The sequence below is a fragment of the Lepus europaeus genome, chromosome 7, assembly GCF_033115175.1.
Source record: "Lepus europaeus isolate LE1 chromosome 7, mLepTim1.pri, whole genome shotgun sequence".
NCBI lineage: Eukaryota > Metazoa > Chordata > Mammalia > Lagomorpha > Leporidae > Lepus > Lepus europaeus.
The window spans coordinates 107,218,756-107,461,050 of NC_084833.1; the positions used below are offsets into that span (position 1 = coordinate 107,218,756).

The 242,295-nt window shown below is 53.2% G+C and overlaps 12 protein-coding genes across 23 annotated transcripts; 8 read left to right on the forward strand and 4 right to left on the reverse strand.

The window, feature by feature from the left end:
* The first annotated feature begins 12,715 nt into the window (after positions 1–12,715).
* VPS11 (VPS11 core subunit of CORVET and HOPS complexes) lies at positions 12,716–27,814 on the forward strand. Of its 2 annotated transcripts, none has more exons than XM_062197175.1 (16): positions 12,716–13,018; positions 14,393–14,564; positions 14,687–14,822; positions 15,113–15,276; positions 16,651–16,898; positions 17,635–17,836; positions 18,221–18,372; positions 21,408–21,594; positions 21,964–22,110; positions 22,216–22,404; positions 22,511–22,672; positions 22,909–23,048; positions 23,137–23,339; positions 23,469–23,640; positions 26,985–27,207; positions 27,338–27,814. In XM_062197175.1, the coding sequence occupies exons 1-16, from the start codon at positions 12,759–12,761 to the stop codon at positions 27,500–27,502; spliced, it is 2,922 nt and encodes a 973-aa protein (XP_062053159.1). In that variant the 5' UTR covers positions 12,716–12,758; the 3' UTR covers positions 27,503–27,814. The 2 variants fall into 2 exon arrangements, with proteins under 2 accessions (XP_062053159.1, XP_062053160.1); XM_062197176.1 differs by having other exon boundaries at positions 12,717–12,945; positions 14,416–14,564.
* Positions 27,815–29,987: 2,173 nt separating this feature from the next.
* On the forward strand, positions 29,988–37,491 carry HMBS (hydroxymethylbilane synthase). The gene is made up of 14 exons (XM_062197177.1): positions 29,988–30,166; positions 32,473–32,526; positions 32,842–32,914; positions 33,301–33,350; positions 33,439–33,494; positions 33,841–33,918; positions 34,122–34,199; positions 34,321–34,396; positions 35,564–35,677; positions 35,872–35,910; positions 36,142–36,261; positions 36,468–36,521; positions 36,641–36,727; positions 36,809–37,491. Exons 1-14 carry the CDS (start codon positions 30,122–30,124, stop codon positions 36,980–36,982), a joined length of 1,098 nt encoding a protein of 365 aa, XP_062053161.1. The 5' UTR covers positions 29,988–30,121; the 3' UTR covers positions 36,983–37,491.
* A 132-nt stretch (positions 37,492–37,623) lies between these two features.
* LOC133763481 (histone H2AX) lies at positions 37,624–38,358 on the reverse strand. Its single transcript, XM_062197178.1, has one exon. The coding sequence runs from the start codon at positions 38,299–38,301 to the stop codon at positions 37,870–37,872; it is 432 nt and encodes a 143-aa protein (XP_062053162.1). The 5' UTR covers positions 38,302–38,358; the 3' UTR covers positions 37,624–37,869.
* A 631-nt stretch (positions 38,359–38,989) lies between these two features.
* Positions 38,990–43,537, reverse strand: DPAGT1 (dolichyl-phosphate N-acetylglucosaminephosphotransferase 1). Of its 2 annotated transcripts, XM_062197180.1 has the most exons (9): positions 43,172–43,537; positions 42,715–42,835; positions 42,361–42,574; positions 41,970–42,116; positions 40,813–40,897; positions 40,275–40,463; positions 39,871–39,958; positions 39,553–39,708; positions 38,990–39,472 (listed from the first exon to the last, which is right to left on the reverse strand). In XM_062197180.1, the coding sequence occupies exons 1-9, from the start codon at positions 43,330–43,332 to the stop codon at positions 39,407–39,409; spliced, it is 1,227 nt and encodes a 408-aa protein (XP_062053164.1). In that variant the 5' UTR covers positions 43,333–43,537; the 3' UTR covers positions 38,990–39,406. The 2 variants fall into 2 exon arrangements, with proteins under 2 accessions (XP_062053164.1, XP_062053165.1); XM_062197181.1 differs by lacking the exon at positions 38,990–39,472 and having other exon boundaries at positions 39,649–39,708; positions 39,852–39,958.
* A 5,241-nt stretch (positions 43,538–48,778) lies between these two features.
* Positions 48,779–57,019, forward strand: C2CD2L (C2CD2 like). Of its 2 annotated transcripts, none has more exons than XM_062197182.1 (14): positions 48,779–49,147; positions 51,030–51,125; positions 51,428–51,547; positions 51,715–51,825; positions 51,918–52,034; positions 52,116–52,227; positions 52,355–52,463; positions 53,096–53,160; positions 53,240–53,367; positions 53,469–53,643; positions 54,142–54,243; positions 54,378–54,514; positions 54,602–54,887; positions 55,802–57,019. In XM_062197182.1, the coding sequence occupies exons 1-14, from the start codon at positions 48,794–48,796 to the stop codon at positions 56,011–56,013; spliced, it is 2,124 nt and encodes a 707-aa protein (XP_062053166.1). In that variant the 5' UTR covers positions 48,779–48,793; the 3' UTR covers positions 56,014–57,019. The 2 variants fall into 2 exon arrangements, with proteins under 2 accessions (XP_062053166.1, XP_062053167.1); XM_062197183.1 differs by having other exon boundaries at positions 54,381–54,514.
* A 4,343-nt stretch (positions 57,020–61,362) lies between these two features.
* HINFP (histone H4 transcription factor) lies at positions 61,363–73,134 on the forward strand. 2 transcript variants are annotated; one of them, XM_062197185.1, is made up of 10 exons: positions 61,363–61,443; positions 65,280–65,458; positions 68,834–69,063; positions 69,317–69,428; positions 69,610–69,762; positions 70,247–70,324; positions 70,412–70,532; positions 70,615–70,753; positions 70,844–70,968; positions 71,550–73,134. In XM_062197185.1, the coding sequence occupies exons 2-10, from the start codon at positions 65,287–65,289 to the stop codon at positions 71,971–71,973; spliced, it is 1,554 nt and encodes a 517-aa protein (XP_062053169.1). In that variant the 5' UTR covers positions 61,363–61,443; positions 65,280–65,286; the 3' UTR covers positions 71,974–73,134. The 2 variants fall into 2 exon arrangements, with proteins under 2 accessions (XP_062053169.1, XP_062053168.1); XM_062197184.1 differs by lacking the exon at positions 61,363–61,443 and adding an exon at positions 61,539–63,809.
* Positions 73,135–84,876: 11,742 nt separating this feature from the next.
* On the forward strand, positions 84,877–98,652 carry ABCG4 (ATP binding cassette subfamily G member 4). Of its 2 annotated transcripts, XM_062198391.1 has the most exons (14): positions 84,877–85,117; positions 88,464–88,581; positions 88,680–88,812; positions 88,904–88,954; positions 89,125–89,270; positions 90,573–90,696; positions 90,821–90,935; positions 91,076–91,218; positions 93,529–93,627; positions 93,803–93,971; positions 94,054–94,154; positions 96,360–96,518; positions 96,628–96,746; positions 96,952–98,652. In XM_062198391.1, the coding sequence occupies exons 1-14, from the start codon at positions 84,880–84,882 to the stop codon at positions 97,175–97,177; spliced, it is 1,941 nt and encodes a 646-aa protein (XP_062054375.1). In that variant the 5' UTR covers positions 84,877–84,879; the 3' UTR covers positions 97,178–98,652. The 2 variants fall into 2 exon arrangements, with proteins under 2 accessions (XP_062054375.1, XP_062054376.1); XM_062198392.1 differs by lacking the exon at positions 96,360–96,518.
* A 3,858-nt stretch (positions 98,653–102,510) lies between these two features.
* NLRX1 (NLR family member X1) lies at positions 102,511–114,509 on the forward strand. 5 transcript variants are annotated; one of them, XM_062197190.1, is made up of 11 exons: positions 102,623–102,758; positions 104,252–104,370; positions 104,891–104,960; positions 105,354–105,442; positions 105,932–106,551; positions 106,906–107,727; positions 110,238–110,833; positions 111,410–111,496; positions 112,562–112,813; positions 113,214–113,493; positions 114,415–114,509. In XM_062197190.1, exons 2-11 carry the CDS (start codon positions 104,301–104,303, stop codon positions 114,421–114,423), a joined length of 2,895 nt encoding a protein of 964 aa, XP_062053174.1. In that variant the 5' UTR covers positions 102,623–102,758; positions 104,252–104,300; the 3' UTR covers positions 114,424–114,509. The 5 variants fall into 5 exon arrangements, with proteins under 5 accessions (XP_062053173.1, XP_062053174.1, XP_062053172.1 ...); XM_062197188.1 differs by lacking the exon at positions 114,415–114,509 and adding an exon at positions 103,437–103,519 and having other exon boundaries at positions 113,214–114,041; XM_062197189.1 differs by lacking the exons at positions 102,623–102,758; positions 114,415–114,509 and adding an exon at positions 102,511–102,580 and having other exon boundaries at positions 113,214–114,041.
* A 180-nt stretch (positions 114,510–114,689) lies between these two features.
* NHERF4 (NHERF family PDZ scaffold protein 4) lies at positions 114,690–118,920 on the forward strand. The gene is made up of 10 exons (XM_062197191.1): positions 114,690–115,247; positions 115,379–115,452; positions 115,746–115,957; positions 116,110–116,299; positions 116,390–116,526; positions 116,716–116,920; positions 117,067–117,263; positions 117,348–117,575; positions 118,051–118,251; positions 118,454–118,920. The coding sequence occupies exons 1-10, from the start codon at positions 115,192–115,194 to the stop codon at positions 118,481–118,483; spliced, it is 1,530 nt and encodes a 509-aa protein (XP_062053175.1). The 5' UTR covers positions 114,690–115,191; the 3' UTR covers positions 118,484–118,920.
* A 312-nt stretch (positions 118,921–119,232) lies between these two features.
* On the reverse strand, positions 119,233–124,156 carry DRC12 (dynein regulatory complex subunit 12 homolog). Its single transcript, XM_062198393.1, has 6 exons — positions 124,087–124,156; positions 123,695–123,760; positions 122,511–122,630; positions 121,944–122,036; positions 119,587–119,717; positions 119,233–119,361 (listed from the first exon to the last, which is right to left on the reverse strand). The coding sequence occupies exons 1-6, from the start codon at positions 124,154–124,156 to the stop codon at positions 119,233–119,235; spliced, it is 609 nt and encodes a 202-aa protein (XP_062054377.1).
* Positions 124,157–131,465: 7,309 nt separating this feature from the next.
* Positions 131,466–219,005, forward strand: CBL (Cbl proto-oncogene). Its single transcript, XM_062197192.1, has 16 exons — positions 131,466–131,719; positions 150,665–150,912; positions 188,050–188,196; positions 190,446–190,602; positions 191,382–191,503; positions 191,832–191,969; positions 194,840–194,927; positions 195,158–195,289; positions 195,495–195,698; positions 200,943–201,074; positions 201,162–201,539; positions 203,271–203,365; positions 208,407–208,547; positions 208,926–209,023; positions 209,717–209,899; positions 210,780–219,005. Exons 1-16 carry the CDS (start codon positions 131,525–131,527, stop codon positions 211,052–211,054), a joined length of 2,733 nt encoding a protein of 910 aa, XP_062053176.1. The 5' UTR covers positions 131,466–131,524; the 3' UTR covers positions 211,055–219,005.
* Positions 219,006–219,212: 207 nt separating this feature from the next.
* Positions 219,213–226,747, reverse strand: MCAM (melanoma cell adhesion molecule). 3 transcript variants are annotated; one of them, XM_062197196.1, is made up of 16 exons: positions 226,648–226,747; positions 224,791–224,915; positions 224,498–224,705; positions 224,344–224,414; positions 224,168–224,255; positions 222,690–222,869; positions 222,473–222,594; positions 222,221–222,383; positions 221,989–222,107; positions 221,758–221,899; positions 221,484–221,605; positions 221,263–221,407; positions 221,091–221,186; positions 220,797–220,944; positions 220,447–220,564; positions 219,213–220,076 (listed from the first exon to the last, which is right to left on the reverse strand). In XM_062197196.1, the coding sequence occupies exons 1-16, from the start codon at positions 226,712–226,714 to the stop codon at positions 220,047–220,049; spliced, it is 1,944 nt and encodes a 647-aa protein (XP_062053180.1). In that variant the 5' UTR covers positions 226,715–226,747; the 3' UTR covers positions 219,213–220,046. The 3 variants fall into 3 exon arrangements, with proteins under 3 accessions (XP_062053180.1, XP_062053178.1, XP_062053179.1); XM_062197194.1 differs by lacking the exon at positions 221,091–221,186 and having other exon boundaries at positions 226,648–226,728; XM_062197195.1 differs by lacking the exon at positions 220,447–220,564 and having other exon boundaries at positions 226,648–226,728.
* Between the last annotated feature and the right edge of the window lie 15,548 nt (positions 226,748–242,295).

Genomic DNA, 242,295 nt, shown 5'->3' on the forward strand with positions numbered 1-242,295 from the left:
AGGTTCACTCCGCCGATGGCCACAGTGGCTGGTGCTGGGCCAGCCCGAAGCCAGCAGCCCCCGAGCTTGTTCCAGGTCTCCAACGTGGGTGTGAGGGCCCAGGGACTTGGGCCAGCCTCCGCGGCTTTCCCAGGTGCATTAGCAGGGAGCTGGATAGGAAGTGGAGCAGCAGGGACTGGAACCAGTGCCCATAAGGGATGCCGGCACTGCCTCGGTCTGCCAGGACTTTCTTTAAAGACCTGGCTGCCGTGGCCAGCACTTTGTCAAATCCGAGCTTGTTAAAGGAATCCTCATCAGTTCCTTGCTCTACATTTTTCATGGTGCTTAGGTGGACATAGCCAGGTAACTATGCTTGAAAGATCAACCTACTGGCAGAACCAGGGAGAGAGCTATTTTTGGAATAGTTCAGTGTTCAGATACTAGAAAAATTGGGAGAAATTTCATTTAAAATGTTAACAGTTTAATTACACAAATAATACACAAATGTAATAACCTTGGAAGAAACATCCATTCTTGACAGCTAAATCCTTCACACCAACTGCAACCTCCCATACTCGGGATGTGACTGCAGTTAGCACTGTGGTATGTGGTATGTGGCCTTCTAGGCCTTTTTTTGTTTTGTTTTTGTTTTTGACAGGCAGAGTGAATAGTGAGAGAGAGAGAGACAGAGAGAAAGGTCTTCCTTTTGCCGTTGGTTCACCCTCCAATGGCCGCGCATCTCGCTGATCCGAAGCCAGGAGCCAGGTGCTTCTCCTGGTCTCCCATGCGGGTGCAGGGCCCAAGGACTTGGGCCATCCTCCACTGCCTTCCCGGGCCATAGCAGAGAGCTGGCCTGGAAGAAGGGCAACCGGGATAGAATCCGGTGCCCCAACCGGGACTAGAATCCGGTGCCCCAACCGGGACTAGAACCCGGTGTGCTGGCGCCACAAGGCGGAGGATTAGCCTGTTAAGCCACGGCGCCGGCCCTTCTAGGCCTTTTCCTCTGCATTAATACTAAGTCTCTTTTGAAACATGTACTGGGGCCGGCGCTGTGGCACAGAGAGTTAAAGCCCCAGCCTACAGTGCCGGCATCCCTTATGGGTGTCAGTTCGAGTCCCGGCTGCCCCTCTTCTGATCCAGCTCTCTGCTATGGCCTGGGAAAGCACTAAAGATAGCCCAAGTCCTTGGACCCCTGCACCCGCATGGGAGACGTGGAAGAAGCTCCTGGCTTTGGATCAGTTCAGCTCTGGCTGTTGCAGTCATTTGGGGAGTGAACCAGTGGATGGAAGACCTCTCTCTCTGGCCCTACCTCTCTCTGTAACTCTTTTTTTTTTTTTTTTTTTTTGACAGGCAGAGTGGACAGTGAGAGAGAGAGAGACAGAGAGAATGGTCTTCCTTTTGCCGTTGGTTCACCCTCCAATGGCCGTCGCGGTTGGCGCGCTGCAGCCGGCGCACCGTGCTGATCTGATGGCAGGAGCCAGGTGCTTCTCCTGGTTTCCCATGGGGTACAGGGCCCAAGCACTTGGGCCATCCTCCACTGTACTCCCTGGCCACAGCAGAGAGCTGGCCTGGAAGAGGGGCAACCGGGACAGAATCTGGTGCCCCGACCGGGACTAGAACCCAGTGTGCCGGCGCCGCAAGGCGGAGGATTAGCCTAGTGAGCCACGGCGCCGGCCCTCTCTGTAACTCTTTCAAATAAATAAAATAATTTTTTTAAAAGAAACATGTACTGGTTATTAAAAAATTAACTTATTTATTTGAAAGGCAGAGTTACAGAGAGGCAGAGGCAGAGAGAGAGCTCTTCTACCTGCTGGTTCACTCTCCAAATGGCTGTGATGGCCAGAGCTGGGTCGATCTGAAGCCAGGAGCCTGGAGCTTCTTCTGGGTCTCCCATGCGGGTGCAGGGGCCCAAGGACTTAGGGGCCATCTTCCACTGCTTTCCCAGGCCACAGCAGAGAGCTGGATCGGAAGTGGAGCAGCCAGGACTCAAACTGGCACCCATGCTAGCACTACAGGCGGTGGCTTTACTTAATACACCACAAGGTGCCCCCCCCCATTTATTTTTTAGACCATAAAATGTTATGCAGTTACATTTGTTTGCAGTTCTTTAGCTAATAATAAATCCTGGAGCATTTTCCATGTCACTGTGATTCACTGCTGTTTACTGTTGTAGAACATTCCATGCTATGGAGTTTGTTTGGCCAACATGAACATCTGAGTTGTCAGTTCAATTCCACAGAGGAAGATTCTGTTCAAAAATTGACTCCACTTTTGGCCAGCTATCCAGTAGATTCTTTCAATCCATTTCAAACAAAGACTATGCATTGTGACACTGACGGGGCTTCTGTGTAATCAAGCACTGTGCTAGATGGGTGGCAACCCAGAGATGGTTTGAGTTTGTCCTTGCTCTCAGAGAAGTCAGCGATCTATTCGGAAGCAAATATGTTCATGGTTATTAAAAATCTGTTTTTATTTATTAAAGACCTGTTAGATGATTGCAGATTGGAAAATTAACACTCAGTCTTCCCTGTTTCTAATAGAGCGCCCACCCCCAGAACCCCAAGATAGGTTGGTGGGAGCACTTTAGTGCAGCTACAGTTCTCAAATGAGGTAGCCATCCCCATGGGAGGTGCGGCAGGTGCAGGTGCTCTGGGGAGTCACCTGTTTTGATCTCTGAACAGAGAGAATTGTGCTTCACAAGAATGAGATGTAAAACAATGAGAAATTTTTGATGTAAGACGTGTGATTTAGGCTGGCCTTGGCAGATGGATTCCACAGTCCTTGTCCAGAATAACTTGTTACTGATATTTCAGGGCGACATCCCGTCCCCATTGCTGTGCAGGAAGCCATGGGGCTGGGGTGGGAGTTGCTGTCTTGCAGGACATCTGCTGAACTAACAAGTTGAAAATGAACACATTAACAAGGGTGTATGCATACATAATAAACCATGAAAATTATGTGATGGGTTTAAGGCAGTGTTGATCAAAGTGGACATCTTGGGCCAGGAGAATTTTTAAAAATCGGCTGTCACCCAGCAATCCTATTCTTAGGTTTATATCTAACAAATGCAATCATAGTCACCAAGAGACTGTTGGTAGCCACTTTTATGTATAATAGTCCAAACTGAAAACTACCCAAATGCCCATCAATAACTGGATGAAGAAATAAATTGTGAATTCACATAATGGAATTGTGTATTCTATGTTCAGTGGGAATAAATGGTCTGTTTTACTTGTTGAAACTTAAATGAAGGCCAGTGCCATGGCTCAATAGGCTAATCCTCCACCTTGCGGCGCCGGCACACCGGGTTCTAGTCCCGGTTGGGGTGCCAGATTCTGTCCCGGTTGCCCCTCTTCCAGGCCAGCTCTCTGCTGTGGCCCGGGAGTGCAGTGGAGGATGGCCCAAGTGCTTGGGCCCTGCACCCCATGGGAGACCAGGAGAAGCACCTGGCTCCTGGCTTCGGATCAGCGCAGTGCGCCGGCCACAGCGCGCTGGCCGCGGCGGCCATTGGAGGGTGAACCAACGGCAAAAGGAAGACCTTTCTCTCTGTCTCTCTCTCTCTCACTGTCCACTCTGCCTGTAAAAAAAAAAAAAAAAAAAAAAAACAAAACAAAAAAAAAAAACTTAAATCAAGTCCACACACATGACATTGAATGAAAGGAACCAGAGTATGTATTGTCTGATTTCACTTATATAAGTGCAAAAGCAGCTACAGCTGAGCTACAGTGGTGACAGCACAATGGTTCTTCTGCTCGAGGTGTTCACAGGAGGGCAGCAGGCAGGCTTCTGGGGCACTGGCAGTGTTCTCATTTCTGTTGCAAGAGGTGGATCGAGTTTATGGAATTTCAGTGGGCTGTAGTGTGTAACTTCACTGTACATGTGTTATACCCAAGTAAAAATTTTTAAATTATTTTGTCAGAGAAAAAAATTATTTATGGGTAAAGAAACCCCATTTTGCTACAGCCCTAGACAGGGGAGAATCCATTTCCAGCAAGATAAGATGAACTGGGGCTATGTGATGGCACAGCGGGTAAAGCTGCCACTTGGGATACTGCCATTCCATATTGGAGTGCCTATGAGTCCTGGTTGCTCTGCTTCTAATCCAGCTCCCTGCTCATGTGCCTGGGAAAGCACATAAAACAAAAAAGCCTGCTTAGTTCTACACACACTTGGAACTTTACTTAAGATTTCATGACTATGTTTCATTTATTGATGATATAATACCAAACTATACTTTTCCTCTCTAGAATGTTCAGTGATTACATTTATTAGATTGTAGCACAGGCAAGTGCAATAATTTATGTACCAAAATTACATTTTTATAAAGACTTATTTATTGGAAAGAGTGACCAAGAGAGAAGGAGCAATACATACATACAGAGATCTCCCATCCGCTGGTTCACTCCTTAAATGGCTGCAACAGCCAAGACTGTGCCAGGCCCAAGCCAGAAACCAGGAACTCCATCCGGATTTCCCACGTGGGCAGAGGGCCTCTAGTGCGTGAGCCATGATCTGCTGCCTCCCAGGCACATCAGCAGACCGCTGGATTGGAAGTGGAGGTGCCAGGACGCTACCTGGCACGCCCATGTGGGATGCGGGCCGCTCAAGCAGAGGCCTGATCTGCTATTCTACAGTGCCCACCCCTTTTATTTTCACTATCATAAAACTGCGCTAGGCACCTTTACTGAGAAATCTTTTTTTAAAAAAGATTTTATTTATTTGAAAGAGTTACAGAGAGAGGTAGAGAGAGAGAGAGAGAGAGAGGTCTTCCCTCCACTGGTTCACTCCCCAGATGGTCACAATGGCTGGAGCTGTGCCGATCCAAAGCCAGGAGCCAGGATCTTCCTCTGGGTCTCCTACGTGGGTGCAGGGGCCCAAAGACTTGGACCATCTTCTACTGCTTTCCCAGGCCATAGCAGAGAGCTGGATTGGAAGAGAAGCAGCTGGGACTTGAACTGGTGCCCATATGGGATGCTGGCACTGCAGGCCAGGACTTTAACCTGCTATGCCACAGCACCGGCCCCTACTGGTAAATCTTTACACAAGTCTATCCTTTAGAACTTACTTAGAATAAATTCCTAGAAATGGAAATGCTGGCTTAAATTCCTGTTTTTATTCATTTGATAATTATTGCTAAATTATCTTCCAGAAGGGTTTACTGAGTGAATGACAGTCCTTGTATCCTTAATATCACTACTAAATAAATGCATGCTTAAAGTCTTCGGATTATGAATTTGAATAGGATACGCGGGGAGAAGAGACAGTGGATTGGGAACGTTTCCCAGTTTGTGTTGAGATGGGGATTGTTGTGTCAAGGAGAGGAGCAAGACCGCGAGAGTTCTTGAATTCCGTGACTTCATGATCATGCAGAACAATCACTCAGACTTATGAACAAGTTGATGGATCAGCGTTTTTCTAGAAGAGTAATTACATGGAGTACCCTGGGTACAGGGCTCTGGGGTTTGACAGACCTGGGTTTGCCTGTGAACGACACCACTTCCTATCTGTGATTCTCGGAACGTTGGTAGCTTTCTTGGGGCCTGTGTTTCCTCCTCTTGCTGGTCCACACCCCAGGGCTGGTGTAAAAATGGAAGACATAAAATCATCAGCACACATGCATGTTAGCTAACTTCGTATTGCTTTTGGTATTAGCCTAGAAAAACAACACTGAAAAATGAGGGCTACTGTAACATTAAAAGCTTGATTAAGTGCTTCAGGAAATATGGTTTTCCTTTTGCACACCGGATTTTCATAGTCAGCAGTCAGTCACAGTAAATATAGTTTTGTCAGACTTTGTATTACATCTTTGTCAAACCAGTGTTTAAGAATGATATACTGGGGCCGGCACTGGGGCGCAGCGGTTTAAAGTCCCAGCCTGCAGCACCAACATTCCTTATGGGTAGGAGTTCGAGTTCCAGCTGCTCCACTTTCTTTTTTTTAAATTTTTTTTTTTTTTAAATTTTTTGACAGGCAGAGTGGATAGTGAGAGAGAGAGAGAGAGAGAGAGAGAGACAGAGAGAAAGGTCTTTCTTTTCTGTTGGTTCACCCCCCAAATGGCCGCTATGGTGGGCGCACTGCACTGATCCGAAGCCAGGAGCCAGGTGCTTCTCCCGGTCTCCCATGCAGGTGCAGGGCCCAAGGACTTGGGCCATCCTCCACTACCTTCCCGGGCCATAGCAGAGAGCTGGCCTGGAAGAGGGGCAACTTGGATAGAATCCGGCGCCCCAACCGGGACTAGAACCCGGTGTGCTGGCGCCGCAAGGTGGAGGATTAGCCTGTTAAGCCACAGCGCCGGCCAGCTGCTCCACTTTCAATCCAGCTCCCTGCTAATGCACCTGGGAAAGCAGCAGACGATGGCCTAGGTCTTGGGCTCCTAGACCTGTGTGAGACCCGGAAGAAGCTTCCGGATCCTGATCAGCTCAGCTCTGGACATTGCAGCCATTTGGGGAGTGAACCAGCAGATGGAAGACTTCTCTGTCTCTACCTCTCTCAAAATAAATAAAATTTTTAAAAATTTGTTAAAATATATTACAAAAGGCCGTGGCTGCCATTGGAGGGTGAACCAGCGGCAAAAAGGAATACCTTTCTCTCTGTCTCTCTCTCTCACTATCCATTCTGCCTGTCAAAAAAAAATATATATATATATATATTACAAAAGAATAATATACTACTATAGTTTTAATGATCTGTGATTAAAATTTACTGTATGTAAGTTCAGTGGTCATATTTTCATTTGATTATTTATAGCCCTTGCCTATATTCCCTCTGAATTAGGTCTTTTTTTTTAAGATTTATTTTATTTATTTGAAAGAGTTAGAGAAGAAGAGGCAGAGAGAGAGAGGTCTTCCATCCACTGGTTCACTCCCCAATTGGCCGCAACGGCCAGAGCTGAGCCCATCCGGAGCCAGGAGCTTCTTTTGGGTCTCCCCAGCTGAAGCAGGTGCCCAAGGACTTGGGCCATCTTCTATTGCTTCCCCAAGTCATAGTAGAGAGCTGGATGGCAAGTGGAGCACCCGGGACTCGAACCGGCACCCATATGGGATGCCGGCACTGCCGGCAGCAGCTTTACCCGCTATGCCACAGCACTGGCCCCTGAACTAGATCTTTTTACTCTACCTGTTGAACTCTATTTAGTGTAGCATTAAGCCTTTGTTTATTATGTAAATTTTTAAAAAATGTTATCTAAAAAGATAAAAAAAGGAAGGGAGGGTTAAGGGGAAAAGGAAGTATTATTATAGTCTTAGAATTGTATCCATGAACCACATTGAATCTGTTCTCTTTGTATCAATATCACATTAACATGAGAAATGAGAACTGTGTTGTAGTAATCATCATGCATTTGCTGTGACCCTGAGAATCTATTAATATTATTAATAAATTCCTTAAGTCAAAATAATAAGACTCAGCCACAAGCTTCGTTCTCCTGTTCGTGGTGGCTGTGGGCCCTGGGCTCTGTCGAAATACAGGACCTCCATGTTTAAATTGATCTTCTTGCTCCGAAAGTGGAAACTGGTGCTCACCTTCTTGAAGGTGAAGAGAAAAACAAAATAAAATAAAATCAGACTTTTCAGTACTCCTGAAAACTGTTTCTGCACAGAGAGGTGAGAAAAACAAATGTGAGAGGCCGGCGCCGTGGCTCAACAGGCTAATCCTCCGCCTTGCGGCGCCGGCACACCGGGTTCTAGTCCCAGTCGGGGCACCGATCCTGTCCCGGTTGCCCCTCTTCCAGGCCAGCTCTCTGCTGTGGCCAGGGAGTGCAGTGGAGGATGGCCCAAGTGTTTGGGCTCTGCACCCCATGGGAGACCAGGAGAAGCACCTGGCTCCTGCCATCGGAACAGCGCGGTGCGCCGGCCGCAGCGCGCTACCGCGGCGGCCATTGGAGGGTGAACCAACGGCAAAGGAAGACCTTTCTCTCTGTCTCTCTCTCACTGTCCACTCTGCCTGTCAAAAAAAAAAAAAAAAATGTGAGAGAAAAGGGAAGGTTTGCATGCGGAAGAAGTGCTCTTGTGTTCCATTCGATCCAAGTGTTCTACACCATGGGCGGCTGTGTGCTCAGGGCGAGAGGCCGGGGCATCCCCAGACAGTGCTTGCATTCTTGCTTCTTGTTGTGATGGTTTTCATTTTAAATGAAAGATTTCACCTCTTGGCCGGCACCGTGGCTTAACAGGCTAATCCTCCGCCTTGTGGCGCCAGCACACCGGGTTCTAGTCCCGGTTGGGGCGCCGGATTCTATCTCAGTTGCTCCTCTTCCAGGCCAGCTCTCTGCTATGGCCCGGGAGGGCAGTGGAGGATGCCCCAAGTCCTTGGGTCCTGCACCCCATGGGAGACCAGGAGAAGCACCTGGTTCCTGGCTTCAGATCAGCGCGATGCGCCGGCCGCAGTGGCCATTGGAGGGTGAACCAACGGCAAAAAGGAAGACCTTTCTCTCTGTCTCTCTCTCTCTCTCTCACTATCCACTCTGCCTGTAAAAAAAAAAAAAAAGATTTCACATCTTTATCTTCGTCTCTTTGGAACACAAGTTCTCAGGATACAGAACTGGAGGTGAATCTGTACATGCAGTGGCCTTCTGTGTCGTGCACCTGCTGATCTTGCTCCCTGTGCTGACAAGTGTGACCCAACGACAAACCCTGGTGTATGTCTGACAAGCATAACCTGGCCTCACTCCAGCCAACGACCTGGAGACTGCAGGACCTGAGAACTCTTGTTTGATTTCCAAAGAACTTTGATGTTTTTACCCAGAGTCCCTTTCGCCTCCTGGAGTCCGCTTCTCACCAAGGATACTGACACCTGTCCTGCACACAGTTGTCAGGTAGATCCCAGGAAAGGTGCAAGCGCCGTGTTACGATTGGCACCATGAAGTTCGGGGCTGATTGCTGACGGCCCTGTTTACGCCTGTCCCCTAGTGTGGTGCTTGAGGGCTCTGCTTTGTTCTGTACTCTGTACATCTACTACAATTCCAGGGGGACAGGAACTTCTCAGTACATGTCTGTCAGAAGGAGGAAAGGAAGGAGGGTTGTCAGTCCCAGGAGGTCCTCGGTTGCTCTCACGGGCCAACCCCTGCCATGGTATCTCTCATTAATAAGCCAATCCAAGGTGCGTAGGTGGAGCAAGATTCAAACACAGAAGACTTGCAGCCCCGTCCACTGAACAGCAGGGGGAGCACCCACATCAGCAATAAAGAGCCCTGGTCTCTGCTTTCACCTTCCGCAGTGTAAACAATGGTCATGTCAGGGGCTGGCACTGTGGCACAGCGGGGACTCCAGTTCCAACCCGGCTGCTCCACTTCCAGTCCAGCTCTCTGTTATGGCCTAGGAAAGCAAAAGATGGCCCAAGCGCTTGGGCCCCTGCACCCGCGTGGGAGACCCGGAAGAAGCTCCTGGCTCCCAGCTTCGGATCAGCCCAACTCCATCCATTGCGGCCATCTGGGGAGTGAACCAGCGGATGGAAGACCTTTTTCTCTCTCTCTGCCTCTGCCTCTCTGTAACTCTGCCTTTCAAATAAATAAGTAAATTTTTCTTTAAAAAAATGGACATTTAACAAGTTACAACTCTTACAGCCTGGAAACTCAGGCTTGTAGGACTAAAGAACAAAATATTCTGAAGCTAAAAAAGTTGTGTGTGGAGGGGTGGAAAACTAAACTTCACAAATGTTAGCCACATAGACACTTCCATATGTCCGTACTATCTCAGATAATGCTAGGTCACTCCTCTCTATCTAGCTCCTCATGGCAAACAAACAGTAAACTCAATTCCTTTTTTTTTTTTTTAATGGTGCATAACTTGTCATTCTTGATGCTCTGTTGTCAATACTAAAACCAGTGTCTGGAGGGTGGGCACCAGCAGGCATTTGGTGCTGTGATTAAGATGCTGCTTGGGGGCCGGCGCCGTGGCTCAATAGGCTAATCCTCCACGTGCGGCGCTGGCACACCAGGTTCTAGTCCCGGTCGGGGCACTAGATTCTGTCCCGGTTGCCCCTCTTCCAGTCCAGCTCTCTGCTGTGGCCTGGGAATGCAGTGGAGGATGTCCCAAGTGCTTGGGCCCTGCACCTGCAAGGGAGACCAGGAGAAACACCTGGCTCCCGGCTACGGATCAGCGCGGTGCACCGGCCGCAGCAGCCATTGGGGGGTGAACCAACAGAAAAAGGAAGACCTTTCTCTCTCTCACTGTCCACTCTGCCTGTCAAAAAAAAAAAAAAAAAAAAAAAAAAAAAAAAAAAAAAAAAAAAGATGCTGCTTGGGATGCCATGTTCCGTATCAGAGAGCTGGGGTCCAGTTCTGGTTCTGCTCCCAGTTCCAGGATTCTTCCTAATGTGCACCTTGGGAGGCAGTAGCTGATGGCTCCACTAGTTGAGTCCCTGCCACTCACGAGGGCCATTTGGATTGAGTTCCAGGCTCCCAGTGTTAGCCCCGCCCAGCCGCTATTGTTTCCAGCATTTGAGGAGTAAACCAGCTGAAGATCTCTGTCTGCCTCTGTCTCTCTACCTCTCAAGTGAAAAAACAAAAACCAAAGTGAAACCAAACTGGTCTTCCAGGCTATTATGGGCAAGAGAGCAGAGCTCCATGCCAGAGCTAACTTGTTAATCACCACTGGTTTTCTGAAGTGTGTTGTGGCGATCTGGCTGGACACGCCCACCATAGATTGTATACACCACTGTAAAACAAACCAGATAGAAAAGCTGCCGGCCGGCACCGTGGCTCAATAGGCTAATCCTCCACCTTGCGGCGCCGGCACACCGGGTTCTAGTTCTGATTGGGGCACTGGATTCTATCCCGGTTGCCCCTCTTCCAGGCCAGCTCTCTGCTATGGCCCGGGAAGGCAGTGGAGGATGGCCCAAGTGCTTGGGGCCTGCACCCCATGGGAGACCAGGAGAAGCACCTGGCTCCTGCCATCGGATCGGCGCGGTGTGCCGGCCGCAGTGCACCTACCGCGGCGGCCATTGGAGGGTGAACCAACGGCAAAAAGGAAGACCTTTCTCTCTATCTCTCTCACTGTCCACTCTGCCTGTCAGAAAAAAAAAAAAAAAAAGCTGCCAAGTTATGTGGTGAGAGGTTGGTGGTTCTGAAATCAAGGTTTATTATACTCAGTACTTTAACAACCACTAGAGAAAAACGATGGAGTAGAGAGGGGATTCTTTTTTTTTTTTTTAAGATTTATTTACATATTTGGAAGGCAGAGTTACAGAGAGGGAGGGAGGCACAGGCATAGGGAAAGAAGTCTTTCATCTGCTGGTTCCCTCCCCAAATGGCCCCAACAGCCAGGGCTGGGCCCGTCCAAAGCCAGGAGCTTCTTCCAGGTCTCCCACATGGGTGCAGGGGCCCAAGCACTTGGGTCATCCTCCACTGCCTTCCCAGGCACACCAGCAGGGAGCTGGATCGGTAGTGGAGCAACTGAGACTTGAATTGGTACCCACATAGGATGCTGGCACCGCAGGCAGTGGCCTAACACACCATGCCACAGTGCTGATCCAAAGATATTTTTTTAATTTATTTGAGAGGTAGAGTTACAGACAGTGTGAGAGAGAGACAGAGAGAAAGGCCTTCCTTCTGTTGGTTCACTCCCCAAATGTCCGCAACAGTTGGAATTGCGCCAATCCGAAGGCAGGAGCCAAGTGCTTCTTCCTGGTCTCCCATGCAAGTGCAGGAGCCCAAGGACTTGGGCTATCTTCTACTGCTTTCCCAGGCCACAGCAGAGAGCTGGATTGGAAGAGGAGGAGCTGGGTCTTGAACCAGTGCTCATACGGGCTGCCAGCGCCACAGGCAGAGGGTTAACCTGTGCCACAGCGCCGGCCCGAGAGTTTTTTGTTTTGTTTTGTTTTGTTTTTAACTTTACTTATTTATTTGAGAGGCAGAGTTACAGACAGAGGGGGAGAGAAAGGTCTTTTTTTTTTTGACAGGCAGAGTTAAAGAGAGACAGAGAGAAAGGTCTTCCTTCCGTTGGTTCACCCTCCAAATGGCCACTACTGCCGGCACGCTGCGCCGATCCGAAGCCACGAAATATGGGAGACCTGGATGAAGCTCCTGCCTCCTGGGTTCGGCCTGGCCCAGCCCAGTCCATGGTGGCCATTTATGGAGTAAAACCACTAGGTGGAAGATCTCGCACTCCCCTCTCTAACTGCCCTCCAAATAAATAAATGCAAAATATATAACAGTGAGTCTTTAAAACAGACACAAAAATTACTCAGCTCTCATAGCTGCGGCTCCCAGGCTTCTGCTCTTTCCCACTGTGGAAAAGGGCACGGGTCTTTGAGAATTCCAGCCCCATCAGTATTTCCCAACTTCCTGAACAGCATGTTTTAAGCAAGACACAAAAACGAATCAATGACACTGGTTCACAATCTATGCCTAGGAGCAGACACAAACTTCTAATTTTATTTCTCCTCTCCAACGGCCAAAAAATCGGTTTCATATATATTGCTTCACTTATGAAGTCCTGTGAGGCCTAGACACAATTCTTAGGCACAGCGGGTTACAATTCGCGAAGCCCGTAGCCTGATCTCTCCGCGCACGCGCATTTTACATAGGACAAAACAGATGTTCAAAGGGGCGAAGGGTCCAGCTGTTCGGCATCTTAGCCAGCGCAATTAGAGTTCCACCCAGAACAAGTGGCTCTTAGGAAATCTGACAGCACACAGGCCCGCCCACTCGCCCAGCCGGGGAAGCTAGGGTTCCTCCACACCTTCTTCAGTACACCGGACGCGCATGCGCCTAGGACCTCTGATCATGTGACCCGCGGGCTTGGCTCACGTGACACAGCTCCTGGAGGCGGAGTTCCACGGCCAAGATGGCGGCCTACCTGCAGTGGCGGCGCTTCGTTTTCTTCGACAAGGAACTGGTGAAGGAGCCCGTGGGCAATGATGGGGCGGCTCCCGGGGCCGCGCCTACCGCCGGATCCGCTGCTTCCAAGTTCCTTTGCCTCCCTCCTGGCATCACGGTTTGCGACTCAGGCCGAGGGAGCCTGGTCTTTGGAGATATCCTTCCTCCGGAGCTGTTTGCTCTGCCGGTCGCTGAAGAGATCCAGCTAGGATGGAACCTGTCAGAGTGGTTCGTGCCCTGGGCCACCTTCCTTTAGATAGGCGCTAGGGCTCTTCTGTGGGCTGAGGGAAGACAGAAGGAAGTCCATTCTCCAGTTTGTCAACTGACCAATCCTGGGCGAGTCATGTAACCACTGGCCTTCAGTTTCTTTATCGGTAAAAAGGGCGTCGTGCCAGTTGGCAAGGTTATCTTAAGATCAGTTCAAAAAATGGATGCCGGTTGGCTTTAAAGGATGAATGTGTAAGGTGTCATGGTTTCCCCCGCCCAGTATTGTGGGAGAGGAGGTAGATAAGACTAGGAATTTGTGGCTTCGTTCTTCACGTAGTTGCCCTAAACTCTGGGCTCCATCACTCTTTAAGGCAGGGTGTTCCGCCGGAAGAAATCCATGGTAATGTCAGAAATCCTTGATAATGTATGCATGTTAGTTTGGATTCTGATCCAAACATAGATAAAGCAGTTCCCCCTTATCCATGGTTCCAAGACCACCAGGGACACCTGGAACCATAGATACTACAAATCTCTATATATTGTTTTTTGCTTGGCAAATGTTCCTAAACTTATAATACGGTTAGATCGTGCTGAAAGCATTTTAAGTTGAAAATATTTTGTCAAAAATGCATGTAGAACACGATCCTGCCAAGCAGAGCTTAGTCACGTGGTGCACTGTAGCATGTCAGTCCTTTGCCCTGTGACCACCTGGCTGCTGAGGAGCTGTGGCTCTCCGTGCTGCCCAGCATCCCAGGGTCGTATCGCACTGCATATCGCTAGCCTGGGAAAAGATTTTGATCTTTTCAAATTCAACATTTGAAGTTGGGTTTCTGGTGAATACATATTGATTTTGCATCATTGTGAGACTGGAAAATTGTGAGCTGATGGTCCAGGACCATCTCTATATACATATCCATGATAAAATTTAATTTATAAGTTAATCATGGTAAGGGATTAACAATAAAATAGAACTATTATAAAAATATGCCGCAATAAAGGTTAAGTAAATGTGGTTCCTCTTTCAAAATATCTTACTTCCTCATTATGCTGTAGTAGTAACACAGGTTTTTAAAAAAATTATTTTATTTATTTGAAAGGCAGAGAGACAGAGAAAGAGGTCTTTTGTCCACTGGCCACAAGGGCCAGGTCTGGGCTAGGCTGAACCGGGAGCCCAGAACTCTGTACGAGTCTCCCACGTGGGTGCAGGGGCCCAAGCACTTGAGCCATGATCTGCTGCTTCCCAGGCACATTAGCAGGGAGCCAGGATGCTGGCTTTGCAAGTGGTGGCTTGACCAGCCAGGCCGCAATGCCAGCCCCAGTGTAGTAGTAGTGTTTCCAGACTGTGGTTGACTGGGTAATTGAAGCCATGGAACTATCGTTTCTCTTCTTGGAGAGGAAGCACCTTGACTGCCCTGCACATATGGAAGGCCAGATCTGGTTCTTGCCACGTTCCCTCCAGCTTACAGGCTTCCAGGCCTACAAACTGCGGGTGACTCACCTGTACCAGCTGAAGCAGCACAACATCCTAGCATCTGTTGGTGAGGATGAAGAGGGTATCAACCCGCTGGTGAGTCCCAGAAAGGAAGAGGGAAGATTCGGGACCCTGCGGATGTTTTCTGTTTTCTGGTATGTGTGTTTTGTTTTTGCTGGAGGGTGAACAGCATTTACACTTCGGAGGTTTGTCCACAGGTAAAGATCTGGAACCTGGAGAAAAGAGATGGTGGCAACCCACTCTGTACTCGAATCTTTCCTGCCATCCCAGGAACAGAGCCAACTGTTGTGTCTTGTTTGACGGTCCATGAAAATCTCAACTTTATGGCCATCGGTAAGCAGAAAGAAAGCAGAAGTAACACTTCTGGATGCTTTGTAGACGTCCTTCAGAGTTGCTTCTGCGGCTCCTCTTCATTTGTTTTCATGAGATCACTTTGTTCTGCACTGAGGCCTTGAGATAGTAAAGTTTGGAATGAGAAAGCATTTCAGTTTGTTCTTTAATAATGAGCCGGGGAGTACCGGTATTCAGGTAAGCCATTAGAGAGTCTGGGTGTAAGGTGAGCTTGGCGTTCCTAATTGGCCTCTTTTCCCTTCATTGAAGTCCGACTCCTTGCTCTCCTGCAGGTTTCACTGATGGCAGTGTGACATTGAACAAGGGAGACATCACCCGGGACCGGCATAGCAAGACCCAGATCTTGCACAAGGGCAACTATCCCGTTACTGGACTGGCCTTTCGCCAAGCAGGAAAGACCACCCACTTGTTTGTGGTGACAACAGAGAATGTCCAGGTATGACAGAGGCCACCGCTCTGAGCGGCAGCCAGGAAGACTTTTCTGTTGCTCAGGGGGCTAGGATAAGGAACTGTTGGGAGAGGTGGCATGCTTAGAAGTTTCTTCAGATATCCTTCACTCATTGCTCAGCTTAGTATTTCATTTCTTCACATCGGAGAGTGGGAAGCGTAAGAAAAGAACACGGGGCTTGTAATGAAAAGGCCTGATGTTTTCCCCTTCAGCTATGTGATATTGGACAAGTTGCTTTGCCTCTTTGGTTTCTGGTGCCCCTAAAAAGCCTGTTTTTTCTTTTCATCTACGTGAAAGGCAGAGTGACAGAGAAAGAGAGATCTCCCTTCTGCTGGTACGTCCCCCAAATGCCCACAACAGCCAGGACTGCACCAGACTTAAGCTAGGAACTGGGACTTGTGTCCATGTCTCCCATGTGGGTGGCAGGAGCCCAAACACTTGAACCATTATCTGCCACCTCCCAGATGCATTAGCAAGAAGCTGGATTGAAGTGGAGTAGCTGGACTCAAACGCTCACTTCATTAGGGGACGCAGTTGTCCCAAGAAGCAGCTTAATGTGCTGTGCTGCATGTTCACCCCAGTCTCTTTTTTTTTTTCTTTTTTTCATTTTACTTGAAAAGCAGAGGGGCCAGCGCCATGGCACAGCTGGTAAGGCTGCCGCCTGTGCTGCTGGCGTCCAGTATGGGCACTGGTTTGAGTTCCAGCTGCTCTGCTTCCAGTCCAGCTCCCTGCCAATGGCCTGGGAAAGCAGTGGAGGATGGCCCAAGTGCTTGGGCCCCTGCACTCATGTGAGAGACCCGGAAGAGCCTCTTGGCTAATGTCTTCAGCCTGGCCCAGCCCTGGCTGTTGTGGCCATTTGGGGAGTGAACCAGCGGATGGAGGATCTCACTTTCTCTCTGTCTCTGTAACTCTGCCTTTCAAATACATAAATAAATCTTTAAAAATTTATTAAAGGAAAATCAGAGAGCTCCCCGATATGCCAGTTCAGTTCCCAAATACCTACAACAGCCGGAGCTAGGGTAGGCCAAAGCCAAGAGCCCAGAACTCAGTGCAGGTTGCCCACGTGGGTGGCAGGAGCCCAAGTACTTGAACGGTCACCTGCTGACACCTGGGTGCACATCAGCAGGAAGCTGGATCAGAAACTGCTCAGACTTGAACCCAGGTGTTTTGTTAAGGGATGCTGGCATCTCAGGCACTGACTCTACTGCTGCTCCCAACGCCAGTCTATAACTGTATCTTTTCTAATTCCGTTTTTCCCTTGAGCATTTTGAAGTGCCATCTTACAGAGATGGGAGGACTTTATATGGAGGCTTCAGTGCCACCCCTCAAAGGGAGCCTTGAACTGCTTGCTTTCTTCCACAGTCCTATATAGTGTCCGGGAAGGACTACCCCCGTGTGGAGTTGGACACCCACGGCTGTGGCCTGCGCTGCTCAGCCCTGAGCGACCCTTCTCAGGACCTGCAGTTCATTGTGGCCGGAGACGACTGTGTCTACTTGTACCAGCCTGATGAACGTGGGCCCTGCTTCGCCTTTGAGGGCCATAAGCTCATCGCCCACTGGTTTCGAGGCTACCTCGTCATCGTCTCTCGTGATCGGAAGGTTTCCCCCAAGTAAGGACCCAGGGAGAAGGGAAGGGAGAGGGACAGACTTGGACTTGTTGCCTCCAAATTATCCAGATTTTAAAATCCTAATGGCTGGGTCTTGCCAGTCTCCTACTTCGGTTTCACGTAGATTGCACTGCACCTAGACTTCGACTTTGCTGAAGAACGTGTGGTTTTGCTGCAGATAAGGGATGCTCCCATCTCAAGCACTGACTCCATTGCTGCTTCATTTGCTGAGTGGCCCTGGTATACGAGAGTGTTCCAGGAAATTTGGAATTTATATTGATTTTTTTTACTCTTTAGCCAAATTGGACAGAGGAACAAGGGATTGAGGTAGCGGAGAAATTCAAAAGTAGTAAGAGTGCAAAGCACAGTTGTGTTTTTCCAGAGCCCTGTAAAAGGGGGAGGCGGGGACTCTTGCGTGGTGGCAGTGCTCCCTAGTCGAAGTTGGTTTGTTTTCGTATGGCACCAAGCACAGCAGGCGTCGGGTGATCACTTGTGAGATGGGTGGATATCTGTCTGCTGTCTGGGTTCATGGTAGGGTCCCAGAAGATAAGATCAGGCCCGTGTGCTTTCTTTGCACCTGCCAGCACAATGCTGGGTGTTACGGGGCGAGCTGCCAGTGCAGCCGACGTGGTGATTTGTTCTGGGAGGAATGCGCAGCACCACACTTGTCCCAGGAAAGAACTGAAGGGGAGTGGAGATGGGGGATCCACATGTCTGATGCTGTCTGTTTCCTATGCAGGTCAGAGTTTACCAGCCAGGACTCGCAGAGCTCCGATAAGCAGATTCTCAACATCTATGACCTGTGCAACAAGTTCATAGCCTATAGCGCTGTCTTTGAGGATGTAGTGGATGTGCTTGCTGAATGGGGCTCCCTGTACGTGCTGACGAGGGATGGGCGGGTCCACGCACTGCAGGAGAAGGACACACAGACCAAACTGGAGGCAAGGCCACCAGGTTCCCAGAGCTAGCGCAGGCTCAGAAGCAGCTGCGGAAGTAGGCTCCCTAGTCACTTTGCCCAGGGTTTCCCTTCCCTTGGGGTCACTGTCTGACTCAATGTCCTTAGCTAAGGTAGAATCACAAGATGAATGGCCTGGGATGAGGCTTTAAGGGCCATAAGTGCCCGGAGCCTGAGCCCACTCTCAGGGTCCACTTGGTTGGCAAAGACCAACCAAGGTGAGGTGGGTCTGTGGGAGGTCTCGCTATGCTGAGGCTCTGGGCAGGTTGCAGCTCCAGGACCGTGTAGCTTGTGTGTTGCAGGTGCATGTTGGGAATGGGGTCTTTTCAGGACTGCTGCTCCCAGTTTTCTAACGTCTCTCCTCTTCTAGATGCTGTTCAAGAAGAACCTATTTGAGATGGCAATTAACCTGGCCAAGAGCCAGCATCTGGACAGTGACGGGCTGGCCCAGATCTTCATGCAGTATGGAGACCATCTCTACAGCAAGGGCAACCATGACGGCGCTGTCCAGCAGTACATCCGGTCAGTCTGGAGGCACTGGGGATGTAGCTCTGAACAGCAGGCAGCCAGATGGCTGAGACCTGTGTGGGGGGAGGGCTGGAACTCCATCCCAAACTGCTCGTATTTTCCATGGAAACTGCACCATCTCACATGGGAGGACAAGGTACCCTTTTGGAAAGGCAGTGTTGGCCGGCGCCGTGGCTTAACAGGCTAATCCTCCGCCTAGCGGCGCCGGCACACCGGGTTCTAGTCCCGGTCGGAGCGCCGGATTCTATCCCGGTTGCCCCTCTTCCAGCCATAGCTCTCTGCTATGGCCCCGGAAGGCAGTGGAGGATGGCCCAAGTCCTTGAGCCCTGCACCTGCATGGGAGACCAGGAGAAGCACCTGGCTCCTGGCTTCGGATCAGCGCGGTGCGCTGGCTGCAGCGGCCATTGGAGGGTAAACCAACGGCAAAAAGGAAGACCTTTCTCTCTGTCTCTCTCTCTCACTATCCACTCTGCCTGTCAAAAAAAAAAAAAAAAAAGAAAGAAAGGCAGTGTTTAGGGTCAAATCCAATCAGTATACAATTGAACTGATGATGACCTCTTATTTTAAACTTAAGCCTAGCCTTTTTAAAGATTCATATTTCTTGGTTCTTTAAAGGAAAAAGAGAGTTTATCTCTTGTTTCTTTTTTTCTAAAGATTTATTTTATTTACTTAAAAGGCAGAGTTACAGAGAGGCAGAGACAGAGAGAGGTCTTCCATCCGCTTGTTCACTCCCCAATTGGCTGCAACAGCCAGAGGTACGCCGATCTGAAGCCAGGAGCCAGGAGCTTCTTCCTGGTCTCCCATGTGGGTACAGGGGCCCAAGGACTTGGGCCATCTACTGCTTTCCCAGGCCATAGCAGAGAGCTGGATTGGAAGTGGAGCAGCTGAGACTTGAACCAGCAACTATATGGGATGCCGGCATCACAGGCAGAGGCTTTACCCTCTGTGCCACAGTGCTGGCCCCATATCTCTTGTTTCTATACTGTTTTAGAAATCTGGCCAGCTTTTTTCTCATTTTTCCTATTTTCAACCAAGTTTAAGAACCAACTTCATTCTAGTTAGGATGACTACTTTCCAGACAGCCCAGAGACGGTTGTTTGGTGTGGTGGTTAAGACACCGCCCGGGACACTCACATCCCATTATGTTGGTGTTCACGGGTTTGAGTCCTGTCTACTCTCCTGATTCTAGCTTCCTACTAACGCACACCCTGGGGGGCAGAGGTGATGGCTCAGTAACTGGATCCCTGCTACCCATGTGAAAGACCTAGATTGAGTTCTTGGCTCCTGGCTTTGGCCAGGCCATTCCCACTGTTACAGGCATTTGGGGAGTGAACAGGATAGAACTTGCTCTGTCTCTACTTCTCAAATAAATAAAATAAATAAGTTTTTTTAAAAAAATGCCTGCAGGTGAGGATGTGGAGAACGGGCAATTCTCATACCCTGTGGTTACAAGGTAAATTGTACAGCAGTTGAGGAAAACAGTACAGAGGTTCCTCAAAAAATTAAAAATAGGGGCCGGAGGCGTGGGCAGTAAGTGAAGCCACTTTGACACCAGCATCTCACATGAGTACTGGTTCGAGTCCCATTTGTTCCATGTATGATCCAGCTCCCTACTAATACACCTGGGAAGGAAGTAGAAGATGGCCCAAGTGCTTGGGTCCCTGCCACCTATGTGGGAGACCCAGATGGAGTTCCAGGCCGCTGAGTCCAGCCTGGCCTAGCCCTGGCTGTTGCAGCCATTTGGAAAGTGAACCAGTAGATGTCTTTTTTCTGTCTTTCATATTCTCTCTGTGTGTCTCTGTCTCTCTTCCTTTCTGTAACTCTGCCCTTCAAATTAGATACATAAATCTTTTTTAAAAAAAATAAAATTACTATGTGATCGAGTAGTCCCACTGCTGGGTATGTACTCAAGGGAAATGAAATCAGTCTGTCGGAAAGACATGTGTCCTCCCACATACAGTGTTACAGCACCATATGTGATAGTCAACGTATAGGATCCGCTGAGGTGTCCAGCTGATGAGTGGGTAAAGAAAATGTGGCACATAGACACAGTGGAATTCTATTCAGCCATTAAAAAAGATGAAGTCCTGTCATTTGTGACGTGGGTAGAACTAGCGGTCATCATGTTCAGTGAAAAAAGTTGGGCACAGAAAGACAAGTGCAGCTGGTCGAGTGGTGGTCCCCAGAGGCTGGGGAGAGGGGTGGGAAAGTTTGGGCAATCAGAGTTAAGTCACAGTTAGAGAAAATTTTCACATCTGTTACACAGTAGGGTGACTATAGGGACTGATAATGGACCGTGTATTTCAGAACTACAAGAGGAGATACTGAATGTTTTCATCATGAGAAGTGATATGTTTGAGGAGATAAATGTGTTTACCTAGATTTGGAATTATATGATGTACACATGTGTTGAAACTTCACATGGCACCCCATAAATACGTACGCTTTTCCCCCCTAAAGATTTATTTATTTATTTATTTATTTATTTATTTGAAAAAGTGGCAGAATTAGTGCTTCCATCTGCTGGTTCACTCCCCAAATAACCACAACAGCCAGGTCTGGGCCAGGCTGCAGCCAGGAAACTGGAACTTCATGCTGTTCTCCCACTTGGGTAGCATGGGCCCAAGTATTTGGGCCATCATCTGGGCCTTCCCTGGTACATTAGCAGGAGGCTGGATTGGAAACAGAGTAGCCAGAACATGAGCCAGCGCTCTGGAATTGGGATTGGAATACTGGTGTCCTAAGCAGGGGCCTGACTCACTGTACCACAACGCTGGCCCCTATTGCAGTTTTTACTTGTCAGTTGAGGGAAAAACAGAACAAAACAGAACAAAACCAGTGATGCAGGACCTTGGTGCTCACTGCAGCACAGTCTAGCAGACTGGTACTACCTGAGACCATCAGAAATGCAGAATCTTGGGCCTCTGCCAGGCCTGCTGCAGCAGCTTGCATTGTGACATGCTCTGCAGCGATTCTCCTGCATGCAAGTTTGAGAAGTGCCCTGATGCAGATGATGTTTGTGTCTCCAGAACCATTGGGAAGCTGGAGCCATCCTATGTGATCCGCAAGTTTCTGGATGCACAGCGCATCCACAACCTGACCGCCTACCTGCAGACCCTGCACCGCCAGTCTCTGGCCAATGCCGACCATACCACCCTGCTCCTCAACTGCTATACCAAGCTGAAGGACAGCTCAAAGCTGGAGGAGTTCATCAAGGTGCAGGGCGGCGTTGGGAGAGGGTTCCGGGGGTCCCCGTTGTGCACTGGGGCTTCCCCTTCTGTAGCCAGGCACGAGAATGCAAAGGCTGACCTTCATCTGGGGACCTGCACCCTCTGTAAATGGGGAGCATAGTAGCTGTCCTGCCATTTTTCTCCCATCTCCCCTCCTTTTCATGTATCTCAGGCCAGAGAAGTGACATTGAGGAAGCTGTGTCCCCAGGAGGGCCTGAGAGGCAGGCTGGCCTCGTGTTCCCCAAGCCTGGGCTTTAGTACCCCTTAGGAATCTGTCTTAACACCGGCTGCTTGTTTCCTTTCCCTTCTCCAGCCACCTCTGTGCGAATGACTCTGTCTGGTGTCTCCCTGGCAGACAAAGAGCGAGAGTGAAGTCCATTTTGACGTGGAGACGGCCATCAAGGTCCTCCGGCAGGCTGGCTACTACTCCCACGCCCTCTACCTGGCTGAGAACCACGCGCATCACGAGTGGTACTTGAAGATCCAGCTCGAGGACATTAAGGTGGGTAAGATCCTGACTCGCTCAGAGCCCTGTTCATCTTGAGGATGCGGCAGGAGGCTGAGTGAGTCAGGAGCAGGTGCTAGCCAGCCTCTCACCGCCCCGCAGAATTACCAGGAAGCTCTTCAGTACATCGGCAAGCTGCCTTTCGAGCAGGCCGAAAGCAACATGAAGCGCTACGGGAAGACCCTCATGCACCACACCCCAGAGCAGACGACCCAGTTGCTGAAGGGACTCTGCACCGACTACCGGCCCAGCACGGGAGGCCGAGGCGACAGGGAGGCTCCAGTCTGCAGGGTAAGGCCTTTGGTGGAGCAGCTGTGGACAGCCAGGATCACCGTAGGGGCCTCCTGGGAACCGAGCCCACTCACCCTGCCTCCCCTCTCCTCCCTTGGCGTCCTAGGCCAACTCGGAAGAGTTCATCCCCATCTTTGCCAACAACCCGCGAGAGCTGAAAGCCTTCTTGGAGCATATGAGCGAGGTGCAGCCAGACTCCCCCCAGGGCGTCTACGACACACTCCTCGAGCTGCGCCTGCAGAACTGGGCCCATGAGAAGGAGCCCCAGGTGATCCCCGGCCAGAGGCACGGGTGTGCTGGAGAGCAGACGGTTCTTGGTGCCTCCATTCTTGGGGGCTGCCTGTTACTACACTCATTTCTGAGACCAGCGGTGACCCCTCATCCATGGGGCTAACTGGGGCAGGGGAAACTGGGCTGAGGGAAAGAACCTGCTGATTGGCCTGCTTCCAAGAGACCCTGTGAGTTTTCTGCATGTCCAGCAGCTCTGCCCTCCTTCCTCCCCAGGTCAAAGAGAAGCTTCACGCAGAGGCCATCTCCCTGCTGAAGAGCGGCCGCTTCTGTGATGTCTTTGACAAGGCCCTGGTCCTGTGCCAGATGCACGACTTCCAGGACGGGGTCCTTTACCTCTATGAGCAGGGCAAGCTGTAAGCGTCGGGAACTTCCCGAGAAGGGGACGGATTCAGGGCGTGTCCCAGGGACAGCCCCTGAGCTGTGCCCCTTGCCCGGCCCCAGGTTCCAGCAGATAATGCACTACCACATGCAGCATGAGCAGTACCGGCAGGTGATCGCCGTGTGTGAGCGCCATGGCGAGCAGGACCCCTCCCTCTGGGAACAGGCCCTCAGCTACTTCGCCCGCAAGGAGGAGGACTGCAAGGAGTACGTGGCGGCCGTGCTCAAGCACATCGAGACCAGGAACCTCATGCCTCCCCTTCTAGGTACTGGGAGGGTGGGGTCGGGGGTGCTTGGCTGCCGACCACGAAGGGCTCTGTGGCCAGGGTCCTTCCGCTCCGTCCAGAGCTTGCTGCTCAGCTCACCCTGCTGTTTCCTTTCGGACCCCCTCTCAGTGGTGCAGACCCTGGCCCACAACTCCACGGCTACTCTGTCTGTCATCCGGGACTACCTGGTCCAAAAACTGCAGAAGCAGAGCCAGCAGATCGCACAGGATGAGCTGCGGGTGCGGAGGTACCGAGAGGAGACCACTCGCATCCGCCAGGAGATCCAGGAACTCAAGGCAAGGTACCTAGCATCTGAATGTGCAGGGGGAGGGGAGGGGTCCAGGCTGTGATCCTGTTCCTCAAGGGGTGTAGTAAAAACACGTCAGAGGCAGAAGACAGGATTGTATGTGCGTGTTTGTGCATTTTTAGTCTTGAAGAGGTGTTTTTTCAAGACGGATTTGTTTGTTTGGAAGGCACAGCATTGGGGCAGCGCTGTGGCATAGGGGGCTAAGTCTCTGCCTGCCATGCCGGCATCCCATATGGGTTCCAGTTCTTGTCCTAGCTGTTGCTTTTCCAATCCCGCTCCCTGCTAATGGCCTGGGAAAGCAGTAGAAGGTGGTCCAAGTGCTTGGGCCCCCACACCCATGTGGGAGACCCAGAAGAAGCTCCTGGCTCCTGGCTTCAGATCAGCTCAGCTCTGGCTGTTGCGGCCATTTGGGTAGTGAACCAGCGGGTGGAGGGTCATTTTCTTTGTCTCTCCCTCTCTGTCTGTAACTATACCTCAAACGAATAAATAAAAAATTAAAAAAAAAAAAAAAGAGCATCAGAGAGACAGAGAATGTTGCATCTACTGGTTCACTCCCCAAATGACCACAATAGGCAGTTCTGTGCCAGGCCAAAGTCAGGAGCCAGGAACTCCATGTGTCTCGCCTGAGTGGCAGGCGCCCAAGGGCTTGGGCTGTCGCTGCCTCCTTCCCAGGCATGTCAGCAGGAAGCTGGAGTTGAGCAGAGCAGCCAGAACTCAAACGAGCATTATCATATGGGACTCTGATGTGGCAAGTGGAGGCGTAATATGCCACAGTGCTGCCCCTTGAACATCTGGTTTTTATTTCTTTTAACTGAATATTTAATTTATTTTATTAGATAACATTTTAAATTTATATTGCAGTCAAAGGCTTAATGGTTTTACCAAATAAAGAGTTGAATAAATAAATTGACCATAGTCCAGCAGAAAAATAGGCAGGGGTTATAAATAAACAATAATCGACTTAAAAGGTGTTTAACTTCACTCTTAAAGTCAATTTTATTTTACTTATTTTTTTTTCAGAACTCTTTTTTTCCTAAAGGTTTATTTGTTTGAAAGGTAGAGTTACAGAGAGACAGGTGTGTGTATGTGTATGTGTATGTGTGTGTGTGTCTTCCATCTGCTGGTTCATTCTCAAACCAAATGGCCACAACAGCCAGAGCTGGGCCGATCCAAAGCCAGGATCCAAGAGCTTCTTCTGGGTCTCCCATGTGGGTACAGGGGCCCAAGGACTTGGGCCATATTCCACTGTTTTCCCAGGCCACAGCAGAGAGCTGGATCCGAAGTGGAGCAGCCGGGACTCAAACCGGCACCCATATGGGATGCTGGCAAAGCCAGTGGCAGCTTTACCCACTACGCCACAGTGCCAACCCCTACATTTTATTTTTTTAATTATTTTTTACAGATTTACTTATTATTTGAAAGAGTTAGAGGGAGAGTCGGGAATTTTCCATCCACTGGTTTACTCATCAGGTGGCTGCAATGACCAGAATTGGGCCAAGCCAAAGCCCGGAGCCAGGAGCTTCATCTGAGTCTACCACATGGGTGCAGGGGCCCAGACTCTTGGGCCATCCTCCCCCACTTTTCCCAGGCCATTAGCAGGGAGCTGGAATAGATGTGGAGCAGCTTCAACGTGAACTGGCACCCGTATGCTATCTGGCCCCATAAAATAAATTTTAAATAGTTACGAAAACATTAAACTATGGTAGTATATCATTCCTATCAGTTTGACACAGATTGAAAACAAAATTTGACAAAATACTTGCAGCAAAACTAATACAAGCTTTATTATTATTATTTTTTTAATTTTAGCTCCCACATACACGGGAGAACATGCAGTATTTGTCTTCTTTGTGGAAGATCTGTTTTAATGGGGGAATTCCAGAGTAGCTTATTACACAAATCATTACTTATGGGGCTTTGAGGGATATTATCTTGTAGCAAGTACTTTTCTTTCTCTCTACTTATTTTCTAGCTGTTCCAAACACACATCTAAGTTGTGATTGGAATCCATTCTGAGCTTGGCTTTAGAAAATACATGAAGTGGGAGCTGGCGCCGTGGTACAAGTAGGTTAATCCTCTGCCTACGTTGCCGGCATCCCATATGGACACTGGTTCTAGTCCCGGCTGCTCCTCTTCCAATCCAGCTCTCTGCTATGGCCTGGGAAAGCAGTAGAGGATGGCCCAAGTCCTTGGGCCCCTGCACCCACATGGGAGACCTGGAAGAAGCTCTTGGCTCCTGGCTTCGGCTTGGTGCAGCTCTGGCTGTTGCGGTCATTTGGGGAGTGAACCAATGGAGGGAAGACCTCTCTCTGTCTCTCCCTCTCACTGTCTGTAACTCTACCTCTCAAATAAATAAAATAAATCTTAAAAAAAAATAAAATACATGAAGCAGATTACTTAGAGTTACATGTCAAATCCGACTCTTAATCTTATGTGCGCTTAACCTTGTAAAACGTTTATTAGAGAACAACAATTTCTTGATTCCACAAATATTTACTGTGCCTGGATCATGTCCCAGGCCCTGCTTTCATGGCACTCATGGCACTCATGTCGTAGAGGGAGACACAGACAGAAGGCCCTGAGGTAGGCCAACTCTTCCAGTGTGTGAGGTGGTGGTGGCAGGTTCTGAGGAGAAAATGGAGGTGGCCAGGGCTGCGGCTCAATAGGCTAATCCTCTGCCTTGTGGCGCCAGCACACTGGGTTCTAGTCCCGGTCGGGGCGCCAGATTCTATCCCGCTTGCCCCTCTTCCAGGCCAGCTCTCTGCTGTGGCCCCAGAAGGCAGTGGAGGATGGCCCAAGTCCTTGGGCCCTGCACCCCATGGGAGACCAGGAGAAGTACCTGGCTCCTGCCTTTGGATCAGCACGGCGCGCCGGCCGTGGCGGCCATTGGACGGTGAACCAACAGCAAAGGAAGACCTTTCTCTCTGTCTCTCTCTCTCTCACTGTCCACTCTGCCTGTCAAAAAAAAAAAAAAAAAAAAAAGAAATGAACCATCACATGGGAAACAAAAAAAAAAAAAAAAAAAGAGGGAGAGTGGGGAAGAAGTGTGTGTGACAGTTTCAGATGAGGCCAGGACAGGACAGGCCTCCCCCAAAGGGTCACAGCTGAGTGCAGACCTGGAAGGCAGTTTCCTGGCACTTGAGAAAACTGTCCCCGGGGGTGACTCGGGCTTGCCCAGAGCACACAGAGGCTCACTCCAGCCCCAGGGCTGCCGTCCTCAGCAGCCTCCCTCGAGGCGAGAGGAGCGAGTCTAGTGTTCTCCAGCCACCCTCTGTCCCCCCTGGGCCGTGGCCCTGTCCTCACTCTCGGCCACTCCTGTCGGTCTCCCTTGCCTGTAGTCCGAAGATTTTCCAGAAGACCAAGTGCAGCATCTGCAACAGTGCCTTGGAGCTGCCCTCGGTGCACTTCCTGTGTGGCCACTCCTTCCACCAGCACTGCTTTGAGAGTTACTCCGAAAGTGATGCCGACTGCCCCACCTGCCTCCCGGAAAACCGGAAGGTCATGGATATGATTCGGGCCCAGGAACAGAAACGAGATCTCCACGATCAGTTCCAGCACCAGGTGGGATGAGTGGGCTGGGGGGGCGGGGGATCCCCAGTGTCCCAGAGTCCCTGGGGCACTGTGGGGCTTGGCTCCTCTCCTCATTTAGGAAATGTCACTTCTGTTACGGTTCTTCCCTCTTCCCCTGCAGCTCAAGTGCTCCAATGACAGCTTCTCCGTGATTGCCGACTACTTTGGCAGAGGGGTTTTCAACAAACTGACTCTGCTGACCGACCCGCCCACAGCCAGACTGCCCCCCAGCCTGGAGGCGGGGCTGCAGCGGGACCTGCTGATGCACTCCAGGAGGGGCACTTAAGCAGCTCGTGAGAAAGCGGTGACCGCGGAGGCCCAGCGGACCAACGGGCGACTGAGGCGGCCGCGCGGAGGGCTGGGCGGCCGTGCCCACAGCTCAGGAGCCCGGGGGCCTTCTTCTCCTGCCTCCTCCTGCAGGGCCCCTCCCTCCTGCTGATGAGCAGCTAGAGCATTCAGACCAGCGGGGGCGGGCACCTCGGCAACCTCTGCGTGTGGACAATAGCAGCTTTATTCTGCACCCAAGAGCACCAGGCTGTGCTTGGGTCCTTACTATAAATAAACGAATATCATGATTTGGGGGGTGGAGGATTTCTTCCGGGGACTTCCTGGTGGTTCGTAGCTGTGCCCAATGTACTTCCCTGTGTTCTAGACTCCAGTTCCTTCCTGCAGAGCCCCTGCAGGTCGTGTTGACTGGAGACCTCACTGTGGTGTGCGTGAGGCCTATGGCCTCTGCTTCACTGAGCACTCTGCAAGAGCCTAACCACTGAGCACCCAGAATGCCGCTGGTCTCTGCCTCGTGTTTGGGTCAGATATTCTGCCTTCAATAGAAGGCAGATTCTGGGGGAAGCCTGGGGCTCAGCCTCCCTTCCTAAGGAGTTCTTGCGGTCTTGCTGGACTCACTACCTGGTGATAAACAGGATAGAAGGTCTTCTGTTGAGCCAGCTGAAGTTGATGCTGCTGTGGAATTTGGGTTACACTTCCTGTGAGAGTAGTCTTCCTACAGGCGTGTTTATTGACATGGGTGTTTCAGATTGAAGGCACTTGTGGTATTTGTGACACATAGAAGCAGTACTGTAGTGGCCGTGAGTACACATTGGACCAGCTCCCCTGGGTCTGAGTCCCAGCGGCGCTTTTCACTTAGGGCAGTGCGTGTATGGGGGTCATAAAGGCCCGAGCGGTCAACTGGGGCCCAAGGTTCGCACACAGGTGCTCAGTTCACGACTGTGACACTACTGGAGAAGCTAAGCCTTCTCTTCCACCAACAATGCTGTTAGCTCCTGCTTCATAACTGTGGGTTTTTTAAAGATTTATTTATTTGAAGGGCAAGTTACAGAGAAGGAGAGACAAAGCTTTTTCATCCGCTGGTTCACTCCCCAAGTGGCTGCCATAGCCAGGGCTGGGCCAGGCCAAGGCTGGGAGCCAGGAGCTCCAACCGAGGTCTTTACTGGGTGGCAGGGACCCAAGTGCCAGGCACGTTGGCAGGGAGCTGGATGGGGTCGCTGGCACTCTGTGAGATGCCAGCTTTGCAGGCAGCAGCTTAACCCCACTGCCTCAGAGGTGCAGCCCCTAAGCATGACTAATTTCTGTGAACATATTTCCTCATGTGAAAAACAGAAATGCGTGGGTTTTTTTGGTTGTTGTTGTTGTTTTTTTTTTTTTTTTTTTTTTTTTTTTGCGGCCTGTCCGCAGCTGGGTCACGTGCACTTCCCGGGAGGGGCCTGTCCCAGTAGGCCCTGCCCTGCCCCCACCTGACTGAAGCTGACCGCTGAGGACGTAGAGGAGCAGTTAGACACTGGCCAGAAAGGGCCTGGCTCCCTCACAGAACGGTGTGACCCACACAAGTGCGTTGTGACAGGCAATGAAGTCTTGAGAATCCTGAAGTGCAGGGGTCTGGCTCCTGATCTTACGGAGGATCCCTATCATTTCATTAAGAAAGCTGTTGCCATTCAAAAGCACCTTGAAAGGAACAAAGAATAAGGATGCTACATTTGCCTGATTCTGACAGATCGGAAATATGAAGCATCCACAGCCTTGCCCTGGTGGCGTAAACGCGTCTATGTACCAAGCAATAAAATCATTGTTAACCTAAAAGAAAAAGAAAAAATGCTGGAGCGGCCCCGTGGTGCAGGGGGTAAAGCGGACGCCTGCGGCACCACATCCCATGTGGGCGCCGGTTCAACTCCCGGCTGCTCCAGTTCCGATCCAGCTCCCTGCTAATGCGCCTGGGAAAGCAGCAGATGACCAAGTCCTTGGGCCACTGCACCCATGTGGGAGACTCCTGGCTTCCGATGGGCGCAGCACCGGCCATTGAAACCATTTGGGGAGTCAACCAGCGGATGGAAGACCTCTCGCTCTCCGTAACTCTGCCTTTCACATAAATAAATCTTTAAGAAAAAAAAAAAAAGGCCCAGCCACATATTTAATAAAGGAATAGAAATGCGGCTTGCTTCAGGGTCCCAGCAAAGCTAGGCTTGGACAGAGCAGAAGCGGCGCTGGGTGAGTTGCAGTAACTGGGGAGCAGCCGCTCCGGGGAGCGTGGCTGCTCCTCTCGCGGTCCCCGGGCGGTCGCAGGAGGCCACCGGGAAGACAGTTCACCTCCCGGGTAAAGCTGGGACTGCGGCCCAGCGCTTGCATGGGCAGGCCTGCCCGGGCCTGGAAGGCGGGAACCTGCCCTCAGGAGAGCCCGGGCAGCGCTGTCGCAACAGCTCCGACTCCCGCCCAGACAGGGTCCTCCCCTCCGGGGGCGGGCGCGGAAGTGACGCGCGGCCCGTGCAGGCCGCAGTCTGAGGCCGCAGGACGGGCTCAGGGCCCACGTGCCCCGGGCTCCCGCCGGCCGGAGCCCACGGCCTCCCCGGACCCGGGTACCTGGGCGGCACCTCTGGCCTACTGCCCGAGCGGAGCCATGTCCGGCACCGGCAACGGCAATGGCGAGGCTTCTGCAACGACGGTGAGTTCTGAGCGGGTGACCCGCTTACTTCGGGCTTCCGGGTGAGCCGTGCAACGATTGGCCCTAGGTTGTCGTCCTCGGACGCCTATTGGTCAGAACGGCCATCCGTCATTTTGTTTTTTTCGGTGCACACGGTTTTTAAAGGGCCAGTCGCTGGGTTGCCGGTTGGAAGGACAGGCAGAAATCAAGGGGCGACGGGGCGGGTTCAAGAGTGGAAGGAGCGTTTCAAGCTGTGCCCTGCCGGCATCTGGCTGGGTTTCCTGCCAGGCCTGAAATGCATGGCTCTAGATTGAAGCGGGGAAGCTTGCGGGGCGAGGCAGGTGCGAATGCAGCCGCCGTGAGAGGCCCTTGCGCTCTGACGCCCCGGATCCCCTGCGTGCTGCAAGCGCGCCTTCTCCGTTTTCCCTCTGTGGCAGCCCCTCAGCCCCAGCGTACTCCCACAGTCACCAGCAGAGACACATCACTGAATTACTACCGTGGGGTGGGGTGCGGACACCCCTGGGCATTCTCAACATCCCTAGCCTGCCTGCGGGGCTGTGGGCTTGTGCACACGCTAGCCCCAGGACGGTGGCGGCCAGTGCTGGCCTGAGATAAGGAAGAGGGGGGCGGCTGCTTATCTGCGGCCTGTTGGTGCAGAATGAGATGCTTGGCTATTGCAGCAGGAAGATCTGGATTCTCGCTCCAGCTCTCCCCGTTGTTTCTAAGTCACTTCCCCCTGTAGAGTCGCACTTTGCTTCTGTGACGTGATCCCGGGGGTGCCTGCCCCCTCTCCCTAACAGGTAGACAACAGCAATATGCAAAAGCAATAGCTGTAGCATCTCCAGTGCTCAGTAAATACTTTTGGATGGAATGGTTTGATTTGATTAGGCTATACGGATTCTGTGAACTTAAAAGATTGCTTGAACCTGGCAGTTCTGGAACCCAAGATTCTTTTCTAGGGACTCTCTGTTGCCCAGAAGTCAGTGGCCATGTTTAGCACTTCAAGCCTAGCCCAGTTTTTTTGTTTGTTTGTTTGTTTGTTTGTTTTTTTAAGATTTATTTGTTTATTTGAAAGGTAGACTTACAGAGAGGCAGAGGCAGAGAGAGAGAGGGAAGTCTTCTATCCACTGGTTCACTCCCCAAGTGGCTGCCACAGCCAGAGCTGCGCCAAGCCGAAGCCAGGAGCTTCTTCCGGGTCTCCCATGTGGGTGCAGGGGCCCCAGGACTTGGACCATCTTCTGCTGCTTTCCCAGGCTATAGCAGAGAGCTGGATTGGAAGTGGAGCAGCCGGACTCGAACTAGCATACATATGGGATGCAGGCACTGTAGGCGGCGGCTTTACCCACTATGCCACAGCGCCAGCCCCAGGCCTAGCCTAATTTGCAGAGGGTCTCCCAGGGTTGATTTATTGGAGGAGTGATCACATAGGGTAGAGTCCAGGAGTCGCCTCCTCCAGCAACAGAGGCCCCAGATGTCTGGCTGCAAAAGAACTCCATCAGAATAACCCAGGGCAGGGAAAGTTGACATTATTTACAGAGGTCGTCGCTGATGTAGAAAGGATTAGGACCCCTGCCTTAGACTGAAGCACCAGTTCTGCCTGCTTGGCACTGAACACCTTTGTCCAGGCTGCCGTGGCATGAGGAAGAGGTGTGTCCCTGACATGGCGGTATTTCCTCGTCAGTGAAACCAGAGGCAGCACTCCGTGTGTGTGAACTTCAGGCAGCTCAGCCTCGCCGTCTTCGAGCACCTCTGGGGCAGAGGGAACTTGAGTCCAAACCTAAGATCACCAAGCAGGTCCTGGTGGGATGCTGTGCCCAAGGTTGGGCCAGGGTTGTGCACCACATCTGCCGAGCCCCCTCCCATGTGTGTGCATTCAGCCAGCTCAAGGGACCCTTGGTGTGGCATCTGGGTGACGCTGAAGCTTTCTCCAGTGCTGCTCTGCTTTGGACAGTCAGCCTCTCTCCAGTGACTCAGCACAGTTCCGCTGTGTGGCCCTTGCCGCCCTGCCCTGGCCAGCTGCGGGGCGCACCCTCCCTGTAGCCGGGCTGATGGTCCTTATCTCTCTCTGCACCTGGCTGTGTGCAGCACTCCCTCAGCCGGCGTGGGCTTGGGGGCGCAGTGTCCTGGCTACGGCAGGGCGGTAACAGCAGATCCTACTACTGCTTCTTTGGCCCCCCGAGGAGGCAGAAGGTGCTGAGGAAGGTAAGGGGGCCGTCTGGCAGCATTGCCCCACCCTGAGGCCCGGCGGAGCCCAGGCCTGTGGTTCTGGTTCTTGGATGAGCTGCTAAGCCCCAGTGGGGACGGTGACACGAGGACTCTTTCTGCAGGAAGCGAGCAGCCCCAGGATGAGAGTGATTCGAGTGGGCACCCGGAAGAGCCAGGTGAGTGCACGTGCCGCCGTGGAAGTCTGCGGACGTCTGCTGCTTGCAGTATTGCAAGGTGTGGGTGCCAGGCGGTTCGTTCCCTGTGTACAAATTTCTGGGTGGGCATTAAATTCCGTGGGGACTGGCAGAGTGCATTCTGTGGAGAGAGTCCCTGGGCTGGGAAGTCGTTGGGGTGCAGCGTACGCCCAGGCCAGGCGCGTCTTGTTCCTAGATGAGCATTCCGATCCTTCAGGGTCTTCCTGGTCCTGTGAAGCTCTGAGCTTGGGGCAGTGGCCAGGGAAAGGCGAGGCTAATCGGCATCTCTGCCCCCAGCTGGCTCGCATCCAGACGGACAGTGTGGTGGCAACGCTGAAAACCTTATACCCTGGCCTGCGGTTTGAAATCAGTGAGTTTTCCAAAAGCAGTGTGGGAGGTGATGGGAAGTGAGTCCCTGCGGAGGAGAGCGCACGGTGATTTTGACTTGGCCCATCCTAGAGGCCCAATGGCCGCTAAGAATCTTAGCCCATGGCCGCTAAGAATCGCTCTTGGCTGCTCTCCTCCTCCTGACGCCTCCAACTCTGAACACCAGGCTGGTCTGGCATCATACATCTTCTGCTTTGGGCCTTTCTGGGTGGCTGGGTTGTGCCTTCCTGCGGAGGGCTCGCTTCCCAGGGGGCAGGGACTGGGGCCTGTGTGTCTCTGTCCCTACCCTGGAGTTACTTAGCCCAGGGCTGGGCTCAGGAGGGCTCCATAAATGCAGGCCAGTGAGTACCTGATTGACTCTCTCCGCAGTCGCTATGTCCACCACAGGGGACAAGATTCTTGATACTGCACTTTCCAAGGTGAGAGACTCCTTCCCCCAGGCCTTGACCCCGTCTCGCCTGTCTGTCCCCCAAGAGAGTCATTCCTTGGCTCGCTCTCGCTTGGCAGATTGGGGAGAAGAGCCTGTTCACCAAGGAACTGGAACATGCCCTGGAGAAGAACGAGTGAGTGAGGACAGGAGGCCTGCGGGGCACCCACCTGTCTCTTGCTGGCACCACTGTGTGCTACGAACCCCATGTCAGCCAGGCTCAGGCGGGCTGGAGGGGCTCTCGGTGGCTTCCCGAGGCTCCAGTCAAGGCCAGCGTCCTGGTTCTGAGTCATCCAGCTGCCTTGGAGGCGAGATTGGCTGAGGGCGCTGGGATGGAAGGGAGGCTGGGAAGGGAGCCTGGAGTCCTGGAAAGGCCTGAGCGGCCCTAGGCCACACTGCTGAGGGAGAAGTGGGGGTGGCAGAGGAAAGGTGGGGGCAGCCGCTTGGACCCCTCCTCCTTGCCCCTTCTCCTACCTTTCCAGGGTGGACCTGGTGGTTCACTCCCTGAAGGACCTGCCCACTGTGCTTCCTCCTGGCTTCACCGTGGGAGCCATCTGCAAGTAAGTCCTGCAGGGCGTGGGCCTTGTGGGAGCTTTGCTTTTCCCTTTGGGACGTGGCCCTCTGCCTCAGGAGCTGTTCCCGCTGTCCTAAGGAGGCTCCAGTGAGGCAGAAGACAGTAAATGCCCGTTAGTTGGCTATTGAGAGAGTAGAGGTAGCCTGAACTGAAGTCTGTCCCTTACTCTGCCCTTCCCTCCTTACCTAGGCGGGAGAACCCCTGCGATGCTGTTGTCTTTCACCCAAAATTTGTTGGGAAGACTCTAGCAACCTTGCCAGAGAGGAGGTGAGTGAGGCCTGCATGGGTATCTTGTGGGATGTGCATCTAAGAAGGAGGGAATGCGGGCAGAGGAAAGGATCGGTGGCCCGTGGTGTGACATCTGATTTTAAACCCCCTCTCCGAGCAGTGTGGTGGGGACCAGCTCCCTGCGGAGAGCAGCCCAGCTACAGAGAAAGTTTCCACATCTGGAGTTCAAGAGTATCATATCCTTTTTGAAGGGCAGCAGGCAATGAAGAAGACGTGGGCCAGAGGGCCCTGGGGGTCCTCACAGTGCAGGGGCAGCGGCCACTGGGTGCCGTGAGCCCTCTGTCCTTCCATCCACCCACCCTGCCATGTTTTGTTGTTTCTTCAGCCCCAGGCAGGTGCCTGGCACCGGGGTTTCTAGTGAGCGAGAGAAACACTGTCCCTGCTTGTAGGGAGTGTACATTTTAGCTCAGGAGACAAAGACCAGCGTGATCATATAAACACAGAGCAGTACTGAACAGTGATGAGGTATGGGACGTTTAGACGGTGCTTCCATTACTGTTGTTTATGCTACCATGTTTTGATTTTACAGTGGCTCTGCAGTACATTTCATAGGACTAATTTTAAAAAGAATGTATGCTCCTTTCTCTCTGTCTCTCTCTCTCACTGTCCACTCTGCCTGTTAAAAAAAAAAAAAAAAAAAAAGCCGGCGCCGTGGCTCAATAGGTTAATCCTCCGCCTTGCGGCGCTGGTACACCGGGTGCTAGTCCCGGTCGGGGCACCGGATTCTGTCCTGGTTGCCCCTCTTCCAGGCCAGCTCTCTGCTGTGGCCCGGGAGTACAGTGGAGGATGGCCCAAGTCCTTGGGCCCTGCACCCACATGGGAGACCAGGAGAAGCACCTGGCTCCTGCCATTGGATCAGCGTGGTGCACTGGCCGCAGCACGCCGGCCGCGGCAGCCATTGGAGGGTGAACCAACGGCAAAAAGGAAGACCTTTCTCTCTGTCTCTCTCTCTCACTGTCCATTCTGCCTGTCAAAAAAATTTAAAAAAAAAATAAATAAATAAAAAAGAATGTGTGCTAAATGCTCTACTCGGTAAAATAGGGAATTCTCTGGAAGCTTCTGGCTGGAGTATAATCACAGTCTTGGGTGCTAGGGGAGGCTTCTCAGATGTCTTGCAACCTTGGGCAAGTTATTTTAAATGCCCATTATCCTCATCTGTGAAATGGGGATAATCATACCAGCTGCCTTGCAGGCTTGTGAGGGGAAGTAGCTGGCACCTGGAAGCACTTTGGACCACCACCACGTGTTAGCTGCCGTCACTAAGTGGGGGACCGGGCGGTGAGTAGAAGTCAGCCAGAGAGGGCAGCACGAGGCTTCTCATTGTCCTTAGCACCTCTCCGCAGAGGGGAAACCTGAACACCCGGCTCCGGAAGCTGGATGAGCAGCAGGAGTTCAGCGCCATCATCCTGGCTGTGGCTGGCCTGCAGCGCATGGGCTGGCACAACCGAGTAGGGCAGGTATGGCTGCGCCTTCCCCTCCCCCGTTCAACTGGAATCCTTTTCCTGCCCGAGTCCTCTTCCTGACCACCCCACATTTGGCACTAGAAGCTGGCACCAGACTCACATGTGCCAACCCAGGCTTTCAAAGCGGCAGGGAAGCTCCTCCCTGCTGGGTGCTTTTAGGCACCCTCAAGTCTACTTGCTCTTCACAGATCCTGCACCCTGAGGAATGCATGTACGCTGTGGGCCAGGTAGGCTTGACTGGGGAAGCCGCGTGCTGATGAACTTCTTCCGTTGTTTTCAGCTAAGAGGCTGGGCTCACTCTCTTCTACGTCTGCATCACCCAAAAGAAAATTCTCAGGGAGGGCTTTGGGATGCTGATGGTCCGCAGGCCTGGGAGCCGCTGGGGAGAGGGGTGGTTCCGTCCTTAGCGCGGTTGGAGCAAGGTCAGCCCTGAGGTCCTAGGCTGTTTTTCCCATCAGGGGGCCCTGGGAGTGGAAGTTCGAGCTAAGGACCAGGACATCTTGGATCTGGTGGGTGTGCTGCACGATCCCGAGACCCTGCTTCGCTGCATTGCTGAAAGGGCCTTCCTGAAGCACCTGGTAGGGCCGGCGGCTCCCCGTGGGGGGCGGGGACTTGGGGAGCGGAGGTTCCTTAAGTGCATGTCGTGGTAGGGATCACTCCCTGTGGGTGGCTGTTGTGTATGGAGGAGCCAGGTCTGGGCACTCAGCTGCCTTTTGTCTGTGCATCTGAGAAGTGTGGTCCCAGGGTGTTAGAGGCCTGGAGCTCACAGAACCTCTGGTTGCAGGAAGGCGGCTGCAGTGTGCCAGTGGCAGTACACACAGCCATGAAGGATGGGCAGGTAAGCAGGGACGCTGAGGACGGGGAGGTAGCAGAGTGGCACCCTGTCTCTAAGATAGTGCACTCCCCGTGCACCCGTCTCTAAGGAGACGAGGCTGAGACAACCGTTTTCTTAACCAGCTGTACATGACTGGAGGAGTCTGGAGTCTGGATGGCTCCGACACTATGCAAGAGACCATGCAGGCCAGCATCCAGGCCCCTGCCCAGGTACACAGCCAGAGGGTGAGGGAGGAGTGAGCAGTGCGTCTTCTTCCCTGTCCCCACTAAGTCCCACTCCCTTCTGTCCAGCATGAAGACGGCCCGGAGGATGACCCCCAGCTGGTAGGCATCACTGCCCGGAACATTCCACGAGGACCCCAGTTGGCCGCCGAGAACCTGGGCATCAGCCTGGCCAATCTGTTACTGAACAAGGGAGCCAAGAACATTTTGGACGTTGCACGCCAGCTGAATGACGCCCACTAAGCGGCCGTGGGCACAGGTGCCTGGGCTGCCGCTCCCCGGGGAGGACGTCGGCCGAGTGCCCTGTTCTCCCTGGGAAGTGGTCACTCCAGGAGGAACTGCGGGGTCCCTGGCCGCTGGGGACCTGCCTCACCTTCGGGGCCTTGCCTCCTGCTGCGTGGGGGCCTCATCTCTAGAGAACACAATGCAAGCCACAGCCTTTGAATGTAACCAGCCCCGTGAATAAACCAGCTGAGGGCGGCTCTCGGGTTGTCTGCGTCTCCACCGACCCCAGCACCAAACAGACACAAACCCCTCTGACCCGTCCCTCCGGGCAGGGCCTTCGGCCCGGATTTTGGAACACCCCGTTCCTGCCGCAGTATTCTGACACGGTCCCCGGAGACCGCCCCACACACCTTAGAGCCCCCGGGCTCCTGCCTCACCCGGTCCCGGCACAGCCTTTCCCGTTAGCTGAGCCCCCGCCCCGCCCCCTCAGGCAAGTACACGGAAGCGCTTCATTTAAAAAACCAAATCCTTTAATAAACAAAATGAGTCCATCCGAAACTCCCAGTCCCTGGTTCTCCGACGAGTTAGCTGCAAAGTCCCAGTCAAGCCACCGAGGCCGTCCGGACGGGGCTGGTCTGAGCGCGCGGGCCGCGCCGCCCGGCAGTCCTCCGGGCAGCGCATCTCCCGCCGAGGCCGGGAAGCCGCAGACGGGTGCCCCAGTCCTGGGCCGCCTCCCGGCAGGCGCCGCAGCCCCGCAGCGTGGGGCGGCTGAGTCACGAGCCCGGCCCGAGGCGCGTGCAGGTGCGCGGCGCGGGGGAGGGGCAGCGGCCGTGGCTCAGCTCTTTCCGTGAGAGCGGTGGTGGCCCTTAAAAGGGCCTTTGTGGTGGCGCGGGGCGGGCGGCCCCTCAGTACTCCTGCGAGGCCTGCGTGGCCTTCTTGCCGCCCGAGGGCGCCTTCGGCCCCACGGTGGCGCTGGTCTTCTTGGGCAGCAGCACGGCCTGGATGTTGGGCAGCACGCCGCCCTGCGCGATCGTCACGCCGCCCAGCAGCTTGTTGAGCTCCTCGTCGTTGCGGATGGCCAGCTGCAGGTGGCGGGGGATGATGCGCGTCTTCTTGTTGTCGCGCGCCGCGTTGCCCGCCAGCTCCAGGATCTCGGCCGTCAGGTACTCGAGCACGGCCGCCAGGTACACCGGGGCGCCGGCGCCCACGCGCTCGGCGTAGTGGCCCTTCCGCAGCAGCCGGTGCACACGGCCCACGGGGAACTGCAGGCCGGCGCGCGAAGAGCGCGACTTGGCCTTGGCGCGGGCCTTGCCGCCGGTCTTGCCGCGGCCGGACATGGTGCGCGAGGTAGAACGGCACGGAGCGACGCCCGGACGGAAGCCCCCAACAGCCAACCGCCGCAGTCCAACTGCCGGCGCGCGCGCGGCGGCGCCGCCCTTATATGCCCCTAGGGCACACCCCCTGCGCTCTCCTGATTGGCTCTTTTTTCTAGTACCCGCCTCCGGTTGGCTGAGGTTAACCCTTCGGGGACGCGCCTCGGCTGAGGGAGCGCGCCCGCCGATTGGTCGAATTTGAAAACCTTTTGCCCGGGTAAGAAGGTGAGGAAGCGTGCGGGCCGGCAGTCAGGCACCCACTCCGGACGCGGCCAATCCGCGCAAAGCGCGCGAGATTTAAACGTGGCAGGCGGAGCCTAGAACCGGAAGACGAAAGGGGTGGAGCCAGACCCCGTGCTGGCCTGGGGTTTTTAAAGGAAAGGACTGGATTCAACTACCTCAGCTTTCCTCTCTAAGTCTGGGGGCGCCCTACCCCCGCCCCAACCGAATAGGCCGAAGGAGAGTGCAAAAAGGGACGACCCCACGTCGGGAGACAGGCCACTCCCACCTGAGGCCCCTGTGCCGCCGGGAGCGTTCCTGTGCGGTCTCAGTTGTGTTCTCACTGGGAAGGGCCTGAAAGAGCAGCCACAGGCCTCCGCTTGGGGTCCTCTGCCCCCGCCCTTCCCTGTTTTCCTAAAATGCCCCCACAGGAAATATACGTACAGGAACCAGAAAAAGACCCTTTATTGTCACTGTCGGGCGCATCGGGTGCCCCTCTGCCCTTACTAATCAGAATACTTCATTCAGAGTGGAGAGTCAAGCCGCCTTCCAGCCCGTGTCCCTCCCCTAGCCCAGGTCCTGCCCCAAGCCCAGCACATCCCTTGAGCGGCAGGACCCTGAGAGTCGAGTTGTGGGTAACCGTCCAAAATCCGCTGCAGCCCAGAGATGTGAGGGCGGGAGAGCGGCCAGCTGATGGGAGCCACAGGCGAAGTCTCGGCGGCCATCGCCAGAGGGCAAGAAAGGCCCCGGATGTCCATGATCACAGGGGAAGGGGAAGCAGCTTTGGTCCAGACAGGGGTCAGGGCAGGACCCCTGGAGACTCTGAGGTGAGCGCCAACACCCAGGGCACTCAGACATCATAGAAGAGCCGGACAAGCTGGTATCGGATGGAGAAGGTGAGAGCGCTGCCCACGACCTGCAAAAGAAATGGACTGTGAAGTCCGTTGAGAAAGAGCCACAAGGAAGTACAAACCCCATCCCCACGCCCGACCTCACCTGCAGCAGCAGCAGGAGCAAGGTGAGGTTCCGCTCATGGATGGGCCCGCAGACCTTAAGCAGCAGGTTGATGAGGGTTAAGTTGTTACACTCGGTGAAGTGGCCATCCTCGCTCTCGCTCCGGCGTACTGCCACCAGCCGGAGCCTCTCGGCTACCTGCGGGGACCAGAGGGAGAACCGCAGCTCCTATGTGTGGTCCGGGGACGGGAGTCTGCTTACTGCCTCCGAGCTCCCCTGGGATCTGATGCAGGTCTAGGCTCCCGGATCCCCAAGTTCAGGATGGCGGCCTAGGGCCTTACCTCCTTGTTACCTTGTTACCTTTAAAATAAAGGTGCCCAAGAAAGAGAGGCTCTTGGTCTTGAACTTGGAATAGCTCATCTCCAGTTTGCCTGTCTTGGTATTGAGTCTGCAGGGGGAAGACAGCTTCATGTGACTGGGCCACTACTCGGAGAAGGCTCTTCCCCATGTTCATTAATAGGAAGAGCTCTGACTGGGGAGGGAGACGGCCAGATGCCTGTTTCTGGCTTGCTGACTACTGTGTGCTCAGAAGTGCTCTTAGCGTTAAGTGAGGTTACGTAATAGCTTCGCAGATTACAGAAGGTGCACGACAGGGGAAGTCAGCCCTTCCTTGGGCCCCCTCCCTTTGCACAGTAACGTATAGACTGGCTTTGGCTATCCCAAGAGAAAGGCTATGTCGGCCTCTGAAGCCCCAAAGCGGCTACCTGGGAATTCGGTGGCGAGGGCAGGGGATGATGCGCAGGAGCTGAGGCAGTGAGTAGAGGAAGTTGAACACCTGGGGCATGAAGAAGAGGAGCATGGTCTTGCTGAAGTGTCCCAGGATGCCCACCACGGCAAAGGTCATGCCAGCAAAGTAACAGAAGGTATCTCCCACAAACACCCGGGAGGGGTACCTGTGTGGGGGAGAGGATCTGAGCCAGTAGCAAAAGGCATTGCCAATCCTTATTCTCACAGCACACACTACGGACACTGGGCTAGCCCCAAGCGGAGTCTGACTCGGAAGAGAGTCCAGCTATCCCAGCAATTCTGCAGGACCCAAGGCCCTGAATTCTATCCTTAGGGACTCCAGAGCGTTCATGCCCAACTTCCACTGGGTAGGGAGGGATGCCGGAATAGTATCACTTTAAGACCCAGAGACCACTCAACACAGGTATGCACGGGTTTGCCTTTTCCCCGGTGGGTGGGTTATCAGCAGGACCACCTTTGCCATGTATTCAGACCCTCATCCATGGGCCAACTTACCAGTTATAGTAGAGCAGTCCCAAAGTGGTGAAGAAAAAGGGTATCATGAAGTACAGGGAAAACACGTGATCATCCCGGTAATCGCCTTTGAGAGCAGGAGGAGAAAGACGGGAAGTCAAATACCTCGGTCCTACCTGTGTCTGTCCGAGTTCTGCCCTTTGCTGTGGCATCCACTTGCCGAGATACTTTCAAGAACACACTTTCCCTGTAATGTCACCCGGGCAATTCCCACTATTCCACTTCTCTCAGGACAGCTTCCTAGCTACTCCTGTAAATCTAGCTTAGGCCATTCTGACCCGGGTTTGAGTACCAGCTTTACCTCCTAGCCGTGTGACCTTGACTGTGACACACTTCTCTAAGCCTCCGTTTTCTCATCTGTAAAACAGGGCTGATGATGACACTGCCATGTAGAGCTATTACCAGACTGCAGTGAGATAATGTTTCAACAGTGCTTCGCTTCAGCAAGCATTTGTTGGTACCCATCAGCCAAAGGCCACCAGAAACACGCTTACAGTCACGACTGGGTTCACTGGCAGCGAGGGGGACTTTGGAAACCACACGTCATGGGAAACTGCAGAATGCCTCAGGAAAGGGGCGTCAGGAGGGCTTTGTTCCAGGGTGTGTTTGGAATTCTGGATAGTGTGCAGGGGAGTAGAGTTTTGCTGTGGTCTAGTGCTGTCAGCTAGCAAGAGCGGCTCTGTAACTGAGCATCTTAATTTTTAATCAAAAAACCAGGAGGGCTGAGTTATTGGGAAGCAGCAGCAGTCTCCCATATTAGCCCAGGAGAAGGGATCTTGATCGTGTCTGTGGACTGCCCGGTGTTCTTGTGGTTTTCCCTGTGCTCAGCCATGACAACACACGGAGGGGTCTGTTTTTGTGTCGTCTACCATCGTCACAGAGTGACCTGTCTGATGCTGATGATAGGGTTCGGTGACGTTGTTTGCGTCCCAGCAGTCAGTGGCCAAACCAGCTACAAATGACAGGGCTGCTGTTTCTTTGTTCCACAATTAATAACTGTTGTTATTTGCAATGTAAATAGCTTCTTTTATCTTCTGTAAGTATGCACACACTGCTTCTTTCAGAACTCCTCAAAGCCATATATCAGGCAACTCCCAACACTCAGACTGCTCTCTCTCCTTGTCCCTATCCCCACCTACCTCCCAGCTCCACCAGGTTGAAGACAATGATGGAGGCAGAGATGACTAGTGACTGGCCAGCCTCTAGGCCATTGATTCCTGCTAGGATGTTGATGGCATTGGTGCAGAACACTGCCAGCAGCCCCATGTAGACATAGTACAGGATGCCTGTGGGAGACACAGCATGAGAAGGCCTAGTGCTGCCAGGGAAGGGGCATTGAAGGACGTTCTTCTGAGAAAAGCGGTGAGGACAGAGGACAGGACGAGGGGCCACCAGAAAGTGCCCGAGAAGATAAAAGCGCAGAGCGGAAATAACCTGGGGGAGAATGTGGAGCACCAAAGGATGCTCCGGTGGATATGTGGGGGGTGAAGGGGGCCCTGATACAGTGTCACGGTTGGCAGCACCACTCACCCAAGTCCAGATGTAGGCCAAGAAGCGGACGGAAGGGCTTGGGCACCACAATGGTGGTGTTGCCGAAGTTGGTGAAATAGACCATGAGGAGAGGCAGCGAGGCGGCTGTGGGCAGCAGCAGCTTGTGGCGCCAGCGCAGGTTCAGCACGTCATCCGCGAAGCCCAGGAAGATCATGCAGCAGATGGCAAGGAGGGCACCTATCAGGGCCACAAACTGGGGGAGGCTCGGGCAGGTCACGGCTCCAGCCTTCTCCCACTCCACCTTCCAAGAACCCGCGCCGCCGCCCAGACCCCCAGCTCTCTAGGGTTCCCAGGAGCCAGCCCCCAGGCAAGGACCTCCACTGAGCCACTTACTTCGTGGTGAGGAAATGCCTTACACTGCCCCTCCACGAAGCAGTTCAGGAAGGGAAAAGGGATGAAGCAGAACAGAATGATAAGGAAGACAGCACCGCTGATCACTCCCTGGGACTCCGGGCTGCGGCCCAAAAGCAACAGTGGAAGAGAAACAAGAGAAGGGGCGTGGTCACTCACCAGTGCGGGGGTGCGGTTACAGTGACCCCAAATAGTCTTACCCTTCCCAGTTTTTTTAATTGTGTGTGTGGGGGGGGGGTGCGGACGGAGAACACCACTGCTCGAGTCCCTGATACACCCAAGCGTCCCCCACCCACCTTCCCCTATGCTAGCCAGTTCTGCCCATTACCTCCCGAGCCCTGGGCGGCTTGGGTTAACTCTCGGTCCCCGCCCCTGCCCTGCCCACCCGACACTCCTCAGCCCTAGCCCCCTGCCCGGGACCCCGCGCGCCGCGGCTCACATCTGCTGCCGGCTGGACTTGTTGAGGTCCTGGCCACAGAGGCGCGCGGCGATGAAGTGCTCACGGAAGGCCGGGATGAGGGTGAGCGTGGCCACAAACCCCATCAGCGAGCCGATCAGATTCACCAGCAGCGGCATCGGCAACTCCGGGAAGGCCCACATGGTGACCGGCCAGGGGCCCCGCTCCGCCGGCCCCTCAGCGAGCTAGCAGGCTGGGCGGCAGCAAGAAGCGGCCGAGCGTCCCCACAGCCAGCCGGAGCAAACCCCACAACTCTGACTCGAGCCGCCCCGGGACGGCGGCGAGAGCCCCTCTACGGCAACCTGAGCTCTGCCTTGCGACACCTGCCTACCCTGTTTCCGCCCGGATCCCATTCGCAGAGCAACTCGCCGCGGAAGGCCGTGGCCGCCATTTTTATTATGGGCACTAGGTGGGGAGAAAAGTGGTTTTTTTTAAAACCACATATTTTTCCGAGGATAGAGGCATCCCGCGAGCGCTGGCATATCGACAAGAGGAGCACAAACAAGCGCGGACACTTTTCTAACAATATTCACGACGCAGAGCCCAGGCTCCTTGCCCAGTTCCAACATGAACGCCTCCTCGCACCACGTGTCGGACACCGCCTACTCTCCGGTTCCACGTCAGTTTTCGCTCCTTCGGCCGCCACAGGTCACGTTTAAAGGGCCACTGCCCCCCGCGCGTAAGCTGGGATGCCTCCGGAGCGGGGAAGATGGTGGCTGCTGGCAGCTAGGGGTTGGGCGGGAGGGACGAGGGTGTGGGGCCGCGCCTGCTTCTTGCAGGAAACCTGTTGCCCACGTAGTCGGAAACCCAGGTAAACACGAGTCAGTTCCCGGAAACGCTGCCGCTGTTTGGAAGGCGCCGTCCTGTACCACAGAGGCCCTCCCATCCTGTTTCCCCCGTCCTGGACCAGGTACTTTGTTCGCCCCGCATCCCACCCACCTTCTGCTCCCTTGTAGCAGTTAGTTGCCAGGCAACCAGCGCGGCGCTTCCCACTGCCGAGGGCTCGGCGCACCGAGTCTCGGATTTAACCCGGGGCTTTCACTTGGTCCTGGACCACTGCTTTGTACCATGCTCCCGAAATGAGGAGATGGAGGCTGAGGCTTTGCAACGAGCTTCGGAGGCAGGAGCGGCAGGCCCACACCTGCCTCCTTATGAGCTCGGGGGCTCCCAGTCATGTTTCTTCCTCCAGCTCACTGTGCCGTTTGCTGGGTACCCGCTCCCCTGCAAGTAACGGTCACTGGCATCTAAATTCCCTTTCATTCCCCCACGTGTTCTCATTCCTCCAAGAGGAAATAACCGGGAGGGAGTTAGAGATATGCCTCAAATAGCCTGGCACTTCTGCCATTAGGAATTCCGGGATTTCAGGAGTCAAGGTCAGGGTGATTCTTTTTGGGCCAGGATAGTCTGTCTTTTACCTCGAATCAAAGTATGAAATGACCCTTGGGTCTAATTAACAGTAACAGGCAAAATATATGTATAAAAGGCATAAACACCAAGGTCGTTCAAAGAATTCATGGAGGGGCCAGCATTGTGGCACAGTAGGCAAAGCCACCCTTGTGATGCCAGCATCCCATAGGAAGTCCTAGCTGCTTCAGGTCTAGTTTCCTGCTACGCACCTGGGAAGGCGGCAGAGGATGGCCCAAGTCCTTGGGCCAGTACCATCCATGTGGGAGACCAGGATGGAGTTTCTGTCGCGTGACATCGGCCTGGCCCAGACCTGGCTGTTGTTCCAAATGACAAGTGAACTAGCAGACAGAAGATCTTTGTCTGTCTCACCCTCTTGGTCACTGTGCCTCTCAAATACAAATAAAAAAACCCATTTGTAAAAGTAATGAAAAAAGTGTTTAAAAGTTCATGGAATTAAAAGATTTTCATGCAAAGAAATGGAAGTCCATGCATAGTCTTTTCATAATACACATTTTCCATGACCCTTCTGAAGTGTCCTCTTTTGTACATAGAGTTGTCCCTCAGTATCCTCAAGACTTGGTTCCATGACCCCCTGAGGGTGCCCAAATCCATGGATGCTGAGCCTCCTTATATAACATGGTGAAGTATTTGCATGTAACCCAACCCATTTCCTCCTGTATAGTTTACATCTCTGGATTACTTATAATATTGAATTAAATGTAAATGCTAGGTAAACAATTGCTGTACTGCACTGTTTAGGGAAGAATGGCAAGAAAAAAATACGTGTGAACATATAAGCACAACAATGTTTTTTGCATGATTGAGTCTATAGGCGCGGAGCCCATGGATTTAGGGGGACAAGGACACATGCGAACATAATCCCAGTGATTTACACCACAGTGTTCTGCCAAAGTTTGTTTTGTGTGTGTGTGTGAGTGAGCATGCGTGCCCATCTGTGTCTGTGTCACTGGTGCCTCTTAAACTGGAAACTCCCTGGAGGACACTGTTTTTCTTTCCACAGGCTGTCCCCCTGAGGCTAAGGACACCGGTTATCTGTTTAGAAGGCATCACACACATTAATGAGTCTGAGTGTGAAAGAGGTGTAGAGGGCAACAGGTGCACAGGGCAGGGAGCACGGGGTGGTGACCAGGGGCAGGACAGGGCTTGGAGGAGGGAGCACGGGGTGGTGACCAGGGGCAGGACAGGGCTTGGAGGAGGGAGCACGGGGTGGTGACCAGGGGCAGGACAGGGTCTGGAGGAGGGAGCACAGGGTGGTGACCAGGGGCAGGACAGGGCCTGGAGGAGGGAGCACGGGGTGGTGACCAGGGGCAGGACAGGGCCTGCAGGAGGAGTGGTATCTCAAAGGACGTGAGCAGGTGGCAGAATGGAAGGGCCTTCCAGAGGGAGGGGTGAGACCGGGAGCAGGTGGGAAGGAGGAGTCTGTGGGTCCCCGGAGGAGGCCGCGCTCGGGTATCTTGCTGCTCAGAGGCTGGCTGAGACTCCCCGGAGGTCGGAGGTCAGAGAGACAGTCTGTGTCTGTTCCTGCTTTATTAGGGAGGCCAAGCCTCACGGATCTGCCTATCCGGCCAGGCACTGAGGAGCTCTGGCTCCCTCTTCTCTGAGATCATCAGCCCTCCCTCACCTAAGAGGGTGGGAGCATGTGTTCAAAGTCAGAGCAGTAGGCATTCTTCACTCAGGTATACATGTTACCGTCAGAAAGCGGTTCCTTGGACATGTGTCATGTTTGCTGAATGATTTTGCTCCCTTGATGGTAGCTGCCAGCAAGGTGATTAGCAAATGAATGAGAAGACTAACACCTGGGATTCACAGGTCAGCTGAGCCGACCAGGCCTGAGCTCACATCTGCTAACTGCCCTAAGCGCCTCCCGGTAAGCACGGCCAGTCCACGGTGGAGCTGACCACGACAAAGCCTCCCAAAGGCGCTTCCCTGCAGCTCCAGAGGGCGGGGCAGGACCCTGCCTGTGACTCAGTCCACACAACCCAATGGCTCTCCTTTCTTCTCTTCCCACCTCTCCCCTGAAGAAATAAGAGCACAAGGGCTAAGCGGTGGAGGAGAGACTGGGAGTGCTAAGTCTTCATTGTCAAGCAGTATCATAAGGCCCAGTGCAGGGGCTGATGGAATAAACCTAAGAACCAAGAACAGAGAGAAAGAAGGATATTGGGGGAGAGGGTCTTCACAGAGGAACCTTGCTCCTGGACAGCGTCCTGTGTGACCTGCTCCCCCAGCTGCACTGCCTGCGGACTGTTCCCCCGGCATCTCTGGATTCTGGCCCTGCGTGCTCTCCTTCCTTGTTCCATGTCTTCTCCTCCCCCTTGAGACCAGAGGCCCAGCTCTAGGAGTCTCTCTTGTTTTGGAGGCCGTTGACCATGCCTGCGCAGGGCCACCGCGGGGTTACCCCATCTCAGCCACCTCTCCCCCATCAATCCTTACAGTGAAATCCAGGGCTGCCCTGGGCTACCCCAACACCTCCTCTGCCTCAAAACCCTGCTGGTTCTGCTAGGCCTGCAACTCCACACTTTATTATTTTTTTTAAGGATTTATTTTTATTTATTTGAAGACAGAGTCACAGAGGGAGGGAGAGAGAGAGACAGAAAGAGATCCATCTTCCAACACTGGACAAATGGCTGCAACGCCCAGGGCTGGGTCAGGCCAAAGTCAGGAGCCAGGAGCTTCTTCTGGGTCTCCCATATAGGTGCAGAGGCCCAAGCACTTGGGCTATCCTCTGCTGCTTTCCCAGGCACATTAGCAGGGAGCTGGATCAATAAGTGGAGCAGCTGGGACTCGAACTGGTGCCCCTACGGGATGCAGGCTCTGCAGCTGGCGACACGACCCTCTGTGCCACGGCACTAGCTCCAACTCCACTGTAGAAGGCATCCCTTGCTCTCACGTGCTGATCCCTCAGGCAACTGAGTGACTTGGGAAAAGGCTATTCAACACCTTCTGACCTAGCTCTCTGAGGGGCTGTGGGGCAAAGACCTCCCGTGCAGGCTCTCAGGGAACGAGGATTCCTCTGGGTCCTGCTTTCCGGTCCCAGGCCTACAGGGATTGAATTTCCTCCCTGATCCCGAGGCCGGGAGTCGGGTGGTAACCCACAATGCGATTCTGGGGCGCTTGTTGGGGTCTCACATTTGGATGGCAGGGTCTTCTGGCCGAATCTAGTGGCAGTTCAGTGCGGCACCGCCAGCTCTGCTCTCTTCCCCACCCTCTCTACACGTGCTCCATAGGCAGGAGCTGTTACTATGGAAATATAGCACTTCTAAAAACAGACACAGCTCTGGGCTTGGGAAAAGTCTCCGGAACAGCCGCATCCGAGCAAAGAAGTTAAGGGGGACGTCCCTGGTCCCAACTCCAAGACCAAGGGGAGTGGGGGCGGCGAGGGTGCTGGAGGGACTTCAGTATTCTACGCTCGGTTCTCTGCCAGGTTCGGCTTCTGCTCTCTCTCTGTGCACCTCTACCAGACCCTTCCGTTCCGGAGGGATGCCCTGCGCCGCCCCGCCCCGCCCCGGGACTGGGGGACCTAGAGGGGACCGAGCCTGGGGGTGTTAGGAGAAGAGGCATCGATTTCCACGGGGGTCACCTCCTTCTCAACCTCACTGGCGTTTCACTTAGAGACCTAAGGGGGTGTCGGGTGAGTGAGGTCATTCCCGCAGCCATGAACTCGGGCGAGGGGGCGCATCCCCCCAGTCCCGGGATGGGGCGGAACGGTCACAGACCCCGCCCGGTTTCAACCCCGGAACGTCGCCCGCGCGCTCGGCGCCTCCCGCCCCGCCCGGTGCGGGCGCGGCCCCTTTAAGGGCGGGTGGGGGCGGGGCGCCGGCGGTGTTGTCAGTGTCAGCTCTGCGCACGCAGCCCTCCCGGAGCCGGTGCCGGCCCGCGCGCCCCAGCGTCTCTGCAGCCCATCCCCGCCCGGCTCCGGCGGGCCCGCGCCGTGGGAGGAGCCGGGACCGGCCGCGACTGCTGGACGGAGCAGGGAGGGACCCGGCCGCGGAGGCAGAGAGCCGGCGTCGCGAGCCCCGCGGACACCCCCGCCGCGGGCTGCGGCACCCGCCGGTCCCGGGCACTCGGCTCGCGAGAGCCCCGGGGGAGCCCGCCCCCGCCCCGCGGCCCTGCTGGGCCATGCTCCCCCGGGGCAGCGGCCGAGCCTGAGCCGGGAGCCGGACCGAGCCCGCGCCCAGCATGGATCGCGGCTGGGGGCAGGGGGACGCGGGCTGGGCGGCGCTGCTGGTCCTCTTCGCCGCCTCGCTGCTCACCGTGTTCGGCTGGCTGCTGCAGTACGCTCGCGGCTTGTGGCTGGCGCGGGCCCGCGGGGCCCGGGGCGCGGGACCCGCCTCCGCCGCGGAGCCCGCGGGCCCCCTGCGGGAGCTGGGCGTGTGGCGCTCGCTGCTGCGGCTGCGGGCGGCGCGGACCGGCGCCGCCGAGGAGCCAGGCGTCCGGGGCCTCCTGGCGTCGCTCTTCGCCTTCAAGTCTTTCCGGGAGAACTGGCAGCGGGCGTGGGTGCGAGCGCTGAACCAGCAGGCCTGCAGGGACGGGGTGAGTCGGCCGAGACCCTAGGTGGTCCTGCAGCCGTTCCTTTCGGGGGAGGGAAGGAAGGGGCCAGACGGGGGTGGAGATCAACTGGGGAAGCCCACGACCTCTCTTCCCCTCCAGATCGGAGAAGCAGGTGCGGCTGCGGCTGCGGGTTGTAGAAACCCAGTGCTGTCCCAGATCTGTTTCTGTGGGCAAGGTACTCTGGCTCCAGACCCTTGTACAAGTTACTGTTCTCATAGCAACGCTAATCCCTGTGCCTGAGGCCACTTCCGCCAAGCCTGCTGATCCTGTCGGAGGGGAGACAGGTGCACCTGCAGGAGGAATTTGCCTGGTCCTCATGCCACCACACCCAGTTAACATCTCCTGCCCTGAATCCCTGCCGTGGCCAGGCGGTTTTTCAAGGAGCCTGAGCTACCCCCTGCCCATCAGTAATTTCTCTGCTCGCTGGGCCCACAGTGTATTTGTTGGAGGAAAAATGTTCTGGTAGAGAATGGCTTGACAATCTGTGCTCATGCCCTTCCCAAAGGAGCTGCAGCTGCCCCCTGAGGGTCAGTCACATACCAGCCCTGCCCACTTCCTCCCATGGCAGCAGGCATCGCCTCCCAGGAAGTGGGGCAGGAAGTGTGATCATGAGACCCAGGAGGGGTGGGAGGTCCCCACTTGCCCTGGCCCCCTCCTATCTGGACCCAGCCATCTCTTCTGACCCTCACAGTCCACCCACGCCTTGTTTAGAGGGTTCTGTTTCCAGCCATGACAAGTTTGGAGACTTTACCCTGCTAGCTTCCCAAATCCCTGGAAACAGAAGTGGCCACAAGAAGTTGCTCTGCCCAGCTGACCAGCCAAAAGCCAGTTTATACCTTGAACCCATGCCTCCAGCCAGCTCTCCCTGCACCTTGTCCCTGGGTCACAAGCAACTCTCCAGGACAGCTGACTCAGCCAGACATGGGCCTTGCTGATGGGGGTGGGGGGAGATGAAGGTTCCCAGCATCCGTCTCCCACCTCCCTTGGCCTGGTCCTCAATCCAGTTACCAGAGTGGAAAAGTTGGCTTCCTCTGGTTTGTGAGGCACATGAACCCCACTGATCTGTTTCCTCCATCTCGAGACCCAGGGAGGAGTTGCTAGCCTCATCTGTGCCCCTTCTCAACTGTTCCTGCCATCCTGCTCTCCAGAGGGGGCTGCAGTAGGTTCATTCTACTGCCATGGAAGAATTAGGGAGTAGCTCTTTGGAGACCTGAGCTAAGCAGCTTTCTGCCTCCTAATACGGTCCTGCTGTCTGCCCTGCAGCATTAGCTGGGCCCCCGGGCCCTTCAGCCCTCTGAGCTTTGCTTCTCAAGGTCCCCCAGGCCACGCTCAGCCGGTCCCCATCTCCAAGAGTATGGCTCGTGGCTAGCGTCCTCTTCTTGAGTGTCCACATCCTGTTGATCTGGAAGAAGTCTTAGCTTCATTTCTCTCGCTTTTATCTCACAGTAAATGCCCTTGATCCTGAGCTCAGCCCGAGCCCTCTCTGTCAAGCTGTTTACACACACACACACACACACGTGGCTTGATTACTTTTCTGTGCACCCCGTTCTTTGGGACTAGGCTAGGGGTTGAAGAGGAAGGTGAGAGGAGTGAGGCCCCTGACATTCCTCCTGGAGGAACCCAGGGTCCTCAGCTCAAGGTGATCTGGCCTCTGAGGTGGTCTGGCTCCCTGGGGGCCCTAGCAGCTGCAGGTCCCTGGAGAGGTGGGGTCTGATGGGAACCTAAAACCCTGAGCCAAACAGGGGCCAGAAGCCAGCCTGCAGCTGAGACATCTGCAGTGCTTGGGCTCAGCCAGCCACCGAGCTGGCCAGCCCTGTGGGGGAAGCTCCAGAGATGTGATCTTGTGCCCGTGTTACTTCCTCAGAGCTCCATCCAAATCGCCTTTGAGGAAGTGCCCCAACTCCCACCCAGAGCCAGCATCAGTCATGTGACCTGCATAGACCAATCAGAGCGCACCATGGTAAGGGACGGAGGGGCACTGCCTTCTTGGGACTTTAGGGAGCCTGACCCCAGGGTTCTCTTTAGTCAGGGGTTCCTGACTTCAGGAGGTCTGAGGAGCTCCCTGAAGTTGGGTGCAAAATGTGTGTGTATGCGTGTGTGTGCATTTCTCTGGGGAAAGGAGTCTTTGGCTCTTATCTGATTCGTCGAGGGGTTCATGAACTCCGAAAGATGAAGTCCCAAGGAAGGCAGAAGTGGGTAGGAGTGTGCTGAATCATAGGGCGAGGTGAAGCAGGTGGCCACCCTCCCTTCCTCCTCTCTCAGGTGCTGCGTTGCCAGCTCTCTGCTGAGGAGATGCGGTTCCCAGTCTCTGTGACCCAGCAGTCCCCCGCTGCCGTCTCCATGGAGACCTACCACGTCACTCTGACACTGCCACCAACACAGGTGGAGGAATGTGGGAAACTGAGTTGGACAGGGGGCGGTTCAGGTGGCCCAGCATTTTCTGTTTGGCTCCTCTCCAGGATGGAATTTGGGAAGGGATGGTCCTGGGGAGTCGGAGTCTTTGGGGGAGCAGGCCAAGTCAAGCCCAGTCCCTTTGTCCCTCTCCCCAGTTGGAAGTCAACCTGGAGGAGGTCCCTGATGAAGGGCTGCTGGTGTCCTGGGCCTTCACTGACCGCCCAGATCTCAGCCTCACGGTGCTTCCTAAGCTGCAGGCCAGGGAGGTACGGAGAGCAGACTGGTAAAGACAAGGCTGGAGGCAGGGAGGGGAGGCAGAGCTGCAGGCTCCACCTTTTTGTTTTCCTGCTCCATGTAGAGAGGTGAGGAGGAAGTTGAGCTCTCCACAATCGAGGAGCTGATCAAGGACGCCATAGTCAGCACCCAGCCAGCCATGATGGTCAACCTCAGGGCTTGCTCTGCCCCGGGAGGCCTGGTGAGTAGGCACCCAAAGTCGAAAGATTGCATGCAGCCTGCCTGCAAGGTACCATGTTAAAGTACCTCGTCCTGCTCTTAGGTACCCAGTGAGAAGCCACCCACGATGTCCCAGACCCAGCCAGTCATTCCCAGACCTACGCGGTTATTCCTACGGCAGCTTCGAGCTTCTCACCTGGGAAGTGAGCTAGGAGGTGAGCGCACACCGGCCAGGGCCTGTGGTTGCAAGCACTCCCTGCCCCTCTAGCAAGGGCACTGCCTCTGCTCCTCAGCAGCTTCGCATCTCCGACCTGAGCATCTTCTAACTGCTGGTTCCTACAGGCGCTGAGGAACTGTGCTGTGTGGCTGAGCTCGACACCCCCATGCAACAGAAGTGGACCAAGCCCGTGAGGGCTGGTCCGGAGGTGGAGTGGACGGAGGACCTGGCACTGTAAGCAGTGACCTCCCCCCCAACCCCCTGCTTCCGTGGGCGACTGAGGGTCAAGTTCTTCCAGCACAGCCCTGGCATGAATCAGCTCTGTTTGCAGTAGCCCTTGATGTGAGCTCCTTGTGCGTGGCCAGGCCTTGGCCTGGATCCCAGGGATCCAGACGTGGCCACGATACAGCCCCCACCCCCTGCATTGATTGCAGGCTTGAGGCAGAACAGAGGTGCAAAAAGAAGGTGGTGTAAGTGTTCCCATAGAGGCTTACCACAATGTGCTAAGGGAGCACTTAGGTGGGAGAGATCAATGCCCTTAGGGGAACAAGGATCCCAGTAGGCTACATGGAGGAGGTGGCAATTAAACTGTACCTCAGATCAGGAGTAGGGTTTCTCCGGAGTGTGAGACCAGGATACTTGGACGAATGAAAGAGCATGATTTGAGACTGACCAGACAGGGCGGAGCAGGGCCCGGAAGGGTCTGAAAGCCCAGCTAAGGATCTCCACTCGTCCTGGCCCCGCTGTCCCAAGGAGGCAGGACTGGGAGGGCAGAAGCACTGGACTGGAGCCCTGTGCTATCATCTCTGCCTCTGGCCTGGGGTCCACTCAGGTTGTTCATCCTCCCCTTCTGCTTCTGCCGCCAGGGACCTGGGACCACAGAGCCGGGAGCTGACCCTCCGAGTTCTGAGGAGTGGCAGCCATGGAGACAGTGAGTGTGGGGACAGGAAGGGCTACCCTGGGTGGGTGCCGAGCGGGGCCGCAGCTCACAGCGCCTCTCTTTGCTCCAGCCGAGCTCCTGGGCCAGGCCACACTGCCTGTGGGCTCCCCGTCCAGGCCACTGTCTCGGAGACAGGTGTGCCCACTCATGCCAGGGCCAGGGAAAGCCCTGGGCCCAGCAGCCACCATAGCAGCAGAGGTGAGATGCGGAGCCAGGGGCGGGCGGGCGGGAGGACGCAGGGGATGGGCAGTGTCTTAGGCCCTGGCTCTCTGCATTCCCCCCCACCTCCCCGTCGGCAGCTTCAGTATGAGGAGGGCTCCCCCCGGAACCTGGGCACGCCCACCCCCTCCACTCCCCGTCCCAGCATCACACCCACCAAGAAGATAGAGCTGGACCGCACCATCATGCCTGACGGCACCATCGTTACCACAGTCACCACCGTCCAGTCGCGGCCCCGTGGCGACGGCAAACTAGGTAAAGAGGAGGAGCCCGGGAGCTCGGCTCTAGCCGGTGGTGGCCCTGGGCTGCTAACCGTGGCGGGACAGGGAAAGGGGAAGGCCAGCCCCCACACCAGCGTGCCCAGTTCCTGACTTTGCACTCTGCCCTTGCCACACCTGCTTTGGGATCTGTCTCTCTTAAACTCCCTTCTATCCCTCCACCTCCCCAAAACTCCTCTGACCCTTCAGTGCTTCTGGGGTCTCCCAGCTCCTCCTACAGGGCTCTGGCACTCCCCCTCTATCACCCCTGTATACTCCATACTCTCATGGCATCTCCCCAGAGCTGCAAGTGGGCCCCACATTCCCATTAGCTCCTATGGTATCTTTTGGTTCCCATGATTAATCTTGTGATTAATCATTCCTTAATCATCCTTGCCCTCTGAGTCAACCACAGCCTGCATCTCAACAAAGGTAGTAGGGGGTGGGAGCCACTGGAAAGCACCGCCCAGCTCACTGACCCTCCCCCACCCACCAGACTCCCCCTCCCGCTCCCCGTCCAAGGTGGAGGTGACCGAGAAGACGACGACCGTGCTGAGTGAGACCAGCGGCCCCAGCAATACGTCTCACAGCAGCAGCCGTGAGTGGGGACTGGGTGTGTGAACGTGGTTGGTGCTGGGGCCCCTGGGTCAAAAACCTCTTTGGGTAAGGCAGGAGTTGGAGTCCCAGAAGGAGCTGGGGAGAAACGGGGTTCTCCATCCTCTGAACCCCCAGCAGGGGAGAGCCACCTTTCCAATGGCTTGGACCCAGTAGCAGAGACAGCGATTCGTCAGCTGACTGAGCCCAGTGGGCGGGCAGCCAAGAAGACACCCACCAAGCGCAGCACTCTCATCATCTCTGGTGTTTCCAAGGTAACAAGGCTCTGGGGAGAGCAGTTGGGATAGGGAGGAAGGCCTAATGGGTCACTCCTGCCCATTGACGCTTGTCCCTCCTGCCAGGTGCCCATTGCTCAGGACGAGTTGGCACTCTCCCTGGGCTATGCGGCATCCCTGGAAGCCTCCATGCAGGACGATGCAGGGACCAGTGGCGGCCCCTCCTCCCCGCCCTCCGACCCACCAGCCATGTCCCCAGGACCCCTCGATGCCCTCTCCAGTCCCACGAGTGTCCAGGAAGCTGACGAGACAACGCGCTCGGACATTTCTGAGAGGCCGTCTGTGGATGATGTGGAGTCGGAAACAGGGTCCACTGGTGCCCTGGAGACGCGCAGCCTCAAGGATCACAAAGGTGGGAAGATGCTGGCAGGGTGACCCCCCCCTTTAGGCCCAGGGTCATGACCTGGGCTCTGCTGGACACCTAGGGTCATGGAAGCCTCCGGCAAACATGTCTTCTCCTACCTCCCCTGAAAGATCAGCCAGGTTCAGCCAAGCTACAACAGAGAGGGGAACTTGGTGCCTTAGTTCCCGGCCTGGCTCCGAAGGGCTGGGGTCATTGGAAAGGCTTTCAGGTCATCTCCCTTTACTTCCCACTCATCCTTTCTTCCCATGTACTCCCTACTTCCATCCCAAAGAATGTAAGAACTCCTACCCCAGGCCAACCCCAGACTTGTTCCTGTAGCAGTGACACAGGCTGGGGACAGCTCTGGCGCTTCAGAGAGTGAGGAGCTTCCCCCAGACAGGCTCATCATTCTACCAATGAGCCTGTCGACCGCGATGCAAGCCTGTGTCCCTTTCTGAGATAATGGGGTCCCTAAGTCCAAAGCCTGCTGTGTAAGCCCCTCATCCCATTGGTCCTGAATTCAGCTCTCTGAAGTCCCCGGAGGTGCCACTTCCTATTCACATCCTGGAATTCTGCGAACAAGTCAGTGTCAACCCACCTCCCCTTTTATGATTTAGAGGCTTTGGAGAACACCCTCTGCTTAGCCTTTGTCTCACAGGAGAGAGGCCCAGTGTCTGTCCTCCCTGTTACGGCCCCTGAGGTTCCTCGCGGGGCCAGAGGTGGTAGTGCACACAGAACCCAGCGTTCACTGGCATTTCTTCCTCGGGACCGCAGAGCGCTTCCTGTCCCCGGGAGCTCTGGCTTCAGGGCAAAGGATTGGTGCTGTTCCACTCCACCTGCCCCTCCAACCTCCGTCCTTTCCCTGCGTCCCCGTCCTTCCCCCAGCCCCTCTGTCTGCCTCAGCTTCCCCTATCCCCCCGCAGTGAGTTTCCTGCGCAGTGGCACGAAGCTCATCTTCCGCCGGAGGCCCCGACAGAAGGAAGCTGGTCTGAGCCAATCACACGATGACCTCTCCAACACGACGGCCACACCCAGTGTCCGGAAGAAGGCCGGCAGCTTTTCTCGCCGCCTTATCAAGCGTTTTTCCTTCAAATCCAAACCCAAGGCCAATGGCAACCCCAGCCCCCAGCTCTGAGGGCCCTCCTCACCTCCTGCGCTAGGAGAGGGCGAGAGTTCTCTCAGCCCATTTCCCACATCCCCTTCCGTACCCCTTCCTGGGTTCCCAATGCCGGGGCCAGGAAGGCCCTCTGGGTTCCAGGAAGCCTTGTCCACCCTGGGCCGTGGGGCCAGCTGGAAGGGTCCCCGCAGCGGGAAGCACGTGAGAAGTGGGCATCCCCTGCCAAGGACACAGAAGTGGGAGCTGGCAGCGGGGGGCAGAGGCAGGCTCTGTCCTGGCACGTGCAGCATCGCTCAGTTGTGCTGGCCTCCTGCTGACACTGGGCCCTGAGCAGAGTCCCGGGCCGCCCCCTCCTCCTCCCTTATTTATTCTTTTTTATTTATATGTGTGGTCAAGGACCCTCAGTGAACAGGTGACAGAGGGCATCTCCCAGGTGGCCCTTCTTTTCTGTCCCAAGAGGGTAGGCAAGTCCCTTCAGGATGGGGCTCCCACGCCTCCCTCAGGTCCCCACTCAGACCAGCACCAGTGTCTGCCTCTGAGGGCGTTGGCAGCTCACAGGAAGCCGGGCTGGTGCCCGGGATGGGGGGCAGGTACTCCCCACCACCCTGCTCCCCTCTGCTCCTCGCCCCTCCCTCCCCTTTCTTACCGTTTTTGTACTTGATGCCTTCTCCATGAGCAATGGCTCGGTTGGAAGGAGGGAGCCAGGAGCCTGGTGGGAAACCTTCCCCAGAGAGATGGCCTGAGGGCTTTATGTAAAGACTGATGATGGAGCGAGAGCAAGGTGCACCTCTGTGTGTCGGGAGACGATGATGTCCATTGCTGTGTGATGGGTTGGAGTTTAACTTATTAAATTAAAGTCAAATTGGAGTTTATAAACTGGACAGCTGGTTATCCTTTGAAAGGCAAACAGGCAGTGAGGTGATGATGCTGAGGGTGTGGATGGTGAGAGAAAGGGGCCTGGATGGTGAAATAGGGCAGCTGACACATAGTGGGTCTGCTAAGAAGCTCCCACAGAGGACTATGGAGAGAGAGGGGTGGGACAGACAGTTGCAGCAAAAAATCAACCAGGACTGCAGGCATCCTCACAGGCCCCTTTGCAGAAGTTCAGAGCGTGTGCTCAGGAACTACACTGCCCGGGTTTGAGTCCCAGTTCCACTGTTCACCTGTGGGATCATGGGAATAAACTCCGAGGGCCTCTGTGTCCCCACCTGTAACATGGGGACCGTGACAATAGTAGTTGTCACTCAGTGGGGAGAAGTAGCTGAGTAGCTGGACTCTGTTGCACACAGGGCTGAAGAAGTGTCCGCTCTTGCATCAGATGAGACAGATCAGGAGGAGGAAGTCGAACAAGTGTCTTGTCGTAATAAAAAGACTTTCAGTAGGGAGTCATAGTTACCGGCAAACTGTGTCCCCAGGTCCTGTCCTCCAGGACCCTGAGCCAGGCGAGCTGCTGTAGCATGTTGATCCAAGCAAGGGCCCAACGGGCAGGGAACCTGGGTCTGCCACAAACCGGGCGCAAGTGGCCCTACACGGGGCACTTCCCCTCTCTGGACCCCAGCTTCCTCATCTCCTGGATCACCATTCTGCTGACGCTCTGTGGCTTACCTACCTGACATGGCATGTGCCTTGGGGTAGCCTGAAGATTTGTTACTACTCCCCAGGCGCCTCTCCATATGAGTCACAGAATATGGGATATTTGCAAAGAGTGGCAGGGTGTGGTTATCTGGCTGTAATTTATATATATGTTAAGCATTAGGTCATGAAAGCTGACGTTTCACGAACTGTTTCCCCTCATCTAAGAAATGCTGCACTCCTGGTGGCTCACAGAGGAGCAGTTTGTATATCAGTGTCCCAGGACAGCCACATCCACTGAACTTGTAATTTCATGAGAAACTCTGGTTGATGGGAAGCCAAGCGTTCAGATTTCCACTCTACCTGGGGACTGAGCAGATGGTAACCAGAGACTGTATCCATTCAGTGATGGGGGCCCAGCCTCAAAGCAATCACATATTTTACAGTGAAGAGCCTGACCATATTTCAAAAGTAGAGATTTTTAAAAAGAATGAAAAAGGGGTTGGCATTGTGGCCTAGTGGGTTAAGTTGCCACCTGTGATGCCAACATCCCACATGGGTGCTGGTTCAAGTCCTGGCTGCTCCACTTCTGATCCAGCTCCCTATTAATGTGCCTGGGAAGGCAGCAGAGGATGATCCAGGTGGTTGGCCCCCTGCCACCCACTTGGGAGACGAGGTTGGAGTTCCAGGCTCCCAGTTTGAGCTTTGCCCAGCTCCAGCCATTGTGGCCATTTGAGGAATGAACCAATGGATGGAAGATATCTCTAACTAAAATAATTTTTTAAAAAGTTAAAAAAATGCAAAAGAATACAAAATATAATTCCATCAACTTGACTCATCTCACAGGGGAAACCCACAGCTTTTAATAAGAATGAACTATCTTTTAACTTTTTGTGGCAGATTTTTCTCTTTAAGTAGGTTCTTAAAAATATTTTATTCATTTGAAAGGGAGAAAGTTTCTTCCATCTATTGGTTCACTTCTCAAATGCCCACAACAGCCAGGGCTGGGCCAGGTGGAAGCCAGGAGCCTGACACTCCATTAGGTCTCCCATGTGAATGACAGGGACCCAAGTGCTTGAGCCATCATGGGCTGCCTCCCAGGGTGCACATGACAGGAAGCTGCCGTCAGCAGTGGGGCCCGGAGGCCAATGCCGTGGCGTAGAGTGGGTTAAGCTGCTGCCTATGATGCCAGCATCCCAAACGGGCTGCGGTTCAGGTCTTGGCTGCTCCACTTCTGATCCACCTCCCTGCTAATGTGCCTGGGAAAGCAGCAGAGGATGGCCCAAGTCATTGGGCCCCTGCACCCACATGGGAGACCCAGAGGAGGCTCTGGGCTCTAGCCTGGCCCAGCCCTGGCTGTTACCAACCATTTGGGGAGTCACCCAGCAGATGGAAGATCTCTGTCTGCCTCTCCTCTCTCTTTCTGTAACTCAGCCTTTCAAATAAACAAATCAATAAAAATTAAAAATGAAGAAAAAGGAAGTGGAAATGGAACCAGGACTTGACCCTAGGCACTGTCACATGGGATGCAGGCACCCCAAGTGGCAGCTTAACTGCTCTGTCAAGAGCCTACCCCTTTGTGGTAGTTTTTAAATAAGCTGAGAGGCATTTTCCGTATGGATGACAATGTAAATCTGGGGGCCAGTGCCCTGGCGTATCTAGAAAAACCCACCTGCAGCCCTGGCATCCCATATGGGTGCTGGTTTGTGTCCCTGCTGTTCCACTTCCAATCCAGCTCCCTGCTAATATGCCTGGAAAAGCAGTGGAAGATGGCCCAAGTGCTTGGGCCCCTGCACCCATGTAGGAGACCTGGAAGAAGCTCCCAGTTCCTGGCTTCAGATCAGCCTAGTTCCAGCCATTGTGGCCAATTGGGGAGTGAACCAGTGGATGGGAGAACTCTCTTTCTCTCTCTGCCTCTCCTTCACTTAACTCTTTCAAATACATAAATAAACCTTTCAGAAAAAAATGTAAATCTGAATTAAAATAAGATTGGCATTTCATGACATACAACTATGTACTTCTGAATTAATAAAGAGAAAATAATTTTTTTGGAATTATATTTTTTATTTTATTTTTGACAGGCAGAGTGGACAGTGAGAGAGAGAGACAGAGAGAAAGGTCTTCCTTTGCCGTTGGTTTACCCTCCAATGGCCGCTGCGGCCGGCGCACCGTGCTGATCCGAAGCCAGGAGCCAGGTGCTTCTCCTGGTCTCCCATGGGGTGCAGGGCCCAAGCACTTGGGCCATCCTCCACTGCACTCCCGGGCCACAGCAGAGAGCTGGCCTGGAAGAGGGGCAACTGGGACAGAACCCGGTGTGCCGGCGCCGCAAGGCGGAGGATTAGCCTAGTGAGCCATGGCGCTGGCCCTGGAATTATATTTTTAAGCCCTATTTTAAAATAGGAACCCAGCTATAATTCACTGTTGTTAAAAACAAAACTCACGCACAAACGTGGCCTTCCATCTGTAATGGCATCTTTAAATTCATTTTATCTATATCGATTACTTAATGTGTTTCCGGGTTATATAAATTACATAGGTTTATTTTTAGACGACATAGAAAATAATAATGCAACAAAGTATCGATCCTAACTAAAGTCTACACTTTCTTTAACATATATGTCTTGGGTCCTGTGTTTCAGCCCCTGGGATAAATGAGGGAGTTACAAAGAACACACATACAGTGCCTGCCTCCCTCACTGACCGGTCCAGTGATGCCGACGGGGAACCAGGCAAATACAACGCAATGCGATACAGCTGCAAAGGAAAGCAAGGGAAAGGATCGTCAGGGACCCCATCCTGGAGAACCACGGGTCTCCTCTCAGCCCAGAAGCAATGCGTGGGAATCCAGTGAAACACGGGGTGGGGTGGGGGGCTCCAGGCAAGCAGCACAGCCGGGGACCCGGGGCCGCAGAGCGGGACGCGAGCTCCAGGACTCCAGCGGCTGCAGAGGCAGGCGGCGCCCAGCCGCTGCAGGCTCTGGAAAGCCCGAGCTGTTTGGGGAACGGGGACTCCGCCGGTTGTCAGCTCGCTGCGAGCGCTCCGGAGCACGTTCTGGAGCGAAGCGAGCGTGCAGGCAGCGGGGACGGGCTCACGGACCCGGGGGCACGGGACTGTGAGGGAGAGGATGTGAGAGGTGCTTGCGGAGGGGGATCCGCAGGGCGGTCCGGGGAGGCAGCGGGGGGACGGCAAGGTCGCTCACCGGCCGCGCGGGGCAGAGGGAAGCGGGCCCAGAACACCGATATCTGGGAGAAACGACTGAGAGGGTGAAGGACGCAGGTGGCCAGCGCCGCCCACGTCCCCGCCTCCGCGCTGCCCGCGGGGCCGGGCAGATCCCCGGAGGGCCCGGACCGAGCCCCGCGCATGCCTACTGGGCCCCGCGCGCCGAGTCTGCGCAGATGGGGGAATTCAGGCCCTCGGGCGCCAAGCCTGCGAGCGGTCTGGAGCCCCGGGCCCGCGCTACCTTGCCCCGCATCCGGCCTCCCCGCGGTAGCGCTCCGAACGCCGAGCTCTACCCACGATCCCGCCCCTTCCGTGTTTTGGTGCGCACTGTTTCCGTCAGACGCAGCGGCCATTGGCTGTCAGTAGTATCTGGGAGCGGCGATTGGCTAGCGCTGCCCGTCGCTCAAGCGCTCTCTCCGGAGACTGTCTGAGGGAGGAGGAGGAGAGACCCGGCGCTGGCGGCGGTGAGCTGGGGCTTGCTGCTCGCTGCTGGCGGCCTGGAGGAGGTGCGTCCCGCGGCCGCTGCAGGAGGCCGAGCTCTTCCTGGGCCGCTTCGGCGAGGCTCCTTCCAGCGGCTCGAGCACGCCGGTTCTCTGTGGCGCCCACCGGATTCGAACCTCGGTGCCCCCCCGGGTCGGGGCTTCACGCCGAGACTCGGTCAGTGCCGCGCTCTCAGAGGGACGGGTCCCGGGAGGGCTGCGGCGCCGGGGTGAGAGGCTTTGCCCTCCGGAGCGGCTTCCTGCCCTCTTTCGGGTCCTCGTCCGCGGGACTTGCTCCCGCCACGGAGGGGAAGCGTGCCTGTCCCGCGGATTTCTCTCTTGAGCTCTGTCGCCGGGCGCTTTGTTTTGGTCTTCCCAGGACTTGGCCGAGTTGAGAGTCTAGGGGATGAGGACCCGGGTCCTTCCCTTTCCTGGAGACCACTCAGGGCTCACTCGGTGCCTTGCGCTACAGTGCACGCTCTCGAGTGTTTGCTGATCGCTTCTTGCCGTGACCGCCGAGCGAAGGGAGGCTCGGGTCCCGGGGTTGCCCTTTTGTTGGGTCCTTCGCAGCAGCCCTCAGCCGCAAGCGAGCGTACTCACAGCCAGCACGTGTGGAGTTCTTGTGCCATGCCAAGTATTTTGATATCGACTGTCTACTTCCGCCCCCAGTTCAGTGAGATACAATGGTTTCCGTGCTACACTGGAAACCCAGGCTGAAGGAAGGTCCCTACGGTTAGTAAATGTTGCTTCGTGAGCAGGTTAGCTGGATCAAACACCATCACTCAAACTAGTATCTCACTCTTCCTAAGAAACAGGTTCAGAGAAGCTGAGTGGCTTGTCTAAAATACAGTAGCTAGTTCTAGAACTAACGTAGCTCCTAGGAGGTGTTTGATGACCCTGCGGGTGGAACTGAAGAGGGCACAGGCCAGGCTGTGCAGCAGGTTACAACTTGGAGGGGCCTGACGAAGGAGCTGCTTGCTAAGAGGCGTCTGGATATTGTGTGTGCAGAGACGATGTCTGTGGGTGGGGGACTCGGCTGCGGTAAGAGGGGCAACAGTGGGAGGAAAATGGAGCCAAACTCCCTGGCTCTCTGTTGTCTCCACTCCTAGCGTTGTGACCCTGGTTAAATTACTTCACCTACCTGGGCCCATTTCCTCACTGGTGCAGTGGATAATAATAATAGCTAACACGGTAGAGTGTTGTAGTAAAGGGTTTTTATACACATGAAACACCTAGAACGGTGTTTGGATATGGTAGGTAAATAAATAGAGCAGATTCGCTGAGGCAGAAAACTTGAACCCGGATCTCTGACGGCTGGTGCAGAGCTCTCCGGTATGTTGTTTGCTTCATTTGCATCGTTCATCTACAGATGGGGCAGTGTGGGACATAGTTCTGTCGCACATCTCTCCTGTGTCTCTAGGGACACAGGGAGAAAAAGAGGAAGTCAGGAAGCTTTGCCTAAGTCTCAGGTCATTCCCGGTCACTAGGTAGCCGGCTTCCTGGGTCTTCCCTCCCAATCCCACCGTGGGAACGCGTTTAGAACATTTGTGCTCAGCACTGTGGGCACAGTGGAGGGACCCAGATGCACCTGATGGGGCTTCTACTCAGTAACAGCTTATAGCCCAGTTGTGTAAACAGGAACAGAACACATAAAAAGACGGTGAGTGATCCTACGTGGTGTCCTACTTGGGTTGAGGTTTTATGATGTCTGTCAACAGTGCCAGCTCTAGAACCAGAAGGCCAAAGAGTCGTTACTGAGGAGTAGCATAGTTTAGGAGGGCTTCCTGGACTATGATCATCCGAGACCTGTGAGCACTGGGGCCTAGGGAGCTCTGTGCTGGTCCCTGCCCTGTGAAACGTGTAGTAGGGAGACCGCTTTCTGTTGTGTTGGAGCAAGCGCTATGGGACGCTGTGGGCAGGAGATGGGGACTCCAGCTGACCTGGTGAACGGGGAGAGGGAGGCCAAGGATGGGACCTTGGAGTCTGAGGGATGAGCTGCTGCTTCGGCGGAGTTTCAGGGCATAGACCGCCCCTTGACCAGATTGGCTGCCTTGGCTATATAAGCTGCTGTAGCAACTGAAATAAACGAGTCTGCAGGCTGCTCGCCTCAGTCCTGCTTTCACTGGACTCCTGCGGTCTGTGTGGTGACTCCGGGCCTCTTGCCTCCACTATGTTCTTCCTCTCAGAAACAAATCAACTGCAACAAAGGTTGACTCTTTTTTTTTGTTTTCTAATATTTATTTGAAAGTCAGAATTACAGAGAGAAAGGGAGAGACAGAGAAAGAGGTCTTCCATCTGCTGGTTCACTCCCCATTGGCTGAAACGGCCAGTGCTGGGTTGATCTGAAGCCAGGAGTCAGGAGCTTCCTCTGGGTCTCCCACGTGGGTGCAGGGGTCCAAGTACTTGGGTCATCTTCCGCTGCTTTCCCAGGTGCATCAGCCGGGAGCTGGATCAGAAGTGGAGCAGCTGGGACTTGAACCCATATGGGATGCTGACACTGCAGGCAGAGGCTGAACCTTCTACGCCGCAGTGCTGGCCCCAAGGGTGACTCTTTTACAAAATCTTTTTTACATTAATTTTCATTTATTTGAAAGGTAGAGAGATCTTCTGTCTGCTGACTCACTCTCCAAATGCAGTCAACAGCTGAGGCTGGGCCAGGCTGAAGCCAGGAGTTCAGAACTCAATCTAGGTTTCACACATGGGTGACAGGAACCCAAATACTTGAGCCATCACTTGCTGCCTCCCACGATCAGTGTTAGTGGGGAAGTGGAAAGCTGGAAGCTGGAATCAGAAGTGGAGCAGGCACTCCAGCCCAGGCACTTCCACAGGGGGTGGGAGCATCCTAGCGGCATCTTAACCACTGGCCAAACACCTGCCCCTGGAATCTACGTTTCAACAGGGTGTTTGGGAGTGCTGGGTAATCGTTGGCTAGTTAGGCAGGGGCAGATTGTGTGACACTTTGAAAGTGTGAAGTCTGACAGAGAACTTAAGACATGATGCTATGAGAAGTAAGCAGATTTGGGGCCCATCTGCAGGCTGTGTCCAATAGGAAGATTGAGGACTTTAGGGTGAGCTTTGTTTGACCTTGCTATACCACCAGTGTGTGACCTTGGGCACGTCACCTAGCTTCAGATCCTTGTCTATAAAGGAGATTAAAAACAGTACGTACCTATTAGCATGGTTGGTAATTAAAGGATGTAATACAAATAAAATGTTTAAGATGGTGCTTGACATAAAGTAGCTGTGAGATTAAAAATAAAAGGTTTTAAGGATAGGCATCGTGGTATAGCAAGTTAAGCCACTGCTTGGGTTGCCTGTATCCCATTTTGGAGTGCCAGTTTGAGTCCTGGCTACTTCATTTCCAATCCAGCTTCCTGGTAACACATCCTGGGAGGCAGCAGATGATGGCTTAAGTGCTTGGTCTCTTGCCACCCATATGGGAGACCCAGATGGAGTGCTGGGTTTCTGGCCCAGCTGTGGCTGTTGCAGGCATTTGGGGGAATGAACTAGCAGGTGGGAGTTCTCTCTTTCTCTCTATTGCTCTGCCTTTCAAGTAGATGAAAAGTATATACTTTAAAAGGATCTATTAGCTCTATCTTGCAGAAAAGAATGTTCAAAAGTTGAAGGTTAAGTTCTTGACCAAAGTCACATAGTTAGTAGGTGGTAAAGAGTAGAGTCTGGATTTGAATTCTGATTCCTTTCCAGAGTTGTCTCTTTGAACCTGAGCGTTGTTCTTCCTGCCATAAGAATAATTCCTTCTTGGTGGGTTGCTCTGAAACTTCAAGAGGAAATATCTGTTAAAGTGTTTAGCTGACTGCCTGGCACAAACTGGATAGTGTTAGTTTTTGTTCCCTTTTTTCAAGAACACCAGATAGCTTTCAGGAATTTGAAGAACTGCTATTCCATCCTCACTGGAAACACACCTGCGGATTCTCGGCAGGCTCCTGCCCAGCTGTTTGCCCCAGCAGCACTGGGTGGAATCTGCGGCTATGGACTTCTTCCTCTCCCTCACAGCAAGGCCATGCCACCTGCTGGGAAGGTGCCCCGGAAGGAGAACCTGGGGCTGCAGTGTGAGTGGGGGTCCTGCTCCTCTGTGTGCTCAGCCATGGAGGACTTCTGCGAGCATGTCACTCAGCACCTGCAACAGCACCTGCGTGGTTCCAGGGAGGAGGAAGAGGAGGATGACCCGCTTGGTAAGGGAGCAGGACACAGGAAGGGGAAAGAGCTAAAAGGAAGATGGGAAATTGACTTTCCTTTCCCCAGAGGGAGAGGACAGCCTGGGAGAATGGAGGCTTATTTTCCATATTGTGCTTTTTTTGGTTATAAAAACATTGTAAATTTATTTATAGACAATTCAGTCAACAAAAGGATATAGGGAGTGCATCTGCCATCAAGAGGCAGTTATACTGCCTTAGTGAACGTTCTTTTTGCCTTCTCTTGCATTTGTGTACTTAAATTAGATGCAGATTTTGTTTTTTGTAAGAAGATCATACTGTAGAAGCTGTTGGCAATCTTTTCTCTTTTTAACTCTGGGAGTGCTCCTCTCTCCAACCCCCTCCTCTTCTCCCACAGCCACCAGTTAGGGGTATCTCTGTGTGTGTGTGTGTGTTTATGTATCCAGATAGATATAGAGATATAAAGATTTATTTATGTATTTGAAAGGTAGAGCGAGAGAAAGAGGGAAAGAGAGATGGTCCATCTGTTGGTCACTTTCCAGATGCCTGCAAGAGCAGGGCTGAAGCTAGGAGCAAGGAGCTGTATCTAGGTCTCCCTTGTGGGTGGCAGCGACACAAGCATTTGGGCCATCATCTGCCTTCCAGGATGCGCACCAGCAGGAACGTGGATGGGCAGCAGAATAGCTTGGACTCAGAACAGGCACTGTGGTACAGGATGTGTGTGTGTGTGTGCATGCATGTATTTAAGATTTTATTTACTTGAGAGGCAGAGTTACAGAAAGAGAGAGAGGTCTTCCATCCACTGGTTCACTCCCTAAATGGCCACAATGGCAGGAACTGGGCTGATCTGAAGCCAGGAGCTTCTTCTGGCTCTCCCACATGGGTGCAGCAGCCCAAGCACTTAGGCCATCTTCTGCTTTCCCATGCCATCAGCAGGGAGGTGGATTGGAAGTGGAACAGCTGGGACTCGAACCAGTTGCCCATATGGGATGCTGGCACCACAGGTGGATGCCTAACCTACTACTCCACAGCTCTGGCCCCTGCAATATATATTTTACAACACAAAAATTAAAGGAAAAAAGATACCAGGAACAATACTTACTAAATACTGTCTGCAATGTCTGTCTGTCTCTCTCTCTCTCTCTCTCTCTCTAATATGAGAGGCAGACAGAGAGAGCTCTCCCCCAAAGCCTGCAATAATCCCAGGCTAGAAGCTGAAGCTGGGAGCCAGCAACTCAAACCAAGTCTCCCATGCAGGAGGCAGGAACCCAGTCACTTGTGCCATCACTGCAGCCTCCCAGGGTCTGCGTTAGCAGGAAGCTGGAGTCAGGAGCAGAGCTGGGTGCTCTGATGTGAGACATGGCGTCTTAGCTGGCATTTTAATTGCTATGTTAAATACCTGTCCCTTATTGTCTCTCTCCCTCTCTCTCTTTTTTTTTAAGGTTTATTTATTTAATTGAAAGGCAGAGTTACAGAGAGATAGGGAAAGACAGGGAAAGAGAGCGAGCTTCCTCTACTGTTTCACTCCCCAAATGGCTGCTACAGCCAGGTCTGGGCCAGGCTGAAGCCAGAAACTCCATCCAGGTGGCAGGGGCCCAACTACTTGGACCATCCTTTACTGCTTTCCCAGGCACATTATCAGGGAGCTGGATTGGAAGTGCAGTAGCTGGGACTTGATCCAGCACCCACGTGGGATGCTGGCATTGTAGGCAGCAGCTTAGCCCACTGCACCACAACACCTGCCCCCCTTGTGCTCCTTTATTTAAAGGGGAGGGGGTAATTTTTGGTGGCACAGCAGGTTAAGCTGCCATTTTCAATATCTGCATCCTGTATCAGAGCACCAGTTTAAGCCTATGCTGCTCCACTTCTGATCCAGCTCCCTGCTAATGTGCCTGGGAAGGCAGTAGAGGATGGTCCAGGTGCTTAGTGCCCTGTCACCCTTGTAGGAGACCTTGAAAGTATGGGGACCACTCTCCTTCCCCAACTTGAGATTCTGTGACTAAGTTATGACTGATAGTATGAAAAGTAATAAAGAAAAATCAGAGGATGGTCATATTTTCTAAAGAACATACTTTTTAAAAAAAAATTAATGTGTTTATTTGAAAGGCAGAGTTACAGAGAGACAGGGAGAGACATCTTCCATCCACTGGTTCACTCCCCAAATGGCTGCAACGGCCAGGACTGAGCCAGACTGAAGCCAAGAGCCAGGAACTTCCTCCAGGTCTCCTATGTCAGTGTGGGGGCCCAAGCACTTGAGCCATCCTCTGCCACTTTCCCAGCTCCACTAGCAGGGAAGTGGAGCAGCTGGGGTTCGAACCAACGGCCATATGGAATGTTGGTGTCGCAGGCAGCAGCTTAACTGGCTACACCATAACTCCAGCCCTTCTACTTTTTGAGACAACCATTTTTCTTTCCCTTCCTTCCTTCTTTCCTACCTGCCTACCTACCTACCTACAGGTAGAGTTACAGACAATGAGAGAAAGAGAGAAAGGTCTTCCTTCCGTTGGTTCACTCCCCTAATGGCTGCCATGGCCGGCGCTGCGCCGATCCGAAGCCAGGAGCCGGGTGCTTCCTCCTGGTCTCCCATGTGGGTGCAGGGGCCCAAGCACCTGGGCCATCCTCCACTGCCCTCCCGGGCCACAGCAGAGAGCTGGACTGGAAGAGGAGCAACCAGGACTAGAACCTGGGGTGCCGGTGCCACAGGCGGAGGATTAGCCAAGTGAGCCACAGTGCCGGCTGAGACAACCATTTCTATAAAGCTTTGAAGCTAGGTCGCTTAGAGATGCTAGAGAGATTGGAAGTGGATTGGAACCGTTGCTGGGGCCTTCCTGGAGAAAGCAGCTCTTGAGCGGGAAGTGAGGGGACAGAGGAGGCCACATTTTCCTCAGGGGCAGCGGGCGCTCTGAGCCAGGGGCTGTGGTACCAGCCACACCCGCCGGCTCTGAGCTCAGGCCTTGAGTTTGCAGTTACTTCCGCCTCCACCACACCTGCCCTTCACTTCCTATGGACACGCATCCGTCAGATTGCAGCATGAGGGCAATTCTCAAGGCACCCCTGTCTGTGTCCAGCTACCTCTGCTTCATAATTTTATAGTACCGTGGGCCCCCACCCCATCACGCTTATCACTACTAGTTGCAGTTTTATATTTGTAGATGTGATGATTGGTTAATGTTCTTTTTTCCCTGACTGAAAGCTGTGTGAGGGCAAGGACTGGTACTCTGTCATATTGCTTACATGCCTGGCGCACAGTGGATGGTCATTAAGTAATGGTATTTGCTGAAGGAACTCCTGGTAGTTTGGTAGCGTCTGGCCTTATTCTCTGCCAAGTGCTGCAGGTGGAAAGAATGCTGACCCTAGGAAAGTATTGGACTCTTCCTTCTAAACCCTTTGCAGGGGAAGAATTCTCCTGCTTGTGGCAGGAGTGTGGCTTTTGCTCTCTGGACAGTTCTGCTGATCTCATCCGCCACGTCTACTTCCACTGCTACCACACCAAGCTGAAACAGTGGGGGCTGCAGGCCTTGCAAAGCCAGGCAGATCTCAGCCCCTGCATCTTGGACTTCCAGAGCCGGAACATCATCCCTGACATCCCTGACCACTTCCTGTGTCTGTGGGAGTACTGTGAGGTCAGTGGGCAGTGCCAGTCATGGCGGGGGAGGAAGCTGGGGTCCTAACTCAAGCTGTCTTGAGCTTCTTAGGGGTGGTTATCTTAGCACAGCTCCTGCTGGTGTGTCTGCCCTAGCTCCATGTAGCTCCTTTCCTCTAACTTTCTATCCCTACCCAGTTAATTTGGGAGAGCGCCAGGAAGCCCCTCTGGGCACATGGTGGTAAGGGTCCCTCCACTACCTCAGTTCTCACCTTGAGTTGCCTCTGGCACAGAGCACCTTCGACAACCCTGAGTGGTTCTATCGGCACGTGGAAGCGCACAGCCTGTGCTATGAATACAAAGCAGTTGGCAAGGACAACCATGTGGTGCTGTGTGGCTGGAAAGGTAGGGCCTGTCTTTAACTTCTGGGTCCCGAAAGAAACCCTGGGGTGGCCAGGGGCCAAGGCAGCCAAGGAGCGGGCCAGTCCTGCAGGGCGAGCTTGGCTGGCAGCTGGAGAGAGTTGGGGCTCGTAGAGCCTATTATGGGGAGTTTGTAACTGGAAGCTGACCGGGCCTTCCTTCCCAGGCTGCACCTGCACCTTCAAAGACCGCTGTAAGCTTCGAGAACACCTCCGCAGCCACACCCAGGAGAAGGTGGTGGCCTGTCCCACCTGCGGGGGCATGTTTGCCAACAACACCAAGTTCCTGGATCACATCCGCCGCCAGACCTCCCTGGATCGTAAGCAGCCAGAGAGCAGGGGTGGGAGCAGGTTGCCCTGCCCGGAGCGTGGTGGGCGCGTGTTCCCCTGAAGAGATCTGTGGCTTGGCTCCCTCTTCCTTCTGGGCTCTTGCACCCACAGCCTTGGTGCTGAGCCAGTCCCGGGCGCTGTCGCTCAGCACTCACTGCCGCGTCAGTTATCTCGGGGAGCCCTCACAGCAGCCCCGTGAGGTAGGCTTCTTATCCCCCTTTCTGCAGACGCGGAAGCTGCGGCTCAGAGAGGTTAAGTCACTTAGCTGAGATCACACAGAGAGTAAGTGGTGAGGCCGGGCTTCTCACTCAGGTTCTCCGTTCTGGCCCCGTGCTCTTTCCAGGCTCCTGTGTCCATCCACAGCTCGCTAGGCTCCCCTTTCTCCTCGGGTGGTGCCTGGGGTGGTCCCCCTCCTCTTCCCTCTCCTCTCCACATCCCCCGCAGCCCTCCTTTCATTGCCTGCCCTGTCCCCAGAGCAGCGCTTCCAGTGCTCTCACTGTTCCAAGAGGTTTGCCACAGAGCGGCTCTTGCGGGACCATATGCGCAACCATGGTGAGTGGCCCACCACGCCAGCCTCCCCGTCCACCCTCCAGGGCTCCACAAGTCTTCAAACCACAGCCTGCTCTCTGCTCCTCCCAGTGAATCACTATAAGTGCCCCCTGTGTGACATGACCTGCCCGCTGCCTTCCTCCCTCCGCAACCACATGCGCTTCCGCCACAGTGAGGACCGGCCCTTTAAATGTGACTGTTGCGACTACAGGTAAGGGGAGTCGGGGCCCAGAAAAAGAGCTCGTGTCCCAGGGTCCCCGTGTCCTCCAACCCCCCCCCCCCTCTCCTGGCAGCTGTAAGAATCTGATCGACCTCCGGAAGCACCTGGAAACGCACAGCAAGGAGCCAGCCTACAGGTGTGATTTCGAGAGCTGCACCTTCAGTGCCCGGTCCCTCTGCTCCGTCAAGTCCCACTACCGCAAAGTGCACGAGGTGAGGGGCTGGGGGTGGAGCGGGGCCGGCAGAAGTGTGGGGGAGCCTGGGGTCAAGGGTCAGCCTCACTGCTCCCTCTCTCCTTGGCAGGGGGACTCGGAGCCAAGGTACAAATGTCATGTGTGTGACAAGTGCTTCACACGGGGCAACAGCCTCACCGTGCACCTTCGCCAGAAGCATCAGTTCAAGTGGCCCTCGGGGCACCCCCGTTTTCGGTAGGTCCCACAACAACCCTCCCTCCAGGTTCACACTTTTTCTGTGTACTTTTTTTTTTTTTTTTTTTTTTTTTTGCCAAAGTTAAAAACCTTTGAATGTTTTTATGGTGGGTTACTATTTGTCATCTCCATTTGGCTCAGAGAACCCCCAGAATATCAGTGGGGCAAAGATTATTTTTCTGAGTTTTCAATCCAAGGTGCAGTCCCAAACACAATACATGGGGTCAGAAGTCTTGCATGCAGAACTAGAATAGGGCCTGTGTTACCGGTCCTTAGGCTGTGGCCTCTTCACAAGCCTGCGGTGCTCCACCCGCCCTCACCATCCACTGGTGTTTCTCACTTTCTCTCTCTCTCTCTCTCTCTCTCTCTCTCTCTCTCTGTTGAGTTTTGACATAGGTTTTCATTTTCATTTTTCCCTCTTGCCTTTTCTTCCACATACTCCAAGAAAGACCTTTTTTGTCCTCAATGCTGTCACATAAAATCCCAGGATTCCTTCTGTATCTGTCCCTGAAGCTCCCTGTGTGTGAGCTGTTTGGCATCCCCTGCCCACGTGTGCTGCCTTTGTGTTCCTCCTCCCCCAGGTACAAGGAGCATGAAGACGGCTACATGCGGCTGCAGCTGGTTCGCTATGAGAGTGTAGAGCTGACTCAGCAGCTGCTGCAGCAGCCCCCAGAGGGGTCTGGCCTGGGATCAGCACTGAATGAGAGCAGCCTGCAGGGCCTCATCCTAGAACCAGTGACAGAGGAGCCAGGATCTAAGGAAGAGGCGGAAGAGGAGGAGGAGGGCAGGGGTGGTGAGGGGACAGCCCTCTCAGCCTCTCAGGACAATCCCAGCCCTGTCATCCACATGGTGAATCAGACCAACACCCAAGGCCAGCGAGAGATTGTCTACTACGTGCTGGCTGAAGCCCCCGGAGAGCCCCCGCCAGCTCCGGAGCTGCCTTCAGGAGGCATCATGGAGAAGCTTCCAGAACTTGCTGAAGGGCCAGAGGTCCATACTGCGTGAAGGCTGCAGAGCCTGGCTACTTCTACCCCGGCCCCGGAGTTTGAGCTGGGGGTGGCAGTGCCCCAGCAGGCGGCTCTTGCAGCCAGATACCTTAGGAGTGACGTGGAGAGCAGTGCACACTGCTCTTCTTGGGCTTGCATGGTTCTGCGGGCTCTCAGGACTTCCCTTTCTGCCAGACTGCATTTTCTGGGGGTCCTTAGCTACTTGGATTCTCTGAAGGGATCCTGGCTGTATGTGTTCTTGGTAAGGGGCTGTGATCAGGCTTAACCGTTATTCTGTAGACGTGCTAGACCATGCTGAATTCCTTACTCAGCTTACGTCCATTTCCGTGCCACACCCCCTATAAGGGCTTTTTGTTGCCATCAGCCAAGGCATTAGGAACCAGGCATCCATTTCTCTTAGGGGTTCCTACAACAGCAAGGACTCTACGGTTATCCTCAGGGACGGGCTTGGAGGCACTGAATGTGTGTGGTAGTTGTTTTTTATAATAAACACTTGGACTGGAACTCATTTCTTCCTAGGTATAGTGAAAGTTAACTGGGTAGCAAGAGGTACATCTTTCCGGAAGAGGAGCTGAGTAATCAGACTTGTTCCCCTTTTAGTGCCTGGTGTGGCTTGTTTCTGTTGTGTTGCTGCCTCTGCTACAGCCCCACTTTGGTGAAATGTCTCTGTTCTTTCTCAGAGCATTTGCCATCTCCATGGAGGCCCCAAGCATTTGGACATGAGTGGGCCGCAGATCTATGGCATAGATGAGAATGGGGCTGACCGGGAAGATGGAGCAGCTGAGCACGGCCACACTGATCAGAACCCAGTGCCCCTGGGGTAAGGTTCCTTACCTCTGGGGCTGTGGGAGGAAGGGAGAGCCTGGGTGGTTGGGAGGCTCCCTGGGGAATGGCAGGTGCTGCAGGGGGCCAGGAACAAACTGCATTTTCCTGGGGGATAGGGTCTGTTTTCAGTAGGTTTTCACCGAGGCTGAAACACCTCCAAAATAAAGACATTCTCTAGGCTGCTTTGGCTACTTCTCAGTACGCAGTGTTCATTCTGTCTGCTGCCTTGGAGAGGCCAAGGAAATACTCTGAGAGTCTGAGATGACCAGGAAGTTGCCTAAAAGGGATTCTGGATCTGTTAAAGGACTTGCTTTAAATTCTTACTGCAAAAAACTGTCTATTGTTGACAGAATTAAGAAAGGAAAATAAATTCTGTCAGCTTTTTTTTTTTTTTTTTTTTTTTTTTTTTAAGATTCTTTATTTGAAAAGCAGAGTTATAGAGAGGGAGAGACAGAGATCTTCCATGTGCTAGTCTACTGCCTAAATGCCCTGCAGCAGCTGGGGCTGGACCAGGCTGGAGCCAGGAGCTGGAGCTCCACCTGGGTCTCCCATGTGGGTGGCCAGGGCCCCAGCACTTGGGCTGTTTATCCAGGCACATTAGCAGGGAACTGGATCAGAAGTGGAGCAGCTGAGACTCAGCCAGCACTCATTCCTATGGGATGGCAGGATTAGAGAGAGCTTCCATCTACTGGTTCAGTCCCCAGCTGCCTGTGAGAACCAGGGCTTGGCCAGGTGAAAGAAGCCTGGAGTGCACGCAGGTCTCCTGTGTGTGATAGGTTCTCAAGTACTTGAGCCATCACTGCTACCCCCCCCCCCCCCAGGGCATGCATTAGAGGGACCTGGATGCGAAGTGGAGTAGCCAGGACTCCAGGGACTCTGATACGGGATACAGGCAGCCCAAGTGGTGACTTAGCATCCTGTACCACAGGTCCGCCTCCATTAGCCATTTTCTTTCTTTCTTTCTTTCTTTTTTTTTTGACAGGCAGAGTTAGAGAGAAAGGTCTTCCTTTTTTCCATTGGTTCATCCCCCAAATGGCCACTATTGCTGGCGCGTTGCACCAATCCAAAGCCAGGAGCCAGGTGCTTCCTCCTGGTCTCCCATGGGGTGCAGGGCCCAAGGACCTGGGCCATCCTCCGCTGCACTCCCAGGCCACAGCAGAGAGCTGGACTGGAAGAGGGGCAACCGGGACAGAATCCGGTGCCCTGACCGGGACTAGAACCCGGTGCCGCCACCGCAGGCGGAGGATTAGCCTAGTGAGCTGTGGTGCCGGCCCATTTTCTTATCTTTCTTTTTTTTTAAGATTATTTGAAAGAGTTACAGAGAGGGAAGACAGAGAGCTTCCATCTGCTGGTTTAACTTGCCAAATGCCTATAATGGCCAGGACTGGGCCAGGCCAAAGCCAGGAGCCAAGAACTCCAGCCGGTGTCCCACTTGGGTGACATCTGCTCTTGCTTTCCTGGTGCCTTACCAGGGAGCTGCATCAGAAGCGGAGCAGCCAGGACTCCAACGCGCTCATGTGGGATGCTGGCATTGCAGGCAGCGTAACCCTCTGCACAATGCCGTTCCCATCATCCGGCGTTTTCTTAGTTCCTGCTGTGGCCCAGGCACAGCTGTTAAGGATACAAAAATAATACCTAGGACCCATCCTGGAGGGACTTGCAGCATAGAGACAAGGAGAGAGTACATAAGGGAAGTGATAGGAACTTATGCTGTATGTTGAGAAGGCTCAACATGGTGGACAGTAGACCTGGGCATGGGGAAGGTTTTTTCTAGAAAGAGAACTCTTAACCGAGACCAGATGAAGATGGTCAAGGCCCGCCACCCTGAAAGAGTGTTTTCAAAGGTAATTCTAAAGAAAAATGGTGAGCTAAGAAGTATATGTATATGGAAGTCCACCGTGGCTACTTTGGTGTTTTATGCACACACACACCCATGAGGGCACTTCAAAAAAGTGGGGAAATTCGTGCCCAATATTTTCTAATACGCATCTTCCATGAGCTTTTGAACACCCCCTCAGGGGCCTGTGTTGTGGCGTAATGGGCTGAGTCTCCCCCTGCCGCGCTGACATCCCATATGAGTGTTGGTTCCTGTCCTGGCTGCTCCACTTCCAATCCAGCTCTCTGCTTATGTCCTGAGAAAACAGTGGAAGATGGCCCAAGGGCTTGGATCCCGGCATCCATGTGGGAGACCTGGAAGAGACTGGCTCAGTTCCAGCCGATGTGGCCATCTGGGGAGTGAACCAGCAGATTTAAAGTGACTTATTTCCTATTTAAAAAAAACCCTCATAGGTATACTATGAAATTATTTTCCTGATGTTCAAATTTCATTCTTGGAGTCCCAGTGTGCTGTTTCATTTGGTGATCTAAGCAATGGCTTGGGCTGCCTTTGAGTAATCCGGCGCTCTTGACTTCATCCCTCACTGAACAGTGCCTTCAGGGTCAGGCCCACATCCTGTGGGGAGGCTCCTTCCCGACAGTCGTGCCTGTCATGCACACTACCCAGACGATGGAGACAGCACGAGAGACTCCGGTCTGCTGTCACACCATTCCAGCTCCCTGGGAGCAGGCAGAACCTGGCGGCCAAAGCTTAGCATGTGTGGGCTAGAAAGCTCTGGTCTGGGACTGAGGAGTTCAGGCGGGCCAAGGCCTGTGGAAATGCTGGAGGCTGGGCCTGGGTGAGAGCAGACCCTGGAGAGGAGGCTGGCATACTAGTTTGACCACCTTCCAATTTCATCTGAAGTCAGCCCTTGTCCCTACATCATGGTGAAGTGTGAAGAACCCCATCTTACTCTTAAAAAGGTGGGGAGCGAAAGCAGGTGGCCCAGGAGTTGGAGGCTGAGGATGCTTTTCTTTTGCCTGGGGCAAGTTCACAACCTCTGAGAAGGGCATGGAAGAGCTGAGTAGATATAAAAACAGATGCTCTGAGATGAGGGGGGAGGAATAAATGTTTGTGCGTGACCTAGTGAATGTGGGCCCTTAATGAAAAGGTCAGTGAGCACATTGAGGGAGGCTGGGGGAGCGGTGAAACCTTCAGATCACACTGGACAGCTTGGATTCCTTGTCTGGGGAAGGTCTCTGGAGGACAAATAGGTTGACGAAACCTGGAAAGCAATGGGAATGTCACTGTCCACGTGCACTTTAAAGGTTAATTTTCTATCTTTATTTGAAAGAATTACACAGATATTCCATCCACTGGTTCATCCCCCAAATGGCTGCAAAGGCTGGGGCTGTGTCAGGCCGAAGCCAGGATCCAGGAGCTTTTCTTGGGTCTCCCACGTGGGTGGGAGATGCCCACCCACTTGCGCCATCTTCTGCTGCTTTCCCAGGTGCCTTAGCGGGGAGCTGGATTAGAAGTGGAGCAGCTGGGACTTGAGCGGGTACCCATATAGGATGCTGGTGTGGCCACAGTATTTGTTAGTAGCAGACACCAGCCCCCCCTGGAGCAAAAGCAGCAAACAGACCACTGGGTAGATCCACAGCAAGGGCCTGACAGGACGGGGACTGTGCAGGGCCAAGGAGCAAAGCAATGAGAGCAGCTGGGAGGGCTCGTGAGGTCCAGTCTGAAGAGACTAGAAGGTAAGAGTGGAAATGAAAGCCCTGGATGCTCTAGTGAGACCTCTGATCAGCCGATGTGCTGACAAACGGACAGCTTCAAATGGAACTATACAGGGTCCAGAGTATGTTCACGGGAAAGCAGGCTGCTGCGTGGAGGCAGAGAGCACTGGGGCCGAGGAAATCGGGAAGTGGAGCATCTGAGGGCCCAGCAGCCTTGGGCTCTCTGCTCCACCCGACGTGGGCTGCAGTTTTTGTTTTAAAGATTTATTTATTTACTTGAGAGGCAGAGTTACAGAGAAAGAAGTCTTCCATCTGCTGATTCACTCCCCAAATGGCTGCAGTGGCTGGAGCTGGGTAGATCTGAAGCCAGGAGCTTCTGAATCTCCCACATGGGTGCAGGGACCCAAGGACTTGGGCCATTTTCTACTGTTTTCCCAGGCTATCAGCAGGGAGTTAGATAGGAAGTGGAGCAGCTACAAACCAAACTGGCAACCATATGGGATGCCAGCACAGCAGGCAGTGACTTAACCTACTATGCCACAGTGCCAGCTCTAGGTGTACCCTTTTTTAAGAACTTTTTTTAGGGGGCTGGCGCTGTGGCCTAGCAGGTTAAGCCACCATCAAAGCTGCTGTCTGCAATGCTGTTATCCTCTATGGGCTCTGGTTTGAGTCCCGGCTGCTCCACTTCTGACCCAGCTCCCTGCTAATGTGTCTGGGAAAGCAATGGAAGATGGCCCAAGTGCACCTGTGTGAGACTCAGATGGAGCTCCTGGCTTTGGCCTGGCCCAGCCCTGGTCATTGTAGCCATTTGGGGAGTGAACAGCAGATGGAAGATCGATCAATCTCTCTCTCTCTCTCTCTCTCTCTCTCTCTCTCTCTGCCTCTCCTTCTCTCTCTGTGTAACTGTGACTTTCAAATAAATAAATCTTAAAAAAATAAAATTTATTTGGAAGGCAGAATTACAGCGAGAGAGGGAAAGATAGAGCTTCCATCTGCTGGTTCACTCTCCAAATGTCTGCAGCCCCAGGGTTGGGCCAGGCCAAGGCCAAGAGCTCCATCTGAATTTCCCGTGTGGGTGCAGGGGCCCAAGCACTTGGGCCATCCTCTGCTGCTTTCCTAGGAGTACTAGCAGGGAGCTGGATTAGAAATGGGGCAGCTGGGACTCGAAGTGGCACTCCAACATGGGATGCTGGTATGGCAGGTGGCAACTTAACCTGGTGTGCACAACACCAGTCCCACTATGAGGGAAGGGGCCAGGCCCAAAGGAAAAGCTGGTTGAATACTGATCAGAGGCTGGCACCATGCAAAAGACATCCACAGCGGAAACTCCAGTCCTGGGGGACGAGGAAAGAGAGACAACTTGGCAGAGAAACTTGGCACTCCGTAGCATGGAGAACTCGCTTTTTTGTTATCAGAGGAAGCAAAGAGAGAAATACCTCGTTGTTTAAGTGCACTTCGATATTCCTTGATTTTGTTGTTATATTTTTAAAAAATTTTTAAACAATAAAGATTAAAAAAATAAGCAACAGGCCGGCACCGTGGCTTAACAGGCTAATCCTCCGCCTTGCGGCGCCGGCACACCGGGTTCTAGTCCCGGTCGGGGCACCGGATTCTGTCCCGGTTGCCCCTCTTCCAGGCCAGCTCTCTGCTGTGGCCCGGGAAGGCAGTGGAGGATGGCCCAAGTCCTTGGGCCCTGCACCCCATGGGAGACCAGGAGAAACACATGGCTCCTGGCTTCGGATCAGCACGATGCATTGGCTGCAGTGGTCATTGGAGGGTGAACCAACAGTAAAGGAAGACCTTTCTCTCTGTCTCTCTCACTATCCACTCTGCCTGTCAAAAAAAAAAAAAAGCAACAATAGGGTTTCTGCCTAGCCCCTGAGACATCAGGAACAGCAACCAGTAGGGATCCCTCCAGCTCACTGCTTGCCTTAGGGAAGCCACAGGAGAGGACTGGCAGGGACCAGGAAGCCAGCAGATGGAGGCAGAGGGCGCCATCGGTCTCCTGAATGCGGGGCTGCCTCCCAGTTCTGAGCTGCATCTCCCCAAGTGGCCAGCAGAGGGGCCTTCCACCGACGAATATCACAGTGTACATGAAAGTGGAATTAAAGCTGTGAGTTGTGGAGGCAGGTGTTTGGTGCAGTGGCTGACACCACTAAGGATGCCCCATCCCACATCAGGGTGCCAGGGTTCAATCCCAGCTTCACTCCTGCGTCCAGTGTCCTAGTAATGCACACCCTGGAAGGCAGCAGGTGATGGCTCAAGTAGTTGGTTCCCTGCCACCCATCTGGGAAGCTGTAGCCCTTCCCAGCCCTGGCTGTTTTGGGCATTTGGGAAGTGAACTAGTGGATGGAAGATCTCTGTCTGTCTCTGCCTTTCAAATAAAATGAAAATACAAATTTAAAAATGTTAAGAGGCTGGCACTATGGCACAGGGGGTTAAAGCCCCAGCCTGCAGGACCCACATCCCATATGGGTGCCAGTTTGTGTCCCAGCTGCTCTTCTGCTAATCCAGCTGCCTGCTGATGCGCCTGGGAAGGCAGTGGAGGATGGCCCAAGTGCTGGGATGATGGGAAACCAGGATGGAGTGAGCTACTGACTTCTGACCATGGCCTGGCCAATCCCTTGCTGTTGGGGCATTTGGGGAGTAAACCAGGAGGTTGAATATCTCTGTCACTCTTTCTTTCTCTCTTTATTTCATCCATTTATTTGAAAGGCAGAGTTGCAGGGTAGGTGGTGCGGGGGAGAGGTCTTTCATCTGCTGATTCACTCCCCAAACAGCTGTAATGGCTGGAGCTGAGCTGAACCAAAGCCAGGAGCCTGGAACCTCTTTTAGGTCTCCCATGTGGGGGCAGGGAACCAAGGACTGGGGCTATTTGCCACTGTATTGGAAGTGGAAGCTGGGACTTGAATGGGTGCCCATGGGGCATGCCGGCACTCAGGCGGTGGCTTTACTTGTTACACCACAGAGCTGGCCTCACTCTGCCTTTCAAATAAATAAATGTTAAAAAAAAAAAAAAAAAAAGGCTGGTAAGTGTTGGTTGGTGCCCTATGCCCCTGCACTCCCCACTCCCCTGTTGCCCTGCAGTTGTTTTGTCTCTTAAACAAACAACAACAAGTGTGTATTCTCAGATCTGCCCTGGGGGGGGGGGGCATGTGTCGGGAGCACCTCCAGAGTGGGGAGAGTCTGCCCTAGGGAATCACTTGGTAAAATGGGAAGGCGACACTGTCAGGGAAAGGGGAAGTTTGAGGCAGTAAATAGGTAAAGCCAGGCTCAGAGCCACTGAGACCCTGACTCACCGCACCAGCTGTGTGAGCTCACACTTGTACCTAGTACTTCTGAGCCGCAGTTTCCTTATGGAAAACTTGGGGAGACAATTGGATGGATCAGTCAACAGGTTTTTATTGGGTGCATTTTCTGTTGTAGTTCTAAGAAGATGGGGAGAAAGAGACAGACCTAGCCCCTTTCGCAGAGAGCATAACTCTACTCTGGGTGCCTACCGTTCAGTAAACATTCAATGAATACAGCTTTGGGGGTGGGTATTGTGGCACAGCAGCTTAAGGCCTCTTCAGGTCACCACATCCCGTGTTGGCGTGCCTGGGACCACGTCTCGTCTCCTCTTCCAATCCTTGCTGATGTGCCTGGGGCACAGCAGGTGATGGCCTAAGAACTTGGGTTCCAGCCACCCAGGTAGGAGACCAGGATGCGTTTCTTGGCTCCTGGCTTCATCCTAGCCCAATCCTGAGTTGCAGGCATTTGGGGAGTGAACCAGCAGATGGGAGATCTCTCTCTCTTTCTCTGCCTTTCAAATAAATGATTTTTTTAAAAAGATAAATGTAATTTTCTATATTCTGCCAAGGAAACATGAGATTCTTCTGGGAAAAGGAAATGAACCTGAACTAAGGAAGTGTGACTTGGAGAGTAGAGATGTGTGGTCCCGGGGCTGACACTGGCGTAGCAGGTGAGGCCGCTGTCTACAGTGCTGGTGTCCCATGTAGGGGCTGGTTCGAGTCCCGGATGCAGTACAGAATTTGTAAGAAGTCGCTACAGATATCTGATTCCAAGTTCAGGACATGGACGACCTGCTCCCGTCGGGGAGAGGGTGTTGTGAAGGAGGGAAAGCCTGTTTCAGGGCAGAGGGGCGGGAGGGCCGGATAGGGGCTTCCAACCTGGGGAAGGGAAGGTTCACCTAGAACAGCGGCTCTCACCTTTGCCTGCCAGTGGGGTCGCCTGGCGGCCTCTAAACATCTAAAGAGCCGGGGCCGCACACCAGATTCAGGAGCACTGGGTCTGGAGTGGCATCTGGTCATCTTTTCAAAGCCTCCCAGGACACACTGCTTCCAAGGCAAGGCTGAGGCCCAGCGCGCTGAGCCCTGCAGTGCGGGAAGCTGATGGGAGACGTGGAGATGCTGATCTCAGAAGGTGACAAACGGGACCTTCTGTGGTATAGCCAGTTAAGCCTCCGCCTGCAATGCCAGCATCCGCCAGTTCAAGACCCGGCTGCTCCACTTCTGGTCCAGCTCCCTGCTAATGCACCTGGGAAAGCAGCATAAGAGGGCCCAAGTGCTTGAGCCCCAACTTAAACGAGGCATTCCAAATGGGATGCGGGTGTCCCAAGAGGCATCTTAACCTCTGCACCAAGTGCTGGCCCCTGCTACCCATTAAATGTATCAGCTTGGGTATATTGCTCAACCTCCCTATATCTCCGTTTCTTTGTCTCTAAAGAGGGTTTGTAAAACCTGCCTGCTGGGTCGGCACCCTGGCTCACTAGGCTAATCCTCTGCCTGCGGCGCCGGCGCCCTGGGTTCTAGTCCCAGTGAGGGCGCTGGATTCTGTCCCAGTTGCTCCTCTTCCAGTCCAGCTCTCTGCTGTGGCCTGGGAAGGCAGTGGAGGATGGCCCAAGTGCTTAAGCGCCTGGCTCCAAGACAAAAAAACCTGCCTGCTAGGGATATTGTGAGTGTTAAATGAGATAATACCTTGCAGATAGTAGAGTCCTCCTTGCATGTCATTGGAAATGGGTTCCAAGCCCCCTGTGGATGCTCCAGTGACTTATATAAAATAGCACGGTATTGCATTTAACCCAGGTACAACCTCCTGTATACTTTAAGTCAAATCTGCGTCCCTTCAAATGATATAATGTAAATGCTAGGTGAATGGTTATAGCTGTTACTCCATATTGTTATGGACATAATAACAAAAAGTCTGCACATGTTCAGTACCAATGTAACTTTTTATTGCTTTGTTTTAATTTATTTGAAAGGTAGAGTTACAAAGAGAGAAGAAAGAGAGAGAGGTCTTCCATCTGCTAGTCCACTCCCCAAAAGGCCACAATGGCCAGGGCTGGGCCAAGCTGACATCAGGAGCCTGGAACTCCATCCAGGTCTCTCCTACAGGTGGCAGGAACCCATGTGCCTTGGCCATCTTCCATTGCTCTCCTGGGTGCTTTAGCAAGGAGCTGGATCAGAAGTGGAGCAGCTGGGACTGGTGTTCCTAAGGGACATCTGCAGTGCAAGTGGCTTAACATGCTGTGTCACAGTGCTGGCTTCCAGATGCAACTTTTTTTTTTTTTTTTAATTTATTTGACAGAGTTAGACAGAGAGAGAGAGAGAAAGGTCTTCCTTCCGTTGGTTCACCCCCCAAATGGCCGCCACGGCCGGCACTGCACTGATCTGAAGCCAGGAGCCAGGTACCTCCTCCTGGTCTCCTATGCGGGTGCAGGGGCCCAAGCACCTGGGCCATCCTCCACTGCCTGCCCGGGCCACAGCTGAGAGCTGGACTGGAAGAGGAGCAACCAGGACTAGAACCGGTGCCCATATGGGATGGCGGCGCCGCAGGTGGAGGATTAACCAAATGAGCCACAGCGCCAGCCCAAACAACTTTTTTTTTTTTTTTTTTTTTTAGAGGTAGTGTTACAGACAGAAAGAGAGACAAGAGGGATCTTCCATCTGCCCGGTTCTCTCCCCAGATGGCTGCAACAGCTGGAGCTGAGCCAATCTGAAGCCAGGACCAGGAGCTTCTTCCAGGTCTCCCATGGGTGCAGGAGCCCAAGCACTTGGGCCATCTTCCACTGCTTTCCCAGGCCCGAAAGCAGAAAGCCGGCAATTTAGGCAGTGTTTTGTTTTGTTTTTTTTTTTTTTTTCCCCTAGCTGCCGTTGGGCCTACTGATTGGGATGCCACGCCCCGAATTGGAGTGCTTGGGCTCCTGCCTGGCTCTGGCTCCTGACTGCTACATCCTGCTGCAGCAGACCCTCGCCGGCCCTCCTCTGTCAGCGATGGCTCAGATGGTTGGGCTGCTGCCACGTATGTGGGAGACTTGGATTGAGTTCCAGGCTCCCAGCTTTAGCTCCTTCCGCCTCATCACCATAACGGACACTGGGGAGTGAACCAGGGGATGGGAGAGCTCCCTCTGTGTTTTTCTAGCTCTCTCAAACAAACAAAAAATTACACACACACGCACACATATGGAGAGAGAGAGAGAACTTTTCTTGTGATCCTCGGCTGGTGGAATCCGTGGATGCAAACCCTCCAGGAGAAAAGCGGCAGTTGCTCAGCAAACGCAATGCTGGCGGTGGGGGAGTGAGTAGGAGAGCGCCGGAGGTTAACGTGGACAAGGCAGGTTGGGCGTGAGAAAGTTGAAAAGGCTGGACCCACATCCCAGCTAAGCCTCCCCGTGCCAGGGCGGGGCCTGGCCGTGCGCTGCAGGGGCCGCGAGCCGCCGGCGAGGCTGCCGGGTGGGGGGGTGGCGGCGAGATTGACTGCTAGTAACCTCTCACTGCTGCAGTGAGCAGCAGCCTCGGCGGCACCCGCAGCCCCGGCCGCCGCCCCTCCCATCCATCTCGGCGCTGTGACAGGTGGGAACTTCACGCTCAGGTCACGTGTCTTGGCTGGCTAACCTACTTACCCCTCGAAGACGCAGGGGCGGGGGCAGGCAGGGGCCGAGAGGGATTGTCTGAGAAGGGGGCAGAGCAGGGGAGAGTCGCCCCTCGCGGGGACTGAGCTGCGGGCTTGGGATGCAGGGCGAAGGCGCCCGTGGGAGAAGGGGCCGCAGGCAGATGCCTGCCCTGGACACAGGTGCCTGCACGGAAGGCCCGAAGCTGGCTGGGTGAAGAGACTCCTGCAGTGGGGGCAGCAGAGCTCCGGGTACCACTGTGACCTGGGGGCTGGCTGCCCGCGAGCTCCCTCCGCGCAAGCCCCTGCCCTTCCTAGCCACGACCTCCCCCTCGGAGCGGACGGTGCGAGGGAGAGGGGTGTCCCAGTGCCCTCAGACTGCCGCTGTGGTGGAAGCCTTTGTGCCCAGTTCGGGGATTTGGGCGGGACGCTGAGCTCAAGGACGGGAGCTGAGGGAAACGGGCTCACGACGCCTCGAGGACGATGGCATCCGCTCCCCGTCCCCGCCGAGCGGCTCCAGCCCTCCCTTCCTCACTGCCCCCGAGGCGGCCTGTCGCCGCCAACTTGCGGTCCTGCATCCACAAATGCGCCCCCCGCGCCGCGCTCGCCGGCGCCATCCTCGCCCCCCGCGGGCTGCGGGCGGTGCGGGCCCTTTAAGAGCAGCGGGCCCGGCGAGCAGTGGCTTGGAGGAGAGCGCAGTCGCCCGGCGGGCTCGGGAGGACGGAGCGCCGGGGACCGGGCTCGGGGAACCGGGTGTGCGCAGCCGAGCGGAGTCGGGGGCAGGACCCCAACCGCCCCTCCCCAACCTGGTCGTCTTCTCCGACCCGAGGCCCGGCCTCCCTGCCGCCCACCCCGCCCCGGCCCCGCCCCGGCCCGGGCGGCCGGGATCCGGAGCCGGGACGCGGGTGCCGCAGCCCGAGGCAGGTAAGGAGGGCCCGTGGTCTGCGTCCCCGGCCCGCGGCGGCGCCCAGAGGCGCGGCCCGCACGGCCCGGGGGCGCGTCAAGGTGACTAGGCATCGGCGGCGGCGGCGGCCGAGCCCGCGGTGGGGGGCGGGGGGCGCTGCGGGGGCCGCGGGGCTTTGAGTCCGGGGGGCGCGCCTGTCTCTGGGGAGAACCCCGGGCACGCCGGCCCGCGGCGTCCGCGGGAGGGGCCGGCCGGGGTGTCGCGCCCCGCGGTGGGGAGGGGTCGCAGCGGGAGGCCCGGAGCTGCCCTTCTCGGGCTCCCCGGGCCACCCTGTTCCCCCTGTCCCCGGGACCTCCTGGCGGGCAGCTTCGGCCGCCGGCCCCTCCCCCCACGCCACCCGTCGGGTCCCCAGGGGCTGCTGGCCCGCAGGGTAAGGAGATTAGAGCCCGAGCCGGGGCGGAGAGGACGGAGCGGATGAAGGCTTGGAGGGGCCGGGCTGGGGCGGGGGCTGCCCGGGACAGGGGAGAGATCCGGACGAAGCGGCGCCGCGTGGGGAGTGGGGGTCGGGGGGCGCGGATGCCCGGGCCGTGGGGAGCGAGGGGCCAACAGTTGCCGACCTGCCCTGAGCACCAAGGAGGCGCGGGCAGCACCGGGCAGGCGGGGAGCTTGGGGCGGCGGCGGGGGTCCGCCCCGACTGAGCCAGCCCTCTCCTGCAGGCCGGGGCGCGGCGTGATGGCGGAGAAGGCGCTGGAGGCCGTGGGCTGTGGACTAGGGCCGGGGGCCGTGGCCATGGCCGTTGCGCTGGAGGATGGGGCGGAGCCCCCGGTGCTGACCACGCACCTGAAGAAGGTGGAGAACCACATCACAGAAGCCCAGCGCTTCTCTCACCTGCCCAAGCGCTCGGCCGTGGACATCGAGTTCCTGGAGCTGTCCTATTCCGTGCGGGAGGGGCCCTGCTGGCGCAAACGGGGTAGGGTGCGGGGGTCCCCCACGAGCTGCCTCTGCTGGAGTCTCAGGCCTGAGAGTCCCCTGCTGCGGGACCCCTGCCCCTCCCCGGGTGGCCAAGCCCCTCCCTCCCTGTGGCAGCTGGGGTGCCAGGGTCTGTGCTCCCCACACCTGTGAGCTCTGCCCGGTCCACCAGGTCCTTGGCAGGTCCTTGATGAGTTTGAGTGTTTGTGTGTGGGGAGGGGTCCTGCCTGGGAGGACTGGCATGCTTGGCACACCCTGGGGTCCCTTCCTAAGATGCTGTCACTGCTGTCACCTCACTCGGTTCTTGCCACAGTCCACTGAAACAGGAAGGGTGGAGGTCTGGAAGGGTGGGTGTCGTCCTCCCGTCACTCACACGGGAGCCCAGGCTCAGGGAAGTTGAGTAGCTTCACCGATGTCCTCGCATGGTTAACAAGCACAGAGCTGGGGCCAGAAGCTGGGCCAAGCGGCCCCTGTCTCCGCCTCCCGGCCATCAGCACAGACTGTCTCCAAGCGGCCCCTAACCTACCTGGGTAGCTCCAGCTGGGAACAGAGAAGCTCGGTTTGTTTCCGGGAGCCTGGGTGTGGGCCAGGGGTGGAGCTGGGCCATTGTTCTCTGGGATTTGAGAAATAGGTTTGGGATGCTTCAGAGCGGGGCTCAGCCTGAGCTGGCTCCGCACTCTCCACCCTCCCTCCCGTGAGTGAGTGACCGCCAGGTCTGGGGCTGCGCCGAGGGGAGCTGAGGCAGGAGGGCTCCCTTCCCGGTAATCAGCCTCTCTCTGGTTGAGCACAGCTCTAGGCAGGTGTTCTGTGCCGAGGAAGAACCATGGCTGGCTGGGCACTCCCCAGCTGCTGCCACCCATCAGGCCCACGCTGACCACCCCGACGGGCCTTCCCGCTCTTGGACGTCGTCCATCCCACTCTGCTGTCCCATCTCACGGCCCCTCCTCGGCCCTCTGCTTCCCCCCACTCCGCTCCTCTTTGCCTTGAGGTCAGAAAGCAGCTGGAGATGGGCATGGGTTGGGGAGGCTCCTGCATTTCCCAGGTTTGTCATTGGTCTCCCCTAGCTACACACGGCGTTCTGCGTATTTTTCAGAGCGCTTTCCTATTAATTGTTATTAAGGATCTCACTCCATATTTGTCCCAGTCCCACGAAGGCCTTGGGAGGGGATGCGCCCACCCTTCTTTAACAGCTTAGGGACCCACAGGAGTCGGGGCCGGCAGGACTAGACTGCAGCTGTCTGTCCAGCACGTGGCCTGGCGGGAGCCCAGGGACACGGGGCCCTAGCCACCTGGTGGCTGAGTGGCCTGGGGCGGGCTGTCTGCCCCAGTCTGCCTCCTGTCCCCATGTGTAAACAGAAGAGCACCCTGGCTCTGCTGGAAGTGCTTTGTGCAGGCAAGTGTAAGATGAGATCTGTGCTGGGATTGCATGAGGGGAGGGCTCCTCCCTGCCCATTTCCTCCCTGCAAAAGGGATCACTTCCTGTGAGTGCCTGTGAAAGGCAGGGGCTGGAGTGCACACACACACACACACACACCCTCCACCGTCTCTCTGTCTGGGAGGGAGGATGCCCGAGGCAGGGCGTTACAGCCCATGACGCCCCCTTTCCAGTAAAGAACTTGCTGTGTGACCTTGGGTGAGTCGCTGGATGTCTCTGGGCCCCAGTTGCCTCATCTGTGTTGGTACAGAGCAGCTGAAGTAATGCGCACCATCTGGGTGGGATTGGAGCCCAGCAGTAGGAGAGCCTGATTCCCTGTGTGACGGGTGACGTCCAGAGCAGAGCCCTGAGCGTAGTGGTGGGCAGGCATTAAATAAGACAGTACTTCAGGGCCTGCTCAAGAGCCGGCGTGCAGCGGGTAGTGGGCTCCGGGGGGGTTGGCAGAGGTGAGGGGAGGTGCTGGGCCAGGTGAGGGCTGCAGCCCCATCTAGGCATTTCTGCCCCCTGTCCTCTGGATTGCTTTCTATGTATGCAGGTACTCCAAAACGTTCCCAGAAAATGCGATTATAGGATACTTGTTTTGGTGCAAAAAACTTTGAAATCCATGCAGTTACTCATAATGCACTTTCCATGAACTTTTTGAAGTACCCTCGTATATCTGCTTTTATACAATGGAGATTTTCTTTCTTTCTTTCTTCCTTTCTCTCTCTCTCTCTCTCTCTCTCTCTCTCTCTCTCTCTCTCTCTCTCTCCCTCCCTCCCTCCCTCCCTTCTTTCTTTCTTTCTTTCTTTCAGATTATTTTATTTACTTGAGAGGTAGAGTTACAGAGAGAGGGAGAGGGAGAGGCAAATAGAGAGGTCGTCCATCCGTTGGTTCACTCCCCAAATGGCTGCAATGGCCAGAACTGGGCCAATCCGAAGCCAGGAGCCAGGAGCTTCTTCCGGCCATCCTCTACTGCTTTCCCAGGCCACAGCAGAGAGTTGGATCAGAGGTGGAACAGCCGGGACTTGAACCAGTGCCCATATGGGATGCTGGTATTGCAGGCGGCGGCTTTACCTGCTACGCCACAGCACTGGCCCCAAAATGTCACTTTTTAAAATGCTCTCCATGTGCTAAGCATGGTGTCATGTACATCACGGGTGTCCTCCCACTGAGTCTTTACAAAAACGTTATGAGATGGGTACGTATCCTCATTTTACAGATGAGGGACCTGGAGCTCAGAGAGTTAAGCAGCTTGCCTGAGGTCACACAGCTGGTAAGTGCGGAGCCAGAATTTGAACCCAGATCCACCTAACTCCATTCTGGGGCTCTTAATGCGTGTGCTGCCTCCTTATGAATGGATGGTGAGATTTTACTGAGCCATGTTAGGGGCTGGAGAGACAAGCCTGGCAGGCAGAGAGAGCACAAGGAAGGCTTTCTCAGGATGAAGCATCGCTCTAAGAAGGCACACATGTAGAACCAACACTTACTGGGCACCTACTGCATGCCACATGGCCTGCTGAGGTTTCGAAGAGCAATCAGACACAAACCCCGCCCCAGATGCACGTGCTGCTGTGGAGACACAGGGAAGCCTTCCTGGAGGGGGTGAGACGGTGGTGCCATGATTACAGAAGAGAGCCTGGGTCTTCCCAGACCTGCATCCCCTCTCCACGCCCGTGAGATGCGTGGGTTTGTGCAGAAGAGGCTCGTCCTCTCTGGCACTTCGGCGGTAGTGGTGGTCATTTGTAGGTGACCAGGATGAGAGAGTGGGGCTTGCTGGTGGGCTCTGAGGGTCGCTCCTCTGTCCTGACCCAACCACACTGAGCAGGGGCCATGGCCGATTGTGCTGAGAGCCATGGCTGCTCCCAAGAGGCTCAGCAGTGCCTGCGTTTGCTGTAGCCTTGGCCAAAGATCCCCGCCTTGCCCACCGCAGGTTATAAGACCCTCCTCAAGTGCCTGTCGGGCAAATTCTGCCGTCGGGAGCTCATCGGCATCATGGGCCCCTCGGGGGCAGGCAAGTCCACGTTCATGAACATCTTGGCAGGATACAGGTGAGAGGATGAGCACGGGGTGAGGTGGGGTCAGGGCCCGGGGAACAAGGGTCCCTAGGGGCACGCTGCATCTCCACGCGACACCCCCCCCCCCCCAGGGAGTCAGGAATGAAGGGGCAGATCCTGGTGAACGGGAGGCCGCGGGAGCTGAGGACCTTCCGGAAGATGTCCTGCTACATCATGCAAGACGATATGCTGCTGCCGCACCTCACCGTGCTGGAAGCCATGATGGTGAGGCCCGCGGCCCTGCCCTGCCTCTCCTCTCCTCCCCGCTGCCTGGCCCCTCCAGCCACCCCCGTCTCACCTCCTCTCTGGGCCCCAGGTCTCTGCCAACCTGAAGCTGAGCGAGAAGCAAGAGGTGAAGAAGGAGCTGGTGAGTGGGGGAGGGGAGGCAAGGGGCCAGCTGCCCAGCGTGGGGGTGGGAGCGTGGTGGCCAAGGCTGGGGCCCGTGGGCTTCAGAAAGGTGCATGGAAGATGGGAGGCATGGGGGGCGCCTGCGGGAAGCAGACTCTGATCTGCTCTTGGGGGCTGGGGCGGAGCCAGGTGACAGAAATTCTGACGGCGCTGGGCCTGCTGAGCTGCTCCCACACGAAGACCGCCCTGCTCTCCAGCGGGCAGAGGAAGCGCCTGGCCATCGCCCTGGAGCTGGTCAACAACCCGCCCGTCATGTTCTTTGACGAGCCCACCAGGTAGTCCTCCCCTGCCACTCCTCCCGGCACCCTGTCTCACGTGGGGGTCAGCGTCTCTGTTGGCAGCCTCCTGCGGCCAAGGAGAGGGCTTCTCCTTCCTTCCGTGCCCACCGATCCTGCCGCCAGGCAGGGCCCCGGGTGCCTCCTTGGCCAGGGCCCCCTCTCCTGTGTCCCCGCACTGTTAGCCACCACGCCCTGTTGCCCCCAGATGGCCCTGCCCCATCCTTCCCCAGGGCCAGTGCTAGCGAGCCGGACAGCACCAGCGGACTCGGAGCGCCTCGTGTCTGGTCCCTTCCAGCCAGCCCCCATCCGCGAGTACTTTGTAAAAGCCCAGTCTGGCAGGCCCCACGCCCCTGCTGGAAGGTATGCGGCGCCTCTGCTTGCTGCCAGGACACAGGCAGGTGCCTCTCCGAACCTCCTTCTCCGGCCTCACGTCTTGTATTTTACGCTCTAATAATGCCGAGGCCTTGCAATTCCTTGGTCAAACCATGTGTTTCCTACCCCCAAGCTGTGCCCATGCTGAGTCTTCAGCCTAGACTGCCCTTCAACGTGGCGCCTCCCCTTGCGCTGTCGTCTGGCTCAGCTCTGCCCTCAGCCAGGCTCCCTCAAGACAGCTGCGTCCCCCCAGCTCCCCGTGTCGCTACACCACTTTCCATCAACCTCCGATCACCTGTGCACTTGTCCATCTCTCCCTCCAGCCCAGAGTCAAGGTCTCGTTCATGCACCATTAGTAATCCCAGTGCCTGGAATACAAGGGTGCTCGGTATATGCCTGTGAAGCTGAGCAGTGGGCACCTGCGCGTGCCTGAAGCATACAGGACCTCCAGGAAAAGGGGGTGGCCAGAGATTCCTTCCTGCGGGCCCCGCCCCTTTTACTTATTTATTTTTATAGGTTTATTTTATTTATTTGAAAGTCAGCATTACACACACACACACACACAGAACGATCTTCCATCCACTGGTTTGTTTCCCAAAATACCACAATGGGTGGAGCTGAGCCAATTGGAAGCCAGGATCCAGGAGCTTCTTCCAGGTCTCCTATGTGGGTGCAGGAGCCCAAGCACTTGAGCCATCTTCTGCTGCTTTCCCAGGCCATCAGCAGGGAGCTGGATCTGAAGTGGAGCAGCCGGGACTTGAACTGGTGCCCTTATGGGATGGTGTTGCAGGCGGTGGCTTTACCCACTATGCCTCAGTGTGAGCCCTGGGCTCCACCCCTTTCACAGCCGCTGCCCCAGCCCCAGATGCTCCCCTCTCTCGGCCCTGCCCACCTCACCGGGCACCCTGCTGGCCTCTCTCTGCACAGCGGTCTGGACAGTGCCTCTTGTTTCCAAGTGGTGTCCCTCATGAAGTCCCTGGCCCACGGAGGCCGTACCATCATCTGCACCATCCACCAGCCCAGTGCCAAGCTCTTTGAGATGTTTGACAAGGTGAGTGTCTTGGGCCTCAAAGAAGACTGGCCTGAGACGAGGGGACCCAGGGGCCATGCAAGGTGCTGGCGGGGCCCCGGCCAGCCTGCTGGTTGTGTTTCTCACACTTCGCTTTCTGCCTCAGCTCTACATCCTGAGCCAGGGTCAGTGCATCTTCAAGGGCGTGGTCACCAACCTCATCCCCTACCTGAAGGGGCTCGGCTTGTACTGCCCCACCTACCACAACCCCGCCGACTTCAGTGAGTTGGGGCTGGGATGCCCGCTGTGGGCTGACCCTGGGGCTCGGGGCGCCCGCCTTCCCCACACATCCCAGGAGGGCTGACTTCCCCCGTGAGAGAGGCGGGTGGGTCTTGGCTGACCCCCGCTCTCTGTCCCGCAGTCATCGAGGTGGCGTCGGGCGAGTATGGAGACCTGAACCCCATGCTGTTCAGGGCTGTGCAGAATGGGCTGTGCGCCATGGCTGAGAAGAAGAGCAGCCCCGAGAAGAACGAGGCCCCTCACCCCTGCCCCCCCTGTCCTCCGGTGAGTGTGAGTGCAGAGGTGGGAGAGGAGAGGAGAGCACGCGCAGCGGTCCTGCCAAAGACACTGTCCCTCAGAGCCGCCGCAGCCGCTGGGTGCTAGGAAGAAGCCGGGGCTTGGGACAGACCTGCACGAGCAGCGGTGTGGCCCTGGGCGCCTAGCAGCGGTGTGGCCCTGGGCGTCGAGCTTCGAGCTTCGAGCTTCGAGCTTCGAGCTTTGGTGTGCTCGTTCACTTATTCTTTGAAGTCATGTTGAGCACCTGTAGTGTGTTGTCCTCCGATTCCAGATACCACGCCCCTCAGCCCCGGGGCCAGGGCGGCTCTGAGCTGCAGGTGGTGACACTTGCCCCGCAGGGTTAGGGGGGACTAAGCAGATGATGGCAGGAAGCCCCAGCGCTGTAGTTAGTGCTGCAGGCATTTGCCAGGGCCAGTTCTTCCCCCGCTGAGCTACTAAAACTTTCCAATACCAGAAGGGTTACTTAGTGTTACCAGTCTTGCATTTTTAAAGCAGAAACCATTTTACTTACTTTTTTTTTTTTTTTTAAGATTTATTTGAAAGGCAGAGTTACAGAGGCGGGGGGGGGGGTGCGGGGAGAGGCAGAGAGAGAGAAATGTTCCATCATTTGGTTCACTTCCCAAATGGCTACAATGATCAGGGCTGGGCCAGCCCGAAGCCAGGAGCCAGGAGCTTCTTCTGGGTCTCCCATGTGGGTGCAGGGACCTAAGGACTTGGTCCATCTTCTATTGCTTTCCCAGGCACATTAGCAGGGAGCTGGATAGGAAGTGGAGCAGCCAGGACTTGAACTTGTGCCTATATGGAATGCTGCTATGACACAGCACCTGCCCCTTACTTATTTTTAAAGTTTTTTTTTTTAAAAAGATTTATTTATTTTATTTGAGAGGTAGAGTTACAGACAGTGAGAGGGAGAGACAGAGAGAGAGGTCTTCCCTCTGTTGGTTCACTCCCCAGTTGGCTGCAACAGCTGGAGCTATGCCAATCTGAAGCCAGGAGCCAGGAGGTTCTTCCCGGTCTTCCACGGGTGCAAGGGCCCAAGCACTTGGGCCATCCTCCACTGCTTTCCCAGGCCATAGCAGGGAGCTGGATGGGAAGTGGAGCAGCTGGGACTAGAACTGGCGCCCATATGGGATGCCAGTGCCGCAGGCAGAGGATTAACCTACTGTGCCACAGTGCTGGCCCCTGTTTTTAAAAGTTTTAAACATTGGCCGGCGCCACGGCTCACTAGGCTAATCCTCCACCTTGCGGCTCCGGCACACCGGGTTCTAGTCCCGGTCGGGGCACCGATCCTGTCCCGGTTGCCCCTCTTCCAGGCCAGCTCTCTGCTGTGGCCAGGGAGTGCAGTGGAGGATGGCCCAAGTGCTTGGGCCCTGCACCCCATGGGAGACCAGGAGAAGCACCTGGCTCCTGCCATCGGATCAGCGCGGTGCGCCGGCCGCAGCGCGCTACCGCGGCGGCCATTGGAGGGTGAACCAACGGCAAAAGGAAGACCTTTCTCTCTGTCTCTCTCTCTCTCACTGTCCACTCTGCCTGTCAAAAAAAAAAAGTTTTAAACATTTATTTTTATTTTTTGTTGAGATGCAAAGAAGGGCAGAGAGAGAGAGAGAGGTCCCAACAGCCAGTTTACTTCCCAAGTGCATGGGAGCCAGGAACTCAATCCAGGTCCCCCATGTGGGTGGCAGGGACTCAACAACGTGCTGCCTCCCAGGGTGTGCACTGGCAGGAAGCTGGGATCTGAAGCAGAACTGGTACGCAAACCCAGGCGCTCTCATATGGGATGGAGATGCCCCACTGACAGCGTAGCTGCTAAGCCAAAGCCCACCCTATTATTGTCATTGCTGTCATTATTATCATTAAGTAATATTAATGTGAAATGGGTGGCATAGATGAATTATACAATGGTACCTTCAAAAACTCATAGAGATTGGGATTAAAAGATAAGTTTATTTTGGTGCAAAAACGTTGAAATCCATTAATGGTGTCTTCGTAATACTCAGTTTCCACGAACTTTGCGATAACCCTTGTACACTTCGGGTTAGTGCTTTTCAATGCTTTAAAGATGCAACTGGGATTCCTTGGCTACTGTTCCATCTCCCCCCTCCCAGGTGTTCACTCCCTCCTCGCCTCTCTCAATAAATCTCTCTGCGATTCGCACCCCTCAGCCCAGCTTCCCGCTACCCAACCCAGTGGTGGAGGGTTCTCCTGCAGACCTGGAGGACCCCTGCCCTGGGGCCGGGCTCAGCATTGCCCATTCCCCAGGCCGGGCCAGGCTCACCTGAGCCAATTTTCTTTCCCCAGGAAGTGGATCCCATCGAGAGCCACACCTTTGCCACCAGCACCCTCACGCAGTTCTGCATCCTCTTCAAGAGAACCTTCTTGTCCATCCTCAGGGACACGGTGAGGCGTTGGGTCGGGGGAGAGGAAGCTGCCATCAGCCCATAGGCCTGGCCCTTTGGGCTGGAAGATCCCGGCACCTGTCGGTCTGTGTGCCTGGGAAGCTCCAACCCCCGGATGGCCTGCCCATCGCAGGGCTGTGACGCATCCCGTGTCCTCTCGGCGACCCTTCCCACAGGTCCTGACCCACCTGCGGTTTGTGTCCCACGTGGTTATTGGCGTGCTCATCGGTCTCCTCTACCTGCACATCGGCGACGATGCCAGCAAGGTCTTCAACAACACCGGCTGCCTCTTCTTCTCCATGCTGTTCCTCATGTTTGCTGCCCTTATGCCGACTGTGCTTACCTGTGAGCTGAGCTGCCCGGGGCATGGGGCGTGCGGGAGGGGCGGGGTGTCAGCCAGCTGTGCCTGATCTGCCTGTGTCCACAGTCCCCTTGGAGATGGCAGTCTTCATGAGGGAGCACCTCAACTACTGGTACAGCCTCAAAGCGTATTACCTGGCCAAGACCATGGCCGATGTGCCCTTTCAGGTGAGCTTCAGCCCCGCCCCCACTGCCTCCATGCTGTCTTGTTCCCTCCATCACTTAGCAGGTGGGTGGTGAGGACCTGCCGTGCACCAGGTCTGTACTAGCACTGATAGATAGCTCTGATAGAGCCTTGAGCTCACGAGCTGACGTTTTAGTGGAAACAACTAGCAACCACCGGAAGATGCTGCCGAGGGCAACCTTACAAATGACTCCCTGTAAGACCATCGGAGGCAGCAGACAATCAGTAGACCCCGGGGCCTGCTGCCGCATGCTAGCTGCACGTCTCCCTTTGTTTCAGTGCCCCATCTGTAAAGGGGGTGACGAGAGGACCTCCTGCAGGATTCTTTATGAGAAGTAAATGACTATGAGGAAATCTTAGAACAGTGCGTGGCATATATGAAGCACTCAATAAATGTTAGCTGCTTTCTTTCCTTTTTTTTTTTTTTTAAGGCTTACTTATTTATTTGAAAGGCAGTTACAGAGAGGCAGAGGCAGAGAGAGAGGTCTTCCATCCACTGGTTCACTCCCCAGATGGCCTCAATGGCCGGAGCTGCACCAATCCAAAGCCAGGAGCCAGGAGCTTCTTCCAGGTCTCCCATACAGGTGCAGAGGCCCAAGGACCTGGGCCATCCTCCACTGCTTTCCCACGCCATAGCAGAGAGCTGGATCGGAAATAGAGCAGCTGGGACTTGAACCAGCACCTACATGGGATGCCGGCACTGCAGGCAGTGGCTTTACTCATTACGCCACAGCGCCGGCTCCCCAGTCGGTTTCTTGTTATGACTACCACCACCATGTTCTGAGCACCAGGGCTGCCAATCATCCCCAGGCACCTGCATGTTAGGAGGGGGCACTCCTTCCTCAGGGGGTGGCTCCTGTGCTGTGCCAGGTCCCATGACAACAACACAGGCTGGATCTTGGCCTGCGGTTGGGCACATACACTTGGTTCTATCCTGCTTCCATATTAAAAAAAAAAATCTATTTGTTTATTTTTTTTTTGAGAAGCAAAGAGACAGAGAAAGTCCCTCCCACTGGTTTACTCCCCAAATGCCTGGGAGCCAATAACTCAATCCATGTCAACCCAACCACTTGAGCCGTCACCTGCTGCTTCCCAGGGTTATTGTGCATTAGCAGGAAGCTGGAGTCAGGAGCGGAGCTGGGACTTCAACCCAGACACTGTGATATAGGCTGTGGATGTGTCCCAGCCATCATCTTTAATGCTAAGCCACGTGCTTGGATCCTGCCTGCGTCTTTTACTCTCCACCCCCCTCTCTATTGCAATTTTTTCTTATAATACTATTTCTTCTACTATTTATTTATTTGAGAGGCAGTGACTAAGAGAAAGAGATAAAGGCAGAGAAAAGAGAGATAAATAGAGACAGAGAGCTCCCATCTGCTAATTCACTCCTAAAATACCTGGAGCCAGGAACTCAATCCAGGTCTCCCATGTGAGCGGCAGGAACCCAAGTATTTGAGCCTTTGTCGCTGCCTCCCAGGGTCTACAGTGGCCGGAAGCCAGGGTCAGGAGCCAGAGCTGAGCCACCGGACCCAGGTACTCTGATGTAGGATGCAAGAGTCTTAACTTGTGTCTTTACTGCCAGGCTAGACACCTGCCCGCTCTTCTATTAAAAGGAAAATGTTTCACTGTGCATATTTGAGGTTTATAATGCTGTGCTATGGGATACAAACAGAGAGTAAAGTGTTACCATGCTGAAGCAAATGGAGGTGGCTCTCATCTCAGAGTTACTTTTCTGTGACAAGAAAATGAACATCTGAAATACACAAAACTTCAACAGGAACTCCTAATACAACAGGACTTTATTGCCTGTGGTCCTCCAGGTGTAGCTCAGATCTATAGACGTGTTGATCCTACACACAGGATATAGTCTCCTGGGGAAACCAAACAGGCTCCTAGGATGAACAACCTCAGTAACAATACAAGCACCAAGCAGGCCCAGCCAGGAAGGACTTCGGGAGCTCAGAGCAGGGAGACGTCGCTGTGTCTGAGCTGGTCAGAGCAGACCTAATGGAGCGGTGGGACTGGCAGGTGCCAGTCCACCTGGGGGACGGGGTGATGGAGAGGGTGGAGGCAGCACAGGCAGGGAACACTGCAGGCACAGGTGCTCTAGAGCTAGGGTGGAGTGGAGGGTCTTGGCCACCAGGCCCCTGGCTTGAGGTCCGCTGCCCAGCTGCGTGCCCGCCCCCCAGGTGGTGTGCCCCGTGGTGTACTGCAGCATCGTGTACTGGATGACGGGCCAGCCAGCTGAGACCAGCCGCTTCCTGCTCTTCTCAGCCCTGGCCACCGCCACGGCCTTGGTGGCCCAGTCTTTGGGGCTGCTGATCGGCGCCGCCTCCAACTCCCTACAGGTGGGGATTCCCCAGGGGGCCTTGTGAGAGGAAGCATGGGGGGCCATCAGGGGTGGACCGGTCTGTCCTGGTCACTCCTGTGATGGTCTGGCCCTCCCCCTCCCTCCAGGTGGCCACCTTCGTGGGTCCGGTCACCGCGATCCCTGTCCTCTTGTTCTCTGGCTTCTTTGTCAGCTTCAAGACCATCCCCACTTACCTACAGTGGAGCTCCTATCTCTCCTACGTCAGGTCAGTGCCCCTTCCTTCTCCTGCCCCGCAGGGGACCATGCCCAGGAGACCCCGGCTGTGCCGGGTCTGGTGCCTGCCTAACTCTCCCACGGACAGGGCGCCCTGGCTGGCTCCTGGGGATCAGAGCGCAGCAGCTGGGCTCTGGCAGTTTGCCCAGGGAGTGGACACGGCGCTCTGTCATGCTCTGACGCCCCTGCCTGCCTAGGTATGGCTTTGAGGGTGTGATCCTGACAATCTATGGCATGGAGCGAGGAGACCTGACGTGCTTGGAGGAGCGCTGCCCGTTCCGGGAGCCACAGAGCATCCTCCGGGCGCTGGATGTGGAGGATGCCAAGCTGTACATGGACTTCCTGGTCTTGGGCATCTTCTTCCTGGCCCTGCGGCTGCTGGCGTACCTCGTGCTTCGTTACCGGGTCAAGTCGGAGAGATAGAGCCTGGCTCCTGGCCTGGGCCCCAGCCCCTGCAGCTGGAAGCCCTGGGCCCCAGCCCTTTGGGGCTGTTTTAACCTTGTAGCACTGGTTGCTGGTGTGGCCACCGTCCCCTCCCCCAGCTGCTCCACAGACTGTGGTCCCAGCGAGGCCCTGGCGAGGGGCTTCAGCCTCCCCACTGCGCCCAGGAGTCTTCCCATTTGATGCAGTTTGTAGCTTCCTCCTTACTCTCTCCAACACCTGCATGCAAAGACCCCTGGGAGGCTGCCACTCTCCTCCCTGCCCTGGCACCTTCCTCTGTTGTCTGCCTAGGAGCCCAAGGCTCTCCAGGCTCCCAAGTACAACTGACCAAAGTGGCCCCCTCTGGGGGGCCCCACCACACAAGTGTTTGTAAACCGGGCAGCTCTGAAGTTGGAGTGCCAGGGCTGGGCCCTGGTGGGGTCCCCTGGAAGCCCCATTCTGGATTGGAATGGAGCAGGGAAGGACTCTGGAAGTCCCTCCTCTTCCTCACCTTTCCCCCACCCCGAGAACCTGGCTGATTTGGACAATCTGCTGAGACAGAAGCTGGATTTTCTGTCTGGGTCTCCACCCCTCATCCTGAGGATTGGAGAGACCTGGGGCCATGGGACGCCCCGCTCCCTATGCCCACCGCCTTTGGTGGGGTAGGGCCTGGTGGTACCTCTGCAATTACGTCTGTGTGCCTGTCCCACCTGCCGGCGGAACTGGAGAATGCACTTTATTCTGGGTGTGAGTGGGGGAAGGCCTGCCCCCACCGCAGGGTCTCACAAGGCTCCCTCCCCTCTCCAGAGCCGCAGACGCACACATGCGAACGGGCAATCTCAGCTCCCCACACTCGCCATTCCCTCCGGCTCGGCTCGGAGGACCAGTGCGGGCGCTGCAGGGAGGGCGGTGCCAAGCTCCTCCTGGGGATCCCACTTTGGAGACCCTCAGGAAGAGGCTGGTGCTGCCCAGGTGTCTCCAGGATCTGCGGGTGTCTCCCCTCCCTCCCCCTATCTTTCCTTCCTCCCAAGCCAAGGGTGGCACGGGGCGCTAGCTCCCTGGAGTTCAGGACCCAACACAAGCACAAGCATGGGCATCCGTTGGCCTTGGCCACCATCACCCCATGGCTCTCCTTTTGTGCTCCAATCTGGCGTTCTCATCCCCCACCCCTCCCCCGGCCGCTTGCTGCTCATTCAAAGTCCTGCCCATGTCTCTCCAGCCCTTGCCGTCAGCAGGTGGCCCACGGGCATCAGAGCAGCACGCCCTGAGCACCAGGTGGCAGACGCACGCAGAGCGAGCTGCTCACTGTCCTGGTGGGTGCAGGCGCAGGTGCCCTCTGATCTCCCCTCTGTCCAGGGCTCCCCTTCACACCCGTACGAGGACCTCTCTCCCCTCCCTCACCCTGCCACAGGTTCTTCTCCTCACACAGAGATGCCAGTTGTATTTGTGGGATTTCACCCATTATTAATAAAACCTATATTTATACAGTATGCAGTGTGCAAATGTGGCTCTGCCACCTGCTGCTGTGGCTGGGGGGGGGGGCTGTCAAAGCACTTGGCAGGATCCCGGTGGCTTTCAGAAATCTGTGCAGGGGCTGCTGTGTCCCAGGTAGGTGCCAAGATAGTGAATGTGTATCTTGTGAAATATTTGTCCATGCTTCCCACCGTACAGCTGCTCATGTTTGTTATCTCAAAGGAGTCCCATGCTAACTCTGCATGAGCCCTCATGACAACCCATTTTGCAGATAATAGAATTGAGACTTGAGTTAAGGAACTTGGTAAAGGCTCTCAGTTGGTGGAGGAGGGACTAGAACTGGAGAGCAGGTCTTCTCCCTCCAGACTTCTCATTCTTTCAAAAATTAATTAATTAATACTTTAATTTTATTTGAAAGGTAGAGAGACAGAAAGAGATAAATCTTCCCTCTGTTGTTCCACTTCCTAAATGCTTGCAGCAGCCGGACTAGACTAGGCTGGAGCCCGAAGCTCAGAACTCAGTCTGGGTCTCCCTCATTGGGGGCAGGGGCCCGAGTCCTTGAACCATCACTGCTGCCTCCTAGGATGCACATTAACAAGAAGTCAGATCAGAAGTGGAGGTGGGACTTGAACCAGGGACCCCCCCCATGAGATGTGGAAGTGCCAGGGGTGCCTTCACGGCTGCGCAAACGCCTCCCCCCAGAATACTCATCCTTGCATTGGTCAACGACCCTTGCTCATGATGCAGGTGCACGCTGCGTGTGGGGCCCAGTGTTTGTTGCTAGGGTGTATTTCTGTCTGAGTGACGCACAGTTCTCTCCAACACTCATGAGCCCTGGTTGTGCCATGAGGACAGAGGAGGACGATGAGGACCAGCAGAGATCTTGCAGCCTCCTCCCTAGGACCGGAGTGGCAGGACAGAGGGGAGGACGCCCTGGGAATGCCTGGTGCCCTGGGAGAGAGGGGCAGGCTGTGAGGCAGGAAGACACAGGCCGTCGGCTTCCTGCATGGGGCAGCCTGCTCAGGTCGTGGCGCCCTCCTGAGCTCACTCTGGCTCTCCCCCTCCCTACTCCTCTTTCCCCCTGGGCCACACTTACCAGGACGAGCCACCGGCTGCCAGGACTGCCGCGGGCTTTGACTACCAGGAGTCTGGGGTATGCAAACGTCCAGGGGCCTTTGAGGAAGGGTGGCAGGGTGACCCAGGACACAGCTCAGTGCTGCCTCCTCTTCGATCCTGGGCCAGAGATCAAGGCTGAAGGAAGGGCCTGGAATCAACCCTGCCAGCTGCGTGGAACACGGGGGTTGTGCGCAGGCAGAGCCAAGTTCCTTGGGCTGGGCTAGTGTCCAATCTGGGTATGGTTGGGTGCTTCCCTGGAGATGGCCTAACTTTGTCTCTTACAGGTCTGGGATGGAGGGGTCTCTGGAAAAGGATAAACATTTAAAATGCACACACACTTTTTTTTTTTTCTGTAAAGAAAGACATTTATTTGAAAGGCAGAGTTAGAAAGAAGGAGAGACAGAGGGATCTGCTGGTTCACCCCCCAGATGGCTGCAACAGCCCAGGCTGGGCCAAGGCTGGAGCCAGGAGCCAGGAGCTCCATCCAGAGTCTCCCATGTGGGTGCAGGGCAAGCATTTGGATCATCTTCTGCTGCTTTCCCAGGTGCATTAGCAGGGAGCTGGATTGGAAGTAGAGCAGCCCAGCTCAAATAGGCGCCCGTATGGGATGCCAGCATCTCAGGCAGCAGCTTAACCTGCTGCGCCACAGCGCCAGCCCCAAATTCACACATTTATAAGTGGCCCTCCCGCCCTTCCCCTGGTCTAAAGGCAATGAACATTCCAGAGCCGGCAAGGGCACAGAGAACACGTGTAGAGTGGCTCATGTATTTCCAAAGGGAGCACTTTTTTTTTCTTTTTGACAGGCAGAGTGGACAGTGAGAGAGAAAGGTCTTCCTTTACCGTTGGTTCACCCTCCAATGGCCGCTGCGGCCGGTGCGCTGCAGCGGGCGCATCGCGCTGATCCGAAGACAGGAGCCAGGTGCTTCTCCTGGTCTCCCATGGGTGCAGGGCCCAAGCACCTGGGCCATCCTCCACTGCACTCCCTGGCCACAGCAGAGAGCTGGACTGGAAGAGGGGCAACTGGGACAGAATCCGGCGCCCCGACCGGGACTAGAACCCGGGGTGCCGGTGCCGCAGGTGGAGGATTAGCCAAAGGGAGCACTTTTAATCCCTACAGCAACCCTGCGAGTCCGCTACGATGAGCATTACCATTTTCTGCTTTTGCAGAGAAGGGAATGAGGCGTGGAAACATGACAGAGCATGCTCTCACGGTCCTGTGCTCTTGTCCCTTGACCCCTGCCACTCCGCCCGCGATTCCCGGGAACCTGCCCTTAGTGTGTTCAGAAATGGGCTCCGACCTGCCTGAACGCAGCCACCTCCTCTGGGTCAGGGCCGGTGCTGGAGGGCAGCGCTCACACGCAGCTCTGAAGTCAGACGTGGAGGTCATGACTCAGAGGCCAAATTACATGTTATTAATGAAACAAGGCTGTCCTGCCTGGGGGGGGGGGGGGGGGGCGGGGCAGCTCTCTCGGAGCCGGGTCCAGTGCCTGCAGCCTGATGACCCTTTGCCTCGCATGGTTGGGCAGGGAGACTGAAGCTAGAGGAGTCTCTCCGGCCCCCAGTGTCACCCCAGAGCCCACAGTCGGCGGCCGGCTTTATGTGCCCTCCCCTTCCCATGTCCTTCCTCTTAAAGAAATTATCTTAAAATGCAAATTGCCAGTGTTCCCATTGCTTGGAGTGCCCTGCCCTTCCCTGACTTTTTTCTGTAACGTCCAGCTCACATGTCACCTCCTGTGCCAGATGCCGTTGGAAGCTTCCTCTTCTGGGCTTGCTTTCCCAACCAGTTCCGTTGCATCCTGTGTAAATGCGGTGGTTGGTCCCGCTGGAAGGGAGCCACTGCGGTCGGGTTCTGCATGCCTTGCTCTCGTTGCCAGTCCGCTGCCTAGGTCTGGGCTGGGCCTGGGAGGGTGCTCAGGCCTAGCCTGACACCTTGCTTTCAATGAATGAGCAAACGTCTCAATGAAACATCAAGGTTGTTTCTCATCCAGTTGGAGGGTAGAGTTCACAAAGCCCTTGCACCTGTTCCAGGCACTGGGCACACCGAGGGTTGGTGTGGAGGTGCGCCCTGGCTGGGGGTGGTGGGTGGCTCCTCCTCAGCCAGGTCAGGTGAGCCCTGGGTGTTCCTTGTGTGCAAGCACAGTGATAAGGGTGGGACCCGGAAGCCCCCAGGCTGGGTGGTGACTGAGCGTCAGACAGGAAGGGCAGGTTGGGATGGGAGCCTTACTCAAGCCCCCGGCCTTCCGGCCACACACGGAGGGCAGGGGTCTGAAGAGGACCTGGCCCACAAGAGAGGACCCGGGCTCCGTCTGGAGGTAGGCTGGGGGAGTGGGTGAAGAGTGACAGAGGGGAGGGCGCCCTGGGGAGCGCCCGGTGCCTCGGGAGAGAGGGCGGGCTGTGAGGCCGTCCGCTTCCTGCGTGGGGCAGCGGCTCAGGTCGTGGCGCCCTCCAGGGCTTCAGCGTCCCTCTGTACCATGGGCATCTGTCGCCCAGCAAACCCGGAGGTGCTCAGTGAGGTCACGGGGTGTGAGTGGCGCTTGGGGACCTGCAGGGGGCAGTACGAGCGGCAGGGCCGGCGGGGACCCAGGGCTGCGCCCACGTAAGGGGCGGGTCGGGGGCCAGTGCCCGCCCCGCGCCTGCTCCGGGGCGCCCGGCCGGCTCCGGTCTCCTCCTCTTCCCGGCAGAGCGCCTCGGCTCGTCCCTTCCCGCACCCGCTGCCGGGGCGGGCTCCGTGCAGGCGGGCCGAGCGGCCGGGAGGCGCCGCTCGCAGCGAGCCGGGACTCCGGGAGGCCGCGGGAGACGCCGGCCGCCCGGGGCGCGGTAAAGGCCTGGCCGCGCCGGGCGGGGGCTGGGCGGGGAAGCGGCGCTGGGCCGGCGCCTCGCGACCAGGAGGACCGGGCTGGGCCGCTGAGTGGTGGGCATTCTGGCAGCTTCCCCACCTTGGTGCCCGAGGCCAGTGGAAACGAGGAGAGCTGTGTGGGACCCACTGGCCGGCCCAGTAGGTTCCCTGCTGTGCGCCTGATTTTCTTACTGCCCTGAGACTCTGTGGCCCTGGATCTGGGTTATTTCCCCAGCTGCCCCAGCTTCCCCGGGGTCCTCTCTTAACGCTTCCCCAGCCTCTGGGACTCCTGCCCTGCTTGGCACAGCGCAGGCAGGTGTGGCCCGGTGCAGCCAACTCGCCCTGTATGTAACCTCCCCTAGCAGGAGCTCAGAGGGCTCAGGAGCGAAGGATGCTAAAAGATGGGGTAGGATTCTGACAGAGAAGGCAAGAGCAAGAACCCCTGGAGCCTGGGGATTGAGGTGCCCATGGGAAGCAAACTCAGGAAAATTGCCTGTGTGGGTTAGGAGTTTGGGCCGTTTGTAACCTGGGGTTTGGAGAAGTGCCTGTGGCACTGGCATTGGGCACAGGGGTTAAGCCCCTGCCTAGGACTCCTGCATCCCTCCTAGGAGTGCCTGGGGCCAGGGTCTTGGATGCACTTTGGAGTCCCAGCTTCCTGGTGGTGTGCTGTCTGGGAGGTGGCACAGCTCCGGCACTTGGGCCCATGCCACCCAATTGGGAGACATGGAATGTGTTCCATGCTCCTGGCTTCGGGCTTGTCCAACCCTGGCTGTTGTGGGCATTTGGGGTGTGAACCAGTGGATGGAGGGTCTCTGTATCTCTGCTTTTCAAATACAGTGAAAATAAAAATAAATTAAAAATTAGGAAGGCGATTGGTGCTGGGATGCACTGAGCTGGAAGCAGAGAGCCCGGAGCAGGAGGTGGGCACCTGTCCCTCCCCTCCATGTCCTGGGGTGGGCTGAGTGAAGTCTGGGATGACATGCAGAGGCCAAAGCAGTGTGTGGGAAGGGGACTTGGTAGGGTTCTTTCCATTGCTGGAAGGAACAGGACAGGGTCTACCGTAAATCCTGTGGCTGGGAGGATTTGCAGCCAAGTGACTAAATTGAAGTTCATTGTTGCAGGGTTGGTGGGAGGCACTGGCAGCCTACCCATAAGGAGGTGTCGGCTGGGAAGGGCGCTCATTCACGTATTTATTATTTATGCTAGCCTCAAAGGCAGCTTACATGAAAGTCACGGCGGAGATAAAATGAGACGGCCATTAGAACCGGACCTAGAGGACTCGATAGCTAGGGGCAAAGGCAGAGGGGAGTGCATAATTATACCTAGGAAATCTAGGCTGCAGAAAAGCCGCTGGAAAGGAACACAGGAGCTCGCTAGCAGCCAGGGTGGGGGTGGGGAGCAGCTGAATAAAGCATTTAGGAGGCTGGAGCTCAGGAGAACGCATTTGTGAAGCCTTAGGGGGAAGCAGCAAGAGGTGGCAGGAGAGAGCACGGGACGAGTCGGTTGGGGGTTCTGGGAGAAGGAGGAGAGCAGGCCAGGCCAGGGCTGGACGGTGCTGGTGTCCGGGAGGAGCGGGCCCTCTCCTAGGGACTCCTGGTGTGGGGGCAGGGGTGGGCAGTGGTGCTCATCCAGTCTCATTATTCTTCTTGCAGGGGAGCAGGATAGAGGGTGGCACTAAGACCCTCTGGCTTCTCTCCCAGAATGAGATGGGGCCGCCATTTGCCCAGGGCCTACTGGGGCTCTGGGCTGGGAAGATCACCTCCACCCCCAGGTGAGCAGGAAATAGTGGTTTCTGTTTCTGCCTCTCCCATTGGCTTCTCCCTTCCAAGAGAGCAAGGATCTAGACGCCAGGTGCATGAGTCCGGGCCCCGTGCATCGTATTGGTGACCTTGGGCACAGCTCAACTCCCTCAACTTCCTTTTTTCATTCTAAAATAAGAGCAGCTGGACGAGGTGGTCTTGGAGGGTACCTTGCATCTAGATCAGTGCAGGAACACGTGTCCGACCTCGTTTCACATTTAACAAATGTTTCCTATGTGTCCTCCATGTGCCACCCCCTGTGTTAAGTTCTAGGTCTATCGTTATGAACAAAACCGGATGTAATCCTTGCTCTCATGGAGGGGAAGGGAAGCCTGCTAACCAAGTGATCATGTAATAGGGCATGAAGTTGCACAAATGTTGCTACAAAGGGTGGTGCATGCTGCTGGGAGAGCAGATAATGGAGGCGGGAGTTGTGGACTTGGGGAAATGTGGCTGAGATCCGGAGATGTCATTTCTTCCTTCTCTTTGTAGAGGATCGTACCTCCTCCCTGGTCCGCCGGAGCTGGCCCCTTAAAGGGGAGCACCCCCTTGCGCCCCCTAGGTGAGGCCTGGTTCTCATACCTTAGGATGCTTCTGGTCACAGCAGAGGAGGCTGGGAAGGGTCAGGACTTGACACTAACTTGATCCCCTCGGGGAGGACACGCAGGTAGCTCCCAGCCAGAGAGGAAGTTGGGGTCTATGTCCCAGTGGTCGGGGTGGGGGGACACCTGTGGGAAGTGGGCGGTCTGGCAGCGGCCAGCATGAGTTCCAGGCAGGCAGCAGTGGGCTGATGGGCTAGGGGCAAGGCCTCAGGGTCTGGGACGGCTCCGAGAGTCAGACCAGGCCTTGCCTAGGCTGTCCAGTGGCAGGCCTGCACCTCAGGAAGCTGCAAATCAGAGCCCATGTGGGGCTGAGCCATTCTCGCCTTACCTTGTCCTCGCTCCTCACTCCCCAGGGCCTTTGCACGCCACCGTGGGAGCTCAGCCGACAGTGCTCCCCCACCAGGGAGGCATGGACAGCTGTTCAGGAGCGTCTCAGCAGCTGGTAAAGGGACTGGCTGGGCTCCTGGGGGTCGGGGGAATGGGGAGGAAGGGGCCTGGAAGGAGAAGCGGGATGAGGGAGGCGTAGAGGGTCCACTGCCATCGTCTGCCTGTGTCCCTCCCTCTCTGCACTCTGTCTTCCATCTGTCTGGGCAGCCTTCCTTCAGTACCCAGGCCAGGCACACCCAGTAGGTACAGAGCCCCTAGAGACACACACTGTCCTCTCTTCAACAAGCTGGGGCCCAGAAGCCAGATGGAAACCACACACAGATAGCCACGAAGCCAGCCAGCCGGCCCAGGCTCAGCGTTGTGCACCCAGTGGCTGCCCGCTCCCTGCCATGGGGACCCCAAGCTTTCTGGACAGGCTGTCTTTCCTGGGCTCCAGCCAGTCCTGGGCTGCAGCCTGTCCGACACTACCCACATGCCACCCATGCTGCGCTCTGGCACCTCCAGGCCCTTTCTCCTGACCTGTGTTCCTGGCCTCCCCACCCAGAGGCCATCCAGCGGCACCGCCGGAACCTGGCCGAGTGGTTCAGCCGGCTGCCCAGGGAGGAACGGCAGTTTGGGCCGACCTTTGCGCTGGACACAGTTCACGTCGACCCTGTGATCCGTGAGAGCACCCCCGATGAGCTCCTGCGTCCGCCTGCCGAGCTGGCCGTGGAGCAGCAGCCGCCGCTACCGGGGCTCCCCCCGCTCGCCCTGTCTCAGCTCTTTGAGCCAGACGCCTGTGGGCGCCGGGTACAGACTGTGGTGCTCTATGGCACGGTGGGCACGGGCAAGAGCACGCTGGTGCGCAAGATGGTTCTGGATTGGTGTTATGGGCGGCTGCCAGCCTTCGAGCTGCTCATCCCCTTCTCCTGTGAGGACCTGTCATCCCTGGGCCCTGCCCCAGCCTCCTTGTGCCAACTGGTGGCCCAGCGCTACGCGCCCCTGAAGGAGATTCTGCCCCTGATGGCTGCAGCCGGGTCTCGCCTGCTGTTTGTGCTCCATGGTCTGGAGCGGCTCAACCTCGACTTCCGGCTGGCGGGCACGGGGCTTTGTAGTGACCCCCAGGAGCCGGGGGCACCGGCTGCTGTCATCGTCAACCTGCTGCGCAAATACATGCTCCCCGAGGTGGGCGGCCCCAGCCCCACCCCTGCTACCCTTGCACTTGCCCTGGGGGAGGGGATTGGGGTCCTGGGCCTGCATGTTTGATGGGTAGAGAGTTGGGCCTTGTGTTAGTTCAAATCCTGGCCTGTTCACTTCCCAGCTGTGACCCCGAGTGAGCCTGTCTCCCCCAGGCTACTGTTCCCTTTTCTCCTTGAGTTGTCCCGATGAAATGAGATACTGCACATCAGAGCCGGGGCTCAGCAAGCGTTATGAGTGTCATTGTCCGCCTCCTTATCCTGGGAGACTGTCTTGTGGGAGGGGGATGGAGGCAGTCAGGGTGGTAGGGTCTTTCTTAGCCCTCAGCCGTGTCCTTTCCAGGCCAGCATCCTGGTGACCACGCGGCCCTCTGCCGTCGGCCGCATCCCCAGCAAGTACGTGGGCCGCTACGGAGAGATCTGCGGCTTCTCTGATACCAACCTGCAGAAGCTCTACTTCCAGCTCCGCCTCAACCAGCCGGACTGTGGGCACAGCGTGGGGGGAGCCGGTGTCTCGGCCACGCCCGCTCAGCGCGACAACCTGGTGCAAATGCTCTCGCGGAACCTGGAGGGCCACCACCAGATCGCCGCCGCCTGCTTCCTGCCCTCCTATTGCTGGCTCGTCTGTGCCACCTTACACTTCCTGCATGCGCCTACGCCTCCCGGCCAGACCCTCACCAGCATCTACACCAGCTTCTTGCGCCTCAACTTCAGTGGGGAGACGCTGGACAGCACCGACCCCTCCAATCTGTCCCTGATGGCCTATGCAGCGCGAACCATGGGCAAGCTGGCCTACGAGGGCGTGTCCTCTCGCAAGACCTACTTCTCGGAGGAGGACGTCCGGGGCTGCCTGGAAGCTGGCATCAGGACGGAAGAGGAGTTCCAGCTGCTCCACGTCTTCCGCCGGGATGCCCTGAGGTTCTTCCTGGCCCCGTGTGTGGAGCCGGGGCACCTGGGCTCGTTCGTGTTCACTGTGCCCGCCATGCAAGAATACCTGGCCGCCCTCTACATCGTGCTGGGGCTGCGCAATACCACCCTGCAGCGGGTGGGCAAGGAAGTGGCCGAGCTCGTGGGCCGTGTCGGGGAGGATGTCAGCCTGGTACTGGGCATCGTGACCAAGCTGCTGCCACTGCGGATTCTGCCTGTGCTCTTCAACTTGCTCAAGGTAATCCCCCAGGGTTCCCCCCACTCCGCCCTGGCCCCTTCCCTCCCCAGGACCCCGGGCTGCTGCCCACCTGCCCCCTCCCAGAAGCAAACAGCTCTTTCTTGAGGTGAATCTTCCCCTTGGCTCTGGTTTCAGCTCTGGGCCATTTGGCAGGTTTTTTTTTTTTTTTTAAGATTTTATTTATTTATTTGACAGGTAGAGTACATACAGAGAGAGGGAGGAGAAGAGAGAAAGGTCTTCCATCTGTGGCTTTACTCCCTAAATGGCCACAATGGCCAGAGCTAAGCTGATCTGAAGCCAGGAGCTTCTCCTGGGTCTCCCACATGTGTGCAGGGGCCCAAGCACTTGGGCCATCTTCTCTGCTTTCCCAGGCCACAGCAGAGAGCTGGATTGGAAGTGGAGCAGCCAGGACTCGAACTGCTGGCACTGAAGGTGTTGGCTTAGCCTACTATGCCATAGTGCCGGCCCCTTGGCCGTTTGGCTTTTAGTAGGAATGGGGCATAAGGAATGGGGAGAGAGAAACCACAAGGCTGGGGAAACTTAGGAGGCTAGGAGGGGAGCTGAGGGCACAGGCACCTTAGTGACAATCAGGCAGATCCCTAAGCGTGGTGTCCTTTGTGCGTCTCTCCGTCCAGTCTTTGTGGCTGGGAGCAGGGGTCACCACGGTCCAGGGCCTGCCGTCTGCTCCACAGGTCCAGAAACTCGATTGTATCTGTTCCTGCACAGGTGATCAGACTGCGCGTGATGACTCATCCTGACGAAATCACCAGGGACAGGCTTCTAAAGCAGAGGTCATTTGATTAATTTACCCAGGGAGGATGGATGATGGCACTGGAATTGGCTTAGGACAGTCCATCCTGGGCCCAGAGCCGCTCCAGAAACCGAATTACAGGCGTGGGGACTGGGCGGGGAGCCGGGCGGATGTGCCAGCTCCTTGGGGATGGACGGAGGAGCCCTGTCTGCTGATGTCTTCCAGGTGCTTCCTCGGAGCCCATCCTTTTGTTTCTCACAGCAGCCCTGGGCATGAGATGCTGTTATGACGCCCTTTATGGTGAGGCGACAGAGGCTCAGAAAGGCGGAGGGACTGTTCCAGGTCGCGTAGGTAGTAAGTGGAACAGTCGGGCTAGGAGCCCAGGGTGTAGGATTCTGAATCCTGCACTCTCTCCATCAAACTGGACCGATGGGGGCGGCGGTGTCTTGCCAGGTGAACCTGCTCTTGCCTGGGAGCTGGTCCTGAGGAGGCAGAACCCTGGTCTGTGCGGGCAGAATTCAAGTTTCCCTTTTCTGTAGGCACCAAGGTGTAGGGTTGTGAACGGAGACTAAGTAGCCCAGCTACTTCGGTTCAGACGCAGGCTATGCCACTCATTAACCGTGCGACCTTGGACAGGGTACCTGAACTTTCTGTGCCTCAGGTTCCTTGTCTGTTAAATGGGAATCAAATAGAGCTTCGCATTGGTCTAAGGTGAGGATGAAATGGATTGCTCCCCAGGGCCTGGCACACAGGACGTGTGATTTAATTGTTTGTCAAACAATGAAAGAGGCTCAGCTGGCCAGGCCTTCTCCCACCATGCCTCAGGTGGCATCCCAGCTCCTGGGGCGGCCACTCCCCCTGGGGGTGCGATGGCTGGGTTGCTGTGAGAGGCCATGGCCAACAGTGGGCCCCTCAGAGCACTGTTCCCAGCGTGACACTCTCTGGTCTTGTAACCAGCTTAGTGTTGGTGGCGGGAGGGACACTGTCCCCCCCACGGCAGGAACCTCACACAGGAAAGGTGTAAAAAGCCGACATGAGAGGAGATGCGCAGGTCTCTGCCACTGTGCAGAAGGTACCATGGCAAAGGCGGGAGGAGATATCCCAGGGCTGCCCCAGTGTCCACTGCCTGACTGAACGCCCGAGTGCCTGCCGTGTGCCGGGCAGCATGCTGGATTCTGGGGAAGCAGCAGCGAGCCCAGCCATGGCTGTCTGTGCTTTCTGATCTCATGGCCTGGATGCAGGAACGGCAGTGTGACTGCCTGGGGAGAAAGCTCCCCCCACCCCCGGTGCTGTGGAAGTGAAGGGGGCGCCTGGCTTGTGGGCATCATAAGGTCTTGGCAGGTGCATGTTGTCTGATCCCTGTGGGATGAGCCAGGAGAAGAACGTGGGGCAGCGCCTCGGAGTTTTGAGGGAAAAGGACAGGAGCATAGTGAGTGGGGCGAGCGGCTTGTGCAGAGGGAACGGCGGCTGGCAGGTGCCGGCTCGTACAGGTGCTGCACTGGTTGTGGTAGCCCTGATGGCGCCTGCCTAGGCTCACACTGCGCGCACCATCTCTGCAGAGACCGTCCCACCGCCCCTGGGCTTGAACATGTGTGCGGTGTTTAGGAAAAAGAAAGAAGTTTCTCCCCAGGGAATGATAAGATCACACAGCTCGAGCTGTGCATTCTCAGGGAGGTGGAGCAGTGGGGGTGGTGTCTGGACCTTAAGCTGAGCCCCTGCACAGGAGGCTGTAGGGTCCCCCGTTCTGCTCCCTCTGCAGGTGGCCCCGCGAGTGTTCGGCCGCGTGGTGGGGAAGAGCCGGGAGGCAGTAGCCCAGGCCATGGTGCTGGAGATGTTTCGGGAGGAGGACTACCACAACGATGACGTCCTGGACCAGATGGGCGCCAGCATCCTGGGCGTGGAGGGCCCCCAGCGCCACCCAGACGAGCCCCCCGAGGATGAAGTCTTTGAGCTCTTCCCCATGTTCATGGGGGGGCTGCTCTCTGCGCACAACCGGCTTGTGCTGGCTCAGCTCGGTTGCCCCATCAAGAACGTGGACGCCCTGGAGAACGCCCAGGCCATCAAGAAGAAGCTAGGCAAGCTGGGCCGGCAGTCGCTGCCCCCCTCGGAGCTCCTTGACCACCTGTTTTTCCACTACGAGTTCCAGAACCAGCGCTTCTCCGCGGAGGTGCTCAGCTCCCTGCGCCGGCTCAACCTGGCCGGGGTGCGCATGACACCCCTCAAGTGCACGGTGGTGGCGGCTGTGCTGGGCAGCAGGAGGCATGCCCTGGACGAGGTGAACTTGGCCTCCTGCCAGCTGGACCCTGCCGGGCTGCGCACACTCAGGCCCGTCTTGCTGCGTGCCCGGAAGCTGGGGTGAGGACCTGTTCCGTGCACGGGCGTGGAGAGGGGAGAGGGTTGGAGGTGAAGGGGTGGCAAGGGAGGGTGCTAGGGGAACCAAAGGCACTGAGAAGAACCAGCAGGTGTGTGTTGGCCCCTCTGCTGTTGCTAGAGCAAAATACCTTAGGCTGGGTACTTTCTAAAGAAAAAAGGCTCACTGAGCTCCCAGTGTTAGAGGCAGGGAATCTGGGAACAGGTGGGCCCTTGGTTTGGCCTTTGGTGAGGGCCCCTGTGGCCACATCACCACATGATAGAGGAGCAGAAGAGGGGACAGCTGTGTGTGGAGGAGGCCACACGCACGGGGTGGTCCTGCTTTATGACAGCCCACTCTCGGAGACCGGCATTAATCCCCTCTGAGGGGACCTCATCCCCGTGAAGCAGGTCCCACCTCTCAAAGGTCTGGCGTGGGTAGAGGTGGGGGGAGTGGCAGCGGGAGGTGGGACAGGTGTGGACTGCAAGGCAGGCTGGTGAGGAGAGGGCTTAGTAGATGGGCAGGCTCCTTGCTGAACTGCGTCCTCGGCCTCTACCTCCCCCCGCCACCTGCTGCTCCAGCCTGCAACTCAACAGCCTGGGACCCGACGCCTGCAGCGACCTCCGAGACCTGCTGCTGGATGACCAGTGCCAAATCAGCACACTGCGGTGAGTGCCGGCGGGAAGCTTTGGCCACCACGATGGCCAGCTAAGGACAGGGGTGAGCTCCCTGTCTCACCACGTGCCTGTCACAGGCCCACTGTATCGTACAGGGGCTGGGACTCAGCTCTGTCTTGGCTGCCAACTCCTAGTCCGTTATAAGCAGCAGTGCAGGGGATGCCACCTGTAACAGGTGCTGAGAAGCCTCTCACACGGCTAAAGCCAGCCTCGGGCAGTCGGGGGAGAGGGTGAGTCCCACCTAGGCCGCTTGCCTGGTAACAGGGCCACTGCCCCTCCCAGGGTTTTCCCCGCAGCCTCCCACGGCTGACCCAGATGCCGGCTCTCGGGAGATGCTCCCCAGGTGTTGGCTGATGTCCTAGGAACCCAAACGCCTGGGTTCCAGTTTCTGGTTGAAGTAAGGGGAGGCAGGTGAGGAGGGAGAAAGGAAGAAGGGAGAGAAGGAAGGGGAGCCAGAGGGAGAGAGGGGCAGGGGCTGGGGAGGGGGCAAAGGAGCCCAAGCACTTGAGCCATCTTCTGCTGCTTTCTCAGGAGCATTAGCAGGGAGCTGGATCAGAAGTGGAGCAGCTGGGATTCGAACCAGTGCCCATATGGTGCTGCAGGCCAGGGCTTTAACCCACTGTGGCACAGCACCGGCCCCAACCCAGTGGGTAGGTTTTGTTCCTGGCTCTGGCTCCTGGGAGGCAGCAGGATGATGAGTTCCTGGCTCCCTACTTTGGCCTGACTCAGTCCTACCTGTTGTGGGGATTTGGGGACTGAATCGGCAGATGGGAAACCCCCCACCCCACGCCTCTGCCTTTAAAACAGAAAAACAGAGCAGAAGGGAAATAGTAATGATGAGGAAGGGGCGAGGGAGAAGAGGAGGAAGGGAGTGGTCAGTTTCTTCCACACTCTCCCTCCTCTGCACCCCCTGTCTCTCCACCTCGTTCTCCTGAGCCTGCATTTCTGTGTCCCAGCTCCTGTGCCCCATGCTGTGGCCCCTCCAGCCAAGTCCTGATGCTCAACCCAGGCCGTCTGCCATGGGTCCTCCTAACATCGGGTTGTTTGTGGCCATAGGCTGTCCAACAACCCACTGACGGCAGCGGGTGTCGCCCTGCTCATGGAGGGGCTGGCGGGAAACACTTCGCTGACACACCTGTCCCTGCTGCACACCGGCCTTGGAGACGAGGGCCTGGAGCTGCTGGCCGCCCAGCTGGATAGCAACCGGCAGCTGCAGGAGCTGAACGTGGCCTACAATGGTGCTGGCGACACCGCGGCCCTGGCCCTGGCCAAGGCTGCCCGGGAGCACCCATCCCTGGAGCTGCTACAGTGAGTCCTGTCCCTGGTCCCATCGTCCCCACCCACTGAGTCCTCCTTCCCTTTCTCCACTGGGCTTTTTCTGTCCAGGGAGCGGTCCTGGGCCTGGTGCCTGTCCTCTCCTCCGGCTCCTGATTGTCCCTTGTCAGCCAACCCACCTGCTTTGGGACTGGCCCTGCCCCGCCCTGATTCCCTGCCACTGTTTCCCCATCGCTGGTCCCTCTGAATTTCCATGCTATTCCCTGCCTCCCGTGGTGGTGAGCACCCACCCATCTGGCTCACTGCACACTGTGGCCTGCCACATTCTGCAGGCGGGATGGGGGTTGTGAGGCCTCCTGATGGTGCCCATTGCCCTGAGGCCCTCCCTCTCGGAGCCCCGCTGAACAGCACCCACTCCTCTCTCTCCCGCTAGCCTCTACTTCAACGAGCTGAGCTCCGAGGGCCGCCAGGTCCTGCGGGACCTGGGGGGTGCTGCTGGAGGCGGCGCCCGGGTGGTGGCTTCTCTGACAGAGGGGACGGCAGTGTCCGAGTACTGGTCCGTGATCCTCAGCGAAGTCCAGCGGAACCTCAACAGCTGGGATCGGGCCCGGGTCCGGCGCCACCTCGAGCTGCTGCTGCGGGATCTAGAAGACAGCCGTGGGGCCACCCTCAATCCTTGGCGCAAGGCCCAGCTGCTGCGGGTGCAGGGCGAGGTCAGAGCCCTTGTGGAGCAGCTGGGAGCCCCCGGAAGCTGAGCGCCAGTGCCAGCAGGCACCCAGCTTGTGACCACTGGCCCCAAACCCCTTCCCTCTGTGGCCTCCTGGCTTGTACCACCCCTTCTAGAAGGAGCCCTTCAAGGCTGGAGGCAAAGGAATGGGCGTGGCTAGGCCAGCTGCCCTCCTGGGAGCTGCGCAATCAGTCAGTGCCCCCATGTCTTGATGGCTTGGCTTGGAGCTGCACATGTCTCCTTTCCCTTTAGGGTGGCTTGATTGCCCCGTGGCACTGCCACCAACCTTGTCTTTTCCTCCTCTCAAGGAGCCTCTGATTGTGCCTCCAGGGGGCACACTTCTTACGTCTGCCGGGGCATTGGCGTGGGGCAGATGTGTTGGGAGGGCCTGGGCCTGCCTCTTGCCCCTCTGTGGACACTGTTGGTGCTCGCACACCGGTGCTCCCCCTCCGCCCTCATGGTACTGATGCTGCCCAGGGCAGGTGTAGCCAGCTCGCTGCTAGTAAAAAGCCGTGTGTCTTCCACTTCCCGTGCCTTCTCTTCCTTGGCTTCCGAGAAAGGGCACTGTTCTGGGTCATTCTGGTTAAACTACTGAGGCTATTTTGTGTTGCAAGTGGTTCCTGGGCACTGGGACCAGAGGCAGTGGGGACTGGAGGGGCCCATGAACAAGATATTAGGATGGGGATTGGCTACAATATCGTGCTTTTTTTTTTTTTTTTTAAGATTGTTTACTTCTTTGAGAGGCAGAGTTACAGAGAGAGAAACACAGAGCTGTTCCATTTGGTGGTTCACTCCCAAATGACCGCAACAGCCAGGGCTGGCCAGGCTGAAGCCAGGAGCTTCTTCCAGGTCTCCCCCTTGAATGTAGAGGCCCAAGCACTTAGACCATCTTCTGCTGCTTTCCAAGGTGCAATAGCAGGGAGCTGGATCAGAAGTGGAACAGCGGGGACTTGAACCACCATCCATATGAGACGGCAGTATTGCAGGCTCCTGTCCATCACTCTTTTCATACTTACCCTCTGCTGAATGCCAGTGACCAGCAACCTGCCTTTCTCAGAGAGGCACCCGGACCGCTGCAGGGCTCCAGAGACAGCTGGGGCCCAGAAACAGCAGCAGGAAGGGCACACACACTTCCCCAGGGGATAAGACTCTTCCTCCCCGTTAACCATTACCCCACTGCTTCCCAGGTAGCGTCTTCAAGGAGGCGGGACCTGGGAGGGGGTGAGTGGGAGGGTCAGCTGGTTGAAATGGACCTTGTCCCTGCTCTGAGCACTGGGCGACTGGTCCAACCATGAAGGCAGCTGCAGGTATGCGGCCGCGAGGAGTCCTCCGGAGGGGGGCTTGGGGACAGTCTGGGGGCAGAGACGGAGGCTGAGTTTTGGGACCCGGGCACCCTTGATGTTGGGGCTTGAAGCCCTAGGGCAAAGAGAAGTTAGGAGAAAAGAAAGGAGCTGACACAGCTGTCTTCCTGGTCCACACCCTGTACTGATATGCTCAGATTTATGTTCCCAGGATTTGGGGGTGGTGGTGGGGAGGCGGAGCCACAGTGCCCTTGTGGGTATGACATCAGGGAGAAGGAAAACCCTTCCGTATTGAAATGGAGGGGCGAGTCCTGAGTTTGGGGCTTCCCCTACTTCCTTTCAGTTCCTGACCACAGAAGGGACGTCTGGGGGGTGGGGTGGGAATGCGCCTCTCTCACCCACTTCCTCGCCCCACAGATCTTCAGGACACAGCAGCCCTGTAAGTGCCACCAGGGCGGGGGCAAGGTGGGGAAGGCAGCGAAGGCAGGACGCTGTTCTGTTGCTGTTAGCACCTGAGTACGGCCTGGAACCTGCCAGCTCCTCCTACCTCCTCCCCCTGCCTCCTTGCAGGAAGTTTAAGTTTAATCCAAAGCTGGGCATTGATAATCCTGTCCTCTCCCTGACTGAAGACCGAGACCCCTCTGGTAATCCCCTCGCCCCTGGCAACCGCCCCCCTTTCCCGGAGCCACCTCAGCTCCTCACAGCCTCTCATCTCCTTGGTAACCACTCACTGTCACGGTGATAGCTGTGGTTGGCAGTAACTGGGTGGAGGCCGGGGTGGGCCAGGGTTTCCTCCGCACATCCCCTAACCAGGTGGGAGCCCACCTCGTGCCCCATTAGGAGGCGGAGCTGCCAGGCTCGTGGTGTACCTATACTTGGGCCACGCCTCCTCCTCTCCCCATTTCCTGCTGCCCCCCCCAATACCCTCCCCCTCCAGATCCCTGGAGCCTGGAACGGCCTCGCTTCTGCCTGCTGAGCAGAGAGGAGGGCGGGAGTTTTGGCTTCCACCTGCAGCAGGAGCCGGACAGGGCTGGGCATGTGGTGTGCAGGGTGGACCCAGGCAGCTCTGCCCAGCGCCAGGGTCTCCAGGAAGGGGACCGGATTCTGGCGGTGAACAGTGACGTCGTGGAACATGACGACTATGCGAAGGTGAGGCTGGGCTGGCACCTCCCTGGGCCACACACCGGGGTTTAGGAGCGTCAGGGTCAGAGGGGTTGTGTGGAGGCCTCTAGAGAGCTGGTTCCCACGTGAACAGCCAGGTTCCTGGGGCAGCCCACACTTTGTCTCATGCCCTCCGCTAGGTGGTGCGCTGCATCCGGGCCAGCGGCCCTCGGGTGCTGCTGACGGTCGTGGCGCGACACGTGCATGATGTGGCCCGAGCTCAGCACGGGGACAATGCCCACCTCTGTCCTGCCCTGGGCCCCCGGGTCCGGCCACGGCTGTGCCACGTAGTGAAAGATGAGGGTGGCTTTGGCTTCAGTGTCACCCATGGTGAGCTTAGTGGCTGGGCTGGGCGGGGCGGTTGTGGTGGAGGTGGGGGTGGCAGGCTGCAACTTGCTAGTTTTCCCGCTGTGCTCCCAGGCCATCGGGGCCCTTTCTGGCTGGTGCTATGTGCTGGAGGAGCGGCGGAGCGCGCAGGGGTGCCCCCTGGGGCCCGGCTGCTGGAAGTGGACGGGATCAGTGTGGAGAAGTTCACTCACAGCCAACTCAGCAGGAAGGTATGGCTGCCACCGCCCCTTGCTGTAAGCAGACTCCTCCCCCATGCATGGAATCTCCTGATGGGACCTCCTACCTGGTCACCAACCTTCCCTCTCCCTCGTGCCTGGGGAGGTATACTGGGAGGAGGTGCCCACCTCTCCACTCCCTACCCAGGAAGTAGATGCTGATGCCCTGCTGGGTCCCTACAGCTTTGGCAGAGTGGAGAGCAAGTGACCCTGCTGGTGGCAGGGCCAGAGGTGGAGGAGCAGTGTCGCCAGCTGGGAATGCCCCTGGCTGCACCCCTGGCAGAGGGCTGGGCACTGCCCACCAGGCCTCGCTGTCTGCAGCTGGAGAAAGGGCCTCAGGGCTTCGGGTTCCTGCTCCGGGAGGAGAGGGGCCCTGACGGTCGCCTTGGTGAGCAGAAGTCCTGGGGGTGGGGAGGGCAGGTGAACCTGGGGCGGCCCCACAAGTGCATCCCCTGCCCGCCGTGTGCATGCATGTGGTGACTTGGGGTAGAGCTGAGTGTGAGTGGGGGAGCAGTGAGGATGTCTCTGCCCCAGGGCAGTTCCTGTGGGAGGTGGACCCTGGACTGCCTGCCGAGAAGGCCGGGATGCAGGCTGGGGACCGGCTGGTGGCTGTGGCTGGGGAGAGCGTGGAGGGGCTGGGCCATGAGGAGACAGTGTCCAGGATCCAGGCGCAGGGCACTTGTGTCTCTCTCGTCGTTGTCGACCCTGAGGCTGATTGCTTCTTCAGAATGGTGCGTGCTGAGGGCCAGGGCTAGGGAGGGGGAAGCCAGGAGCGAGGCTCAGGTACCACAGGTGCGCTTGCTCTGGCCCTCCAGGTGCGCCTGTCCCCACTCCTCTTCTTGGAGCACACAGAGGCCATCGCCGCCACCGAGGACACCCACGTGGCTGCTCTGGTTGAGTCCGAGGATGTGTGCCTTGAAGATGCCGCCGAGCCTGCACTCCCTCCTGGCTCCTGCCGGTGCCTCCTGTACCCTGGGCCCGGCGGTGGCTATGGCTTCCGACTCAGTTTTGTGGCCAGTGGGCCTTTTCTCTTTATCTCCCAGGTGAATGATGCCCCCTGGAGCTTGGGTCCTTTGCAGCATTTTTAAAAAAGATTTATTTATTTATCTGAAAGGCAGAGGTACAGAGAAGGAGAAGCAGAGAGAGAGAGAGAGAGAGAGAGAGAGAGAGAGAGATCTTCCACCTGCGGATTCACTCTCCAAAGGCCCCAATGGCCAGGGCTGGGTCAGTCTGAAGCTAGGAGCCAGGAACTTCTTCCAGGTCTCCCACATGGGTGCAGGGCTCCAGGGACTTGGGCCATCCTCCACTGCTTTCCCAGGAGTATTAGCAGGGAGCTGAATTGGACGTGGAGCAACCAGGACTCAAACCAGCGCCCATGTGGGATGCCATTGCTGTAGACCACACAGTGCAGGCCCCCTTTCCAGCATTTCCTCCTGATCAGTGCCCGTCTCCCTCCCTCCTAGAGCCATAGAGCACCCAGCAGACTCCGCCATGGCCTTCCTTGTTCTGTACCATCAGGTGACTCCAGGAGGCTCTGCTGCCCGCGCAGGGCTGCAAAGGGGAGACATGGTTCTGGAGGTGAACGGGTTCTCCGTGGGCGGAGACGGCACCCCGCAAAGGCTTCAACAGCTGGCGGAGGCAGAGCCACCCCTCTGCCTGAAGCTGGCAGCCAGGTCTCCGTGGGGCTCGGAGCCCTGGAATCCCCCCGGGTCTGGAGAGGTGAGGAAGAAGAGACGGGTGGGACTGTGAGCGCCAGTGAAGGCCAGAGCAGGACGGCTGCAGGGTGGGACTTCCAGTCATGGGGGTCAGGGGGTGGAGGATCCACAGAACAATGGCACTCCTGGACATTCTGGGGCAGTGGGGGCAGGGCGAAGGGACGCTCAGGGTCCAGGGACAACCTTCCGCCATTCTCTCCGAGCAGGACTGGGCTTTCCCCTCGGATGTGCTGTAGAGCGCCCCAGCTTGGCGAGATCTCCCAGGGCCTCTCGTGTCTTCACAGCCGGCCCGAGGTGGTGGCAGGGATGCTGTCACTCAGCCGGAAGCTGGGGCTGGAGGACTCAGACACCGCCCACCGCAGCACTGCCCGGGAGCCCCCTCCCTTGCCGTGGCCCAGCTGTCAGCAGAAGGGCTGGGGCAGTGGCCTCGGGGGCCTCAGGTGCCGGGGGATGTCCCTCGGCAGCTGTAGATGGCTGCACCCTGAGGACTAAGTTCTGCCTGAGAGGGGGGTGCTGTGGGGCTGGCGGGGCTGGAAGCCCTCTGGGACTTGACCTAGGTGCGACTCTGGGACTCTCTGGGTCTAAGAATTGGGAGACCCAGCAACCCCCTCCCTCAGTGGGCACCTTCGGGCTGTGGGGGGTGGCTCCTGGACGCTGTGTGTCTGTTATTTAAATGGCCTTTCCCCATAAATCGGACTGCCTGTGTTTTTGTTGGTGGAGATACGGGGCAGTGGTTTAAAGGGAGCTGGAGTCCCAGGCTCAGGGGGCTGGGCCCCAGTTTCTGTAGGAGAGGGGGTGGGACTTTGCCGGTTTTCTCTCCCATCACTCAGCCTTGTGGATCAAGGGGGCTCTCAGAACAGAGGTGTCCCCATGGAAGCCACTCCTGTATGACAAAAGGCCACAGCCCACGGTTCGACTGAGTTCTCCTTCAGGATGTTTTATTTCTGCGGTCTGAGAAGGTCCCAGAGCCCAGAGGCTGGCAGCTTCAAAGATCCAGGGGGTTGAGTCCAAGCTGGCGCAGCTGCTCCTTGTGCCTGGCATGGAGTCTCAGCGCGGCCTCGTCCCACTGGGGCTGGGTGGCCCTCAGCTTGGCCAGGAGCCGGTCCAGGCTGCCCTGCAGATACCAAGCTTCCAGTCCCCAGGAAGAGAGGGTGGCTGTCTTCTGAGCTCTCCCTGCCAGCATTCTCAAAGTTCCTGGTCTAAGGGAGTGGGCACCGTGGAACTCCCTCTGCCTGTGCTAGGGACACAGCAGGGTCCCTTGGAGTCCCTTTCTTCACTTCCCCCCCGGTGGGGCTCGTGGAGGTGGCGGGGTGCTGGGGCTCCCGAGAGCGGTGCTCACATGTAAGATGTCCTCGTACTTGGCTTCCATGCCGGCCACGTGGGCCCGAAGCTGAGCCAAGGTGTGGTCCCGCTCTCCGAGGGCCCGCGCAGCCTCCCCCTGTGCAGCCTCAGCCTCCCTCTGGCAAGTCTCTGGGGAGCAGAGCAGAGGATGGTGAATTCGGTGCTGGCACAGTCTCCAAAGGCACCTGAGAAGGAGGCTCTGAGTGCGTTCATTTCCGACTCCGCCCAAGTCAGCGACCTCCTCATAGTCCCTGCAAAGAGCTGAAGATCCATCGAGATTTGTGGGTAGTGGGCTTGGGAGAGGGGCTGGGGGCTCAGTCTGGTTGGCACTGTTTGTGTAAGCTCACGCATGTCTCCCTAAACCCCAGTTTCTTCTTTATTTGAGAGGCATCTGTGCGCGCGCACACACACACACACACCATGGCTCCTCTCTGCTGGTTCACTCCCCAAATGCTTGCAACTGAAGTCAGGAACTTAATCCATGTGTCCGACATGAGTGGCAGGAATCCAGCTACTTGAGCCATCAGCTGCTGCCTCCCGGGGTGCACAATCGCAGGAGCGGAACTGTGACTCAAACCTTGGAGCTCCAAAATGACATGTGGGCCACCCAATCAGCATCTTAATTGCTACACCAAACACTCACCCCAGTTTCTTCATCTTAAAGGGCAAATGAGGGGCCAGAGTTGTGGCGTGGTGGGTTAAGCCACCACTGTGACACTGGCGTCCCACACCAGGGTGCCTGTTTGAGTCCCAGCTGTCCCACTTCTGATCCAGCTCCCTGTTAATGCACCTGGGAAGGCAGAAGAAGATGGCCCAGGTGCTTGGGCCCTTGGAAAACTTGGATGGAGTTCCTGGCTCCTGGCTTCAGCCAGTCCCAGCCCTGGCTGTTGTAACCATTTGGGAAGTGAACCAGTGGATGGAAGAACTCTCCCTTCTGTCTTTCAAATAAATAATTTTTTATATTGAGAGAGAGAAGGAAGAGAAGAGAAGAGAAGAGAGAAAGAGAAAGAAAGAGAAAGAGAAAGAAAGAGAGAAAGAGAAAGAGGTCTTCCATCCTCTGGTTCACTTCCCTAATGGCCGCAACAGCCAGGACTGGGCCGAGAAGCAAGAGGGAAGAGAAGCATAGGCTTCCTGCTTTTATATTTTTGCTTATATAGAGAGTTTATCCACTTATTTAGGAAAGAGGATCTACCAGGTGGTAGGCCTTAGAGATATAGAAGTTAAGAAGCCTAACATTTTCCCTTAGTTTCATTGTAAAAATTAGCTAACCTGAGAAGGGAGATGAAGAGTATTTCAGAAAGTTAAAAGGAAATATGACTGGGAATAATGGCCAGCATTATGGTGCTGTGGATTAAGGCACCACTTGTAATACCCACATCCCACATGGGAGCATTGGCTCAAGTCCTAGTTCTTCCACCTTTGGTCCAACTTCCTGCTAATGTGTCTGGGAAGGTTCTGGAAGATGACCCGTGTACTTGGGCCCCTGCCACCCATGTGGGAGACCCAGATGAAATTCTAGGCTCCTGGCTTTGGCCTGGCCCAGCCCAGGCCATTGCAGCCATTTGGGGAGTGAACCAGCAGATGGAAGATATCTTTGTCTCTCTGTTTCTCTTTCTCTCACTCTAACTCTGCTTTTCAAATAAATAAATAATCTTTAAAAAAATATACATGGATTTTCAATGTTTCTTGCACCAAAATAAGCTTATCCTTTAATTCCATTTTTCCATGAGTATTTTGATGTGCCCTGATATGCCCAGGGGAGACGTGGCAGTGGCAGGGAGTGAGGTGACAGCTGGGTCTGGAGATTCCAGGCAAGGGGGGATAGGGCGAGGTGTGCCTCTTCCTTACTTTGCCCTAGAGGGTCTTTTTTATTTTTATTTTTTGACAGGCAGAGTTAGACAGTGAGAGAGAGAGACAGAGAAAGGTCTTCCTTCCGTTGGTTCACCCCACAAATGGCCGCTACAGCTGGTGCACTGCGCGGATCCAAAGCCAGGAGCCGGGTGCTTCTCCTGGTCTCCCTTGCGGTGCAGGGCCCAAGCACTTGGGCCATCTTCCACTGCCTTCCCGGGCCACAGCAGGGAGCTGGACTGGAAGAGGGGCAACCAGGACAGAATCCGGCGCCCAACTGGGACTAGAACCCGGGGTGCTGGCGCCGCAGGCGGAGGATTAGCCTAGTGAGCTGCTTGCTGTCCTCACCTCTGCCCGATCCTCACTGCAGGAGCCAGGGTCGGGGGAGGGGAAGACGATGGACAGATGGCAGCCTTCTAGGAGACCTAAGTTTGCCCCTTTGCTGAACCTGGATCTTGTCAGCCTCCCTTGGAGAGGAAAGGCCCAGGGCGGGGGTGGGGCACCTACCCAGCTGCTTGCGGAGGCCCCTCACTTCCTCCTCCAGCTGCTTGCTGCGTCTCTCCATCTGCTCCTGCAGGGCCCTGCACCGGCGACTCATCTCTGGAGAGGGGACGATGGACGGCCAGGGATGGAGGGATGGAGAAAGGCAAGGAGTCGTGGGCGGGAAGGAACTGTGTGGTCCAGGAGACAGGAGCTCAAGGAACTGCTCGGTTCTTGTGATTCTGGGATGTTGGGAGACCCTAGACACCTGGGGAAAGGGAAGGACACCAGGCCGCCTCCCCCACTCCAGCTTAGGATCAGGGTCCCAGCCCATCTGCCCACTCACTGCTGCCGAGTGAACGAGACAGTGGCTGGGACTGCATCCTGTGTCTGCCAGAGCAGCTGGCCCTGGCACTGGCCCCAGGCACCCTGGAAGGTCCCTGCCTGTGAGCCCAGAGGCCTCCTTGGGTCCGCCAGGAGGTTGCCTGCTTTGTGCTACGCAGGTAAGGCTGAGACCAGGCCCGGCAGTCAGAAGCCCCTCTTGTCTTCTCCCGGGCCCTTGTCTCCTGCCCAGCTGCTCAGCCGACCACGCACCTGCATATACGGCCTTCCCCTCGCTGCGGGCCTCTTCCAGTTCAGCCTCCAACTCTTGCAACCTCTGCTTCAGCCTTTCTTCAGAAGCCTTGGCTTGACGGGCCCCTTCCCCCTGTAGAGCTGCGAGCGGTCCCGGAGCCCTGCTCAGAGCCCGCTGAGGGCCGCTGAATCAGCCCCAGAGGGCTGCATGGGCTCTTCCTGTCTCTAGAAACCTGGTGGTAGCTGGGACAGGTGCTGTGGTATAGTGAGTAAAGCCGCTGCCTGCAGTGCTGGCATCCCATATGGGTACCAGTTCAGGTCCTGGCTGCTCCACTTCTGACCCAGCTCTCTGCTATGGCCTGGGAAAGCAGTGGAAGATGGCCCAATCCTTGGGCCCCTGCACCTGCCTGGGAGACCCGGGAGAAGCTCCTGGATCCTGGATCCTGGCTTTGGATTGGTGCAGCTCCAGCCATTGTAGCCAATTGTGGAGTGAACCAGTGGATGGAAGACTCTCTCTCTCTCTCTCTATCTCTATCTCTATCTCTATCTCTCCTTCTCTCTCTATGTAACTCTGACTTTCAAATAAATAAATAAATCTTAAAAATAAAAGAAACCTGGGGCAGTGCACTCCACCTCTTATTCTTTCTCTTTCTGTTCTTTTTCTCTTTAAATATTTATTTTATTTATTTGAAAGGCTCTGTGGCAGAGAGAGAGAGAGAGAGAGAGAGAGAGAGAGAGACAGACAGACAAAGACAGAGAGAGAAAGATCGTCCATCCCATGATTCACTTCCCAAATGGCTGCTATGGCTGGGTCTGGGCCCCAGTACTTGCACCATTACCAGCTGCTTTCCCAGAAACATTAGCAGGAGTTGGACTGGAGGTGGAGCAGCCAGTGGGATGCTGGTGTCGCAGGTGGTGACTGAACCCATGTCACAGTGCCAGCCTCTTTCTGTCTCTCCAGGTTGTTGGGTCATTTTATTTTCCTAGGATCTCATGAGCTTTTCATTGCTAAGGAGTAAAACCTCCCTCCATGTTCTGGCTGTAAATAATAGCTTCCCTCATCAGCCTTCCCTGTCCTGTTCCACTAGGGGATGGTTAGGGTTTGGCGTAGCCTCCACCATGGCTCCAAACGTCCAGTCCCGCCAGGACACAGCAGCGCCCCCACTGCTCTGCTTCTGTGGTCCCAGATCGTCCACCCTCCTTACCCAGCCGGTCTCTGAGCAGCTCCGTCTCCAGCACCAGCTGTCTGTGCTTGGACTTGGCCTCCACATCTGCCCTGGCAGGTGACAGAGCCTTAGCTTACATGGCCTCCGGCTCCGCCCCCGTCCTCGCTGCGGGCCCTGGACTCCGTCCTGAGCCAGCTCTGAGGGCTCCCTGCGGGCAGAGTCCATTCAGCATGCACCGTGTGCTCCCTGGCCAGCACAGACAAGGCACTCAGCATATGGGTGACCAGTAGGGAGGCACAGAGCTAGGCGGTCTCGAGGGAGGGCGTGGGTGACCATTCCCCATCCCTCAGCTCCGTGGAATCCGGACAGGGAGGACTGTGCTGCGGGCCTCTGCTTGGTGGGGGCACCCACCCCCACCCACAACGACTCACCTGGTCCTGGGCTCTTTTTCTTCTTCTGCACGCCGGCTTTCCTCCCTTTCTGTTTGGTCTTGGGTGGCATTTCCTTGCTGTCCTGATGGAGGGAGGGGACCTTGCTTTTAAATCTGGACAAGGGGATCTTGAACCAGGAGTCTTGGGAGGGTCAGAAGTCTGCTTTCCAAGTCTCCCCCCTTCTCTTGTTTTAAAGACACAAGTCTTTCTTTTTTAAAGATTTATTTATTTCAAAAAATATTTATTTAGTTGAAAGCCAGAGTTGGGGCAGGGGGTGGGAGGAGAGATCTTCCATCTGCTGATTTATTCCCTAAATGGCCACAGTGGCCAGGGCTAGGCCAGGCAGAAGCAAGGAGTCTGGACGCCTGGTCTCCCACGTGGGTGCAGGGGCCCCAGGACTTGCCCATTCTCCGCCGCCTTTCAGGCACATTAACAGGGAACTGGATCAGAAGTGGAGCAGCCAGGACTTGAACTGGCACTCGAATGGTGCTTTAGAAAGTTCATGGAATACAAGACTGGCCATTCGGTCTAGTGGTCAAGACGTCCATACTCCACATCAGCGTGCCTGCTGCACTCCTGGCTGCAGCGCCCAACTTCTGCTTCCTGCTGCAGAGACTCGGGGAGGTAGCAGGGTGATTCAAGCAGGTGGATTCTTGCCACCCCCTTGGGAGAACTGGACTGAGTTCCCAGCTCCCAGCTTTGGCCAGGCCCAGTCCCAGCCATTAGGGGCATTTGGGGAGTGAACCAGCAGATGGGGCCTCTGTCTGTCTTTCTGTGGGTCTCTGACTCTCAACATAGTTACAATTAAGGGAGAAATGAGAACAAATGAAAAAAAGAACAAAAAGGTTAATAGAAAATACAGTTAAATCCATTCACAGGTTTTTTTTCTTTCCTTCCTTCCTTCCTTCCTTCCTTCCTTCCTTCCTTCCTTCCGTCCTTCCTTTTTTTGACAGGCAGAGCGGACAGTGAGACAGAGAAAGACAGAGAGAAAGGTCTTCCTTTTCCGTTGGTTCACCTCCCAATGGCTACTGCAGCCTGTGAGCTGTGCCAGTCTGGAAGCCAGGTGCTTCTCCTGGCCTCCCATGCGGGTGCAGGCGCCCAAGCACTTGGGCCATCCTCCACTGCCTTCCCGGGCCAAAGCAGAGAGCTGGCCTGGAAGAGGAGCAACCGGGACAGAATCCGGCACTCCAACCGGGACTAGAACCCGGGGTGCTGGCACCGCAGGCTGAGGATTAGCCTAGTGAGCCACGGCGCCGCAGTTTTTTTTCACAATATACATGTTCTATGAGCTTTTTGAACATCCCTCAAATATACTTGGATGAATTTTTTTGCACCAAAATAAGCTTATCTTTTAATTATATTTCCCACAAACCTTTACTTTCCAGAAGCTTCAGTTGCTGGTCTCCTTGGCGCCTCAGGCGGGGCTGGGGTCAGTGGGGAAGACACTGCATACAGAAAGCTGTTACTCTCAGCTCTCTTGGCGAAGATACATTCCCATAGCTGGTCCCCTCCCTCTTCCCTTCATCCTTCCCTCACCTCGACCACTTGTCAGACCCTCTGTTGCCTGTGTTGGGTCTCCCTGTAGAGTGAGCCACTCACAGGGAGAGACAGAGAGAAGGCCCAATAAGCTAGGAGCCCGAGGAGGAGCCTGCGTCCTGGGAGCCAATCCAAGGCAGCACATTTTCCTCAGGGGGCGGGACTGAGAACTGGAAGGTTGGGTTTCTGGAGGTTGCATGTTGCCCAGGCAACTGAGCAACATGGAGTTCATGAGAAGGTGCAATAGGCCAGATCAACTCACAACGCCTAAAAGACCAAGGTCTGGAAAGGTAGTTCTCCTTTTATCCACAAATCCTAAGCATAGTTTGAAAAGAAAGGGCTTCGGAGCAGACTGGCTGTGATTCACTTGCACGTAGGCGCCGTCATTTGGGGACTCAGAAATGACAGATTTGCACGGCTGAGACAACACTGTTGTGCGGAAGTGAGGAGAAGCGCCGATGGCAGCCGTCTTGGACGATCCACATCCTGAGATCCCATTGCAAGATGACCTTGTGCTGAAACTGGAAGCGTCCCTTCAGCAAGGCATTCTGCAGGGTGTGAGGACAACAAATGCAGGAGCAGGTGCTGGGGCAGGCTTCTGGAAGAATGAGACACACAGGAGAGAGGACCCGTAGACTCTGGGGTACTGGCCTGGCGGGATGGACACTGGCGGGATGCAGCACAGGCCCCCTCTCTGGAGGTGGAAGCAATTTAGCTTGGTTTAGCCTGCTTCCTGCCTTTTACATCACTGACTTGGTAAATTCTGAAGGTCTTGGGTCTTGACTGGGTATTTATGTGTGGTCTTCTTGCACCTACTGAATCTATTGCCTTTAGGTGGCTGATTTTCAGAAACTACCTTGAGGGGCTCCCTGTACCATAGAGTTGGTTGGGGCTCCCTCTAGTGGACTTGCTTGAATTCCCAAGTCGGCTAATTTTTTTTTTTAAAATAGATTTATTTCATTTATTTGAAAGGCAGAACGACAGATATGGAGAGAGACAGAGATCATCCATCTGATTTTCTCCTAAAATGCCAACCACAGCCATGTCTGAGCCAGGCCGAAGCCAGGAGCCCAGGACTCCATCCTGGTCTCCCACATGGGTGACAGTGGCTCAAATGCTTGGGCCTTCAGCTGCTGCTTCCCAGGTGCAGTAGCAGGAATCTGGATTAGAAGTGGAGCAGCTGGGACTCAAACCAGCACTCTGATATGGGATGCCCGCCATGCAGGCAGTGGCTTAACCTACTCCACAGTATCTGCACAAGGTTTTTATTTTGGATTATCTCTGGGCAGTGTGGGACTGAGTCCCTTTTTGAGGTACTTCCTAGCATCTCGCTAGAGTCACAGTGGTTGGGAAATGAGTCTGGAGAGGAGGGACTGTCAGGGGACCAGCGCTGTGGTGTTGTTGGTAAAGCTGCTGCCTGCAGTGCCAGCATCCCATATGGACGCTGGTTCAAGTCCTGGCTGCTCCACTTCCAATCCAGCTCTCTGCTATTGCCTGGGAAAGTAGAAGATGGCCCAAGTCCTTGGGCTCCTGCACTCCTGAAACCAGGAGCCAGGAACTTCTTCTGGGTCTCCCACACGTGTGCAGGGGCCCAAGGACTTTCCCAGGCCACAGCAGCACTCTATCTTTCAAAAAAATAAATAAATCTACATCTAAAAACTCTTTTTCTGACAAGTAGAGTTATAGACAGAGAGAGAGAGACAGAGAGAAAGGTCTTCCTTCTATTGGTTCACCCCTCAAATGGCCGCCATGGCCGGCACAGCGCCGATCCGAAGCCAGGAGCCAGATGCTTTTTCCTGGTCTCCCAAGCAGGCGCAGGGGCCCAAGCACTTGGACCATCCTCCACTGCCCTCCCGGGCCACAGCAGAGAGCTGGACTGGAAGAGGAGCAACTGGGACTAGAACTGGCACCCATATGGGATGCTGGCGCCACAGGTGGAGGATTAACAAAGTGAGCCATGGCACCGGCCCAAAACTTTTTTAAAGTTTTCTTTTTATTTATTTGAAAGGCACTGGGTGGGTGGGTGGGGACTGGTGTTATGGCATAGTGGGTAAAGCCACCCCCTGTGATGCCAATATCCTATAGGGTCACCAGTTTATGTCCTGGCTTCTCCACTTCCAATCCAGCTGCCTGCTAATGGCCTGGGAAAAACAGCTGAAGATAGCCCAGGTGTTTGGACCCCTGCCACCCAGGTGGGAAACCCAGAAGAAGCTCCTGGCTTCAGTTGTCTAGAGAGTAAAATAGTAGATGGAAGATCTCTCTGTAACTCTGACTTTTAAAGTAAATAAAGAAATCACTAAAAAAAAAAAAAAGAAAGAAAGAAAGAAAGAAAAAGAAAGAAAGGCAGAGTGTCAGAGGGAGAAAGAAAGAGATCTTTATCCCTTGGTTCACTTCCCAAATGGCCGCAATGGTTGGAGCCGGGCTGGGCTAAAGCCGGGAGCCAGGAACTGTATCCAGGTCTGCCATGTGAGTGCATGGACCCCAGCACTTGGCCCTCCTTCCACTGATTTCCGAGGCGTGTTAGCAGGAAACTGGATAGAAGCTGAGCAGCCTGGACTCTTAGCACTCAGGCGTGGCATGCTGGCAGCTTGGCTCACTATGCCACAGCGCTGCCCGCTTCTTCTAATCTTGAAACATGTTTCCCATTTATCCTCCCGCCAGGACCACCTCCCCCTGCCTTGAAATTCAGTGTGGGTTCCTGTGCCCCTCCTGTGGGGACTTTCCCCATGGAACGGTGTGTGTCTCCTTTAGCTAGTGAAGGAAATTATCCTGAGGCTAAGGATTACGGAATACAAGCACTGTGTCTCGTTAGAGGGGCACTTCCTTTCCAAATTCGTTCAGTTAACTGACTGTCAGGTGCAGAAGGAGGATGTGGTTTGGGGTGCAGGTGAAGTGGCACCAGATGAACCAGCTCGAACAAAACCCAGAGCGGGAATAACGTCGTGATCAACAATTCAACACCATCTCTAGGGCATTTTTTGTTTTTTATTTGAAAAGCAGAGTTACAGAGAGAGAGAAGGAGAGACAGAGAGAAAGGTCTCCCACCCATTGGGTTCATTCCCCAAATGGCCACAACAGCCGGGGCTGGGCTGTTTGGAGGCCAGGAGCCAGAAGCTTCTGGATAACAGCCGGGGCTGGGCTGTTCGGAGGCCAGGAGCCAGAAGCTTCTGGATCTCTCACGTGGGTGGCAGAGGCCCAAGCCTCTGCCGCAATCCCAGGCGCATTAGCAGGGAGCTGGATTGGAAGTGGAGCAGCCAGGACTAGAACCGGGCACTGCAGGTGGTGGCTTAATCTGCTATGCCACAATGCCGGGCTCCTCTGGGACATTTTTGAAAAAAAGCCAAATAAAAGTTGGGAGAAGAAGGTTGCTGTTTTTGTGTGAACCCCATCTTTGGAAAGCTCACTGTTGCAGGACTCTGTCCTGAACGGAACCTACCCATGGGGCATTCTGAAGAGGTACAGTGGAGCCAAAGCCCACTCTTTGTCCTTGATTCAAATGAGATAGACCAGTCATAGGTAGGTTAGAAGAAATCCGATGTGCTGCATTGGAAGCAAAATGAACACGATCCATCTCCAGGCCATGCAGAGCTCACTGGAGCTCACTACACGCCAAATGTGTAGTGCACACCTGGACAAGCACACACCCGCTGCACAGGTCCCTGTCTTAGCTGAACATCGTCCGACTGTGAAAAACAGCCTCGTGCATGCGCACTGCGCTAGGTACTGCGGAAGATCCAAAGGCAACCAGCCGGCACTGCACATGTTAAGGCGTAGTGGGTGTAAGACATGAGTGGGTATGCAAATCAGAGAGGGCGGGGTTGCTTGCCGCTGGAATGTGTGGCCAGGACAGTATTCCAAGTGGAGCTTGAAGAGTGGCTTGGATTTTTTTTTTTTTTTTGATAGGCAGAGTGGACAGTGAGAGAGAGACAGAGAGAAAGGTCTTCCTTTTGCCGTTGGTTCACCCTCCAATGGCCGCCGCGGTAGTGCGCTGCGGCCGGCGCACCGCGCCGATCCGATGGTAGGAGCCAGGTGCTTCTCCTGGTCTCCCATGGGGTGCAGGGCCCAAGCACTTGGGCCATCCTCCACTGCACTCCCTGGCCACAGCAGAGAGCTGGCCTGGAAGAGGGGCAACCGGGACAGGATCGGTGCCCTGACCGGGACTAGAACCCAGTGTGCCGGTGCCGCAAGGTGGAGGATTAGCCTAGTGAGCCACGGCGCCGGCCAAAGAGTGGCTTGGATTTTAGGTGCACACTTCAGGCAGGCTGCTCTGCGTAGTGGTGTGGAGAAAGAAAGAATTGTGGTGCAGTGAGTGACCCAGCGAGGGACATACGGATCAGGGAGTGGTAGAGAAGTGGAAGGGGCTCACTCTGCAGTTAGACCCCCACTGGGAGTTTTATTCTGGAGATAACGGGAATCCCTCGGTGGATGCTTCTGTTTCCAGGTGCGAACTGATCAAAGGGCATTCTACTGATTAATAGGAAATGACGCTGACTCCAAAGTCAATCTCAGATAAAAGCGATTGCTTAGCAAGAGTAGACGTCGGGCTGCGCGGCCCTTGAGTTCGAAGACACTGTCCTCTCCTGCAGAGCCCATGACAACTGCTGGAGGCCGGGCCGGCTGCCCAGGGCTTCGCGGAAGGGCGGAGCCGAGCCCCAGACACACGTGCGCCGGCCAGCGCCCAGGGCGGGGCGCGGGCCCCTCTGGAAGGGAAGTTCCTATTTTCGAGGTTCTCCCCGGAACTTTTAGAGAAGTGGAAGTGCCTGGAGCTGCCTTCTGTACCCCGCGCGGCCGCGGGCTCGCAGCTTCGGGGGCGGGCTCGGCGGACCTGCGGTGCGGCGCCGAGCCGGGAGCCAGTCCCAGAAAGGGAACCAGTCTCTGCGGAGCAGAGGGGGCGAGAACCGAAAAAGGGAACTCTGCTTGCACGAGGTCAGAGGGCCTGAGTGTCGCAAGCCTCTCTGGGGCCTAGGGACGGGATCCAGCAGCCCGCAGCGCGCCCGTTCCTCGTCGTTTTCCTTTTTAAAAGTTTTATTCACTTATTTGAAAGGCAGAGCTGGAGAGAGCCAGGAGCTTCATCCTGGTCTCCCACGTGGGTGGCACCTGAGCCATCTGCCGCTGCTCTCCCAGGAGCATCAGCAGGGAGCTGGATCGGAAGTGGAGCAACCAGGACTTGAACTGGGGCCCATGTGGGATGCAGGCGCCACAGCGCCCGCCCCCCAGTCGCTTCTTAGTGAAGAATCTTAAATGCCAGTGGGGGGGAAACCACCCCCACCATTTTCCCACCATCTGAAGAAGCCAATAACTCTAGGCCCAACTTCCTCATCGGGCAGGCATAGGGAGAAGGCCTCACGTGAAGAGATTTTCCGTGGTCACCTGCCCTAATTCAGACACGCCGGCGACCCACGGCCGGAGCGCCCACCACCTCCAGCCCATCCTGGGCTCCGAGGGCCCGGGCCCGGCCTAGTGCGCAGACTCCGCGCTGTCCCTCCCTCCCTCCCTCCCTCCCGGCCGCCGTCCCCCGCTTGTCCAGCAGAGGGCGCAGGCGCCAAGGCTCGGCTGGCCCCGCCCCGGCCCGCCCCCCGGGGGTAGAGTCGGGGGCGCGGGCCGCGGAAACTTGGCCGCGGTTTTCCGGGAGCTGCGGGCACGCCGGCGGCTCGTGCGCGGGGTCGCTGCCGGGCCCCGAGCGGCCGCCCGCTCCCGCGAGCTCGCTGCTCGGCCGCCGGCGCGCGCCCGCTCTCGGGCTCGCGCTCTCCCGGCGCCGCCCACTCCCCTCCCGGCGGCCGCTCCTCCCTGGGCCCGGAGAGCCGGCGGCGGCGGCGGCCGGGAGAGGCCCCTCCTTCGCGCCCTCCTTCGCCCTCGCTCGCTGCCGAGCGGAGCCGGCTGGGCCCGGGAGCGGCCCCGAGCCATGGCCGGCAACGTGAAGAAGAGCTCTGGGGCCGGGGGCGGCGGCGGCTCCGGGGGCTCGGGCTCGGGCGGCCTGATCGGGCTCATGAAAGACGCCTTCCAGCCGCACCACCACCACCACCACCACCTCAGCCCCCACCCGCCGGGCGCCGTGGACAAGAAGATGGTGGAGAAGTGCTGGAAGCTCATGGACAAGGTGAAGGCCCGCGGCGGACCGCGGCGCGGGGTGGGCGTGGGCGGCCGGAGGAAGCGGGGGAGGGGCCGGCCGGGCGAGGCCGGGGGCCGCGAGACAAAGCCGGGGCGGGGGCTGCGTGGACTGGGGGCCGCGAGCCCCCGGGGCGGAAGTGCCGTGGGGGTCACGGAGCGGGCCCGGGAGGCGGGAGGGAGGGGCGCGGAAGTGCGGGGTGCGTGGCCTGGGGCAGCGGGGTGCGGTGGCCTGAGGAGTCGGGGTGCGTGGCCTGGGGCAGCGGGGTGCGGTGGCCTGGGGAGTCGGGGTGCGTGGCCTGAGGCAGCGGGGTGCGTGGCCTGAGGAGTCGGGGTGCGGTGGCCTGGGGAGTCGGGATGCGGTGGCCTGGGGAGTCGGGGTGCGTGGCCTGGGGCAGCGGGGTGCGGTGGCCTGGGGAGTCGGGGTGCGTGGCCTGGGGTAGCGGGGTGCGGTGGCCTGAGGAGTCGGGGTGCGTGGCCTGGGGCAGCGGGGTGCGGTGCTGCGAGCGAGCGGCCGGGGGTCGGTGTGTTCTCACCCAGCGCCGAGGTGGGAGAAGCAGGGTCCTCCAGCGGGGCCGGGAGGGAGCTGGGGCCCGGCTCAGGTGTCTGTCAGCCTGCGGGACGCGCGGGGTCCACCGCGGCGGAGGGGAGAAGCCCCGTCCGCGGGCCGCTGCTGGCGGTAGCGGGCCTGCGGGACCTGACTTGGAAGCCTGGGGTTTGCACCGCTTTGCTTATCCGCTTGGTTTTCTTTTTTTTTTTTGGAAAAAATATCAACGGAACCCCTTGATATTTAGCCGCTGCCAGCTTGTCGGGAGACTGACTTCCTTACCGAGGTGCCTGAGACCGCCGGCGGCGTGGGTGCTGGCGCCCGCAGGCGTGCGGGCGTCCGCGCAGGGCTTCGCGCTCGGTCGTGCGCCTGGGTAACTTACTTTGGCAGGGTGCGTGCTGCAGAGGGCCGGCGTCTGGAAGGAGCTGGCATGGTGTTAGTTCCTCTGGGGTGCGCTTGGTTTTCTTTGGTTCCTCTCTGGGCCTAGGTTCCTCTTCTGTAAAGTTCTTCATAGGTTGTTTTGGACTGGAAACAGCTAATAAAAAGGTTATGAAGCCCTTGGCAGATGTAAATGTGCTATATAAATGCTTACTGAGCCCCGTAGTGCATACCAGTGGTTTCAGAGCCACTCTTCAGGGCTGGTATCTCCCAGGCCAGAGGATTCTGTGTAATGTAACAAGTGTTTCTGTGTTGACTATCAGTGGTGTAATAGTGATTTTATTATTAGAACTTGTCATAAAACCATGACAGAAGGTTGGATGTGCTGACATCTTTTAAAAAGTGTGTCGAATCTATTCAGAATCTGCAGTTTGTAGGTTTGCGTTTTACAGATTGACTGTTAAGCACTCAAAAGATTCTTGTGTAGAAAAAATTAGCATTTTTAAGTAGTTTCTCACAGAAGATGGTGGTGTGGTAGATCAGAATTTTATTGATTCATGCCTTCTCCTTAAAAGTAATACATTTTTTTAAATTAAACTTTTGTGTTTCTGTAAATAAAGGATGTATTACAGAGAAGATAATTCAAATAAAATTCTCCCCTAAGTTACTCTCTCATCTCTTTAAATGTGATGCATTTTGATTCCCACAAAATGTTTAATTATTTGGAAAGGATAAAGACTCAGAGTTTTGAGGCAAAACTACTTTTTAGGTTTTGATAGTTTTAGAAGGGGTTCTAACTTTTTCTTTTTAGTGTAGGGAGAGATATGTTTTGTTTTCTTTTTAAGATTTATGTATTTGGACCAGCACCGCAGCTCATTAGGCTAATCCTCCACCTGTGGCGCCGGCACACCGGGTTCTAGTCCCGGACGGAGCTGCCGGATTCTGTCCTGGTTGCTCCTCTTCGTTGCTTCTCTTCCAGTTCAGCTCTCTGCTGTGACCGCTGCAGCTGGCGCACCGCGCGGATCTGAAGCCGGGAGCCAGGTGCTTCTCCTGGTCTCCCATGCGGGTGCAGGGCGCAAGCACTTGGGCCATCCTCCACTGCACTCCCGGGCCACAGCAGAGAGCTGGCCTGGAATAGGGGCAACCAGGAGAGAATCCGGCGCCCTGATGAGGACTAGAACTCCGTGTGCCAGCGCCACTAGGCGGAGGATTGGCCTGTTGAGCCACGGCACCGGCCAGAGAGATCCTTTATCTGCTAGTCCACCTCCATAAATGACCATAACGGCTGGGGCTAGGCCAGGCCAGAGCCAGGAGCTTGGAACTCCATCTAGGTCTCCCACATGGGTGGCAGAGGCTCGGGTACTTCCCAGGCACCTTAGCAGGGAGCGGGATCAGAAGTGGAGCAGCCGGGACTCCAGCCAGTGCCCATGGGATGCCCACGCTGCAGGTGGTGACTTAACCCGCTGTGCCACAGCGCTGGCCCCAGTCTCAAACGATGATTTTAGTTTTGTCTGTGTCCCATGTCACGTGTTAGGTTTTCTGATGTGAAAACCTGGTACTTCCTGATGTGTTAGTCTGATAGGTTCATGCTGCTCTCCGGATTTTCTGAATACTTCTGTAATTTTAGATTGCACCATCTCTTTTACTCTTTTTTATAACTTTTTTTTTTAAAAGATTTATTTATTTGAAAGGCAGAATTACAAAGAGACAGAGGCAGAGAGAGGTCTTCCATCCGCTGCTATGGCTGGAGCTGTGCTGATCCAAAGCCAGGAGTCAGGGGCCCAAGCACTTGGCCATCTTCCATTATCTTCCCAGGGCGTAACAGAGAGCTGGATCGGAAGTGAAGCAGCTGGGACTAGAACTGCCGCCCATGTGGGATGCCGGCACTGCATGTGGAGGCTTTACCTGGTACACCATAGCTTTCCCCCCCGCCCCCATATTCTTTGTTGTTACAACTCTAAAAAAATGTAAGAGCTATTCTTAGCTTGCTTGTGTAAGTAAATTTGCCTACCCCTTTAGCTTTGTACTATGTCTTTATTTTAAAATATTTATTTTATTTGGGGAGTGGGGCAATGAGAGAGATTGTTTACTTCCATCCACTGGTTCACTCCCCAAATGTCTGCAGATGGCTGGGGCTGAGCCAGGGCCAGAGCCAGGAACAACTCAGTCCAGGTGTCCCATATGAGCGGCAGGAACCCAGTCTCTGAGCCATCACTGCTGCCCCTCAGATCTGCAGAGCAGGACGCTGGAGCCAGGGGCTGAATATTAAACTCAGATTCTCTGCCTGATATGGGATGTGGGCATTTTAACCACCAGACTAAATACCTGCTCCTTTGTTTTTATTCTGTTCCATTTTATTTATTTGTTTCTAAAGACAGACCAACTCAGACCCTCTAGGTAGTCTGAAGTTTGGTTTTTTTTTTTTTTAAGTTTATTTGCTTTTTTGTTTTTTAAGATTCATTTATTTATTTGAAAGGCAGAGTGATGGGGGGGGGGAGAAAGAGAGTGAGAGAGCGCACACAAGCTTTCACCTGCTGGTTCATTCCCCAAATGGCCAAAACAGCCAGAGCTAGACCAGTCTAAAGCTAGGAGGCAGAAATGCCGTCTGGGTCTCCTATATGGGAGGTGAGGTCATTATCTGCTGCTTTCCCAGGCACATAGTGGTTTAACCCACTGTGCCACCACGAGGGCCCCTACTTATTTTTTATGTATTTGAAGGCAGACGCTTGGCGGGGTGGGGCAGGGAGATAACTTCCATCTAGCTTTCTTTCTTTTTTAAAGATTTATTTATTTGAAAGTCAGAGTTACAAGAATGGGAGAGAGAGATCTTCTATAAGCTGATTCACCCAAAAATGGCTGCAGCTGTCTGGGCTGGGCCAGGCTGAAGCCAGGAACTTAAGCTGTTTCCTTACATCTTTTCATCTGCCGGTTCCCTCCCCAAATGCCTGCAGCAGGCAGAGCTGGGCCCGGCTGAAGCCAGGAGCCAGGAACTCCATCCAAGTCTTCACATGGGTGGCATGGCAAAGACCCATAGGATGTGTATTAGCGGGAAGTGCGTTAGCAGGAAGCTGTGTGCGACGCAGAAGCAGCACTTGACCCCAGGCACTCTGACATGTGGTGTAAGCGTTCCAAGTAGCAGCTTAACCTGCTGCTCCCATCCCAATGTTGTTACTTTAAATCAATCAGTTTGCATCCTTAAAACATTAAGGGGTTGATGGTTTTTATGAGATACAATATATTAGAAAAAAATTTTTTTAAATAGATTTATTTATTTATTTATTTGAAAGAGTTACAGAGAGGCAGAGGCAGAGGCAGAGAGAGAGAGAGAGAGAGAGAGAGAGGTCGGTCGGTCTTCCATCTGCTGGTTCACTCCCCAAATGGCCGCAATGGCTGGAGCTGAGCCTATCCGAAACCAGGAGCCAGGAGCTTCTTCTGGGTCTCCCAAGTGGGTGCAGGGGCCCAAAGATTTGGGACATCTTCTACTGCTTTCTCAGGCCATAACAGAGAGCTGGATTGGAAGTGGAGCAGCTGGGACTTGAACTAGTACCCATATGGGATGCCAGCACTGCAGACGGCAGCTTTACCCGCTACACCACAGTGCTGGCTCCAAAAATTCTTTTCTTTAAAGTGTAAGTTTTGGGGCCAGCCTTGTAGCTTAGCAGGTAAAGCTGCCACCTGTAAGGCTTGGACATCCTATATGGGTGCAGATGTGAGTCTTGGCTGCTCCACTTCTCTGATCCAGCTCCCTGCTAATGTGCCTGGGAAAGCAGAGGAAGATGGCCCAAGTGCTTGGGCCCCTGCCATCCACTTAGGAGACCTGGATGCAGCTCCTGGCTCCTGGCTTTGGCCTGGCCTAACTCTGGCCATTGTGGCCCTCTGGGGAGTGAACCATCAGATGGAAGATATTGCTCTCTCTCCTCTCTGTAATTCTGCTTTTCAAATAAATAAAAAATAAATCTAAAAATAGAGATTTAGTTCATTTATTTGAAAAGCAGAGTTACACAGAGAGAGAGAAAGACGGAGATCTTCCATCTGCTGGTTCACTCCATGTGGGATGCTGGTGTTGCAGGTGGCAGCTTTATCACCTGTGGCTACGCCTCGGCGCTGGCCCTATGCTAGACTTTGTAATCCTTCTTTTAGTGCGTGTTCCTACTTGTCAATGGTTTTCTGTAAAGTGCTAAGCAGTGTCTCACCAGCGTAGCCTCTACAGTCTTGTGCTTATCAAGTTCCTTGATTGCAACAAGAGGCCACGTGGATCAGTTGGCCAATACCACGTACACTTGTCTGAGCACGTTCTGTGGTGTCCACACAACCGTGCATTTCTTGGAATGTGTCTCGGTCGTTAAGTGACACTCAACTGTGTTAAGTGACCTTCGCAGGAACACAGCAGCACCCCTCCTGTTCTTTGCAGCCAAATAGGCATTCTCCGGGGTGATGGGAAGGTGATGTGTAGTTGGTAGCGTTCAGTGAACCACTGTTTGTCTACTTTTAAGTTAAAGGTTAGTGTTTCTTCAGGTACTGTGAGCTGGTTACTTGCATGGTGAGCATAGAGGCGTGTGCAGACTGTTTTCCCCGTATATTTAGTTGATGTTGTCCATGGTGGCATTTAACACTTTGAAATTTCAGCTTATTGACGCATCTGTCTGTCCCCCGACTAGAGCCTAACCCAGTCCTCATTGGTTAGGGGAATCTGGTGGGAAATCCTTTTTTTTAATGTGTATGTGAGTGTTGAATTCAAACGACATTTACCAAGAGTGGTTTTACTTTATGAAGGCAGGGTACAGTCATAGTAAAACATAATTTGTGTTGTTTTCATGCCTATTAAGAATTCCCTTAAGAGATGTAAAATTCCTCATTGTGAAACATGAATCAGTTGATTATTTCATGTGACTAGTGAAAAGTTTAAAAGGTATATAAAATAAAGTAAAGGGGCTGGTGCTGTGGTGTAGCGGATAAAGCCACCGCTTACAGTTCTGGCATTCCACATGGGCATTGGTTCGAGTCCTGACGGCTCCACTTCTGATCCAGTTCCCTGCTAATGCACCTGGGAAAGCAGTAGAAGATGGCCCAAGTCCTTGGGCTCTGCACCTGCATGGGAGACCCGCAAAAAGCTCCCGGCTCCTGGCTTTGGAGTGGCCCAGCTCCAGCCTTTGTGGCCATTTGGGGAGTGAACAGCGGATGGAATACTTTCTCTCTCTCTTTCTGCCTTGGCCTCTGCCTCTCCCTCTCTATAACTCTGCCTTTCAAATGAATAAACAAATCTTTAAAAAATAAAATAAAATAGAATTAGGCTGTGTTTGTTTTCTGACTTTGGTTGAAGTTTCTGGTGACTCTTACTATAAGAGGAGTATTTTTTTCTAAGAGGGGGAGGAGACATAATTGATATCCATATCTACTTTCTTTTTTTTCTTTTTTAAGATTTATTTTATTTATTTGAAAGTCAGAGTTACAGAAAGAGGTAGAGACAGAGAGGTCTTCCTCCATCGGTTCACTCCCCAGATGGCCACAACGGCCGAAGGTGCGCTGATCTGAAGCCAGGAGCTTTTTCTGGGTCTCCCACATGGGTACAGGAGCCCAAGGACTTGGGCCATCTTCTGCTGTTTCCTCAGGCGCATTAGCAGAAAGCTGGACTGGAAGTGGAGCAGGCAAGACTCAAACAGGTGCCCATGTGGGATTCTGGCACTTCAGGCCAGGGCTTTAACCCGCTGTGCCACAGTGCCGGCCCCGAGGAGTTTTTTAAATTGTTATTTAATTGAAAAGCAGAGAGACATATACCACGCAGATACAGAGACAAGACAAGTGAAATTTCCCATCTCCTGGTTCACTCCTAAATGCCTGCACCAGCCAGAGCCAGGAAGTGAGTCTGGTCTCCCTGATTCAGGTCTGAACTACCAGAGCTGTCAGCTGCTGCCTTGCAGCCTGTGCATTTGTAGGAAGCTGGAAGCAGGAGGAAACCTGGGACTTGAACCCAGGCTTGCTGATGCAGGACGCTGGCATTCCAAGCATCATAGTAACCACTGTGCCAAACGCTCACCCCTAAAACTTTTTTTTTTTTTTTTTTTTTTTTAATTTGAGAGGTAGAATTACAGAGAGATGGGGAGACAGGAAGGTCTTCCATCCGCTGGTTCACTCCCCAGATGGCCACAATGTCTGGATTTGGGTCGATCTGAAGCCAAGAGCCAGGAGTTTCTTCCAGGTCTCCCACATGGGTGCTGGGGCCCAAGCACATGGGAAACCTGCTGCTGCTTTCCCAGGCCACAGCAGAGAGCTGGATTGAAAGAGAAGCAGATGGAAAACAACCAGTGCTTATATAGGATGCTGACGTTGCACTGGAGACTTAGCCTACTATGCCACAGTGCTGGCCCCGTAAAGCCTGTTTTTAATATGTTTTTAGCTAACAGTGTACATATAATAAATTTGATAAATCATGGTCATATTGCTCCCTGAGATTCCCCTTCAGCAGAGTTGTGTTATGTTCAAACATACACTATTTATACTGTGAAAAATCATTTTCCTAACTTAATAATTAACCCTAACACATTAAAAGAAAACTGGAACTAAGTATCAGTTTGAAAGCTGAGCCTAAATTTCAGTCACATTTTCCAGTGAAGTTAATTCTGATCTGTGGTAGGTTTGTTAGAGGGGGATATAATAAGCAAGCCATTGTGAAATGTTTTCGTGATTAGCACATTTTGTGCTGGAAGGAAATAGGTGGGAGTAGTCCACCAGGAGCGCTGGAAGCCAGCTTCAGCTCTCCCCAGTGTTCCTTCCTGCTTCTCCCTGTTCCTGGGCAGCTTCTCCCGGGAGGGGAGAGGGATGCCCGTGAGGGCTTTGGTGCACACACCCTGGGGATCCAGGCGTGGAGATGCGGTGCCGCATGTCTCAGAAGACATCAGCAGGACTGGCTACCTCGTCTGCAGCGTTGGGAACGGGTGGCGAGCTGCGCCTAGCACGCTGCTGCCTGGCGCCTTCTCACAGCCACCGCTCACTGCTTGCATCTGCCATGGAGGAAGGCTTCAAAATGACGCCAGCTCAGAGGTGCTTTGTTGGGTGGGCTGGGAGCCTAATTCCTGTATCCTTCTTTTTAGACTCTTTTTGAACTAGCAGTATGGAACTTCAGCATCCTTTGAGAAAAACAAAAATGCAATTTATGAATCATAATCTACCCAGGACAAAATGTGAAAGTTCATTTTTACTGTCATACCCCCAAACACCTGTCATTCTCAGACGTGTCCCCAGTCTGTAGTTTGGAGTCTGTCCCCTGCAGCCTTTTCCTTCTTCCTAAGTGGCTCTAAGACGGCTGGACGGACAGCATTGCCCTGGAGAATGATTTATTAACTTCAGCAAGTAGCTGACTTTTAAGCATTTCATCATTTAAGACTGACAACTGGGGCCGTTGTTGTGGGGTAGTAGGCTAAGCCTCTGCCTGTGGTGCCGCTATCCCATATAGGCACCAGTTTGAGTCCTGTCTGCTGTACCTCTGATCCAGTTCCTTGCTGATGGCCTGGGAAAACAACATAGAATGGCCCAAGTGCTTGGGCCCCTGCACCCCTGTGGGAGACTCAGAAGAAGCTCCCAGATCCTGGCTTTGGATTGGCCCAGCTCCAGCTGTTGCATCCATTTGGAGAGTGAACCATGGATGGAAGACCCTTCTCTGTCTGTAGCTCTGCCTCTCAAATAGATAAATAATTTTTTTTTTAAAGAAAACTAAGCACTAGTAATTCCTGATATAATAGAGCACTTCACAGGTTTTTGGGGATTTACGTATTTACTTGAAAGGCCAGAGTTACAGAGAGAGGGAGAGACATCTTCCCTCTGCTGGTTCACTCCCCAAATGGCTACAATGCTCCAGGACCAGGACAGGCTGAAGCCACAAGGCTGGAACTCTGTCCGAGTCTCCTACATGGTGCAGGGGCCCATGTACTTGAGCCATCCTCTGCTGCTTCCTAGGCAGATTAGCAGGGAGCTGGATTGGAAGTGCTCATGGGATGCAGGCATTGCAGGCAGAGGATTAACCTGCCGTGCCTCAGCGCCAGCCCAGAGCAGTTTACAATTTCCCATCTGCTGATACATCAGAAATCTCAATGTGTTTTATGAGAATGCAGCTGAGGCTGGCGCCGTGGCTTAACAGGCTAATCCTCCACCTTGCGGCGCCGGCACACCGGGTTCTAGTCCCGGTTGGGGCGCCGGATTCTATCCCGGTTGCCCCTCTTCCAGGCCAGCTCTCTGCTATGGCCCGGGAGTGCAGTGGAGGATGGCCCAGGTCCTTGGACCCTGCACCCGCATGGGAGACCAGGAGAAGCTCCTGGCTTCGGATCAGCGAGATGCGCCGGCCGCAGCGGCCATTTGGGGGGGTGAACCAACGGTAAAGGAAGACCTTTCTCTCTGTATCTCTCTCTCTCACTATCCACTCTGCCTGTCAAAAAAAAAAAAAAAAAAGAATGCAGCTGAGTGTCACAGGACTTAGGTAACCTCCCCAAGTCACCTAGCTCTTTCATGTGAGACTCGACTTGTCCAATGATTTCTTACATACTCATGCTTCTTGGACTTTAATATGAATTCAGATCTCCTGGGGATTTATTGAAATGGAGAGTCTGAGTAGGTCTGGGTGGGGCCTGAGAATCTGCATTCCTGACCAGCTCCTAGGACTGGTCCAGGGACTGGACTCTGTACCATGTACCACAGTGGCTCTTATTTTAGACAAATAAATCAGCTAGACAGATCATTTTTCCTTAGGGATGGTGGTTGGATATCTTATTTATGTTAAGATTTCAATTATTATGTTCTTAAATCATGAAAATAATACATACCTAAAAATATATGTTTTAAAGCAGAAGTAGAATTTTCAAACAAAAATAGTTTGGTATTTTTTCTGCTTAAAGCTTTGCCACATTATAGAGGTTTTCCATGTTAATACTGTATGTTTGTATAGGTCCCCCTTAAAATATTAAAAGTTAACTGTATAGAATTTTATGATAGGGACACACACATACATGTTTATTTAATAAGTTCATAGTGATACTATCTAGGTTACTTATAAAAATTGAAGTTTATTTGTTTGAAAGATGAAGCAGCAGAGAGTAAGAGGAGGGAGAGAGAGAGAGTGTCTAGGTTACTTATAAAAATTGAAGTTCATTTTTTAAAGACAAAGCAACAGAGAGAGAGTGTGTTTGTGTGTGTGAGAGAGAGAGAGAGAGAGAGCGAGCGAGAGAGAGGAATCTTTCATCTGCTGGTTCACTTCCTAAACGCCAACAACAGTCAGGGCTGGGCATGGCTGAAGCCAGGAACTAGGAACTCTTGGGTTTTCCATGTGGGTGACAGGGACCCAAGTACTTGCTCGTAGGATGAGCATTAGTAGGAAGCTGGATAGGAAAGTGGAGGCAGGGCTTGAACTCAAGCACCCTGTTTTGAGATGTAGGCATCCCACCAGCAGCTTAATCTGCACCACAATGCCCACCACCCCTGTTTCTGAATTTTAATATTAGAAGTGATGGTACAGGGGCTGGCACTGTGGTGTAGAGGGTAAAGCTGCTGCCCGCAGTGTTGGCATCCCATATGGACGCTGGTTCAAGTCCCGGCTGCTCTTCTTCCAATTCGGCTCTCTGCCATGGCCTAGGAAAGCAGTAGAAGATGGCCCAAGTCCTTGGGCCCCTGCACCCACAGGGGAGACCGGGAAGAAGCTCCTGGTTCCTGGCTTTGGATCGGCACAGCTCGGGCCATTGCAGCCAACTGGGGAGTGAACCAGTGGATGGAAGACCTCTCTCCCTTTGCCTCTTCTTCTCTCTCTGTGTAACTCTTTCAAATAAATAAATAAATCTTAAAAAAAAAAAAAAAAAAAAGAAGAAGTGATGGTACAGTACTATTGGTCAGACCACTTGCAAATATTTCTTTAGGATAAACTCCTACTATGCTGTGGCATAGTAGGTTAAGCCTCCGCTTGCGCAGCCAGCATCCCAAATGAGGGCTGGCTGGAGACTCAGCCGCACCACTCCCTGCTAATGGCCTGGGAAGGCAGTGGAGGATGGCCCAAGTCCTTGGGCTCCTGTACGCATGTGAGAGACCCAGAAAAAGCTCCTGGCTCCAGGCTTCAGATTGGCCCAGCCCTGGCCGTAGCAGCCATTTGAGGAGTGAAACAGTGGATGGCTCTCTATTTCTTATTTATTTTATTTATTTTTAAATTTATTTGACAGGTAGAGTTATAGACAGAGAGAGAGGGAGAGAAGGAGAGAGAGAGAGAGAGAGAGAGAGAGAGAGAGAGAGAGAGGTCTTCCTTCCATTGGTTCACTCCCCAAATGGCTGCCACAGCTGGTGCTAGGCCAATCCAAAGCCAGGAGCCAGGTTCTTCTTCCTGGTCTCCCATGTGGGTGCAGGGCCCAAGCACTTGGGCCATCCTCCACCGACCTCCCAGGCCACAGCAGAGAGCTGGACTGGAAGAGGAGCAACCGGGACTAGAACCCAGCACCCATACTGGATGCCGGCCCCGCAGGTGGAGGATTAACCAAGTGAGTCACAGCGCCGGCCCATCTGGTTCTCTTTCTCTGGCTCTCTGTAACTCTGCCTCTCAAATAAATAAATAAATCTTAAAAAAGGAATCATACATCATTTTCCCCCATTTCCTTTTACATATTTTTTCCCCTTTCCTTTGGAGACTGGATCAGGCAGCCTCTCCAGTCCAACCTCTGCCAAGGATCCCATGTTGGATGGTGATGTGGTGAGAGTGTGATCCCAATGATTTTAAAAATATACATGTACTGCCCCATTGCCCTCCCAAAGTCTGCTTTCGCTGACAGTCCTTGTTTAGTTTGATTTAAATGTGGTGACTGATTCTCAGTTATCTTAGGTGAAAATGACATTGGGAACCTTGCCACAGTCATGCCCTATGCTGGAAAGTTGAAGACCCAGTGCTCACACTTGTAGTCTCTGGGAAGCAACTGAAGGTGTAGCCTGTGGCTCTGGGCATCTTCAGGGGAATATGAAGCAAACTGTGACTTAATACCTGAGGAGACAAGAAAGGGGACTGCGCGTGGGAGGAAGGACTTTCAACTAAACCGAACCTCTGTGATGCAATATGCTTGTCCATAGTTGGCTCTTAATTGGTGTGTGGCATCCAAATGTGGTGCTCAAAATCATTTATTCTCTAGCTTATGTGAGTGTTTGGTTTGCTGTTGTACTTATATCTATGGAAAAAATTTTACTTTTTCCTTAGGGGCTTGTGTTGTGGCACAGTGGGTTGAGTTGCCACTTGCAGCATAGGCATCTCATATTGGGTAACTGGGTCAAGTCCCGGCTGCTGCACTTCCCTTCCAGTCCAGCTTTCTGCTCATGTACCTGGGGGGTGGGCAGCAGAAGATGGCCCAAGTATTTGGGCTCCTGCCACCCATGTGGGAGACCTGGATGACGCTCCTGGCTCCTGGCTTTGGCCTGGCTCATGCCTGGCTTTTCTAGCCATTTGGGAAGATATCTTGCTCTCTGCCTTTACCTCTCTCTCTGTTGCTCTTTCAAGTAAACTAATCTTTTTTAAAAATAGAGTCCATGTATAAAAATGGTTAAGCTGTCAGAACATGTCAGTTATTTAACTTCACACACTGTATTGAATATATGAATTTTTCCTGCACCTGACTCAGTAAGATGAAAATAGTAAGATTAGTGTGAATTGTTGAGTGGCATTTACAAAAAAAATATTTATTTGAGAGGCAGAGTTACAGACAGAGAAGGAGAGACAGAAAGGTCTTCTGTCCACTGGTTCACTCCCCAAATGGCCGCAACAGCTGGAGGTAGGCTGATCCAAAGCCAGGAACCAGGAGCTTCTGGATCTCCCATGTGGGTGCAGGGACTCAAGCACTTGGGCCATCTTCTGCTCTCCAGGCTGTTAGCAGAGGGCTGGATTGGGAGAGGAGCAGCTGGGACTTGAACTGGTGCCCATATGGGATGCTGGCACCGTAGGCAGAAGCTTAGCCTACTATGCCACAGCTCCGGTCTCTAACTTTCTGTGCCACAGCACTGGCTCCTGCCTTTTTTTTTTTTTAAAGATCTCTTTATTTATTTGAAAGTAAGAGTTACAGAGAGAGAGATACTGAGAGAGAGAGAGAGAGAGAGAGAGAGAGAGAGAGATCTTCTATCTGCTAGGTCACTCCCCAGGTGGCCGTAACAGTCAGGGCTGGGCCAGGCCAAAGCCAGGAGCCAAGAGCTGCATCCGGGTCTCCCATGTGGGTACAGGAGCCCACACTTTTGAACCTTCATTTGCTGCTTTCCCAGGCCGTTAAGCAGGGAAAGCTGGATTGGAAATGGAGCAGCCAGGACATGAACTAGCACCCATATGGGCTCCTGGTGTCACAAGGTACAGAGGTTAACCCACTGTGCTGGCCCCACATGATGTTTTTAGTAATGTTGATGGTATTTGAGAAATGTTATGGGGTAATTAGAATTCAAAAGCCTATAAAGAATTTTGATAATAATGGAGAATAATAATTAGAAGCAAATGACTTTTTTCTTGGGGCCATTATCAGGCAATGATACATTTCTTTAAAAAAGTATAGGTTTCTGACTTGTTTTTGTAAAAGTCATGAGCTCTTGTCAGACCTCTTAAAGTTCCTGAGATGACAGAGTTTCTGAATTCAGAAGCCTTCGAAGACTTTAGAAATAGCTTGGTCTCTTTCATTTACAGGGTAGAAATGAGACTCAGAGAGGTGGGTAAGTTGCCTGAGGTTGCCTGGGTGGTTGATGTCAGTCACCAGGCTGACCTGCTCTGAGGTCTTTTCAGTAGGTCACCTGCTTTCTCAAGCACTGTTGATTCTTTTAAACTGTAATAAAATTTTACATGTTTTATGTATGGCTCTACATATTGAATACTTGTTTTGTAGCACAGAAGTTACTCATTTTTAAATTTAGAAATGAAAAAGGCTTTTGAGGCTAAGTTGGGGTCTAAGATAAAAATACCTAGGCATTCATAGTCATGCATACAGTTTTCTGCAGAATTAGAGTTGTAAATTACATGGTGTCAGTAAAGATTCTGTATTCGGAACAGGACTGGCTTATCTGTAACTTTCCAATTTAAAAAAAATTAGGCAGTTTTTAAGTGTAGAGTTATTTCTCTTCTTGGGAATCATAACACTTTCCAGATTTTTTTCTGTTGATCACTGAACCTTGGCAGAAGCCAGGGGAGGAGTTAGGCCAGTGAGAAAGCTATGAATGGAGTGTGTGGTGGCTGTACAAGGATTCTGTTGGTTTCCAGAGCTAAGCGTGTTTCTTTTTGACATTGTTCTGAGTGCTGCTGTGAATGTACAGGCGGAAATAAACAAAAGGCAGCCATTTTTGCTCTGCAAGACTTGGAAAGCAGAGTAAAGTTGGCCAAATGGAGGACAGCGAATCGGGACAATGCTTTATCATTCAGAAGTGCACATTTGTGCTCTGGAGGCTAACTGTGACTGCCAGTTGAAAATTCACTAAGTCAGAAAGGCAGGTTGTTTTGGCTTTTGATGTTAACTATTGACTTGAATTATTCACACAGAGCCTTTTGGGAACTTTTTTTAGAGGTTATAAATATTTAGGCACTTTTCTTTCCTACTGAAGGACATTAATATCAAAAGAGTAGGCTTACCTCTGTTTTCTCTGTGGTCTGTGTCAGTGTTCTGTAGTTAAAGATGCAGCGTGGTGAGTGCAGGGCTGGCTTTTCTGGCTCTCTGATGATTCATCTCTAGAAGATCTCGAGAAAAGCGGACGGTTCATCTACAAATGCTCTTCACAAGGTCACATTCTAAGGAAGGAAAATAAATAACATTTGTGGAAGGCACATGACACTGGTTACAAAATGCAAATTTAGTCAAGTGTTTTGTGGCATGTTATGAGGGTTGAGTTTTTTTCCAGCCCATTGTCATGAATAACACTTCCATACTATAGGTTGTGCATGTAGGTAAGGTTAGAGCAGTTCTAGATCAGTTCTGTAGTTGTTGAAGGGAAGTGACCTTTTCCCCAGAGGTGGTGGGCAGATCGTGCTGTTTACCTCAACTCTGTGGTGTTAATACATTTAGCTTTAAGGCAGGGGTATATCTGTTGTGTGTAGCCGTTCATTAAGGGTCAATGTTTTTACAGGGAGTTGTCTTTGGTTTGGGCCTTTGGAGGGGGAGATGAGATACTGAAGCTTTGGCCCGTTGTTGCTCACCTAGTCAGTACCTGTGTTACTGTTGCTGCCTGTTCTCCATTCCTTGGTTACTGGACACAGTGCAGGGCTGGGAGGGTAGCTGGGGCGTGGTCAGGACAGTAGGGATGTTATCAGCTCCTAGGAGCCATCAGAGGGTGATGGAGGTCTACATTCTGTCTCCAGAAGATAACTCCTGCCCGCCCTGCAGATAAGCCTGGTCACTACGGAAATGGAGGCTGAGCTAACACTTATTGGGTGCCTGCTGATTTGGAAACTGTGCAGGCCTTTCAGAAACATTTTACTATGAGGTAGATATTATCTATGCTTTTACAGATAAAAGAACTGAGGCTAAGAGGTTAAAAAATTTACTCTAGGTCAGTGACTGAAGTCAGACATTTGGACATGGCTGATGTAATTTTGTCAAAATGTTAAAAGATTACTTGCCTTTTTGAATTTTTAACTTTAATTGAAAACTTAAAAACCTATGATAAGATGATATGGTAAGAATGTCTCCTTGGTGACTGCCCTCCTGTTCCACGCATCTCGGTCGTTCCCCCTCCCTTGCTCACTGCACTTCAGTCTTACTGGCCTTCCTGTTCTCCAGACAGATCCAAACCTGTTCCCATACACTGTCGGAGCGGAGGTTTCCTCTGTCTGTACAACTGTCTCTTTCCTGTAATTTCAGCTCTCAGCCTAAATATTACCTACAGGAAACTTTCCCCATATACTATTTTATTTTTTTGTTTGAGACAGACACAGAGCTCTCATCAGCTGGCTCACTCTCCACCAAATGTTCTCTGTGGTCAGGGCTGGGCTGGGGTTAGAACCAGGGATTCAGTTCAGGTCTCCCGTGTGGGTGGCAGGTACCCAACTACATCAGCACCTGTTGCCTCCCTAGGTCATGTTAGCAGGAAGCTGTAATAGAGAACAAACCTGGGATTTGAACCTGGGGATATAAGGGATTTTGGGTGTCCCAAGTGGCATTCCAGCCACTACACCAAATTCCCAATCTAATTTTCTTTTTTTCCTGTACCCTACCCAAGTATACCACTATCATTTTTGGGAAGTGCCATTCCTTTGTCATAAGACAGGGATCTGTATACACACACACACACACATAAATACACGCACATCTATTTCTGGACTTAATAGTTTCTCTTTTCCAGATACAGTCAAATCTATGTAAATAGAAATCACAAACAAGATGGTAGAGTAAAATTTATTGGTCATTGTAGCAAATATAAAATGGACTAAACTCACCAGCTAGAAAACAAAGATTGTTTTATTGTTTTTTTTTTTTTAATTTAAAGATTTTATTTGTGTATTTGAGAGGTAGAGTTACAGACAGTGAGAGGAAGAGACAGAGAGAAAGGTCATCCATCCGTTGGTTCACTCCCCAAATGGTCACCACGGCCGGAGCTGTGCCCATCAGAAGCCGGGAGCCAGCAGCTTCTTCTGGGTCTCCCACGTGGGTGCAGGGGCCCAAATACTTGGACCATCTTCTGATGCCTTCCACGGCCATAGCAGAGAGATGGATCAGAAGAGGAGCAGCCGGGACTAGAACCGGTGCCCATATGGTATGCCAGTGCCTCAGGCAGAGGATTAGTGTACTGCGCCACAGAGCCAGACTGTTTATTGGTTTTTATTTTTTTTTAAGATTTATTTTTATTTATTTGAAAGAGTTACACAGAGAGAAGGAGAGGCAGAGAGAGAGAGAGAGAGAGAGAGGTGTCTTACATCTGCTGGTTCACTCCCCAAGTGACCACAATGGCTGGAGCTGTACTGATCTGAAGCCAGGAGCCAGGAGTTTCTTCCGGGTCTCCCATGTGGGTGCAGGGGGCCAAGGACTTGGGCCATCTTCCACTGTTGTCCCAGGCCATAGCAGAGCTGGATTGGAAGTGGAGCAGCCAGGACTCGAATCAGCACCCATATGGGATGCTGGCAATGCAGGCAATGGCTTTACCTGCTACGCCACAGCCCTGGCCCCCTTTATTGGGTTTTTAAGACCTAGCTTTGTGTTGTTTAAAAGAGACCTGCTTCAAACATAAGAACTCAGAAAACTTAAAAGTAAAAGATGGAAAATTCAGAGTCCCGCATTTCCGTGGGATTCAGCGGGGGTCTCAGCTTAACACCATGCTTTGCTGCTGGGTCCAGGGCCTCCCTGCCCCTGTCGCATAGTGGTTGTTTGAACTCAAGCCCCTAGATTACAGAGACTTATCTCCTAGGACGTCCATGTCCTTTATTTCTGCTCCCGGGAATTTTCTTTATTATGGAGTCCGCCCTGTATTTTGTTTTTAAAGGTTTATCTTATTTTAAAAGTAGAGTGACAGTAGAGAGAGAGAGAGGGAGGGAGAGAGATCTTTCACCCACTGGTTCATTCCCCAGATGGCTGCAACAGCCAGGAGCCAGGAGCTTCTTCCGTTCTCCCATGTAGGTGGCAAGGTCTCAACTACTTGGGCCGTCTTTCGCTCCTCCCTTCCCCTCCCCTCCCTTCCTTCTCCTCTCCTTTTTTTTTTTTTTTTGAAAACCTTTATTTAATAAATATAAATTTTATAGGTACAGCTTTAGGAATATAGCGGTTCTTACCCCTATTCCCACCCTCCCAACCCTACTCTCATCCCATCTTCTACTCCCTTTCCCATCCCAGTCTTCATTAAGATTCATTTTTAATTATCTTTATGTACAGAAGACCTACTCTGTATTTGTACAGTTTGTACCCACACAGACATACAAAGTATAAAGTACTGTTTGAAGACTAGTTTTACCATTAATTCGCATAGTACAACACTTTTTACAGTTAATTATCATAGTACAACTCATTGAGGACAGAGATCCTACATGGGGAGCAGGTGCAGTGACTCCTGTTGTTGGTTTAACAATTGACACCCTTATTTATGACGTCAGCGATCACCCGAGGCTCTTGTCATGAGCTGCCAAGGCTATGGAAGCCTCTTGAGTCCACAAACTCTTTCAGTATTTAGACAGGGCCATATGCAAAGTGGAAGTTCTCTCTTCCCTTCAGAGAAAGGTACCTCCTTCTTTGATGGCCCTTTCTTTCCACTGGGATCTCACTCACATAGATCTTTCAGGTAGGCTATTTTTTGCAACAGTGTCTTGGCTTTCCATGCCTGAAATGCTTTTATGGGCTTTTCTTTTTCTACTTTTCCAGGTGCATTAGCAGGGAGCTGAATTACAAGTGGAGCAGGCAGAACACAAACTCGTGCCTGTATGGGATGCTGGCACTGCAGGCGGCGGCTCCATCTATTAGGCCAACAATGCCGGCTCTGAGCCATGTATTTAAAAGTAATTAGCAGGGCAGGCATTTGGTGCAGTATTTAACCACATTGCACATCGGAGTGCCTGGGTTTGAGTCCTGGCTCTGTGCCTCAGTTTCCTGCTATTGTACACCTTGGCAGGCAGCAGGCGATGGCTCAATTTGATTCCCACCACTCACAGGGAAGACGTGGATTGAGTTCCTAGCTCCTGGCTTTGGCCTAGCCCAGCCCTGTTGTGGGCATTTAGGAAGATGGAAGATCTCTGTCTCCCTGTCTTTCAAATAAGATTTAAAAAAGTGATTTGTTTTATTTCAGCTAGCATTTTTTAGGCATTTAAGTGGTTGCTTTCCCTGTAGTTGTTTAATGTGTTGTGTGTTGTCTACACTGTTTTTCTCTTACAGGATTTTAATAATCACTTCTTCTAAGGAGACCACTAAAAATGTATGGTGATTGCCTCTGGGCAGTGGGGTTATGGATCATTCTTATATCTTCATGCATTTTTCATGTTTTTGCCAAGGAGCACATATTTCTTAACTTTTAAAAAGGGAAATTGTTCTTCAAGTCCTCCAAGTAATAGCCCGTCTTTTCCATTTGTTGCAGGTGGTGCGGTTGTGTCAGAACCCAAAGCTGGCGCTAAAGAACAGCCCCCCCTATATCTTAGACCTGCTGCCAGATACCTACCAGCATCTCCGGACTGTCTTGTCAAGATATGAGGGGAAGATGGAGACACTGGGAGAAAATGAGTATTTTAGGGTATTCATGGAAAATTTGATGAAGAAAACTAAGCAGACCATAAGCCTCTTCAAGGAGGGGAAGGAAAGAATGTATGAGGAGAATTCTCAACCTAGGTAATGGAGAAATACTACACAAATATTAATTCAGGTCTGTGACTGCCTGAATGGGTAACACAAAGAAGTAGTTGATTTTAATTTTGCGTTAACAGGAATGGAAAGTTGATGTTTGAATTGAAGGTGTGTTTTGTATGACGGTTGCTGTGGAGGAATTTGGACCATCCTATGGTAGATTTGTTCACCTCTAAAATATCAGTGAGTGACAGCCGTGAAAACAGGTTGGAGGCAGTGGGTCGTTTGGAGATCCTGAGGATCGTGAAAGTTTGTGGGGAGGTGAGCATTTGGAAAAAAGAAGGTTGGGGGGAAGTAGTGAGAGGTCCGCTCTTGCCAGAAGTTGTAGCATGTTAGTAAATTTAAGTATGAGGTAATGGGAGGAATAAGCCAGTGGTTTAGATAACTTTTTTTTTAAGAAATAAATTGTTTTGTTTTGTTTATAGGTAAAATTGAAATAAAATATCTTGTTTATAGGTAAAATTAGCTTTTTATATAGACTAAGTAGAGGCAGAGGAGTTTGTTCAGTGAATATTTGAGGGACCACTATGTATTCTGTTGTATTGATTAGATACTAAAAATGACAGTCACTACTGCTGGATGATGAGGTGACCTCAGTTCTTGTCCCACACTGAAGACAGGGACAGGGACAGTGAGCAAAGTGAAATTTATTGAAAGTGAGAAATCTTTTCTTTTCTTTTTTTTTTTTTTAATTTTTGACAGGCAGAGTGGACAGTGAGAGAGAGAGACAGAGAGAAAGGTCTTCCTTTTGCCGTTGGTTCACCCTCCAATGGCCACCGCGGTAGCGCGCTGCGGCCGGCGCACCGCGCTGTTCCGATGGCAGGAGCCAGGTGCTTCTCCTGGTCTCCTATGGGGTGCAGGGCCCAAGCACTTGGGCCATCCTCCACTGCACTCCCTGGCCACAGCAGAGAGCTGGCCTGGAAGAGGGGCAACCTGGACAGGATCGGTACCCCGACCGGGACTAGAACCCGGTGTGCCGGCGCCGCAAGGCGGAGGATTAGCCTGTTGAGCCACGGCGCCGGCCTGAAAGTGAGAAATCTGTTGCAGCCATCAGGAGGGGAACTCCAAGGGAGGAGTTGCCAAGGAAGCCGGCAAGTTCTGGCTCTTTTATACACAAAGTGGCTCTCTCTGATTGGTCCCTTTCTGAGAAGTGAGTGCAGATTTAACAAATTAGGAGAGGAACAGAATACCATCCAATCAGGAGGCAGGGACAAGAACCAATCAGGAGCTGAAAATGTTTGCCAGTGAGGCATGGTATGTAAACCAATTGGAGCTGAAACTGTATGCTAATGGGGCATGCTGCATGAACCAGTCTGGACTGAAAATGTATGCTAATGAGGCATGCTGTGCAGGCCAGTCAGGGAACTGATACTGGAGTAGCCTGTTTTGCACAGGAGAGTGCAGGGTGCTCAGTCAGATCTGCTCAGCAGACTCAACAGCATCTGAAGTTTCATTGTGTAAGTTGTCATCCCTGTAATCCCCTGTCCGCTCTCCCATCTCCTGGCTCTCCCGCAGGGCTCCTGAAGAGTTCCATCATGTATTTTTTCTTGTATGTCTGTCTTTCTTTCCTTTCCTAGCACCCTTGGAGTCCCTATCACTATTACATGTTGTTAGCTTAGTTGTAAGTCACAGGGAGAGAAATAAGAAGTTTAACTGTGTGGATATAATTGGGTTTGTTTTTGTCCAGTTGGAAATAAATATCAACTCATTTAAAACAAGAAATAAAACAGATTCTGTTAGAGAGGTTTTTTAGTGATTAAATTGGTTTTGAGGCGTGACTTTGGGGGGAAGTGATTTCTGAAGTGATCAGGTTCCTATATGTATAGGACTCTTGGAGTAACCTAAGTGGTGTCCGTGTAGTCCACTCCTCCTTTGGCTCTATTGACTTAAATTCTGGCAACCCTAGTTTCGCACTTAAAATTTACCCATATCATCATTTATATTATCTTCACTGCAACACATTGGTCAGGTTTAGTCCAGAATATCAGTCTTAAAAAGATTTGTAGTGATTAAATTCAAACTGCAGAAACTTTTGTAACTTCTGGTGTCTAAGAAAGTGAACTTCATCCCTTTCAAATATTAAACTCGGGCCGGCATTGTGGCATTGTGTGTAAAGCCACCACCTGCGATGCCAGCATCCCATATGGGTGCTGGTTAGAGTCCTGGCAGCTTCACTTCCAATCTAGCTCTTTGCTGGTGGCCTGGGAAGGCAGTGGAGGATGGCCAATGTGCTTGGGCCCCTGCAACGACCTGGAAGAAGCTCCTGGCTCCTGGCTTTGGATTGGCTCAGCTTCAGCCTTTGCAGCCATTTGGCAAGTGAGTCAGCAGATGGAAGACCTCTCTAACCTTCCCTCTCTCTTTCTGTAACCCTACCTTTCAAATAAATAAAATAAAATAAATTTTTTTAAATTAAATCTCATGGCTTTTGTTAAAATAAAACTTTGTGGGGCAGTTGTGTGGTAAAGTGGTTGAGTTGTTAATTGGGGGTATCTGCATCCCGTATTGGACTGCTTGGTTCGAGTCCGAGCTACTCTACTTCCAATCCAGCTTTCTGCTCATGCATACCCAGGGAGGCAGCAAATGATGCCTTGAGCCCTTGGGACCCTGCCATCCATGTAGGAGACCCAGATTGAATTCCAGCTTCGGGCTTCAGCCTGGCCATCCCTGGTACTGTGGGCACTTAGGGTGTGAACTAGCAGATGGAAGGTCTCTGTGTGTGTCTTTACCTTTCAAATAAAATGAAATTAAATAATTATAAAATAAATAAGTAAATAATTTTTAAAAACCTCTTGACTGGCCAGCACCGTGGCTTAACAGGCTAATCCTCCACCTTGTGCCGCTGGCACACCGGGTTCTAGTCCCCATCAGGGCGCCGGATTCTGTCCCGGTTGCCCCTCTTCAGGCCAGCTCTCTGCTGTGGCCAGGGAGTGCAGTGGAGGATGGCCTAAGTCCTTGGGCCCTGCACCCACATGGGAGACCAGAAGCACCTGGCTCCTGGCTTTGGATCAGCGAGATACACTGGCTGCAGCGGCCATTGGAGGATGAACCAACGGCAAAAAGGAAGACCTTTCTCTCTCTCTCTCTTAGCTAACTAGTCATTTTTGTATTGCTGAGTTTTAAAAACAATCTTAATTCATTGATTACAAAAACTATTTATTTACTTTAAAGATCCCTTTTACTGGGGATCCTTTCCATCCCAGGCCTCAGCCCCTATGGTTAGGTGGAGGGACCCCCTGACAGGAGCATGGAAGGGACGACCAAACCCTCTGGTAACCAAAGGTTGAGGATATGCTTGTGTCTTTCCAGAGAATGCAGGACAGTCCATTTGTGTACCAGCTAGAAACATCAAGCCTGCAACTGACAGTCAACCAGAACCAGCTGAACAAGGCTGAGAGCCCGCCTTGTTAGCAGACTCGCCTGCCCTATCATCCTACCCTGAGGAACTGCCCATAGCCACATCCGCTATTGCTTTACACCCCACTAGCTCTGGTCAGCCACTTGCAGGGCCCACAGCCTGTGTGTAGTCACAGCATTCCTGATAACCATTATTCCTCATTCCTACCCCCATCTGAGCAAGCACTCCTGTGGTCTCCCGTTTTGAGTGCTGGTTAGTCAATGACGGGTAAGATCCCCTGGGGGACAACCTAAGACAGGCATAGCTGCGTACAGAGACCACATGGAAACGGGGTCAACAATGGTATGGCCAAGAATCATGCCTCTCGTTGCTCAAAAATAAACGAAAAGGGAGAAATGTGGAATGAGAAGGCCATGCCAAGATGGCCGCTGGCAACGGAGCCTGCCTGGCAACAGGCTGTGATTGGTTAGGGCATAAACTGCCCCTTGACCGGATTGGCTGCCTTGGCTATATAAGTTGCTGTATCAACTGAAATAAACGAGTCTGTGGGCTGCTTGCCTCAAGCCTGCTTTCACCTGACTCCCGGGGTCTGTGTGGTGACTCCGCGCCTCTTGCCCCCACCACACTTCTCCTCTCAGAACAAATCTGCAGCAACACATTTTATCTCTTTTAAAGGCAGAGTTACAGAAAGAGAGAGGGAGATAGAGAGATAAAGAGGTCTTCCATCTGTTGGTTCACTCCCCAAATGGTCACAATGGTGGGGGCTGGGTCAGGCCAAAGGCAGGAGCCAGGAGCTCCTTCCCACTCTCCCTTGTGGGAATAGGGACCCAAGCACCTGGCCCACCCTCCACTGCCTTCCCAGGCACATTAGCCTGGAAGTGGTACAGCCAGGACTAGAATCGGCACCCATATGAGATAAATGCTGGCCCTAATTACCAAAAATTAAAAAATTTATTTCCCATCTGCTATGGATTGGGTACTGTTTAATTTTAGGACATGGAAAAAGGGAGTTCAGCATTCAGATGGGGTGGGTAAGATAGCAGGTACCTTGATAGAGGCGTGCGCGACGTGCTGTGAGAACACACACAGCGTCAGAGACTGACAGGAAGTGTTATAGGAACCGTGTTGGAAAGGAGAGGTAGGAATTTTCTGAGAAGTCAAGAGGAGGCCTTTAATGCAACAGCCTGAAAATGTCAGCTCTGTGTCTCAGGACCAGGAGAAGTTTGGTTTGGCGTCGACCTGCAGGAGGTAGATAAGCTGGAAATACAGGTTGGAGTCAGATTATAAATGGCTGCTCTTTGACCTCTACACTTTCTCCTGTAGATGACTCGCTGTCAGAGAACAGGTTCTTTAGGAACATTTTTATTTTTTAAGATTTATATATTTTAAAGGCAGAGTAATAGAGAAAGATCTTCCATTCAAATGGCCAGGACTGGATTAGGCTGAAGCCAAGAACCTGAACTCCATCCGGGTCTCCCACATAGGTGGCAGGGACCCAAGTACTTGGGCAATTTTCCACTGCTTTCCCAGGTGCATTAGCAGGAAGCTGTATTGAAAAAGGAGCAGTTAGGACTCAAACCAGGGCTCATATGGGATGCCAGCATCTCATGCAGCAGCTTAACCTGCTGTGCCACAGCACTGGCTGAAAAGTATTTTTATACTGAAATAAAAAACTAGCTTTTCTTGTCCTCTGAGATCATGCTAAAAATTGTTAATTAAAATTAAAAAAAAATTTTTTTTTTTGTGGACTGGTAGTTCATCACGGAGAGACAATATAGTGCATTGGTTAAACATAGGTTCTAAATCAACTGCCAAGTTTGAACAATTTAAAAAAATTAATTCATTACTTTATTAGGAAGAGGGTTGCCATCTACTGGTTTATTCCCCAGAAGGCTGGGGCTGGACCACAGCTGAAGCCAGGACACGAGAACTCAGTCAGGACTCCCATCTGGGTGGCAGGAACCCAACTGCTAGAGTCACCACTGCTGCCTCCCAGGGTCTGCATTAGAAGGAAGCCGAGGGGCCGGCGCTGTGGCCTAGCCGGTCAAGCCACCACCTGCAGTGCCGGCATCCCCTGTGGGCACTGTTCAAGTCCAGGCTGCTCCAGTTCCACCCACCTCTCTGCTGTGGCCTGCAAAAGCAGTGGAAAATGGCCCAAGTGCTTGGATCCCTGCAACCATGTGGGAGACTTGGAAGAAGCTCCAGGTTCCTGACTTCGGATCTGCCCAGCTCTGGCCGCTACGGCTATTTGGGGAGTGAACCAGTGGATGGAAGACCTATCTCTTTTCTCTTTCTCTCTCTCCCTCCCTCCCTCCCTCCCTCCCTCTCTCTATTTCTTTCTCTGCCTCTCTGTAACTCTTTCAAATAAATACTTTTTCATTTTTTTATAAAAAGGAAGCTGCAATGGGGAGCTACAGCCAAGAATCAAACATTGGTGGTTTAATGTGGGAGGTGGGCAATCCTCACTGTGAGGCCAAACACCTACCCCCAAGTTTGAATGTTAATTTCACTTCTGAAATAATACTGGTAGTTTCATTTTAAGATTGTTAGGAGGTTTTTTTTTTTTTTTTTTTTTTTTTTTTTTTTTTTTTTTTAAGATTTTATTTAGTTGAGAGGAAATTAGAGAGAGAAAGGTCTTCTATCTGTTGGTTCACTCCTCAAATGGTTGCAATGGGCCAAAGCTGAGCTGATCTGAAGCCAAGAACCAGAAACTTCTTTCGGGTCTCCCATGCAGGTGCAGGAGCCCAAGCACTTGGGCCATCTTCTATTGCTTTCCCAGGCTGTAAGTGGAGAGCTGGATCGGAAGAGGAGCAGCCTGGATATGAACCAGTGCTCATATGGGATGCCGGTACTGCAGGTGAATGCTTAACCTGCTACACCACAGTGCCGAGCACGGGAGTTTTTAAATGAGTAACTAAATGTTTAGTTTAGTATAGTGATTGGTGCATAAGGTGATATGTGGATTAGTTCTTGCTGTCTTAATCATTTTTATTACTGTATTGTATGAGGTATATCACTGATACTGTCAGGACTTCACAAGGTATACCCTTATTAAATGTATATTTTTATACATTTGCCTATATGTTTTTTTAAAGATTTATTTATTTATTTGAAAGAGTTAGAGAGAGAGAGAGAGAGATCTTCCATCCACTGGTTCACTCCCCAATTGGCTGCAATGGCCGGAGCTGTGCCAGTCCAGAGCCAGGAGCTTCTTCTGGGTCTCCCATGTGGGTGCAGGGGCCCAAGGACTTGGGCCATCTTCTACTGCTTTCCCAGGCCGTAGCAGAGAGCTGGATCGGGAGTGGAGCAGCCGGGATTCAAACCGGTGCCCATATAGGATGCTGGCACTGCAGGCGCCGGCTTTACTCGCTATACCACAGTGCTAGCCCCTGCATTTGCCTGTATTAAATGTAAGCATACAGTATATAAAATATTAACTGTCATGTAATGCTAACTAATACAAAATATTATGTAGATATATAATTTCCCCTTACAAAATTACCGTACTATGTTTGCAAGTCCTTTTGTCCCTTTTTTTGTTTAAGATTTACTTAGAAAGGCAGAGTGACAGAAAGAGAGGGAGAGAGAGAAAAAGAGAGAGGTGTCTTTCATCTGCTGGTTCACTCCCCAAATACCTGCAACAGCTGGAGCTGGACCAGGCTAAAGCCTGGAGCCTGGAACTCCATCAGGTCTCCCCACATGGGTGTCAGGGACCTAAGTGCTTGGACCATCATCTGCTACCCTGCTGGGTGTATTAGGAAGCCGACTTCGGAGCAGAGTAGCCTGGATTGGAACCAGCCCTCTGATGTGGGGTGTGGACATTGATTCTTTTTAAACCCCTTTCAGTGTGCCTTTCTGTACCAGTTTTGTTCCCCCTAACATGAAATTTTTTATTAAAGATTTATTTATTTATTTGAAAGGCAGAGTTTTCAGAGGCAGAGAGAGAGAGAGAGAGGTAGGTCTTTCATCTGCTGGTTCACTCCCCCAAATGGCCACGATGGCTGAATGGAGCTGGGCTGATCTGAAGCCAGGAGCCAGGAACTTTGTCCAGGTTTCCCACACTGGTGCAAGGGACCAAGCACTTGAGCCATCTTCCACTTCCTTCCCAGGCCATAGCAGAGAGCTGGATGAGAAGTGGAGCAGCTGGGACTCGAACTAACACCCATATAGGATGCCGGCACTGCAGGTGGTAGTTTTACCCGCTATGCCACAGCAGCAGTCTCAACCCTAACATGAGATTTTTAATCCTGTATGGACTTTGCATTTGTACAACCAGGCCTATATACAGTATATGGAATGAAGAATAAATAAGATTTCAGGTGAGAATTGGGGTGGTTTTTTAAGAGAAAATATGTAGGCTTAAGCGTATGGTCTTTGTGATCTGTATTTTGGTTGCTTAGAGACTTTTTCTTCATACTATTTTTCAAAATTGAGATGCAGTTGACATACTCTAAATGTACTCTCTTAAGGTATACCCTTGGTAGGTGTTTTAGTATAATGGGTTAAACTGCTGTTTAGGACACCTGTGTACCTTATCGGAGCGCCAGTTAGAGTCCCAGGTTTCTGATCTGGCTTCCCGCTGATACATCCTGGGGAGGCTGCAGATGGGCCCCTGCCACCCAGGTGGAGACCCAGAAGGAATTCCTGGCTCCTGGCTTTGGCCTGGCCCAGCCCTAGCTGTTGTGGGCATTTGGGGAGTGAACCAGCGGATGAAAGAACTACCCCACTCTTCCAATGCTGTGTCTTTCAAACAGATGAAAACAATAAATGTTTGAAGAATTCATGAGAAAAAAATAAGGTGTGTCCTTGGTTTCTAGTCTATTCATAGTCATGCAGCTCATCACTGTGTAATTCTAGAGAATGTTCATCAGCCCGGAAATCAACCCCAGGCCCTTGAGCAGTGTCTCCCGTGCCCTTGTCTGCCTTCCTCCAGCCCTTGGAAGGCATGGATACCTACTTTTGATTTGCCTTTTATGGATGTTTCATGTGAGTGGAATTATATACCATGGGATCTTTTGTGTCTGTTTTTTTCTTAGTATGTTTTCATGGTTCATCCCTGTTAGGGCATGTGTTAGCACCTCAATCCTTTCTTTCTTTTTTTTTTTTTTTTTTTTTTGGACAGGCAGAGTAGACAGAGAGAGAGAGGAAGGTCTTCCTTTTTACCGTTGGTTCACCCTCCAATGGCTGCTGTGGCCGGCGCACCATGCTGATCCGAAGCCAGGAGCCAGGTGCTTCTCCTGGTCTCCCATGCGGGTGCAGGGCCCAAGCACTTGGGCCATCCTCCACTGCACTCCCGGGCCACAGCAGAGAGCTGGCCTGGAAGAGGGGCAACCGGGACAGAATCCGGTACCCCAACCGGGACTAGAACCTGGTGTGCCAATGCCGCCAGTGGAGGATTAGCCTAGTGAGCCGCAGTGCCGGCCAGCACCTCATTCCTTTTTATACCTAAATGGTATTTCCAACATATGGGTTTATCACACTTTGTTTATGGAATTTGGACTTTTTGCTTACATTTGTGTCCAACTTTCTGTGTAGCTGTGTGTTTTTACTTCTCTTGGGTGTGTATCCCTAGGAGTGGAATTGCTAAGTCAGAGTAGTTCTGCTTTAATGTTTTAAGGAATTGCTGAGTCAGAGTAGTTCTGCTTTAGTGTTTTAAGGAACCACCAAGCTGTCTCCCAGTGGCTGCACCTTTTGACTTTCCCCCAGAATCACCTGTGTGCCAGCACTTACCGTAAATCCTTTTGATTGTAGCCATTCACTGGGTATGGACTAGTCGTATCTTGAGCTTTGGAAATGCGTGCCTCTAGTGTATGGTGACGTAAACATCTCTCTCTGTGCCTATTGGGGGATTGTGTATTTTCCTTGGAGAAATGCCTGTTTTAAACCCTTTGTGCATTTTCTGATTGGGCTGCTTATCTTTTGGTTGTCAAGTTCTGAGAGTTCTTAGCTCTTAGAGGCATGCGGTGTGCAGAACTCTACTCCTGTTCTGTGGGTCTTTGCATTTGCTGGTCCCTGCACCTGGTTGGGAGACCAGGAAGAAGCTCCTGGCTCCTGGCTTCAGATCGCCCAGCTCTGGCTATTGTGGCCATTTGAGGAGTGAACCAGCAGCTGGAAGACTTCTTTCTCTTTCTCTGCCTCTCTGTAACTCTGCCTTTTAAATAAATAAATAAACCTTTTTTAAAAAACACCAAAAACCAAAAAACCAACAAACAAGCAAAAAAGCCAGCATAAAATATATTTTTTAAAAGATTCATTTATTTTATTTGAAAGAGACAGAGAGAAAGAGGTAGAGACAGAGCAGCTGGGACTCCAACCGACACCCATCTGGCTGGCTTTACCTGCTATGCCACAGCGCCGGCAGGCCCTAGAATATTTTTTAAGAGAAAAAAATTTCGGGGCTGATACTGTGGTATAGCGGGTTAAAGCCCCTGCCTGAAGTGCCGGTTAGTGTCCCAGCTGTTCCACTTCTGATCCAGCTCTCTGCTATGGCCTGGGAAAGCAGTAGAAGATGACCCTAGTCCTTGGGCCCCTGCACCTGTGTGGGAGACCAAGAAGGAGCTCCGGGCTCTTGTCTTCGGATCAGCACAGTTCCGGCCTTTGTGGCCAACTGGGGAGTGAACCAGCGGGTGGAAGCACCCCCCCCCCCCCCGCCGCCTCTCTGCCCTCTGTGTAACTCTGACTTGCAAATAAATAAATAAATAAATCTTTAAAAAAAGATTTTTTTTAACACAAATGATAAATATCTGAAGTGATAAGCATGCTAGTTCCACTGATGTGATCATTACACAATGTGTACATATATTGAAATGGTACACTGTGTCCTATAAATACAAATATGTGTAATTATGATGTGTCAAAAGTAAAGATGTACTGGGAAAAACCAAAACCCTCTTTAAATAGAAAAATAGCTAAGGACATACATAATCACAGGAAGTAAATACAAAAGGCCAGTATGAATAATGAAAGAACAATCCAGTTGACTACGAATAAGATAATTTTACTTTGGCTTGCAGAAGTGGCAAAAATGGAAAACCTGTTTATAGGGGCCGGCGCTGTGGCACAGCGGGGTTTAAGCCCCAGCTTGCAGCACCAGCATCCCATATGGGCGCTGGTTCATATCCTGGCTGCTCCACTTCCATCCAGCTCTCTGCTATGGCCTGGGAAAACAGTGGAAGATGGCCCAAATCCTTGGGCCCCTACACCCGCGTGAGAGATCCAGAAGAAGCTCCTGGCTCCTGGCTTCAGATCAGCTCAGCTCTGGCTGTTGCCGTCATTAGGGGAGTGAACCAGCGGAACGGAAGACCTCTCTCTCTGGCTGTAACTCTTTCAGAAAATTAAATAAAGCTTAAAAAAAAAAACCTATTTATAATTAGTGATGCAAGGAAATATGCACTCCCATACCTGTGTATGTGAGATTGGTTTAACCTTTTCAGGGTGTGGTTTATATGAAAAGATCTGGAGATTTGAGCTGTAGGTCCATTTTAAAAGATTTATCAGAAATAAGTGATTGAGGTGGCTTTGTGGTATAGCAGGTTAAGCTGCCACCTGAGATGCTGGCATCCCACAGAGATACCCACTCTTGTCCCAGCTGCTCCACTTTTGATCCAGCTCCCTGCAAATGACCTGGGAAAGCAGTTTGGGCCCCTGCCAGTCACGCGGGAGACCCAGAAGAAGCTCCTCACTCCTGGCTTCAGTCTGGCCCAACCCTGACCATTGCAGTCATTTGGGGAGTGAAACAGCAGATGTAATGTGTCTTTCTCTATGTCTCTCCCTCTCTCTGTGTAACTTTGCCTTTCAAGTAAATAAGCAAATCTTTATAATAAAAAAAAAAAGTTGCTCAGGGACTTGGGTTAAAATATAGCTACAGAGCCATTCATCAAGATATTATCTGTTGTTAGCAAAGACTAGAAGCAGCCTAAACTGTTCAGCACCAGTCCTGTTGTAGTACAGAAATAACAGAAGCTGCGAGATGCTACGTAGGTGTTGAGACAGTACATGTGGTAAGTAAATAAGCTACAGAATTGTATATATTGCTAATAAGATCCACTTTTTGTGAAAAACAGAAGGAACGATACTAAATACCAGTAGTAGTTATCTGTAGGTATTGGAGTTAGAGGTACAGACAGGTTGAGACCCCCTTACCTGAAGTGCTTCCAACCAGAGGTGTTTCAGATTTTGGAGAGTTTTGGATTTTGGATGTCTGCATAGACTTTGCCAATCAAGTGTTATGATTTTGGAGCATTTTGGGTTTTTGGCTTTTCAGATTGGGGTATTCAACTGGTAGTTTTAATTTTCGCTTTATATTTTCTAAATTTTCTATAATATATAATTGATAACTTTCTTTGTTTTTTTTAAAAGATTTATTTTATTTGAAAGGCAGAATTATAGCGAGAAGGGGATAGACAGAAAGAGAGATCTTCCATCCACTGGTTTACTCCCCAAATGGCCGCAACAGCCAGCACTAGGCCAGGCCTCAGCTAGGACCAGGAACATCTTCTGGGTCTCCACGTTGGTGCAGGGGTCCAAGCATTTAGGTCATTCTCCTTTTTTTTTTTTTTTTTTTTTAAGATTTATTTTTATTTATTTTATTTATTTATCTGTAACAGAGTTACATAGAGAAAGGTAGAGACACGGAGAGAGGTCTTCATCCACTGGTTCACTCCCCAGATGGCCGCAATGGCTGGAGCTGCGCCGATCCGAAGCCAGGAGCCAGGAGCTTCTTCCGGGTCTCCCACGTGGGTGCAGGGGCCCAAGGACTTGGGTCATCTCCATGGCTTTCCCAGGCTACAGCAGAGAGCTGGATCGAAAGTGGAGCAGCTGGGACTTGAACCGGCGCCCATATAGGATGCTGGCGCTTTAGGCCAGGGCTTTAACCTGCTGCGCCACAGCGCCAGCCCCATGGATCATTCTCTTCTGCTTTCCCAGGCACATTGCCAGGGAGGTGGATCAGAAGTGGAGCAGCCAGAAATCGAACTGGCACCCATATGAAATGTCTGTTGTCAGTGGCTTTTACCTGCTACACCACAGCACCGTTCTTGATCAGTTTCTTTATAAAAGAAAGAAATGTAATACTTAGGTAACAGCATGGATTCTTAAGGACAGTCCTAAGATGCTTCCTATTTATTGTAGTAACATGATCACTATATTCAGCTAAGTTCTTTGAACCTAGCCAGAGACAGTGCTTGTTTGAGAGGCTAGGAAGCTGGGTCCAAAAGAATGAGGTTCATGAAGGTGAAAAGTCACAGGTAGTTTTTTACATTGAGTGCAAGCATGAGATGATAGTGCTTATAGAGCAGTGTATCATAAATTACTGTGAAGTAATTCTTAAAACATGAGATGTTTTCTTACAAGATCTGATGTGGGGTTGATTTATTTATTTAGTTTAGATATTGGAGAGACAGAAACAGAGCTCCCATCTACTAGTTTACTGCTATAATACTCACAATGGCTGGGGCTGGAGCCGGGAGGCAGGAGGCAGGAATCCGTCTGAGTCTCCTCTGTGGGTGCCAGGAACCCAGTTACTTGAGCCTCCCATCTCCCGGCGTCTGCATCAGCAGTTAGCTAGTGTCACGAGCTGGAGCCCAGCATCATAGACCCCCAGCGTTTTGGATATAGGCTTGCATATTTACCACTAGGGTAAATACTCACGTGTTTGTTTATTTTTTATTAGAGAGACAGTTCCTGTCCACTGGTTTACTCCCTAAATGTTTGGCACAGCTGGGGCTGGGCCAGGCTGAAGCTGGTAGCAGGAAATAATTCCCTATCTCCCCGTAGGTGGCAGGGACCCAACCACGTGAGCCATTACCGTCCAGGGTCTGTATTAGCAGTGATGTGCAGTCAGAAGCAGAGCCAGGATGAGTCCAGGTACTCTGTGGTAGATGTAGGCACCTTAGCTACTATGCCAGAGGCCCACAACCCTCCCTTCCCCCTCCCCCCTCCCTGTTTATTTTTTAGGAGCAAATAGCTACCTGCCTGTCTGGTACTTTAGTTGACTAACACATTTTTCTCTCAACCTTTCTGGTTTCAGAACTCCTTTACATTTTTTAAAAAAGATTTATTTATTTATTTGAAAGGCAGAGTTAAAGAGAGGCAGAAGCAGAGAGAGAGAGAGAGAGAGAGAGAGAGAGGTCTTCCATCCACAGGTTCACTCCCCAGATGGCTGCAACAGTCGGAGCTGAGCTGATCCAAAGCCAGGAGCCAGGAGCTTCTTCCAGGTCTCCCAAGCAGGTGCAGGGGCCCAAGGACTTGAGCCATCTTCCACCGCTTTCTCAGGCCAGAGCAGAGAGCTGGATCGGAAGTGGAGCAGCCAGCACTCACACTGGTGCCCATGTGGGATGCGGGCACTGCAGGTGGCAATTTTACCCTGTGCCACAGCAGGGGCTCTGAACTCCTTCACATTTTAAAAATCATTGACCTCAGGCCGGCTTAACAGGCTAATCCTCCGCCTTGCGGCGCTGGCACACCAGGTTCTAGTCCCGGTTGGGGTGCCGGATTCTGTCCCGGTTGCCCCTCTTCCAGGCCAGCTCTCTGCTGTGGCCCAGGAAGGCAGTGGAGGATGGCCCAGGTCCTTGGGCCCTGCACCCGCATGGGAGACCAGGAGAAGCACCTGGCTCCTGGCTTCGGATCAGCACGATGCGCCGGCCGCAGCGGCCATTGGAGGGTGAACCAATGGCAAAAAGGAAGACCTTTCTCTCTGTCTCTCTCTCTCTCACTATCCACTCTGCCTGTCAAAAAAAAAAAAAAAAAAAATCATTGACCTCAACAAGTTTTTGTATATGTGTTACATTTATAGACATTTGTATTTTCTGTTAAATCTGAGAAACTTAAAAATATTTTCAGGCCGGCGCCGCGGCTCACTAGGCTAATCCTCCGCCTTGCGGCGCCGGCATACCGGGTTCTAGTCCCGGTCGGGTCACCGATCCTGTCCCGGTTGCCCCTCTTCCAGGCCAGCTCTCTGCTGTGGCCAGGGAGTGCAGTGGAGGATGGCCCAGGTCCTTGGACCCTGCACCCGCATGGGAGACCAGGAGAAGCACCTGGCTCCTGGCTTCGGATCAGCACGATGCGCTGGTTGCAGCGGCCATTGGAGGGTGAACCAACGGCAAAAGGAAGACCTTTCTCTCTGTCTCTCTCTCACTGTCCACTCTGCCTGTCAAAAAATAAAAATAAAAATAAAAAATAAAAAAATATTTTCAATAATATTTTAATTTTTGAAGGAATAAGCCCATTACATTTTTTTTTTAAGGATTTTATTTATTTATTTGACAGGCAGAGTTACAGACAGTGAGAGAGACAGAGAAAAAGGTCTTCCTTCTGTTGGTTTACTCCTCAGATAGCCGCAATGGCCAGAGCTGTGCCGATCTGAAGCCAGGAGCCAGGAGCTTCTTCCGGGTCTCCCACGTGGGTGCAGGGGCCCAAGGACTTAGGCCATCTTCCACTGCTTTCCCAGGCAGAGGAGCCAGAACTCCAACGGGCGCTTCTGTATGGGCTGGGCACTCCTGCATGGGCTGTGGGCCTCCTCAGTCAGGTGGCCAACCTGCTTTCCACAGCACCAGCCCTGACCTTTGCCTTTCTCTAAAGGCTGTTTTTCACTTTATAGATGAGGAAACTTAACTAGTAAGTGCCAGAGCTTTTTTATGTTTTGAACTTAGCTATAAAATGTTTATTACCAACTCTGTTTCCTTTCTTTGAATGTAAAGGATTGGTGACTGTATATTTTATTCCATAATACAGAAATGAACCTTCAAGAATCTTACAACATACCAAACACCATAACCTCTAGAAGGTAAAGCAGATTTGAACAGGCCTGTCTTTGGGACACCAAAGTATTCAGTAGTGGGATTTACCGCAGGGTTATATTTTCACATAACGTGAAGTTCACCCAGAGTATTTCTGATAGGAACAGGCTTGGTGATGCAGCCAGGGAGCGGAGATCGATCTCCTCCCGTGCCTGCCACCGAAGAATCGGTGACAGCTTGGGAAACCAGAGCATCATAGAGAAGTAGGCAGTGACTGGGAAGCAGAGTGTGCGGAAGCTTTTTCTAATCTCTTAGCTCCAACAGTTCCAACAAAGTCTTGGGTCTAAAACCATAATGCTTGTGAAGCCTACAGCTGCATTTAAATGAGCACATCTTAAAGAACAAGCTCAAAAGTTGGCCAGCAGCGTGTCCTCCTTGCCAGGCAGTCATATGCAGAGCCAGCCAGTGCCGGCTGCGGGTCACCTAATGTTGTGGCAGTCAGCGGTGTCGCGGACTTCAGGCCTGGAAGCTTCTTTTATTTATTTTTTTTAACTTTTATTTCCTATGTGTTGAACTTAAAATAGTACATTTTGTTCAGAAAGTTTCAATCCAGTATGTTAAATTTGTTAAAGCAATGAAGTAAAACTGCGCTTAGCATTTCTCTTTCCCCCTTTAAACCCTCCCCCTATTCCTTTTACATGCAAAACACTCTTCCTGCTTAGCTTAGCCTGCAGAATACTTCTAGATGGTTGGGATGCCCGCTTTGAGTGCTCAGATTTAGTGTTTCTTAACATGTTTGATTTTTTCAGATTACATTTAAAATAATTAGTTGAATATTTTATTTTCTCTGTAAATTTGAAGCAAATAATAGTGATCCCTTTTTCCCTGTTCTCCTATTGTGACTTCAGTGAGCATGATTAAAAAGCCACAGAGGAAAGAAAATCCTCCACTGTAGCTTCTGATTACAGTGTGCAAAGTTTTCCCTTAATATGGACCTTTGAATAGATCTCTTTAGGCTTATATCTCAGTAGTATGGCTATATCTCATCTGTTTGTATTTTATATTTATTTTTAAAGATCTGTCTACTTATTTGAAAGGTAAAGTGACAGACTGATGGACAGACATTTTCCATCTACTGGTTCACTTTGCAAATGACCTCAAAGGCCAAAGGCTGGGCCAGGCTGGAGCCAGCAGTCTGGAACTCCATCTCTGTCTCCCATGTAGATAGTTAGGGCTGTAAGCACTTGGGCCATCCCCTGCTGCTTTCCCAGGCACTTTTTTTTTTTAGATTAAAAATAATTTTTTTTTTATTTCTTTGAAAGGCAGTTATAGAGAGGCAGAGAGAGAGAGAGAGAGGTCTTCCATCCCCTGGTTTACTCCCCAAATGGCTACAATGGCTGGAGCTGAGCCTATCTGAAGCCAGGAGCCAGGAGTTTCTTCCAGGTCTCCCATGTGGGTGCAGGGACCACAGACTTGGGCCGTCTTCTACTGCTTTCCAGGCAGAGAGCTGGGACTCAGACTGGTGCCTACGTGGGATGGCGGCGCTGCAAGCCAGGGCTTTAACCCACGTCAGCCCCTCGCAGGCACATTAACAGGGAGCTAGGTTGGAAGCAGAGCAGCTTAGGACTCGCAGCAGTGCTCTGATATGGGATGCTGGTGTTACAGGTGGCAACTTAACCCACTGCGCACAACACTGGCTCCGATTTTATTTCTTGTATCACTGTGTCAGAGTTTTGTAGATTAGGAAGACTTCCTTACAGATCCTGAGCGAGTACAGTTCTGCTTGATAGCACAGTTTCTCAGTAGTTTTTACTTACATATTGATTAAATGTATACTATTGAGCGGCGAGGCAAAGGCCATGAGAGTTACAAGTTTAAGGGCATAGACTGCAGCTGGATTGCCAAGATTTAAGTCCTTTGCTGTTTACTATCTATATGACATTTAAAAAGATACTTATCTTTACTTCTATTTCTTTAAGTTTTACTTGTTGTTTGAAAGGCAGAGGGAAAGGAGAGAGAACTCTCCCCAAATACCTGCAACAAGCAAGACTGGGCCAGGCTGAAGCCAGGAGCCCGGAACTCCGTCCCCATCTCCCGCATGGATGGAAGGGACCCAAGTGCTTAGGCCATCTTTTGCTGCCACTTCAGGCGCAGTAGCAGGAAGCTGGATCAGCAGCTGAGCAACCAGGACTGGAACTTGGACCTGTCGATGTCACAAGCAGTAGCTTAGCTTGATGCACCACAGTGCCAGCCCCTTCCGTGAACTTTTCAAAAGTGCCTTTCTGTACTCATTGATGAATAACTGTGGAAAGGAGAAGTGTTAAATAACTCAAGTCCACTGAATTATTTAAAGTACATAAAAGTGATTTTTAGGCTGGTGCCGTGGCTCATTAGGCTAATCCTCCACCTGCGGCGCCGGCACCCCGGGTTCTAGTCCCGGTCGGGGTGCCGGATTCTGTCCCGGTTGCCTCTCTTCCAGTCCAGCTCTCTGCTGTGGCCCGGGAACGCAGTGGAGGATGGCCCAAGTACTTGGGCCCTGCACCCATGGGAGACCAGGAGAAGCACCTGGCTCCTGGCTTTGGATCAGCGTGGTGCACCGGCCACGGCTGCCATTGGAGGGTGAACCAATGGCAAAGGAAGACCTTTCTCTCTGTCTCTCTCTCTCTCACTGTCCACTCTGTCAAAAAAAAAAAAAAAAAAAAAAGTGATTTATAATCACTTACCAGTTTGTAAATTTTATCAGTATGTTTTACTATAAAATTTAAAGCAGGCGTAGGCTGTTGAATTTTCTTTGTCAGTTCTCATTCAGCAAGTGTTTTTGAGAATGTGTTTTCTGTAGACCCTAGGTGAACATCAGTGACGTCATCTGGACTAGAATTAATGGGTGCTAGGATGAGCAAATGGACCGTTCCCTCATTCTCGTGGGTCTGTGAGGAGGGGTGTTTAGATGGGAACACGGGTGACTCCACCAAGAGTCTGGGTTCCCGGAAGGGACTCTGGCTGTTCTCTCCTACCCTTGCACTCTTTTCGTTAGGTTGAGTGTGGTAAGTGAGGCAAAAAGGGTGGGTTTGGGTTTCTGGGAGTTGCTGAGAGCTGGTTGCCTGGTGCCTAGAGACAGTGCAGGCCCTTGGGGAAATGTGTAAGAGCAGCTCCTCCTGCCAGAGGTAGGGAGGAGCCCCACGTCCTGGTTGACTCACTGCCAAGCAGCCCAGAAAGAACACCAGCCAGTCAGCTTCAGTAATCCAGGTCAAGATGGGAGGGTTTGGACTAAGGTGCTGACCGGCGAAGATGGAGATACAAGTTACTGGCACTGTGAGATGGTCGGAGTTGGAGTTTTCCTGTGTTGTTACCGCAGTCAATTATGTTACTAAATTTGTAAAGTTACCCATGCTTGGACAAATGCTAGTTTATAATTACAAATTATGTATATATATTAAATATAGATAATATATATATACTACACTGGATTCTACTAATCATTTAGGATGTTTTTCATCAGTATTAGTAAGTGAAGCTGGCATATGATTTTTATGGTCTTTCATTAAGGAACTAGTCAAAATGAGTTACTTATTCCTATATTTGTGAACACTTTGTAGGAGATAAGAGTAATTACAGGTCTGCTGAGTCAGAATTCTTCCGTAATACTGTCGCAGTGTTCCTGCTTGTGCACACGTGCACATACAAGTATATCTGTGTCTCAGCTGCTGCTCTTCTGGGTGCATTAGCAGGGAGCTGGATTGGAAACGGAGCACTAATACAGGATGCTGGTGTCGCAGGGGGTGACTGAACCTGCTGGCTGTTGTTTTTGGTTTCATCATTTGCCACCATGACCCTGTGTTACGGCTATCCCAGTCTGCGTGCACGTCGCCGACGTGAAGACGGAGCCTTTCCTGTGGCCAGCCCCTCGGCCGGCAGCCCTTCTCCTTCATATGGTGCGCTGAGATCAGACCTGTTCTTCCAGCTCCAGGAGGCCTCTTAAATCATCCTGGTTTTAATGAGCAGTTTTCCCACCTGTGCTCTTGTGCGGCCCTTGGTTTTTACTTCACCCCAGCATTCCCCATGCTCTGCCTGGCTTTGCCAGTCTGCTTGATGGCTACATCCTGAGAGCCAGGGCAGGCTATTTCTTTGCTGTACGGTTTAGCATTGTGGTTTAAGGTTTCTTCATAAAAGAATGTTAAGTGTGATGAAGTTCTACGGAGTACTCACTAGTGAAAACACTAGCACCAGACTTGCTCTGGGACACAGAATCTAGAACTCGAGGAAGGTTTCCTTTAGTGGAAATGTGTTGAAGAAATGGCAGTGACAGGATGTCTGTTTTCATCCGCCTCCATCCAGTCCTTAGATTCCAACAGAAATGGTTCCGTGTCTCTGCCCTGGTTTTTGAGATCAGCAAAGCTTAGCAGCAGTAGTAGCTACTCCATATTTGTTCAGGGAAGCCATATGTTTAAATGGAAATTGCTGTCTGGTGTGTTGTGCGTGCTCTGGAATTGAATAATTGATGGTCACTAGACAGCCTTTCTACATATTTGATTAGAGATTCAGTGAGAGCCGGTCCTGCTCAGCGCGATGTGTTTTGGCTCGCTGTTTTCTTGTGCATTTTAAGTTCCTGGTGTGAACCTTTTACAGTTGGGGGTGTTTGTCATTTGTTGGGGGTGAATGTGAGAAATTGTGGAGACTTTGTGGAGAATGTGAGAACTGTGCTGCTGCTAGGTTTGTGCCTCTTTTTAAGGAATTGGCATAGAGGAGCAGTAACCAGTCCTCGGGGGTAGTATGCTTCTAGCTGCGAATACATGCTTCAGTGCATTTAACCGTATTCCCAGTTGCCCTTCAACACTTGGAGTAAAATCAGAAGTCGTCTGGAAATGTAGAGAAAGCTGATGACAGTGTGCTCTTCAGGAAGCAGCGATGGTGCCGTGAGGTAGTGTAGCCGGTGAGCAGTTGCCACGCGATCTCAGTAATTTTGCAGCTATTTTTGTTTTTTCCATACCACACTAAAAACCAAGGTACCAGGCTTACAAATTGTGCCTCAGTACTGTGTGCCTTAGAAGAATATATCAGATTAACCATTTAAAAAATGAGTTAGGAAAGAAGGACTGTGTCTGACAAAGTCATCTTTTCCAGTGACGATTTTACAGTGGAGGAGCGTGGCAGGCAGGTCACATCCTCAGGTACTCTGCAGTACCCTGCAGGTACCCTGGAACGACGTGATGGCGACGCGTCACCTCTCTCTCCTTGTCCTGGTCACAGTATGCGAACACATAGGACAGACACGCCGAGGGCCGCCATACAGAGTACCTGGCCGGTGCTTCTCAGAGCTGTCAGTGTCCTGAGAAACAAGGACAGACTGACACTGTCAGCGAGCGGAGCAGTCGAAGTCCGGCAGGTCATGGAAGGCCTGGGTCCTGGGATGGAGGAGGATGGCCGCAGAAAAGCAACCGAGGCTCCTGGCGTCCAGTTAACTGTGTTGTCCCAGTGCTGGTTTCTTGATTTGGACTAAGTAGTGTAGTAGTACAAGATGAGATGGTGGTGTTAGGGGAAACAGAAACTGGATGAGGTGTGTGGGAGCTCTGTACTTCTGTAAATCTGTAATTATTCCAGAAGTAACGGTTTAGTTGGAAAAAAAAAAAAAAAACAAGTAATACTTTCCAGTTCGAATCTACAAATGTGTTGAATGCCTGTTATGCTAATGGCTGCAGGGGGTAAGGTTGTAAGACTCCATCCCGCCCCCGCCCTTGAGGGTTGCCATCCAGCCAGGGGAGCAAGACCTACCATGAAGCAGAACATGACAGAGCCTGTGATAAAACAGGAGCAGGATGTTCTGAGGGGTGCAGGAGACATTAAATGGAGGTGGATGTGGTGTCCCTACCCGCCACGGGTGGCCTTTGAAGAATGGGCAGCGTTTGAGTAACTGTTGGAAAGGAAATGTGTATCATCCCGGAGCCCTGGCTCTTTTTTTTTTTTTTTTTTTAAGATGTTGAATTAGTTTTATTTTAGTAAAAATGCAGTTAAAGTAGTTAGCTACTACACTTGGCCAACTGGCTACTATTCAGAATGCTGTCCTAATTGAGGGTACTACACAACTGGAATAAGATAAATCTGGGTTGGTGTTTTTTTTTTTAATAAGTGTATTTCTTTCTTTCTTTTTTCTTTTTTTTTTTGACAGGCAGAGTGGACAGTGAGAGAGAGAGACAGAGAGAAAGGTCTTCCTTTGCCGTTGGTTCACCCTCCAATGGCCGCCGCGGCTGGCGTGCTGTGGCCGGCGCACTGCGCTGATCCAAAGGCAGGAGCCAGGTGCTTCTCCTGGTCTCCCATGGGGTGCAGGGCCCAAGCACCTGGGCCATCCTCCACTGCACTCCCTGGCCACAGCAGAGAGCTGGCCTGGAAGAGGGGCAACCGGGACAGAATCCGGCGCCCCAACTGGGACTAGAACCCCGTGTGTCAGCGCTGCAAGGCGGAGGATTAGCCTGTTGAGCCGCGGTGCCGGCCAATAAGTGTATTTCTAAAAGTTAGCTTTTAGTAGATGATCAGTGATCACTCAAAGAGACTAAAAAATTACCATACTTTGGGAAAGGAAGTAAAACCGAATGATGAAAATATAGATAAATTGGATTTCATCAAAATTAAAAACCTTTGTGCTTCAAAGGACACTATCAAAATGAAAAGAAAACCCACAGAATGTGAGAAGATATTTGCAATTTATTTATCTGATAAGGGAGTTGTATCCAAAATGCATAAAGAACTCAAAACAGCGTTATTGAAAACTGGATTTGAACCGACATATATAAATGGCTACTAACACCTGAAAAGATATTGAAGATTAATAACTAGAGAAATGCAAATCAAACTCACAGTGAGATCCCATGTCGTATCCACTAGGATGACTTAGTACAAAAGACAGATGAGCAAGGATGTGGAAACATTGGAACCCTCACGCATAGCTAGTGGGGATGGAAACTAATGAGACAGCCTTGGGAAAATTTGGGAGTTCCTCAAAATACGATGCAGTAATTCTCCTTGATATATAGCCTAGAGAATTGAAAATGTATAGCCACAGAAACAGTTCTACACAAGTGTTCGTAGCAGCATCGTTCACACTAGCAAAAAAGTGAAAACAACTCTCCATGAGTTGATGAACACAAAAAATGTGGCACAGTCACACAGTGGAATATCATTCAGCCAGCGGAAGGAGGAGGGTGGCCACTTGATGCATTCCACATCAGAGAGCCTGGCTGAGGCCTGTTTCACCTCATGTGAGTCCCAGTTCCTGTGCTGCTGATCCAGCTTCCTGTCGTGCATCCTAGGTGGTCGAGTACTTGCCGGAGCCCTGGCTCTCGAGTCAGACTTGCTGTGTAGCATCTACTCGCTCTGTGAGCCCAGGCAGGCTATGTAATGTCACTCAGTCTTTGTTTCTCGTTTGTGAAAACAGGATTAGTAATTTCTAATTCAAAGCATCAGCATGAGAATTAAACGAGTTATATATTTAGCTTAGCAAAGTATCTGATGCAGGGTAAGCTCTTGAAGAGCCGGAGAGAAGCCTGCGTTGCTGAGTTGCCAGCACCGAGGACATGGGCCTGGGAAGGACAATGTTTGAGTCACATTGCCAGAAAGGTGAATCGGTCCGTGGTGTGCTTTGATGAATGAGCTGAGCAGTTGGAACTGTTTTGTTGGTTATCGGGAAGTCGTTGAAGATTCCCAGATGGGGAATAAGGAGACTGAGTCTGTGTTTGGAGTAGGTTTGATAGCAGTAGGAGGGGCATGTTGGCTGCTTTTCCACTGGGTTAGTGTCCCTTAGAGCTTTCCAAGTTTGTGAAACAGTTGGGTCCAAATGCTCTGGATAATGAGTGCAGTGTGACCGCCTTACGTGGGGGCCTCACAAGCAACACCGTTACTTAGTGTCAGATACCCCGAGTCTGTGTGAGTAAAAAGGGTCATTGATATTTTTAGATATAGTGCGTTAGGAGAGAACGACTTTTGTTGGTGTTAGTTTTCATTTTGCCTTTTTTTTTTTTAAAAACAGCTGAAGTAGATAAGAGTTAAACAGTACTTCACTCACTTCCTGTGCAGCTTTGTTGAAAGAAGTTCCGTTGTATCTATTTTTAAAGCTCATTGCTGTGAGCAGAGGATGCTGCTGTTGAGTTTTAAATGTCATCTCAGTGAGTTCTCACTCAGCGTTCTTGGGATGGCGCTAGGATTTGTATGTAGGGTTTTTGGAGTTTAACGAATGGGAAAGCAGCAGTGGTTACTAAAATGATACCTGTAAATAAAACACTTGGAAGCATTTGTCACTTCACCTTTCAGAAGTGTGGGGAATATATCTTCATCTGTTTGGGTCCTCATCCCATGCTGTGACTGAAGTGGCAAAGAGTAGGTCATCATGTGAGCCTATTTGGGGAATATTTCACAACCCCAACATGGTACTGCATAGTGTTTTGCAGCTTCTTTGCTAATCACTGTATTAAGAGTGTTAGGTCATTTTCCCATTGGGAAAGACAGAATCATTAGGTCTGCAGATTATAAAAAAAAACTTTTTAAACAAACGTGTAAGACGTGTGCATACTATGGGATACCATGTGGTATTTCAGTACAGATAAACATTGTATAATGTCCAGTTAAGGTAAATACACCCATCTCCTCAGACATTTCTTTGTGGTGATCTTCTAGTTGCATTTTTTATAGAGAAATGTGCAGTACATTAATACTACCTGTACTTCGCAGACTGTGCAATAGAGCCTCAGAACCTCTCACTCCTGTCTCATGACGACGTGGTGCCTGTGCCGCCTACCTGCATTGCTTCCCTGGACTCTGGTCACCGCACTGTGCTGCTCACGGCTGTGAGATCCCCTCGGCTTTTAGACTTCACAAATGAGCGTGATCACGTGGGACTTGTCTGTCTGTGCTTGGCTTACCTCACCTATCATAGTGATGGCTGGTTCCATCCATGTTGTTGGCAAAGACAATATTTCTTCCTCTTAGGCCAAATAGTGTTCTATTGTGTGTATATACCGCACTTTATCCACTCACCTGTGGGTGGACTGGCTGTTTCCATTGTTGGCTGTAGTGCCGCAGTAAACATGGGGGTGCAGATGTCTCTTGGGCAGAGTGATTTCATTTCCCTTGGATATTTACCCAGGAGTGAGATCGCTGGATCATGTGGTAGTTCTATATTTAGTGGTTTTTGAAAATTATTTATTTATTTATTTGAAAGGCAGAGTTGAGAGAGAGAGGTCTTTCATCCACTGGTTTACTCCCCAAATGGCTGCAGTGGTTGGAGCTGGGCCAGGCCAACAGCTTAACCTGCATCAGGACAGTGCTGGCCCTGTATTTAGTTTTTGAGGCACCTCCCTTCTCTGTTCCACAATGACTGCACTAATTTGCATTCTCTGCACTGCTAGGATTGCCTTTCCTCCATGTCCTTGCCAGCTCTGTTATCATTTGTCTTTATGATAATGACCAGTCTAGTTGGAGTGAGATGATAGCTTATTGTGGTTGATTTACATTTCCCTGATGGTTAGTGAGCATTTTTTCAAGTACCCATTGGCCATTTGTGTGTCTTCCTTTGTGAAATGTCTGTGTAGACCTACTGCCCCCCCTCCCCATTTTGTAAAGATTTATTTATTTCTTTGAAAGTTGGAGTTACACAGAGAGAGGAGAGGCAGAGGCAGAGAGAGAGAGCTACACCGATCTGAAGCCAGGAGCCAGGAGCTTCTTCTGGTCTCCCACGCGGGTACAGAGGCCCAAGGACTTGGGCCATCTTCTGCTTTCCCAGGCCACAGCAGACAGCTGGATTGGAAGTAGAGCAGCCAGGACTCGAACTGGTGCTCATATGGGATGCCAGCACTGCAGGCGGCAGCTTTGCCTGCTATGCCACAGCACCAGCCCCAACCTACTGCCCATTTAATTGGATTATTTGGGGATTTTTGCTACTGGGTTGTTGAGTTCCTTATATAGTGTGATGATTAACCTCTTTTTTTAAAGAAAATATTTATTTTATTTTATTTATTGAAACAGAGGTTAGAGACAGAGTCAATTAACCTCTTGTTAAATGTATAGATTGCTAATATGTTCTCTATCCTGGAGATTATATCTTCATTTTGTTATCTTTCCTTTGCTATGTATGCAGAAGGTTTAGCTTGATGAAAACTCATTGTTCTATTTTATTTTGTGTCCTGTGCTTTTGGGGTCTGATCCAAAAGATCCTTGCTTATCCTAGTATCCTAGAAGCATTTCCCCTGTTTCCAGGGGAAATGTTTTCCAGGTCTTACATTTCAGTCTTTTTTTTTTTTTTTAAGATTGATTATTTATTTGAAAGGCAGTTACAGAGAGAGAGAGAGAGAGAAAAAAGAGAGAGAGAAAGAGAGAGAGATGTCTTCCATCTGGTGGTTCACTCCGCAAATGGCTGCAATGGCCAGAGCTATGCGAATCTGAAGCCAGGAGCCAGGAGCTTCTTCCAGGTCTCCCATGTGGGTGCCGGCCCTACATTTCAGTCTTTAATCCATTTTGAATTGATTTTTATACATTTCATCTCTGCATGTGGATATCCACTTTCCCCAGCACCACTTGCTGAAAAGACTGTCTTTTTTCTAATTCATGTTCTTAGCGCTTTTATCAAAGATCAGTTGGCTGTAGTGCATGGATGCACTTCTAGGATCTTCATTCTGTTCCATTGATCTGTGGATTGTTTTTATACCATTGCTATGCCGTTTTAATTACTGTAGCGTTGTAATATTTTTTTTTGCAGATTCATTTTTACTTGAAAGAGAGAGAGATCTTCCATCTACTGGTACACTCTCCAAATGGTCACAAAGAGTTACAGAGAGAGAGATAGACATAGAAACTGAGTGAGTGAGAGAGAGAGAGAGGTCTTCCATCCACTGGTTCACTCCCCAAATGTTCGCAACAGCTGAAGCTGAGCCAATCTGAAGCCAAGAGCCAGACGCTTCTTCTGGGTCTCTCATGTGGGTACAGTGGCCCAAGGACTTGGGCCCTTTTCTGTTGCTTTGCCAGGTATATTATCAGGGAGCTGGATCGAAAGTGGAGCAGCTGGGACTCAAACCAGCACCCATATGGGATGCCAGTGCTATAGGCTGGGGTTTGACCCGCTGTGCCATAGCACCAGCTCCTGTAGTATGCTTTTGAAGTTGGTTAATGTAGTATTCCCTACTTTCTTCATCATGCTCAAGGTTATTTTGGCTATTGGTCTTTTGTGGTTCCAAACACATTCTAGTAGTGATTTTTATAGTTCTGTAAAAAATGTTATTGGTATTTTGACAGGGATTGCATTAAATCTGTAAATTGATTTGGGTAATCTGGAAATTTTAATGATATTGATTCTTCAAATCTGTGGGCACTATGTGTCTTTCTATTTCTTCATGTCTTCCTCAATTTCTGTCATTGGTGTTTATAGTTTTTATCATAGAGATCTTTCACCTTTTTGTTTATGTATTTTATTTTTTGTAGTTGGTGAACATGGGATTTTTTTGAGATAATTTGTTATTGGTCTGGAACATTTTTTACACATTTACTTTGTGTCTTGCAGCTTTGCTGAATGGGTTTATTCAACTAGCTTTTTAGTGGAATTGTTTGTGTTTTTCTTTATATAAGATTATGCCAGGGCCAGCACCTGGTGTAGTGCGGATGGGATGCAGTGCTGGCATCCCATACAGGCACCAGTTTGAGTCTTGGCTGCTCCACTTCCAGCTCTCTGCTATGGCCTGAGAAAGCAGTGGAAGATGGCCCAAGTCCTTGGGCCCCTGCACCCACGTGGGAGACCCGAAAGAAGTTCCTGGCTTCTGGCTTCAGATCAGCACAGTTCCGGCCACTGTGACCATCTGCGGAATGAACCACAGTGACAATTTTGACTTCTTCTTTTCCAATTTGGATGCCCTTCCTTCCTTTTTTTTTTTTTTCCTTTTTCTTTCTTTTCTTTTCTTTTCTTTTTTTTTTTTTTTTAAGATTTATTTGTTTATTTTGTTTAAATGGCAGAGCAACAGAGAGGAAGAGACTGAGAAAGAGATCTTTCATCCACTGGTTCATGTCCCAAATAGACAAAGCCAGGGCTGGACCAGGCGGAGCCAGTAACTGGAAACAGTCCTGGCAGTGGGAGCTCAAGTGTGTGAGTTGTCAGCTGCTGCCTCTCAGGGTATACATTTACAGGAGGCTGGATCGGAAGTGGGGGTGGGACTGGATCCCAGCACTCTAGTACGGGATGTACGCATCGTATTGTTTTTGTTTTTTAAGAAAGATTTTATTTTTTTTGAGAGGCAGAGTGGACAGTGAGAGAGAGAGAGAGAGACAGACAGAAAGGTCTTCCTTTTCCGTTGGTTCACCCCACAATGGCTGCTGCGGCCGGTGCACCACGCTGATTTGAAGCCAGGAGCCAGGTGCTTCTCCTGGTCTCCCATGCGGGTGCAGGACCCAAGGACTTGGGCCATCCTCCACTGTACTCCCAGGCCACAGCAGAGAGCTGGACTAGAAGAGGAGCAACCAGAGCAGAATCCAGCACCTCGACCGGGACTAGAACCCGGTGTGCCGGCACCACAGGTGGAGCATTAGCCTGTTGAGCTGCGGCGCCGGCCTAGAAAGATTTTATTTATTTATTTGAGAGGTAGAGTTACAGACAGTGAGAGGAGAGACAGAGAAAGGTCTTCCTTCTGTTGGTTCACTCCCCAAATGGCCACAATGGCCAGAGCTGCGCCGACCCAAAGCCAGGAGCCAAGAGTCCTCTTCTAGGTCTCCCACGCTGGTGCAGGGGCCCAAGCTCTTAGGCCATCTTCTACAGCTTTCCCAGGCCCTAGCAGAGTGCTGGATTGGAAGAGGAGCAGACACGACTAGAACTGATGTCCATATGGGATGCCGGTGCCGCAGGCAGAGGATTAACCTACTGCGCCATGACGCCGGCCCCATGGATGTAGGCATCTTAAGCTGAAGTTTAACCCATTGTACCACACTCCTGCCCTGGAAGATACACTTTTAAAAATCACTGTTTATGGACCTAATTTCTAGTCCTCAGTCATATAAGGGGAAGCACTAGCATTGTATCTCTTGTGTCTTTTCATTCCCCATATGGAATTAAACTGCTGAAGTTCAGGTTTCTTTCGCTTTTTAAGTCACTAGTATAACATAAAGCCCTAGATTTATTACATTTATGTGGATGGGAAGAGCACTGGCAGTCATTGGGTCCAGCTTTTCCGTATCACTTCTGCTGGTGGTTTAGTGACTGCCCCAAAACAGGAAGTTGATGGTCAGTCATTATTAAAATTCCTTTTAGATCTTTAGGTTGATTACTATTGAAATTCATTTTAGGGGGCCGGTGCTGTGGCGCAGCAGGTTGACGCCTGTCCTGCAGTGCCAGCAACCCATATGGGTGCCAGTTCTAGTCCTGGCTGTTCCTCTTCCAATCCAGCTCTTTGCTATGGCCTTGGAAAGCAGTGGAAGATGGCCCAAGTCCTTGGGCCCCTACACCCATGTGGGAGATCGGAAGAAGCTCCTGGCTCCTGGCTTCGGATTGGCACAGCTCCAGCCGTTGTGGCCATCTGGGGGGTGAACCAACGGATAGAAGACCTTTCTCTGTGTGTCTAGCTCTCTCTGTAACTCTGTCTTTCAAGTGAATAAAATAAATCTTTAAAAAAGAAATTCATTTTAGATCTCTGGCCTTAACTGTCATCGTAAATATTTTCAGGTACTCCTTCATAGAAACATACTGTGCTTGTCAGTTGGAAATTTTTTAAAAAGATTTATTTATTTGAAAGTCAGAGTTGCAGTGAAACAGAGAGAGTGAGAGAGAGGAGGTCTTCCATCTGCTGGTTAACACCCAAATGGCCGCAAAGACCAGGGCTGGGCCAGGCTGAAGCCAGAAGCTAGGAGCTTCATCTAGGTCTCCCGTGTTGGTGCAGGGGCCCAAGCAGTTGGGTTGTCTTTGACTGCTTTTTCCAGGCACATTAGCAGGGAACTGGATCGGAAATGGAGCAGACAGGACTTGAACCAGTGCCCTTTCTGGATGCTGGCACTACAAACAGCTTTACCTGGTGTACTGTGGTGCCGGCCCCTGGGAATGTCTCTCTATCAAAATGGAGTTTCAAAAAATGCAACCCTAAAACCAGAATATCTCTATGACTACATTGGACTCATTTTTTAATGACATTATTTATTTATTTGAAAGTCAGAGTTACGCAGAGAGAGAAGGAGAGGCAGAGAGAGAGGTCTTCCATCTGCTGGTTCACTCCCCAATTGGCTACAACAGCTGGGACTGCGCAGATCTGAAGCTAGGAGCCAGGAGATTCTTCCAGGTCTCCAACATGGGTGCAAGGGCCCAAGGACTTGGGCTGTTTTCTACTGCTTTCCCAGGCCATAGCAGAGAGCTGGAACAGAAGTGGAGCAGCCAGGACCTGAACTGGTACCCATATGGGATGCCAGCATGCAGGCAGTGGCTTTACCCACTATGCCACAGCGCCGGCCCCTGGACTCATTGTTTTGTAAGTCATCATATTTTTTCTGGAGGACCTCAGTCTCTTAATATTTGTTTCTCAAGTCTTGCTCTTCTTGAACTGTTAAGGTACTTCTAAGGAATGGAACATTCTCATTCAAACAAGCAAAAAAAAAAAAAAATTGATACTACTCTCAGTATATGTCTTAAACCTTAATAAATGCATTTTTAATAGAAGGGGTTATCTCTTCATACTATATTCTGTTTTTCCATTTCCTCTTTCTCTGCTAAGTACTTTATGACCAAGAGTTGCAAGACAGCTTTTCCAGTGTTCTATGTGGAACTAATTGCAGCAGTGTATTGTAGTGGTCAAAATCATTTCAAGGATTTTCTGATTTTTTTTAAAGATTTATTTATTTATTTGGAAGAGTTACACAGAGAGGAGAGGCAGAAAGAGAGAGAGAGAGAGAGGTCTTCCATCCGATGGTTCACTCCCCAATTGGCTGCAACGGCTGGAGCTGTGCCGACCCGAAGCCAGGAGCCAGGAGCTAGGAGCTTCTTCCGGTCTCCCACGCGGGTGTAGGGGCCCAAGGACTTGGGCCATCTTCCACTGCTTTCCCAGGCCATAGCAAAGAGCTGGATTGGAAGAGGAATAGCCAGGATTAGAACTGGCACCCATATGGGTTGCTGGCACTGCAGGACAGGGCGTCAACCTGCTGCGCCACAGCGCCGGCCCCAGGGATTTTCTGTTTATCTCACTGTTCATATGAAAGCTACTTTTCAACTTGTTTTTGGCTTGAAATGGTGATCTGATTCCTGTCAAGGTGTGTTTATATTTCTACTTTTGAAGCTAGAACAGGACCTGTAAGTGCTCTCTTAATTTTCTGTGTGTGTGTGTTTTGGTGACATATAAATCTTTATTCCTTGTTAGCTAAAATTATACACAAAAAACGTATAAGTTGCGTTGGACTTGAGCTGCAAAGGGATGTTGAGTTTTGGAGGAAGACCTGAGGTAAGGGGAAGAGAACTGACGCTAATCCTGACCTTTAAGAAGGTTTGTTAGCATTGCATAGAGAACCAGCGTTTGGTTCTGGGGAAGCTGAGAGAGGACGGCTACTCTAGAGTGGAAGCCGCAGGTCTCCAGGCGTCGGTGGTTGGAGTTGAACGTGGTACAGAACGGCCCCTCTTCCCACACCATGTTAACAGAAAGCCTGTCCTGCTTAGCGAAGGAAAGACGCTGTCTTCAGGGCCTCTACACAGACCTGAGCACTTGGCTTTCCTTGTGGGTGTCGGAGAATTGTTAGAACGCGTTCTGTGAGTTAGTGTTGCTTACCTTGTAGGGAGTGCAGGCGCCCAGCGTGCCTGGGCCTGTTTCCGTGTTCAGACAGATCTGCTGACTGTGTTCTGCACCATACACTGGAGACACTGAGCCATAAGCCTGAGGCCTTCAAATGTTATTGAACAGACTTTCAACTCAGGTCAGTTGCAAAATGCTCTGACCCAGGGACTTTTTATAGATTTGTTATTTCCTTTTAAGAAGTGTGGTGCTTACAGTGCACCTCTCTGGTGGTTTTAAGAAATGTAAGCCGGCTTTTTGGCAGGGGGGCAGGGATGCCGCTTGAGTAGGAAAATGTCTTAAATTGATTTTCAGTACCTATTTCAGTCAGCACTTTGAACTGCTCTTAGATACCTGGTGCCATTACATCTTTGTGGTTCAATAACTTTCTCTTTTTTGTGCCTTACTTTGCTCATTAAAAAAGCTGTCTGCCAGTGAGTATTTTGATATGTATATTTTATCCCTTACCGAGTGCAGTACTAGACACTTAGTAGATTTTCAGCAGAAAGTCATTGAAAGAGCAAAAAATATTGACATGGCTCCAGGGACCCCTGGATAGGAAAGAGAACCAGCAAAGAAAAAGCACATGATCTAACTCTCCAGGAGCCCTGAGGGAGGGGGAGACCGGAAAACAATGTGATCTTCAGATGTTGAATGGACTTGGTTGAGAACTCTGCATACTTCTGTGCAAAACAGACTACTCTAATGTCAGTTTCCTGATTGGTTCATGTAGCATGTCTCATTAGCATATATTTGCAGTTCCCTGGTTGGTTGTTGTCCCTACCTTCTGGTTGTTATCCCTACCCTCTCTGGTTGGTTTATTCTGGTCTCCTGATTGGTTGTTATTCTGCTCCTGCCCTGATTGGTTAAATCTGGATCCAATTTTCAGAAAGGGGTCAGAGAGAGCCATTTTGTGTATAAAAGAGCCAGCACTGGCAAGTTTCTTTGGGAGCTCCTCTCTTGGAGACCCCTTCCTGACTGTTGTGGCAGGAGATTGCTCACTTTTTTTTTTTTTTTTTAAGATTTATTTATTTATTTGAAAGTCAGAGTTACACAGAGAGAGGAGAGGCACAGAGAGGTCTTCCATCCGATGGTTCACTCCCCAGATGGCCACAACGACTGGAGCTGTGCCGATCTGAAGCCAGGAGCCAGGAGCCTCCTCCAGGTCTCCCACATGGGTGCAGGGGCCCAAGGACTTCGGCCATCCTCCACTGCTTTCCCAGGCCATAACAGAAAGCGGAATTGGAAGTGGAGCAGCTGGGTCTCGAACCGGCACCCATATGGGATACCAGCATTTCAGGCCAGGGCTTTAACCTGCTGCTCTACAGCCCCAATTGCTGACTTTCAGTAAATCTCACTTTGCTCATTGTCCATGTCCACGTGGAAATTCTCGTCATTGTGAGACAAGAACTGAGATTGCTCTCATCATCCTGCAGCACTTACTCCACTGCCCACTCAGTGTCTTCACTCAGGCTCAGTTTGGAAATCAATGCCCAGAGAGAACTCTAAGACCACCCTCCCTGAACAGCAGCCCACATGGCTCTCCTCCCATACTCTGCCTTAGGAGTTTTGTTTTGTTCATTGCTGTCTTTGTTTCCAGTGGCTAGCATATGTAGTAGGCATCAGTTGTTTTTTCTGGAGGGTAGAAATTGTGCCAGATACCTGGAGGGATGTAAATACAAATCAGAAATGGGTTCAGCCCTTGTATACATAAATAAATACATGACAAGGTGGGTTTGGAGGACATAAGAACTGCTGGAAAAATGCTGGGATAGTTTGGAAGGCTTCTTGTTGTCATTTGTTTTATTTTGAAAGGGAAAAAGAGACTGACAGAGCTCTTCCATTCTCTGGTTCACTCCCTAAATAGCTGCAACAGCCAGGTATCTGCTGGGCCAGGCCTAAGCCAGGATCCCTGAACTCAATCCAGGTCTTCCATGTGGGTGGTAGGTACTTGAGCCATCTCCTGCTGCCCCCAGGGTATACATTAGCAGGAAACTGGAGTGGAAGTGAAGGTGGGACTCAAACTCAGCCTCTCCAATATGGGAGGTGTGTGTTCTAAACAGTGTCTTAATCCCTGTATCAAATGTTTGCCCAGTAGTTTCGAGTTTTATTCTGTATAGCTGGCTTCTTAAGAAATGGCATTTCAGGGGCCAGTGCTGTGGCAAAGTGGGCTAAGTCTCTGCCTGCAGCGCCAGCATCCCACAGGGGAACCGGTTTATTCCCCGACTTCCCTTCTTCCTATCTAACTCTCTGCTATGGCCTGGGAAAGCCGTAGAGGATGGCCCATGTACTTGGGCCCCTGCACCCACTTGGGGGATGCAGAAGAAGCTCCTGGCTCCTGGCTCCAGCCTTTGTGGCCATTTGGGGAGTGAGCCAGCGATTTGAGGAGTGAACCAACAGGAGGAAGACTTTTCTCTCTGTCTCTCCCTCTCTCAAATAAATAAAATCTTTTAAAAAAGAAAAAGAAATGGGATTTCAGCTGGGTCTTATTTCAAACTAGAAATCACCTACCTTTAAGCAAAGGCTGAGAGATGGCAATGCAGAAAGGGTGGTAGATCTAAGAAAAGGTGAAGTACGCAGTTTGACTAGAACATACTAGTGAAGAACTGTGACATTAGTTGGAAAGTAGGTTAGAACCAGGTCAGCGGAATGTCTTAAAATCCACGTCAAGTATAGACTAGATTATCCTGTTAGCAGTGTGGGTATTGACAATTTCCCCTCCAAGGCAGTTAAATGTGGTAAGTTTGTACCTACATAGGGAAAGAACTTAAGACTTGAATTTAAGTTATGGAGTAAGCAAGTGAAGGTAGCAAGAATTTGTGTTAGAATAGTTAATAAAGCTCAAAGGTAGATTTGATGGTACATTGTCAGCAAATTCACAAATTAGTCAGTTAATGAAAATCAAAAGAAATGGGAGGAGCCAAGATGACTCAAGGTTCTGAACCTGAGGGCTTGTCATTGAATATAGAATCAGAGAACTTGGGGCCGGCGCCTTGCCACAGTAGGTTAATCCTCTGCCTGTGGCGCTGGCAGCCCATATGGGTGCTGGTTCTAGTCCTGGATGCCCCTCTTTCAATCCAGCTCTCTGTTATGGCCTGGGAAAGCAGTAGAATATGGTTTAAGTGCTTGGGTCCCTTACCTGCATGGGAAACCCAGAAGCTCCTGGCTCCTGGCTTTGGGTCAGCGCAGCTCTGGCTGTTGCGGCCATTTGAGGAGTGAACCAACAGAAGGAAGACCTTTCTCTCTGTCTCTCCCTCTCACTGTCTGTAACTCTACCTCTCAAATGAATAAAATATTAAAAAGAACCAGAGAACATGAAGAATGAGCACATTTGAGAAAAAGATTAGTTTAATTCTGAATGCATTGTTTTGGGGTGCTCGCATGCAAGTGGAGAAATGTGGTAGGCAGTTGTTGGAAAGTTACCGAGGTCTGAAATTTGGAAATTATTTCCAAAATAGTTTTGGAAGCCCTGAAATTCTAAGAGAGTAGGTGAAAAAGGGATGGAAAGTAGTAGGGAACAAATTCTTGGGAAATACCTCATAAGAGGATCGGAGGAAGAGCTAGAAAGAACCAGACAAGTAGGAGAGTGGTGAAAACACCCACGTCCCACATCAGTGTCTGGGGTCAAGTCCTGGCTTCACTCCCAACTCCAGCTTCCTGCTGGTGCACACCCTGAGAGGCAGCAGGTGACGGTCAAGTTGCTGGATCCCTGCCACCCACGTGGGAGACTTGGATGGAGTTCTCAGCTCCTGCGGTACTTGGGGGAAAGTCAGCAAACGGGAGTTCTCTTTTTCTCTCCTCTCTCTTTGCTTCTCAAATGGGAAAATGAATCACGATTTTAAAAAATTGGAAAAACCAAGGAAAGGTATTTTCAGATAGAAATAAAATTCAAAGCTGTGTTCTTCAGAAATAGCTGTTTTGTAAACTTGGGTGTATGGTATATGAATGTATTTGTTTTATATGTTACCCTCCTGTATTATTTAATAGCATTCTTTCTTTTAAAAATTATTTATTGATTTTTATTTGAAAGAAAGGTAGACCAATCTCCTGCCCTGTTGTTCACTCCCCAAATGCCTACAACAGCAGGGTTGGGCCAGGCCAAAGCCAGGAGCTGGAAACTCAATCCAGGTTTTCCACTGGGGTGGCAGGAACCGGAGTGCTCAGACATCACCTGTTGCATCCCAGGGTGCACATCAGCAGGAAGCTGGAGTCAGGAGCAGAGCTGGGACTTGAACCCACGACACACTGATGTGGGATGTCAGAATACTCCCAAGCTTTGTTTTAACTGCAACACTTAATGACTAAGCTTTTCTTTCTTTCTTTTAAAGGTTTATTTACTTGAAAGGCAGAGTTACAGAGAGGCAGGGGCAGAGAGAGAGAGATTGAGAGAGAGTGAGAGAGGTCTTCCATCCTTTGGTTCACTCTCCAAATGGCCACAATGGCTGGAGCTGGGCCAATACAGAGCCAGGAGCTTTCTCTGGGTCTCCCATGCCAGTACAGGGGCCCAAGCACTTGGCTGTCTTCCACTGCTTTCCCAGGCAATAGCGGGGAGCTGGATTGGAAGTAGAGCAGCACTGGCCCCACTGCTAGCCTTAGTGCAGTTCTTTACCTGCAGTAGGCTCTAAATTATTGGGTATTCTTAAAGAGGTCATGGGTCCCCCAGCAGGATATCTGAGGCCCAGCCCACTGATGTACTGTACAGCCCAGTAAATAGGTTGAGAATAATTTGTACTTTGCATGTTTTTTCTCAGGTTGTCGTTCATATTCCTTTTGTGATGTATTCTTGATCTTGGCTATTTTTGTTTCCTCTTTGGTAAATGGCAGAAGCCCTAACCAGCAATAATAGAAAGATCTCTAAGTGCATAACCCTAATGGGGTTAGGGATTGCATCAGTGCTTATATTTTTTGTACCCTTGAGCTATTTGGTCAGTGAATTATTTTAGACTATTTTCAAAGAATGTTAATTTTACCACTTTTGTAGCTGGCTTCAAAAATCTAACAGCAAACTAGAAGGGTAATTGCTTGCTACAAGTGATATAGAGGCGACAAATAGTGAAAACCTGAAGCTGATTTGTTGAAAAGATGACCAGAAAGATTTTAATAGCATTTTACAAAAGGATCAAGGCTAAAGAGACTTGGCTAATGTGGCTGCATTTTACCAGGGAAGAACAAAGGTGGCACTCAATGATGCTGACCCTCCTGTAGGGCATGGAAAAAGAAAAATCTATATTTAGCCAAATTTTTAGTCAATCAGTAGGTGATTATGACTTGATCGAAATTTTGTAGCCCATTAGTATGACAACCATATACTTCTAAAAAACAAATGCAAATTATCATGGCAAGAAAAAATAAGGTTGTGTAGCCCATAGTGTAGAACAGGATGTAAAGTGTCTGTAGCCTGTTCTGTGTGGCACTAGTGTTAAAGACAGCAAGGGCTTACTAAAGAACACAGCCAAAAGTAGAGACATCATCTAATTTGTTACATGGTGTACTGTGTGGCACGTTTATAATCACATCCATTTAACAGAGGTTATTAATTTAAAAAGTTACCTAATTGTTGAAAACAGTGGTAGTACATGCATTTATTTAGAAATTTGTAGTTTGGATAAAGAAAGAAGAGTTTTGGTAAAAATGTATCTCTTCAAGGTCTGATTTAGTGAAAACATTTGTTAGGTTTATATTGAGGATTTTTATTTACCTTTAATCTGGGTGAGTTAATGATAAATATACTTTTTAAAATCTGAAATAGTTTATGCAAAGCAGGAAATAATATATTTTGCTCTTGTAACATTTCCTTTCCCTTGTGGTTTAGTGGTTATAGCAGTGCACAAGGTCTTACACTTAGGTGTTTGTTGAGTTCTTGTATTGGTCTTCTTAAAATTGTAAAGTGTGTTCGTATTAGTGTATTTTCAGGGTTATTAGTTAGGCCTTATCAATGTAAGACTCAAAGCTTTAAAATAAGACCTGGTTGTTAAATTTACCTCTGTTTGGGTGGAGGGCGAGGAGGGCCTGGTGTCTGCAGTGTGCTGCGGGTGGGTTTCGTGCACGGCCAGAGCAGAGCGGACGCCCCTGCAGCGCGGAGCGCTCCTTCCCTCTTCCTCCCCAGTTCTGTGTATCTCTGAGTAACACTGGCCAGAACGTGTACGTGAGTGGATGCTTTCCAAATGTATGTTGGTGTTCCCATTAACTAGACGTCTTGTATGGTGAATTCACTGTCTCGACAATAGAAACAACTGCGTGTTATTCTAATGATGGCGCTTGTGCCGATTTGTAGGCGAAACCTCACCAAGCTGTCCCTGATCTTCAGCCACATGCTGGCAGAGCTGAAAGGCATCTTTCCAAGTGGACTCTTCCAAGGAGACACGTTTCGGATCACGAAAGCAGACGCTGCCGAATTCTGGAGAAAAGCTTTTGGGGAAAAGTAAGTCTCAAAATAAGGAATTTGTGTAACAGTAAGTATTTTGTGTTTAGTGTTTTATTAATGAAATACTTAAAACATGTGACAACTTTGAGAAAAATAATGAGTGTGTGTATCCACTTCCTAGTTTTGGTAAAGACTAACTTTTTTAAAAAAGATTTATTTTATTCATCTGAAAGACGGAGTTACAGAGAGAGGTAGAGACAGAGAGAGAGAGAGAGGTCTTCCCATCCGCTGGTTCATTCCCCAGATGGCCACAATGGCCAGAGCTGTGCCAATCAGGAGCCAGGAGCTTCTTCAGGGTCTCCCACACAGGTGTAAGGGCCTAAGGACTTCCACTACTATCTCAGGCATTAGGAGAGAGCTGGATGGGAAGAGGAGCAGCTGGGACTAGAACCAGCACCCATATGGGATGCCGGCACCTCAGGCTAGGGCTTTAACCCACTGCACCACAGTGCCAGCCCCCAGACTAACATTTTTGGCCCTAATCATTTATTTAAGGAAAAAAAATACAAATTTGGATGGAGTCCATGCTTTTTGAATACTCTACCCTTTCTCCTGCCTCCCCCGCATCCTGTCTGTTAATGGACATTGGCATTTCAGATCATTTGCTCTCACAGATAAGGCCACAGTTAACAGTATCTCAGTGTCTTCATGTGCAGGAGTTTCCCTCAGGGTGGAATTGTTAAGTTGTGGTGTTCACATCTTGAGCACCACGTGGGGCCAGCAGTGTGGCAGCAGCAGATTGAGCTGTGTTGTGACACCGATGTCTCCCATCAGAGCATTGGTTCAAGTCCAAGTTGTTTGGCTTTCAATCCAGCTCCCCACTGATGCACCTAGGAAGGCATTGGAAGGCGCAAGTACTTAGACGCCTACTGCCCGGTGGGAGACCTGAATGGAGTTTTTGCCTCGGGGTGTCAGCCTGGCCCAGCCCTGGCTGTGGTGGCTCTTGGGGGAATGAACCAGCAGATAGAGCTCTCTTTTTCTCACTCGTTCTCTCACTCTGCCTTTCAAATAAATAAAAATAAATCTTAACAAAATAGGTACTGCCTAATTGCTTTTCACACTGGCTGTAGCAGTTTTTAGTCCTGGAGGCAGTATAGGAGAGTTCCAGCAGCCCCGCCGTGTGGCCGTGTGGCCAGTGCTGGTGCTGTGGACTGGGATCCTCATTGCTTTCTGTTCCCAGGTGGCAAGGGAACTTGGCATCTTCTCTTTTTTATCATCAATCAAGGCTCTGGCTTTTTTTTTTTTTTAAACTATTTCTTGATTTGTTTGAAAAGCAGAGTTACAGAGAGAAAGGAAGAGTTAGAGAGAGAGACCTTCCACCTGCTGGTTCACTCCTGGGGCTGAGCCAGGCTGAAGCCAGGAGCCTGGAATTCCATCTGGGTCTCCCATATGGGTGGCAAAAGTCCCAAGTACTTGGACCATCTTCTGCTGTCTTCCCAGGCACACTAGCAGGAAGCTGGATTGGAAGTAGAGCAGCTGGGACTTGAACCAACACTCCGACCTGCTGTGCCACAATGCTGATCTCTAAAAAATCATGTTTTATACATAAAATATAAACTAAGATTTTTCAAAACCAAAAGGAGTGTGAACAGGCTTAAATTTATTTTTTAAATTTAATAACTATATTGGAAAAGACTTTATTTGCTCTGTTTAAAGATAGGTGAATAGATAAACTTTCCAAAGGCAATGAGACTATATCTGTTTCATTTTAAAGATCATAAACAGAAATCTGATATCTCTTGCTGGTGTTATCTGGGGCTAATCACTCTTATGTTAAATAATCTCTTCTTCCTTACTCTCAGAACTCTGTCCAGTACCTTGAGCCTTTTCCTTCTGTCTGTTCTGATAGTGTGGGTTCCTTAAAGAACACAGGATGCTTTATGGGCTTTTACAAAGTCAGGGTAGATGCAGTTTTTAGATAGTAAAGATATGGCCACAGAGTGTATTTATTGTAGGAAAAGGATAATCTCATCTCTCTTTCTATACTTTTCTAAAAAAAAAAAATGTCTGCAGAAAGGTGAGAAAGGGGATTAGTTTGTGTCAAACTGCCAAAAAGCAGTAGAAGAAGACTTCTTTGTTGTTAGTTTATTAATTGGAAAGTTAAGAAGTATACCCCTTAGTCCTTTCTTCCTGTTCCCGATGCAGAGTGGACTTGAGCTTCTGTGGGACAGCTGCAGTGGGCATTGACGGTGCAGTGTGCAATGACTGCTGGCTCACGTGTGCCTTCTCTCCCACCCCCACCCCAGGACCATAGTGCCCTGGAAGAGCTTTCGGCAGGCTCTCCATGAAGTGCATCCCATCAGCTCCGGACTGGAGGCCATGGCCCTCAAATCTACCATTGACCTGACCTGCAATGATTACATTTCAGTGTTTGAGTTTGACATCTTTACACGACTCTTTCAGGTATGGTGCTAAAAAGTTGACTTCAGCGGGTTACTGCAACTTTTCTGAAAAGAAAGTATTTTTTAAAAAACATAGTATTTGGAATTGTGTCTATTGATAAAAGCATTTTAATTCATTTTAGAAACCATGAGCAAAAAAAGACTAAAACTACTCTGTAGTGTGTGTGTGTGTATTTATATATATATATATAAGTATATATATAAATACATAGTAGCTACATATAATCTGCTTTCTTCCCTAACACATCTTCTTCTTATTGAATATTCTTTTGCATTATTTTAATGATTATTGGTAGCTAAGAAAAAAGGTATATTTCACCATTTTCTGTTATTGGACATTTACCTATGTTAACTTCAAATATTAAAATTCTTAACTATTGATATTGAGTTTTATCAGTACTTCAGAAAGAACTCAGTTCTTCCTCCAAAAACAATGGTGTCTCCAGTATGTACAGGCCAACTTACCCAAGTGTTGATTTGGGACTCTGTCCTGTTCTGTTTTTGTTTGTTTAACCTCGCTGCTGCTGGGTCAGAGCTGCGTTACAATTTCTCAGGCTTCATTTTGTGTAGCTGTGTTTTCCTGTAAGCGTATATTCCCTTCTTCCTAGCTTCTCAGAGTTTTGGTCTGTCTGCTGCCAGAGAAGCCCTGTAGTGGAGCACTGTGACAGCCAGCCAGCCAGCGCTCAGGGCGGAGGCCTGAGGGGCTTTTCTGCGCCTGGTCGCCCTGAAGCTGGCCGTGTGTCTGAGCCCAGCGGTCTGTGCTGTCCCTCTTGTTTCCAGCCCTGGTCCTCCTTGCTCAGGAACTGGAACAGCCTCGCTGTGACGCACCCTGGCTACATGGCTTTCCTGACCTATGACGAGGTGAAGGCACGGCTCCAGAAATTCACTCACAAGCCGGGCAGGTCAGTGCCGTGGGGCGGAGTGCTTTCTTCTTGTGCGTTCTGTTCCCCCGTGACTTCTGCTGGAGAAGAAGGAACGGGGTCTTTTGTTCGTCTCCAGCGGCCGAGATTCTACAGTAGGATGGGTGTCTGTTTATTAGAAGAATTAACTGACTCAGATCCTGTGATGGGATAAATGCATTCCAGCCACTTACTAATTGAGTTTATGGGCCCTTTTTCTTCTGACCTGGAGTCAATGAAGAATTTGTTCTCGATGGTCCTTTTGATTTTTGCCTCTGGCCTCTGCCCTCACGGCAGCGTGTCTGTGAACTTCTCTGGTGTCTGTTTTCAGTTACATCTTCCGGCTGAGCTGCACTCGTCTGGGTCAGTGGGCTATCGGGTATGTCACTGCCGACGGGAACATCCTCCAGACAATCCCTCACAATAAACCTCTCTTCCAAGCACTGATCGATGGCTTCAGGGAAGGCTTGTGAGTATCTACCACTGCTGCTTCTCATCTGGGAACTTAGGGACATCAGATTTCATCATTACTGGGGCTGGCATGGTGTGTAGTGGTTGTTCCACTTCTGATCCAGCTCCCTGCAAATGGCCTGGGAAAAGCAGTAGAAGATGGCTTGGGGCCCTGCACCCACGTAGGAGACCCGGAAAAAGCTCCTGGTTTCTGGCTTCGGCCTGGCCCCATGCTGGCCAGTGCAGCCATCTGGGAGTGAACCAACAGATGGTAGATCTTTATCTGTCTCTCTCTAACTCTGCCTTTCAAATAAATAAATAAATCTTTTATAAAAACTTCACATTACTGACTTCATTCCAGGTTTTCTTTACAGATTAAGATTGAGGGAACATATTAATAAATCATACTGATTTGACCTTCAGGCTTTTATAGGACTTTTGGTTTTTTGGATAGGAATTTTGTGAATGAAATTGCTTTTCTCTGTTGCTTCATTTATTGTCACAAGTAAATGTTGTTTCTCCTTTTCCAAATATTAACTTATATTAAGTTTATATTAGATTTAAAAATATACCACAGGGCACACATATGGATGTGCTAAGCCAGCTCTTGGGATGCCTGCATCCCATAACAAAGTGCGTGGGATTGAGTCCTGCCTCCGCTTCTGATCCAGCTTCTGCTGTTGCACCTGGGAGGCAGCAAATGATGGCCTAAGTATTTGGGGTCTCTGTCACCCATGTGGGAGAGGTGCAGTTCCTGGCTCCTGGCTTTGGTCTGGCCCAGCTGCAGCTGTTGCAGGCATTTGAGGAGTGAATCAGGATGTGGAAGATCTCTGTCTGTCTCTCCCTCTCTCTGTGTCACTCTGCCTTTCAAATAAATACAGACATCAATAAATCATGAGATGGAAATGGACCAGTCAGCAGGAAGTTCGAGCAGTTGTTTAGCCACCTGAGAGCGACGAGATGCTCGTTGTGGCCACAGGCCACGGAGGCCTCTACCCTGACTTCATTTCGGTTAAGCAGCGTTTTTTCAGGCTTTCAGATTTTGTAAACTATGCTAATATTTTTGACTGAGTGCTTCCTCACTCATGAATTGCGTGTCGTTAGGAATTGTTATTGGTTATTGTTAGTGGTTATTGGCTGGTAAGGACTAGGAATGCCAACAGTTGACCAGGTATGAGATTAGCCTGTGTTTTGGGAAAGCCCGCTTTCCCACCCTGGGTCACCTGCAGTAGCCTGGGAGCTGAAAGAGGTTTCCCTCAATTGTCAGCAGTTTCAAGCTGGAAGCTCCCTGCTAGGTGATCTCAGTGTCTTAATTTGCTTCTTGTGTTACATTTAAATTGATGTTCTCAGTGCATTACACTAGAAGGCAAAGACATTTTGGATCTTTGATCAAAAGTAAATTACGGGGGCTGGCACTGTGACGCAGTGGGTTAAACCCTGGTCTGAAGCACCAGCATCCCATATGGGTGCCGGTTCAAGTCCTGGCTGTTCCTCTTTTGATCCAGCTCTCTGCTGTTGCCTGGGAAAGCAGTGGAGGATGGCCTGGGTTCTTGGGCCCCTGCACCCATGTGGGAGACCGGAGGAAGCTCGTGGCTCCTGGCTTTGGATAGGCGCTCCTCTGGCCGTTGTGGCCATCTGGGGAATGGGGCAGTGGATGGAAGACTTCTCTCTGTGTTTCTACGTCTCTCTGTAATTCTGTCTTTCCAATAAATAAAAATAAGTCTTTAAAAAAAAGAGAGTAAATTACTGGGACCAGCATTGTGGCTTAACTGGTAAAGTCACTACCTGCAGTGCTGACATCCCATGTGGGCACCAGTTCGAGTCCTGGCTGCTTCAATTCTGATACAGCTCTCTGCTATAGCCTGGGAAAGTGGTAGAAGATGGCCCAAGTCCCTGGACCCCTGCACTCTTGTGGGAGACCTAGAGAAGCTCCTGACTCTTGGCTTCAGATTGGCTCAGCTCTGGCTGCTGTGGCCATTTGGGGAGTGAACCAGTGGAAGAGAGACTTTCTCTCTCTCTCTCTCTCTCTGCCTCTGCCTCTGCCTCTCTGTAACTCCTCCTTTCAAGTAAATAAATAAAAGTAAATTACAAATTTATGTCATGAGGCCAGTGATGTGGCACAGCAAATTAAAGCACTGTGTGTGAAACTGGCATTCTACATCAAAGTGCCACTTGAGTCTCGGCTGCTCTGTTCCAATCCAGCTCCCTGCTAATGTGCCTAGGAAGGCAGTGGAAAATGGCCCAAGTGCTTGGGCCACTGCCACCCACATGGGAGACCCAGATGGACTTCAGGCTCCTGATTTTGGCCCGGCCCCGCCCTGGTTGTTGCAGGCATATGGGGAGTGAACCAGTCAATGGACTGTGTCTCTTCCCCTTCTCTGTGTCACACTTCCTTTTGAATAACTAAATCTCTCATAAAAATATTTCAGATCTTGTGGCCATTCATTGATTAAAAGGAATCAGCAAACTATGGCCCAACTGTTTTGATGGAACCCTCAATCCAAGATAATTGTTTCTTTTTAAAGTGTTTAAAAACCAACAACCAAAGAAGACCGTGATAGCAACCTACAGATGTGAGGGCCCAAACCATTCCCCCTGGATCCAGCCCTTTATAGAGGCAGCTCGCCAGCCCCTTGACCAAAAGACAGAGCCTCTTGCATTGTGCCCTGGCAAGGGAGTATCCGTGTTTGGAGAATGTCTTCCTGGAACTGTTCTGGATTTTTTGTTTGGTGTTTTTTTTTTTTTTTTCTATATTAATAAGATTTTTCTTTACACATACATAAAGTTGCCCTTTTAAAATGGGAGATTCCTAGATGTCATTTGTCTCAATTTGCAAGTATTAATAAATTGGCTTCAGTAAAACTCCAGGGTTGGTTACTCTTTTTACAGCTATTTATTTCCTGATGGACGAAATCAAAACCCTGACTTAACAGGCTTATGTGAACCAACTCCCCAGGACCACATCAAGGTGACCCAGGTAATTCGTGTTCTGCAGTATAGCCATCAAGCCTTTGTGTAGAAGTTAGAGAACTGACAGTATCATCGAATTAATGGAAGAGAAGACTTTCATTTGAAACTGATGACTAGATTAGTAGATTTGTGTGTGTGGTTTAGCTCCAAGTAGAACTGAACTAGATGTTTTCTGTTTCACGGGAAAGGCATAACTGTCTTTGCCTTTCCTAATCTCTTAATCCCTTTTAATCAAAGGAACAATACGAATTATACTGTGAGATGGGCTCCACGTTCCAGCTGTGCAAAATCTGTGCTGAGAACGACAAGGACGTGAAGATCGAGCCCTGCGGACACCTCATGTGCACATCCTGTCTGACTTCCTGGCAGGTATGGCTGCAACCATGCATCTTCTCAGTTATGTAATCTCTCAAGAATTGCGTGTTACATACCCTTTTCAGATGCAGAGTGGCCTGGTCTGTAGGTAAGTTTAAATGTTTAATTTCTGTTTTACTTCTGAAAACGTATTTCCGAATGGACAGGGATCTTAAGTGCTTCCGGGTGGATTTGTGACCACGGTCTGCTTCCTTTGCAGGAATCCGAAGGTCAGGGCTGCCCTTTCTGCAGGTGTGAGATTAAAGGTACCGAGCCCATTGTGGTGGATCCGTTTGACCCTAGAGGAAGTGGCAGCCTGTTGAGGCAAGGAGCAGAAGGAGCTCCCTCCCCAAACTATGACGACGATGACGATGAACGAGCTGATGATTCCCTCTTCATGATGAAGGAATTGGCTGGGGCCAAGGTAAGACTGCAATTTAAGAGACTGGCAAAATCCTGTATGAGTTGTGTTCTAAAGCCATAGACTCTTGATGATATCTAAGTAAAAGGGCAATAATAGCTGGCTTTTTAAAAATCAATTTTTTTTTTTTAAATTTGAAAGGCAGAGTGATGGTGAGGGAGAGGGAAAGAGAGAAAGAGTGCTTCCATTTGCTGGTTCACTCCCCAATCTTTCAACAGCCAGAGCTGGGCCAGGTCAAGGCCAGGAGCCCAGAACTCCATCCAGGTCTCCCCGATAGGTGGCAGGGACCCGGGGATTTGAGTTGTCTTTCACTGCTTCCTCAGACACATTAGCAGGGAGCTGGATCAGAAACAGAGCAGCTTAACAGATGAAGAAGGGGCCGGTGCTGTGGCACAGTGGGTTAAAGCCATGGCCTGCAGTGCTAGCATCCCATATGAGTGCTGGTTCGAGTCCCGGCTGCTCTGCTTCCGATCCAGCTCTCTGCTACGGCCTGGGAAAGCAGTAGGAGATGGCCCAAGTGCTTGGGCCCTTGTACCTGTGTGGGAGACCCAGAAGAAACTCCTGGCTTCGGATCAGCTCAGCTCTGGCCATTGAATTCATCTGGGGAGTGAACCAGCGGTTGGAAGACCTCTCTCTCTCTCTCTATCTTTCTCTCTCTCTCTCTTTCTCTCTCTGGCTCTACCTTTCTCTCTAACTCTGACTTTCAAATAAATAAACAATAAAAATCTTAAAAACCAAGGCACAGAGAGATTAAGGAATTTGCTGAAGATCACACAGTGAGTGAGTTGAATCTGGGTCTGTGGCCAGGCATTCCAGCTGTGAGACCCACATTCTTACTGTGTATCCTCAGAATGGGGCTTCTGCTCATACAGAAATGTATGATACATACAGAAATGCTCATACATTTCCACGCAGAAAATGGCGCAGCTAAAGAATTAGGCCTTATTTTACCTCTGTGATTAGGATATGTTGTTCTTTTTTTCTAATGGAGTCTCAGCATTAGAAAATTAATTAAAAAAAAAAAAAAAAAAAGAAGGCACTACAAATCAAACAAATGGCAACTGAGTGCTTGGAGACTGGTGGGAAGTACTGTAACTCGCAGAGGCTTTGTGACCGGGAAAGGCCTCAGGGAAGGCAGGGACAGGATGTGAGGAAGTTAGGTTATATCGCGTGGTGGAATAACTGGGAATTGATCCATGAGTCTTTGAAGTCAGGCAGTCCTTGAAGATTGTACTAAATGTGGGGCAAACCAGATTCTCTAGTTTAGGATGTTATCAATTCTTGGCCTGCATTTCCTTGATACAAAAGGAACTTTGCTTTATATCAGCATCTAACTGGGTAGCATATAGTAGGTGATCAGTAAGCACGTTAAAAATTGTTTATAGTTTTATTTATTTATTTGAAAGAGAATGACTAGAGAGAATCTCTGATCTGCCCCCAACAGCTGTAGCTGGGTCAGGCTGAAGCCAGGAGCCAGGAACTCCGTCTGGGTTTCCCACATGGGTTGCAGGGACCCAAGTACTTGGGCCATCATCTGCTGCCTCCCCAGTGCATCAGAAGGGAGCTGGATCAGAAGCAGAAGTGGGACTTGATCCTAAGCGTTCTGATAATGAGATGTGGGTGTGCCAAGTATAAACTGCTGTGTTGAGAGACCCATATCTCTTCAGTGGCTGGATCCAGTTTGTGTTGCCTTGTCTCAGGTGCTCCTGCTTCTGGAGTCGTTGGCTGCTCCACGGATCTAAACCTCTCGCTCCTTTGCCTCACACACACTGACGGCTTTTCAGTCCAGTCCACCCTCTTTTCCAGGCACTTTGCCTGAAACTCTTCCACTTTGTGTTTTGTGGTCTGGCCAGGCTAATCCACTTAAAATCTCTCCCCGTTTTCTCTTGGTGGTTTCTGTGTAATTTAGCTTTGTCTCCTAGGAAACCTTGCCAGGCTATACCCTGCAGCCCTATCCCCATTTTACACACACATCTACGCAGAAGCTAGGCCCAGCCCGATGTTTCTGGGGCCTTGTGAATCTGTCGTAGAACTTAGCACCTTGAACATTTTATTAAAAGTCTTCTCATGTGGGGCTGGCGCTGTGGTGCAGTGGGTTAACGCCCTGGCCTGAAGCGCCGGCATCCCATATGGGCCACTGTTCTAGTCCGGCTGCTCCACTTCCGATCCAGCTCTCTGCTGTGACCTGGGATAGCAGTGGAAGATGGCCCAAGTTCTTGGGCCCCTGAACTCACATGGGAGACCCGGAAGAGGCTCCTGGCTCCTGGCTTTGGATCGGCGCAGCTCCGGCCGTTGTGACCATCTAGGGAGTGAACCAACAGAAGGAATACCTCTCTCTCTGTCTCTCTCTGTAACTCTGTCTTTCAAATAAATAAAATAAATTTTTAAAAAAAAAGTATTCTCATTGTAAGTTCCTGGATTTATCAGATTTATCAATAATGAGTAGTTGAGGAAATGTGGCCTGTTTGAATGATACGTTCTTTTTTTTAAAACAATTTGTTTATTTATATTTTTGACAGGCAGAATTAGACAGTGAGTGAGAGACAGAGAGAAAGTTCTTCCTTTCCGTTGGTTCACCCCCCAAATGGCCGCCATGGCCAGCACGTTGCACTGATCTGAAGCCAGGAGCCAGGTGCTTCCTCCTGGTCTCCCATGCAGGTGCAGGGCCCAGGCACCTGGGCCATCCTCCACTGCACTCCTGGGCCACAGCAGAGAGCTGGACTGGAAGAGGAGCAACCAGGACTAGAACCCCGGGGTGCTGGTGCCGCAGGCGGAGGATTAGCTAAGTGAGCCGCGGCGCTGGCCATGATATATACTTTGTATTTGGAGTTGACAGTCGTTCATCTTGGCCCCTCATAGCAGGTTCTTTGTCAGTATTTAAAAGGTTCATTTGGCCGGCGCCGTGGCTCAACAGGCTAATCCTCCGCCTTGCGGCGCCGGCACACCGGGTTCTAGTCCCGGTTGGGGCACCGATCCTGTCCCGGTTGCCCCTCTTCCAGGCCAGCTCTCTGCTGTGGCTAGGGAGTGCAGTGGAGGATGGCCCAAGTCCTTGGGTCCTGCACCCCATGGGAGACCAGGAGAAGCACCTGGCTCCTGCCATTGGAACAGCGCGGTGCGCCGGCCGCAGTGCGCTACCGCGGCGGCCATTGGAGGGTGAACCAACGGCAAAAGGAAGACCTTTCTCTCTGTCTCTCTCTCTCTCACTGTCCACTCTGCCTGTCAAAAAAAAAAAAAAAAAAAAAAAAGGTTCATTTGACCACTAAAGCAGTTTTATGTTCTTAGGTAGATGCTGTCTTCAGTTGTTAAAAGTTTACTGATAGCTCTTGGAATATTAGGGAAGCTAAGCAGTAAGATAAAGAAGTCATGATGATTTATACTTGTGTTTATTTGAAATTAAAAGACCTTTTTAATGATATTTTAAAATATTTATTTATCTGAAAGTTGGAGTTACAGAGAGAGAGGAAGAGACAGAGACAGAGACAGAGAGAGAGAGAGAGAGAGAGAGAGAGAGAGAGAAAAAGAGAATCTTCCATCTGCCGGTTCACTCCCCAGATGGCTGCAAAAGCTGGAGCTGGGCTAGACCAAAGTCAGGAGCCTGGAGCTTCTTCTGGGTCTTCTACTTGGGCGCAGGGGTCCAAGCACTTGGGCCATCCTCTGCTGCTTCTCCAGGCCACAGCAGGAATCTGGATTGGAAGTGGAGCAGCCGGTACTTGAACTGGCGCCCATTTGGGATTCTGCTGTTGCAGGTGGCGGCTTTACCCACTGCACCACAGTGCTGGTGCTTTCATATTTTTATAGTCAGGCAATACAGGGAGCCTTTTTCAGTTTTGGTCTGGGTACAAGTTACATATTTTGGGGTGAATAACATCCATGTTTAGTTTGAAGTAGCAATATGATTAGCTAACCCTCTACATATAAGGGAGAGACAGAGACAGATGGTGAGCAGAGAACCTTCTTGAACAAATGCAGGGAGGTCAGAGAAGCAGTGGCACCTGTCAGGGACTGTGGACATCCTATTGGTGGTGGAGGCCAGACTGAGAGATCTGGAAAAGCCAGCCCCGAGAGAGAGGTCTGATGGGATAAGAACCTGGGAATTGCTGATGGGTTTTGAGTTAGCGACTGCTGAGGGATGGCAGAGCTGATTGTGGTAAGAGAGTTTTGTGAGAAGAGATGGTTGAGAGGGTCAGTGATGAGGTGTTTGTGCTGAGTGGGAGTTAGCCTCACTGCTCACCTGACTCTCAGTCCTTGCTGCTTGATGTTGACTCTTACTGCTTTGTGCTCTGCCATGACGCCGTGTTTCTTACACACGAGTGAGAGCTAGTAGCTGGTGACGAAGGCCTTCTTTTCCCTCGCTGGCCAGCCAGAACTTAGAGGACGCAGGAGGGGGTCGTGGTTTTCCTGTCACCTTGCAGTAGTGTCTATAATGCGTGTTTGCCTGTGCCTGCCAGCGCGGCTTCCTGTTGGGTTGCATGTGCAACGTAGCATCCCAGAGAAGTCCCAGCCCTCCTCTGGACAGCTTCCTTCCTTCCTCCAGCTTACCACTGTTCCTTGCCCTGGTCCAGGCAGGCACTGCAAAAAGCTGTACGTGCGTTGTTTTCCTAGGTTGGCACCTCACCTTTTAGAACATAAATTGACAGAAAATAGTAACCCATTCTAGTTACCAAGTTGAAATAATTTATGTCTGGGGAGTACTCAGGATGGATGTTAGTGATATTGTGGATCGTTTTCCTCTTAGAAGTCTTTTTTTTTTTTTTCTTTTCATCAGAATAAGCCACAGAAAAGTTACCGTCTTTCCTCACTTATTCTTCCCCTTGAACAGTTCCCCAGGTGGTTTGTTCAGGGATTGGTGCCCGTCCCATTCTTTTTATATAGGTTCTGTTTCTGATCTTGCAAAGATTTTTTTTTATTTCTTCATCCAAAGAAAGTAGTGGAAAACTGTGATACTTCTGAAAACTGTAAGCGAGGAGACTGTAAGCACTGCCGTTTCCGGATGGATTCGCCTGTAGTTTGCCACCTACATGGTATTTGTGTGATTGAGAGTGCCCTCTTATGGTGACACAAAATAGTGCAGGAAGGGCTAGAATCTGCACGTTTCTGAGTTTTTAAAAACAAGGGGTTTGTGTGACCCAGGCCCATCTGGCCTATCGGTAGTCACAGTCCGTGTTCACATTTGCAGCCTTGGCAGGAGTTGAACGATGCCAGTTCCCCCAGCCAGAGCAACCTGGTTGGACACTTTATTTGTTGTAGGTGGAGCGACCTCCGTCTCCGTTCTCCATGGCCCCACAAGCTTCCCTTCCCCCAGTGCCACCACGACTTGACCTTTTGCATCCTCGAGTGTCTGTTCCTCCAAGTGCTTCTGGCCTTGGCGCTGCTTCGAAGGTAAAGCATTACCCATTTCTGCAGTCTGCCGAGTCCTCGCCGTGCATTAGTGGGCCTCATTGATTTCCTCCTGTTGTGCTTCCACAGGCTGCCTCTGGCTCGCTGCACAAGGACAAACCGCTGCCAATACCTCCCACACTGCGAGATCTTCCGCCACCGCCGCCTCCAGACCGGCCCTATTCTGTTGGAGCAGAAACCCGACCTCAGAGACGCCCCCTGCCCTGTACACCAGGCGATTGTCCGTCCAGGGACAAGCTGCCCCCTGTCCCCTCTAGCCGCCTTGGGGACTCATGGCTGCCCCGGCCAATCCCCAAAGTACCGGTAGCTGCCCCAAGCCCCAGTGACCCCTGGACAGGAAGAGAATTAACCAACCGGCACTCACTCCCATTTTCCTTGCCCTCACAAACAGAGCCCAGGGCAGAGGTTCCTAGGCTTGGAAGTACATTCAGTCTGGATATTTCCATGGTGAGTCTTGTGATATCTTAGGGATCAGAGTTTTATATGATAGGTTTTGCATAGAATCCAGAGATAACATGAGGGCACTTCAGAAAGTTTGTGGAAAATGAAACTAAAAGATCTTTTTTTGGTGCAGAAAAAATTGAGGCATTCACATGTAGTTTTTTCTAACACACGTTTTCCCTAAGCCTTTTGAAGACTCCTCCTAGAGCATAATCCCCGTCTAGAAGCGTGCGTGTGAGTAGAGCGAGTGGGGGGCCAGCTTGTGGATGTCTTCCTGTGGTTGCTGTGCGTAGTGGCACTAGAAGACACGCAGTTTAGAAAGGAGACATGACCTCCAGCCAGAGCCACTGTGAGGGCCTGATGGAGAGTGGTGTCCGAAACTCAAGTCTTCTTTGGAAAATGGATTGGAGCCCCAACAGAGAGGCGAAAGGGGTATTGTGGCATGATGAGTAGGTCTACTTGAGTGGAGCAAAAATGTTGTGGTTAGAACAGGGGACAGGACCAGAGGCAGTGGTATCACTAGATTGGAAGACCTTGAATACTCCTTCCCAAAAGCATTTGAATTTAGTTGGGTGGGCAGATTTTAAATTAGTGAAGTGACGTGAGCAAAATGATGAATGGGGGAGATAATAATGTAGTAGTGTATGCAGGGTGGATTAAGAAGAGAGGAGACTGAGAAGGGCAGTGGTCTTTCCTCTAAGCACATAGGGGTTCCAGAACTCCGGAGATGGGAGAGGAATGTTTGGTCTTCTGTTGGTTCACTTATGCACTCACCAAAAAATCTTGCCTTCACATTTGTTTTCTAGTGGGAGGAAAACAGAGTGTAGAGTGAGTAAGATCTGTAGTCTGTTCACAGAGAAGACTGTTAGGAGAAAAACAGCTCAGGCATAGGGAGAGCTGGAGCTGGAGCTGGGGTGGAAGGCACATGGAGGACCCCCCTGCGTTTCTGAGCCAGAGGGAGGGTGGGCTGTGCTGATCCTGGGAAAGATTGTTCCAGAATGAAGGGGAAGCAGATGGCAGAGTGCATTTAAGGAACATCAAAGGGTTTAGTGTAGCTGCACTAAAGGAGCAGAGGGTACATTGCCGTCCATGAGTAGAAGCGGGCGGATGTGGTAGCACCCCGGAGAGCATGAGTCGGACGCAGGAAGACTGGGGAGGGGAGTAGGCAGTGGATGGAGGCCAAGGCGGGAAGTCCACGCATACTTGCTGAGGTTTTCAACCCAGCTACCTGGGGATGGGCTGAATTTGCGAAGCGCTGCTGATGGAGGAATCGGCAAGTGGGAGTCGGTAACCTGACCGCGCGGGGGTGAGAGGGTGCCGTGCAGAGCCGTGGCGCCAGAGAATGGTGTGCACTTGGTTGCTGGGATGGGAAGGGAGCAGGTAGCTGGCATCCGTGTGATAGCAGTCTGCTGTGACTGTGGTAGCAGCAATGGAGAATGACCATTTTGAGTTTGGTTGTAGATTATTTAAACTAGAAATGGTATTTGTATCAGTAACTAAACAAAAAGACACCTGTTCCCCTGACTCACTCTAGATCTGTCTCCCTAACCCTTATATTTGAACGTTCCTCAGAGCAGGAAAGAAAGCGTGCCTTTGTCAATGCGATGAGCCCTAGGCAGGGCACTGACAGAGAGGGCTGTGTCTGTGTGTTGTCCTTGTTGGTTGAATAGATTGAGTAAGAGGAGATACTTAGCTGCGGTAAGGAGGTTCTCTTTCAGCACTTTCCTTTACTTCCAGAATGTGAACAGCAGCCCCCTGGCGGGTCCAGAGTGTGAACACCCCAAAATCAAGCCGTCTGCTTCTGCCAACGCCATCTACTCTCTGGCTGCCAGGTACGGTGACTAAAGCAAGCTGTGTTGCACACAGTGGGCTGGGCTTTCCAGCGGCTCACTTACAGGAAATTGAGGAAACCAAGAGAAGTGGAAGAAGAAAATAAAAGTTGGTCTGTAGCTGTACCAAGCAGAAACAGATGTATGTTGTGTTTTGGAGCATTTTCTTCTTTTCTCTTCTCTGTGTGCATGTGCATAGATCTGCCTTGTTGAAGCGTGTCCATTTTATTAATCTTTTCAAAGAAGTAATTTTGGTGTGTTAGTTTTCTTTTTAAATACTTTTTAAAAATATTACTTGGAAGGCAGAGTGACAGAGAGGGGAAAAGAGAGAGAGAACTTCCCTCCACTGGTTCACTCCCTGAATGCCCACAGCAGCCGGAACTGGGCCAGACCAAAGTCAGGAGCCAAGAGCTCCATTCAGGTCTCCTGTGTGGCTGTAGGGGCCCGGGTACTTGGATCACTTTCAACTGCCTTCTGAGGCACATTAGCTGGAAGCTGGATTGGAAGCAGAGTTGGGCCTGGAACTAGCACTCCAGAACGGGATGTGGGCATGACAAGCAGTGGCCTAGCCCTCTGTGTCACACGGCCAGCCCTCTGTGGTGATTCTTACTGGGTGCCTGCTTTCTGTTCTTTTTCCAACTTTAATTTAGTTTGCTGTTTTCTGATGTCAGAAGTTTGATGCTGTATATTGGTCTCCTTAGACTGTGACAGATACCACAGACTGAGTGGTTTAAATGGTGGTGGAAGTCTCAGATCAGGATGCCCACAGGGTCTGTTTCTGTTTCTGATGAGAGCTCTCTTCCTGGCAGGTGGACAGCTGCCCTCCCATCTCATCATGTCCTTACATGGCCTTGCTGGGAGTGTGGCACCCAGGGAGAGGGGAGGGCGGACAGAGAGAAAGCACCAGAGCAAGCTCTCTGGGGTGTTACTTTAAAAAAAGTTATTTATTTTCATCTAGTTGAAAGGCAGGGCAACAGAGAGAGGCAGAGACAGATCTTCCATCTTCTGGTTTCCTCCCCAGATGCCTGCAGTAGTCAGGACTGGTCCACTCGGGGCTGGGTTGGAAGGAGTGGCCAGGATTCCAACCTGCACTCCAACAGGGTACAGGTATCCCAAGCCACTATGCCTGCCCGTGGGGTCTCTTCTTAAAAGGACAATAATTGGATCCAATCAGGCTCCACCAGCTGTGATTACCTCCTACAGTTATTATCTCCAAATATAGCCACACTAGGGGTGAGGGCTTCAGTGTACGGATCAGGTGTGGGTGCAGAGGGAGGGGCCACAAGTACTCACCCAAATGCTCTCAGCAGCCCTAACAGATACTCAGATACTTGGCAGCATTCAAGGCATTTTGATAAGTCATATTTTCATTATTATTCAGTTCAAAATGTATGATTTTTCCGTTTGTGATTTTGTGAGTTATTTATGGATTGCCTGATTTTTAAGCCTTTGAAGGTTACCCTTCTGTTAGTGTTTTCTGGCTGCACAGTCAGAAGCCATACTCTTGATGACTAGCTGCTGCAGAATCTGGGAGTGTGTGCCACCCGCATTTCATGAGAGTGCGTGAGGGCTGGCATCATGCGTGCAAGCATGGCAGCAAGGGCAGGTTTGCTCATCACTCAGAGCAGAGTGTTAAATGTATATTGGTTCCTCTTTACTTGCTCTGTCCGTTTCTGTTGTGTGTGTCTCATCTGTATAATTAGGATACATAAAAACTTAGAGTCACTGACGCTAAATGCTGAGTTTTTATTTATTGATTTTTTTTAAGATTTATTTTTATTTATTTGAAAGGCAGAGTGACAGAGGGAGAAGCAGAGAAAGAGATCCTCCATCTGTTGGTTCACTCCCCAGGTGGCTACCATGGCTGGGACCAGGCCAGGCTGAAGCCTGGAGTCAGCACCTCCATCTGAGTCTCCCACATGGGTGGCAGGGGCCCAGGCACTTGGGTCATCGTCAGCTGCTTTCCCAGAGGAAAGATCTAGGAGGCAGCTGGATCAGAAACAGCGGCTGGGACTCAAGCCGGCCCTCTGATAATGGGGTTCTGGCTTAACCTGCTGTGCCCTGACCCCTTCTCTTCTGTAATAGTTGTCCTAGAAATCCCAACATGTGCCCTTGACTGGGTAGAGTACACTTTAAATCAGCATTCGTAAGTCTTCCTGGATGCTTGCTTTTCCCACAAGTTTATCCTCTGGGACTGCTCATTTCTTCCTGCTTTGCCATCTGGACTCTTGTCTGCCCGAAGCACTTCCGTGAGCCTGTGTGCGTGTGTTATCTTCTCTCTGAATTCTGACTTGTTTGACTGAACATACAAATGTCTTTATTTCATTTCCATTTTTAAAAAATATGTGTTCATTGGGTGCAGTATTCCAAAGTGGTTATTTTCTTTTAGCTCTTTAAAAATATCATTCTACATCATCTTCTGGAGGTAGCTCTCAGCCTTCATGTCGTTCCTTTATGGGTAATGTTTTTTTTTTTCTGGGTGCTCATAGGACATTTTTTTTTTCCCGGTGGTTCCCTGGTTGCCTGCATTTTTACTGTAATGCTCTCATGTGATTTTCTCTATGCAATGCTACTTCAAAAACTTCACCAAAAGATAGAATTAAGAGCGGCATTGTGGTACAGCTGGATAAGCTGCCACCCAGGGTGCGCACATCCCATATCAGGCCTGGGGTCAAGTTTTGTCTCTGCTCCAGATCCAGCTCCCTGCTGATACACCTGGGAGGCGGCAGGTGATGGCTCAAGTGCTGGGGTTGTTGCCATGCACCTGGGAGACCCAGTTAGTGTTCTGGACTCCTGGCTTCAGCCTGGTCCCATGGGAGCTGTTTGAAGGCATTTGGGAAGTGAACCAGCAGATGGTATCTCTTTCTCTCTATCTCTGTCTCCCTCTATATCTCTCTGTCACTCTTTCAAATAATAAATTATTTTTTACAAAAAGCATACAAATGCTTTTTTCATTTTTCAATGATAATAGTAATATAGACATAAATATTTTGTAGTAAGCATTTCTTGGTTTTATAGTTAGGAAAACTAAACACCAGTAAGTACAGAGAGACCAATAAATGCAAAAAGGATGCTCCTTGTATGACAGCATTTCAGAGGTTCATGGAAAATGGGAAATGTGTAAGTCATGCATATAATATGCTTTCTCATAACATCCACTTCCCATCAACTTTTTGAAGACCTTATATACATGGATTCTACAGTCTTTTATCCTTATTTATTTTAAGATAGTGTTTATTCATTTTTATTTATGTGAAAGGCCTGGAGACAGAGAGGGAGAGAGCTTCCATATACTGGTTCACTCTCCAAATGCCCACGACAGCTGATTCTGAGCCAGGCCAAAGCCAGGAGCCAGGAACTCCATCCAGGAGCAAAAGGGAAGGGCGGAGACACGGTGAATTCACAGTCCAAGAAGCAGTTCTAGGTGTGTGTTTCTCGTGCAGTTGGGTCTTTGTCTCCCTTTAGGGGGCAGGTGGCAGGAAGAACTTTGTTCCCAAAGCTTCTGGCTGAGGGCTTTGTCTGGGTATGACAGTGAGATCCCCGAAGGCAGAAGACTGGCACTTGTCCCAGAATGGATGCTAACTCTCAAGTCACTTTATCTTCCTTTATTTCAGATTTTTCTCATATAAAATAAAGGAGAAAAGTGTTTATACTCTAAGGTGTTGTAGGAGGAAGTTTTTGATGATCAGTGTATCATTTACAAGCATGGGTAGATTTTAGAATTGGAATTTGCTGCACGTACATCGCCAGGATGTTGTCGGGAAGCTCCCTGCTCTTGTTTCCTTCCTCATGAAAGAAAAATTGGGGTACTAGCTCCAGGACCAGGCCTCAACCAGGACACCTATCTGGGGAGTGGGGCTAAGTGATATCAGATCGGCATCCCAGTGTGGTGCATCGTAAGCGTGATAAGCACACTTTTGATCAGCTGAAAGTGAATTATTTTAAAAAAAGATTTATTTACTTGAAAGGCAGAGTTACAGAATGACAGGCAGAGGCAGAGAGAATCTTCCTTCTGCTGGTTCACTCCCCAAATGGCCAGGTTATCTGGGTCTTCCACGTGGGTTCAGGGGCCCAAACTTGGACCATTTTCCCAGGCATATTATCAAGGAGCTGAATCAGAAGTAGAGCCTGGGGCTGGCGCTGTGGTGTAGCAGGTAAAGCCACCACCTATGATGCTGGCATCCCATACAGGCACTGGTCCAAGTCCTGGCTGTTCCACTTCTGATCCAGCTCCCTGCTGATGTTCCTGGGAAGACAGTGGAGGATGGCTCAAGTGCTTGGGCCCCTGCACCTGTGTGGGAGACCTAGATGAAGCTCCTGCACCGGCCCAGCTCCAGCCATTGCAGCCACTGGGGAATGAACCAGCAGATCAGAGACCTTTCCATCTGTCTCCGTGGCTCTGCCTTTCAAGTAAATAAATGAATAAATCTAAAATAAAAAAGAAGGGGAAAAAGAAGTAGAGCAACTGGGACCCAAACTGGTGCCCATGCGGGATTCCAGCACTGCAGCTGTCAGCTTAATCCGCCGTGCCCCAGCACTGGCCCTGAAAGTGAACTTTTAATTAGTGTGCTTTTTAGTAATGACCGGTTTGGGTAGTAGATCAGCAGTTCTCTAGGTGGCCTGTGTTGTATTGGAGCTGTGGGGCAGGCATTTGGCCTGCTGGTTAAGATGCCTGCGTCTCATATTGGAGTACCTGGGTTGAGTGCAGCTTCCTGCTCCTGATGGCCAGCTTTCTGTTAGTGGAGAATCTGGGAGGCAGCGGTGACAGCTCGTCGTTGGGTTCCTGCCACCACCATCTGGGAGAGTTACTGTAGTCCCAGCTCTCCCCCACAAGCTGTTGGAGGCATTTGGGGAGTGAGCCAGTGGGTGGGAATGCACTCTGCATGTGTGTGTGTGTCTCTCTCTCTTTCAAATAAATAAGTAAATAAAAATTCAGTAATAAATTTGAGTTGTGTCTGTTTTGAAGCCACTGATCTCATTCTTGAAAGTTTTCTGTTAATGTATTAGTTTTTTTTCCTCCCTCCCTCTGTTCTTCACCTGCTAGACCTCTTCCTGTGCCCAAACTGCTGCCTGGGGAACAGGGTGAGAGTGAAGAGGACACAGAGTATATGACTCCTTCCTCGAGGCCTGTGGGACTTCAAAAGCCAGAGCCGAAACGGCCTTTGGAGATGACCCAGAGTTCATGGTAGGTTCACAGTAACCCTGGTTTGGACCTGGATAATTGAGTTGACATCCCTCAGCTGCTTGGCCTGCTACCTACACATAGTGCTACCCAGCCAGAAATCAAGCAGAAAAGGAATGTAGAGTACTAGTCCCTAGTGTTTGAAGTTTTTGTTAACTGTAAGCAGTTCCAGTTAGGTTTCCCCAGCATCACAGTAACCTCAACAATGCACGCATCTTCAGCTCTCGTTAGGAGTTCCCCTCCTGCTGGTTCTCAGTGTAATGGCGGAAGGAGACCTTGATGGAATCAGGGCCGGGTGGGGCACAGATAAGTCTTGCTAAGTTGGCAGGTAACACAGGTTTGTTTCCAAGGACCCTTAATGCTGTTTGCCTTCTGACTCAGGACGTGTGACGGTGACGAGCAGATCGATAGCTGCACGTACGAAGCCATGTATAACATCCAGTCCCAAGTGCCATCCGTCCCTGAGAGCAGCACACTGGGTGAGTAGCCCGTCTGCCACTGTAAACTCATGGCTGTGCCTTAAGAATGAGCCTGTGGTACGAGCTAATGAGAAAGCTGGAGCCAAGCAGAAGTTCTTTTTAATAATCTTCTTCGGCAGAATGTCTGTGATCCATGCCCAATAAAGACCCCTTCCTTCTTTGCTGCGCACACAGCTCATTCGCTTTCTGCTTTCCTGGCCTCCCAGGGCTGGGAGACCTTTGTGTTGTATGACCCGGACATGTGCTGCTGGCTGCTCCCTCTGATTCCCATCGAAGTGATGACATTCTTTCATGGGTGGGCGGTGAACACTCAGTTCCCATGGTAACTCGCTTACCAAGTTGAAAGGTCAAGAAGCCTGCACACACAGGCCCCTTGGCCGATCTTTGAGGTGAAATGCAGAGCCAAGTGTTGCGTGGATGCTCGACTCTTTGGCATCACTGGCTGTTAACCTTGGCAGGAATAACCCTTGACACGTTGAAAAAAGAGCCTTCCAGGATTGGTGTGCATTTTAGTTCTTTTATCTCTGTCCACAAGGCCTTACATGGTGGTGGTCGGGGCCTAGTGGACCCTCAGGAATTGTTGAGTGAAATAGAAGATGGTGTGTGCGTGAATGAGTGGGTGCCGTTCTGTTGAAACAGGTTACAGGGTGCATGCTGTCAGGTGAAGAAGGTAACCTAGAAACTCTTCTCCAGGTGAAGGGACTTTGGCGGCAGCCCCGGCCAACCCTGGCCCCGAGGAATCAGAAAACGAGGACGATGGGTACGATGTCCCCAAGCCGCCTGTGCCGGCAGTGCTGGCCCGCCGCACTCTCTCAGACATCTCGAACGCCAGCTCCTCCCTTGGCTGGTTGTCTCTGGATGGTGACCCCACAACAAGTGAGTCTCCAGGCTGCCTCGGGCTCCTCCCGATTGCTGTGTGCCTCACTGTGTATGCCGAAACAGCTGACCTCCCCAGGGGGGCTAAGGCCACCCACAGAAGTTCTGTCTAAGCGGGAAGAAAGTGGCTCCTGGGTCCCCTCCTGGGAAGTGCCACTCCAGTCAGACTCAGGACTTTGCCAGACTTAGACATGAGGCTGTTCCTTGAACCACAGGCCCTTGTGATGGGGTCGGCAGGATTTCCGGCTCTGCTGGGTCTGCCTTGTCCACTCCTTTTCTCCTGGGCCCCTCCCACTGGAAATGGAGGCTGGTGATTTGGAACGCACGCAGCGTGGGCCTGGAGCCAGCTCCCACTGGGCCTTGACTGCCGAGAGCTGCTCTGCTTGCACCTGTGGCCACCTGGGAGGACAGCAGTCAGAGTTGCTGTCACTTGGGAAATTGAAGCCAGCCTCCAGGACAGCTGGTGACAGAGATCCGGGGCAGCCAGTTGTCCGGGCATGGTGACCCCCACGCGTCCTTCTTCATGGCCACAGCTCTGTCCTCCTTTCTGGAAGGGGCAGCTTAGTGTCTCTCCTCTGATCCCTTCAGAATTAAAAAAAATAAGAGAAGCTAGAAAATCATGTGTGAAACTTGTTGCTAAGAGTAAAGTGCGGTATGGATGTTACAGGCCACGGTAGCAACGGTTACTTGGTAGGACAGGTGTGTGGTATATTTAGAAGGGGGCTCCTACTGTGACAAGGAGGAGACTCTATCCTAAAACCCTTAAACCTGGAAAGCCCAGCCTTGTGACTGGAGTGCCTGTGTACCCGATGATATCTTGGTCATATTACTTCGGCCATTAATTGAGGATTTGCAAACATTGTCTTTTCTGTTCTTCTAGACTTCACTGAGGGTTCCCAGGTTCCCGAGAGGCCCCCTAAACCGTTCCCCCGGAGAATCAACTCTGAGCGGAAAGCAGGCAGCTGTCAGCAGGGCTCCAGTGCCGCGGCCGCCTCGCCTCAGCTCTCCAGTGAGATCGAGAGCCTCCTGAGCCAGGGGTACTCCTACCAGGACATTCAGAAAGCCTTGCTCATCGCCCACAACAACATCGACATGGCCAAAAACATCCTCCGGGAGTTCGTGTCCATCTCTTCTCCCGCCCACGTGGCCACCTAGCACATGGCTCCCTGCTGCACTCCAGTGGGCGCGTGAGCTGGGTGCTCTTCCCGAGGGCACCTGGGAGGGCAGAGGCTCCTTTGGAGGCTTCACCAGGAGGTCTTGCCCTCCTGGTGGGGCATCACGTCCGTGGTTCCGAGATTTCAACGCCGTGGAATGAGAACGGAGCAGCTAGTGTGTTTCATTGTATTGGCCTGAGAGCGCATGGCAGGTGTCCTTCAGCCCCGTGCCGAGAGAGTGGATTTTCATTACGTGGCAGCCTTCCTGGGGAGCAGTCCAGCAAACAGACCAAGTGTGTGCTGTCAATCCTAACTGAGACCTACGACTTTCCTGGGTTAAGGATGTAGCCTCATGTCTGTCCGTCTGTCTGTCTCTGTTGTCTGTGGTCTGTGTGTATCCTGTGATGATGAGGTTAACCTGCTGTGTGTGTTAATCCCAGGCGAGGAATTAGCACAAGTTAGGGAGGAGTCTTTTAAAGACTCCCATCTCCTGTGGTATGCAGCCCAGCCCTAGTGTGTGTTGTAGCTTCAACACTCCCGTTGGCTTAGATGGTCAAGTGCGTAGCTAACGTCTTCTGTTTGTAGAACACCCTCCCTCTGTCCTTTCCCGACAGCTCCTCCTTCCTCGGTGTTCTGTCCTTGGCAGTGGGCTTGCTGTGACCAGCCTGACCGAGCCAGGCAGCTTATGGGGTGTTGTTAATGCTGTGTGGTGGTGGTGGCTTGTTCGATAGTTTGGTGGGGGGATGCACTGTTGCTGTGTCGTGGTAGTCGTGTTTGATGCCAGCAGCTCACACTGGTCACTCCAAAGCGCTGTCTGTAGGAACATTGTTCATGGAAGATGTTTTAATTACCTTAATTGTATAATGACTGATTGGAGATAGAGGCCTTCAGATACATTCCATGTCCTCCCCAGAACACAGTCTGTGGGAGTCGTTGCCTTGGTGCCAGCCGCGTGTTCTGGTGTAGGTCTGAGTTTCCGCTTCGTGGGAGGGAAGACTGTCCCCGGATGCCTTCCTGGCCCGGATGCCACGAAGCTTCCTGGAAGCTTTATCACACGCTGTTCAGATGCCGCGGTGGACAGTGAGGGTTCACCTGCTCAGTGTTTCTTCTGATCTGAGTGTGTGTCTCCCTCTGACCAGGAGCCAGAGTAGATTTCAGAAGTGGGGTGTTCCCTGTTAAGGAGTTGGGGTCCCACCTGTGGCTCTGGGACTGTCACCTGCCACCTCCTCTCTTTTTTTTTTTTTTTGACAGAGTGGACAGTGAGAGAGAGAGACAGAGAGAAAGGGCTTCCTTTTGCCGTTGGTTCACCCTCCAATGGCCGCTGCGGTTGGTGCGCTGCAGCCGGCGCACCGCGCTGATCCGATGGCAGGAGCCAGGGGCTTATCCTGGTCTCCCATGGGGTGCAGGGCCCAAGCACTTGGGCCATCCTCCACTGCACTCCCTGGCCACAGCAGAGAGCTGGCCTGGAAGAGGGGCAACCAGGACAGAATCCGGTGCCCCGACCGGGACTAGAACCCGGTGTGCCGGCGCCGCAAGGCGGAGGATTAGCCTAGTGAGCCGTGGCACCGGCCAACCTCCTCTCTTCACCGCAGGTCCGTCCACCACTGTGTGTGGCACAGTAAACAGACGGCGTTCGGTGGAATAAAGTACTGTAGTGAGAGACAGGGCGAGGCTGGCTGTGTGACTGCAGCTTCCTGAAGAAGACCCCTGTCCAGTGGCAGGATCGCTAGTCGGCCCCTGTCGACACTGCCGAGCAGACCCTCGCGTTCCTCCGCCCTGTGGCCGCGGGCTCTGCTGCCTCCCCTCGCAGCGTGTGACCTGCTCCTCGCCAGCGGCCGGTCTGCTCTGTGACAAGTCTGCCTGCCTCGCGGGCCAAGCCGTGCTTCCACCTTTAGATCCCGTCTGCAAGGCGCCTCCTGAGCGCAGCCGTCTCTCAGGCTGTCGGCTCCGGCACCAGGCACTTTCCCTACTTTTCTCCTGGTGCAGCTGCTGCCCTGTCTTTGGGTTTTTGCCTCTGGCCTCACAGGCGCTTTGATTCCTGATTAGCAGTACAGGACCTTGTACCGATTGCCATGGTTACCCAGTGTCTCCTCTACATGGCAGGAAACATGGTGTGCTAGCCGGGCCTCCTGAAGTGTGGCCGGGGGTGGGAACCGGGGAGGTGGCAGCAAATGACTACTGTAGTGGGGAGGGTATGCGGTTAGCCCCTTACTCTCTGTCCTAACAATATCTGGGCTGAGTAATTTAGAAAGAAAAGAGGAGGGGCCAGCTCGGTGGTATAGTGGGTTAAGTCGCCACCTTTGATGCCCACATCCCATGTGGGTGCTGGGTCAAGGCCCAGCTGCTCCACTTCCCATCCAGCTCTCTGCTATGGCCTGGGGAAGCAGTAGATGATGGTCCAAATGCTTAGTCCCTGCACCCATGTGGAGGACCCAGAAGAAGCTCCTGGCTCCTGGCTTCGGCCTGGCCCAGCCCTGGCTGTTGCAAGCTGTTTGGGGAATGAGCCAGCAGATGGAGGATTCCCCCCCACCCCTGTAACTCTGCCTTTCAAATAAATAAATCTTTAAAAGAAAGAAAAGAGGGTACTGAGCTCACAGTTTTGGAGGTTCCAGGGCGTGGCACCACCGTTGACTCAGCACTGGCAAGGCTGTCATGGCAGGTGGTGTCCCAGTGTCAGTAGTGTGTCCTGGTGCGGGAGACGACGGGGAGCCAGAGACCAGAAACGAGCCAGGCGTGCGCTGCTTCACAGCCTGTTGCCAAGCGCCAACCAAGGCTATGGGAGGGCGGCCCCAGTTCCTCAGCCCCCCCTCTTCCCGCCCCCTGCCCCCCCACCCCCCGCGGCCACACTGGGGACCTCGGGGTCAGAGCACGTCCATAGCCAACCACCACCTGCTTCCAGACGCCGCTGCGGTGGCAGAGTTAAGTGAAATCCAGTTGTGCATTGGTTTGACTACTAAAGGCCTAGACAGCCAGCCAGAAAAAACAGCACCAGCTTCCAGGTCCAGCTGTATTGTAATTTTTCCTTCTGAGTAGATTTTGCCCACAATCTAAAGGTTTATCAAGAAAAGAAAGTGCCTGGCCGTATCACTGCTGCCTTGTTGAGTGTGTCCTGCTCTGCTGAGATTCCGTGCGTGTGCTGCAGCCTAGGAGCAGCCTCACGTTGTCCTTCCGGTCCCCGTTGCCACCTGAGCCAGTCCTGAGACAGGGCCCGGTGCTGGGCTGCACGTGAGCCCCTCCGCGGGCTGTGTCTGCAGCCGTTCGAGGGTCAGGCCCATGTCCCGGGGTCTTCGGCTGCTCCCAGGGCACGCCTGCGCCGTGGAGGCGAGCCTTGGAGAGTCCATGTGGCTCTTGTTTCGAGGGTGTTTTCGGAGCGACGTTTTCCTTGGGCTCAGCACCAGTAGCCCATTCTGCACGCTCCATTTGGCTATTACCAGGTCTGTGGCTCTGCTGTGAATTTAAGCTCTATTTTGAGTTTTTCCATGTTTGCCCCTTGCACCTTCCTAATTGAAAATGTGAAAAAAAAAAAAAAAGTCTTCCTCTTTCTCAGATTCATCCCTCTGTTTCACCTGCACCTGTTTGCTGCTCTGCCTGTGTCTTCCTGGATTCTTCCACATGTTCTGCCCCGTGGCCTGGCTGGGCTCCACCCGCCAGCTGCCCTTCCCTGCTTCCGCTAAACTGAAGGGTGCCGGAAGTGGGGAAACCTGCCGGCTCCGCCACGCGACTCCCACCAGTTAGGTCACAGACTGGGCAGTTCACCGTCAGTGCTTGTTCTCGCTGCTCTCTCCCTGCCGGGGCCCTGTTCTTCCACGGCCGCCCCCAGCCCCACTCTGCACTCCGCCCTTTTCTGTCCCCTTTCTCCTGGGCTCCGGGGCGCACCGCGTGGGGCTGGCTCTCTTGGTATCATTTAGCTGTTCCGTGGACTCAGTGTTCTCGAGTGGGGGATTGCCATTCTTCGACTTCTAATGTCGGTTTCCCCTATGGGAAGGTAAAGGCCGTTTATGGCCTAAGCAGCAAACTTGGTAACGAAGTCTGTAATACACTTGCTTGCAAACCAAGGGCCAGCGCTGTGTTCCCGTGAGGCAGCGTTCACAAGATGGAGCCCTTTTGTAGGAGGTGGGTGGTAGGTTAATGCAGTCTTCTCCTACCTCACAGCATGGTAGTCGGGCTTCCCAGGTTGTGAGTCCCGGCTCGCCGCCGGCCTTTCTGATCCTGGAGCAGCCCTGCCCATTGAGGAACAGCGCTGTACCGTCGACCGGGCTGTAACGGTTTGTTCATTCGTCACAACGTGCCGGAAATGCCAGCTCTGAGTCTTGCCCGCCACCACAGACTGGATCACTGATGTCGGGGATTGCACCTGGGCGGCCCAGCACTTGCCTTTGGTCCTAAAATAGTGTGCAGTCTTACGCACAGCTCTTCCCTGGGCTTAGCGCTCCTCACAGAGCTGTCCTGGTGAACGTCCGTCTGAGACCCCCTTTAGCCCCTGGTGTTCTCCTGGAGTCAGTCTCGTGCCCCCCCCCCCCATCTTTGTCTTCCGGTGGAAGCCGTGTGGTGGGTTGAGGGGCATGCTGGCTTAGAGTTGCACCACAGGACAGTAACCATTTAAGCAAGGCATCTGCCCGCAGTTCCCTTTCCAACCTAGTGCCTTCCTGGGTCTTTTTTGGTGGGCTGATGGTGTCCCAAAGCCCTCTCATTGGAAAGGTGTCCCTACGCCCGCTCTGGGACCTGTCACTGCCTCCCGTGTTCTTGGGAATTTGTTTCCCAAGCCATGACCGGCCTTTGCAGCTGATCCTGTGTCCTTGAAGGGACGGACAGAGTGGGGGAGGGGCGGGCAGCGGTCTGCAGGTCCTGGTCTTCAGCCAGGTGTTTGTTTTCCGAGGAGCCAGACAGTAAGCAGGTTGAGCTGGTCGGTTCTCATGGTGCCAGCCTGTTCTCCCAGAGTAGGGAGTCCGCGACCCTGGCGCTAAGTGCCAGCGCCATTCATCATTCTACCAGACCGTAAAGCTTTGGACAGTCGACCTAAGATGTGCGGACTCGGCCTGAAGCGCTGCCCTCACTGCTTGGAGGTCAGCCCACCTTGGAGTCTTCCTTGGAGAGTGCGCGTGGCCACTTAGTGCACCGAGGAGGGCGGGTGGTGGAAGAAGGTTGAGGCTGCATTTTTGACCATCCTGGTTAGGGATCCTTTGGGTAGAAGAGACGGAAACACTCCAGCTAAAGAAAGGAGAATAGGTTGCACGCTATTGCCCGGAGCCCAGAACAGGCGGTGCCAGGCTGCCCCCTGGTCCTTTACCCTGGGTCACGGCTTGCAATGGGCATGTGTAGCCCCCGGACAGGCACCCCAGACCCTAAGTCCACGTGACCTTCCAGCTCGAGGGATCCCCAGGTGTCTAACTGGCCAGTGGGGGACAGGACAGCCGTAGCATGGGTAGACAGCCACCAGCTCCCTGGGAGGATTTCTCTGGTAGTACAGCTGCTGTTCTGCTTTTGTGAGAGTGGGCAGGCAGGCGTCGGAGTGCCTAGGCTGTGGAGACATGCAGAGGGTTGACTTAATCCTGGTCACCACCGTTGTTGCCTGTGTTTCTTCCTTTTCTGAGTCTTGACACACACGGTTTCTTTGCCACCTCTTCAGAAGCAGCGTGTGCTGCCCCGTGCTGGGTGTCTGCCTCCACGCAGCCTCAGGGCTTCAGCTTCTTGCTGGCTAGAGAGCAGATCTTGTTCCGTTGTGCTCGGCGCACGTGGGCTCCTGGCACAGGGAGCCCTGCAGTGCGGGCCTGGGCCAGCCAGGAAGAAGGTAGAGTAGCTGGGCCAGTTACCAGGATGGAAATTAAACATGGATCCCAGGTTAGAGTTTGCACCCAGGACTCTTAGGACAAGCTGCCTGTGTCTTCTGCGTCTGATCAATCTCTTTTTAGTCCTATATGAAAGCTTAACGCTTTTCTCTTGGGCTTTTTAGAATATGCTTCTGCTTGCCTGAACCATCTCATTTATCTCATCGCGAGCCTGTCTGGAGCTGTAGGGCATTGCTTCCTGCCTTGTCTCCAGCGTGTTAAAACCACTGGAGTCATAAGGTACACCCAAAGGCACCCCGATCACCCAGAGACGCACACTGGGGCTCAGCAGGGAGGGCGACGCGGGCCACCGCGCGTGTGCCGTTCAGGTTTGGGCGCCCGCGTGCAGGGGCCGCAGTGCCCCAGCAGTGCCGTGTGCCTTCACCAGGCCCGGGAAGCCCGCTGCTTGGTTCTGGAAAGTAGCACAAGTTCGGGGTGGGGAGAGCAAGCCCAGTGCGGTGGATGGAAAGCCCCGTGTGGGAGGGCCAGCTGTTGACCCCCGGGACAGCTGTGTGGGGCGCAGGAGAAGAATGTGGCTGGCCACGCCTGTGTGTGCAGAGCCGCGGCCACAGGCCAAGCTCACATCTCCTACCGACTTGGCCGCGGGATAGATGGGCAGTTCTTTCACCAGGGCCTGTGCCCCACCCCCAGTCGCTCCACGCTCCCTCAGCCTCCCAGGTCCACCTCCTACCCCAGGTCTCTCACCGCCTCCACGCACAGGCCCTGAAGTGGGGCGCACTAGGTGCCTCCGCGTGGGTTCCTGCCTCCCGCTCCCCCTCCGAGCCTGCCTGGGCGAGGGTCGCCACGTCTGTGTTGCCTCCCACGGCCCCCAGGAGTCGGCGCCTCCGGACCAGTGGCTGTGCCTGGCAGAGGAGAGCCCGGCTCCCAGCTGGGTGGCAGCGGGCCTGGCAGCTGTGAGGTGCCTCCTCCATCTGCCTTCTGCCTGTGCAGACTGGGGATTTTTAACCTTATATATCTTTTTCCTTTATTCAAAACAAAACAATTTTTAGCACACTAAAAAAAAAAAAAAAAAAAAAGCCAAACGTTTTGTGCCTTTCTAAGGCAGCACTGTGTCCCAGGCTGCATTTTAGGACTTAATATGGAGATGGCCGTGGCTGCAGCCTCTACCTTGAGTGCCATCAGCCCCTAGGGGCCGGGGCCGGGAGGAGGCGCTCTCGGTGACTGGAGGGGCACACCCAGGGGCAGGCTGCTGGCGGTCCCCCCCCCCCCCCCGCCCCGCCCCGCCCCTTGCCGAGGAAGGAAGGAAGCCCCGTGCCCAGGGAGAGAGCAGCTGGCGGGTGCGGTCAGAGGCTTAGTCCCCAGCTCCACGCTCTGCCTGCACAGCTCCCGGCTCCTGGCCACCATGGCCCGGCTGCTGCGAAGGGGACAGTGCTCGCTCCTTTCTGTCGTTTCTGCTGGATCCTGAACCAGCCTCGACCCCCGCCTGTCCCACAGACCTGGCGCTCCCGTCACCGGGAGGCTTCCGACCTGTGTGCTGAGCAGCGCCTGTGTGTGTGTGTGTGGGGGGGGGGGCAGCTGCCCTAGGAGGGGTGGCGCCCCCCCCCCCCCCAAGCCCAGAGCCGGGCCTCAGCACTGTGTGAGTGGAGGGAGCGTCAGGGTTTTCTCCTCCCTACCTCTCCTTGCTTGCCCCCTGCCTCTGCTAACAGAACCGGAGATAGAACAGTTCTCTGTAAGGTCCTCCTCATTCCAGATTCTGAGATTCTTGGCCTGGGTGGGGCTGGAGAGCGCTCAGTGTGTTCTCCAGGCTGAAGAGTCCCAATTTGTATATCAGTGTTAAGCAGAAAACAAAACGCATTTAGATGAGATTTTCATGGACTATTTTAAAAATGTCATTAATATAAAAAAGTTTATATTAGCAGTATTTAATCATTCTCACCTGTAAAGAGTAAGAAAAACAGAAGATAAATATTCTTACAGAGAATAGCAGAGCTTTACGATTCATTTTCATTTTAAGTCTTGTTTTACCAATGTATTAATGTTTAGAGGTCTGTTATACTAATGTTATTTATTAATTTTTTTCATTTCCATACACAGTTAACTGAAGAGCTTTTTCAAGCACCCATGTCTGTAAAAAAGATATTTTTAAATAAAGTTTCTTTTGTTGTAGTTGATTGAGTTCTTGCCCATTCAGGGGCAGGGTGGTGATACTGCCACGTAGGGCACCGAGCACCAGGAGCCCTTGAGAGAGGCCCGGCTCCCGGCTTGCAGCCGCCCAGAGCAGGGCCGCGGTGCTCTGCAGCTGTCATACTTCCAGAGGCCCCTGGCTTCCTGTGGTCCCCGTGATGAAGGAAAAACACTGGAAGATTTCTGGGATAATTAAGCTTTATTTTTCTCATATATATATATATATATATATATATATAATATAAAAAGGAAATTGCAAATTTACACAGAACCTGACAAAACCATATATATATATATGTATATGTATATACGCAAACGTGCGCACACACTCACACACACACCCCAAAGCTCTAGCCAGGCCCCTGGTGCTCCTCCTAAGCACCATTCTCCCACTTGGGCCCTCCTCCTCAGCCCTGGGCCCATCAGCTCATCCCCTACCTCCCATCCTGGCCTTCCATGATCCCTGGAGGGACTGGGAGCCAAATGTAGACAGGGCCTCAGGCCTTGGAAACGATGCCTAGATTTGCTACCGGAATGAAACCAGCCCCCCGGGCTCTGCCCAAAGCAAAAGTGTCCTGAGGCCCCCAGAGACGCAGGCAGGCAGGTGGCAGCTATCCTGCAGCTGCTGCTGGGTGCTGCTCGGGCCCTCTCCGGAGCCAGTGTGGCCAGCGCACAGCTGGTGGGCTCCAGAACCGGGCTCACTGAAACGGCCCAGCTGAAGTGCTGGGGCATCCAGCATGGGAGCGAGAAACTGGCTCAGAGAGGGGCTGCCGGCATAAGGTGGGCGTTGACGGCTGGAACAGGTGAGCTTCACTGGGCAAATAGAGATGGTAGCCGGGTGCTCCCAAAAGGGGGCCTCCAGGCCAGGAGGGGCTTCTCAGCACAGTCGTGTCCTGGCCGCGGCCCCTGAAGTGGGGTCTGCAGGTGAGCTGGTGCAGGGGTCTTCTCTGGTGTCCCTCGGGAGAGAGTGACAGGGAGCTGGCGCCGGTCCAGGCGGGAAGGGCGCTGACGGTGATTCGGTGGCTAATGCCTCAGATCGATGTATTTCTCTCCCTAAAAACGGGGAGGGAGAAGTAAGGCGGGGGGAGGGGAGGTGCAGGAGCTGATGAGCTCCGTGCAGCAGCCCGGAGGGAAGCAGGGAGGGATGGGTATGGTAGGCCAGAGAGGGCAGGCCAGCCCCCGCGTGACCTTGCGTGGGGAGACGGACACCACGTTTCCTACTGCATGGCTACTGCACTGATCTAGAACTGCTGAGGGGACGGGTTTGCTCTCCCAGGGCCCCTCAGCTCCCTGCCTGGGCCTGCTACCTACTCCCCACCGAGAGGGATGAAGGGCAGGGAGAATTAGTGTGCAGGGAGCGAGAACTGTTAGCCCCTGGTCCCTGAAGGTGCGGCAGGCACTGGTCCTGGGCCCTGCCTCCTACCTGGTCTCCTGGAGCCCTCTTGTCACCGCTGCGGCCCTGCAGGAGGCCCATCTCTTCGGGGAGCTTATCTGACTGAACTTCAACTACAAGTTCGCCCTTACGAGACGGGGGCAGCGTGCTGGGAGGGGGGAGGGAGGGAGGCGAGAGGTTGGCAACTCCAGGGTTGGGGGGGCGGGCGAGGGAAGAGGGAAGGGGCAGAGCTCATGAAAGTTCAGTGTGGATGGAAGCTGGGCAGTGGGCAGTACAGCGGGGGCCACACTGCCCCAGGGCCCCACCTCTGCTCCTAAGGGGCAGACAGAGGGCGGGCCCGAGGGGGTAGCAAGCTGGGCGGTGGCCAGGGGGCTGCTTACATCTCCTGCTTGCCTGACCGCCCACACGGCAGCTTGCCCTTCTTGTAGAAGAAATACAGGACAGCGCCCAGCACGGCCAGGACCAGGATGCACACGCTCACCGCCACGATGACCACGCCCTGGCTCTCGGGCTCCGGCAGCTTTTTCTCTGCCGGGCAAAGACAGCACCATCACTCGCTGCCCCATCCAGCCTGGGGCTCCCCGTGTGTGGGGGCTGGGGGGATGGCGGGGGGGGGGGTGGAATCGGCAGCAAGGACGCCCTGGCACAGCCCTGTCCTGCCAGCCCCGGCTTACCTGTGGAGGTGCCGTTGGCTCTGGCATGAGGGCTGGCAGTGGAGGTGCTGAGGCCAGTGGTCGGGCTGGACTCTGGTGTGAGGGTGGTTAAACTGACTGCGAGGCAGAGGGAGGTGGGTTAGGGAAGCACGAGTTAAAGCCCCTGCCGGCCCTGCAGGGCTGCGGCCCTCACCCAGCTCCAGGAGGATGGTGGTGGTGTTCCTGCCCAGGGAGTTGGAGGCTGTGCACTGGACAGCGCCCGCGGCCAGCAGCTCCGGGCTCACAAGGACAGTCAGGGTGCTCAGGACGCTCTGCGGATCTTGGCTCTGCTCGCTTGCCTGAAAGGAAGGCGGGGCTCAGGGGTGGGGGGGTGGGGGGTGGCTGGGGTGGCAGGGCAGAGAGTGGCCGGCTCACCATGCCGTTGGTGTTCCAGGAGATGGTGGGCCGCGGGTGGCCTGACGCCTCACAAGACACATTCAGCACGGCGTTCTCTTTCACCCACACCTTCGTCTCCTTTGATGCCATCCATGGGGGGCCTGAGGGGTCAGGCAAGGGTGAGCTGCAGCCGTGGCTGATCCACTGCCCGCTCCCCACCAGGGCTCCCAGGGAAGTAGGGGGGCTTTTTCTCCTCCAAGAGTTGGCAGCAGGCGGGCTTGGGGTGCCCTGGTCTCCACCCGGTGGGCCTCACCAAAAACAGCCACGTTGACCAGCCGCGTGCGGTTCAGGCCGGGGATGCTGGGCACCGATGCCACGCAGCGGTAGCCACCCCCTGCCTCCCGTCTCAGGTTGGGTAACTGCAGCTTAGGCCCCCTTCCCAGTTCCTGGCCTGTCTGGGGTGAGAGACAGGTCAGAGGGGCTGGGAAGGAGCAAGCCGTTGGCGCCCCGCCCCTCCACCCCCAGCCTCAGAGCCGCTGGCTACCTTCTCTCTCAGCCACTGGAACTCCAGGGCCTGGCTGCTGTCTGCCTCGCAGGTCAGGCTGAGGCTGCTGCCCTCCTGGCTCTCGGGGGCTGCAGGAGTCACTCGCACATCGGACACATCTGGGGACACAGCGGTGTGGTTGGCCTGGGCAGGGCGTGGCCGATCCCCTGCTGCCCCGGCCCTGGTCCCCCGACCCAGCCCCTGTCCTGGCCCCTGGCCCCTGGCCCCTCACAGTTCACCAGTAGCTCGTGGCGTTCACTGGACAGCGAGATCATGGTTTCCAAGTCGAGCCCCTGACACTCGTAGAGCCCGCTGTGCTCCTTCTGGGCTGACTCCAAGACCAGGATGCCATTGTCCGTGGTGGCCTCCTCCTCCATCTCGCTGGTTCCAGGGTTCTGGGAGGGGGAGGAAAGGTGGGCACAGCGGCCCCCCAGGGCGCCTCGGCCGGCAGCTCCGCCCGCACCCTGCACAGAGCCCTCCGCACCTGCTTGTTGATGCTGAAGTGGGGTTGGGGGTTGCCATCCGACAAACACCTGATTTCCACGCGGTCCCCTTCCTTCAGCGCCCCCACGGGCTCCACTTCCAACCACACCTTTTCTGCGGAGTCTGCGTGGGCAGAGGGTGGCTCTCAGTCCAGGAGGGGAACCCGGGCTGGAGGGGAGAGCCCAGCCCAGCAAGCAGGGGCGCAGGCTAGTACTCACAGAACACGGGGACGGTGACCTCCCTGGATTCCTTCATGTGGTTCCCACTGGGCAGCCGGTAGCTGAGTTCACAGTAGAACTGGGCGTCCTTGTCTTCCTTAAGCAGCCGTGCCTTCAGAACACTCTTCAGGGTGTACAGACCGCTGGACTCCACGGTCTGCGACGACTGAATATGCACCTCTGGACAGGCACGAGGGCGCAGGGTTCAGCTGCAGCCACCCCCGACCCCTGCCCCAGTGGACCCCACAGGGAAACGGGAGCCCTGCCCCTGGAGAGGGCCACCCCTCCATCCAGCACTTGTGCCTGCAACCTGCCCCGGACAAACATGTACACGAGCACAGAGGTGTGCGGATAACGCTGCAGCGATCAAGTGCGAGGCCCTCGAGCTGCCCCTACAGCGGCAATGACAACACGCACAGCCTCCGCGGCAGGTGAGGGCAGCCGGCGCGGCGTCCCCACCGCCGAGAGCATCGTGCAGCGACGCAGCCGCACACCGACAGAGGTCAGGCCTTCCGGATCTCAGCGCTCCTGCTGGCCTGGCCCAGGTGGATCTTCGCGGTGGGAGCCGTCCTGTGCACCGCAGGGTGTTAGCTCCAGCCCCGGGCTCCCCCTGCCCGATGCCAGTCTCCCCCTCCCAACCCTTCTACCTGGCAACCAGCACTGCCGGCTATCCCCGGCAGGAGGTGTGAGAGCAGCGGGCTGGACAACGTGAGCCTCTGTACTCCCAGACACATTTGCCAACATAAGAAACGGGCTTGAAAGAACAGGCAGCCAGGCAGCAGCCAGGCAGCAGCCAACAGCAGCGGCTCCTCCCGCCGTGGGCTGGCAAGGCACAGACATCTCCTTCTAGGTCTGTGTAGCTTAAGTTCTTCAGAAGACAACTGTCTTCTTGCAATATTTATTTATTTATTTACTATATGCATATATATATATATATAGAGAGAGAGATGGGGGAGAGAGAGAGAGAGAGAGAGAGAGAGAGAGAATCTTCCATATGCTGGGTCACTCCTCAAATGCCACAACAGCCAGTGCTGGACCAAGCTGAAATCAGGAGCCCAGAACTCAACCTGGGACCCCTCCCACATACACATGGATGGCAGGGACTCAAGCCCTTGAGCCATCGCCACCTGCTGCCTCCCAGGGCTCCTACTAGCAGGAAGCTGGATCTGACCCAGCTTCTGACCCAGCTCCCTGCTAATGCGCCTGGGAAAGCAGCAGATGGCCCAAGTCCTTGGGCCCCTGCATCCACATGGGAGACCCAGATGAGGCTCTTGGTTCCTGGCTTCACCCTGGGCCAGCCCCAGCCATTGTGGCCATTTGGGAAGTGAACCAGCAGATGGAAGATCGCGCTCTCTCTCTCTCTCTGTAACTCTGCCTTTCAAATAAATAAATCCTTCGTACACAAAAGCTAAAAGGAAACATGTGAGGGTTCCCCATGGCGCCCCGAGCCCGGCTTCCAAGAGCGGGAAGGAACTCACGGTTCTTCTCCTCCTGCAGGGGCCGCCTGTTCTTGTACCACCTGACTTGGGGAGCAGGGTACCCATTCTTCCCCACGCAGGTGGCCACCTGGAGAAGACGCAGGGCGAGGCTTGCTGGCTGAGACCCTCCGAGCCCCCAGGCCCTGCTGACCACCTGGCCGCTGGGCGGGTCTCACCTCCGCAGGCTCCTCACTGTCCACAGAGATGCCCAGGGCGTTGACCTGGATGGTGGGCTCCTCTGGAGCCTCTGTGAGGGGAGAGAAGTGAGGGGACGTGGACACAGCTGCCTGCGGCCCGCACCGTGCGCAAGGCGGGAACGTGGCCACTCACTGTAGACGCGCAGCTGGACGCGGTGCTCCTGGGACTGAGGCCGCCTGCCCTGGCACAGGAAGATGCGCTCGTCGTGGGGGGTGACGTGAGTCAGAACCAGGGCGGCCCCTCGGCCCTGCAGGCTCAGCCGCTGCTGGTACTCGCCGGGCTCGCCCTGGCCCTGGCCTTGGCGCACGCGGAAGATGAGTGTCGGCTTCTCCTTGTGGACCTAACGGGAGAACGCCCAGAGGTGAGGGTCCTGGGCCTCCCTGGGGGGGCAGAGCTCCCCGCCCCCACAAGCCCCAAGCACTCACGGAAAACCAATCTGCGTGGCTGAAGTTGTCCTGGGAGTGGGCGGGGCCGCACTTCAGGACCGCTGTGCCGCCCACCTCCACCTCTACCAGCTCCTGCACAGGCTGCTCCGCCTCTCCGGGCACACCTGGGGGGAGGGAGCAGGGCACCCCCAGCAGCTGTGTCAGCGCCAGCTGCCCTCCATCCCCTCTGTGCGCTCGGCTCACTGCAGCTGTTCTGCCTGCCCCGGAGCTCAGAGAGTCAGAGGAGGGTCTTGTCCCTCCCAATCCTGACAGCCCCTCCCTGCCCAGCGCAGGCCAGCACTCTCCTGGCTCGGGGGTCCCTGGTCCTCCACCAAGCACCGGGCCCCTCCAGGATGAGGCTGGCAGAGGGGCAGCGAGGGGCAACCGGGCTCAGGGCCAAGAGGAAGGCCCCTTTCCTTCCAGCCCCCCCCCCACGTGAGCTCAGAGTGCGGGAATGCAAGGCATGTGCCAGGCTGGGGCACACAGGCCCCTTTGTGTCCCACCCCTAGAAGACGTCATGACTGTGCCCTTTGCCCCCCAGTCCCCTCCCTCAGTCCCCCACAAGACCCAGCGGGCCATCTCTGACTGCAGGCTCCCATCTCACACTCGCCAGGCAGCATCCCTGTGGACATTCCAAACACTCTGGGGACACCCCACCTCCTGCGAGGCTGGGGGGTGGGCCCAGATTCTAGAGGGTCAGGGTGTCCCCCAGGGGTCAGGGCAAAGGCCAGGCAGTGGGCAGGAGTGACGTCAGCGGTGCCAGGATGCTGCCAGCCCTGGGAGGCGGTGATGTCACTCAACACCATCTGGCTGGACCCTGGGGTGCCTGGGTCCTTGCCCTGGGCGGCTCTCGGATCAGGAGGGCAAGTGGAGTGGTCTTCAGCCCCCAGCGGAAGCTCAGAACCAGAGGAGCGGGGAAGGGCGGGGGTGGACCCGCTGGCTGGGGAGGCGGATTTCGCCTTTTCCCCAGAAATAAAGTCAGCCCGGCGGAAGCACCCCAGGGACGCGATTGGCACGAGGCACGATGCCAGCGACGTGAGTAGTGCCCGGCCGTCCCCTTGCCCAGCTGGACAGCGGCTGGGCCGGGGGAGAGGGAGCCAAAAGAAACAGGCACACCGCGGCGGCGCTGCAGCCGTGCAAGGGCAGGGCCGGCCGGGGGCGCCCAGCCGCTGCGTGGTTCCAGGGAGAAGCTCCGAGGTGCTTGGGCAGCTCTTTCCAACTGAACGCGTTCCCCCAAAGAAACCTAAGAACGCTCCCACCCTGGGAATCCTCCGTCCCTGGTCTCCGCCACCTGTAATCCCCGCGCCCGGGGAGGCGCAAGGCGACCCTCGCCGCCCCCAGCCCCTGCCAACGCCCAGCTCCGGCAGGAGCGCCGTCCCTCCGCCTCTCCCTCACCTCCAGCCTGGCGCGATGCCCGGGCCGGAGGGGGAGGGGTGGGCTCACCCCTCCATCTAAGAAAGAGGCCTTTTCCAGCAACAGGCGGGCGCAGAAGGCAAAATTTGGGGATGCGCTCTAGCTGCGCCTCCAGCCACGGCTCCAACCGCGGGGCCCCAGGGCAGGCACCTGGGAAGAAGACTCCCCTAGCGCCCCCGAGGGCTCTACTCCACCCCTTCTCGCTCCCGGCCGCAGCCTCCTCCCCGCCTCCCCGGAACCGCTCCTGGGATACCCCAGAATCGCGGCTGCAAACTGGCTGCAAACAAGAGTTGCACGCGCGCAAGGCGCCCCAGAGTCGGCGACCGGGGAGGGGCGCGCAGCTCCAGCGCCCGCCACGCTGCCTGCCTTGCTTCCCCGCACGCTGCGCCGAAGACCCCCGGCCGGACCCTGCGGGGTGTGCGTCCCCCCAGCGCACGCACTCACCCGCGACGCGGCGACAGCAGCAGGCGGCGGCCAGCAAGAAGACGCAGACGAGCCAGGGCAGCCCCATGCTTCCCGACCGGAGAGCGAGAGCCAAGTGAGGAGCGCGGCTGCCGGGGGCTGACGTCAGGGGGGCGGGGGAGGGGGCCCGGAGCGCCCGGCCGCCCCGCCCCGCCCCGCGCAGCCCCCCGCCCCCGCCCCGCGCGCCGCAGCCCTAGGGGGCGGGCCCCGGCGCGCGAGCCGGGAGCTGAGCCCGGGAGCGCAGCCGGAGGTAGGCCGGAGCCGGCCTCCCAGGCTCTGGGCCCCGGAAGGCTGAGGGGGCAGCGACAGGTGTCTGCGGACGGGACTGACTTGGCCGCGGCGGCAGCCTCCGGCTGACCCGGATGCCCGGAGTCTTCCCAGGGCGCAACGGCCCCGCTCAGCCCCGCTCAGCCCCCAGCCGTGTGGCCCCGGGGGACCTCCTGGAGAAGGAGCAGAGGACCAGGCTCCCCGTGTCGCCGATGGGGGCCTCCTCCCAGAGCGATTGCGCCACCGCGACGCTGTTGGCCTGGCGCTGCCGCAGCCTCGAAATCCTGGCGGCTCTGGGGCAAGAACCCTTCCCGCAGAGGTATCTGGGGGCGTGGAGATGGCGCCTTCGCGGTTGTCCCTGTACACCCGAGCCCTGCAGGTGGGTCTCTGCCTAGAGGAATGATGAGCGGGCGGAATCACATTTTCCCAACCCCAGGCCTTGAGAATTCTTTCTGCTCTTGCCTGTCCCTCGACTCAGTGTCCCCTCAATGGACAGAAGAAGGAGTTCCAGGGTGCAGAGGCCCCAGCTGGGCTCCAGAGACACTGTTGGTGTTGCTATGGTTGAGGACCCCTTGCAGCTCTGCTGCACCCCCCAGCTCCCTCCCAACCCTGCTGACTGTGGCTCTGCGGGGGGCGGGGTCTGCGGAGGAGGAATCTGGGGTGGGAGCAGGTCTGCCACGCGTCAGTGTGGGCACCTTTACAGCTGCCCTTCTTCCCAGATCCGACTTGGGGTCCTCTAGACTCAGAGACCCAGCCCCAAGGCCTCGGGAAAGGCACCCACATCTGCTGAGATTCCTCCTCCCCCAGGGGTGGGGAGTGTCACAATTGGGCATGGATTTGGGGTGGAGGTCCGCCAGGGAGGAGCAAACACCAGACCTGGCCAGGTGACTGGATGATGCTCTGGGTGGCTTTGATGACACAGGGATGACTGGCAAACCACGTCAGCCTCATTTTCCGAGCCTGCTGACCCCTTCTCCCTGTGCCCGAGTCTCCAGCTGGAGGCCAGGGCCGGCCAGCCCCCCAGCCCAGGGGCCTGGAGAGAGCAGGAGGCCCCTGGCTCCCCACCTCCTAGAGTGAACGTGCGTTCGGACGCTGGCCCAGGGCCCAGAGCAGAGTGGAATAGACGGGACTGTTTGTCTGCAGGGATAGGAGGGGACTGGCTGGAGGATGCCGCCTGCCCCCACCAGGCCCAGCGGGCATCCAGCTCGGCTGCCCTGCCCCAACCCCTCCCCTTCCCTTAACACCATTAACTAATCATTCTCCTTTCTCCGGCCTGAAAACAGAGCCAGCTAACCACCAAGGACAGTCAGTTCTGAATTCTCCTTCCGCCCGGAGCCGGAGCCCAGTGAAGCCAGGTGGGGGTGGAGGAGCCAGCACTGCAGTGGAAGGGAAGTGAGGGTGACATCGCTTGCCCTGCGGCCCAGCAAGCAGCACAGAGCCTGTGCTTGAAGGACGCCAGCGGCCAGGGGCTGTCTGGGCGCCCAGGGAGAGGTCAGGAGACAGACGGCTTCGGGATGGTGTCAGGGAGGGGGTGGCACTTTGGGGTCCCAAACCCGAGAGGTCAGGACCTAGGAGAGGATTCAGAGGGGCACAGAACAGGAAGGCTGGGGTATGAGGGCAGGAGAGCAGGGTGCAAGGGGCAGCTCCCAGGATGCCGGAGGATGGGGCTTTGGCAGCCACAGGGGAAGGTGGAGGAGGCACCTCCCAGCAGAGCTCAGAGCACCTGGACTGGGTGGGAAGCAGCCAGGATGGAGGCCAAGGCCAGAGGAGGCAGGATATGGGGTGGGGGCAGCATTCTAAGGCTTTGCCTCACTTCCCCCCCCAGGAGGAAGGTGGTGGGGGCACTGCTGAGCCCCACCCCCAGGGCAGACCTGGCTCCTGACTGAGAGGCCCCTTTCTGGGGGTCTGTCTCATACAGGTCTGACCACAGGCGGAGCCCCTGAGGCTGGGTGGGGGGTGGTCCTGGCCCCTCAGCTACCACATCCTTGGTGGGCGGGGCCATCCATTCATTGTAAGGAGCAGAGCTGGGGTACAAAGACCAGGAGTCCACATTCCCCAGTGGTGTCGTCCAGGGGCCTTAACCAGGAGGATGTGAGAAGGGTGGTGGGCGGGCGGAGGAAGGAAGCTGATAAAGACCTGCTTGCAGCTGTGATGAGGAGGAGATGGGGGTGGCGGGGTGACCGGCAGTCTTGGCAGTTAAGGAAGCAGGGGACCCGCCCCGCCAGAAGACAGGATCAAGCCTGGGCCTGCTGGCGGGAGGGGAGGTAGGAGGGAGTTTCCAGAGTGGGGTCTGAGTTGGGAGGAGGTTGTGTGGAAGGGGGGAAACACAAGACGGGGGGGGGGGGGGCAGGAAACCGGATACTGGGGGGCTGGGTGGAAGATGTAGGGGAGGTGATTGAATGGGGGGAAGCATGTCCTTCGCACCTGACCCAGGGCAGGAGGGAGGAGGGGCGGCCTGGCCCGAACTGAGGTGCACCCCTGCAACACCAGAGAGCCGGGGAGGGTGGCTTTCTGGGGAGATGGGAGGGGCTATTTTTAAACTTGGAAAAGCCGTGAGTTCATCTCCACCCTGGAGACGGCAAAGGCCCCATTGTGCAGGGGTCCAGGGGAGGGGGAGGGTGGCGGGGCGGGTGGCACAATGGTGGGGATTATGTCCCTGGGAGCGGGCAGGGGCGCGAGGGGGAGGGGAGATGTCGTCACAGCAGGCCCACTGGACCCTGGGGTGGAGCCAGGCCAGGCTTGGGCTTGGTCAGGGGGGTTCCATAGCCACAAAGCCCCCTGCCGCAGAGCTGGGGTCTCTGGCATCCGGAGGCCCATGCTGGGTAGGGGTCCGCTAGTGGGATTCCCAGGGCCTCGCTTTCCCAGGGACTGCAGAGTCTGTTCCCAGGCTCCCAGCATTCCGGCGACTCCCTCGGGAGCTGCTGGCCTCTCCTCTCTCGGCCCCTTCCCTGCCCGGCGGTGGGGGGAGAGGAGACCGAGGATGTGCAATGCCTGGGCTCCTCCTGGGGACTGGGGGTCCCTAGCCAGAAGGAGGGGAAGCAGTGGGAGGGGTCCCCAGCCCAGCCATGGCTCACGCTCACACCTGGGACTGTCCCCTTTGGCCCCTCTAACCTCAGGGGACTTCTAAGTGTCCAGCCCACCTGCCTGCCCTCAGTCCTTAGCGCCCAAGACCTCGCCCCCGGGGACCCCGCAGAGCGGGAAGGCGCCGCGCTAAGCGCCTCTGGGCGCCCGGGAGCCCCGCTCCCCGGGGTCCTGCCCGCGGCCTGCCGGGGAGGCGGGGCATCCGGCTGCGCACCAACCCAAACATTACCATAAATGCTCAGGCGGCCGGGCTGGCGGGCTGGGGCGGGGGCCTGGGGCTCTCCGGAAGCCCCGAATCCGGTCTTGAGGCCTTTCCCAGCGCAGCCGGCTGGTGGTGATTCAGTTTCTCCGGTCACCCCCTCTGCACGGTCGGGCGCAGGGGTGCGGAGGGGGCCGTGGGGAGAGGATGGGGCTGCCTTCCGGTGGCCAGGGCCAGAATCGGACCCTCCAGCCCCTGGCTGCTTCTGGGGACCACTGCTGTCTCCGGGCTCAGTTCTCTAAGCCCCCCTCCCACCTCCCTGAAGATGAGAATGGGGTGGGGGAGGGGTGTGGGAGTTTACCTCTCTCCCCCTCTGGGAAGGTCACATCCGCTCCCCAAAATACCAACACAATACACCGCCACCCAGGGCGAGGAATGTCCCCTGGGAGCTGTGTCAAGTTTGACGTTTTTAAGTTTGAGTCGTCCCCGAGGGACAGGCCTGCGGGAAACCTGGGAGTGCCACGGCCTGAGCAAGCCCCAGGAGCCCTCGCGGGGTCTGGCGGCTGGTGCCGTGCCTGCAGCCCAGCCATGGGAGAAGAGGCGAGAAGAGGCGCAGGGGGCTGCAGGGGGCTGCGTGCTGGTAGAGAATGCCCCTGACGGGGTCACACAGCGGGGCGCCCTCCCTCCCAGGCCTGTCCCACTGGAGACTTTGGTCCCGAACACCCTGGCTGGGTGCTGCAGGGAGGAACTGGCGGCCCTGCTGCCCAGGCGGCCGATTTGGGGCGGGAGGGGAGGAAGCCACGCACAGATTCTGTTGGCACCTGTCTCTCGGCTCACGCAGCTCTCACGGAGGGGTCGCTTGCTTGCCTGCTGCTCACCGGGATCCATACAACAAAACGAGGAAACAGGCACACAGCTCCGTGTGTTTAAGTCATACAGCCTGCGAGTGACAGAAACACATTAAAAATTCTGATAAAACGGCCGGCGCCGTGGCTCAACAGGCTAATCCTCCGCCTTGCGGCGCCGGCACACCGGGTTCTAGTCCCGGTCGGGGCACCGATCCTGTCCCGGTTGCCCCTCTTCCAGGCCAGCTCTCTGCTGTGGCCAGGGAGTGCAGTGGAGGATGGCGCGCTACCGCGGCGGCCATTGGAGGGTGAACCAACGGCAAAAGGAAGACCTTTCTCTCTGTCTCTCTCTCACTGTCCACTCTGCCTGTCAAAAAAAAAAAAATTCTGATAAAACGGCACAAGACTTACTGTGTAACTTCTTTAACAATGTACACTTCAGTGTGGTATTTGCCACAACATTGCACAAACCAGCTCCACTATCTGTTTTTTATTATTATTTTATCTATTTGAAAGAGAGATCTTCCATCCACTGGTTCACTCCCCAGATGGCTGCAACGGCCAGGACTTGCCAGGCTGAAGCCAGGCGCTAGGCACTCCATCCATGTGTCTCCCATGTGGGTGGCAGGGGCCCAAGCAGGGGCCATTTTCCCAGGCTGCTTTCCCAGGTGCATCAGCAGGGAGCATGGGATGCCGGAGGCATAGGCGGTAGCTTAACCCTCTGCGCCACAACGCTGGCCCCTGGACCAAGTGTCTCCAACACCTGCTACCTGTCGTTACAATAGCTGCGTCACAAGTCTGAATTGTGCAGTAGGACCGGGGAGTGGAAGAGAGATTCGGAAAAGGGAGTGCCAGTGTGGACCTCGGGCTTGTGCCAGCCAGGGAAGTCCTCCTGGAAATACAGAGACTGAAGTGGAGATCTGGTTTAGAGAAGGGAAGGAGGGGGAACGGTCGGTCACTCAGGCAGAGAAAGTGGCCCCAGCAAGGAGAAAGGGATGGGGCTGAAGAAAGGGGCACACACAGCGGTGGCCAAAGAATTTCTTAAGTAATTTGAGAGCTCTCCCAGCTGCTGGTTCATCCCCCTGCCACCTGCCCCCAGAGCCTACGACAGCCAGGGCCAGTCAGGTCGGGCTGAATCCAGGAGTCCAGAACCCAATCCAGGTTTCCCACGTGAGTGGCAGGGACCCAACCTGAGCCATGATCTGCTGGCTGCTGGATTCTGTATTAGCAAGAAGCTGGAGTCCAGGAGCCAGAGCCAGGGACTGAACCCAGGCCCTCTGCGATGTGGTGTCCCAAGCAGCATCTTAACTGCTAAGCCAAACACCCACCCTCAGCACTTCTGTATTAGAAGAGTTGTAGGGCAGCTATTGGGCTAGGAGGTGGGGTCCTCGGGAGGCTGGGTGATTTTTCTAGATGCTGTATTTGCATAACAAGCTCACTACTGTCATTTGGAATGCCTTGAGGAGAGTGCCAGCTACACCACTACTTCTTGGCACCACCTTTATGCAGCCATTTGGTACTCAGTGAGCAGTGTTATGTGGCTAACTAGAACTTCAACAAGGTAGAGGGTGTACGCATGTGGGAACTTGGGGAGACGAGGTGGGCGTAGGTAATCAGGGCAGAGCTTGGATTTTTTTTTTTAAAGATTTATTTATTTATTTTAAAGGCAGAGTCACAGAGAGGCAGAGGCAGGGGGAGAGAGAGAGAGAGAGAGGCTTCCATCCGCTGGTTCACTCCCCAGATGGCTGCAACAATCCAAAGCCAGGAGCCAGGGGCTTATTCTAGGTCTCCCATGCGGGTGCAGGGGCCTAAGGACTTGGGCCATCTTCTACTGTTTTCCCAGGCCATAGCAGAGAGCTGGATCAGAAGTGGAACAGTCAGGATTCAAACCGGTACCCATATGGGATGCCAGCACTGCAGGCGGCGGCTTTACCCGCTACACCACAGCACCAGCCCCAGAGCTTGGATCTTAAGATAGGGCAGGAATCTCCTAAAAAAAGAAAAAGAGGGGGATAGGCAATGGGGAGCTACTGCAACTTCTTGAGCAATGGCAAAATGATGTGATGAAATTGGAATTTAGTTTTACAATGGTTTCTAAATATCTTCTTGGCCTGAGAGCGCCCCCTGGTGCACCGGGTTTGAATTGCTCCCCAGACTTAGGGAATGTGAGGGATACCGGGTAGGGGACACCGAACAGCAGGACTGAGCTGCGGAAGCGAGACTCAGGATCGCACCTCGTGATGGGTGATGACAGCACTACAGCAGAGGTGCCCTGAGGTAGGGGGTTGGGCACTGTAGTGGTTTCCCTTCTCTCTGGGCCCTGACTCTTACCTGTGTGTATTGTGACACAGCACAGTCATCAGGTAACAACTAAGGCAGCAGCTCCAGACGGGATGATCATCAAGATACAGCCCAAGTGTTTGAGAAAGATGCACTCCCAAGGGGCACAGACAAGCAAGCAATTATAATACAACGTACAAATGGGCACGACCACCAGCTACTTAGCCCACCTGGGGTAGTCAGGGGTGGCTTCCTGGAAGAGTGGCTGCCTGGATTCACTGTAAGGCATGCATAGTGGGCAACCAGCGGCATGGGGAGTGGGCGTGTGGTCTGCAGCACCACATGGTGGGTAACCAGCGGCATGGGGAGTGGGGCGTGTGGTCTGCAGGACCACACGGCGTGCCCCGTGCCGAGGGCTGCTGGCTGCCGGTATCCTGCAAGGGAGGAACGGGACTAGGGAGGGGTGAGGCCAGATCACCAAGGATTTGTAAACCGTGGTAAATTACTGACAGCAACAGGTGTGTGTGTGAATGGTGTTAAGCAAGGGAGTAAGCACCAGCAGTTAAAGTCCATTAGCGTTCAGGCCGCAGAGGGACAGGGCCGAAGGCCCTACTTTCTTGCTCTTTTAAAAGGTTTCTTTCTTTATGGGAACAAGTGACAGAGGAGAATGAGATCTTCCATCCTCTGGTTCACTCTCCAGATGCCCTCAGCAGCCAGTGTGGCTGAGCCGGGAGCTCCACTGGGGCCTCCCATGTGCATGGCAGGACCCAAGTACTTAGGCCATCACCTGCTGCCTCCCGGCCCCATTAGCTCCACTTCTGATCCAGCTCCCTGCTATGGCCTGGGAAAGCAGTGGAAGATGGCCCAAGCCCTGGAGGAGGCTCCTGGCTCCTGGCTTCAGATTGGCACAGCTCTAGCCATGGCAGCCACTTGAGGAGTGAACTAGTGGATGGAAGACCTCTCTCTAACTCTCCCTCTCTATGTAACTCCACCTCTCACATGAATAAATAAAATATTAAAAAAAGAACTCCACAGTAGATTGAGAGCCAAGCACCAGTTCCAGTCCCAGCTGCTCCACTTCCAATCTGACTCCCTGCTAAAATGCCTGGGAAAGAAATGAAAGAAGGCCCAGGTCCTTGGGTCCCTCCACCCACATGGGAGACTCAGATGCAGCTCCTGGGTCCTGACTTCAGCCTGGCCCAGCCCTGGCCATTATGGCCATTTGAGGAGGGAACCAGCAGATGGAAGATCTCTCTGTGTGTCTCTCCCTCTCTCTCTCTGTAGTTTTGCCTTTCAAATAAATAAAATGTCTTAAAAAAAAAAAAAAGCCTGCTTTATGGGGCTGGTGCTGTGGCGTAGCGGGTAAGGACGCCACCTGCAATGCCGGCATCCCATATGTGCACTGGTTCGAGTCCCAGCTGCTCTACTTCCGATCCAGCTCTGTGCTATGGCCTGGGAAAGCAGTAGAGGATGGCTCAAGTCCTTGGGCCCTGTACCCATGTGGGAGACCTGGAAGAAGCTCCTGGCTCCTGGTTTTGGATTGGCTCAGCTCCTGCCATTGCGGGCATCTGGGGAGTGAACCAGCGGATGGAAGACCTGTCTCTCTGGCTCTAACTTTCTGTAACTCTGTCTTTTGAATAAATAAATAAATCTTTTTTTAAAAAAAGTGAAGCTGGGGCAAGCCTTGTGTGTTAAGCCTCCACCTGCAATGCAGGCATCCAAACCTGAGCAACGGTTTAAGTCCCGGCTGCTCCACTTCCAATCCGGCTCCCTGCTAATGTCCCTGGGAAAGCAGCAGACGATGGCCCAAGTGCTTGAGCCCCTGCACCCACGTAGGAGACTCACTTGGAATTCCAGGCTCTTGACTTCAGCTTGGCCCAGAACTGGCAGTTACGACCATTTGGGGAGTGAACCAGCAGATGGAAGATCTTTCTCTCTGTCATTCTGCCTTTCAACTAAAACCCATAAAGCTTTCGAAATCACAAAATATCCAAGATAAATAACTTAGTTATTGCACATATTATTGACTGTGTGGGCCAGGAATGCTTCAGTGAGTAATAAAGTCACAGAAATTCATAAATTCTTGCATAGTTGTTCCATAAAATTAATTATTTTCCTTCACTTCAGGCAAATCCTTGATTATATTATCATAGAAAATTTCTCACAAGGCGTGTTTCTTTGACATAATGCCAAATTAATTGACCTTTGTTGAGGAATTATTGTTTTTAGACCTTTAAAAAAATTAACTTCAGGCCGGCGCCGTGGCTCAACAGGCTAATCCTCCACCTTGCGGCGCCGGCACACCGGGTTCTAGTCCCGGTCGGGGCACCGATCCTGTCCCGGTTGCCCCTCTTCCAGGCCAGCTCTCTGCTGTGGCCAGGGAGTGCGGTGGAGGATGGCCCAAGTGTTTGGGCTCTGCACCCCATGGGAGACCAGGAGAAGCACCTGGCTCCTGCCATCGGAACAGCGCGGTGCGCCGGCCGCAGCGCGCTACCGCGGCGGCCATTGGAGGGTGAACCAACGGCAAAGGAAGACCTTTCTCTCTGTCTCTCTCTCTCTCTCACTGTCCACTCTGCCTGTCAAAAAAAAAAAAAAATTAACTTCAGTTTGGATAAACTTTGCTCTGCGGAGGCCCTAGCAGCTGAAAGTGTTACTAATCTATTTAAAGCAATACTTACATTCAGAAATTAATTATAAATGCAATATGTCATGTTAAAATATTGCTAAGGGGATATATATCACAAGTATTTTATCCCAGAGAAAATTTTATAGTATCTTTATTGTTTATATTTTCATTCCACTATCTTTTTAAAGCAATATCTAGGTCCATTTTTAAAAAAGATTTATTTATTTATTTGAAAGTCAGAGCCACACAGAGAGAGGAGAGAGAGAGAGGTCTTCCATTCTTCTGGTTCACTCCCCAATCGGCTGCAATGGCCCGAGCTGCGCCAATCTGAAGCCAGGAGCCAGGAGCTTCCTCCTGGTCTCCCATGTGGGTGCAGGGGCCATCCTCCACTGCTTTCCCAGGCCATAGCAGGGAGCTGGATCGGAAGAAGAGCAGCCGGGACTAGAACCGGTGCCCATATGGGATGCCGGCGCTTCAGGCCAGGGCATTAACTCGCTGAGCCATAGCGCTGGCCCCTAGGTCCATTTCTTAAGTTTTACTTCTTGAAAATTCTGTAACACTGAAATATTACGAAGAAAACTCCTGGGGCCAGCGCCACGGCACAGCGGCTTAAGTGATGCTGGCATCCTACATCGGTGAGAAATTGTAGTCCTGGCTGCTCCGCTTCCGATCCAGCTCCCTGCTAATGGTGCCTGGGAAAGCAGCTCCAGGCCAAAGGCAAGAGCCAGGAACTCCATCCGGGTCTCCCATGTGGGGGGCAGGACCCCAAGCACCCGGACATCGTCTGCTGCCTCCCAGCGGTATTAGCTGGAAGCTGGGTGGGTAGTGCAGAGCAGCCGGGGATCCAACCAGGCTGACCTGGGCTGTGGCTTAATCCACTGCACCACAGTGCCCCCCCACCACTTCCTTTGATGCTGAAATTAACCCAGAGGTGGCTGCCTTTGGGCCAGTTCCAATGGGAACTGCGGAGTGGGGAATGTACATGTGCGCACCAGGCGTGCTCACTGTTACGGGACCGGTCAGTGTGCAGGACGAGGGGGAAAGACAGTCCGTGTTCATTCTGGTAACTTCCCACGCTGACCCTGCTCCTCGGGGTCCCACCCCCACCCCTGCCTGCATTCCATATTTGTGTCTCTCTTCTTCCAGAGAACTCTGGCTCTCAACCAGATGTATCCGTTTTATCCAGTCCCATAAGGCACACAAAATCGCAGTTTCAGAATGGCTGCACCCGTGCTCCCACGAAATCAAACCCCACCACCAGAGTTCAAGGGCTCTTTGCTTCCGGAGGGGAGCAGCCGAGCGGATGTGGTCAGCTCGTAGCCCTCTCCTTTCTGTGTGGCTCCACAGGGAACACAGTGAGGTTTATTCTGTTGTTGTTGATTGGATTTTGATGTATAAGACATTAGCATTCTTTTGAAACTCAAAATTATATAAATCCTATACTCGAGAGAGATGCCACTCCTACCCTCGCCCCTCCCCTCCATTCCTTTCAGCCCTACCTCTTGCGGGGAATTAATTTTATTATCTGTCTGGTATAAACTTCCTGTGTTTTATGTTTATAAAATTAGGCAGAATCAGAAAGAGAGGAAAAGCAAAAAAGACCTCGCGACCCGAATGTTACCTGGATCCCACCGTCAGAAGGTCCTGTGGGGACCCAGGTCCTGCCGGCAGGTGTGTGTCCTGCCCCAAGGCCCACTGCACAACGACAATGTCCCATGGACCAGGCTCAAGAACTATCCGCTTCAGGACAGGACTCGGCTCCTGCTGTGACATCTGGGACCTCCCGCACCTGTCCCTGGCAGACCTTCCCCGCCTGCACTTGGAGCCGTCATGTTTGGTGTTTGCCGCAGACACTGGGCCACCTCTGGGGCTCTGCAAGTGCTCTTTCCTCCCTGGGCTGCCCACAGGCCGGCTTCACCAAGGCAGAAGCCACGAGCTCCATCTGGGTCTTGCAGGTGGGTGTCAGGGACCCAGGCCGTGGCCCGTCCCCTGCTGCTCCCAGAGCGCACACCTGCAGGAAGCTGGAGTTGAAATGCTGCCGGGACTCAACGCAGACACTGGCGCATGCGTGCTGCTTCCCGAGAGGGGTCCCCACACTGCCCCAAGCCCCGCAGCTCCGTGGCATTGTTGGAACCGTCATGAGCTCTACTTGAAGGAAGCACTCTTCTGCCCTTGAATCTTTGAACAGTCAGGCCAGACAAAGACGAGGACATCCATTACAACACCAGCTCCCACGTGGGAGTCTCACACGGCCGGATTTCTTTTTCTTTTTTTTTCTTTTTTTTGACAGGCAGAGTGGACAGTGAGAGAGACGGAGAGAAAGGTCTTCCTTTTGCCGTTGGTTCACCCTCCAATGGCCACTGCGGCCAGCGCACTGCGCTGATCTGAAGCCAGGAGCCAGGTGCTTCTCCTGGTCTCCCATGGGGTGCAGGACCCAAGCACTTGGGCCATCCTCCACTGCACTCCCGGGCCACAGCAGAGAGCTGGCCTGGAAGAGGGGCAACTGGGACAGAATCCGGCGCCCTGACCGGGACTAGAACCCCGGGTGCCGGTGCCGCAGGTGAAGGATTAGCCTAGTGAGCCGCGGCGCCGGCCAACGGCCAGATTTCTTAAAGTCTCTGGAGGGGCAGCATTGTGACAGCTGTTAGTGTCACCGCCTGGGACACCGCATCCCACATGGGTGCAGCTTTGGGCCCGGCTGCTCCACGTCTGATCCTGCTCCCTGCTCACGTGCTGGGAACGCAGCAGAAGATGGCCCGAGTGTTAGTGCCGCTGAGGAGTCCTCGGCCACGCTCGCAGCCCTGGGACACAGGGCTGCAGGGCAGAGGGACAGGGACACAGTTAGCCCAGCCAGACCTGCTGTCCTCATGGTTCCTCACCACAGCCCAGTGGGGGCCAGGCACCGTGATCAGAGCACGTGTGCGTGTGCATGCGTGTCTGTGTATACCGTGCATCATGTCTGTGCCTGTGTGTGTATCATGTGTGTGTGTGCATCACGTGTGTCTGTGTCTGTGTGTGCCTGTGTGTATCGCTCATGTCTGTGCCTGTGTGCGTGCATCATGTGTACGTGTGTGTGTGTGCATCATGTGTGTCTGTGTCTGTGTGTGTGCCTGTGTGTATCGTTCATCATGTCTGTGCCTGTGTGTGTGTACATCACATGTATGTGTGTGTGTGGGTATCGCTCATCATGTTCATGACTGTGCGTGCGTGCATCGTGTGCGTGTCCATGTGTGCGAATGTGTACCATTCATTATGTCTGTGCATGTGTGTGTGCTGAAACGTGGATGAACCTGCTAGCAATGACTAGATTCCAGGATTAGGACCAAGCCTGAAGCCCGGTGGACCTGGTAGGGGGCTGAGGTGACAGAGCCGCATAGGGGCAGACTGGGGCAGTGTTGATCTCTCAGGGAGAGGGCGGCCTGGGGCAGCCTTGATCTCTCAGGGAGGGGGGCGTCCTGGGGCAGCGTTGATCTCTCAGGATTTGTACTGGGAAGGAGGGGCCTCTCTGCTCACAGTGGCAGAGGCACCTGCGCAGCAGGGAGCAGCGTGGAGGTTACAAGGTGGATGGGAAGGAGGGTGGAGGCGTGGCCTGGGCAGGGGGACAGGGCTGGAGGGCGGCACTGGGCGCTGAGACCAGGTCGGGCAGGTGAGGGCGCCGACTGGGCTCAGGGCCCTGGGCTGTGCTGTGGCCGCTTGCTGGTCTGTGTTGTGAACACGGAACACCAGGGGCCCAGGACATCCCGAGACGCCAGGAGGAAGGGGTGGGGTGGGTCAGGAGGCAGGGAAAGCTCCGGCAAGAGACGGACCTGGGCACTGAGGCCGGGGCGGGCGGGGAAGGAGAGCAGGGGCCGAGCAGGCCCCAGGCCGAGACGGCCCCCACGGTGGGCTTCCGGGCTGCGCTGGCTTCACACGACCCTGTGCCCGGCGGCTGGGCTGCTCGCTGAAGGCTCCGGAACCCAGTGCAGCCCTACGTGACCCTGAGCTGGCAGCTGGGCTGGACGCTTGTCCTGTAGGCAGCTGCTGAGCAGAGGACCAGCCCAGACCCCGGATGGAGGGGCAGTGAGCTTTGGGTCTGGAGTCTGTGAGGAAGGGACCAGGCCCTGTGACCCTCAGACCCTCAGACCCTGAGATCGAGACAGGGGCCTCCAGGGCTCAGGGTCCCAGGCAGGGCTCAGGAAAGGGAACTTGACCGCCCGGTGGCCCCCGAGGTGCCAGCCTTCCCTTCCCCGCCCCTTTCTGGACCAACACCATGTTCCCGGCCACGAGGCCTGCAAGCAATTCTCCTCGCACGGGGAGTCTGCCTCTCGGTGCTGAAGCCACTGCCTCCTGAGACGCTGACCGCTGCCTCTCGAGGGGGAAATCGTGCTTGGGGCCTGAAGGACTGAAACACGTCCTCAGCATAGAAGGGCAGCAGCAGGGGACTTCCGGGTGAGCTTAGCCAAGCCACCTGATGTTTCCTCAAAGAGCAGGTGGGGCAGCAGGCACAGCCGGGATCGCTCTGTCAGGGGCGGCACCTGCCCAGGTCCCGCAGCTCTTGGCATCAGATGTGGCTGAGATGGGTCAGGGAGAGATGACGTCATGTGGGAGACGCGGCCAGGCTGGGCACTCAGCGGAGTGAAAGCACACTAGGGGCGGTGCTGTGGTGTAGCGCGTACAGCTGCGGGTACAGCTGCAGCCTACCGTGCCGCATCCCACATGGGCGTCGGTTTGAGTCTCAGCTGCTCCTCTTCCGATCTAGCTCCCTGCTATGGCCTGGGAAAGCAGTAGAGGATGGCCCAAGTCCTTGGGCCCCTGCACCCACATGGGAGACCCGGAAGAAGCTCCTGGCTCCTGACTTCAGATCAGTGCATCTCCATCCATTTTGGCCATCTGGGGAATGAACCAGCGAATGGAAGACCTCTCTCTCTCTCTCTCTCTGTCTCTGCCTCTCTGTAATAACTCTGCCTTGCAAATAAATATATAAAACTTCATTTAGAAAAACACACTAGGAAGTTTGCTACCAGAAATTTCTATTTGGGATTCCAGGGACGTTGTAGGTGGCCGCTGGCGTGTCTTCGGTGTGACCCCACAGCCTGCAAGGCCACTGCACTGCGAACACAAAGGGACCCGATGGTCAGGGAGTAGAAGGCACGGAGATGCTGCCACATGGCGGACGCTGACCAACGCAGCCTGCCCTGCGGTGCCTGGGAAGTGGGTCTGCATCCCAGCTAACAACATCAGGAGTCCCGGCTTGGGCGGGTCTGGGGTCTGGGGCTTCTATTCCCCTTGTCTGTAGCAGTCTGGAGAGCAGAGCAGCTCCTTGCACCCTGCCCTCTATTTCCCAGGGGTGTTTATGTGTGGGCAGACACACAGCTACAGTTAAGCTTGAACATGCTGTCAGTCATTGCAGACTCTGTTTAGGACAGAATGTAAATCATGTTGCGAGGAGGGACAGGCAGCATTGCAAGCCCCGTGCAAAAGAATTCCAGTTGCCGACGGCGTTTCTGCTGGCAGATCATCCTCTGAAATCAGCAAAACCAGGAGTTGTGACGTGAGGAGCTACGCTGCCACCTGTGGCGCCCACTTCCCCAAGGCAGGCCAGACAGAGCCCTGGCCGCTCCTCGACCCATCCAGCTCCCTGCTGACGCCCCTGGGAGAGCAGCTCAAAATGGAACAAGGGCTTGGACCCCTGCCCGTTATGGAAAACTGTGGGGAGTTTCCTCAAAAGCTGAAAATAAAACTCATCATAGGACGCAGCCCCTCACGTGTGTGTGTTCATCCCAATGGCTTGCAGTCAGTGTGGACGGGCGTGGTCACTGTAGCCATGGGCACAACAGCCCAGGCACAGAACCAACCAGGTGTCCATCCGCAGAGGGACGGAGAAAGAAAAACACACCCACACCCACACCCACACTAATATACACATACAATCACTCAGACACACATACTCACACTGATGTACATATACACACACTCACAATGTACACACACCCACCCACACTCACACTAATACACTCACACTCACACTAATGTACATATACACACTAATGTACACACACTCACACATTCACACACACTCACTCTGTCACACTCATGCACACACACACAGGAATAGTATTTAGCCTTCACAAAGAAGGGAATCGTTTTCCTTATTTGGGACAAAGTGGATGCACCTGCTGGACATTCCACTAAGCGCCCACAGAGACCAGTCGTGCCTGAATTCCTGGATCTGTGGCCTCAGGCACTCAGAGCAGCTACAGGAGAGTGGGATTACTGTGGCTGCATCCACCCAAAGTTTTTTAGAAACACAGGACAGGGTCCACGGAGCCACTTGTGCTCTTGCGACGACAGCC

Coding starts and splice junctions, on each gene's coding strand:
- NHERF4 (XM_062197191.1), top strand. CDS start 115,192: ATGCGCCTCTCTCACCCACTTCCTCGCCCCACAGATCTTCAGGACACA. Junction 116,527..116,715: donor ACAGCCAACTCAGCAGGAAG/GTATGGCTGCCA, acceptor GGGTCCCTACAG/CTTTGGCAGAGTGGAGAGCA. Junction 117,576..118,050: donor CTTTTCTCTTTATCTCCCAG/GTGAATGATGCC, acceptor CTGTACCATCAG/GTGACTCCAGGAGGCTCTGC.
- ABCG4 (XM_062198391.1), top strand. CDS start 84,880: ATGGCGGAGAAGGCGCTGGAGGCCGTGGGCTGTGGACTAGGGCCGGGG. Junction 88,955..89,124: donor AAGAGGTGAAGAAGGAGCTG/GTGAGTGGGGGA, acceptor GGGCGGAGCCAG/GTGACAGAAATTCTGACGGC. Junction 94,155..96,359: donor TGGCCGATGTGCCCTTTCAG/GTGAGCTTCAGC, acceptor CCCGCCCCCCAG/GTGGTGTGCCCCGTGGTGTA.
- C2CD2L (XM_062197182.1), top strand. CDS start 48,794: ATGGATCGCGGCTGGGGGCAGGGGGACGCGGGCTGGGCGGCGCTGCTG. Junction 51,826..51,917: donor CTAAGCTGCAGGCCAGGGAG/GTACGGAGAGCA, acceptor TGCTCCATGTAG/AGAGGTGAGGAGGAAGTTGA. Junction 54,888..55,801: donor CAGCCTCAAGGATCACAAAG/GTGGGAAGATGC, acceptor ATCCCCCCGCAG/TGAGTTTCCTGCGCAGTGGC.
- MCAM (XM_062197196.1), bottom strand. CDS start 226,714: ATGGGGCTGCCCTGGCTCGTCTGCGTCTTCTTGCTGGCCGCCGCCTGC. Junction 222,384..222,472: donor ACTTCAGCATCAACAAGCAG/GTGCGGAGGGCT, acceptor TCCCCCTCCCAG/AACCCTGGAACCAGCGAGAT. Junction 221,408..221,483: donor CCTGGAACACCAACGGCATG/GTGAGCCGGCCA, acceptor CCTTCCTTTCAG/GCAAGCGAGCAGAGCCAAGA.
- LOC133763481 (XM_062197178.1), bottom strand. CDS start 38,301: ATGTCCGGCCGCGGCAAGACCGGCGGCAAGGCCCGCGCCAAGGCCAAG.
- NLRX1 (XM_062197189.1), top strand. CDS start 104,301: ATGAGATGGGGCCGCCATTTGCCCAGGGCCTACTGGGGCTCTGGGCTG. Junction 104,961..105,353: donor CACCCCCTTGCGCCCCCTAG/GTGAGGCCTGGT, acceptor CTCACTCCCCAG/GGCCTTTGCACGCCACCGTG. Junction 112,814..113,213: donor CCATCCCTGGAGCTGCTACA/GTGAGTCCTGTC, acceptor CTCTCCCGCTAG/CCTCTACTTCAACGAGCTGA.
- VPS11 (XM_062197175.1), top strand. CDS start 12,759: ATGGCGGCCTACCTGCAGTGGCGGCGCTTCGTTTTCTTCGACAAGGAA. Junction 22,111..22,215: donor TCCAGCTCGAGGACATTAAG/GTGGGTAAGATC, acceptor ACCGCCCCGCAG/AATTACCAGGAAGCTCTTCA. Junction 22,405..22,510: donor GGGAGGCTCCAGTCTGCAGG/GTAAGGCCTTTG, acceptor TTGGCGTCCTAG/GCCAACTCGGAAGAGTTCAT.
- DPAGT1 (XM_062197180.1), bottom strand. CDS start 43,332: ATGTGGGCCTTCCCGGAGTTGCCGATGCCGCTGCTGGTGAATCTGATC. Junction 40,898..41,969: donor CAACCTGGTGGAGCTGGGAG/GTAGGTGGGGAT, acceptor CTGCTCTCAAAG/GCGATTACCGGGATGATCAC. Junction 39,709..39,870: donor TGGGCACCTTTATTTTAAAG/GTAACAAGGTAA, acceptor TGGTCCCCGCAG/GTAGCCGAGAGGCTCCGGCT.
- DRC12 (XM_062198393.1), bottom strand. CDS start 124,156: ATGCCACCCAAGACCAAACAGAAAGGGAGGAAAGCCGGCGTGCAGAAG. Junction 123,761..124,086: donor GAAAAAGAGCCCAGGACCAG/GTGAGTCGTTGT, acceptor CTGCCAGGGCAG/ATGTGGAGGCCAAGTCCAAG. Junction 122,631..123,694: donor GCTGCTCAGAGACCGGCTGG/GTAAGGAGGGTG, acceptor GACCGCTCGCAG/CTCTACAGGGGGAAGGGGCC.
- HINFP (XM_062197184.1), top strand. CDS start 63,754: ATGCTGACACTGCAGGCAGAGGCTGAACCTTCTACGCCGCAGTGCTGG. Junction 63,810..65,279: donor CCGCAGTGCTGGCCCCAAGG/GTGACTCTTTTA, acceptor TCTCCCTCACAG/CAAGGCCATGCCACCTGCTG. Junction 65,459..68,833: donor AGAGGAGGATGACCCGCTTG/GTAAGGGAGCAG, acceptor AACCCTTTGCAG/GGGAAGAATTCTCCTGCTTG.
- CBL (XM_062197192.1), top strand. CDS start 131,525: ATGGCCGGCAACGTGAAGAAGAGCTCTGGGGCCGGGGGCGGCGGCGGC. Junction 194,928..195,157: donor ACCACATCAAGGTGACCCAG/GTAATTCGTGTT, acceptor TTTTAATCAAAG/GAACAATACGAATTATACTG. Junction 195,699..200,942: donor AGGAATTGGCTGGGGCCAAG/GTAAGACTGCAA, acceptor TATTTGTTGTAG/GTGGAGCGACCTCCGTCTCC.
- HMBS (XM_062197177.1), top strand. CDS start 30,122: ATGTCCGGCACCGGCAACGGCAATGGCGAGGCTTCTGCAACGACG. Junction 32,527..32,841: donor TGGGCACCCGGAAGAGCCAG/GTGAGTGCACGT, acceptor CTCTGCCCCCAG/CTGGCTCGCATCCAGACGGA. Junction 35,911..36,141: donor GCATGTACGCTGTGGGCCAG/GTAGGCTTGACT, acceptor TTTTCCCATCAG/GGGGCCCTGGGAGTGGAAGT.